This window comes from Canis lupus, chromosome 4 (genome assembly GCF_011100685.1).
Source record: "Canis lupus familiaris isolate Mischka breed German Shepherd chromosome 4, alternate assembly UU_Cfam_GSD_1.0, whole genome shotgun sequence".
NCBI lineage: Eukaryota > Metazoa > Chordata > Mammalia > Carnivora > Canidae > Canis > Canis lupus.
The window spans coordinates 12522390-12805748 of record NC_049225.1 but is presented as its reverse complement, the minus strand read 5'-3'; the positions used below and the strand labels follow the sequence as shown (position 1 = coordinate 12805748).

General features: G+C 40.7%; 3 protein-coding genes, 1 long non-coding RNA gene, 1 other non-coding gene and 1 pseudogene across 18 annotated transcripts; 4 read left to right on the top strand and 2 right to left on the bottom strand.

The window, feature by feature from the left end:
* Nucleotides 1-2203: 2203 nt before the first annotated feature.
* On the bottom strand, nt 2204-3160 carry LOC100685451 (annotated as a pseudogene).
* A 55386-nt stretch (nt 3161-58546) lies between these two features.
* On the top strand, nt 58547-170303 carry CCDC6 (coiled-coil domain containing 6). Of its 3 annotated transcripts, none has more exons than XM_038533990.1 (9): nt 58550-59170; nt 111872-112021; nt 126966-127094; nt 142285-142388; nt 144414-144574; nt 150040-150196; nt 153077-153177; nt 164832-164956; nt 166214-170303. In XM_038533990.1, exons 1-9 carry the CDS (start codon nt 58856-58858, stop codon nt 166286-166288), a joined length of 1317 nt encoding a protein of 438 aa, XP_038389918.1. In that variant the 5' UTR covers nt 58550-58855; the 3' UTR covers nt 166289-170303. The 3 variants fall into 3 exon arrangements, with proteins under 3 accessions (XP_038389919.1, XP_038389918.1, XP_038389917.1); XM_038533989.1 differs by lacking the exon at nt 166214-170303 and adding an exon at nt 165999-166193 and having other exon boundaries at nt 58551-59170; XM_038533991.1 differs by lacking the exons at nt 164832-164956; nt 166214-170303 and adding an exon at nt 159889-160144 and having other exon boundaries at nt 58547-59170.
* Nucleotides 145694-166076, bottom strand: LOC111095450. Of its 2 annotated transcripts, none has more exons than XR_005357849.1 (3): nt 165976-166076; nt 146470-146559; nt 145694-146062 (listed from the first exon to the last, which is right to left on the bottom strand). It is a non-coding gene; the product is annotated as an uncharacterized LOC111095450 (long non-coding RNA). The 2 variants fall into 2 exon arrangements; XR_005357850.1 differs by lacking the exon at nt 165976-166076 and adding an exon at nt 147643-147889.
* On the top strand, nt 160249-160352 carry LOC119871674. Its single transcript, XR_005358740.1, has one exon. It is a non-coding gene; the product is annotated as a U6 spliceosomal RNA (small nuclear RNA).
* A 19347-nt stretch (nt 170304-189650) lies between the features above and the next one.
* On the top strand, nt 189651-202052 carry MRLN (myoregulin). 6 transcript variants are annotated; one of them, XM_038533719.1, is made up of 4 exons: nt 189651-189916; nt 190616-190673; nt 200434-200552; nt 201823-202052. In XM_038533719.1, the coding sequence occupies exon 4, from the start codon at nt 201834-201836 to the stop codon at nt 201981-201983; it is 150 nt and encodes a 49-aa protein (XP_038389647.1). In that variant the 5' UTR covers nt 189651-189916; nt 190616-190673; nt 200434-200552; nt 201823-201833; the 3' UTR covers nt 201984-202052. The 6 variants fall into 6 exon arrangements, 5 of the variants coding, with proteins under 5 accessions (XP_038389647.1, XP_038389646.1, XP_038389645.1 ...); XM_038533718.1 differs by having other exon boundaries at nt 190616-190723; XR_005357564.1 differs by lacking the exons at nt 190616-190673; nt 201823-202052 and adding an exon at nt 201299-201687.
* Nucleotides 202053-212328: 10276 nt separating this feature from the next.
* Nucleotides 212329-271039, top strand: SLC16A9 (solute carrier family 16 member 9). 6 transcript variants are annotated; one of them, XM_038533985.1, is made up of 6 exons: nt 212329-212391; nt 240915-241146; nt 251894-252037; nt 264627-264722; nt 267629-268543; nt 268947-271039. In XM_038533985.1, exons 2-6 carry the CDS (start codon nt 240951-240953, stop codon nt 269123-269125), a joined length of 1530 nt encoding a protein of 509 aa, XP_038389913.1. In that variant the 5' UTR covers nt 212329-212391; nt 240915-240950; the 3' UTR covers nt 269126-271039. The 6 variants fall into 6 exon arrangements, with proteins under 6 accessions (XP_038389913.1, XP_038389915.1, XP_038389914.1 ...); XM_038533987.1 differs by lacking the exon at nt 212329-212391 and adding an exon at nt 217979-218084; XM_038533986.1 differs by lacking the exon at nt 212329-212391 and adding an exon at nt 219104-219206.
* The last annotated feature ends 12320 nt before the right edge of the window (nt 271040-283359 follow it).

Here is a 283359-nt window from a genome sequence, read left to right as displayed (position 1 = left end):
TGGGTGCATGAAAGGGGGGAAAAATGAAGATTTTATAAAATCAAGGGGGCTCGGGCAGCCCCGGTGGCTCAGCAGTTTAGCGCCACCTTCAGCCCAGGGTGTGATCCCAGGGTCCTGGGATCGAGTTCCACATCGGGCTCCCTGCATGGAGGAGCCTGCTTCTCCCTCTGCCTATGTCTCTGCCTCTCTCTCTCTCTGTGTGTCTGTCATGAATAAATAAATAAAATCTTAAAAAAAAATCAAGGGGGCTCAAAATAAGAGGGAAAATTTGAGACAAGAATAGCTTGTTTTCCCACCCATATTGTAAATTTATTCATTTAACTTTGTTTTACTGCCTGAAATTCTATATTTATAGAGAGCCATGGTTAGCAAACAGTTCTTTTTAAAAAAGACAACTGCTTTTAATGGGAGTTTTTGCAGTACTCTAGTATTTCTGGGCCAATTTTTCACTAATGATATGAGAGATTTTTAATGTCCGGGGGGCTTGTTGGTTTTTTTTTAAGAACTTATTTATTTATTTGTTTTTTATTTATTTATGAGAGACACAGAGAGAGAGTGTCAGAGAGATAGACAGAGGGAGAAGCAGGCTCCTCGCAGGAAGCCTGATGTGGGACTCCATCCCCAGACTAGGTTCATGCCCTGAGCCAAAGGCTCAACCGCTGAGCTACCCAGGTGTTCCAATGGCAGGTTTTTTTTTTTAAAGTCAGTATTTAAATAAATAAATAAATAAATAAATAAATAAATAAATAAATAAGATTAAGTCAGTATTTTTAATGAGATAGGAAGACTGCCCTGACATCACCTACAATAGTAGGTAGTCAGCACCATAGGCTCAGCATCCTGAGCAAGGGACATGCCCTGGTAAGCATATGTCACAGCCACCACATACAGAAAACCCAACTACCGTTTGTACATACAACAGGAAAGGAGCCCCCTGAAGCTCTTATTTTTGAGGGTCTCTAAAATGGATGACATAGACCTGAGACAGTCTGCAGCAAAGCCCACCCCCTGGAGGAAGGCCAACTGAAGTCAGAGAGGCCAACACTGAGCCAAAAAGAAGCTGATCTGAAAAACACATTAAGGAAACAGACACAGAGAAAGAGAAAGATGGGTTAAAAATCCTGCTGAAGTCACTAAACTCCTAGAAATGATGCACTTCCTAGTTACAAAAGCCAACATAGTCTTCATACTCTGAATCGTGTTTCTTGTCCCTTATAAACAGAAGTCCTAGAACAGCTTCATTTTCAGACCCACTGTTTTACTTCCTGGCTGGTCTCCTGCCTAACCACTCAGCAGGTGCTTGCCTGGTTTCCCAGAGAAGTGACCTCTCTGCCTCAGGGCCTAGTGTCCTAAGGGCAGCAGCAGAAGCAATACTGGCTAGTGCCCCAGGTCACCTTCTCTCCCAGGAGCCTGCCTATGAGGGGGAAATGCTATACAGTGAGGTGCAGCATCTCTTCCTAAGAATGTCACCTGGGGGCAGTCCTGGGTGGCTCAGTGAATTAGCGCCTGCCTTCGGCCCAGGGTGTGATCCTGGAGTCCCGGGATCGAGTCCCGCGTGGGGCTCCCTGCATGGAGCCTGTTTCTCCCTCTGCCTTTGTCTCTGCCTCTCTCTCTCTCTCTCTCTCTGTCTCCCATTAATAAATAAATAAATTCTTAAATAAAAAAAAAGAATGATCTGGGCCCTCATTTTCTTCATTTCCTCAAGGTGCTGGATACACCTTGAAGAGTACTAACTAGAATTCCAAATATCTCTTGACAGTTTTTTATTTTTTGTTTTTTTTCCTCTCAACAGATTTTGAAAAGAGTGGAGATACACTGTGAGAGTCACCAAAGCTGGGGTGCAAATATTTACACTATAGAATAAGTGAAGTTGAACAGTGGAATACTATGCATAACCAATGGGCGTTTATTTCATTTCAGGTTTTAGCTAATTTTATTTCATTGTAGTTTGTGTAGTCATTTCCCAGAAATTACATGACCTTCTCAGATGTTTTTAGATTTTTTTTTTTTACATTTTACTACAAGGGGAAAAAAAAACTAAAAAAAGAGAAAAAGAGAGAGAGGGAGAGAGACTATATTTAATTCTACTTTTCTAAAATAAGTATTTCCTTCCAGTTTGCATGTAATGTATTTCTTTTTTTATTTTATTTTAAAGGTTAGAAAACCAATTTTTTTTTTATTTCTAAAGCTCTGCCATAGATTTCTAGTGGGTGCTGATGGTCACCGGCCACGTGCATACCAGGTTGTCCGTGTAGCAGGCAAACAGTCTGGCCATCAGCAGACCGGGCTAGGGAGGTATACCAGGATGGCTCCACGCTGCTGCTGGTACTGATAACTTTCTGCTTCAGTTAATCTACAGTTGTCTTGACTTCTAAGTCCAGACCTTGGTGCTGGGGCCTGTGGCAGCATAGAGCCGGTATCCGGACTGAAGTACAGGGCACTGATGATGTCCGCACCATCTGGAGTAGAAAGCCACTTGCCTTTGTTGAGGTCCCACAGCATGGCCTGGCCATCCTTGCCTCCAGAAGCACAGAGAGATCCATCTGAACAGACAGTCACAGTGTTCAGGTAGTCTGTGTGACCAATGTGATTGGTCTTCCACTTGCAGTTTGGCTGGTTCCATACTTTGACCAGTTTGTCCCACCCACAGGAGATAATGATGGGATTGCTGCTACTGGATGAGAAGCAGACACAAGACACCCACTCAGAATGGCTTTTATGCTGGACAGTACATTCTACTACTTGGTGATGGAGCCAGAGACAATTTGTAGGGTTGTCAGAGGAGAAGTCCCCACTCAACACATCCTTGGTATGGCCTACAGATCTACATACCAGTTGTGAGATCCCAAAACCAAAAGGTTCCATCACAGGAGTCTGAGAGGGCAAACTGGCCATCTGAGGAGATGAACACGTCACTAACAAAGTGGGAATGACCCGAGGAGCATACGGTGGATGCCCTAATTAGTCTCATCTCTGGTCAGCTTCTACATGATGAAAGTCTTATCTTGAGAGGCTCAGTCATGGCAGCAGCTAGAGCGGGTGTCCCTGCAGTGACAAGGATGGAGCTGGATGGCTCAGAGAGACCAGTGCCACAGCTCCTCTGGCCACTGCCCTGCTGAGGAAGAAAAGCTGCATCTGCTGTATTTCCATGTTTCCACATGTGAAATCCCAGTAATGTAAAAGTCTGTTTGCCTTTTCACTTCTATTAAAAAGTAAATGCTTTTCTCCATGGCTGATCTTCATAAATATAATTTAATAGCTATATATGTAATATAATGTAACTATAAACAGAAATATGATGTGAAAATTCTATCTCTTCCAATAGACATAGAATTTACATGATATTCATAACTTATATTATCTAGTCACTAGACACTTTAATTTTTTCCCAATAAAATAGGATTATTGGTCAAAAATCTATGAATAGCTCTTGCTCTGTATTATGTAAAATCCATTTTCAAAAGAATGATTTCAAGTCACTCCACTAGCCAAGTGTGGGTGTATGTGTATGAATGTTTCACTTATTATACAAGAGATCCCATCTTCAGTATTATCTTCTTATTTTTCTTTTTCTTGTATAATATGCATTACATGTTACCTTAGGGGACATCATATAAATTGAAACCTGAATTTCCGAAAGAATAATTAAGACTTAAGAAAGGAGACAAAAATGAAAGCTTGCAAGTATGCAATTTTCCTATTTCTAAATCTTTTGAAAGTTAGCATTATTAACATATACTATTTATAATTCTTTTCCCTATTTTAGACACTGCAGCTTACAGAGAAGAATGTAATCTTATATGGGCATGCTCTTCTACCAGCAAGGACTCTGGTTTCACAGAGCATTAAAACAAAGATGCAAATCTGCCTTTTTATACTCCACCAAAAAATGGGTATACCTTGTGAAAGACAAACCTGGAAGGAACAGAAGATAGGAGTCAAGAGAAGGCAAAACCTAGAGATTTAAGAGGTTTTACAGAGTCACAAAGAAGAGAAGCAAATATTTATGAACCAATACCATTCAAAAACCTTCCATGCTTTTCCGACACATGATGCATCTACCTTCCCTGTTCCAAGGTCTGAGTCTTTCTTGGAGACAGGTATCCAAGCTGCAAATCTCCAGGGTGCCTTCCTTAGGAAGGAAGCTGTGACAGGCTGAGGTGGGCTATGGAGCCCTTGCTAAAGACTCTGGAACCATCTTTAATTCTGGAATTCTGCCAAGAATGAGGAGCAGCTCTGGGCTAGACTTGGAACAATGAAGACCAAAATGACTGAACATTTAAACAGCTGTGGTCAGGCTCCAGAGACTAGCAGTCCTGACACAGATTGCATGCAAACTTGACGGACTGTTTCCAACTCCTTGCTTGTTTATCAAAGAAATGTATGTAGTCATCGTAAAAGCACATAGCTAGTTATATAATGATTATATCCCAAATGCCATACTCTAAACTCTTGGATTTATACAGTTCACCCATAGGCTTTTGTTGTTAAGTATATGTCACAGAAAAAAAAAAAGCAAGTTAAAAGACACAATTTCTGACTCAAATTATTTTAGAATTATTCTACAAGAGTATAGAAGGTAATATATGTAAGGTGCTTGGTACATTCAACCCTTCATTCATTCAACAAATTTTTGCTGAGTACCTATTGAGCATTAGAAATTCAGTGATGAATTGGGAACATACATTTTCAGAGCTGGAACAAGAGAGGGCAGACAAATAAATATATCCTGATAATTAATTAAACTAATAAATATAATTTATGTAACAGAAAATTAGGTTAAGTCCCCAAAGATCACATAAGGAACTGAAATGGAGGATGACAAAGTTGAGGTGGTGGGAGGATCCTAAATGAGATGGCTTTTTGCACTTTACAGCATCTATCATTTCCAAGATCTATGCTAGTCCTTCCTTCTTCCTCTAGCCTCTACCAGTCTACAGCTGCTGCAAAGCCCCCATCTCACATGTATACACAGTACATAGTCACACATATGCAGTCCCCTTTTCTGATGACCCCAAGACTTAGCTCAGTGAGACTAGAAAACCCTACTTTAAAGAAACTGCAGGCAATAGGCACTCCTAGCAGCCCAAAATGATATATGGTTATGGAACTAGCTTGACATTTTTTTATCATCATGTTAATCTCTCATAGCGCGTTAACCAAAACAACCCACTGAACAAAGAGCATTTGGGAGAAAGAGTATTTGACTTTAAACTGAGAGAGAAAAACTTAGGAGTAGGAGAGGATAGTCAGCATTCACGAGGCACTTGTGTAGACTGCTGCCATTCACTCTCTCCACTGAAAGTCTCTATCCATTCACTACCAACTCAACGTGGAATCAATTCTCCTGAGGTTAGAAGTAATCTAACTCTAATTTTCAGGGCAGTCCTCACCATTTCAAAAGAAATTAGATAAACCCCATCTGGGAACTTGTACCTGAAGGCTGCTTCCTGCAAGTCTCTGGGAGAAGGTTCAGGAAGCCCAGCCATGGGATCACACCAACTGCATACATCTCACCAGGCTAAGAGGGTGAGGAGGAGGGCAACTTCCAGGCTTTGACTCACACACACTCCCACCTGTGTGCTTAATTAATGAGTGAGGGCAGGCATACATTGTTGACCAGATGGTCTTCTTGTCTTAAATGAAAACCAAGAGTCATGTTGCAGTTCTGTAACTCTGTCCCAACTCTGTCCTAATTTTTTTATTTTGGCAAAATTCAGATAAAATGAAGTCATAGAAAAGAACTCAAAGATGCCATAAATTCTTGTTGGATCTTTCTGGCTACAGTTTAAAGAGATACACATGAGGTCTCCTTAATTGGAATCACGTGGGATAATTTAACCTTAAAGAGAAAACAAATGAATAACAGGTTTAGTTTTTGTTTGAAATAATATGCAGTCACCAAGAAGGAACTGCAGTTCTATTTAATCCCATTAATTACTTGGAGGGCTTGTTAAAAGTAAGATTTATCCTGAAGCCTCAGGTTCTTATATAGTCTGGCAAATCCATTGGTATAAAGGTACAAAAACCACGTCTTCATTCAAAGAAATAAATGCCAAAGTATGATATTTGGGGCTGTAGCTCTTAGTGGGAAAGGTCCTAGTGACAGCTCCTGACCTCACCTAGACAGGTTGACTTCTGTATGAGGTTAGCACTGCTGGTCAAGAGAGTTGATTATGCAGCTGCAACTGACATAAACATTTCTTGGTCATTTGTAGGCTATTATAGAACCTGAGTTGGCTTGTGGACAAGAAAAAGACCAAAAATCAATTTATATCTGTGGGATTAAAATGTAATTAAGAAGACTTTAAAAATATGTGATGCCCAAGCACAGCAGTTACCCCAGCGGTGCCTGGCTTATAGTTGCCAGAGGAACTGCTGCTTGTGTCTTAGGCCATGTGGGTGGGTGTTAAAGAGCCCATATGGTATGATGCTCATTTCCTGCATTCTAGGCAAACAGCAGGTGGACTGCCTTCTGATCTCCTAACAGGCAAAACCACTATACAAATTACAAAATTTGGTGGGCAGTGTAAATCCATGAGAAGAGTGCAAGGGCACTGAAGGAGAAATAAGCACCTCTTATATGACGATGATGTGATGATACAATATTTGAGATTATTAATGCATTTCTATTAATAGTTAACTCTAGTTCCTAACTGACTTATGACTGCATATCCAGAGCCATGTAAAGGGGACTCCTGGGTGGCTCAGCAGTTGAGTGTCTGCCTTTGGCTCAGGGCGTGATCCTGGAGTCTCAGGATTGAGTACCACATTGGGCTCTTCATGTGGCGCCTGCTTCTCCCTCTGCCTATGTCTCTGCCTCTCCCTCTCGGTCATGAATAAATAAATAAAATCTTAAAAAAAAAAAGAAAAAGAAAAAGAAAAGGCCAGGGCAGCGGTTTAGCACTGCCTTCAGCCCAGAGCGTGATCCTGGAGACCCAGGATCAAGTCCCATGTCAGGCTCCCTGCATGGGGCCTGCTTCTCCCTCTGCCTGTGTCTCTGCCTCTCTCTCTCTCTGTGTCTCTCATGAATAAATAAATAAAATCTTTTAAAAACATTTTTTTAAAAAAGCCATGTAAATGTCTTTATCATGTAAAGATTTTGCCTCTCTGTCCTTCAAGTTGAGCAAAGAGGTTTAGTGGCATACATGCTGTCCCTGTAGACAAGAAGCTGAAGGAGAAAGGCTGTCCTGATCAGTACCTAAAAATCGTGGGTAAGAGTGGGGAGGGGAAGTAAGCTATTTGACATGTGAACTGACTGGCCTGGGAAGCAAAATCAAAGGAGTTTTTTACCTACTCCCCATTTAGAATCTTGGAATGAGAACTCCATGCAAAGGATCCTGCCAACCTCTGGCAAGGTGTTAGGGTGGATGAGCTGAGGAAAAGTAGAAGAAAAGACCGTGCCTTTTGCCCCTACAGTCTGTGCATGGTGTGCAAAGAGTCCAGAAAGATCCTCTGTGTCCTGGTGAGAGTCTGAGGAAAGGCTGTGAGAACCACTAGACTTACAAAGGCCTGGAGTTGGTAAAAGGAGGCCTGCAAGAAGGCCTCCAGACTTCCAATAATTGGAGGCAGTGTCAAGTCACCAACAGACAGCAGTAGGTACCACTATTCACCAGAAGATCAAATGGAATTAGCCTCTCTGTAATGGATGTCAGTTCAGACTAAACCACCCATCCCATCCCAAGTATAGTGAAAAAAGATAACGTGAAAACTTCCTCTGTCACCAGGAGACCTCATAAGCTTTTTCTGTACACAGAGAAACCATCTATGAGATAATAGAAAAATATATATATATTGGCCTCTGCCCTCAATTCCTGGCACAGAGCTCCTAAAATCCTTTTAATCTCCTAAGTGTAATTTCCTAGGAGTATCTTTTGCTCTAATGTTTGGTCTTTGACCTTATACCTAACACAGGGCTCCTAAATCCCTTGGAGTTTTCTGGGTGATAGCAATGTCTTTTGTTCTAATGAGGTGACTCTTTATGGGCTCTTGAACGGGTAGCTGGTCACCAGAAAGATCAAGCCATGATAAGAAGCTTAGAATTTTCAGTCCCAACTCCCTTTCCCCAGAGAGGACAGAAGGAATGAAAATGGACTTTATGATCAATCACACCTACCTGAGGAAATCTCCATAAAAATCCCCAAAGCATGGGTTTTGGAGAGCTTCGATAAGCACATGGAGGTACTGGCAGAGTGGCTGTCCAGAGAGGGACCGAGACTCCATGATCCTCCCCACATACTTTGTCCTACACATACGTCTCCTTCACCTGGATGTCCATCTGCACCCTTTATCATACCCTTTTATAATAAAGTGGGAAACACTAAGTAAACTGTTTTCCTGAGTTCTATGAGCCACTCTAGCAAATTAATTGAACCCAAGGAGGGGGCTGCAAGAACTTCTGGTTTATAGCTGATGGATCAGAAGTATAGGTGACAACCCGAGCTTGCAAGCAGCATGTGAAATTGAGTCGGGACAGTTGTGGGGTTGAGCCCTTAAGATCTACCTCCAGGTGGATAGTGTCCGAATCTGTTTACATTACAGGACCTCCGGGTGGTGTTGCAGGGAACTGCTTGGTCAAGGGAAACTCCCCCAGAGCTCTGTCAGAAGTGTTGAAAGTGAGGCAGTGCTGTGAGAGGAAAAGAGAAGCACAGAAGGAAGAAAGTTTTTCTTTATGCCATCTTTGGGGAAAATATGATAAGGGAAGGGGGCGATAGCTCCATTATGGAGACAGATTTCTGACTGGCTAAACATTTCCTTGGAAATCTTTTAAAACCCAGAGAAGGTAACATGGTTTCTCTCACCCCCAAAAGCAGCCCTCTGCTATCTAGCAGTGGGTTATGAGAAAGATCTCTTACAGGTAGTAAAGAAGCTACGTTTTCTTTGTACACTGAGGTGGAAGGTATAAATCACTGTATAGTATGTAGTATTATTACCTGTACCCTTTAACAGTTGAAGAAATTGAGGCACAGAAAGATTAAGTGACTTTCTCAAAATCAGTGATGGGGTGAGAATTTGGACTCCAGCACTCACGATGTAGAACCCACACTCTTAACCCTTAGACTATGTGTTCACAAAGACCTTCCTGTTGTATGGTATATATTTCAAAGAGCTTCCTACATAGACCTCTATTACTCGACCAAGGACAATTTTGAAATTATATTGTTTTCTGACAAAAAGAACTTATTTATATAAATTGTGTATATATTCGGGACACCTGCCTTCTGCTCGGGTCGTGATCCCAGAGTCCTGGGATCTAGTCCCACACCGGGCTCCCTGCAGGGAGCCTGCCTCTCCCTCTGCCTGTGCCTCTGTCTCTCTCTCTCTGTCTCTCATGAATAAATAAATAAAGTCTTTATAAAAAATTGTGTGTATATTCTTACAGACAGAGAATTATCTGTCATGATACCCACCAGGAGATTGAGAATTGTTGACCCTGGGTAGCAGAATTTGGAATGATCTATAAATTTTTCTTTATTCTTTCCCATTGGATTAAAATTCTGATAAGACCCTGGCTTCACTTTACAAGTAGAAACATACAGTGAGGGCTGCATTAATCAGGAGAGAACTGGCTTCACTACAGCGATACATCTCAAAATCTCAGTGGCTTGACACGTGCAAGTTTCTTTCTTGCTGGAGATCTGGCGGTTTCCTTCTGAATCGTAACTCGGCAATTGGATCCATGTCTATCTTACAGCTCCACCACTTCAACCCTTGATCTCTAGGGTCATAGAGGTAAGGGATAAAGGAGAATGAAGAATTTACACCTGCTAGTAAATGCTTCCACTGGCCCAGAACCAGTCACACGACCCCGCTTAAACAATAAGGGATGGGAAGTGTAGCCTACCATGTACCCCACCAGGAAAGAACTGGACATCGGAAAACACAAGTAATCTCTGTCATAGTGTGATTTCCATTTGAAGAACTTAAAAGAGCACAGCCTCCACAGTCAGGCTGCCTGGGTTTGTATCCCAGCCTAGGCACTTACGGACTATGTGACTTTGAGCAAGTTATCTGACCTCGTTGTGCCTATTTCCTCATCTGTCCAATGAGGAAAACAATATTGTCGTGCACGTTGGTGAGGCTGTATGCTGACAGGCACAGTAGATGGTTCACAGAGATGACTGATATAACTCCTCCTATCCTTGTATGCCTGCCCATTTGCACTGCGATTTTTCCTCTCCCGCCATAAAAGTGTACAGTTCATCACCTTACCCTTGGATCTGGGTTGTACCTGTAATTTGCTTTGATCAATAGAATGTCATGGAAGTGATATGCAGAATTTCTAAGCCTAGAATTCAATGAGCTTTGCAGCTTCTGCTCTTACCTCTTGAAATTCTGCCCTGAACCCCCATGTGAAGAAGCCTGGCCTAGCCTACTGGAGTGTAAGAGGTCAGGAAAGGAGAGACAAGCTGTCCCAGTGGAGGCCCCTTACACCAACCAATTAAGAGCTACCCCTACCACCAATCGCCAGACCTATGAGAGGGGACAAGTTGGGCTATCAGAGCTGCCAGATAATTCGCAACCACATGCATAACCACAGGCAAGAAAAGCAGAAAAACCATTCAGCTGAGTCCAGCCCAAATTGGTGACTCACAGAATCATGAGTAAATAAAATGGTTGTTGTTTTAAGCTACTAAGTTTAGCACAGTGTCTGTCATAGCTTCAACACCCTGCTTAACACAGTGACTGGCACATAATATGTACTTAATAAATGTCAAATGGTGTTATCACTATCTTCATCTAATTTAAAGCTCATAATATTTATAGGAGGAAGCAGAGATTTCTAATCTTATTTCATCGATGAGGAAATAAAGTCTCGGAGGTAGTAAATAGTTTGATATCACAGAGTCCTTAAGGAGTCAACTAAGCATTTAAGACTTGACCTTGTAAGTCCTTCTCCAGTGAAGTCCTGTTCTCCACAAATAAATCCTTTTCTGCATAGGAATAGGAACCACAGAGCAGAAATATCTGCTACTACAGTTTTTAATACTAATTTCCCATCAAAGTGCAGAAGCAGACTCCCAGTGCTCAAGTATTTCTTGTTCATGACCTTTAGTGTCTACAGCATCAGTTTGAACTTTAGAGAAAAGTAATTTTTTTAAATGTCAAAGAAATTGTTTTTTTTGGAAGAAGACTTGAAAAAGATGATCTCTTTGAAATCAGAAATGAGATTTGCAGTGTAACCATCGACAGTGATCAAAATTCCCTGAGAATAAGTTCTACCGCTTATAAGTTTACCGCTTACTGACCTGCCAATAACAAGTTCCAAAATCCATTAGTTCCAATTCCTGACAGCATATTTTTGATCATGTATGTATCTCCATGATTTTCAAAGATTCTTGCTCTCTTCCGGGTGAAAGATGAGTTCTATTCCATTGGGCCAACAGAGGTCTATTTCTTCCGCATGTAAATATTTCTTTTTTTTTTTAATTTTTATTTATTTGTTCATGAGAAACACAGAGAGAGAGAGAGAAAGAGGCAGAGACACAGGCAGAGGGAGAAGCAGGCTCCATGCAGGGAGCCCGACGTGGGACTCGATCCCAGGACTCCAGGATCATGTCCTGGGCTGAAGGCAGGTACTAAACCGTTGAGCCACCCAGGGATCCCCCCACATGTAAATATTTCTAATTTTTCTACCTCTGCCAAAGTAGACCTGCAAATATAACTAATTCATCTCTTCCCTTCATTCCCTCATAAACAATTCATCAGGAAGTCCTGTGGACTTTACCTTCAAACTCTACCCCAAGTACAATCACCCCTCACCATCTCTACGGTTACAGCCCTCTACTCTATCAATGTCTTTAACTTGAACTAGCGGTAACCTCTAACTGGTCTCACTGCTTCCACACTCTCTAGAACGACACTGTCTGACAGAACTTTTTGCAATGACGGACATGTTCGATGCCTACACTTGCAATACAGCTGCCACTAACCACATGTAGCTATTTGAAATGTGTCTGGTGTAACTTGGGAACTAAATTTTAGTTAATTTTAATTGATTTAAATTTGAATAGCCACACGAGGCTAGTGGCTGCCATACTGGACAACACAGAAAAGGACATCAGGGGCACCTGGGTGGCTGTTGAGTGTCTGCCTTTGGCTCAGGTCATGATCCCAGGGTCCTGAGATCAAGTTCTGCTTCTCCCTCTGCCTGTGTCTCTGCCTCTCTCTGTGTGTCTCTCATGGATAAATAGATAAAAATCTTAAAAAAAAAAAAAAAAGATAAAGTACATCGGTCTGATTATGTAATTTGCCTGTTTAAAATCCTCCACTGCAATTAAAATAAAAGACAAAGTTCCTGCCTCGCCCTCAAGGTCCCTCATGGTCTGGTCCCTACCTGTTTTCTTCCCCTAGCTCCAGCCCTAAGGACCTTCTTCATATCTCTTGAACATACCAAATTCACTCTCTCTGGCATTTATTCTTTCTTTGTCACTGGATCATCATACAATTGACTTCTTATCCAGGTCTCTGCTCAGAAAATTACTTCTTCAGAGAACTTTCATCCCTAAAGTCTGTCCTAAGTCCTATTTTATTCAACACATTATAAATCATGTTTGTAGCATTTATCATAAACTGAGACTATCTCACATGTGTATTTATTTTCATGTATTTGTTTCTAGTTTAGATTGTGTCCTCCATCAGAAAAAAAAAAAAAGGCCACTAAATGCAAGAACTTGGTTTATTACCATCGTAGTGTCTTGATGAATCAGGAAATCTGGGCTCTTGAGGTGAGAACCCAATGGCAATACGAGTGGCACAGTTTCTTTGAGTATTACATGTTGAGGATATTACATGTTGTTTTTCCTATGACTTAGCACTTACTGAGTACAGGCAGCATGTCCTAAAAGAGAATGAACCAGGCCCTGGCAGATGGGTTTAGACTTATTCTGGGAAGGTTTGAGAGCTGCAGAAATCATTTAGCCTTTTTTTCTCTTTCTCCATAAGATTCTGGTTATTTCTTCTTACCAGTGGCCAAAGAGGTACTCACTTCAGCAGCGCATAATACTAGCGGCCAAAGAAATAACCTCTGGTAAGAATGAAATCATGAAGAGTCTTCCACATTCCTTCATCTCTCTGAATACAGTGAGTATGAATGAAAGATCTCAGGAAGAATTTTCAAAAGCTTGCTGTTCAGTCACCAACCTTTGGCAGAAGCTCTGGATTGACTGCTGCCTGCAATGAGGTCTCTAGAAACTGCCGCAGCTTTCCAGGTGAGCTCATGTTGCTGGTAACGAGACACTGCTAACACTCAAAGCTGCGTTTGAGCCCCAACACTGACTCACCTGGAAGCTCTTTAACTACCTGAAGGAACTTTCACAGAAACATACCACACTTACTAAATCTTTACTGACCTAAAAAACCTAGAGTAAAGATGAAACCAAATAAAGCCTAGGGATTTGATATTTTAGTCAGGTTCTTTCATGTGTCGGTACCTGTGAGGTAGGTTCACAGAGTGGCCATAAAGTGGTAAAACAGCAAAATTCCTGACTACTTCTGTAGTTAGTGAGAAATGTCTGAGAGGATTTTATAGAATCATGACTTCTGTGCAGAAAGGAAAACATTTCAAGTCAAGGATTCATTCATTCATCAACTCATTCATTCACTCATTCATTCCTTTCAATAAACATTTAGGAAGCTCCTGCTATGTACCAATAACTCCACAGAGGTGGGGGTGGGGGTAGGGGGCAGAAGCAAATACAATGTAGCCAGTGGTTTTTGACCTGGGCCAATTCTCCACCATCTTTCTGATAATAGACCAGCCGTTCCCCAGCACAACAGGGTTGGCCAACAACAGTGCTCCATTCTCCTGGCCTTAGCATCTTTCCTTTCAGGAATTTTCATCTGGGACTAATAGCAAAGACTGCCATTTGCCTTTGGGGCACCATTCTGAAAACCTAGTACCATCATGGCCAAACATTTCATCCTGTGGAGGCGTAGTGTCTGCAGTAGGAGTGAAGGAAGCCACTACACTGAGCGAAACAGAGTGAGGGGTGAAAGAAGAGAAGAAGAGAGAGAAGTAGGGAGAGGAGAGAGGAGGGAGGACAGGAAGAGAGTAAGGACAGTAAGAGGAAGACCACTTAATATTGTTTTCTGCCTAGATCCAGTTATGCCAGATACTGCTAGATCCAGTCATGCCAGATACCAGCACCACCTCTCCCTTTAAAAAAGTCAGTTTCATAATTCTGAGATAATAAATATTGCCCTCTTCCCAAGCATACTTTTTCTTTTTTCTTCCAATGATTTCAGTTACCTGCAACTGAATTTAGATGAAACCAGAGAATTTGAGGAGCTCACTTTAGGAGCAGATCAATCATATGTATAACTGTGAAACAATTGTGATGTAGGCATAAATACAATATATAGTCTTGGCAGAAAGGGGAGAAGGACCAACTCTGCTTGGATGGTTCCTAGTCCATTGTCTAGGGCTTGGTTTATTCTTTGGGGGAATGTTGCCTTGTACTCAGTAAATGCTAAGTCATTGAAAAAACATCATGCTGTTGCTCTGTCACTCAAGAAAGATTTTGTGACACTGAAGTTAAGTCTTGAAGAGCATAAGTCTGCTAGGCTGAGAAACTGGGGAAGGTGCAAATTGAACAGTATTAGAAAAAATACAGCAAGAAAAAAAAAGCAAAAAGGAAAAAAAATAGACCTATCGTTCACTAGATGTGGTACCCTTGGTATGGGAGATTAGAGACATCCACAAATTCTTTGCATACTTAGTGAGATGTGGGATCCAGTTCCTCTACCCTGAATTGACCTTAGTTAATTGCCTGATCAATAAAATGCTGTAGAAATGATATTCTGGGATTCCTAGATCATAAACAATTGTTGTTTTATGCCACTAAGTTTTGAGATGACTTGTTATGTAGCAATACATAACCAAACTAACATAACCAAAACAATTGGCATAAGAGGTGAGTGGTTTTCATGTTGAAGATGAGGCTACACACATTGGCAGATCCTGGAGGTAAAAAGCTTGCATTTTGTCTTGTAAGTTTTGGATTTTATCTTGTAACTTTTAAGGATCCATTAAATACCTGCATTCTAGAATAATAATTCCAATGATATTATGGAGACTGGATTGGAAGGGAACCAATCTAGAATTAGGGATACCAACCAGGTATAGATAACTGCAATGTTCTAAGCATGAGATGTGAGGACCTGCCCTAAGATAGATAACAGCAAGGGGGACTGAGAGGAAGGATCAGTTACATGACATGATGGAGGCAGAAACGGGGCACTGATTGAATGAAAATCATAAAGGAGAGAGGTAAATATCAAGGCTTGGATGACTGAAATGGACGTTACCAGATTAGAAACTATTCAAGGATGAAATGACTTGAAGACAGTGATTAAGAGTTCAGTTTTTGACGCAGTGAACTTGAGGAAATCTGAATCTCCATATCTACCAAATACTTAGTTCACAGCTGCAGTTAAATGATTATTCATATAATGTTTTATTTAGCATCTGTCTTTCCCAGCTACATTTTAAGCAGAGACTATTTTTGTCTTATTGACCATCAAATACGCAGCACCTAACAGTGTGTCTAGAACACAGCGAACCTTCAATGAGTATTTGCTGAATTAATGAATGAATGAAATGATGTCCAGCAGGGGACTCTACCACGGTAGTTCTCAACTTCAGATAAATACAGGAGTTATTGGGCAGCCCGGTGGCTCAGTGGTTTAGCGCCACCTTCAGCTCAGGGTGTGGTTCTGGAGTCCAGGGTCTGATCCTGGAGACCTGGAATCTAGTCCCACATCAGGCACCCTGCATGGAGCCTGCTTCTCCCTCTGCCTGTTGCCTCTCTCTCTCTCTGTGTCTCTCATGAACAAATAAATAAATAATATTTTAAAAAACTATAGGAATTATATAATTAGTTCCTATAAGTTCTGTCCACAAAACAAAACAGAGAAGGAGCCCTTACCAAGGGTATAGGAGGCGGCAGCCCACATTTTGCCAGTAAAGAAACTAAGCCTCCTTAAGTTTGAAAGGTACATGGAATTATCCAGTAAATAATTAAAAACAGCATTAGCTAGACTCATAGAAAACTATAGAAATATGGCTTTGGACTTTAAACAATACCATCGAGAAAGTAAGAGAGCCCACGGCCTGGGAGAAAATATTTGCAGAACTATATCTGATAAAGAATTTGTGGGATCCCTGGGTGGCGCAGCGGTTTGGCGCCTGCCTTTGGCCCAGGGCGCGATCCTGGAGACCCGGGATCGAATCCCACATCGGGCTCCCGGTGCATGGAGCCTGCTTCTCCCTCTGCCTGCGTCTCTGCCTCTCTCTCTCTCCTCTCTGTGCATTCTCATAAATAAATAAAAAATCTTAAATAAAAAATAAAAATAAAGAATTTGTATCCAGAATATGTAAAGAAATCTTACAACTCAATATTAAGAACACAACCTAATTTTAAAAGGCAAACAATTTTAACTATCATCTGTATGGTATTGACTTTTTCATTTGCATCTCCAGTCCAGATCTTTCTTTTGAACTCTAGCCTCATATGTCCTAGTAGGTTCTAAGGTCAAAAAATATGGGAAGAAAACATTATATCTTCCTCTTAAAGATTATTGAAGGGGCACCTGGATGGCTCAGTGGTTAAGCATCTGACTCTTGATCTCAGCTCAGGTCTTGATCTGAGGCTTGTGAGTTCAAGCCCTACATTGGGCTTCCTGGTGTGGAGCCTACTTAAAAAAAAAAAAAAAAAAAATTTGAGGATTCACAATGTTTTCTACCATTTCAAATACTATGAGAAGTCTTGCAATAAGTCTTTTTAAATTTGCTATCTGGTTTCCCTCCGGTTTCCCAAGTAGATTGAACATGGGATCATGTGTTCACACCCTATGGAATGAATAGCCTACAGATATTTTTTTAGAATGGCAGATCAGTCTATCTCACCCTTCTTTTGTTTTGTTTTAATTTTTATTTATTTATGATAGTCACACAGAGAGAGAGAGAGAGAGAGAGAGAGAGAGAGAGGCAGAGACACAGGCCAGAGGGAGAAGCAGGCTCCATGCATCGGGAGCCCGACGTGGGATTCGATCCGGGGTCTCCAGGATCGCGCCCTGGGCCAAAGGCAGGCGTCGAACCGCTGCGCCACCCAAGGATCCCTATATCACCCTTCTTTTGGAGAAGCTGTTCCCTTCCCCCTACATTGGGATCAGCAAATTTTTTCTGCAATGGGTCAGATAATAAATATTTATACTTTTTTTTTTTTTTTTTGAGAGAGAGAGAGAGAGAGAGAGAGGAGGGAGGGGCAGAAGGAGAGGGAAGGAGAGAGAATCTTAAACACATTCCATGTCTAGTGTAGAGCCCAATGCAGGGCTCAATCTAACCCTGAGCCAAAACCAAGAGTTGAGTGCTTAATTGAGCCACCCAGGTGCCCCAATACTTATACTTTTCTGACCATATACATCCTTGTTTCATATTCTTCTTTGCTAGTATCCTCCCACACACCCCCAACTTTTTAAAAATGCAAAAACCATTCTTTGCTCAATAAATGCACAAAAAAAGTCAGATGCTAGAGGGCCATAGTTGCCAATATCTGCCCGGGATCTACATGGTTTCATGACTTACTACCCTCTTGGCCACAGCTGTTTCATCTGTGGCTGGCTAAATAAACCAAGTTGGGACAATTAGAATATCTTCCCTAGGAAATTAGAATATGACTAAGAGATATCTGATTGGTCTTTTAAAATAAAAGGAGGGGAACCTAAGAATAATTCGCAGTAACTGTGTCCTGCCAAGTGGCCTGAGAATGGAAAGACAGATCCTATAAGAGATGGGAATGAAGCAGCTGAGAAGGAGAGATAAACAATGGATAGAGATTGCCTGGGTATCCTACAGTCTCCAGAGTCTGTGTCCAGTTTTTCCTGTGTTTCACTGCAGTGTTGCCCTTGAATATCATGAATATCTCTCCCCAACACCATCCTCAAAGTACATTCTGTTCTTTCATCTATGATAGGTGGAGGTGGTTTCTGTCACATGTAACCAAAAGGAATCTAATAAATACACTTTGGAAAATTTAAAAAAAGAAAACAGGCAACAGATTTCAACAAACATTTCTCCAAAGAAGATAAGCAAATTAGTTAATAAATTGAAAAAGATGGTCAACATCATTGGTCATTGGGGAAATTCAAATCCAAATCACAAAATAATACTTTACAACACTAAGATGGCTATAATTGGGGGGAAAAAAAACAGAAAATAAGTCTGGGCAAAAATGTTGAAAAACTAGAACCCTCATATATTCCCACCTTCATATATATGGTAATATAAAATGATACAAGCTACTGTTGAAAAGTCTTTCAGAATTGTTAAACACAGAGTTTCCATGTGACTCAGCAATTCCATCCCTAGGTATCAACACTAGAGAAATGAATATCTGTACAGAGACTTATACTTAAATTTGTTCCTAGTGGCATTATTCATAGTAGCCCAAAAGTGGAAACCACCCAAATATCCATCAACTGGTGAATGGATAAACAAAATGTAGTATATATCTATATAGTATAACAACATTTAGCAATTTAAAAAACCCAAGTAGATTTTTACACCAATGAAAATACTCTGGATGATATTATAATGATGGAGATATATCATTATACATTTATTCAAACCTGTAGAATATACTACACCAAAAATGAACCCTAAGGTAGACCATGGACTTTAGGTGATCGATTATGTGTCATTGTAGGTTTATCCTTGGGGGAAAAAAGTGCACCACTCTGATGAATGATGTTGTTAATGAAGGAGGTTATTTATGTGTAGGGTCAGGAAATACATGGGAAATCTCTATTCCTCTCAACTGTGTGGTGAACCTGCTCTTAAAAGTTTTTAAAAATACAGGGGTTCCTGGGTGGCTCAGTTGGTTAAGCAGCTGACTGTTGATTTCTGCTCAGATCATGATCTCAGTGTCCTGGGATTGAGCCCTGCCCCTTGCCCCTTTCTGCAGCGAACCTGCTTGTCCCTCTGCCCTTACCCTGTGCATTCTCTCTCTCTCTCTCTCAAATAAATGAATAAAATCCTTTAAAAAAATTTTTTAAAAACACATATAGTTGATTAAGAGCAGATACAGAATAATGCATTCTACATGATTCCATTTTTATTATGTTCAAAAACTGGCTAATCTATGGTATTACCAAGGATATTGGCTTCTTATAAGGAAGGGGCAAAGTTGAGAATGGGACATGAAGAGGCTGCTATGGTCCAGCAGTGTTCTATTTCTTGACATGTCTGGTGGTTTCATGAAATGTTAACTATAAAAAAAGTATACTTTGTTAAAATATGTGCACTTTTCTGTACATAGGTTATACATTTCAATAAAAATTATTTTAAAAAGAAAAAAGAAAGTACTGACACATGCTACTATAGACATGAACTTAAAAAATTAAGTTTTATAAAAATATATACTAAGTGAAAGAAGTCAAATATAAAATACCAGGTCATATATTATTCCATTTATATGAAATGGAGACAGAAGGTAAATTAGTGTTTGCCTAGGCCTGGGGTTGGAAATGGGAGTGATCACAAAAAGGCATGAAGTTTCCGTTTGGAGGATAGAAGTGTCCTAAAATTAGGTTGTGGTGATAGTTGCATGACTTTGAGAATATACTAAAAAAATTTAATTTTACATTGTAAATGAGAGAGTTTATGGCATATTCATTATATCTCAATAAAGCTGTGAAAAATGTGGTTGAAATAGACAAATGCTTTGAAAAACACAACTCACCAAAGCTAATACAAGGAGAAATTAAAAAATCTGAATGAAATTAAGTATCAGTGACATTGCATTCTTAATTAAAAACCATCCCACAAAGAAAGCTTTAAGTCAAAATAGTTTCAGTAGTTAATCTTCTGAACATTTAAGGATAAAAGAAAAACCCAGTTTTAAAAAATGAAAGAAAGAAAACCTCTCCCACAGAGTAGAAAAGAGGAGAGAATAGATTCAATACATTTTATAAGATCAGTATAACCTCAGAGTTTCCTTTTATTTCTAGATTACTTTTTTAACCTATTTTTTAGATTTATTTACTTATTTATTTATGAGAGATAGAGAGAGAGGCAGAGACACAGGCAGAGGGAGAAGCAGGCTCCATGCAGGGAGCACACCGTGCGACTCGATCCCTGGTCTCCAGGATCACGCCCTGGGCTGAAGGCGGCGCGACACCACTGAACCACCGGGGCTGCCCCTATTTCTAGATTACTAAAAGTTCACAAAGAATTGTTTAATTTTATCAATTTTTTTCTGTATCTATTGAGATAATATGAATTTTCTCCTTTATATAAAAAATATAATAACTATATTATGACCAAGTGGAATTTATGCCAGCAGTGGAATCTCAGAACAGTTATAAAGGCACATATTATAAAATATTGTTCAATTAGACTTCATGTCAAAAAATTAAGTATTTCTGAATCCAAAAGACAAGAAATAACAAATGTTGGTGAGGATAGAAAGAAAAGGGAACACTTGTGCACTGTAGGTGCAGGGCAGCCACTATGGAAAACAGTAGGAAATTCCTCAAAAAATTAAAAATTGACCTACCATGTGATCTAGCAATCCCAGTTCTGGGGATTTATCTGAAGAAAACGAAAACATTAACTCAAAAAGATATTGCATCCTCCATGTTCATTGTAGCATTATTTACAATAGCCAAGATGTGGAAATGATGTAGGTATCCATCAATGGATGAATGGATAAAGAAATTATCATTATATATTCAAGTGAATGTTATTCAGCCATAAAAAAAAATGAAATCTTGCCATCTGTGACAACATGGATGGAACTTTTTTTTTTTAACATGGATGGAATTTGATAGCATTCTAAGTGAAATAGAGACAGAGAAAGACAAATACCATATGATCTCATTAAATGTGAAATTTAAATTTTAAAAAATAAATTTAAAAAAAAAGCAAGCTTATGAATTCAGAGAACAACCTGAAGGTTGCTAGAGTAGGGGCAACTAGGGGAGGGTGAAATGGGTGTAGAGGTCCAAAGGCACAAAATTCTAATTATGGGACAGAATGGTGACTATACTTAATACTATTGTATTGTATATTTGAAATTTGCTGAGAGTAAATCTTAAAAGTTCTCATCACAAGAAAAAAAATTACAACTACATGTGATGATGAATGTTATCTAGATGTATTGTGGTCATTTCACAAGATATACAAATAGCAAATCATTATGTTGTACACATGGAATTAATATAATGCTAATGTCAAGTATACTTCAGTTTTTAAACAAACTTTAAAAAAAGAAAAGAATGAAAATATGTACAAGGGGGTTAAAAAATAAACCTAATGAAAACCAGTGTAACTTCCTTAATAGCAAACACATATATTTTAAATTTTAAAAGATTGCTAGAAATAGTTGCTGTGTAATAACAAAAGTTTCAATTAATTGAGAAGATATCATAATCTTAATACCGAATGTATCTGACATAAAATATACAAAGCCAGAATGACTGTACTACAAAAGCATAAATACACCATTATGTTGACCAATTTTAACCTGGCAAACACTACCTTGCCCAGTGATAAAGGTTAACATCACCAGTGATATGTCATGTTGATGTCAGTTACTTCTAGTATGCTAGTGAGAAACTGGCCTTCCCCACTAAACCTGAAATTCCCATCTAACCAAGACAAAAACATCAGACAATCCCAAATTGAGGGGCATTCTACAAAATATGAGAATAGTACTCTTCAAAACTGTCAAAGTCATCCAGAACGTTGAAAGACTAAGAAATTGTCACAGAACATGGAATACTAGAAGACAGTATTTAGTATAACTAAATTCAGTGTGGTATCCAAATTGAATTCTAAAACTGAAAAAGGACATTAATGTTAGATATTATATGTTAAGTATATGTGAGAAAAATGGGTGAAATTCAAAGAAAATCTGGAGTTTAGTTTTGCAATGTACCAATGTTGGGTTGCTAGTTGGGACAAATGTGCATGGTAACATAAAGTATTAACCTTAGGGGAAGCTGGGTGATAGACAGGAACTCTCTGTACTATCTTTGCAACTTTTTTGTAAAGATAAAGCAATTCTAAAATCAAAGTTAAAAAAAAAGGATTTGTGTTCATCAAAAGACACCCTTAAGACAAACCACTGACTGGGAGAAAGTATTTGTAATAAACACATTAATAAATAATTCAATTCTTAAAAAAATATGTATATATATACATCCATTGGTGTACTAAGGACAGGGCAGTAGGAAAGTATGCCCTGGGTGTAGACAAGAGAACATTGTATTGTCTGTGAAGAATATAAAAGCAATAATAAAACTAACTAAAAGTGGGTTTGTACTTTATTACCATGGACTGGAAATTCTAAACAATGTCAGAATGAAATACTCATCTAGGAAAAAAACATCACTTGTTGGTGTATATTCTAAACTTGAAATATGATCCACAAACCTAAAGTAACCTGAGATCCTTTCAGAGAGTCTATGGGGTAAAAATATTTTCATAATAGTATAAAACATTATTTGCCTTCTCACTGCATTGACTATGTGCCCTGATGGTTCAGAAACAATGGTGAGTAAAATTGCTTACTCCTCAACAAGGGAGGAACACAAATCATAATAGTACACACTGCATTCTTTACCACTAGACATTCACAGTTAACAATAACAAAAACTTAGTTTTACTTAAGAATTTCCCTAATGAAACAATAAGCAATTTATTACATCTCAACCCTGAGCATCCATCTTTTTTGAGTAATGAAGTATAAAGCATTCTGCTATCTGAAGGAAGAGCACATTAGTGATTATTTCAAATGTGAGCTGATCCAGCCTCTTATATGGAACACTGTTTTCACTTTAAAAAAATATATCTGATGGGTCAGCTCAGTTGGTTAAGCATGTGACTTTTGGTCTCAGCTCAAGTTTTGATCTCACAGTTGTAAGTTTGAGCCCTGTATTGGGCTCCATGCTGCACGTGGAGCATACTTTAAAAAAAAAAAAAAAAAAATATATATATATATATATATATATATATATCTCAGATAGTCTATAGTTATTCAGACCTGGTTTTCAGACCTGGTTATTTAGTAGGCATTATCTCAAAAATGATCTAAGTAAGCCTAGTATTATCAAAGGAAGTAACTTAAATATTCATTGCCTAAAATTTGAACTTTCACACCAAAATTGAATGTTGGAAATTTATATCTGCTACTGTGAACTTAAAAGTTCCCATGAGCATACACTCTTCTGATGAGATCAGTGGTGAAATGAACAAATGTGATATTTTTGCTATTATAAAAAGAAATGTGTCAACATTTAGAAAAGCTTTGTTTCAGGGAAATAATATTTTCCAAATCACCAAAGCCCAATGCTACAAAGTCATACATGAGGAAAAAAATTTATTCAGAACATAAGATAGGCCAACAGATTTTAATGTAATAGAGTATGAAAAGTTTATTTATGTGGTTTTAGAACATGTTATAACTAACCTATAAGAAACTACTTCTTTTGGTGTAGCATCAAAGAAGAATATGTACAATTATTTAAATAGGCTATTAAAAGACCCTCTCTCCAGCTACATACTTGTGTGAGGCCAGATTCTTTTCATATACTTTAACTACTTTAACTAGAATAACATATTGTGACAAATTGGATGCAACACATATGAGAATCTAGCTGCATAAATGTAACATGATGTCATTTTTATCAAGAAATTTTGTTTTGTTTTAGAAAATAATAATTTTTAATAATTTTTATAAATGTATATTGTGTATGTTAATAAGCAGTGGATTACATATTTTTAAGATGGAAATTTAGTTTGCAAGTAAATATTTAAATTTTTCTTCAGTTTTAATTTTTTTCCAAGATAGAGGTTTCTTTTTTTTTTTTTTTTTAAGATTTTATTTATTTGAGGGAGAGAGAGAAAAAAAAAAAAAAAACAGAGAGCATAAGAGCAGGGAGAGGGAAAAACAGGCTCCCCACTGAACAGGGAGCCCAACTTGGGGCTCCATCCCAAGACCCTGAGATCACGACCTGAGCTAAAGGCAGATGCTTAACCCACTGAGCCACCCAGGTGCCCCTCAGTTTTACTTTCTAATAAGGCAAATATTAATAAGGCAAATATTAATAGATATAACTTACATAAACAAAAGCAAAGAGCTCAATAATTTGTAAGAATGCGGTAACATCCTGAGAACAAAAAAGGGTTGTTGTTGTTGTTTTATCTGAGACCAAAAAGTTTGAGTACTGCAATTCTGAACAATGGTAGCTACTATTGTTGAATTTTAGTAATACATATAAGTATCAAATTAGCACACCTTTGTTACTTTTCCTGTAATAAGCATTTTATTCCATGTGGAAGCTAATTCAACAAACTTTGTTTCTACAATTAGCCAAATACCCATAGACTCAGCTACATGCATTCATTTCAGAGAGTAAGTTCTTAATTCAGAATCATTCAAGCTTGCTTCATGCATAGTTCTTATCTCCACCTCTGTGGAAACACATATTCCTACATTTAAAGAGTGGACTCAAAATAATGTGATAGAGCAATAATCATAATAAAGACAAACAGAGCTCAAGTTACTTCAATTCTATAATTCTATGTGACCATTTGGAGCTTTTACATGTGTTTAAAATTTAACACAATGAAACAGTGTAAACTGTGAAGTACAATCTTTCTGAAGGGTGGATTTTAGTTCATAAGTGAAATATTTTTACTAAATTTTAATAGAGCTGAAATGTATTCTTTTTAAATTGTTCATTGTTTTTAAACCTAAAGAACAAATCAAGAAAATAATTAGTTTTACTACTTATTGCATTGTTATTGTTGAAAAGAATTTTGTCATATCAAGAAGACAAACAACGTTCTTCAGGTATTGTCTGTACATTAGGTAATCACTGCCAATACCAACACTGAATGATGGCATATTGGAGACTGTCCTCCCAAGGTCAGCAACTAGGGCTTGTGTTTTAAGGATGCCCATAGAATCTTCATATGTCCTCTTTTTGTCTGAGTTTTTTAATCCACTTAAAATGACTGAAATGCATTCATGGTGGATGTACCAGTTCAATTTCTTCAATCTTCTCGATATAGTGTCATTTTCCACAGTGTGCTCATGCCAGTTCCTTATCCAATTAGATACTCCTTCTGTGCTCATTGCCTCTTGTAGGTATGCAATTCAACTAGAGCACTTATTACACTGAAGTTAATCTATTACACTGAAGTTAGGCGTCTCCTTTAAGCTAGAGAGCTGGGGCTCTCAATTCCCAGCGCAGGGTCTATCACGTCATAGAATTGTATTCATTGTATTAGTCAGGAGATATGTATTTAGCTATAGATTCCTGGAGACACAGGAAAGCTGATATGTAGTTGCAGCCTGAGTCGAGAAGCCTGGGAAGGACCAGGGTAGCTAATGGTGTAGTTCTAGTCTGAATGTCAGCTGGCTTAAAATCCAGGAAGAGCCAATGTTTCAAGTTAAGTCCAAAGGCAGGGAAAAGAAAAACTGATGTCCCAGCTCGAAAGCAGTCAGGCAAGGGGAGTTCTTTCTTACTCAGCCTTTTTGTTCTATTCAGGCCTTCAACTGATTGGATAAGATCCAATCACATTAGGGTGAGTAATCTACTTAACTCAATCTACCAATTCAAACATTAAACTCACCTAAAAACCCCCTCACAGAAACATCCAGAAGAATGTTTAACCAGATATCTGGGTACCCTGAGGCCCAGTCAAGTTGACACAGAAAATTTACCATCACATTTATTAATGTTTCTCTGTCTGCCTTGGTCTTTGCCATCAATAACTCAGGAGAACAACCATGTAAAGATACTACTTGTAAGGGAGAATGAAATTGAGTTAACGAGGGGTATGCAGGAGGCAAGTTTCGCTTCATCTAAGAGTTAACTTCTTACTGGAGAAGCAAAGACGAGTAAGATTCTGATAAGAGGAGACTTCTGTAGCAAAGGCAAGATCTTGCAGACAGGAAGCAGCTTCAATGAAGTCTCTTCTGCAGTTCGGATCCAGATCACATTTGTAAGGCAGTCTTTGGCAATAGACATTTCCTGAGAGTGGCGCTCAGATAAGTAAACACACACGGTACTCCCCATTCTGGGGTAAATCCAAAAAATATTCCTGTGCTGAAATAACCATGTGTTAGCCTCAAGGATCAGCCTTGGCTCTGAATTAGTTACCATGGAGACCATCTAAATCTTATGCTTTACCTTAGTGATGTCCAAGAAAACTCAGACTGATAACTATTCAGAAAATATTCTAATATGTGGGGTTTTTTTAAATTTATTTTTTATTTTTTTTATTTTTTTTAATCTAATATGTGGTTTTACACCAAAGTAGATGATTAGGTCATTAGTAGAAAACAAAAGCAATTTAGCAGAAAACTAAAACAAAAAAAAAAAAACTTGTTTAAGCAAGAATGTCAAGGTCAGAGTTCTCTGAAAATGCAAAACTTGGTAAGTAACTATTAATCACTGTTTGTGTTTCATTTCACTTTTCTGATTTCCAAGTAAAATATGTTTATTTTAGAAAATTCGGAAAATACATAAAAACATAAAAAGGAAACTTAAAATCACCCTTAGTCCTTTTTCTCCTTTTATAGTGGGAAAGAGTACAAAGCAAAATCTGCAAGACTTTTCCTCCTCTCTGCCAGTCTCACCAACCCCACCCCTGAGATAACCACCTTCATCAATTTAGTCCTTATCAGCCTTGCCAATTTCTCTCTTGCTTATTCATTTATTGATTCAGCAAAAATTTATTGAGCAGCACCTTGAGCCAAACACCATTCTAAATGTAGCTGGTTCACAGCTAAATAAATCTGATAAGATCCCTATTCCCATGGGTTACATTGTAGTAAGAGAAAACCTATAATTAACCAGTAAACAAATGAATAAACAGAAAAATACTCACTGGTAATAAATGTTATACAGAAAATAAGATGGCAATATTATGTCTGAGACTAGACTGTGAAGATAAAATCAGTCCAAAAGACTGAGGGGAAATATTGCAAGTACAGAGAAGAGTAGGGAGAAAGAGGCCCTATGGTCAATACAGAAAGAAAGCCAGTGTGGCTGTATAGCAAGGTGGGAGTGGAGGGAGGGAGTTGTGAGTTGGAAGGATGAGCTGGGACATATCACAAAGGGCTTTAGGGAGATGAATGTCAAAAGAGTCTGGCCTTTAAGTGCAAGAAGTCACTAAGGAGTTTTAACAGGAAGGTGATAAGCTCTAATCTATACATGTTTTTAAAACATTTTATTTATTTATTTATGAGACCCAGAGAGGCAGAGACACAGGCAGAGGGAGAAGCAGGTGCCATGCAGGGAACTCCCTGTGGGACTTGATCCCGGGACTCCAGGATCACGTGCTAAACTGAAGGCAGACACTTAACTGCTGAGCCACCCAGGCATCCCACTAATCTATATTTTTAAAATATTCACTCTGGCTTTATTGTCGAAAGTATATTTGAAGCTGAGATTCCCAATGAGGTCTACAGATACTTCCAAGAAGTCCATAGATAGAATTCAGGGGGTTTATTACCTTGAAAGGGAGAAAACTACCTAGCCCTGGCACTCTGAGAAGTAAAAATCTCAAAATTATCCTGTGTGTTTATTCTCCAATTATGCTTCCTGAAATATCAAAATGATCTCTCTGGTTTCCTGAGTGCCATAGTGGCAAGATCTCAGTTTGACAGGAAGTCTCTTCTTTTCTCTGTTGTTTGTTTGTTTGTTTGTTTCTCTTAGGGGAATATTTAAATCTGAACCCCATTGCAGGCCTACTAATTTAAAAAGCTTAGATTCCAAAATAAAAGCAAGTACATTAAGAGTGACTTCGGGGTCAGGGCAAAAGAATCCTCACAACTTGAATCCAATACTTTCATAACTGGCCCCAGCTGATCTGAGATTTGCTTCCCTGCTGCTAACTGCAAAAAGGAATCAGACATGAAAAATATCTTGTAATAAGGCAGGTAAATGGGGTGTGGGAAGCACACTTGTAAAGAAAGAAGAAATAAAATGCTTCTTGAAATTGTTTGCTTAGCAGTATTTCCCAAACATGGGCATTAGTTAAAAATACAAATACCTGTGCTCCACCCCAGACATATTGACTCAGAGTTTCCAAAGGTGGGGCCTAACAATCATCTCTGGTGATTATAATGATCAACCTGTTTGGAAAACACTATACATATCTGTAGGGGAAAATCTACAAGACCCATGGAACATTTGATTAGCAGGCCCAGACTGAGAAAGCACCATCTTACTCTTCTGACCTTCATAAATGGTTTGTGGCTTAAATAATTGTGGGCATTTTCATTGGCAGATCCTTAGAAGGGTGACTGACCAGCATATTAATAAACTAAACAATTGATATTTGATAAAACCACTGAGATTACTGACATTGAAAAAGAGAATGACTGAATTTATCTTTCATTGTACCCTTCAAGATGTAAAATTATTTCTTTTCATGGTGCCAGAACAAGTGGACTCCATTTAATGTGGCCGAGGACCATACAATTTATTAAATGATACTTGGAAGTCCTCATAAAAGTGATTAATATGTGTGCGCTCAGAGCTCTGAGTGTAGTCATTTTTCAGACAGTCTATTGTTTCTACATTCAGAGAACCAACTTGAGTGTGTTTGAGTCTTGTAGGAGGAAGGGCTGTTTTTCACTCCTTATTCTTTTTTTTTTTTTTAAGATTTTATTTATTTATTCATGAGAGACAGACAGAGAGAGACAGAGAGAGAGAGAGGGAGAGAGAGAGGCAGAGACGTAGAGGGAGAAGCAGGCTCCTGCAGGGAACTCGATGTGGAAATCCAGGACTCCAGGATCACACCCTGAGCCAAAGGCAGACGCTTAACCGCTGAACCACCAAGGCATCCCTTTTTTTCTTCTTCTTTTCTTTTCTTTTTTTTTCTTTTTTCTTTTTCTTTTTCTTTTCTTTTCTTTTCTTTTCTTTTCTTTTTTTTTTTTTTTTTTTTTTTGAGAGGAGGGGGGCAGAGAAGGAGGAAGAGGTAGTTGCAAGCAGATTCCATTCAGCACTGAGCAGGAGCCCAAGTCAGGGCTTGATCCCACGACCCTGAGATCACAACCTGAGCCAAACCAAGAGTCAGACGCTCAACTGACTGAGCCACACAGGTGCCCCAGGGCTGTTTTTCAAAAGAATCACAGAATATTACAGAATTACTGTTAGTGATCTCATGTAGTCTCTCAGGGCTGTCAATGCTATTTATACACTGCCAGCTCCAAATCCATATCCCTGACCCTTACCTGCCCCCTAACCTCAGATTCTTATATCCAACCAGTTACTTGCCATCTACACTTACTTTGATATGCATATAAAACTATACAAGGTGACAACTGAACTTCTGCTCTTCCCCTGCACCCCTCACTCTTCTATCTCAGTAACAACTCTGTTTTTCTAAGTACTTAGTCATCCTTGATTCTTGTTTTCCTTCCACTCCACATCCACATCCATTAACCAATTCTTTTTACTTTCCTTTAAGAATACATCCAGAACTCACCCACTTCTCAACACCTTCACCATAACCATTCCAAGCCACCATCAATTCTCCCCCAGGTAAGTGCAGGAGCCTTCTAACTGGTTCCCTTTGCTTCTACATTTGCCCCTCTTCCATCTACTTTTAACACTGCAGCTAAAGGGTTCTTTTCCATTCCTTTCATTTTTATTATGGAAAGTTTTTTTTTAATAGGTTATTTTTTAATAGGTTATTTTATTTTATTTATTTTGTTTATTTTTTATTATTTTTATTTTATTTTTTTAAAGATTATTTATTTATTTATTCATGATAGAGAGAGAGAGAGAGAGGCAGAGGGAGAAGCAGGCTCCATGCCGGGAGCCCGACACAGGACTCGATCCCGGGACTCCAGGATCGGGCCCTGGGCCAAAGGCAGGTGCTAAACCACTAAGCCACCCAGGGATCCCCTTATTATGGAAAGTTTTATATAAAAGAAGGGAGGATAGCATGACAAAACTCTGTACCTACTCATCTTGAGCTTCAACAATTAATTATTAATGCATGATCATTCTTGTTACTTCTACATCCCCATCCACGTTCTCCCTGCCACAATGGAGCCTTGTTTAAATCCACTAATGACTTCCTATCTCATTCAAAATAAAATCCAAAATCTTTTCAGTACCACACAGGTGCATACTCAGTCATCTCTCTGCTGTTGGGGAAGAAGAATTTCCTCTGCCCTTCAAGGTCCTTCTAGCTGGACTAGGAATCAAATTGACATAAGACAGATTAACAGGAGAAAATCAAATTTAAGAGTACAAAAATTTGGGATCCCTGGGTGGCGCAGCGGTTTGGCGCCTGCCTTTGCCCCAGGGCGTGATCCTGGAGACCCGGGATCTAATCCCACGTCGGGCTCCCGGTGCATGGAGCCTGCTTCTCCCTCTGCCTGTGTCTCTGCCTCTCTCTCTCTCTGTATCTGTCATAAATAAATATTAAAAAAAAAAAGAGTATAAAAATTTAATAGCATACATACAGGGAGTCTACACAGACATGGAAATTCCAAGGACAGTCAGGCACCAGGAAGTTTATATGAGGGAAGGAGAGGGGTAGGATCTGAGAATGCAAACAGAAGAAAGACCATTACCAAGAAGGTGAGAAGAGATGTTTGGAAAACAAAGGTTGCCCTATTATGCATGCAGGGACCCCGATGTGGGACTCCATCCCGAGAGGAGTCGAGGATCATGACCTGAGCCATCTAGGCATCCCAATACTAGTTCTGAAGTACGGGAGTGGTTTCAGAAAGAAAAAATTATTAGAGTTAATTTTTTAAATCAAATGCATGTAATGTGAGGATTTCAACAAAGTATATGACAAGTTGTATTATAATATCAGGTTGGCAGGGCGCCTGGGTGGCTCAGAGATTGAGCATCTATCTTCAGCTCAGGGTGATCCGGGATCCAGATCGAGTCCCATATAGGGCTGCCTGCAGAGAGCCTGCTTCTCCCTCTGCCCGTGTCTCTGCCTCTCTCTCTGTCTCTCATGAATAAGTAAATAAAATCTTAAAATAATAATAACAATAACAATAACAATAATAATAATATTATGTTGGCAAAATGGCGAAATGTAGTTCATATTGGGGTACAGACCAGGGAATATATAACTCCTTGAACAAGTACGCTTAAAGAATACTCACTCGGTTTAGTATTGATTGGTTAACACAAACACTTCCTATAGTCTGGTCATCAGGCTAAATGCTTTACCTGCTTTAATACCATTTAACCCTCACTGCAACTCTATGAGACTATTATTACTCTCCAATTTACAAATGAGGAAGTGGAAGTACATATTAGTTAAATAACTTCCACAGTCACATAGCTCCTAATCATGGAGATGGGACTTGAACTCTACCAAATTCATATCAGTACACTCATGTGTAACTGGCATGCATCCTCCCTCAACAGTAATCTGACTGGATTACTCCATCCTTATATGCTATCAATTTTTATTAGTAATTTGGATGATGATATAGATAGTGTGCTGATCAAAAGTAGGCATAATCTAAAGCAGGGAGGAGAAGGTATGGCATTAGAGATCAGAGTCAGGATTCAAAATTATTTCAACAGGTTTGTTTGGTGCTAGAACAGATAACTGACTATGCAATTTAATGCACGGTTTCTCAACCTCAGCACTATTAACATTTTGGGCCAGATAATTCTTTTCTGTGCAGAGCTGTCCTGTACATTGTCAGATGTTTAGCAGCATCACTAAGCCTCTGCCCAGTAGGCACTAGTAACATCCTTAAGTTGTGACAAACCAAAATATTTTCAAATATGGCCAAATGTCACCTGGGAGGCAAAATCACCCCAGTTGAGAACGACTGATTTAGTCTTTTGCCACAATTGTTTTTATTTAATTCTCAGAATCCTGGTAAGAGGCAGGTAGAGTTGACATTGAAACCAGTTATCGGATTCAGGATGCCACGCTCTCGTCAAGAAGAAATTAAGGAGAGATGAATGTGAATTCCTACTCTTAGAGCCAAACAACAAATACTTAAGCCCATGATGAGAGAAGTATGAGCACATGTGGAAGAAAACATGTTTTTGGATGAGTAAGGACTAAAAAATTGTAGCAAACATTTATTAATGGTTTACGCTTTTACAGATTCTAATATGTGCTAGGTACACAAGCTCATTTAATTCTCACAGGTAGCCCCATGAGATAGTATTATTATTCCTGTTTTAAAGTTTGAGAACATGGAAGCTTAAAGAAGTAAAGTAGTAAAACACAGTAGGAGAGGTGTAATGACAATGCCATGATTTGAATTCAAGCAATCTAATCGTAGAGTCAGGGCTTTTAATTATTAAATAACACACACACGAACACACCACAGATGAATCATCAGTGTAATATGGCTGGGAGAAGAATTTTAGGGTATATCAATAGATGTCCAAAACAAGAGAGAATAGAGTCCTCTCCTGTTCTCATGGCTAGGTGCCACACCAGCTTAATGCACAGGTGCCAGCTGGGATTGCACAGGCTCTGAAGAACCTGATCAGATGGCTCTGAATCTATACTCTACCACTGAAGGAGGGTGGAAGTCCCTCCACAAGAGTTCTGTAGATTTCATTGTGTCAAGTTCCCTCTGTGCACAAACTGTATTTTGCACATCAACCCAGTTGAGGAGCTGAGTCTCTTTCTTAAGTTCACAAATCATACAACCTGACCCAAAGTTTTCCAGGGTATAGTAAATGTCATTTAGGTCTGTTATAGAGTAAACAAGGCTCCAGATTCTAAAATCACACTTTTGACTATTCTGTGCTGAAATTCCTTTAGACAGAAAACACCAGGACCCCAGGACCTGGGGTATTCTTTGTTAAAAACTAACAAACAAATCAGGACCCAAATGAATTATCTTACCCACCCCCACAACAGCAAACCAAGGCTTATTTGGAGGAATGTGACCTATAACCTGTCAATCTGGAATTTCCTGATCTGTATTAGTGAGATAATTTGCATGATAGAACCCCGTTCCCCCTAAAGAAGGTGATCTTGTCTGAAACTATCTTTTCCTTTCTTTTACTAATAACTTCCTTATCCTACCTAGTTGCTGCCTATGAAAGTCTTCTATTTTGTATGACTCCTTCTTTCTACTTGCTAGATGGAATGCTGCCTACTTTATGAGTCGTTGAATAAAGCCAATAAGATCCTCACATTTACTTAGTTGAATTTTGTTTTTAACACCCTCCTACTCTCTAGCTCTCATCCTCATCCTCTTCCTTCTGAACTACAAATAATAATCCTTCCTTTATTATGGTGAGCAGTCTTCTCTTCCCAAGGTACAAGGATCTTTTGTTTTTCAAATAAAAAAGCTTAAGTCTTTGTTATATTTGGAATTTCATGTTTGTTTGTTTGTTTTGGTGTCTAAAGCAGTAGTTCAGGGACACCTGGGTGGCTCAGTGGTTGAGCATCTGCCTTTGCCTCCGGAATTCTGGGATCGAGTCCCGCATTGGGCTCCTGCATGGAAGCCAGCTTCTCCTTCCTCTGCCTTTGTCTCTACCTCTCTTTGTGCCTCTCAGGAATAAATAAATAAAATCTTTTAAATAAAATAAATAAAATAAAATAATAAAATAAAATAAAATAAAATAAAATAAAATAAAATAATAAGTAAAATAAACGAGTAGTTCTCAGCCAAGGGCAATTTTGTCCCCAAGGGACATATATAGACAATTTTGTGTATCACAATTGGTGATGGGGGAGGGGATGAGGGTGTAACTGGCATCTAGTTCATAAAGACCAAGGATGCTGCTAAACTGCCTACAATGGACAGGACAGTCCCCCAACAGTAAAGAATTACCTGACTCCAAATGTCAATGGTTCCAAGATTGGTGAACTCTGGGCCACTGAAGAGGCAAAAGCTGCTTCAGAGGAAATTCAAAGATAATAATAAAAAAAAAAAATATATGTACCACATGGAGAATGGCCCTGGGGCCACAGCTGTTTAACATGGAGAAGAAAATGGGAGAGCATGAAAATTGCTTTAAAAAATCTGGAGAGTTGCGGCAGCCCGGGTGGCCCAGTGGTTTAGCGCTGCCTTAGGCCGAGGGCTTGATCCTGGAGACCTGGGATCGAGTCCCAATGTCGGGCTCCCTGAATGGAGCCTGCTTCTCCCTCTGCCTGTGTCTCTGCCTCTCTCTCCTCTCTGTGTGTTCTCATAAATAAATAAAAATCTGGAGAGTCAAAGGCCATGCTGGATCATGGAGAGGGGTGGTACTTACACAGTGGCAAATTTCTTCTGGATAAAAGAAAGACCATCCTAAGAAAGATGTTTGAAAATGAAATGGGCTTCCCTAATCTTTCTGTTGTGAAAAGACTGGGTGACTCTGTCAACATAGAGAAGAGTCAAGTAATAAGTTCCACCACATCAAATTTCTTTTTTTGTTGCTCAGAAATGGACACATATCAGCAATTTCATAGGATTCAAACTAATGTTTTAAAGATCTCTTCACTATGGGGCACTTGGGTGGCTCAGTTCATTAAGCATCTGATGCTTGGTCTCAGCTCAGGTCTTGATCTCAGGGTTATGAGTTCAAGCCCCACACTGGGTTCCACAGTAAGGAAGCCTACTTAAAAAATAAAAAAAAAAATCTCTTCAGTCTAGGATTCAGCAAGCTACAATGTTGTCTATGGGTTCTCTCAGCTCAGAACCGGCCAGGATTCTCAGTATTTATCTTGCTCAATTATGAGCAAGAGCCATGACAATAGGATCAATTTGACGGTGGCATCTCAGTCTTGAGGCTATTTATAGTTATATTCTTGGGTAATTTTAGCACAGTGAAGATTTTTTTTTTCCTTTCATGGGCAACTGCTCTAAGATAGCATTCTACAAACTACCTCAGTTCAGAGAAGACTTCTGCTTCTATGAGAGGAGATTGGTCCATAGGATGTGTGATGCTAAGAGACTAAAAATTTTATCTCCTTTCCACTTTTTCTCTGGGCTGCTAAGTTCCTACATATTATTAAGTCTCTGATATGGCTTTATAAATTGTAGAAAATAGTGACCAGCTAACAAAATTTGAAGCTTTATGTATCTCACTTATGTTTTTATTATGAAAAAAAATTTAATGTAGGAGGTTGAAGGAATAGTACAGGGGTGCTTGGGTGGTTCAGTCAGTTAAGTGTCTGACTCTTGATGTCAGCTCAGATTATGATCTCAGGGTCATGAGATTGGCCTCCATGCTCAGTACAGAGTCTGCTTGTGATTCTCTCCCTTTCCCTCTGCCCTTCCCCTTCTCGCGCCCCCCAAGCCCCTACTGGCACACACACACCCCCCCAAAAAAGGAAAAAAAGAATAGTACAATAATCATCCATATACCAATCATTTATATTCAAAAATTTTTTAAACATTTTATCTTTTAAAAATATATTTTACGTGTATGCTTATATATACATGTATTTCTTTTGGCTAAACCATTTGAAAAGAAGTTGCAGACGACCTATCAATTTACCTCTAAATATGGCAATGTGTATCTCTTGTAAATAAAAATTTAAAAATCCTAATAACCACAATGCCAGTATCATATGTAAAAAATTAACACCACATCTCTAAGATCATCCAATATCCAGTCAAAATTCAGATTTCTCTGACAATTCTATAAAATCTTCCATAGTTGGTTTTCTCAAACGAGGATCAAGTCTATCTAGTGCATTTAGCTGTTATTTCTTTTTTTTTTTTAATAATTATTTATTTATTTATTTATGATAGTCACAGAGAGAGAAAGAGAGAGGCAGAGACACAGGCAGAGGGAGAAGCAGGCCCCATGCACCAGGAGCCTGATGTGGGATTCCCGGGTCTCCAGGATCGCGCCCTGGGCCAAAGGCAGGCGCCAAACCGCTGCGCCACCCAGGGATCCCCTAGCTGTTATTTCTTTTACATATTTTTAGTATAGAATATTATTTCAACTCATATTTGATGATGTTGAGTATTTTATGAAATCAGGCAGTTGGGTTATAGAATGTCCTACCTTCCAGATTTGATCTATTGTTTTCTTACACTGTGTTCAACTTGATCCTCTGTCACTTGTATTTATAAACCAGAAATTAGATCTAAAAACTTTGTTCAATTTGGGTTAAACATTTGTGGCATATATATTTCATAGATGGCACTGTGTATGTCATATTGCATCTTATTAATAGACTTCCTACTATTCATATTTCTAAATTTGACGACTGGGTTAAGGTGGTGAGTGTCGAGTTGCTTCACAATAAAGGTACATTTTCCATCTATCTGGGGGGAAAGTTTTGGCATCATGAGCGTATTCTTTTTAAAAAAACTTTTCACCCAATTATTTAGTAACTATTGATGACCCTTGTCTACATCAATTATCTCATGTAACAGGGGGACAAAGAATTCTGACTTTCTAAGTATAATATCTCCTCTACATTTATTAGCTAATATTCTTATGTAAAGGAGCATTTGTCCTCATTAACTAGGTCTGAACCACGTTTCCTTCTAAAAAGATACAATAAATGCTTAATTCTTTCCCTTTAATTAAAAAAAACTGAGGGTTTTAAAAAAGATTTTATTTATTTATTTGACCAAGAGAGAGCAAGAGAGAGTACAAGCAGGGGAAGCTACAGAGGAAGAGAGAGAAGCAGGCTTCCCACTGAGCAGGGAGCCCAATGCGGGGCTCAATCCCAGAACCCTAGAACCACGACCTGAGCCAAAGCAGACACTTAACTAAGCCACCCAAGCATCCCAAAATGAGGATTTTTAAATGTTTTCTATTAAGAAGACAGTTTCTACTCTTTGATATAGAGTAAAAATTGTCAAAACTAAAAGCAAGAAACTGTTTCTAATATTTTCAGTGAAAGAAGAGAAAAACAGAATTTTAATTACCATGTACAAAGTGCAACTTATTTTTGTAATTATTAATTAAACTGAAAATTTTAGGAATTTTCAGTTTAGGAATTAAACTGAAAATTCACCATCTTCAACAACAGTTTCAAAAAGCAATAATTAACTGACTAATAATTAATTATCATATATAACTGCTGCAAACATAAAGAACCATGTTAAAATAACCTTCATTAAAGGAATGAATAACCAATTGTAATAAATGAAGGTTTATTTGCAAAAATGTGAGATTATTACCTATAAAATATATTACATATATTGTCCTTTTATAGTCTGGTAAAGTCATACTTAAAAAGCCAAATCACAAGGAGTTGTGAAGGAAAATAAAATACATAAATGAATATTAAAAAGTGAACTAATTTTTCTTAAATAACTGATCACCTCATAGAGTTACAAAATTTAAATTTTTAGGAGCACCTGGGTAGCTCAGTGGTTGAGCATCTGCCTTTGTTTCAGGTCATGATCCCAGGGTCCTGGGATCAAGTTCAGCATCAGGTTCCCTGCAGGGAACCTGTTCTCCCTCTGCCTTTCTCTTTGTGTCTCTCAAGAATAAATAAATAAAATCTTTTAAAAAAATAAAATTTTAGTGCAGAAGCATCTACAGTCTCTAAAAGTTATTTTGGAATTGGCTCCAATAGGCATTCATTCCAGAGAATGTCATAAGACCTAAAATCACAAAAAATAAAAACAGGGCAGCCCAGGTGGCTCAGCAGTTTAGCATCACCTTCGGCCCAGGGTGTGATCCTGGAGACCCAGGATTGAGTCCTACGTTGGGCTCCCTGCGTGTAGACTGCTTCTCCCTCTGCCTGTGTCTCTGCCTCTCTCTCTCTCTCTCATGAATAAATAAATAAAAATTTAAAAAATAAATAAAATAAAAACAAAACCTGCATAACCGAATCTCCTATGTCCATTTGGCATGGTTTCTTGTACTGCCCCATTCCTTCCCAAATTACAGAATATGAAGAAACTTTCTTTGTAGCATTGCTATACTAGCAAACTACTGCACTGATATTGCCAACATTATATATGTTCGATCATTTTTATTGTCCCATGGGGAATAGGGAATGCAAAGCTGTCAAGGACAAAAGAAATGTATTTCTAAATGGTTAGCCATTCCTGAGAAACTTCGTAGAATTTCTTTCAAAATTGATATCTTTGGGGGAAAGAGCAAGAAAATAAATAAATAACACAGTGAACAACCAGAAAAATCAAAAGGAAAAGGCAATTCTTCAGATGGCATAGACTTTTCTAGAGAATTCTCTTTCAGTGTTGATCACATAAAATTAATATCAAAGACGTGTTTGATTCTACATCATTCTTTCAAACTTGTAGAATTTGATCAATTCATATCCATCAAAGAAATACATCATTCTTTCAAACTTGTAGAATTTGATCAATTCATATCCATCAAAGAAATTCATATCCTTGAACTCCAGCCCAGGAATATCCATAGCACAGAACCTTTCCTGGTGTAGGGAGTGAGTCATACGATCCACCCAGCTTCCAGAGTTTCACAATCTAGTTTTTCACTGCTACTTGCAGGGGAGGTGCAGTTTTCCTTTGCTATCCTGTCAGTTCTTCTAGAATGCTTGTTTTGAAAATAAGAATTTATTCCAGTGCAATTGAGTTATTAGGGAATGATTTGAGCAAAATTAAATTTTATGTTTGCTTATGTGCAGTTTTGTCTGTGAAAATACTAAGTAAATGCAGAAAACTGCACCCAGGGGCTCTGGGGCCACAGGTGCTTAACATGGAGAAGAAAATGGGAGAGCATGAGAATTGCTTTTAAAAATCTGGAGAGTTGGGGCAGACCGGGTGGCTCAGTGGTTTAGCGCCGCCTTCAGCCCAGTGCATGATCCTGGAGACCCGGGATCGAGTCCCATGTCAGGCTCCCTGCATGGAGCCTGCTTCTCCCTCTGCCTGTGTCTCTGCCTCTCTCTTTCTCTCTCTCTCTCTCTCTTTCATGAATGAATAAATAAAATCTTTAAAAAAAAAAAAAAAAAGAAAGAAAGAAAGAAAGAAAAGAAAAGAGGGCAGCCCCGGTGGCGCAGCGGTTTAGCACCGCCTGCAGCCCAGGGCATGATCCTGGAGTCCCGGGATCGAGTCCCACGTCAGACTCTCTGCATGGAGCCTGCTTCTCCCTCTGCCTGTGTCTCTGCCTCTCTCTCTCTCTCTCTCTCCCTGCGTCTATGAATAAATAAATAAAATCTTTTAAAATTTTTGAAAAAAAAAAGAAAAGAAAAAAGAAAAGAAAACTGCACCCAGCTGCAATGAGCTCTGAGAGGATCCATCACCGGTTTACATGGATGCCATGGTTCCTGTGCAGTACTGCCAGCCAGTGACTAAGTGCAGTAGAGATCGAAACTGGGCCCATTCCTAGGAGATTGGGGATTCGTTTAACATGTTACCTTAGCTCAAGAATTCTCCATCAGCTTTGCTGAAAGTTTATTAAAACCGCACTGAGGTCTAAAACTTTTCCTACCCAAACTTCCTCCTTTCTCTTCTCCATTGAGGTTAGACCTTGCATTGCAGTCTGACAGTTCTCCTAGCCTCCTCTATCTCCCTTCCCTCAGAGCTATTTTCCCCAATAAATCTCTTGTCCATCTTATCCTATCTTCACATTTACTTCTCTGAGTACCAAACATAACCCAGTGGATCAATGGGGCTATAGATGAAAAAAAAATGCCCATGTATTGATAATTGTTGAAGGTAGGTGACAGGTATATCTGACTATCCACTGCACTGTCAAACAAACAGGAACTCCATTTTACACCTATTTTAAATCTTTTTCTAAAGATTTTATTTATTTGAAAGAGAGAGAGCAGGAGCAGGGTGGGGGGAGGGGCAGAGACAGAGGGAGAAGCAGGCTCCCCATTGAGCAGGGAGCCCTACATGGGGCTTGACCCCAGGACCCCAGGATCATGATCTGAGCTGAAGGCCGATGCTTAATGGACTGAGTCACCCAGGCACACCTATTTTTAAAACGTTTTTAATACATCCATAGTGAAAAGTTCAAAGTAAAAGAAGGGAGGGAACGAAGGGAGGATGGAAAGAAGGAGGGAGGGAAGATAGAGTAATAAACCTGGATGAGATGCCACTCAAGCTCAATGGAGCCTGCTTTGCGAACTTTGGTTCGTTCTATGAGAATATGCGTTTAAGAGACAAACTGTGAAGGCTTCATATGCCCTTAAACAATATGCAGTGCATTCAACCCTATTTCTCTCTCCTAAATTCTTGGAAACCACTAATTTACCTTCTGTCTCTATGGATATCTCTATTCTGGACATTTCATAGAATTGGAATCATACAATGTGTGCCTTTTACGTCTGGCTTTTTTTAGCTAGCAAAATGTTTTCAAGTTTCATCCATGTTGTAGCATGTCTAAGTATTTAATTCCTTGATGGCTGAATAACAATCATTATATGGACATACCACATTTATTTATCCATTCATGAGTTCATTGACATTTGGGTTATCTCAGCTTTCTGGCAATCATGGATAATGCTGCTATGAACATTTGCATCCAAGTTTCTATATGGACAGATGTTCTCAATTCTCTTGGATATATCCCTAGAAATGAAATTGCTGGGTGACATAGTAATTCTATTTTAACATTTTGAGAAACTTCCAACCTGTTTTCCAAAGTGGCTGCCAATTTTACAGTCCAACCAGCAATGTATGAAAGTTCCAATTTCTCCACTGCCTCGACAACACTTGATAATATCTGTTTTTGTTTATTTCTTTTTTAGTGACATAAAATATTATCTCACAATTTTGATTTGCAATTCCCTAATGACTAATGATATCCAGCATCTTTTCATGTGCTATTAGACATTTGTATATGTTCTTTGGAGATATATCTGTTCAAATCTTTTGCTCATTTTTTTTTTCCAAGAGGAGTGACTCAGTTTATCATTTTCAACCTGACCCCATCTTTCCCTTTAGGCTCCAACACTACACAGAGCTGCCCCCTCCCACGCTCTCCCCATAACAGCCAAGCCTCTTAGAGGTGAAGGGGGTAAACCACAAAGTTAGAAGGTCTGTCTGTGAAAAGCCAAGGCTGTACCATTCTCAAACAAGGAGACAAACTATAAGAAGGGCTCATTGACTGGACACAGTGAGTGTGACATAGTTAAATGCCTAAATCCCTGGCTTCTCGGGCTCAATCATTGTCCAAGGTTGAGGCCAGCAATGCTGTGTGAAGGCTTCAATTTCCACAGGATCATGGGGCATCATCCAGGATATGACAGACTCTAGCAGGTTAGAGATGCACAGGGCCCATCTGGTTCAGGGTCCTGATGCCCTCACCAGGGCACGGGCTTCGGCAACTTTGGCCTCACTCCACCTCATCTTGGAAACACTCCTGAGACATGGAATAAAAGGTGTAAACCTAAGTAGTTAACACCAGGACCCAGTGCCCACACAGGTCATGGTGTTCCAGTCTGCCTCTGTGGCAGTCCCCTGCCAATGGGCGAGCTACAACTGTTGCATTAATTGCAGCTGCTCAGGAATCAGCTTCTCCCAGTAGGGCCAATTTGCTAAGCCCAGAGGAGCCTTTCCACTCTGCATCCAGAGGATCACCAGCTCTGGCATCACCTTGTTGCTGCTCTTCCCTTCTTCCTTTTGCTCATTTTGAATTCAGTAATTCCTTTTTATTATTGAGTAGTAAGAGTCCTTTGCACATTCTAGATGTATTCCATGATCAGATATATAATTTGGAAATATTTTCTCTCCTTGTAGCTTGAACTATTTGATGGTGTCCTTTAGGGAATGAAAGTTTTAATTTTAATGAATTTCAGCTTTTCTATTTTTTTATGTCACTTGTGCTTTTGCTGTCATGTCCGAGAAACCAATACCTAATCCAAATTCATGAAGATGTTCCCTTCAAAGAGTGCTATAGTTTTAACGCTTACATTTAGATCTGTGACCCTTTTTGAGTTAATTTTTCTATGTGGTGTGAAGTAGGGTTTCAAGTTCATTCTCTTTTTTTTTTTTTTTAAGATTTTATTTATTCATGAGAGACACAGAAAGAGAGAGAGAGAGGCAGAGACACAGGCAGAGGGAAAAGCAGGCCAATGCGCGACTTGACCCAGGGAGCCCAATGCGCGACTTGACCCGGGGATCCAGGATCATGTCCTGAGCTGAATTCAGATACTTAAGTGCTGAGCCACCCAGACGTCCCTCAAGTTCATTCTTTTTTTTTTTTTTAATTTTAATTTTTTTTTTTATGATAGTCACAGAGAGAGAGAGAGGAGAGAGAGGCAGAGACACAGGCAGAGGGAGAAGCAGGCTCCATGCACCGGGAGCCTGATGTGGGATTCGATCCCGGGTCTCCAGGATCGTGCCCTGGGCCAAAGGCAGGCGCTAAACCGCTGCGCCACCCAGGGATCCCCCCTCAAGTTCATTCTTTTACCTGTGGATATCCAGTTGTCTGAGCACTATTTGTAGAAAAGATTATTTTTTTCCATATTGACTTGTCTTGGCACCCTTGTTGAAAACCAGCTACTATACATGTGTTTAGTGTTTATTTTTGGAGCCATAATTCTGTTTTGTGAATTTATAGGTCTGTTTTTACGGCAGTATCATCTTGCCTTGATTAATGTAGTTTTGCAATAAGTTTTGAAACTGGAAAATATAGCTCCTCGAAATTTGTTTTTCTTTTCAAGATTGCTTTGGTATTCTGGATCCCTTGCATTTCCATAATAATTTTATGATTCCCTGGACAATATCTACGGAAAAGATAGTTGGGATTTTGCTAGGCATCACATTGAATGTGTAGATCAATTTGGAGAATATTGCCCAATATTGTCCTCTAATAGATTGATGTCTTTCCATTTAATTAAGTCTTCTCTAATTTTTTTCAATAATGTCTTTAAGTTTTTAACATATAAGTCTTGTGCTTCTTTTTTAACATTTATTCCTATTTATTCTTTTTGATGCTGTTGTAAATGGAGTTGTTTTATTAGTTTCATTTTTGGATTGCTCATTACTAGTGTATAAAAATATACTTGATTTTTATGTATTGATGTAGAATTCTGCAAATTTACTGGACTTATTAGTTCTGATAATTTATCAATGGACACCTTAGAATTTTCCATATAAAAGACTGTGTTTATCTGTTGGTAAACACGTTTTTATTTCTTTCTTTCCATCCAGATGCCTTTTATTGCTTCTTCTTGCCTAATTGCTCTGGCGAGACCTTCTGGTACAATGTTTCTGAGTCAGTGTGAGTGAGCCTGTGGGTTGACTGGGATGCTCTGTTTCAGGCTTTAGTTTGGTTGTACTTGTCTGTGTTCAGTTGGATTCAGTGGGGCTTAGCTATCTCTTAGCATTTTGTAGAGGCTCCAGACTCCAGAATGCGAGTTTAGGTCTACTTCATATGTCTCCACATTCTCTTTGAACCTACAGCTACCAGTGATTGGTGAATCACAGGTATGCAAGAGACTAAGCCCATACCATGAAAACACCTTTAAAGCCTTTGCTCTTATCCAGGGGATAGTAAGTACATTCTGCTCCAGGAGAGGACATTGCAGAGGTAAGTGGAAAGGAGGCAAATGTATATTTTTATTAGAGGGGAATGAAAACCTGGAACAATAGGCCCAATTTTTAAAAATCTGGGCATACAGATGGAGTCAGGGACAGGTTAGAGAAAAATGCATTAGATCCATAGAGTTCTATTTTTCTGCTTATATATTTCACACGGGCAGTTTGTTCCCCCAGACCTGCTAATTCATGAAATCAGTTCATTCATTCATTCAACACATATTTACTGCTTTCATCAGGTAACTTCCTTCACAGCTCTCCCCTCCAGGTTCCAGGAATGACTCTCTTGCACCCTCAGGTCTAGAGCTGACAAGTTTGCACTCTAGTCTTTGTGTGCTTTCTTACAATCTGCCCGCATCTCTATAGGGTTTTTAAGGAGCTCTCCTCAAATTATCCCAATGCCAGAACAACGACTGATACATCTGTTAACAGTTTCCAGCTAATAATGTCAATGTAATGACTCAAAATAGGACTACTCAGTCTGAAGTTTATTGTACTTTTTTTGTCCTGACCACATATCCCTCCAGAAATATACAGCCAAAATATAGCGGTTTACACTGCATTACTTTTCTGTTGCTGCCATAACATATCACCACAAATTTAGCGGCTTAAAATGACGCACATTTCTCATCTCAAAGTCCTGTAGGTCAGAAGTCCAGTTTGGTTCAGCTGCTTTCTCTGCTTTAGGTTTCACAAAGCCAAAATCGAGATGTTGGCTGGCCTGAGCTCTGATCTGGGGGGCTCTGGGGAGCAAGAATCCACTTCCACCTTCATCCAGGTTATTGCACAAATTGGTTCCTTGTGAATATAGGATTGAGGGCCCCGTTTCTTTGTTGGCTGTGGGCATGTGGCCACTGTTAGCTTCTGGAAGCCTCTATTTAATTTGGGCACATGTGTCTTTCCGTGTCAGTGCCAGCAAAAGCATGTCCAATCCTTGTCATGCTTGCAATCTCTCTGACAGCACACCCTGCTCCAGCTCTTCTGTTTCCAGCACAGAAAGTTCTCTGCTTTTAAGGGTTTGTGTGATTAGACTGGACTGACCAGATAATCCAGGATAATTTCCCTATCATAAGGTCCATAATCTTCATCGCACCTGCAAAGTTTCTTTTGCCATTTTAATGTAACGTCTTCAAAGTTTTGGATATTAGAGTGAGGACATCTTTTAGGGACTGTTGTTCCGCCTATCATAGGTAGACATTTGAAAAGTCTCCTATCATTGTGCCACCAAATGGTATATAATTAAGACTATTTATTTGGCTAAGTGTTTTTTGTTTGTTTGTTTATTTATTTGAGAGAGAAGGAGAGAGAGAGAGAGCAGGAATAGGAGGAAGGGGCAGAGGAAAACGGAGAAGCAGACTCGCGGCTGAGCAGGGAGCTCGACACTGGGGCTCCATCCCAGGACCTGGAGTTGGTGACCTGAGCTGAAGTCAGATGCTTAATGGACTGAGCCACCTAGGCACCCCTCGGTTAATTTTTTAAAAATATTTTATTCATGTATTTGAGAAAGAGAAAGAGAACGTAAGCAGGGAGGAGGGGCAGAGAGTGAGGGAGAAGCAGGCCCTCCACTGAGCAGAGAGCTTGATGCAAGGGTCAATCATGACCTGAGCAGAAGGCAGACACTTAACTGACTGAGCCACCCAAGCACCTCACAGTTAATTTGTTTTTAACTTTTTGTTTCAAAATAATTTTAGAAGAGTTATAGAGAGAGTACAGAGGATTCCTGTATTCCTTTGTGTGAATTAGTTTTTTTATTTTTAGGAACTCTTTTTAAAAAAAATAAAAGATTTTGCTTTGTTTTTAGTTATGCAAAGCATTTACATGTTTCCTAAATAAAAAATCATATAACCCGGTACATTGCAAAATTTGGCTTTCATACAAGCTCACCTTCCTGTTTTTTTCTTCCCTTTAATAACTCCTCCTTCCTCTAATCTGCTGACACTCCCCATTGCTGTTACAACCCTCAACCTTTCTTACCTGAGATAATTATTCTTCAGAGGCGGTTCCATCTTTCCTCCCAGGTCCTCCATCAGGAGAGGGGGAAATACAATGATAAAGCTTAATGACATCACTGGCTAAGTAGGGCAAAGGCTGGCAGAGGCTTCAGATGGAATATCCAGGGTGTGTCCCTAATCACTGACCACACACCCACCTCTCCTTGAAATCACTGGGTATCAATAAAGCTTATCACAATTACTTAAGTGCACCATATTTACTATACTATAAAACATCATCAATAGTACAACCTACCACCAGTTTATGACATTTTGAGAGGAATAAAAAGAGCAATTCCACATTAAACAAACACACAGATTATAGAGTGCATCCCAGCTTCGAAAGTGTAAAAAGTGCAATGTAAAAACATATCTTAGAACAAGAACAAGGAAATATAGTCCACATCATTCTGTAGTTAAATTAGCTCCATCTTTTTGAAAACTGTCTTCTTTCTCATATTGACATTTTTTTTCAAATTTATTAGGGAGATACTGCATCTTTCTTAAATATATATATTTTCAGTTAAACACAGTTGATTCTTATTATTCATGATAGCTGTTGTCTGTACTGCCTCTGCAAACACTAAATTAGTGAATTAGCAAACACTGAAGTGGGAGCTGTTGCTTCTAGGAGAAATACAGATTTAGGTTCCTATGAGAACACAAAGTTTTAGTCTACCCTCAATATATAATCTTGTTTTATGTATGTATTTCTGTAATGACTCCTTATTTAATATATATTGTTCATTCGTTAACAGTGAGCTCATGGCCAACAGCACTGCAACTCATGCCTGAAAGCAGCTTCGGCAACAAATGCTATCTTCTTTCTAAGGCACATCACAGCCTTATCGAGTTTAGGAACTTGAGGGCCATTTTAAACTGTGAAATTATCAACAAAAAGCACAAAAATGCAAAACATGAGGTACCGGACAGACCATGAAAGGAACACTTTTTATAGCATTAAAGCTGAAACAAAAAGGTAGTGGAGTGTTCCTTTGCTCTACCTAGTTGAGAACATGTGTACCAGGTGACTCAGATTTTTCAACACCGCACATGTCTGCGAAATACCACAGCAGCACTATATGTATTGATTTGGGAGTTACAAATGTATTTTAGGGAGTGGGAAAATTCACAAATATGGAATTCACAAATAATAATGATCAATTGTATTTGAAACACACAGAAAAGTTTAAAAACAGCCTGCCATGTACAATCCAGTCTTGTCAAATCTTAACATTTTGTTACATTGGCATCCAATTTTATACAGACTTCTTTTTCAAAGAAATAAAACATTACAGACACAATTGAAGCCCTCTGTAATCTTCTCCTCCTTTCTAGAGGCAACCATGATCTTGAAATTGGAGTTTATTGATATACATGCCTTCTTACATACACTGTATATGTAAGTACTCACAAATGATTATTGTTTTGCCTACTTTCAAATCGCATTATGCACACTATGTTTCTGCAATTTGTTTTGTTTTCCCTTAACATGTTTTGATAATTATTTGTGTGGATACAATATCGTTCAAGAGAATTTATTTTTCTTGCTATATAGTATAAGTTTATCTATCTACTCTCCTGCTGATGAACATTTATTTGTTCCTAGATTTTGCTGTTTTACACAATTTGCAAAGATTCTTGTTAACGTCTCCTGTGTATGTGTGACTGTTTTCCAGAATGCATACTAAGGAATTGCTGGACTGTAAGAAACATGTATTTTCACCTTTATTAGATATTACTAAATTGTTCTCTAGTTTACTATTCTATCAGCAATGAATAACAAAAGAGGGTTCTCATTGCTTCTTGTTCCCACCAACCATTTGCTATTGTTAGATTTCAATTTTTTTTTTGTGAATTTGGGACACCTGGGTGGCTCAATTGGTTAAGTGTCTGCCTTTGCCTTGGGTCATGATCTCAGGATCCTGGGATTGAGTCCCACGTAGGGGTCTGCTTCTCCCGCTCCCGCACTCCCTGCTTGTGCTCTCTCTCTCTCTATGTCAAATAAATGAATAAAATATTTTAAATAAATAAACTTTATTGCCAATTTGAAGGCTATGTAAGAATATTTCATCGTGGTATTAATTTGGATTCCACTTGTAATAAGAGTGAGCATTTTGTCAGTTGTTTCTTGGCAATTTAGTTTTCTGCTTCTGTCGAATTGTCTGATCAATATCCTTTGCCTTTTTTTTTTCTTAATGGATTGGGTTTTCTTTCCTATTCACAAGTAGGAGTTGTTTATGTATTCTGAATGCTAATACTTTGTCAGTTATGTGAGAGGCAAATATCTTACTTGCTATACGTAGTCTCACAGGGGTCCAGGCTGACCGGGTTGTACCATCTTGAATTTGTGCTCCCTATAGTGGCCCCGAAGTTACCGTTACAATTAGTCATAAAGGAAAAGAGCAAGGAGGGCTAGCTTAAAATTTTTTATTCTTCATCTGTGGCAGTGGCATACATCACTTCCATTTATATTCTACTCTGGGGAACACTATCATATGCCCATGCCCAAGTGCAAGTGCAGTTGGGAGGTCTTGTCTGATTAAATGCCTAAAAAAGCAGAGAACAGTTTTGGTGAATACTTAGCAATATAATAGCCTTTAACTTTCTTTCTTTTTTCTTTTTACACTGCCCTTTTCTAGTTTTAGGATCAGACTTATTATCCTCATAAAACAGTTGTGAGTTATTTCCTTGTTTTCTATTCTCTGGAACAGTTTGTATAAGACAGGGATTATTTGTTCTCTGATTGTTTGGTAGCACTCTCTTATAAATCTTTCAGACCTCAGAGGAGCATATTTTTCGGAGGAACATTTTCAACCTCTGCTTCAATTTGCTCAATGGTTACATTAAGGCTTTCTATTTGTTCTTGGCAAGTTCTCTTTTCCCTACAAAAATTGTACATTTTGACTACATTCTTTTTTTCTTACCTTAAAATTGCATACAGATACTTGCTCCTTATCTTTTTTTCCTTGCTATATCTCACTATTTGTTTATCTGGTATTTTGCTACTTTAGCAGCATCCCTTATGTTTGATAAGTCGATTTTAAATTACCTTTGTTATAAATGTCTGTTAATAATTTTCATATTTAATTCACGTCTGATTCACAATTTATTTAGAAACTTTTAAATTCCTTAATACACATAATACATATTTTATTTTAGTTATATCTTATTAACAATTTATCATTTAATTGCATTATGATCAGAAAGCTTGATTCTGATTCTTTGATAAGGCAAAAAATCATGTTTGTTAAGAGTATATGTTCTAGGGCAGCCTGGGTGGCTCAGCGGTTTAGTGCCGCCTTCAGCCCAGGGCATGATCCTGGGGACCCGGGATTGAGTCCCACATTGGGCTACCTGCATGGAGCCTGCTTCTCCCTCTGCCTGCGTCTCTGCCTCTCTCTCTCTGTGTCTCTCACAAATAAATAAATAAAAACCTTTAAAAAAATATATGTTCTATAATTAAATATCTATCCTCCCTTTTCAGTAGGAATTATCAGGGCAACCACATAATCCTAGCTACTGAGAAAAGACTCTACAAAAGAATGACAGCTGATATAAGAAATCCCTGGTTGAAACCAGGATCATCCATGGATATTGAAATCACTAGGTCAAGTGATGATAGGAGCAAGATGACAATGTATCCATTGCCAAGATGTCACCTTGCTCACCTTGTCCATTATTTGTTGGGAGAAAATGTAAACCATAGCATTGCAATAGTGAAAACTGGATGTTACCACTTTAACTCAGGGATTAATTTTAGAATCTATTTTTAGTCAACACCCAGACAATTATGTGCTTTTTGTTACAATGTGAAGCATACAGCATCACCTATGAAATATTCTTGCTAAGAATGTTTAATGGATCTAAACAAGTTGTAGACCTAAATTTTTTGTGTTTATAGGAAACACAAAGGGCAGAAGGAAAAGTTAAAACAATATCCAAAGAGAGAATTGGGCAAATCTAGGAGTAGGATATTGCATAAGTGTCTTCAGCATTCTAATGATGAAAAGTGATGAAAGGGCTTTATTAAAATAAAAGACTAAAGAGATGAAGAAAAATGTAGTGCGATGATGTGTGGTCTTTGATTAGATCTTGGTTTTAATAAGCCAGTTGTAAAAGGCATGCTGGGGACAATCAGGAAAGTTATGATATCAGTACAGTACAAGGGGTGACCTGATTGGCTCAGGCAGTAGAGCATGTGACTCTTGATCTTGGGGTAGTCAGTTTGAGCCCCACGTTGGGCATAGAGCTTACTCCAAAAATAGCGTACTATGTGATAGTAAGGGAATTACTATTATTTTATTGGTCATAATAATTGTATTATGGTCATGCAGGAAAATTTTTTGGAGGGAGACATTGTGATGTCTCTATTTCACTTTAGAATATCTAAACATACCACTCTCCTCAGAAAGAAAAAGACAACTGGTTTATTTCTTACAGAAAATCCAAATTCATCCCTGTGGCATAAAAAAGTGCTTCAAATCTGGTCATAATTTATATTGTTAGTCACTTGCTCTCTTACAGTTCACATTCTGGCCTCACTAAATGTTTCACTCTTTGGTTTATTGCCATCAATCAGCTATTTTTCCCGCATCAAAATGACCTTTCCTTCCTTCTCCAAATAACTATTAAAATTGATTCCCACATATACGAGCACATTTGCATATACATCCTCACAAAACAAAACATTTTTAATGTCACAAGTATTGGCGGTTATAAATGTGTAAAATACAAATGGGAAGGAAGCATATCTATCATGGAAAAGAGGCATGGAATCAAACTGAGTTGTTGTTGTTTTTATTTTTTTCTTATTTTTTTAAGTTGGCTCCATACCCAGCATGGAGCCCAATGGTAGGGTTTGAACTCATGACCCGAACTTCCTGAGATGAAGACCCTGAGATGAAAGCCTCAGCTGAGATCAAAGGTCAGATGCTTAACTGACTAAGCCACCCAATTATCACAAATGGAGTTGTTGATGGAGGAGACTAACCGTTTAAGTACACTGTGTCTTTTTTTTAAAAAAGGAAAATAATAAAATAAATATGACCAAATGGCAAAATTTAGTAATTTGGGATGTTGAGAATGTGTGCTTGTATGTTATAAAATTTTCTCTCTAAAGGGGAGAAAAGTGCATGTCTACAGAATGTATTTGTTTGAACTCCAGTCTTCATTTTATGAGCTGGGGCAATTTTCAAATTTTTTTCTTTTTAGCCTGCATTTCCTCATCTTAGAAACAGGGATAAGAATAGTACCTACTCAAGTAGGCTTGTTTTGAGGATTAAACAAATTAATGCATGTGAAACACTAAAGCATTTAGCCAGCACCTAGCACAGGGTAAGCACCTAGGAAACATGGGATTTTGTGTATTGAGATTTTGTGTGTTGTGTGTGCCCTAGTGCACTATCACTTTTGGTAAATTGTGTGCCTGAATAGAGTGTTTGTTTTATAATTATTGGTTATGGGGATACACACATACACATACGCACTCATACACACAAACACACATTTGATCAAGCCTTTTAATTGTGTGCATATCTTATACATTCCTCTTAATTTTTCATTTGCTTTATCTTTCAATGGAGAGATGTGCTATGATCACCTATGATGATTGTGGATGTGTCAATTTATCCACATGATTCTGTTAATTTTTAATACATATATTTGAGGCTGTATTACTACTGAGTACATAAACATTTTGTTTTATTTTCATGGTTATTTGTTCCTTTAATTATTATATGCTTACTTTCTTTTATATCTTGCAGCACTTTTGATTTCTTTGAGAGGCTTATTTTAAGGTGGCTTCTTTGGTTTCTTTTGGTAGGTATTTGTATATCTTTTTTCATTCTTTTACTTTTAAATTTTTCAATGTCTGACAGGCTTGTAAGAAATATGGCTGGATTTTTCCCCCATTCTGATTATCTCTGTGTCCTTCCTTTAGGTGGGCTCATTTACAGTTTTTATGCTTCCTGAAAAATATGTACAAATTTCTATAATCTTTCTGTGTGATTTCTATTTATTCTAATTTTTTCTGGTTCTCTTCTTTTTTTAAAACTTCCTAGTGTATTGAATAAGTATTTGCTATTCTCTTTTATTCCTTTAACTAATTTTAAAGTTGAATATTCCATTCTATTCCTTTAGTGGTTTACTTTAAAATTTTAACATGCATTACTCAACAAAAACAAAAACATAAGTGAATCATTATCTCTTCTCTCCTTTTGAACATCACAAAGTCTTTAGAATACCTTAACTCCAATTCCTCTCTGCCTATTTGTTGTTTTCCAGTATTTTACTTCTCCCTAAAATAGTAATTATTTTTATTATTGGCTTTTAAATTCCTATTATTAATCATCATTATTTTTATTATTTATTTTTTTCATATTTTTTTATATTTGTGTGGTCAGTATTTGTTTAAATTTAGACACTTTCTTCAGGTTTCTTTGTTTATGGTTCTTTCTTGTATCTTGCTGCTTCTAGAAGAACATTTAGAAATTCTCTGAGCTGTTAGTGGGAAGATATTTGTCTTAAAATGTCTTTAGTCTTATTCTTAAAGAGTATCATAGCTGTGCATAGATTCCTAATAGTGTCATTTTTCTCTTAGCACTTTGATGTTATTATTTTATTGTCTTCTGGCTTCTATTGTTGCCATTAAAAAATCTGTTGCCATTAAGAAATCTGTTGACACTCTAATTGTAGATAATTGTCCTTTGAGGTTGTCTCTATTTTTGTCTTTCTCTCTGGTTTTATATAGAATTGTTTTTTTTTTTTTTTGCCTTGTTCTTTTTTTTTTTTAATTTTTATTTATTTATGATAGTCACACAGAGAGAGAGAGAGAGAGAGAGGCAGAGACACAGGCAGAGGGAGAAGCACGCTCCATGCACCTGGAGCCCGACGTGGGATTCGATCCTGGGTGTCCAGGATCGCACCCTGGGCCAAAGGCAGGCACTAAACCGCTGCACCACCCAGGGATCCCTGTTCTTCAGAGTTTTTATTATTATTTATGTCTGAATTTCTCTAGATACAGCTCTATTTTTATTTATCCTATTCCATTCTTTGTTTGTTTGTTTGTTTTTAAGTAGGCTCCATGCCCAATGGAGGGCTTGAACTCATGATAGCAAGATCAAGAGTTGCACACTCTACCAACTGAGCCAGCCTGGTGCCGCTATCCTACTCCATTCTTATTTTACCTCTTGAATTTAATCATTTGTATTTTTCTATCAATTCTAGAAAGTTCTTAGCCATTATCGCTTTAAATATTGCCTCCATTTCTCCACTTTATTCTCTAATTTCTGAATACCTGTTAGATGTATGTTGGGCCTTGCTCTTGGATCCTCTCTCTTATATCTCTGTATGTGTCTCTGCTGCATTTGAATTTCCTCAGGTCTATCTTCTACTTTGCTAATTCCCTCTTCAGCTGTGTCCAATCTGCTAATTAATTTACTCCCTGAGGATTTTTAAAATTATTCACTCAATGAAATAAATAGCTGCTCAGGTTGTAGTTTGGGTGTTCCTAATTGAAAGAAGACAATGCTAATAGAATTAAAGCAATGATCAGATAAGGCCCTTCCATGTTGGTGTTGGAAGAGGACAGGAAAAAAGATACTCTGCAGCCATAAAACTAATTAATTACTTTTATCCCACTCTTGAGTAATATGACTTACTCCTGCTTCTTTCCAAATGATAACACTAGCCCTGCCTTCATACTCCTGCTTCTTAGATAAAAATTATCAATATACTCAATCACCAAATTTCCTCTACTTTTTAATAATATCTTTTTTTAAAAAATTTTTTTATGATAGTCACAGAGAGAGAGAGAGAGAGGCAGAGGGAGAAGCAGGCTCCATGCACCAGGAGCCTGACGTGGGATTCGATCCCAGGTCTCCAGGATCGTGCCCTGGGCCAAAGGCAGGCGCCAAACCGCTGCGCCACCCAGGGATCCCTTTTTGATAATATCTAATTCAGAACTGACCCTTGCTTTTTTAAACCTTGCTTAGAATCACCTAATTCAAGCACCAATCCTATAATAAACCCCTTCCTACAACTTTTATGGTGTACATTCTCCTTTATTGCAGCAAGCTAGATAAAGCTAGTACTTTGGCTGCAGATGTGTTCCTGTTTGGTTAATTGATTTTAGCCTACTACATATTTTAAGTTCTAAATATTTTCTTTAATTCTTTTGTAATTTGGATTGTTCTGTTTTTAAGTCTGTGTTTTTCTATCTAATGCTTTCTATTCCTTCTTTTATGGATTTTATTTTAAATATACTTAATTTTATCCAACTCTCTCCAACACTTGTCTTAACTGAAATTTTAGGAATAGCATCCTTCCTATTTTTATCATTTGCTAATTTTTATTTGAAAGGGATTATTTCTGTGTGTTTTATCATTTCCAATTGTAATCCCATTTTCATTTTGAGACTGCTTCCAGAGTGAAGTTGGCCTGTTCCCGTCAGGTACACTAGAAATACTACCATCTTTATGCCAAATATTTTTTGCCAGTTTATTTTCTTGCTTGAATTTTACATAGAGTACAAACAGCCTTTTTCAGTATGTTTAATGAGATTTGATAAATGTATACATTTGTGTAACCACTACCACAGTGAAAGTATAGAACATTTCCATCATTCAGAAATTCCCCAGGCCAACTCAACCTGTAAGATACTATGTCGGCTTGGGGATTTTTGGACCATGTAGGTAGTATGAAGCATATATGTGAAATTCCTAACTCCTTGAGGCTTAGGTTTAGATGATAATTTTTCCAAAGAGATTTTTTTTTTTTTTAACTCTGAATCCAATTTAAGGCAAATAAGCCTCTTAGTTGTCTTCCTGTTTGTGGATAGGAAGACTTTCAGTGTGGTGTAGCTTATCTGGCATTTTGTACATTCCTTAGTTACATCTTCCTGCCTTGAATGGCCCAAGTCCTCAAATTCTGTCCCTGATGGGCAATAATTAAACTTATGATTAACAAACCCCACAATGCTTCTCTTTCAGTTTCAGCTGCTAGGTTGCCACTCTGGTTTGTAGTACCTTACTCCTCCCCTTTTTGGATTCATACATTTTGTTGAAGTGCAAGATACATATAGTCAAGTACATAGATCATAAATATACAGCTCAATATCATTTCACAAGTGAACATACCAACATAACAAGTACCTGGATAAAGAAAAAGAACGTTATTAGAAATCTTCTAGTATCCTTTCCAAACACTATCTCCTCCCAAAGAGCGTCATTATTCTGAAGTCTAACCTCATAGATTAATTTTGCCTATCTTTGAACCCTATATAAATGCAATCATACAGCATATACTCTTTTGTGTCTGTCTTCCTTTGCTTATTAATATGTTTGTGAGGTTCACTCATGTTGTTTCATGTAGCCGTAGTTTGCACATTCACATTGCTGTATATTATTCTATTGCATGAATATAGCAGGAGTTATATTATAGGTGGACTTAAAGATTGTTTCTAGTTTTTCTCTTTGCTTTGGAGCCTGGTATTTCCCTTTACTTTCTTTCCAGTTCTGCTGTGTATTTAGTGCCACTTAAAAAAGCATTTCTAGGTCAGCAATTCAGTGTCAAGACACATAGGTTGCCAAATCTCCAGATATATGTCATACGTTTCATTTTTTGTTTTTTATTTTTGAAATTCTTACTTAATTCTCATCTAATTTACTTTAGCTGATGACATATTTCTTTTTTTTAATTTAATTTTATTTATTTATTTATGATAGGCACACAGTGAGAGAGAGAGAGGCAGAGACATAGGCAGAGGGAGAAGCAGGCTCCATGCACCGGGACCCCGATGTGGGATTCGATCCTGGGTCTCCAGGATCGTGCCCTGGGCCAAAGGCAGGAGCTAAACCGCTGTGCCACCCAGGGATCCCTGATGACATATTTCTTTTGTGTGCCATTTGTAGAGATGGTTTTGATTCCTTTGAACCTTTAATGAGTGCACATAAACAGGAGGAAAGAGATGAGATATATAATTATAAATGGGGTGGTTGAAGATAATCAATGTAGTCATGATCTTTTGCCAGGGTGGGATGCTAGATATGCAAGAGTAGTTTGACATCAATAAATGTAAAATGTTGAAAAAAACATGTTAAAGAGATGGGGTGGTTGAAGATAAGCAATAGTAGGAAGTGTGGATATATTTCAACAAGCAAGATATCTTTCAAGATCTTCTACTTTTCAAGAAATAACACCAGAGTGCCCCATTCTTTTATGATGCTATCCAAATCCTGGCACTCTGATAGCTAGCTCATATTGGCTCATTCTAAGCCTTTCCAAAACTGTAACAATGGGTCCTGCAACCACCCACTGAAACCATTCAGAGTTTGAATGAAATCACTAGTATGTGACATTAATATAACTAGATATGTACAGCAATTTATTTGTAGCCATAAAAAATTAAACAAAATTTCCCTATGATCTAAGGCATTAGCTTAATCTCACTATTGGAAGGTTCAAGGCCATAGAGCAAATCAGCTGCACAGATGGCATTAGACAGGGAAAGATTGTGATGTTGTGCCTTGTAATTAGATTATAAGGTATTCTTTTCCTTTGTTGTTATATTTTGCAGCTTGAATTTAGGGCAAAGGTAAATTTCATTATTTCTCCAATGGGAGTGATTATCTAAATGTGCCTCTTCTTCCTCCAGGCAGCACACACTGCCACCTATTCTTCTGATTCATTTCCCCTAGAAAGCTGAGAAGGAGTTTTAAAATGATATTATTGGTTTTGTAACTAGTGTTCCCATTGTAATGCTATTACTGAACCAACGTTGTGATAAATGGTCTGTTTATAAGGGGAATCACTTTTACAAGAACTAGAAAATTAGACACGCTTCTGCTTTGCAATAACAATAAAAACCACAGTGGAAAAAAAAAAACATATATTCCCCAGTTTATTCCCATCTGTATCAGCAGGGAAGCTTTAGAAGATGGCTCCCCCCCCGCCCCAAAGTCTTCTAAACACAATTACTGCCTACACACGCCGTGTCAAAACACAGTTTTCCTCCAGATGCTGTGCAAGACCAACACGTTTTCAAGCTTCCTCTGTAACGTGGGCCCTTTAAGAAAGTCGGGCGCGTTAGGCCCCGCCCCCAGGCCGCCTCGGAGGAGTCCGTCGGTCTTTCCGAGGGGGCTGGCGATAAGCGGAGGGAGCGGAGGGAGCCAACTTGCTCCTTGCTCTGCCTGGAAGGAATGTTTCTGTCGCAATAAGCTCTAAAAGTGGAAGCTTTAAGATACGATGGGATAGGGAACAATAGGAAACTTGTGAAGTATGGAAGCCAGGCCGGCCCGGAGATGCTATCACGGTGCTGAATAAAGCGGAAAGAATGCTGCGAAATCGGAGTCTCTGCCTGCCGTGCTGCTCCTTGCTGGCTTGGCTCCTTGCTCCTCTTCCATTTCACCCGGCGAGTGAGTTTTCCAGAAGCCGTTTCTCCTTCAACGAGCTGCTTGTCTCCTGCACCAGATCCCAACCCCCCCGGACCCCCCCCCCCCCGCAAAAAAAGAAAAAAAAAAAGTTTTCAATGAAAATCACTCTGGAGCACTTCTCACATCGGCTATAGGTTTCTGAAGAGCAAAGCCAGTCCTTTTTTTTTTTTCCCCCTGCCACCCCAACAGTGCCTAAGTTCAAAAGTCCTTTAGCACTAAAAAATAACTCGGAGCAATTTGGGGGTTAATTGCAGTTGGCGTTTCTCAGCTGTCGGCTGGAAGCAGCCATCTTGGTGAGAGATGATGTCATTCGGAACCCTTGGGGTTTGACTTTACTCCGAGGTACCAGTTTCCATGAGCCGCTGGAAGCTTAATCATAAGATCAAATTTAGGTTCAAAGATAGCAGAGGAGTGGGAATAAAAGTCACTAAATCCACCTCTTTAGCCTTCCTGACGCATTGTAAACATTTCCAAAAAGTTCAAAGCAATAGCAAATTTTCACACTTTTTTTTTTTTTTCCTATTTTCTGTTTCCAAGTGTTTGTTCTTTCCTTGACTAAGCTCAGATAATAACTAGTCTGGTCGGTTTCGCTTTCCAATTTTTATACATAAGTGAAAGCTGTTTAGTGTCAACAGTTTAGAGATGTTTAGAATCCTCTCACCTGCTGGGCGGGTTTCGTGCAGGCCTTTCTTTGGGAGGGAAGAGGGGGAATGAAAGTTTTCCATTTTAGGCTTCAAAACCAGAACCCTGAATTAGATCACGTTAGAGTCCTTAATATATTATTTTTAGCCTATTAAAGTTTTCTAGGAGTGGGCAAGAGGACAGTAAATAAGGGCGATGGTTATCCCGTATTCCCACTTACTCATCATTATTTGTCCAGCATGACGCTAGGTCTGCAGTTACTTTGGAAAACTGGCACTTAAAGAGATGGGTTCTAATCCACAGAAAGTGTCTCTTTTTGGATTAGAGAAGTGTTAGTGCCTTAATCCTATTGCGTGACACGTCTTGGCACTTGTTCTCAGGATGCAGAGAGAGAAAAGAGTTGCACCTTGTTTAAACAATCGAGCGCAGTTTGGTTTATGAGATTGTTAGGAGGGGGGTAAAGAGAGCGGCGTGTCTCCTCCGCAGATTCTTTAACGAGGTGAACCTGTGGCTGCTGCTGTTTCCCCCCGGCTGCGGGCGGGGGAACTCTCTGCTCTCTTGGCGCTCGCTCTCCTAGGCTTCCCAGCGAAGCTCACGGAGGAGATGCGACCGAAAGGGCTGCGTGTGTGTTAGAGGCAGACAGAGGGAGACAGGAGCACACGCAATCGGGCAATCGGCGGAGGACGGGGGCGCAGCTCGGCCAGGGCCGGGGGGAGCACCAAGGAGTGACCTTTCCACGTGTCCCCAGCACCTGCGAGGCCAGCAGGGCGCTAGGCTTCCTTTCCGCGGGAGCCGGCGCGAGCCCGGAAGAGGCCGGGTCTGGGGGCCGGGTCTGGGGGCCGGGTCTGGGGGCCGGGTCTGGGGGCCCGGAGGCCCTCCCTCGGAACACGTGCGGTCGGCGCGCAGCTGGTGCGGAGGCTGGCCTGGCCTTCCCGCCCCGGCGGTGGCCGCGCGTCCCGGGGCGGCGGGTCGGAGCCCGCGCCGGGAGGCGGGAGGCGGGAGGCGGGAGGGAGGCGGGCCGCGGCGGCGGCGGCGGCGGCGGCGGCGGCGGCGGGCGGGCCCCGGAGCTCTCGGCCAGCTTTGTCGGGCGGCCTAGCGAGCGCGCCAGGCCCGGCTGGAGCGAGCCCCAGTGCAGTACTGCCCGAGCCCGGGCGGGGTCTCTGTTCTCTGGCAGAGGAGGTCCCTTGGCAGCGGGAAGCTCCCTCTCTTTCTCTCGCCGCCGCTCGGAGTCTGCGCCCTGCTGCCAGGCGCCCAGCTCGGCGCTCCCCTGTGCTCGCCCGGCGCCCACTCATTCGCAGCCCAGCCTTCGCCGCCGCCGCCGCCGCCTCCCTGCTCCTCCTCCTCCTCGCCCCAGCCCGCCGCGGCCATGGCGGACAGCGCCAGCGAGAGCGACACGGACGGGGCGGGGGGCAACAGCGGCAGCTCGGCCGCCATGCAGTCGTCCTGCTCGTCGACCTCGGGCGGCGGCGGCGGCGGGGGAGGCGGCGGCGGGGGCGGCGGCGGCGGTGGGAAGTCGGGGGGCATTGTCATCTCGCCGTTCCGCCTGGAGGAGCTCACCAACCGCCTGGCCTCGCTGCAGCAGGAGAACAAGGTGCTGAAGATCGAGCTGGAGACCTACAAACTCAAGTGCAAGGCGCTGCAGGAGGAGAACCGCGACCTGCGCAAAGCCAGCGTGACCATCGTGAGTGCCCCCCGGGGGCGCGCCGCGGCGCCGACCTCCGCCCGCCGCCGGGAGAGGCTGCACCTGGACCCGGCAGCCCCCGAACTCCCCGAGGCTCCCGGGAACCCGCAGCGGGCGCGCTCTCTGCCAAGAACTGCTGGCCCCCGGGGGGGGGGGGAGAGGGAGGGGTCCCCTCGCGGCCCCGCGAGTCTGGCCTCCCCTGGGGGGTCCGGCCCCTCGCGGGGTGCGAGAGACAGCTGCTGGACCACCACGCACGTTCCCTTTTCGCCTCTGGGGAGGAGGCCCCTCCCGGGCGGTGCTGGAGGCTGGTGGCGTGGCTGGGGGGGCGGGGTGGGACTTTTTTTCAGTCCTAGCCCGCCGAGGATCCGGGGATCCCTAGGTTGTGGGAGAGGGAGGGGGCCGGAGTCCGGTCCAGGGGCCTGGCTGGGGGTGCTGGGGGGTGCGTAGCTGGGCTGGGCACTTCGCTGGCATCTGGACGGCGCTAGCTTGATCGCCCTGGGAGGGGGCGGGAGAGAGTGGCCGGGAATCCGGGAAGTGGAGTTTTCTGGCCCGGATTGAGAGGGAAGGGCGGGTACCGGAGCCAGTGCTCCCACCTCCGTTGGAAGTCCTTAGCACGGTCGGGATCGGGGTGTGGGGGGTGGGTGGCAGCGGCAGTACACAGTCGGGCGAATGCAGCATCTTACACTAGCCTGGGCAGGGTGAAGGCTATGAAGCGTGGACAGGCTCAGACCATGGTGAAGGGGTATCGACTGACTCCTTTTCCGTTGCCGGGGACGGGGTCAAGGGAACATCTATCTGTACCTGCGTTTGCCTCATCGGTGGTGGAACGTCTAGGGGTGTTTCGCCTCAGAGCCCAGATACTTGATGAGAGGACAGGCTGTCTGTTCTGTTTCCACCTAGTCCCCGAGGCTCCCCTGAAGAGGGTTAGTTTAGGTGTTGTACTCTCCTGGTGTATAGCAGGCGATTAGAAAGGCCACTACAGCCGTGATGAGGTGCAGCTTAACTGGCAAAAAGTACACCGTGTGCTCTCACCTAATATCCCTGCCAGCTAGCCACATCATTAACATGCAGAATCCCCATACAGACAACTCTATTCAGATCAAAACAGTTTCCCAGCCTGGAGCAGAGAAGAAAATGTCAGGAAATCAAGGGGGTAAATTACCATAGTTGCTGCACAATAGCTGATTAGCCTGAACCTTCAGATGGAGAAAAAGGCATGAATTTGGGAATGGATCAAAGATGACAGTCTGGAAATGAAATGGGGCGAGTTTAGGATGCCCCTGTGCCAGAAAAAGTCTTCAGCGGAGGACTGAGTGTGTATGTGTTAGTGGGTGTATGCCGCCCCAGTGTTAGCTCATACATGGGACCTGGATGGCATTCTGATTTTGCTTAGGAAGCAGATTTCCACCAAAGTTTCAGTGTAATTGGCAGCCTAAATAGAAATTGATTGTAGAAAGATACTTTGCATGCTCAGATCCAGTCCTGGTGAATGCAATTGGAGCAACATGCACACGTTTCCAGACTGTCAAGTTCTTGAAGTGCCCTTTTGGTAGGAAGGGGGAGGAATTTGCAGAGGCAGCCACTTCCAAGCCTCCTCTGTAGCTTTCTTGGCCGAAAGAGACTTCTCTGCTGAGTGGGGGTTTGAGAAGAGGGGAAGTTGGTGGAAGCAGTTTATTTAAGGTTTGAGTTAGTAAATGAGAGGGTTAGTCTCTTGGAGAATGTGAACCACGGAAAGTAGTAAAACTTATATGAAGCAGAATCTCTAGCCTCTTGCATACAGTGAGCAATTCAGGCTGTTTTTGTTTGTTTGGGAGAGGATTAGGGGGTGGAGGTACTATGAAAGGGTATCTCTTTGACACTTGACCATATTATAAGTAGGCCTGTAAATTGTACACAAACACGTTGGCTTTGCACAGACAAACACGTTCGTTCCTGGTGTATAAGATGAGAGGCCTTCTGAACACTTGAAGAGTGTTTAAGGTGGTGGCTTTATTTCTTAGCACTTACCCTCAGCTAAAACTGACGTCCGACCAAATATACTTTCTGAAATGTTCTGTGGCCTTACTGAGTCGAGTTTTAAAGTTGTTTTAGATGACAGACTACAAGTACCAAAAGCCGCTCAGTTGTTCTTTAATCTCTGATTCATATATTCAGGGAGACAAATAAAAATGCCTGTGGTTTACCTGATTCCTTAAGACTTGGCAGGTGGTACTAAAACAAACTCAGAGAAGAGATTCTATTAAACTTTTGAGAGTTTTGTTAACTGGTCTGGGGCCCAGATTGTGTTGAAGTGGTGGTATTGACCTCAGGTATGTAATTTGGAAGGAGAAATGTGTGTGACCACATGAAATGGGTCTGTGGGTGTAAAGGGTCCATAGTACAACACTGCACTGTGGTTTACATCAAGGTTAAGCTGCACAACCCATGACAACTCTAACTTAAACTTAGCCCTTGTTAATAGCTGGCTAGAAAGTTTGTGATAAGGCTTATATTCAATTAAACGAAGGCCTTGTTAGATTTTTCACTGTTTTAGTTAATTTGAAGAGAAATGGTGCCATGATCCTATTACTTGCCTTCCTGCCTTGTATTATTTCCTCTACATCTAATACTAACATTCATGTTCTTGAGCACTGAAGATAATTATAGATGTCTTTCCTTTCCCCTGAGCATGTTAGAAAGATATATTGCTCGACTATACCCTGGAGGAGAGAGACCCTCTCAGTCTCTCTCTCTCTCTCTCTCTCTTTCTCTTTTTAAAGTTTATTTTTTTAGGGCAGTTTTAGGTTTGCAGCAAAATTAAAGGGAAGGTGCAGAGATTTCTCATATACTTCCTGTCCTTTGCCTCCCCCATTATCAACATTCCCTTCCAGAGTGGTACATTTGTTACAGCTGATGAACCGACTTTGACAAATCATAATCCCCTAAAGTCCATAGCTTACATTAGGGCTCACTCTTGGTGTTTGTACATTCTATGGGTTTGGACAAATGTGTAATGATACATATCTACCATTATAGCATCATACAGAGTAGACCAAGTGCCTTAAAAATCCTCTATGTTCTGCCTTTTCATCCCTCCCTAACCTGGCAACCACTGATCTTTTTTACTGTCTTCATAGTTATCCATTAACCTACCGAAGGACTTGGTTATTTCCAACTTTTGGCATTTTTTAATAGAGCTGCAGCAAACATCTATGTGCACGGTTTTGTGTGGACAAATGATTTCTACTTCTTTGGGTCAATACCAAGTATACTGAATTGTATGGTAAGAGTATTTTAAATTTTATTCAGAAACTGCCAAGCTGTCTTCCAAAGTGGCTGTACCGGTTTGCATTACTACCACCAATGAATGAGAATTCCTGTTGCTCCACATCCTTGCCAGCATGTGGTGGTGTCAGTCTTTTGGATTTTGGCCATTCTGATAGGTGGACAGTGATACCTCAGTGTTGTGATTCTTCTTTTTTTTTTTTTAAGATTTTATTTTAGAGAGTGTAAGTGGGGGCGGGGGGGGGGCAGAGGGAGAGAAAGAGTGCGCCAATCCTCAAGCAGACTTCCTATTGAGTGTGGAGCCCTATGTGGGTCTTGATCCCAGGACCCTGAGATTGTGACTTGAGCTGAAATCAACTGTTGGCTGCTTAACTGATTGAGCCACCCAGGTGCCCCTCTTGTGCCCTCTTTTAAAAATCAGTCTAAAGGCTGATAAAACTCTTATCTGGTGTTCATTTCTGTCTGTTTTGATACATAAGTGCTTATTTGGAAAAGGCTTTCCATTTAATAAAGGACTGATTTTGTGGGTTTGTATTCTCAGCATTTGCATGATAGACGTAGGCATTATCTACAGGGAAGAATCCACTGTATGAGGCCCTTCATCCGTGTGTCCAAGTCCCTGGTACATCTGGGAGTTACAAGCTTGGGTGTTTTACTTGAGGCTTGCTGATTATAGATCATAATTTCTTCATTGGAGTGGAGACCATAAAAAGCAAATGCTCAGTAACTCTGTTGATTAGCTTTTAGATGTTAGGTCTATCTGGCTTATATTGTGGGTGAAAATATAATTGGGGATTATGTGATTGATTGTAGTGAGAGGTGTCCAGAGCTACTGGTCTCTGAAGCGGGTGAAGAAATGTAATAGTGGGCAGTCATTGGATGGCTTCATAGTTGTAGACTAGTGGTGGAATTCTCCGTGTATAAGCAGAGCTTCGCACCTGACATGGCTAGCTCTCTAAGGTGTCTAGACCAGTTCAGACCTTCAGCATGTCTAGTTTGAAAATAAAGTCTGTTATAAGCCACTAGTGTTTAAGTGTCTTTCTCTAACTATAAAATTAGTCCTTTGTTTATCTATTTCCCTAAACTTCTATAATAAAGAGGCATTTTGGGGTTATGGCAAAAAAAAACAGGTTGTTATCGCATGATTAGAGAAAACCTGGCTCTTTCTTTTTTTCGGGGGGAGCGGGCGGGGGGGCGGGAGGGAGGGAGGGGGGGAGGGAGGGAGGAGGGGGGAGGGGAGGGAGGGCGGTAGGGAGGGCATGGAGGGAGGGGAGGGAGGGAGGGAGGGAGGAGGCGGGAAGGGAGGGATGGAGGGAGGGAGGAGGGAGGGAGGGAGGGGGGGGGGAGGGAGGGGGAGGGAGGGATGGAGGAGGGAGCGCCAGAGGAGGGAGGGATGGAGGAGGGAGGGAGGGAGGGCGGGAGGGGGGAGGGCGGGAGGGAGGGAGGGGGGAGGGAGGGAGGGGGGAGGGCGGGAGGGATTGGAGGTTTCTTTATTTAGGTTCGGGTGAGGCGGAGGTGGTAGGAGGTATCTTGTTCGGTTTGAGGGAGGGGGTCTTTCTTGGTTGTCTTTCTTTTTTTTCTTTCTTTCTTTCTTTCTTTCTTCTTTCTTTCTTTCTTCTTTCTTTCTTTCTTTCTTTCTTTCTTTCTTTCTTTCTTTCTTTCTTTCTTTCTTAACCTGGCTATTTCAAACACCAACAGTGTAATGGTTTCATTAACCAGTAAAAGCCACCATATAATAAATGTGGATTTGGGATTATTTACTCTGGAAGTATAATACACTATTTTCCATTTTTAAGACTTCATTTTGGCAGACTGAAACTGTCAGATTGACATTGCCCTTGTAAAGAGGTGTGGTATGTGTCTTTTTTTTTTCCTGTTAAAAGTTTTTTCCCCCTTAGATTTTTTTTTTAAAGGATTGATTGATCATTCATTCATTCATTCATTCATGAAAGACAGAAAGAGGCAGAGACCTAGGCAGAGGGAGAAGCAGGCTCCATGCAGGGAGCCTGATATGAACTCTATCCTGCCTGACCCGAAGGCTGACGCTTAACTGCTGAGCCACCCAGGCATCCCTTTTTTTTTTCCCTTAAAGATTTTATTTATTTATTTGAGAGAGAGAGAGAGCACGAGTAGGGGTAGCAGCAGGCAAAGGGAGAAGGAGAAGCAGATTCCCTGCTGAGCAGGGAGCCTGATACAGGGCTCAATTCCAGGACCCTGGGATCCTGACCTGAGCCAAAGGCTGCCGGTTAACCCACCGAACCACCCAGGCGCCCCTCCCCTTAGATTATTTAATGGAAGCACCCAACCTGAGACACAACTTTGAGAAAAACACAGTTAGGTCTATTATATGCAAGGTCAGACTTCTTAAAAAGGCTGTATTATTAGATTTCTTCTACATTTAAACGTTCTTCATGTTCATAGGTCCCTTCTGTGTGTTTCATATAATGTATTTGTGTTTGATTAAAAAAAACACAAAACATTAGAGGAGATTATGACCGTCTTTTTAGCAGTGTTATCCTTATTTGTTTTGCTGGGGCTGAGGAATAGTTCAGAGAATCACCAGTACCTGTTTGTGGTGACTGTTGTCCAAGACCAGAAAGATTGGCCTACAACAAAAATCTGAAACAGTCATTGCTTATTTAAAAACCTTCAGTTGCTCCCCATTCCCCTCTGGATCCGGGTGGACTTCCTGGTGGTTTGCCAGGCTCTGCTTGGTCTGGCCCCTGCGTGCCTTGCAGTTGTACCCCTTGTGCTCATACCCCTTGTGTTCTTGAGGCTCTCACTTGGCTGAACTGCTAATTTCTGGAATTTTAATAGGTTTCTCTGACTCCTCTAGGATGTACTTCCTGCCCTTAATCTTATTCCTTCCTCCTCCCTTCCCTTCTACCTTGTAAATCCGAGTAGACTATACTGCCTTTTCCACCCCCCACTCCAGTGTTTGCTGGCATTGCTTCTTTGCCAACCACACGGTGGGTTACACTCCCATTTGTGTGCTCCCACAGGACCCATCTGTCACTCTTTCCACCTCCCCGTCACATGGGTGTTCCCCGCTTCCCCCCCTCCCTCGCCCCTCTCCTCAGATGCCTAAATTCCTTTTAGGGGCAGAATTTGCTTTGTTTTCCCCCATTTTTGGGCGCCTGGCATGTGGTGGATACTCAAGGACATGTTGGCTTGACTCTGGAGGCGTTAGGTGGTGGAGCTTTTTGCTTTTAATTGGGGGAGGGTGTCTATACTGTCTCCTGACCATGGACTAAAATAGGCCACTCTTCCTGCACGGTCTGGAATAGCAGCAAACAAGATCTTCACTCTGGCTGGTTAAACAGACTAGATGGATGGATGGATACACTGTATACTTTGGGGAGCTACTACCATCAACCTGTGTCTGGAGCTCCCACCTCCTAACCAGAGGGATGTTGTAGGCTACCTTGTAGCCTATATCTAGATGTTCATGATACATTCACCTCTGAAAAGGGACAAAGTGTCTTTAGGTTTGCCTTTCCAAGGGTTTTTGAGCCAGGCTTTTAGGTGAAAGTGTTCAAGTTTACCCTCAGTTGTGGTGATGGTGAGATCACTGCAGTGTTTCCTATAACTTTGGTTCTTGTTGAAATACCCCACAGCTTCTTCTGGAAACAACTCTGGGCTTTCTGCAGGTACCTAAAGCTCTTATTGGAGAAGTATCTGCAAATAGGATTGGGAGACTTGCTGAATCCTTGTGGATGCTCCTGTGTGGCTTACAGAGTGGAATTTCATGGGGTTGATGATAGTGTCACACACAGTGTACTTGCATTCGGTTTTTCTTAAATCATGCCTTGCAGAGATCATTACATTTATACCCAGAAATGCTAATCTGAGCTTTTAAACCACAGCCGGACTGAACAAAGAGTAACAGTCCTCTTCCTCTTTCCCTCCTGTACTTCTTCCTTCAGTGGGTAGGAGTTGCTTTTTGTTTTGAATCGCAGTGTAGCTGCTTTTCGATAGATTGAATTATTGTCAAAGCTGGTGAAGTAAATGTTCACAGGTTCAGTGTGTTCTTGCTTGGTGGTGGTTGAAATTTTCTTGACAGGGAAACTAATGCTCTGGAAAATGTTTCTAATCGGCAGGATCTCCTAGGGGTGTTAGCTTGCAGACTCTTCCTTCTTCCCCAGTACTGTCAAATTTTCTTATCTTTTATGGCTGTCAAGCTCACAGCTAAGAATTTTACTCTACTAAATTACATATCTTTGTGGAAGCCTTCTTTTTTAGGGAAAAGAATGCTCAAAAGGGTTAATAATTTGACTTAATGGTTATTTAGAAAGAACTCATCCTCTTATTGGTCCCTAGATCTGATGTCTGGGGTGCAGTTTAGTGATTAAAATTCATTATAATGCTTTTTTTTTTTTAAGGTTTTATTTATTTGAGAGAGTGCTTGAGAGTGAGCGGAGGGAGGGGCAAGGGAGAAGTGGACTCCCTGCTGACCATGGAGCTCCACATGGGGCTGATTTCAGGACCCTGGGACCATGACCTGAGCTGAAGGCAGATGTTTAACTGACTGAGCCAGGTGCTCAGTTTTATACTTGTTCAGTGATGGGAATTTTCTGTGATTTCTTTCCCCCTTTGCCACCTCAAAAATAATTTTTTTTTTATTTTTATAAGGGCCAAAATGACAGGTGATAAATACAGCCTGAAATAGGCACCATTCAGCTTGCAAGTCCTTTATGAACAGCCTACTGTGTGCCAGTACTCTGAAATATCCAGAAGGAATGCAAAGGCTTCTTTAGCAGCCTACCAAGTATTGCACTTGACTTTCATCCAGCTTGGCCCTGGCTTGCTGCTTTAGGGAATTCAGAGCAGAGGGAGTGGTCCTTCTCTCTCCAGCACTTTGCAGTCCAGAGAGCTGGGGAATGCAGAGATAACCAACATGTAGGTGGAAGCAAGAAAGGAAGTTCAGTGCACTCTTGCAGGGGTTTCACGGAAGGCTATGTTACCCTCTCTGTTTTGTTGAGTACTTTTAAGGAAAACGATGTGTCATATTCACTCACAGTTTAATTAGCCTGTAGTTTATTTTGTAAGGCAGAGAGATGGGGAGAGCTGTTGCTCAATTTGTGTCGAGATGGCACCAGGAGGCTTTCTGTTTGTTTTTAATTTCCTTTATGTGGTGATGATTGAAAAGAAATGTCATTGATGTTTTAATTTTGTAATTTGCATCTGCCTGTAGATTGAAATTATCTAGGTGGTTTTGCCTCTATTCCTGGTACACTCTGAGGCTCAACCATATTCCTTTCGTGGAATTTTGTTGGATGGATCGAATTTCCTGTCTTTAATCCAAAACTATGTGAAAGTAAAGACTTCATATGTTATAGTTAATTAGAGATAGTAGTTTATGGGCAATTCCAAATTCCAGTTTTTTTTTTTTTTTTTTCTTTTAAAGCAGTGTTGATTGACGGGATAATCTTCCACGCATCTGTTCCAGATCAGACCAGCCTCCTGTGGGTGCCAGGTGTATGTCCATAGTGATCTGGTTAATACCCTCCAGGGCATCTCAGGGCATTTCAGATCAAATGAGGCCACTTGGTACTGAGTAGCGGAGCTAGGATATTCAGCCAGACATTGGTCATGATTCAAAAAACTTTTCCATAGAAGGAAAGAGGAAAGTGAAAGAATGAAAACATGGAGTATGCATGAGCTAAAGAAAGTTCTTAGAAATCTAGTACCTGCACTAGATTAAATACATCATGCGTGGCTCTCCTAAGTAGAGTCTTCTCTTTGAGATTGAGTTAGAAAGGCTAAAATGGTCTTGAGAAAAATAATTTATTTGGTGTTTAATTATAGAAAGAGCTTCTCGACTTGTGACATTATTTGCATGGAAGTGGTGTTTTTTTTTTTTTCTGTTACCCTAATATACCAACCAAATAATAACTTTTATTCTATTGAGGGTTTTTTTTTTTTTTTTTTTTGGGTCTTCACTAGACAGGCCTTAATTTATCTAAACAAAGACATTTGCTGAGAGTCAAAACATTGTGTCTCTGCTTCATTTAGTAGCTCTTGATTATAGAAACACTAAAATTTGAGGGGAAAAAAATTGGCCAGATGATTTTAACATTTTTTTTTTAAATAAAGAGTACAATTTAGATATATATATACCATAAAGTAGAGGTTTGGACTTCTTCAGGTACAGAGCACTAAGAGCTAAGGTGCCATTTCTTTGTAAAGTATATTAATTATTTCACATCATTCTGAATCTTGAATGCATGTAGCTTTTTTAAAAGATTTATATGAGAGAGAGAGAGAGAGAGAGAGGGAGTGCGTGCCTGTGCATGAGCAGAGGGAGGAGCAGAGGCAGAAGGAGAAGCCTACTCCCTGCTGAGCAAGGAGCCCTACCTGGGGCTCAATCCCGGGACTCTTAGATTATGACTTAAACAGAAGACAGATGCCCAACCAACTGAGCCACCCAGGCGCCCCTATAGTGTTATTATTGGGAAATACCTTATGTACCCAGTGAAGAGGGCCAATGACTTTTTTGGTATGATTTAAAAAAAAAATTACAGTAAAATATACACAACATTGTTACCAGTTTAACCATTTTTAAGTGTACAGTTGAGTGGCATTAAGTACATTCACAGTGTTGTACAGCCATCACCACCAACCATCTCTAGAACTTTTTTATAATCCCAAACAGAAACTGTCTCTGGATGGTTATTAAACAATCTTTAGGGCAGCCCCGGTGGCGCAGCGGTTTAGTGCCGCCTGCAGCCCAGGGCGTGATCCTGGAGACTCGGGATTGAGTCGGGCTTCCTGCATGGAGCCTGCTTCTCCCTCTGCCTGTGTCTCTGCCTCTCTCTCTCTGAATGAATAAATAAATAAATCTTAAAAAACAAAACAATTTTTACCTCCAGCCCCTGATAACCTGTATTCTTAGTGACTTAAAACCTATTTTTTTTTTTAAGGAAAAAAATGTACTCTGATCTACAAAAGCAGCTAGCTGTTTTTTTATGGTCCTGGTGTTGAAGTTAGGCATTTGGATCTAAAAACATATTTTTTTAAGAAAAGATTTATTTATTTTAGAGAGTGAGTGAGCATGAGTTGGGGAGGGCAAAGGGAGAGAGAGAGAATCCTGAAGCAGACTGCCCGCTGAGCTCAGAGCTTAAGGCAGGGCTCCATCCCAGGTTCCCAAGGTTATAACCGGAGCCAAAACCAGCCATTGAGTCCCAGTCACCCCTGGACTTCAAAACATTTTATTTAAAGTGCTGTTGATACCTTGCTCCATCTTCAGTTTTTATTCCCCTCTGGTTCTTTCCTGTTTCTATAATTCAGTGAACAGATAATCTCTACACCCAACATGGGGCTCTACACCCACAACCCAGAGATCGGAAGTCTCATACTCCCCATCTAATGAGCCAACCAGGCATCCCCTCCACCTTTTAAATGTTTTGTAAACTTATTTCCTTGATAGCATTTCAAATAAACCATGGTTTAAGAACATTTGAAGAAAACAAAAGGTTGAAGAAATGAATAACAATTCTTATCTACCAGCATTGCTCTGTTTCCAAATCCTATTGTGTCACTGTGGTAACTGCTGATGTTTATGTAGTGGTGTGGACTGTGGGGTAGGCACTGCTGGGAGAGGTTTGCTTATAGCTGCTGCTTGAACCCTGGCCACCAGCCTGTGGGATCGGTGCTGCTGTCTGGCACAGCTCCGCACGTGCACGTTTAGGCCCAGTTCATGTAACTTGCGGGCTGGACCAGGTCACCAGGTAGGTGAGAATTTGAATGCAGGCCTGTTCTCAGAGCTTCAGCGCCAGGCTGCACAGCCCATAGGACAGTGGTGTATAAATCAGTGTATGATTTTTTTTTTTAAGATTTTATTTATTTATTCATGAGAGAGAGAGAGAGAGAGAGAGAGAGAGGCAGAGGCAGAGGCAGAGACACAGGCAGAGGGAGGAGCAGGCTCCATGCAGGGAGTCCGACGTGGGTCTCCATCCCGGGACTCCAGGATCACGCATACCCTGGGTGGAAGGCAGGCGCTTAAACCGCTGAGCCACCCAGGCTGCCCTGTATGATAAGTTTTATCTTAATTTTGTCGTGGGCATTTTGCTCCTTCTTGTTTTTATGCTCCTCTATTCCTTCAGCAAGACTGGTTAGGGCTACCACATTACCACAGCAAATTCCCAGGATGCCAGGCCTAAGGGAGTGTCTCCAGGGTAGCAAAGTCCCTGCCTCAAAAAAGAAGCAGTGATAGAAGGTGCATCTGGTCATGGGAGGCAGTCTGCAGCCCTTTCCGGCTCGGTCACCCTCTGGTATTGGGGCTTAGTCTGTCCACCCCTGTTCCCTGTCCAGTGTTCCCCAGTAGGTTGCCCCTCTGCTTATAGCAGAACCATCTGGGCTCTCCCTCCTCCCTTCCTTTGCTCCTGTCCCAGTCTGGAGTCCATCTCTGTGCACTTCTTTTGTGACTTCTACTTAAAAATAGTCTGACTAGCACAGTCATAGTGGATTTTTTTTTAAACGTATTGATCACCTGCTGTATACCAGGCAGTGTTCCATATATAACAACTGGGATGAGACAGCACATGGGAAGTTGGTGAAGTGCCCCTGACTCCATCTGGAAGTAGGAACCATAGTCAAGGAGGGCTTTCTCTCTCGGGAGGTGATTTTTAAAGCTAAAACCTGAAGGATAAATGGAAGTTAATAGAGGAAGATGGGGGCAGGGGTGATGGCAGGAGAGGCATGCCTCCTTGGCTCGGAACCTGAATGTGGGGAAAGAAGGCAAATCGGGGAAGAGAGCAGGACCCTGCTGGGCAAGTCTGGGGGCTCAGGTCCTGGGTTCCATATAGGGACTGGCTGTAGGAGGGGGAGGCGATGGAGGGGCAGGGGAACAATAGGAGCATTTCTGTGTTTTCATCATCTGCTCAGAGACATTTGGGTTTTCCTTCTTAACTATTTGAAGGCACCTATGAGGTGATCTGACTTATTCTGTGATAATAGAAGCTGCACCGTACAGTCTTACTGTGTGTCTGGTACAGTTCAAAACACTTTGTTTAGGGGCTCCTTGCAACCCTCTGCCATCTCTTTGTTCTGGGTGAAGAAATGAAGTGTGGGAGTGTCAGCAAGCTCTTGGAGGTCACAGTAAGTGGTAGAATAGGGATTTGAACACAGGCAGTCTGAGGGTACCTTGCATGGTGACTGGTGCGTAAAAAAAAGCTCTGCCGTTTGCATCTTTCCACGACGCTGTAGTAGATGCTCAGTAAACTTTGTGAAATTTGTTTTTTTTTGGGGGGTGCCCAGGTTTATTTCTTATAAACTAATGGAATATGACATGCTTACAGTGAAGTGTTAAGATTTGAATGCACAGATTTATGCTGAATGAACTTACAAATGAATTCACCAGTGTAATCGTCACCCTGCTCAAGATACATGCTATTATCAGCATTTCCTCTGCCAAGCTCCCCTATACTCTGTTCCGGTCATCACGCCCCAGAAAGTCACCTTGTACTACTGACTTCTGTCACTGTAAATGTGTTTTGATTATTTTTAAACTTCATATAAATGGTTTTATACAGAAGGTATTTGTGTGCTGGATTCTGTTAGCCTAGTTCATATATTTACTAATATTAAACAGTTTGTAGCTACATGTAGAGGTTGGTAGTTTAGCTGCTGTGCAGAATTCCAGCATTTGCATATCTGTGGATGGGGGGGGGGGTTGGGCCTGCCCTCCGGGTAGCGCCCTCCCTCCCCCCACCAGCCCTCCTCCTTGATCTCTGGGCTTTAGGATTGTGTGAAAGGCGCGTGTCACCCCAGAGGATACAAGGCCCTATGGGACAGGGGTTCTAATTAGCTACTTTACTAGATAAGTTATATTGCATTCAGAGCCTTTGAACCTTGGTGGACTTACCCGTTAAAACCACAGTCTTTAGGGTTAATACCAGTGTTGCTTCCATCCCACTGTTGTTATAAGGGTGAAATGAGATAATACACATCAAGTTGTCTTGGTAGTTTTTTAATTATTATTCCTGTGGAAAATGGTATTTAAGATAATTAGTATCCACCCCATACATTTTCGTTTTCCAAAATGTATTTCCAAATCAAAACTGTTGTTGATAATTCTGTGAGGTGATGGTATCAAAATGATGTCTGAAAAGCTGAAGGAAGTTGAGGCAGCGAGCTCCGAGCTCTTTGGAGACCTGAGCCTGGGGAGCTGTGCCTCCTGGCTTCCTAGGGCCTATGGTTCTCTGACACTTGAGGATGCCTGGGAACCTGGGCGATTCCCTGGAGTTTGGTGAGTCAGGATTAAGCCGGCCTGTGTGGTGGTGTCAAAGTAACAGAGCAAGAGGCAGACATGTTTTCTGAAAGATCCATTTTTTTCTTGTAGATTGGTTGTAGTGCTCTTTCCATTTTTTTCTTGAAAGAAGAGCCAACATGTGCCTTTCCCCAGTTTTTCTGCCTTTAGCACGGTGGGCAGTGGACAGTCAAAGCCTGCTTTGTCTGTCTTGCAACTTTTGACCCCGTTTCAAGAGAGTATGGATTCTGGAGGGAGGGCTTTGATGGCCGAGATGAGAATGCCACTCCTGTCTGAAGAACAGAGGCCAAAACATGAATGTCTTTGGAATGGACTTTGCAGGTTTGCAGTACCTGATGAATGAAGGACAGCCCGGCCTATGAGCCGGGGACAGGTCTACAGGGGGCCAGTAGTTCTGTTTGCCGGGGCCTCCTCTCAGAAGACCTGTTTTCTTTCTCTTGCCTCTGGATCTCTCTAGCAACAGGAGTGGTAGCCTTGGGACTTTTTGAAGTTTGAAGGAACACACTTTTCACAGGGGACAATTGTGGTTTTGTTGTCCTGGTATGCAGGCTTTTCGTGTGATGGAAGGGGCAAGGAGGACACTCTATGATTCAGGGACTCAGCTGGTGTTGTAGGTTCAAGTAAGCCTTCCTGAGCCCAGGAAAGCCCTTAGCTCTTGGCTGAGGAGGTGTGGCTGGAAGCCAGGACCTCTGGAGCCTTCTGGTCTCTTTTCACTCCGCCTCTTAAACTACTTTGAATGCCTTCCCATTCTTTTTCAGGTAAGGGAGATTAGCACTAATGACTTTAATCCCTTATTTGGTTGGTTCTTACTTGGCCCAGAGCCTCACATCTCTGGGTCATTGGAATCTCTGTTGGGTGATGTGAAAAGGCAATTGGAATTTACTTGTTAGCCCACAAATGAAAACCATTAGGCTTTGCTGCTTTTCATGAGTACAGTGTATTTTTTCTCTAGTTCTCACATTCCTGTGGGTTCCACTGCTCACCTTTTTTGTTTTTATGCCCTTAATTTTATGAGTTGCATATTAGCATTCTCCATTAGGCCATCTGTGTGAATTATCCCCCCCTTTCAGTTTTATTCATTCGCTCCTTTCTGTTTTTCTACCCCAGGATTCTTTGAGTGAACTTGGTATGATGGAGAGAGATGTGGAAACCAGATAGTATTGCCAGATTTAGCAAATAAAAACAGGACAAGGAGCCATATTTAAAGTTCAGATAAACAATGAATAATCTTTTTAGTATATACGTATGTTCTAAATGTTGCATGGGACATACGTATACTAAGAAGTTATCTGAAATGGAAATGTAATGGGCATCCTGTATTTTATCTTAAGTCTCATAGGACTTAAAAGCAAGTACCTCAGTTCTGCTTCTTTGTAGTGTGTGATCGTATGGCCGTTTATCTGACCCCTAAGACACCATGTCTTCTCTAACCTGAGTCACAGTGTGTGAGCTCTCGGGTTGAGGGATGCATAATGTAATTTATGACAGCCCTCAGGACACAGCACCTGTCTGCCTTCTCCCTCTTTGCCCAGTAATAATGGGTTTGCCCATCTTCTTTTTCTCTCCCTCGGGAAGCCAACCCAGAGTCCCTTCCTGAGTGTGACTCTTCTGGGTCTTCAGGACCTCAGCTCCTCTTCTTCCTCAAGTTGCTGTCAGCTTGCTTTCACTTTTCCTATCCCTCTCCCCCCAACTCCTTTATTTCTTCCTCCCTGAAAGCTGTCTCTGACTATATGCTTCAGGTGTCCCTTTCTATTTGGCCACATGTCACCCACCCTCTTGTTTCATTTCTCCTTTCCTTCGAGCCTGAGATGGCCTCTCACTGTTGGTGGGGCCAGGTGGCAATCACAGATTATGTTGGGGCTTCCGTGTTCTCCTCTGTTCGCTGGGAGGACCTGTTCAGAGATTGGGGTAGCAACTGGCAGCCTGCATTTGGCCTATAGCAACTGGGTTGGCCTCGGAGTTTCTGGTTTGTCTTGGGAGCCGTCCCTCTGCTTCTCATGCCTGCTGCTGCACATGCTTTTTTCCTTCCTGTTCTGATGGCAGTTGAATTTGAGACCCCTGGAACCGTGCTACAGATAAAGACTAACAGTGCCAGGCTGCACTGTGTGAATTAGCTCTTGAAACCAAGCCATAGGGCACGGTTGTTGTGACTTTACGGACTGAGAGAGCCTAGGTACGGAAAGTTAATGTGCCGGGGTCTTTTGGCTGGTAGGTGGGGGGGGGGGGCAGGATTGGGCAGCCTGCCCGTTGAGGCCCTGTCCATGACTACTGTGTCATCTTCCTGCAGCCGGAAGGGTCTATGGAGTTCCTTGTAGAAGCTAGAAATCTAGCACAGTTTTGTTTGTTTTTTTTATTTTTATTTTTTAAAAAGATTTGTCTTTATTTATTCATGAGAGACAGAGAGAGAGAGAGAGGCAGAGACATAGGCAGAAGGAAAGGAGAAGCAGGCTTCCCATGAGGAGACCAATGCGGGTCTCAATTCCAGGACCCCAGGATCATGACCTGAGCAGAGAGCGGACGTTCAACCACTGAGCCACCCAGGTGCCCCTTGTTTGCTTTTTTTTTTTTTTTTTAATTCGTAATCTAAGTCCTCACCCTGGGAAATTGCTATAATTCATGGGAGGGTGAATCCATAGAATCAGTTTCCCCCCAAAAGCCTCTTTCTTCTGTCCCTTAAAGATGTTTCCAAGAGTTTTTCTCTTCCTGTGGCCTTCTTTTATTTATTTTTATTTAAAGATTTATTCATTTTAGAGAGAACATGCATGGTGGGGAGGGGCAGAAGGAGAGGAAGAGAGAATCTCTGGCAGACTCCGTGCTGAGTGCAGAGCCTGATGGGGCTCAATCATTGCCCTGAGTTTACCACCTGGGTTGAACCCAAAAGTCAGATGGAGGCTGAGCCTGGGCTGAGCTACCCAGGCTCCCCTTTCTTCTAACTTTTAAAAGATTATGAGGTATCCTTAGTGTTTATTTAACTCAGTAGTTTTTGGATACCTACCAAGTGCCAGCTCTATCCTTGAGATGTCCTTTTAGGAGCAAGGCAGGGTATGAAGAATAACTGTGCCGCCTGCCTTGGGCTAAGGGCATTGAGAGCCCAAGCAGACCTTGGTGTGCTGGGAAGGAGCTCAGAGGCTGGTAGGAGGGACAGATGAGAAAGCAGTGACCATGCCATGGTTGAAAGAAGATGGTGAATTGACCATTCAGGTACTGACACAGGAAAAAGAAAACCGTGCAGAATGAAAGGAAGCAGATTTAATCCAGCAACTAATGGTTACCCCAGTGGGAGAGTTGCTAAGAAGCTGACTCCTTAGAGATGCAGTGAAACGGGGGTTTTGGAATAGCAGGACCTCATTCCCATCCTCCTGGAGGATGATGAGAGGAGGCGTCATCAGAGCCCCGGGGGCAGGGGTCAGAGAAGGCTGGAACTAGGTGGGCCTAGAGACAAGATGCTGCCTAGGCTGGAGAAGAAAGGGGAGAAACACCCTGGTTCAGCCTTCTCCCACCCTTCAGTCTCTTGCCAGTATGTCTTACTGGCTGAATCCAGTGCAAATGAGCTGGCTTCAGGGACCTGGGAGTTGCAGCCTTCAGAGGTCACCCCTCCCTTGCAGAGCAGGAGAAAGGCTATGGAGGATCGTGGACCAGACAGACCTGGGACTGGCTCAGGAAGAAATGAAAATGGAATGGCTCTGTTTGGCCTGGGCAGCGTTGAACACTTCACAGATGACAGAATGTTGGCGGACTTGTAGGTTTGTGTTTCCCCAGGAGGATGTGAGTGAAGGGCATTCCAGGGAGAAGGATTCGCATGGACAAAGGCATGGCAGCTTGAAGCCGCAGGCTCCGCTTGTAGCAGCGCATGCAGCTCTGAACAGCTGAATGGATACTGGAGGTCTTTCTTCGGCCCCAGAAGCCCCTTTCATACAATGCTCTCTGGTGTGTCCATGCTGTCATTTCTGGCTGACATGAATTTGCTCACAGGGGAGAGCCAGGTGGGGAGCTCAGCACCCCAAATACCCTTGGGCCTGGCCGCTTCTGACCGAGAGCATGCGGCATTTAATAGTGGCAGGCAGCTCAGGGTGCCGCACCAGTGCCAGGGAGGACTTCATGGCTGATGGTGCCATTTCCTTTTGGTGCCTGTGTCCCGTCACGGACCCAGGGCTCTGAGGATGCTGATGTCTTGAGAGGAAAATTCGCTGCTCAAGTTAGTGGCTTAGTGGCCTTGTCTCCTAGCAGAATGTCTGGCACTTGATCATGCTGTTAGAATACATTTCTCACATTCTCCTACTGTGAAATTTGTTTTTATGATGTTAGAGGATTTTGTTTAAACTTTTTTATTATGGACAATTTTTAGCATACACAAAAAGGAAAGTGAATTTATAAACCACCCAGCTTGACCAATTATCAACATGTGGTCATTCTCAAAATTGTTTCACCTATAAATAGTTCAGTTTACATCACTGATAAGGATTTATAACCACATACCATTACATATCACATTTTTTTTTTAAAAGTACTATTTCCTGTAGTAAATTTGCATTTGAAAGGTAAACAGGAGCAACTTCTCTGGAATCAAATGTGTTCTCCTTGCTTCTCTGCTTTAAGCCTTTACCCCTGTGCCCTGAGGCTTCTGGCCTCGAATCTGAATCTCCTCCTGCTTGGTGTGTTGGCAGCTGGTATTGGGACCTTTTACCTGCTGCTCTGTTTCCTGGTACTAGTCCCCCAAGCATCCTAGTCACTCTGGAGGGTAGGCAGTCTGGTTTCCCAGCCCTCATGGTGTATAGTGGTATGGCTCTCAGGTCACTGTCTTGTGCACGTGGGGCAAGAATCTTGGCTTCTGCAGCTCTGCTGCAAAGAAATCTGAAGTGAGGCATCCTTTGCAGCCTTCCCTGGAAGCTTTTAGCTGGGAAATGTCTGATGAGCATTCTGGAGGAATCATGCCTTAGGAAGATGGGCTGGCATCTAGGGGCTTCTAGAAAGTCTGACATGGTGTTGTATGTGAAGCCATGCAGAGCAGGAGAGCACCAGACAGGAAGCTGTGGGCAGTGTGTGCAGACGGATGTCTTCTGGACAGGTAGAAAACTGAGCATCTTTGCCCAGAATCTGCAGCTCTGAAATCTGTAGCTTGTGCAGCAGATAGATACAGAATGGTTTCAACTTGGTTATTTCATTTGGGTCTCACAGGAAGTCTGCAGGGCAGGTAGTGGGAGTCTCCACTGAAAAAGAAAGGATCCAGGATCCAGTGAAATGCTAAGTTATTGGCCATGGACAGTGCTGAACAGTGGGACAGGTGGGACTGCAAGGCAGATGGCCAGGGATCCTTCCACTCTGTCAACTCTTTGGCTAAAGTGGGGTAGAAAGTGGCAAGATTGCTTTTACCAGGAGTTACCCCAATCCTTGCTGGACCTCTGCAAGAGGGTCCTGTCCATGTAGTAATGAAGCCTTAGTGGGGGCTGGTGCAGGATTGCCAAGCCCTGAGCCTAGGAAAAGAAATGTGGGAAACCTTGGTCTAGACCATGTTACTTTGCTTTCATTTGCCTAAGTCAGCTAGTGTTTAAAGTGGGCTGCTGTCTGGGGGCTTTGGATTTGGTTTATTTTCAGAGCACTTGCTCTTTGTTGGGATTAATTCAACCTCTACAGCTAGAGCCCCCTCACCTTTCAGTTTTTGGGTCCTAGACTTTCCTGTCCATCTGAATCACCTGGCGAACTTCAAAAGTCATGAAACCTGGGGTTAATCCTTCAGGGTCTGAGGATGGGAGTCTCTGCATTAGTATTTTTAAAGATTCCCATGTAATTCCAAAATTACCAGCAACAAAGTTTGGGAACCACTGGTCTATACGTTTGTGAGTATATATATATTAATTTCACCTGAAGCTTGAAAAAGATGCTGCTGTTAAAAATGTGGTTTTTGTTTCCCCATTAAATTTTTCCATCTTTCTTGAACTATAATTGATGTGTTGCACTGTGTAAGTTTAAGGTTTCCATGTTGATTTGATAGTCTTATGTATTGTGAAATGATTAGCACCATGACGTTAGCTAACACCTGCATCAAGTCACATAATTATCTAAAAAATACTGATTTTTTTAATTGGCATATTTTGAATAGAAAAGCATCTTATGATCTGCACTTCCCCTTCCCTATTACACGAAAGGTAGCGTAGATGATTCCTTGTTCTGTGACTTTTTTCTCTTCCACTTAATTATATGTTGGAAAATTTTCCATAACAGTACATTCATTGCTTCCTCATTCTGTTTTACAGTTGTGTAGTAATCTGTTGTATGGCTGTCTCTTACCACTGGGCATCCAGTTTGTTTTCTGTCTTTGAACTCACATTGTTACAGTGACCTTGAGCATGGATCATTTTGAATGTGGGTGAATATTATCTAAGAGGACCCATTACATTTGCTAATGCTTATCTAGTGCATACTATGTACAGGCCACCCTCTTAAACCTTTTCCATATATTTGGCTCAATCTTCACATCAGGCCTGTGAGGTAGCCAGTATTATCTCCATTTTGCAGATAAGGAAACTGAGACTCACCAAGGATTGGGTGACTTGCCCAAAGTCACACCACAGAGAGGGGCAGAGCCAGAATTCACTCCTGGACAGGTTGGCTCCAGAGACATTACTTTGAAACACTCCATTTCTGGGTAAATCCCCAAAAGTGACATTGCTGGGTCAGATGCATTATGTATGTGTAATTTGAATAGATGTTGCCTAATTGCTGTCAACGGGGCTGGCACTAATTTACATTTCCATTAGGGGGATATGAGAGATAGTATGGTGGCCCCCTACCACGCTTTTATCCAACTTGGATTTTGCCAATCTGGTAGATAAGAAGTGGCATCTTGGTGTGGGCTGCACTTTTCTCAAGGGGATTGGCAAGCATTTTCTCCCTTACTTGTAAGAGCATTTGTGTTTCCTTTTCAGCAAATGCCCACCTCACAGTCTTTCTTGATTGTCTGTTGGGATGTTGGTCTTTCTCTTAGCCATTTTCTCAGCACTTTGTATATTTCAGAGACTTGCCCTTTTTGCTAATTTTGAGTTGGAAAAAAATTTCCCACTTTCAATTATCTTTTTTTTTGTTGTTGTTTTTTAGCCACAGTGAATTTTCTTGAGGCTTTCTTATGTCATTTATAGTACCAGGAAATACTACTATGTTTGGTAAAACTGTGTATTTACTCCTTTGGAAAAAAAAAAATATAGGATGGCTGCTATTGTGTTTTTGTTGAAATGATATACAGTGCATTTAAGAGAGATTCAGAAGAAATCATAGAAGCAGTGATGCTAGATATTCTCTTAAATTGCATTAAATGATTTCAATTCATGGCTGAATATTAGAGGCACATCTCCTGGTTCCTTTTTCTCCCTCATCTTTTTTTATGCTATCACTTTTATATTTCATATACAATCCTGAATTAGAATAAATCTCCTGTGATGAATAGATAAATTACTGAGTTGTATGTATCTTGGATACTATTAGTGTAACCTTTTCCTGTCTCTAGAACCTTCTTAAATGGGCTTACATTTGATTGGCATTATTTCTTTCTTCTAGTTAGTTTCAGTCTCTTTTATCTGGTGGTTTTATTTTACTCTGCAGTATTTTCCATTTCCCCTGTTTAAAGATAGATTTAAAGCCCTGGACCTTAAATTAAGTTTAACCTTCCATGTTGACCACTTAGCTAGTCATCTCCATTTGTATCCTAAGTATTTTTAAGGACATTCTGTGTGCCAGGTACTGTGGTAGGGTCTAAGGGACATTCTGCCTCTTAGAGCTTAAATTATAGCTGGGGGGAGAGGGCAATAGCTATCAAGTTGTAGAGTTAAGATTGTGATAGATAGGGGGCTGCTGGGTGGCTCAGTTAAGCATCTGACCTCCACTCAAGTCATGATCTCCGGGTCCTGGGATGCAGCCCCACATCAGGCTCTGTGCTCAGTGGGGGAGTCTGCTTTTCCCTCTCCCTCTTCCTCTGCCCCTCCCCTACTCACACACACACCTTCTCTCTCACATAAATAAATAAAACCTTTTTTTTTTTTATAGATTGTGATAGATGCTCTGTAAATATGCATATGGTTTTCAGGGGACCAATCAGGAATTCAGTTTGGGGCAGCCAAGGAGAGCTTTCTTGAAGTGACATTCATTTAGGCTGCCATCATCTGAATGGTAAAGGAAAGTCAGCCATGGAGGAGATTGGTTAAAAACATGTTCTGGGCCAAGGGAACAGGCCATGCAAAAATCCTGAAAGCAACAGAAGCATAGTAAGTTTGAGGAACTGAGAGATGAGTGTGGTTAGAGTGTGAACTGGATGTTGCCTGAGGAAGGATATGGAAGTAGGTGGGGCCAGGTTTGACTGGGTTCTAGTCTGTCTTCTGATGGCTACTGTGAATAAAACCTGAACCAGTGGTGAAATATGTAAGACATGCATTTGAAGGGAGGAGACTGTTTAGCTTTATTTCATGCTATCTTCAAATTCTAGAGCTGAGGATACCCTAAGTGTCATTTATTGTTAGTCTAATATACTTGTTTTTACAAATGATAGACCAGGGGAATGACTTACCCAAATCCACACTGGTGGCCAGAAGTAGTGTCAGAACTTGAACCCATGTCTCTTGGTGAATAAACTATTCTTTGTACTCTGCACTTTCTCTTCCCTGAGAAACTTGCATTCTGACTAAAAATTGAAATGTGTTCTGATGTGTGGTTTTATCCTGATTTGTACAAGAAATCTTATGAAGGTATACAAATTAAATCACGTAAGAATTTTGTTGAGTAATATTTATTAAAAATATCACACAAAAGAGGAGATTGTCTTCAAGAATGTTGACTTTGCCAAGGCCGTGTCCATGCTTCTAATCCTACAGCCTCAGTACAACTTTTAGTATCTAGAGCATCTACTTCAAGGAGCAGTACTGGCTTTTATTTGTGCTTTTAAAATTAGGAGTAGTTTTTATTTCAGTGACTTTGTCATTCCAGAACTTTCTTTAGATGAATAAATTTGGCCTGCAAACAAGAATTTTAATCCATTCTTTTTTAGTTTTTCATTAGGATGTGTTTTTGCCAGTAACCTTCATAATTTAAAATCCAAATGTGGCAGAAAGATTTGATTGTTAAGCAAACTTTCTGATTTGGTTGGGAGATTGGAGAAGGACTGAAGATGTCTGTAGATATAGGAGTACGTGTATCCAGAATGGATCCCCCCCTCAATAGTTCTGTGCTCATTCTAGTTAAAAGGTGAGTAGCCTGTTCTGTATTTTCTTTGTACAAGAGAAGAGAAAAGAGGAAGATGGTAAGAGGATATGTTTTTCTCACACTTACTAGAGTCTTAGATACTTAGGTGGTAGACTCTTTACATGTCCTCAGTGGGATTTATTGACGTCTTAGTGGTGTGTTGTGGAGAGGAGCAGTTTAACCTACACTTTGAGTGAGTCAGAAGCTTTAGACATTCCTTTATTGGAGCCTGTGCATCTTTGTTTTATGGCTCTCTCCAAAATGTCACGCATGTTTCAGATCTTGACTCTATGTTGGGGATGGAAAGGGAGCCTGGATTAAAAAGGTGGCTTTACTGGTACTACTAATGAGGTAGACCAGAAGCTGGGGCCAGAGGGAAGGTTAAGGTGAATGGGGAGAATCAGTTCATATTAGGGTCTTGGCAAGGGTTAGATGTAGGAAAATATCCTTATACATGGATCACATACCTAGGGAGGTGAATGGATAACTAGGTTACCTAGGGTGTGGACTGGATCAGCAGAGGGCACCAGGAACCCCACCCCACTCGGCTTGCTGACAGAACAAGTTTGTAAGGTAGAGAGTTCTTCTGTGCTTCCCGCCCAAGGCTGTTATGTCTCTGCATATTGGTGGGTTTAAGTCTGTAGATGAAGACAACCAAGAATATCCTATTGGCATGTTTCCCAAAATGCATTCTGTATTTTTTCTTTACCCTATTCAGTCACTAATATTATTAACTGCTCATCTTTTGTCCCTGGCCACTGAACCCTCAACTTTCTTCTCTTTGTGAAGATCATCTGAGACTCCTATTCAACCAATACAAAATGTGTAGGCTCCATGTTAAAACTAAAAGGCATGCTGTTATATTTTTAGGAAAGGTAGGTTTAAATAATTATGTAATTGGTGCATTTGGAATTCAAGCCACAATAAAAATGAAAGATAGTCTCTTATCTTTGACTCTGGGTTGTCTTCATAGACATAACTGCTGTTACTGGTTTCTTAGTCATTTTCTTAAGAGTTTTTCTGCATATATTTTATGCAGATACATGTGTTGGGTCTATATTGTGCCCTTAAGAAAATACACAGAAATGGGACCACATTGCAGATTTCTCTTGCCTTTTTCACTTAATGAAATGCCTTCATTCTTGAGTTTTGAAGGGATTGACTTTCCTTAGAAATAATTGCCATGTTGCTTATATGTATATTTTTCCTGGAACTTAATCAACTTTATTAGCATTGCAAACTCTTCTTTCTGCCTAAATAACTTAGAAGTCAGTGAGAGAACGAAGATACATGGCTTTTATTACTAAATATCTCCTTTTGAGTAGAATCTGCAAATTGGTAGATATTGGGAGTTCAGAACTGCTTTTGGAGTAGCACTAATGCCGTGTCTTTGGCTAGCGTGGATCACTCTCTTGGGTCACATAAGAGGGTGATGGTCTTTGTAAAATGCTAGCAAGTGTTATATGTTTGTTCAAAGTTTGGGGTTCTGTGTTGAGGGTTTTGAACTCTGACAAAAGCACATGAAACTGTTTCTGGCATATACTGTGTTCAGAATCTATAGATCCAGTTTCTTAAGACAGGCTCTTCTCCCAACACCATTGGTTCACATGACAGGAGTCCTAGCCCATGTTCTCAAATATATTTTGGGAATTTAAGAGAAAAGTGGCTTTCCTCATGAAATACATGATCAATTGAATTCACTCCAGTTTATGTAAGTGGACCTAGTAAAAGGAACACAAGCTTTTAATATTATGGTCCTGTTGAATAGGATTTATAATTTGAGCAACCTTACAATGAAACGTACTTAGTTATGTTTTTTCTATCATTCACCTGTGCTTATTACATGGATTCAGTTGATAGAATAGGGAAGAGCAAAGAGAAGATATAGAAGAGCTTGGGTTTGTAAATACAGAGCCTTAGTGGGGAGCCAAGCTTGTAGCAAGGCTGGTGCTGCCTTTAGTCTTGACCCTGTTAGTTGGATCAGTGGAGTCGTCTGCTGCATCTGAGTACATCTTACTGTTTGACCCTTTCATCCTTCACAAGGTATTGAGGCCATCATCTGTCTTGCTTGAAGCCACAAAGGGAGAGTTTATTTTTGTTTCCAGTTCCTTGTCCCCCCAACTTCCAGTATCACTTTGGACTCCCCATAGTTTAGTCTTTTGCAGAACTGATACATTGTTTGATTGTTACAAAGACACATGGTGTTTAACTCAAAGACTAAAGCTTAGGGCTGCTGCTGGTACAGAGGAAGGAAATGGGAGAGGTCCCAGTGGGCAGTAAACCCAGCCGGTTACTTAAGTGGATGGGACCCTTCAGAATCCCTATTTACTGTGCTTTGGGGGTAACAGTATATCCCTCCTCTTTTTTTTCTTCTGAAATAAATTATACACACACACACACACACACACACACACATATACATATATATTCATATGCGTGTGTGTGTGTATGTATATATATATATATATATATTTTTTTTTTTTTTTGGTTAAAATGTAGACAGATCCGTGAACACCCTCATACCCCTCACCAAATTCACCAATTCTTAGCATCATATGACTCCACATTGTACACATCTCCCCCCTCCTTCCTCTTTCCTCCTCTCCCCTCCTCCCTTCCTCTCTCTCTGCCCTTTTGCCCAACCATCTGAAAGTTGGGTTCACATATCAGGTCAGTCAATTCCTAAGTGTTCAGTGTGTATCTCAGGAACAGGGACATAGGAGTGAGAATATTTTTGAGGGCCATCTACTCTATCACACTGTGTCTCTTTTATGAGGACTCACAGAAGAAATTGTTTTCTTAGGTCTTAATACCAAGTAAAGCTGTTCAGGTTTTTGGGCAACAAAAACTCCTAGGCTGCCAGGACACTCAGAACTAAAATTTCAAAATGTATAGGACCTGTTGGCTCACATCTATATAACTTTTAGTTTTACTTGGCTGTTAGACTTTTTCTTTTTTCACTCTGGCCATCCACACTTCCTTCCCTTTTAAAATCTGATATATATTTATGCAAAGAACCCTAGTAAATTTTAGAATGAATCGGTGTATAAAAACGAACTCAAAGTGAATCTGCAATTGCAGTAAGCCCTCAGTGGATCCTACGGCGGGGAGAATGGGCCAGAGTTGTCTGACCTTGTTATGCCCTTCTGGGACACCCAGACAAAGCAAGTGGAAATTCCCCTCCCTAAAGCCCCAATACTTTCCTTTTTCTTTTGAATATGCTGCCTTGATACTCATCTCCAAAGCATGTCATCTTAAGTCTTATGGCCATGTTGTACTCCAGTGTACGCCTACACCTCACAGAGGGCCCTGGCCTCACCCTCTCTTAGGGGCATCTTTGCCTGCTGTGACCCGTGTGACTTTGGGTACCAGGGGCCAGTGACATTGCCGGGGAAGTGAGCAGTCCTTGCATGGTTGCATCTGTGAGAACAAAATGAAGGCAGTAGAAAGGAATTGACTGAATGGTATAGCGCTACTGGAGTGTTGAGAATGGAAATGGGTCTCTGAAACAGTAGATGTTGCTGAGAGGGTCGGAAGGCATGAGTGGCAGGAAGAGTCTGTGAGACCTGAATGGGGCTAGAAGGCTAAGGATGGGGAAGGAGGAGATAGAGGGAGTGTGGAAGGGGTCAGCTGGACATTGATCTGCTGCATGCCATTTCCTCAGGTTGCGTCAGAGGTGACCACTCCTCCCCAAGTTGTATAGAGATGACACTGGGCAGAGACTGGTAGGCAGGATGTCATCTGGTGAAAACTCCATGTTTTGTGTATCAGGCACCAGACCATGTACAAGCATTATCTCCAGCAACCCTTAGAAGAACCCTGTGGAGAATAAGCAGTTAACCTCATTTACAGCTGGACAGAGAGGCTCAGAGAAGTTGAGAAACTGGCCTAAATGGTGGACATGTGCTGTCTCCAGAATCTCAGTCAAATGGGTGCCACTCTGTGACATGCTGATACTTCATCCTTCCCTTTTTTTGAAAACTCTTTTTGAAGCGTAACTTCTTTAATATGCGTATATGCTAGATGTACAGCTTGGTGAATTTTCAGAGGTTGAAGACACTTGTATAACTTGTACCCAGATCAAGAAATGGAATGTTACTAACACTCTGGACCCTGCTTTGCCCCCGGTGGTCCCCAACCCTACAAGAGTAACTCCTGTCCTAAGTTTGAACTCTGTTTAGCTGGACTCGTACAGTATGTACTCCTTAGTGTTTGACTCCTTTCTGTGTGAGATGCATCTGTGTTGTTGATCCTTTTCCTTCTTGAAATTGGATCTCAGGATCTACAGTGTCTAGAAAAACCATTTAAACTCCAGGGCTATATAAAGTCTCCTGAGTGTACAGTGGGTTTTTTCAAAACTTGCAAATTTGGAAAATGTAGTCTATGAGGTGTCCTTACAGCTTGCCTTGCTTTGAACTTGAGAAAAAGCTGTCTGAATTTTCAGTCCTTGGTGTAAAGGATTCTCTGTATTAATAGTGAAATGCATTTCCATATTTTTAAAAGAATGGAGCAAAAATCTTGATGCATTTAGAGTTTCTGCCAGAGACATTTTGTCTTATAGATGTGCTTTTATGCAGTAGCTAGGATTCTGAAAAGTTTGTTAATGAAGTTAAATTTGGTTTTACCAAAATGTAAGCATATGTGGGAACTCAATGGGGAAAGAAACTGAAAATTTGCAAAGTGATACCTGTGCCCTTTAGCCAAAGACCAGCAGGAATACCTGTCAGGGGACAAGTTGAGTACATTACTCACTGCAGTGAGGGAGAGCACTGCCAGGGCAGTAAGAGGGTGTTAGAACATATTTCTTTGGCTGGGTAATCTTGGGGGGTGTCTAGAAAAGCACAGGTTTTCTCTAGATTAGGTGTTTTCAGAAAGCGGGGGCAGTTCTATGATTGGGAATCTCCATGAATCTTACCTATAGAGAGGGCAGATTGGAGTATTGAAAGCTGCTATTGGTAATAAAAGCTGCAGTCACTCATTTTATTGAGGGAGGATGTTTGGTATTTTGTGGGTTTCACGAGGATCTTGTTTTCTCTCATTTTGTCATGGTCACAGAGTGACCTTATTTGAAGTGGATGTTCTGTGAGATTGTTTATGCCCTCCAGAATAACATGACCTCGCTGCAAGCGTCCGATGAGTATGTAATAATCTTGAGGTTTAGCTATGAGCATCACATCAGCTCCTGGATATCAGAGGCTGCTGGGTTTTTTTTGTTTTTGTTTTTCCCTTAAGGAAAGTTTTTAAATTTTTTGTTTGTTTTTCATAAATCTACACTTTATAATATGGGCGTTCTTAAAATAGGATTGACCTTCAGCAGATACTGACTCCTTAAAATACTGAATATGAATTCTCAACAGAAAGTATATTTAGAACATTACCCTGTAGAACCTTGTTTTCAGGCTTCTTAGGTGTCTAGGGTTGCCCTGTGTGGACTGGTTTTTAGAGGTTTTAGGTAATCCTTGTGAAGTCACATGGCCCTTTGGCAATTGCTTAATCACACTTGACCCTTCTTTCCTTACCTGTTGAGTGAGGGTAATTATAACAGTGACCCAAATTTCTTAATGGCCCCTTGTGATGTAATAGTTTGATCTTACCATGAGACGGTATCTAGTTTATACAATACCTGCTTCTGAAAAGGATTTGAGGTGGCCAAGATGATGTGTCTTTTTTCTGCTGGGTGTTGCAGCCACATCTTCTTTCCTTTCCCACAAAAAATTTTTCTGCAGGGGGGATTGTCTTCATCTAAGAAAACATCATCAAGGATACTCTGTAGATATTGCAGTGTCTCATTGTGATTGCTTTTTAAAGCAGTGTTTGAGCAGAAGACTTGCACTTTGGTGAGCCCAGCATTCTGGTTATGAAGAGTAAGGGGCTTGGGTTCACATTTTGGGTCACCGTAGACTTCTGATCCTGTCATATGGGTTAGGAATAGGACTTAACTAGCACATGCTTTTCTCATTTTCTTGTCTAACAGAGCATTTAAACTTGTGATTTCTGGCACCTTCTCTTTTGCTACTTGAATGCGTATAAACGTAGCCTTATCTGTGAGCTGCAGCTGTGTGTGAATGCTCATCCGGTTTCATGGAACAGAATGTGAAACTGGCTAGTGAGAATGGTGAGTTTTACCTTGCAACATTCAGCCTGACAATAATCAAGAAAAGGAAGGGAAAAGGATGAAGAGTAGTGTTTGGATTAATTGAATAAGAGCTTCAAACCAATGCAAGTAGGTGAAAAAAATGATAGGAGCTAGAAAGTAGATATTTTTGCTGTCAAGTGTAGTACTTTTTGTGCATATTTTGGGGTACTATATAATTTGTGTCTAAATATATGACCATTTATCCCGTTGAAATGCTTTGAAATGGCATCCAAATTCCATAAATACCCAGATTTAGTTATGAACACTTTTCTGATTCCTTAATCTCTATAGTCCTGTGTTAATAACTCTATTTTGATTATTACAACTTTATAGTAGGTTTTACACTGCCATATGGCAAGTTCTGACACATTGTTTTCAATACAGCCTGGCCATTATGGTTTTCCTCCCACATGTCACGTCCCTTAAATCCTGTGGGGATTTTAGGTTGGAGAGAATTTATATCTTAAAAATCTCCTGTTTATCCAGTTGTTAAGGTTTGCATTTCTTTATTTTAACCCTCTGGTGAGGCTTTTAAAAATACATCATTTAGCATTTCCAGGCTCAGTGTTTTTTTCATAGATACCCTTATTCTTGCCATTGTGAGCAGGACTTTTTCTATTTGACTTTCTCATATTTAGGAATAATTTTGCTTTGTGTTTTTCATGTGTTGCTTGGCCTCTGATTACCAGCCAGTTACCGGTTGGTTTTCTTGCACTTTCTAGGTGGATGATATCTGGAATGAGAGATTCTGTTCTCTCCTTTTCTAGCATCTAATCTCTTACCAGAGAATCAGGTTATACTCCCATTCAGATTAACGTGTTTGGCTATTTATACCTGGTAAACAGACAAGAGTACTAATTTAAACAGTGTTGGCTTCTTTGCTCTTAGGCTGCGAGTGTTTCTGAGTCCTGGTCAGTCTCTCCTTCCACCAGTTGGCTACAGATCTTTCCTTGTACCTTTCCACTGCTGCATGTTTTGTGGGGCTTTTTTTGTTTTGTTTTTTCAATAGAACAGGGTTCCCTAGACCCACCCTGGCCATATCATAATCAAAGGAAAACTGACTTTATGCCATTTCCCACTTGCATGCTGGCCTTGGAAACTAACCCTAATGTAAGAAGAAGCACCTCGGCTGTATTTCCTTTCTGTTTATTGCATTAGCTAGGACATTCTGTACAACCTTGAATAATATTGATGATTGCAGGCATCCTTTTCTTGTTCCCAACTTTAATGGGAATGCTTCTTGTGCTTTAGCCTTAAATATGTTGTTTGATGAAAGCTTTTGGTAGAAGCTTAGACACAGGATGTTTGCTTTGTTTTGTTTGTTCTCATGAGTGAATGGAGTTTTGTCAAATGTTTTGTATCTGTTGTGATGATATTTAAAAAATCTTCATGTAATGAAATACAATAATACATCATCTAATGTTGAACTAGCCTCTCATTCCTGAGATAAACCCTATTAGTAATTTTTTAATTTTAATACATTACTGTATTCTTATTCATTCTGCTAATATTTTACTTAAGATTTCTGCATCTGTATTACATAAAAGTGGTGTTTAGCTTTCTGTTGTACAGTTTTGGAAGCAGGGTCATTTTTGAGTATCTTAGATCCTTTTTAAAAAAAAATTTTTTAAGTAGGCTTAGTTTGTATAACATGGCAGTTACCTTCATCTCAAAAGTGTGGTGGGACTTGCCTATCGAAAACATCTGGGGCTGGTATCCTTTGTAGGTGGGAGAGGCTTTTAAAAAAAATGTCAGAAGCTTTCCTACTGGGAGAATAGTGGTGGCAAGTAACCTATTTTGTGAGGCAGCTGGGCACGTCACACATCAGTGATGATGCTTTGAAAAAAATGACAGGTATGCATACACATTTGTGTCTCTGAGTCCATGCACGTCGCTCACACACATGCTTGGGATTGTGAAACTGCTTCTTGGGAGTTTTTAGTGACCATTGCATTTTCAGGATCACAGAATGTTCTTTTAGTATTTTGGTAGGAATACATAGTATGCAATTATGCCCAAATATCGGTGTTCTTTGCATAATATCATTAAACACAATGCCATGTAGCAGGCATGGAATGGCCAGAGCTTTTGGCTTGGTCTGTTTCAGCCAGTTTGGTGCCTTATGTAGTCTTAAAACATCACATTGAGTACAGGGGTTTCTGCACTAACATGATAAATGTGTTCCTGAAAAACTTTGCCTTGTGCAAAATCACTGAAAATATGAAGGCTTGAGGGAGCAGTAGCATTGGGGCAGACCACCCACTTGAGAACTACCCAAACAGTTTTTTGTACCTTGGGAGATAGAGTGTGGACGTGGGGAGTTGTGTTGAGCAGGTCAGCAACTTCCAGATGTACTAGCAGTGTTTGAAGCACCTGCTATGTGCCTGGGACTTGGAAACATTCAGTAAAGGTCTTTGCTCCCGAAGTTCACCTGAATAAGAAATCTTTGAACTGTGCTCTTTGAGCCTCCTTTACCCTCTGCCTGTTCCTCCTTACTCCTGTTTGTCCATCCCAGGCTTCCTCTGGTTCAGTCACCAAGGAGCCGGTCACGGCTGCCTGTGTTGAGCAGATCTCTGCCAGACTTGAAGTATTTTTTTTCTGATGACAAATAACTATTTATTGCAGAAACTATGAAAAACAGGTTCACTCTACCAATTTAGCCAGTGCCATTCCTCAGAACCACTTCAATTGCTTGTACTTCTGGTTCTTTCTAATGCATCTGAGGGTTGGTGTGAATTTTTTAAGCAAAATTGGGGTCATGTTGTGGCTCCCAGCCTGTTCTTTCTTGTTGAACACTGTATCATGACAATCGTCCCTTGTTCTTAATTATGGCAGCATAATTATTCCATTGTTAGGATGAACTACCATTTATCAGTGCCTGTATTTCCTGTTTCTGCTGTAACAGATCACCACATATTACTAAGAGACTTGAAACAGCATAGATTTATTATCTTCCTTTTGCCTAGGTTAGAAGTCCATCACAGGTCTTACTGGCCTAAAGTCAAGGTGTGGCAGAGCTGCCTTCCATTCTGGAGGCTGTAGAGAATCTGTTCCCTTGCCTTGTCCAGTGTCTAGAGGCCACCGGTACTTCTTGGCTGTTGGTCCCTTCTTCCATCTTTAAAGCCATTGATGGCAGATGAGTGCTAGGTGATCCCACTCTGCCTGCCTCTCTGCCTCCACTTAACATTTTAAAGGACCCCTGTGAGGACCTTGAGCCCACCCAGATATCCCAGAACTGCTTATGTTCAGTTACTTGGTTAGCAACCTGAATTCCATCTCTTTTGTCTACTACTTACATAGTAATATAGGCACAGGTTCTTGGATTTAGAGGGCATTTTTCTGCTCATGCTAGTCTCCTGTTGTTGATGAATTGTGAATTGGTTGTTTGCATTCATATGGATGACGACTCAGTGAACGCCTCCGCATATTAACCTCTGTATAAATCTGGGTGATCTGTGGAACACCTTTCTGTAAATGGAGTATTTCAAAGTGATTGTTTTAATATGTTTGACAGAAATTATCAAATTACTGAAATTTCCAGTCTTGAGTGGTAGGAGAACAGAAGGCAACTTTAGGTTTAGAGCCAAAGACAAATTTTCAGAACTGGGAGGAGACCAATTTGTTCCTTTGTTGCATTCCTTCTAGAGTGTAAGGTTCTGTCTCTCATTATAGCTTTACATTCCCTGTGCCTTCTGGCACATGTCATACACATTTATTGGCATATATTTGCTAGATAAATGAGTAAAGGAAATGAGTATATACACTTATCACGCACACACATTCATGCACATACACTTTACTGTAATTCTTCTTTTACCTTTTTTCCAGTATTAAATATCAATAGTTCTCTGTCTGAATTAGTAACCATGGTTAATTTTGCAGCATTTTGGATGTTGACAGCTGTTTTGTGTTTAAATGTAATACTGCCTCAATAGCACTGAAATCGGAAACATTTATTTTTGCAAAAAGCATTTAAGATACATTTGGATGCTTTTAACTGTTCTGTCTTCCTAATTTTGAAGGCTAAATACGTGTCCTATGTATTCTGTTTCTGCCTCTTCCTCTCCCCCTTCTAATACAAAAAAGTTTATTACAAAACCTTCACATATTTATATAAATCCCAGTTGCCAGAAACAGTGAGTGAAACCTAGAGTTACTTTGAAATGAGCAGAATAAAATGGCACCTTAAAATACAGTCCCCCAGTCTCTTGTCCATGGAGCCAGATGTGTTTCAGAATTAAGATTTTTTTGGTGGTGACGACAGAGGTGTATTTGTTTCCCAAGGCTGCTGTAACAAAGCACTACCAACTTGGTTGCTTAAAACAACAGAAATTTATTCTCTCACATTCTAGAGGCTGAAAGTCTGAAGCTAAGATGTTGCAGGGCTGTGCTCTATGGGAAGCCTGCAGGAGAGGGGCCTGCCCTGCCTCTGCCAGCTTCTGGAAGCTTCTGGGGGTTCCAGGTGTTCCTTGGCTTCAGGTGTTATGTTTCAGTCTCTGCCTCTGCAGTCACATCCTTGTTCTGTCTGTGTTTTCCCTTCTTATAAGGACGCCGCCAGTCCTATTGGATTAGGGCCCACCCTAATGACCTCCTCTTAATCTGATTTTAACTGCAAAGACCCTATTTCCAAATAAGGTCACATTCACAGGTACTTTGGAGAAAGGACTTGAACACAGCTTTGGTGGGGGGCAGGAAGAGCACAATTCAGCTCATGATGGGGTGGGGTATGGAAAGGCAGTGCTGGATGCATGCCACATGTAACACCTCTGAATGGGTTGGAACAACAGTCCATCAGCAAACACATCGGCAGAACATGTGTTCCATCACACTGAGTGCGATGATAAAGCCGCACACTGCCTTGTGTCCTTTTAAATCAGGCTTTGCCACCAGGCCAATGCAGTTCAGGCTGCTGGGCTTCCTGCCCAATGGTTGCAGCTTTTGGTTTGCAGACTCTTTTGGATTTTGGAGTTCTGTTTAAAAGATCGAGGACCTATGCTGGGTTTTCACCTTCATTCCTAACAGCAGGAAAGTGAACTTTCTTAGAAGTTCTGTCCCGGGAAAGTTACTACTTGTGTGCACTCAAAAGTTACATCTTTGGCCCAACAAAACAGACTTAGACCTGGATGTCAAGGAGGTAATACAGTTTGACCACTGTAACCCTATGTGCAACCGAAATAGAAATTTTATGTTGAACAGTAAACCCTTGCTAGCAGTTAAACTGTCTCTTTCTCCTCCCTCACAGAAAAACAGAACTTTCGTACATCAGCCCACAAATCACAAAGCCAGTCTTCCATTGTAGCCAAAGTATCATGCCTTTCTGCTCTTAAGAGGAGTTGGCCTCCATAGAAAGTCAGTGTGGAAGCCAAACCCCCAAATACATTTGTACCACCAAGCGGATGATGAATGGCGGAGTAAATTGGCTACCACTTTCTCATCTGCAGTTGCATGGGAGGCAGACGAAGCTTTGTAGCTTTGAAGAATGTCAAAAGCTGTTTGCTTTAAATGCCAATATCTTAACTCCATACTGAAACCCAGCGTTGCAGAATCTGGAAGGAGTGTCCAGCTAGTGTAGTATCAGATACTGTTCAAGCATGTTCTCTGTAACAGTTCTTACAGTGGAAGTATTGAAAACATCTGGAGCGTCAGGGAGATTGGGCACATCAGCGAGATAGGATATTTCTGATATCAAAAATCATTGGAGGAAATTGAATTACAGAGAATACTTAGGATATAGTAAGTGGGGTAGAGGGATACAGTGTGCCTATAATATGAACCAGTTTTCTCAAATGTATAGGCCAACTCTGGAAGGCATAGATAACAGTGTTAGCAATGTTTTGCCTAATAGACTACTTATTTTCCTGGGAGTCTTCTACTCTTTTGTAATGTTTCTTTTTTCACCCCCACTCCCCACCCCCTAGCCTTTCTCTCCCCTAAGTCCCTTGACCCAGGGGCCCTTTACTTTTGGGGGGAGAATTGCATCCCCTTATATTTAATCAGAGTCCTGTGCCTTTCTGCTGCTAGTTGTCCACTGAGTTTGGAGGATCCTTTGTTGCTGTACAAGCATGTAAGACCCCACTGCCTTGGAGGCAGGAGGAGGAGGATGTAGGAAGAGCACTGAATGGGGAATAGCGATATTTGGGTTCTCATTCCCACTTCCCATGGACTAGCCTCAGTGTCCTCTGATGACAAAAGGTTTTCCCTAGAGTTCTCCTGGATAATGTAGCTGATTTTTGTCAGTTGCTGTGTCATTGTAAGGGACTTTGGATTATCTCACATTGTATAGAGAAAGAAATGTGGGCTTAGGGCAGAGGGAAACTTGCCAAGGAGTTCACAGCATAGCCAGGACCAGAGCCCCAGCCTCCTGAGTGCTAGCGCACTGGTTTCTGGTTCCCCAGCTGGCCTGGTCAGGAGCCTTGGGCCCCACAGCCCAGAGCTGTCCTGCTGTGTCGAGAGGGGGGCCTGGATTGGGCATTTACCTTTTTAACTTTTTTTAAAAGAATGAATATTAGGTGATGCTAATGTAATCTTGATTTTGGGTTTGTAGGCAAGGCAATCCTCAGGGGGGTGTGCGTGTTGTGTATGTGTGTGCGTGTGTGTGCGCACGCGCGTCTACACACAGATGCAAAGCGAATATTCTTTTTTTTTTTTTTTAAGATTTTATTTATTTATTCATGAGAAACACGGAGAGAGAGGCAGAGACACAGGCAGAGGGAGAAGCAGGCTCTGTGCAGGGAGCCCGATGTGGGACTCGATCCCCGGTCTCCAGGATCACACCCCGGGCTGAAGGCGGCGCTAAGCCGCTGAGCCACCCGGGCTGCCCGCAAATATTCATATTTACAAAACTTAGTATGCACAAGGCAGTGTTCTCAACATCGTGGATGTTTTGTGGCAAATTAGCCCTTAACTCCAGAGGCACTATTAACATTTCTTGGGTGCAGTTCTATTAATTTTTAAAATATTTACAGGGATTTATATGCATGATCCTTATATACATTTATACAATATAATAAACATGTAATTTTATTACTAGATGAATGCATTTATCCTTATTAATAAAACTTTAATGGGATCATAATACACATACTCTTCTTGCCTTTTTAATTTTTTGCCAATTTTAATTTACTGTATCTTGGGGGAGCTTTTAATTTCTACACTTATTTCTGCCTTTCTTATACTGATGAGTTTTCATCTCAGGAATTGTACTAGGACAGAAGCTAAACTGCTGAAAGGGAGACCCAAAATATGGTGGCTCTGAGTCTTTCACTATCTCTCACCAGTTCCAGGCTCTGTGATGTTCGCTGGCCTAGGATCTTGCATCTCACAGCTGTACCATCTTGTGGGGTTAGCTGCCTCTATGCTTCATAACTGCCAGCTGTCAGACTGTGGGAAGGAGGAACATAGGTGACGATGCTTCCTTTTTTTTTTTAAGATTTTATTTTTAAAATTTATTTATTTTTAAAGATTTTATTTATTCATGAGAGACACACACACACAGAGGGGGCGGGCAGAGACACAGTCAGAGGGAGAAGCATGCTCCGTGTAGGGAACCTGATGCAGGACTCGATCCCGGGATTCTGGGATCATGCCCTGGGCTGAAGGCAAGTGCTAAACCGCTGAGCCACCCAGGGATCCCTTATTTATTTATTTGACAGAAGAGCACAGGCAGGGGGAGCAGCAGCCAGAGGTAGACGGAGAGGCAGGCTCCCTGCTGAGCAGGAAGCCCGATGTGGGGCTCTGTCCCCGGACCCCTGGGATCATGACCTGAGCTGAAGGCAGACACTTAACCACCTGAACCACCCAGGCACCCCTGATGCTTCCTTTTAAAAGATGTGACTCCAGAGTCTCACACTGCTTCCTTCTTCTGTTCACCTCCTCTAGACCAGATACTGATCTCAAGGGTCACCTCGCTGGCAAGGAGGTAGGGAAATGCAGTCCAACTGGGTGGTTATGAGTCCAGATAGAGCATGAGGGGATCCTGTTGTGGACAGGAGAAGGAGAAAGAAGGTTCAGGCTAGAGGTGAGTCACTTTCCTTGGCTACTTGTGAGCATTATGTGGCATTGGTGATAGGAAGGAAGAATGGAAGTCAGAGCTACCAAGTATAGATAGGGCTGTGTTGTGATATTGCTGGCATCCGTGGAAGCTGACATAGGGTGGGAGAGGCTGTGGTGGATCTGGAAGTCCTGGACTAGCTGTGCCAAGGGCAGTGACAGAACTTTACTCATTTTTCTGTCACAAGAACCTGACACAGTGCTTTGACCATCAGCTAACCAGCAGAAGAGCAAAGTGGGAAAGGCTCAGAGTTTAAGGGAAGGCTTTCCTTGCCTCTCAGAGAGTGCCTGTGTGTCTAGTATTTGAGTGTTTGCCATACGCCAGGCACGGTTCTAGACTCCGAAGCCGCAATAGCCACCAGCAGATCTGCTCTACTTCCTAAACCCACGTGCTGGTGAGGAGTGATAGGGAGACAGAGAAGTAAAAACAACCCCACAGAAACATTCGAGGGGGAATGTGTCCTCTGATGGAAGGGAAGCCATGGGATGGATGACTGAGGGCTGCCTGTAGACTTGGTGGCAGGGCCCAGGTAGCCAGCCTGCCATGCAGTGGAAGGTCTAGCTAGTGCCCAGGTCCCACACAGGAATTATGTGTTTGGCATGTGTGGGGGTAGATGTACTGGTGTAGCTGACGTGCCATGAGCATGGCGGGCAGAGGCAGGCAGAGACTCCATCATGAAGGGTTGGTAGATGGCAGGAAGGAGTCAGCATTTCTGAGTATCTAAGGCACTGGAGGGCTTGATGTAGGACAGTGAAGTGGTTAGTTTTCTGCCTCTAAAGTCATTTTTGGATGCAGAAGGGAGCATCTCATAGATTGTATGAGAGCAAGAGGGGAAAAATCAGGGCTGTCTGGGTAGCTGTTGTCAGCTGGATATAAAATGGTGGTGGCTAGAACAGAGGCAAGGAGAAGAATTGAAAGAAACATTCTAGATCTATTTCAGTTAAAGACAAGATGTTCCGATGGCTCGAATGGGCACAAGGCTGCAAGGCAAAGAAAAACCAAGGTTTACTCAAGATGTGTTTGATGTTGGTTACGTTTGAGGCTCCTTCATGATCTCCAGTTGAAGCTGGTGAGTAGGTAGTTGGTTAAGAACCTGGAGATCTGGGGAGATTTTTCTGGCTTAGTAGTCTCATGGCCTCTTAGGGTGCCACTTAAATTCAGACTTCGGGTTATACCTTATACCCCTACACTGAAATCATGAGGATGTGATGGGTGTGAAGTGTGCCCCTTTCTTTGGCTCTCATGGTTTTTGAAAGCTAGATGAAAGGGCATTCTTGCTGGATACAGGGTGAGTCAAGGGTCACCAAGACCACCCCCTGGAGAACTCACATCATCCATATGCGGTGATGATCATGGCTGGGATTTATTATAGCCAGAGGCTACAAAGCAAAATCAACACAGAGCAAAGGTACCCAGCGCGAAGTCTGGAGGGAGCATTAGCTTGTAAGAGTTCTCTTACACTAGTCCTACAGGATGTACTTACTTCCCCCTGGCAACAGGTTGTGATGACAACACATGTGAAATGTCCATCAGGGAAGCTCAGTAGAGACTCAGCACCCATGGTTTCACTGGGACTGACCATGAAGGCCCCCTCTGCTTAGCATGTACCAAAATCCTAGACTCCCAAAGGAGAACATTTTGTTTGTAAAGTTTTGACACAATGAGCCCCTTTAATCAGGGTGGTGGGAACCTTTCCCATATTCAGATTCCCAGTCAAGGACTAAGCTTTGTAAGCAGCCTTCAAAGAAAGTGGTTAGGCCTGCTATACGTTAGCTCTTTTACACACAAGAGAATGTAACTTCCTTATCCTGCAGTTTCCTGATGGACTTGAATCCAAATCTTGACTGGCTTGCTTGTGTCAGACCTGCTCTCATGGTTTCTTTGACTTGTCTTCCCTCAACCTGACAGATACACCTTTATTCACTCTGCAAGAGCAGGAGAGAAGAGCATGTGGAGTAAAGCTGATTTGCCAGAGTGTGCTGTCAGGATGCCTGGGAACAACAGTGTCACACACCATCAGGAAATAGGTGGTCTCCCATTTGGAGCAGTGGTAGTAGTGGTAGCAAAAAAGTGGCTCTTGTGCAGTTCTTAAAGATTACCTGTCAGTCATCCAACAGTTAGTTACTTTGTTCGGGAAAAGAAATTACAGGGTATCCCCTCTGGCAGATGAGCTGCTTTGCCATGCTCAGACACTGTGCAATAGTACCTGGTAGCTTTAAGGTGAGCTAGTGGATTTGGCTTCTTTCTGGAGCATTGTGCTACATCCCTCACACTAGGGGAAGACCTTGTTATTTGGAATGGTGGAGTAGGCCATAAAAGGACTTAGGAACTTTGGAGCTAGTCCAGGGCTGAGGTTTGAATTGCAGCCCTGATACTTAGTAGCTTGGGTCCTTGGGCAAGTTGCTTGACACCTCTCTCAGTTCTTTTTTTTTTTTTTTTTAAGATTTTATTCATTTATTCATGAGAGACACACAGAGAGAGGCAGAGACACAGGCAGAGGGAGAAGCAGGCTCCATGCAGGGAGCCTGACATGGGACTTGATCCCAGGTCTCCAGGATCACATCCTGGGCTGAAGGCAGCACTAAACCCCTGAGCCACCTGGGCTGCCCTCAGCTCTTATTTTTATGTGTGGCTGAAATCTGTGAAGTCCTGAGCTGAAGGCAGCACTAAACCCCTGAGCCACCTGGGCTGCCCTCAGCTCTTATTTTTATGTGTGGCTGAAATCTGTGAAGCCCATATATTGATCAAATGAGATGTGTGGAAGGAGCCTCCTACTGTGCCAGAAATATAATCAATACTTTTATCATATAGTTTGGAAATAGAGTCCATAGAGTTAATGATTCTTTTATAAAAACACACATATATATATATTTGTATACACTATAACAGTTGTATATTTGTTTATGTTTATATTATTCAGCAGTTTGAGTGCTTGTGTGCTGGGCCATTTCTTCTGTTACTGTGGTGGATAAAATACTTACCTTTTTCTTCTGTGCCGCTTAATCTCATTTTAAATCCCTTGATTCTTCAGGCTGTTTTATGCAGCCAAGATCACTCCAAGGCCAACAGCTAAGTGTACAGATTAATGATGTTACTTTCCTTTAATTGCTAGGAGGATTATATACCCCTTCAGGGCAGGAGCAATGTCAGTGATATTCACTGCCATATCCGCACAGTGCTTGCCATGTAGGAGGTTCTCTGTCATATGTATTAAGTTACATTTAAAAGATCTAATCACTGTAGTTGCTGCTTCTACTTGTCAGCTCTTCTGGTTGGGAACTTATTGAGGGGGAAGCCTATTATTGACAAGGGATGCCTCCTGGGTGTAGTGCTGAGATGCACCCCTGCCCACGTCAGAAATAGTGGGGACATGGTTAATAATGCAGGGTTCCTGGTTAGGAAAGCTATGAGTTAGGCACATTGTGAATGGTGCCTGACCAGCATTCAATCTGGAATAATAATTGTTTGCCATCAACTCTTCCTCTAGGGTGAAAATGACCAGTGAGATTATTAAATATTTCCTCGAGTTTTGGTTTTGTCATTCCTAATTTTCTTCATGATGCTTCTGTCATCAAAGTACCTTTTGGGGAGGAAGGATTCCTGTCTTTTCTGTCTGGCCTGCCTTCCTGTTTCACTGGGGTCACTGTACCACAGCTCCCCCTATTGATCATTTGGAGTAGTCCGTGCTTGCTGGATTCCTTTGCTCTGCACAGTGGGCAACTGAGTAGTAATGCTAATTTTCCAATCTTGTCGAGCTGTAGAGATTTCATATTCCTGTTTTCCTGATCTCAGTTAGTGTCCCAGCACCAAGTCTGGAAACTTCGAGGCGTTTGGGGATAGGTAGAGGTACAAAGGGTGTGGCATTAGTGGTTTTCTTGTGAAAAAACGGTAGAGGCCTCAGTTTTTTGTGTTTTTTTTTTGTTTTTTTTTTTTTAGATTTTATTTATTTATTCATGAGAGACACACAGAGACACAGAGACACAGGCAAAGGGAGAAGCAGGCTCCATGCAGGGAGCCCAACGCGGGACTCAGTCCCACGTCTCCAAGATCAGGCCCTGGACCGAAGGCGGCGCTAAACCGCTGAGCCACCCGGTCTGCCCAGTTTTTTTTTTTTTTCTTTTTTTTTTAAGGTATTTTTAAAAAGTAATCACTGTACCCAGTGTGGGGCTTGAATTTATAACCCCGAGATCGAGAGTCACATGCCTTACTGGCAGAGCCAGCCAGGCGCGCCCCTAGAGGCTTCTGTTTTAAGAGCACATCTTCCAAGAGCAATGGATATTTAACTTTCCCCATGGCTTCTGAGCTGAGTGAGATGTACCCTGGAGGTAGTAATATCATCAAGGTGAAGAAGATGATGCATTTAAGTTAATGAGTGATGAGAATCACAAACATAGAGCACTGATGTGCTCATTTCTCTCTTTGTATCTTTAGTCTGTCCAGTTTATGACAGTTCTTACAGATGTGTGTGCCTTGAGACTCTTAGGCACAGTTGTTGTCTGATCTCTTTTTATATATTGCATATAGATCCGAGGAGGTTACCTTTCATGATATCGCAGGACCAATGCCTGTGTTTATAATTGGTAAACGTTGTTATTTCCACTGTGAGACTCTACATCTAGTGCTGTCAGTAGGTGAGGAAATGAGTTTTAGTGGTAGGAATTGCTCATCGTATGATCCAAAAAAAAAAAAAAAAAAGAAAAAGAAAAAAGCTTCTGACCATAGTTAATAGGTTCATTTTCATTAACAATGCACACTGACCTAAAGTATTAATCAAATTCTAGAGTTGTTCCTCTCTCATGCTCATCATTTACAGAGATTTTAGGAAATGTGTGTCTTCACAAGAAGGGAAGAAACTTTGAAAAAGAGAAGTATCCTGATTGAGTAGCATTTTACTGCTTCTCTCATTAAGAAATGAAAACTTTTTCCTACTCCCTTGATCTTGGATCATATAAGCTCAACTGAACTTCCAGCTGAATGCAGCAGTATGAGTGAGCTCAGTGAAACTAGCCAAGGGAACTGTAGAATGAGGTCAAATAGTTCATTGTTATTTATGGGCATTACATTTTGGGGTGGTTTGTTACATAGTGATAGATAACCGATAGAATGAAGACACTCAGCCAGGGATCCTATTATGCCCTCCTGTCCTCATAAGAAATCATCAGGCTTGGGAAAATAGTCTTTCACATTTTAGTATAATTTAGGTCAGTCTGATTGCTTTTCAATTGCCAGTTGAAAGGGCTGCTAGGTGCTCATAACTTTGTTTTATAAGGAAAGGAAGGTAGCTGATTTTGGGGGCGTGATTGCTTTTGGGGAAAGGATTGTTTGGGTATTTTGCTATACTGGGGTAGGGCCTTTAGAGTACTTTGAGTGTACTACCAATTTGGTAAGGAGATAAATAATTCTGTGAGGGAAGATGAGAAAATACCAAAGAAACTTGTGAAGAGTATGCCTTGAATTGACTCCATACTAAAGAAGGGGGAAAGAAACCTCCTTTATCCTACTCAAATAGGATGTTTTTGCTTTTATTATTTTTAAAGGAATCTCTACACCCAGCATGGGGCTTGAACTTAGAACCCTGAGATCAAGAGTCCTACACTCTTCCAATTGAGCCAGCCAGGCACCCCCTCACTTTTCTGTTACTTTTGACTGACTACAGACATTGTATAGCGAAGACTGAAATGAATAATACTATGACCAGAAATTAGTATGTCTCTTCTGTTGGGCCATCAATGTGAGACTGAGTCCGTCTAATCAGTTGTTGAACTGGATTTGAGTTTTGTTGGTGGTTGTTTATCATTTTTCCACAAGCTTCAAATCCCTCCAGTACCTTATATATAGAGTGGGGCCTGTGGCACTCCATTTTCCTTATGTTCTTGCTCTGCCTTCTCAGCTTTTAGCAAGTTCCAGGGCCTGGGCTACCATAATCTTCACGCCTTTGCCCTTTCTTGATTGAGCCTAGATCACCGTGATTGTTGCTCATTCCCAGGCTCCTTGTAGAGGAAGGTGGTTCTCTCATTCATCTGGCTAGTCTTGGATTTGTGTGCCTGGGCCATAGAGACACCATGTTCTCTGACTTGAATCTCTTCTGTGGGTCTTCAGGACAGAGTTTCCCACCCTTTCCCCAGATGCTGTGGATCTTTGCTTGAGTCCTGGGGGAAGGACCCCCGTCCGGCCGCCTGGGTCCACACACACACAGACCAGTGCTGGTTTGGCGTCTGCCCTCTCTTGAAGCTGGGGCTCTTGGCCTGGGCCCTGGGGACTGAAGGGTTTGTTGTATCTCCCCGAGTGGCTTAAGCCACCCAGCTCCCTTTTAAAATTGAGATCTAATTCACATACCAGAACAGTCACTCTCTTTTTTTTTTTTTTAATTTTTATTTATTTATGATAGTCACATACAGAGAGAGAGAGGGGCAGAGACATAGGCAGAGGGAGAAGCAGGCTCCATGCACTGGGAGCCCGACGTGGGATTCGATCCCGGGTCTCCAGGATCACGCCCTGGGCCAAAGGCAGGCGCCAAACCGCTGCGCCACCCAGGGATCCCCACTCTTTTAAAATATACAATTCAGTTGTTTTTTAGTAAAATGAGGTAACAATCACCACAGTTTAATTACAGAGCATTTTTATCACCCCAGAAAGAAAGGTCAAACTTTTAGTAGTCATTTCTTATTTCCCCCACATTCAGCCCTCATCATCCACTAATGTACTTTCCATCCCTTCGGATTTGCCCCATTTGGACATTCCATGTAAGTGGAATCATACATTCTGTGGCCTTTTTTGTCTGGTTTCTTTTACTAGGAAGGATATTTTCAAAGTTCATCCATGCTGTACTGTCAGGACTTTATTTTTGTATGGCCAGACCACATTTTGTTTCTGTTCATCAGCTGACGAACATTTGGGTTAGTGCCACTTTTAGGCCCTAATGATAATGCTTCTTGGGACATTTGTATACGAGGTTTTGCATGAAGAAAAGTTTTCGATTTTCTTGGGTATTTACCTAGGAGTGGTTTGAGTAGTATGGTGACTTGAGGTTCCCCTTTGGGAATCATCCAGACTGTGTTGTAAATGGTAGCAGCACTCTGCACTCCCACAGCAGTGTATGAGGGAATAGCTCGAGGTTTATAGTGAGTCTCTTTCTGTGTAGGGCAGGTTTCTTCCTGATATTCTTCGGGAGATCTGCCTCTTTTTGGCCCTTGTGCTTTAAGACAAATTTTAGAATCAGCTTGTCAGGTTTCTCAAAAAACCCCGTTGATATTTTAATTAAATTGCATTGAATTCATGGGCGATTAGGAAAGAATTGACATCTCTACAGTAGTAAATTTTGTATATCTATTCATGTATTTTTCTTCATTGAGTATATTTCAGTCCAGACTTCTTTTCTTCATAGAATCTTTGATATCTTTTGGCTGATGTATTCTTAGGTGCCTTAAAATTTTCATGACTGTATTAAATAATATCTTTTTGAAATGTGTGTTCTGTTTATGGCTGGTACATACAAAATCCATGGTCTTTATCTTTCTTTTAATTACTTGAATTTCCAGGAGAGTTTTATAGTTTCTTTTTTTCTTTTTTTTTTTTTAATTATTTATTTATTTAAGAGAGAGAGGATGTGTAGGAGCAGGAGGAGGGGCAAGGGGAAAGGGAAGATCCTCAAGCAGAGGATCCCTGCTGTGCATGGAGCCTGATGCGGGGCTGGATGCCAGGACCCTGAGATCATGATGTTAGCTGAAATCAGGAGTCAGATGCTTAACCGACTGAGCCACCCAGATGCCCCGAGTTTTATAGTTTTTAAATAATGCTGCCAATAATGATAGTTTTGTTTTCTCTTTACCAATTATCATACTTTGAATTTTTATCTATTTTTTCTGTGCTTGCTAGAACTTCCTAAAAATGTGTTTTGTTACAAAATCTGTTTAAGACAGATATTAATATAGCCTTGTATTCCCCCAGTTTGGGGGGTGGGTTATTGTTTGTATGGTGTATCTTTTTTCACCTCTGTACTTGAAACTTTTATATCTAATATGTTTTAGGCGTTGCTTCTCCACGCTCTCCCCACTCTCACAATCTGTCTAGGTTAGTCTACTTGTGTTTATTATGATTTACCTATATAGTTTCCTTCTTTCTACCATCTTTTTCTTTCTTTCAGACCTTTTTAAGTATTTTTTTCTACTGGTTTAGAATTTCTCCATTTCTATTCATTTACTAGTTATCCTTGAAATTTTACCTTGCACATTTAAAATATGAGGACCTTAAAATGTTTTAATTCTCACCATCCCCTTTGACTGACACTATTACTACTTAGTATTTTAGTGCTAGTTCAGTATTTTTGTTTCTGGATGATCTAGCGCAGCCACCAGCTCAGGAAAGAGCAAGTGAGTCCTGGCATCCTGCGGTGGCCACCTGCCCCACCCAGGCAGTCCCGAGGGGGCCCTGGCTGGGTTTGCCAACACTGTTACTGGATAAACTTGTTGCAAGAGAAGCCAGTAACTCAAGAGGGATTTGGAAAACAGAAAGGGAGAAATTTATTTTGGGTGCTGGCAGCGGTGGGGAGGTGGCAGGATCAACAAACCTTAACAACTGACCTCACACAAGGTAGACTCCTGGAGTTTGATTGGAGGGGTTCCAGAGGGGTCCTCAAGAGAGCCGGCAGGGAACACATGGTCATAGGTGGGGGTTGGTATTGGTGTAACCCATGATCCTGGGCAAGGAAGGAAATTTGGTGGGGTGTGGTCTTCTAGGCATACATTTCTAGTCTGGAGGTTGGAATGTTCACACACTACAGAACATCTTTAGTGCCTAAAGAAAGTGTGATAAATAAACACTCATTCTTAGAGCATGAGTTAAGTGGGCTTGTCTCTTTCTGGTTTTAAGGATTGGGGTCTGTTGTTGAACAAGAGAGCTCACTGACATTTTCATCTCACAGACTAGGTGTTATCTTTGTTGAGATTATCCTTCATTTTTATCAGTTTGTTTGCTCATCAGTTTTTTGTGCATTGTAGACATTTCTTCTGGAATAATCCATCCTGTAGACGCCTTCTAAGTGTAGGTCTATTGGTGATAAACTCAGTTTTGGTTTATGTTAGAAATGTGGTCTTTGTTTCTTTCTTCAAAGACAGTTTTTCTTGATATCCTAGTATAGTTTGCCAGTTGTTTTGTCTTAGAATTTTGAGAATATTCTGTTGTCTCCTTTACTTGTTGATGTTGGGAAGTGATTGTCAGTCTGTTTGTTTCTTTATGGATCATCTGCTTTTTCTTTAGACTTATTTTTAAGATTTTGTCTTAATGATGTACAGTTGGGTTAAAATGTGTCCAGGTACCAATTCTTGGTTGCTTTTTGTATCTATAGATTCACATCTTTCATTAGATTCTGGGAAATTCTCAGATGGTATTTCTGAGATACACCATTTGAAGCCGTCGTCTTCAAATGTTTTCTTCCTCTTAATCTTTAGTGAGGTGTATGTCAAATTTTTCATTTCCTTCCTGTCTCTATTGATATCCTTCCCATTTTCCATTTTCTTGTTTCTTTGGTCTACATTCTGGATTAATTCTTCTTTCTTTCAGTCTTTGCTATTCAGCTGTGTCAAATTTGCTATTGAAATACAAAATGCGTGATGAATTTAAACATTTCTTTCAAGAAGTTCTGTTTTCTTTTTCAAACCTGCCTGATCTATTTTCTTGTTGCTCATTCACCATGTTTTATTTCTTTTTAATGTTTCACCTAAAATTATTTTAGAGTTAATGAGAATTTGAATATCTGAAGCCTTTGCTGGTCCTGAAGGTGGGGTAGTTAGTGTGTACGTGTGGAATTGTAAGTAGATTGTTTCTGTTCATTTATTCATACGGTATTGTGTCCTTGGTGTGTGATTTTTCTGTGGAAACCCGGCATAGGATCCTTCTACTTTTGATATAAACATTCAGTTTTGGTATTTCAGTTAATCATTTGTTGTTGGATATCTTTTCATGAGAGTAAGTGCAAACCATATATATATATTTTTTGATGGTTCTGCTATGTGTTTCTATGGATGTGCCATAATTATGTCCTTTTCAACTTTTAGTTAAATGAGGGGAGGCTCCATAAGACTTCGCTCTTTTCTCATTAATCCGCCTTTACATGCTTCTTCCCAGGCCTTTTGGCAACCATCTTTTGAATGCTTCCTTATGCAAGATACTATGCTCAGCTTTCTGTGAATTATGTGGGTTTATCTTCACTCCAACCCAGAGGGAGGTACCATTACTTTCACTTTACAGAGGAGAAGGCAGTGATTCAGAGAGGTCACATCGCTTGTCGGGGTCACACTGCTGGAGGTGGGCATCTTGTGAAGAAGGCAGTCTGACACCAGAGTGGTAAAGACCTGTCTTTCACTGAAGCTGGTTTGACAGGTACAGCAGGTTGATGAAACTTGGTAGCTGTTGGAGTTAGTCTTAACCTTGAGATTCTCTGAGCATTTCTGGTCCTGCAAGTTAGGCTTTCTGGCTGTTTCTCTCTTGCCCTGCAGTCCTGCAAATGGCCTAGGTGTGGTATCTGGGGCAGAATAGCACAGTTGCAAGGGCTCACAATGATTCTTTTCTGATCCCTGTATACTCACACTCAGTAATTTGCTGGCAGTACTGGAATGGAATAAATAAGTGCTTTAATTTACTGATTATTAATTGTTTTTGCCATAAGCCTAGTGTGCAGTATGTATGGAGGAAACACAAAATAACCTAGCTCTTCCACAGACTACATGGAAAATTCTGATTCTCATGCATGTAATTGAAATCATGTCTCTAGTTCTTCTAATCAAAGAAATGAAGGTACTTAATGGGCTTATCTTCTGTGTCAGCTGCTGCCCACCCCTGTAGTATTGGTACTTAAATGTTAAACAGACCATGCAGGACCACAGTGGGCAGTGGTTTGTGTTCATAAACCCATTGGTATGACTGATGATCAGGAGACTTCCCCCAAGAGAAACCAGCCATCAGGCATGGGTTCTGTTGAACTCTGAGCATCTCTGTGGCCAGTGCACATATGCTGTGGTGAACCTAGTCAGTGACAGTGGAGAAAGCGCGGAGTTTCATTCACTTGCCTGGTTTCGTGTTAGGTGGTTCCTGCTACTGTAACAATTTGGTTTCTAATGCTATTTCAAACTGAGATGTTGAAATCATTAGAATATGGATTGTAAGTGACTAGAGAACATAATAGTGAATTTAAATAATATATTTAAATAAATTCCTAAATGTAAATAATTAAAATAATAAATAGAGCTTGCCTGAACTCTTAAGCATTAGAGCTTCAAGGTAATCTTACTCTTATGATTTCTTTTGTTATTAAAACAAGTCAGCAATCAAAAGTAATTTTTAAAAACAAATGCCAGTGTGTTATCTTGGTGGTCACTCGTATCTTCTCTTGATTATATTTTTTACCTATGGCTGCTATCAAATATTGCCTGCTCTGGAAAACTTTTTTTTCCTTATGCTTGACAGATCATGAATTGCATCATCCTACATGATTTTGGTTTTGGCACTTGAATTTTCTCATCAGCAGTGAGTGCTGCTGTTGAGAGTTTTTGAATTCTTCTTTCTCCACCCACTGATCTTCAAAATACTGCTGGATTCACATTGGAATCTCCTGTCAAATTTGTGCCCTGGTCATCATAGCAGTGGGTCAGAGTGAGCTGTGTTGTCTTTATTCACAGAAAATTGTGCTCAGTTAGAATATGGTTGCCTAAATATGTGGTGACTCAGGAAACAATAATTTTTCTAAGAATTTGGCTGGTGTTTATTTTTGCCAGAGTACTTGGTAAATTTCTCCTGTCCTATTCCTATTACTGTCCCCCCCCTCTTTTTTTTAATGTTGGATTTTTGATAGGATGTGGAGAGATGGAGAGATGCTTTTTGCTCTAGTCCTCGTATTTATAGACCTCAGACGATTTCTGCTAGGGGAGGGGCAAAAATAGCTGATACTACTGAGTATGGTTATACCAGAGTCACTGAATTTCTGAACACAGCATCTAGAACATATTGAATATGCAAATATAATTATGGATATTTAAAAAAATCTTCCCCAGATTTACCAATCTTCAGCTCTACAGACATAGGCAGAACACAAGTTTTCCTCTTTCAAAGCATTCCTAATTTTTTGTTCACATTTTGAAGTTACAGTGAACCATGATTCATTTATTTAGCTTTTGAAATAATATTATTTTTTAGTTTGGATGTGTTTAGGTGTGCTGAAATTTTCAAGCATTTCAGATAAAAAGGGAACTAGATTGATCAAACTGATGAGATTTTTAAATGATAGCTTGTTTCATCTTTGCTCTGTCCACTTGTTTTTCTAACTGCCAGTGCTGGCAAATGGTGCCTGGGGCTGGCTTCTTTGCTCCTAGGGCCACTGTCGACCTGGCTCTTGGCTTCTTTTGGGGCGGGGGTGGGGGGTGGGAGGGATAAATTGGAATGATAATTTGCTTACAGCTTAAATAAAAGACTTGTCTTAGAGTTAGGGGAAAAAAGGCCAGGACTAAGACTGAAATTGGGCCCGTGATGCACATGGCCTGGGAGAAAGCTGTGGGGGGCCGGATGAGGGGAGTAGCTTTGTGTGGCGCTCAGTTCAGAGTCTGATAATCAAGTTTAGCCCTGGTTGTCAGTACACTCTGTCTAATCTTTTAGGAAATTTTCTCTGAGGCTATATTGGATGCAGAATCTTATCTTTTGTCCTCGTTTGTGTGCTAATTCCTACAATGATCTGTGACCAGTTAGCAAAAGGGTGAACTAGGTTTAACATTTTGGGGACCTGGAATTTTGTCCTCCCAGTGGTTTTCCTCTGGATGTCACATTCCGCTGGAGGCAGAATAACAAACAGCCCCGGGTTCAAACTAAAAAGTGGCAAAAACTTCAGCTAAAGGAGGCCTTTTATGAAGCCTGTGTGAGGGCCTGTTCACCCCTGCTGAAGTTAGAGAGGCTTTGACAAGCTTCCACAGAGCAGTTCCGCGTGTTATTCAGGGGTCCTGAGAGCGGCATTTTCCATTAATGGGCTTTGCCTAGAATTAAGTGGCTATTCTAAAATGGTGAATAATTTTGTTCGCTAAAGCCTCAGCCTCTCACGAGCAGTGATGTGTCACTTACTTGGGAAGGCACTTCAGAGCAGATCTGGTGCTCTTCAGTGCCTCCCCGCCCCCATCCTTTTAAAATTTTTCTTGTTTTCTCTGGGAAGAATTGCAAAGGAAACCAGGTGCTCCGCGAAATACAAACCCTGCTAATTATCAGAGTGCTTTTTCTTAATCGAGGTATAATTCACATATGATAAAATCCGCCCTCTTAAAGTGTACACCTCATTGATTTTTAGTATATGCACAAGGTTGTGTAAACCGTTAGCACTAATTTCAGAACATTTTTATCACCCCAAAAAGAAATCCTGGACTCATTAGCAGTCAGTCCCCATCTCTCACACTCCCCCTTCCCCCACTCACCCCCCCCCCCAGCCCCTGGCAACCACAAATCTACTTTTTATCGCAGAGTTCTGTTTTATATTACACTGAAATCTGTTGTCCCTGTAACTTAATGGTTCGATGAAGGGGGAGGCAGGGGTGGAAGCTACATGAACAAACACTTAGGGCTTATCCCTTATTTCCAGCTTCTTGCTTCCACACCCCAGTGCAAAGGGGAGGGTGTTCTGCTGAGCCTGAGTCTGGCTTTCTTGACTGCTTGTGATCAAATATACAACTTGTCTAAAATTCCGAGTGTGAGGCAACGTGAAAGAAGTTGAGTCTGGCTGGACAATGAAAATAATTTATGGCAATCACCCCTTTGAATAATTAAGTGCAGAATCACTGGCAGAAGCATTACAGCCCCTCTCTACCTTTCTGTTCTGTAACTTTTAGAATAATCAGAAATCAAATCATGTAGGACGTTGTCAGTCAAAACCAGAAAAACAAGTAGCTTGAACAGATTGCGGGCTTGGATATATGTGTCAAGTGTGCCTCCATAAATACTTTGGATTCCTGCCCGTTGCACTAGGATGACACCTGGAAGTCTGTGGGTTTTAAAGGGGAGCCGTGGAATCTTTGACAGTGGGGAGGGGAAGCACTGCCCCTCAGCAGGTTATCTGGACCCCTGGGGGGAGTTCAGCACTAGGAAGGGCTAACAAAATCTCATGTGTGAGGGAGCCACTGAAGAAGCCTAGGGACCTCTCCCTGGGTGCTCTTGCATGGAAATACAAGTTTATTTGCTGAGATGTGTTCCTACGTGCTCAGTTTTCCTTGCTTATCCCAAATGGTTTCTTAAAGAATGGGAGTGCTGGACCTTCTCCCAAAGTTTCTGCCTTTTGTGTAGCTCTGTTTTTCAATTGAAGTACTACATGGGGGTGGGGGGCCTGGGTGGCTCAGTGGTTAAGTGTCTGCCTTGGCCTCAGGTCATGATCCTGGGGTCCTGGGATTGAGTCTTGCATCGGGCTCCCTCCTCAGCTAGGGTGGGGGCCTCTGCTTCTGCCTCTTCCACTCCCAGGTACTATACAGGGCTCTCTTTTGTAGAATTGCTTGACAAGCAGTTCTGAGGACTGGTGTCCTTCCTTCTGGCCACAGAGGTAGAGAGCACAGAGGACAGACTCCCCAGAAACCATGGCTGTGAGGGTGCGGGCCCTGGGGAGCTAGAATTAGGTACAGAAATCTAAACCTCTGGACTTGGGAGTGCTGGTCAGAGGTTTTACAGCAAGGTGGTAATTATTTAGTGCTGGTGCCCTTTTGTCTCCTGCCCTCTGGCTTTAGTATTATTATTATAAGTGACAGGTGCTAGAGGCTTGGAATTGATGGAGCTCTTTCTGCCTCAGCTTGGCTGATAAAACAGGAGTGCATTACTTGGGATGAGTGCATCAAAATGATGCAGTTTAAAAAAGTGCTTTGAGTAGAGTTGAAACAAGTTTCCTCTTTCTGAAAAAGATTAATTTCCTTCAAGGATGGTTAGGTTTTTCTGTTTATTCTGTTAAAACGTAGGTTGGTGGGGGAAGCTACAGAAGAATATTTTCATCTCCATTGAATTATCCTGACCCTCTTTTCTTCTGTTTTTAAAATTCAGTAATGGCTGTCCTTGCCCTCACCTCCAAAAGATTCCCAGTGGGAAGTTAATAAAGTAAAAAATAAGCCTTTTCATCCACCCTTACTTTTCACTGGTTGGATTCCTGCTACCTCAATTCTTTTTAGCTGCTTGGTATATTTCCTTACAATGACTATTCATTGAGCATGGAAACAAATCCCTGTATATCTGCATTGATTTTAAAATTGCATATTCAAACCCTTTCAGTAACATCCTAAAGAGGTGACATGATTTTACTTTCTCTGCTTCAGTAAAACATGTTGTCCATATATTTTAACTATAAACCTTTGGGATATAGTGACTTGCAGAGAATTACAATGAATTGATGACCATATCCCAGAATTGGACCTGTCTCCCATATGAAGGGTCTCTGTAGTCTAGTGATTGACTTGGGATTGATTAAAAGAATTGTAAAACAATCTTTATTAATATCTTTGAAGCATCACTTTAAGAAGAGGAGCCATCCGTAGTACAGGGGCCCTTTGGGGAAAAAGCCAGATTTGCTTTTAGGGTTGCTATTCAGTCCTTCTGGTTTATGTATCTTAGTGTGCATTGGTTCACAGTTAAAAATAGAAATCTCATTAAAATGGGTGCCCTCTCTGTAAATAAGAACTATTTCAATTATAAATTTCCTGTTTCTTTAACATATTGTTGCTGTTTTTGTTCCTCTCTTTAATTTTTTTTTTTCCCCTTAAACAGCAAGCCAGGGCTGAGCAAGAGGAAGAATTCATCAGTAATACTTTATTCAAGAAAATCCAGGCTTTGCAGAAGGAGAAAGAAACCCTTGCTGTAAATTATGAGAAGGAAGAAGAGTTCCTCACTAATGAGCTCTCCAGAAAATTGATGCAGGTAAATTTATCTTTTCTTCCCTTACATCTTCCCTGCCTGTTTTCCTCTTTAGGAAAAAATGACTTTGATAGAGCACTTTGCTTGAAACATTTGCTGATGAGGTTGTAGCTAAAGTCCTTTGAAGATTAAAAATACCAGGTAAAGATGGCAGCGATGTAATACTAAAGACTGGCTCTGAGACTCATCTGCTTAGATAAGGGAAGATATTTTATACTGTGAGCACCTCACCAAGTTGCTGATGAGCCTGAAGCCTTAGCACAGGAGTAATTGCTATATGTAGTGTTTTGGAAATATGAGGATTAACACTAAATGTGGTACTTTTTCCTTCTTCTACATTGAATCTATAATGAACGCATAAACATTTTTGCAGCAGAATTGGGTCTTTTGCACTAAAGTATGAGGATATAAAGTGAAATGTCAATTTGGGATGAAAATAGTAGGTATCTATGATCTGTCGTTAAAATTACATCCAATATGGTGTGCTCAGATAAGTGGAGTAATATGTTCCTAAACAAATATCAGACAGCTATTACAGCTTTTTTAATAATAAATTTATTTTTTTATTGGTGTTCAATTTGCTAACATACAGAATAACACCCATTGCTCATCCCGTCAAGTAGCTATTACAGCTTAATGTTAATCACTAATAGTTCATAGAACACACAACGCAAAACATACAGGAAGGTTTGATTTTTCTAATTCAGAGGCTCCTTTTTTTCCCCTCAAAGCTTACTAGTAAATTACAAAAATTAGAATTCGTTTTAGGGCCAATAATTTGTGGGTCATGTAATACGAACTTTAGAATAAGTAGGATATTAAGTTTTCATTATATGCCACAGCTTGTCCGAGATCATGGGCAGGTATAGAATTATGCCAGGAGGAGGACGAGTGATTCCACTTCATCTGGTGACTAAGAAAAGTAGATGTGTTTCCTCTTCTCTTCCGTTCAGGGACATCACTAACCATCCCATTCATTGACTTGATTGAAGAATACATTTTAGTGAGGTTATAATAAAAGGATACTTGAGACTTAAAAAAAAAAAAAAACTTTCTAAATCCTTTTCTTATCTTCCAACATAGACAGTCCTTAAGAGAAGGCCAGAAGCTCTGGGATAGAACTTTAGGGTTAAAACCATACGGTAGTCCAGACAACTGGGATCCCATCTTTTTTTCATTCTCATTTTCCTAACTAATTACCAAATAAAGATACTATTCCTCTCTTGCAGAAAATTTGATTTAGATGGTGGCTGTTGAAATGTGAAGAATAGAGGTAGCCAGGCGTTATTGTCCAGCAGAGATTTATGGTAGAATTTTTGTGTGGAAATGCTTTATTGACTCATGTGCATTCTGATTTAGAGGGAAAAAAGGGGAGAAGGTTAGTTTGACCTTTGAGTCTCTCTCACTTTGGCAGTACCAGACTGCTTATTCTGCATGCTACTTCTAGAACTATAGGGATGCAGTTATGGTTTGTTTTTCTGGGTTCAGAGTGTAATCAGGTGGTATAATTTTTAGCCCTGCAAGAAACATTGTTTGTTTTCAGCTTAAATGGTTGTTAGTATTTAGAATCTTTTACCAAATTATTTATAAAAGCTGCCCAAGCTAGATCATGCTAGCTAGCTAGATCATGCTCCTTTTCTCTGTAAAGACTCATCTTCATTGTGAGTGGTTGCATAGTTTATTATAACCCACCTTTCCCCAAAGACACTAATGTCCTTTAAAATAAGACACTAAATAACATAAGAGCCATGTACAATAGAAAAGGAAGTGAATTACAATAATACATGACATAAGAATGTTTGCACTTAAAAATTTTAGTTCTGAACATCCTACAAATAAAGCTGTAACCTAGAGAAATATAGTGATTTTTTCATAATTGTTATATCTGAAAAAATAATAGTTTTACTTCATCAGGAGGAAAATATTTTCATATATTAAAAACTGAAGGACATGTTGGATTTTTCTTAAGAGATTGAAGAAGGTACGAAGTGAACAATGCAATAAATTGTTTTTTTTTGTTTGTTTTTATAATAAATTGTTTTTGCCAAAAGTAGTATATAATATGTAGGAATAGTGTCCACGCAGCCAAGTCCTAGGTTTGCCCTCTGTGAAAACAAAGGATATCATATTAAGGGGTGATTGTGCTGTTGGGAGAGCTCTTGGCGAGGCCAGCTCATTCATGGTCTGACGTGCAGAACCTGGACAAATGAATGGTTAGGATGTCTCTGAGACAACCTCTCACAAATCCCAGCTGTATATATTTATACAGACATACACATATACATGCATACGTTGTAGCAAAATATACATAAAATTTTCCGTTCCAGCCAGTTTTAAGTGTGTAATTCAGTGACATAAAGCATACTGCTGTGCAACCACCACCATGCATTCATCCCCAGGACTTCTTGAAAACCAAAGTCTGTCCCCATTAAACAGTCACTCATCCCCCCTCCTGGTTCTTAGGCTCTTGAAAGGAGATGATGTCAGGGAGTTTGAGGCTGAGATCTCTGGCAAGTTCTAGAGCTACGTCTGTTCTGTGGTATGATAGGTGGTCTTTCACTTCAGACATCAGGTGTCACAACATGCCCTTTTGTGCAGAATACCCTGGCAGCCCTCCTGTGTTTTGGGCTGGTTGGAGAGCTGGGACAGCTGCGAGGAAGAAGGGCTGCCGCCACCCTGTGGTGCTCACCCCCTAGGCTTGCCTTAAGGATTTCAACCAGTCCTTTGTGGAAGGCTCATGTTTTCTGCCACCCAGTGTGGAAGAATGGATCTCCATCTGGAGACTTTTAGAGTAATTGGTACCAATAGACTTTTCTAATTGTGTAATCACTTTAATATGGCTCTCTAGGATGGTGCTTCTAGATCGAAGAGAAACCTCATGCAGGTGTCCCTGATAGACAAATGAGTGAACTGACTGCTCACCATGAAAATGTTTGGTTAGCATTTTCACCCAAAGGCCATTGGGAGGCTACATGTGGAACAATTTTGGTTTTGTCACCACACTTTCACTGTTGTCTCTCATAGTGATTGGACAATGCTTTTATGTGCATTTCAAAAGAATTCTTTGGGTCCGAGAACAAATTAAGATTATTGCTGTGGAGGAAACATTTCCTATCCCATCTGCCATGACAGAACTGGTATCTAATACCTTTAAAAACAGAAGTTTATTTAAGTGTGGATGAAAGGAAGTCCTTTTGTCTTAGAAGATCCTGTTCAGGAGGTAGCTCAAATATTTTCAAATATGTTAATCAGCACTGAAACACACAAAAAGCATGCTTTCTCTCTTGCTTTTGTGTGTGTGTGTATATATATTAGGTAGCCAGAAAATTATACTTTGGTTTTATGAAAACTTGTCTGAAAAATCTGCATCCTTTTGAGCCATGGGCTTGATTATCTGATTAACATCTGTCTTATTGGGATCCCTGGGTGGCGCAGCGGTTTGGTGCCTGCCTTTGGCCCGGGGCGCTATCCTGGAGACCCAGGATCGAATCCCACATCGGGCTCCCGGTGCATGGAGCCTGCTTCTCCCTCTGCCTGTGTCTCTGCCTCTCTCTCTCTCTGTAACTATCATAAATAAATAAAAATTAAAAAAAAATTAAAAAAAAACATCTGTCTTATTTTTTTTTTAACAACTGTCTTAAAAAGAACCTTCTAGTACTTTTGTAAGTCCAGCACAAGCCTGCATCAGAGCTAAATTCAGCTCCAGAATGCCTCAGAGAAGTTGTATTTAACCGTAATTTATAATTAAAATTTACAAGAAATATTTTGTAAGCAAAGTCTTAATCAGCTTTTTTTGTTAAGATTTTAAAATTTATTTATTCATGAGAGACACAGAGAGGCAGAGACATAGGCAGAGGGAGAAGTAGGCAGCCTGTGGGGAGCCTGATGTAAAACTCCATCTCAGGACCTGGGGATCATGACCAGTCTCAACCACTGAGCCACCCAGGCACCCTCTTAATCAATTTTTGATATATAACATCTACGTTAGGAAATATGTTTAAAAGTCTATTTTCCAAAACATTAGTTGTAGTTATACTTGGGTGCTAAGTTTATGGGTATGTTAATTTTCTTATATCCCTTTCCTTTGGTAAAAGAAACATGCATTGTTTTTGTAATTGGATAGTGTCTTATTTTCTAAAAAGGAAATTTTAAAAAATTCTAATACCTGTTTTGTCCTTACCTTTTGAAACCTTCTGTGTCCCTGTCTTTTGGAACATAGATTCTACTATCATAGTTGTATCATAGTTTTTTATTTTTTTTTTAATTTCAACATTTATTAGGCAATGATATTAAGGAATTCTTAACCACTTTTTTTTAGGTGTGTAAAGTTTTGTGATTATGTCTTTAAGAGCCCTTTTCTTGGAGAGATGCATTCTGAAATACTTAAATAACCCAATGTCTGAGATCTGCTCTCAGATAACACAGGAGGGCGCAGGTGGGTTGTGGGTAACTGGTGGTGAAAGCCGTGAACAGAATCCACGGGGTTCACTGGTGACCCCTACTGTATGTCCGGAATTCTTCTTAATTCAGTATCGTAGAAAGAGACTCGGCAAGGTCTGAGCTCCTGCTTCTACTTTCGGTACAACCCTAGACTTCTCCCCAGTTCGAGGAGCGCTCATGTCTGAGTTGTCCCAGCTCCCCACAAAAACAAGAGCAGGAGAGGTTCCAGGAAGGAGAAATGCTCCAATGGGGCGGGGTAGGGTCCCGCCGGCAGCTTCCCTGCTCAGTGGCTCAGCGACTTGCGGCCTTTGTGCATGCGGGGAAGGATGACCTGGACGCGGCTGGCTGCTCAGGCGCCGGATCCAGCCGTGTTTGTGCTTGCGTTTGATGTTGCTCGGCTGATACTCGTTGCCACGCGCCTTACCCCCGGTTCTGCTGTTTGTCATGGATCTCCGTGCACAGAAGCCCACTGCAGACTTGGACGCATTTGTAGGTGATAGAAGATACTGGGATGCTCAGATCATTAAGTAGTATCAGAAGGCTCTAATGACTAGCTTACCTGTCTTGTCAGTCTTGATATGATTTATTCCACTGGTCCTCAGTCTTAATTTTTTTTTTTTTTTTAAATAATGGCTAACTCCTCTGTTCATTACCAATCATTAGTGCCAGCTGAAAGACCTGACATCACTGAGATTGATAGTGGTTTTAGCAATTGTGGATTTTTTTTCACTTGGCTTTTATGTAAGACTGATGCATCAAGTTTACTTCCTGCTCTTTGGGAAGTCCTGTTCTTGTCTGCAATCTTCTCTCAGCCAATACTGCTGCCAAGAGTTAATGAATACTTTTTCTTTTTTTAAAACCCTGGAACAGGACTGAGATAAGAAAGGTATTGAGTATTACATATATGTCTGAATCTTTTCAATCTAATCCAACTTTTAAATTTTAGACCTTAAAATAAAAAATAGGTCAATAGTTTTGTACTTTGATTCACATTTGAAACTGGATCTGATCCTCAGAATATAATACCACTATAGCTATAATAGAAATTATTATGTCCTTATGGGAGGGCACATTCTTATTGGTGATTCAAAATATCTAAGAATAAAAGTCATCTTCTGGATATCTTGTTTAGTGCCAGGGTTTTATTGTTATTGACTGGGTCCCTGAGATTAGAATGTGTTCTGGAATGCACATAGTTGATGTTTCCTTGCATCCAGGGAAAGGTGATGAACAGAGAGGGCGGGAAGGAAGTTAAGGGCAGATGCCACTGCGGAAGCTGTCACTACCAAATGACTTACAGCCACGTAGTGTAGGAGGACGTCGTGCAATGGCATTATTCTTCCCCCTCTGTTGGCATGGGAATAAAACCGAGAGGTAGATTTTGAGTAAGTCCTTATTCATCTAGACAAAGGTATCCTGCTTCATTTACCCTTTCCTTCTCCTCCCCTCAATTCTGGAGTAGTTTCTCCTTCCAGTTCCATCTTAATGGATATGGCTTTCTGGAGTGGGTGCTGCCCCGACCCCAGAAGGGCTGTGTCTCTGGGTAGTAGGCATGCCCACAGACATAAGAAGTGAGCATAGAGTGTCAGGCCCCCTGTTCTCAAGCATGTGCACGAGAATCTGAGGCTGCCTTTGACCCTGACTTTGCTCAGTCCCGGGGAGGCCATGCAATGATTTTGTTTGTGTAGGCAGCAACATCACATGTCCCAGCAATAAATATGTATGAAACTCTCTAGTTAATTTTAAATGCACCTAGGCTAGGATGCTATTGCATCCATTCAGATGAAAACTGTTTCTACCCTCCTGTGACAGAGGAGAAGACACCTTGAAGTATGTTCTTCATTAAGGTAGCCAGAGCAGTGGCCCTCTTGCCTTTTTTAAGGTCTATTAATGCTGGTCTGAAAAATTTGCTATTACCTATAGCTTACAAAACAGTTGGGTCAGAGGGTATGTATGTGAGTGTGTTGTTTTTATTACAAATTATCTGCACCTCTGCTTTGTTCTTTGTTTCTTTTCATGGAACAAGGGGCTTGCTTATACATTGTGTTCCCAATACATCTGCAGGGGGCTCGTGGGATGTTTTTAATGCATTTTAAATGATACAGCCTCCAGAGGCCAAATTATGAGCCAGAATTTTCCTGTTTAGTAGCCTGCCAAAAATCTCTGTCCAACCTAATTTGCATTATGATTAGAAAACACAATAAACTTGATGCAGTTGTTGAGTCTTCAGAAATCATGGAGTTTCCTTCCAAGTGTGCATATGTGTGTTGACATTAGGGCTGGATTGGATGTACCAGTACGGGCTCCCAAAAATGTCAGAGCAAGGGCAAAGGGGCTCCCAAAAATGTCAGAGCAAGGGCAAAGGCTTTCAAGCTTCCTGTGCTAGAGAAAAGAAAATGCTTATTAAGAAAATGAGAGAAAATACCTTTACAGTAGTGTCCTGTGTTTATTGGGGAAAAAAACCCCACCCTATAAGTAGATTTCTGAGGGAGAAGCACTGAAACCAGAGAGGACAAGAAGGTAACTAGTGGGATCATGCTTCCATGCTGGGGAACCAGCAGAGAGGTCAATGTGGTTCGAATGCTGGACGAAGAGGAGTAAGAGATGAGATTGGGAGGTAATGGGTTTGGGGGTTTGGTGGCCAGCATGCGGATCACGTAGAGCCTTTGAGCCATGGTCAGGAGTTTGACTTTCACTCTGAGATGGGAGCCACAGGAGGGGGGTGGCAGGCAAGAAAGGGATTTGAGCAAATTAATGAAGTGATCTTGCTTTGATTGCTATGTCAAGAAGAGATTATGAAGTGGAGGCCACGGTGGGTTCTAGATGGTCTATTAGAAGGCTAATCCATAGTCCACACCAAGAAATGGAGTGGGTTGTTCTAGGATGTAGTAGTGAAGATGGTGACCATTGGATCCTAGGTGCATTTTGAAGAAATATCCTTTTAGAATTTAAGGATGAATTAGAAGTAGGTTTGAGCCAAAGAGAGGATCAAGAAAGACTTTGAGGTTTTGGTTTCAATGACTAGAATAGTTACCATCATGTAAGATGGGAAAGGTAATAAGTCAGGTAGACTTACAGTGAGAAGCTCAGAAGTTCAGTTGAGATGTCTAGACATCCACATGGAAATTACAGATAGGCAGCAGGATAGAAATTCTCCCAAACGAGACTTTCGGGAGAGTTGTCCTTAATTAATGCCGAGAGAAGAGCAAGTACATATCATTGTAAATCACATAAAGAAATTGCAAGGACAAGCTACAGGGTGGGAAAAAGATATTTGTAACCTATATAACCAACACAAAACTACAAATCAATAAGAAAAGTGGACAGTCCCAAAGAAAAATGGATATAGACTTGACCAGACTCTTCACATAAGCACATAGCCAAATGAGCAATAAACAAATGAACAAGTACACATTGAAAGGCGAAATAAACCACAAGTCTTCTCTATGCTGTCAGGAAACAGAAATGGTTGCAATTGCTTAGAACAATTTGGCATTACCTAATGATACTGGAAATATTCACTGTCTGTGACTCAGCAGTTCCACTCCTGGATTGATTTCACAGTGGGTGGGTGCACATGTGCACCAGATGTATAGAAGAATGTTTTTTGTGACATTGTTCGTAATAGTAAAAAAACAAAAACAAAAAAACCCGAAATGACCAAAATACCCATTGTCCATAGAGTGAATAAATTGTATTGTGCTCATCCAATGGGATATTATAAGGCAATAAAAATATTGTTAGACTCAGTAATGTGGGTGAATGAAATCACAAGTTAATTTAGCAGAGGGTGCTAAATAAAAGGCAAAAAAAATGCAAAACTAAAGTTTAGAAATATATAGGCAAGAACAGTTTATTTTAAAAGAAAGAATGCAAAGAATTCTTACTGTAAGAAAGAATCAGGAGAGCGATTACCTCTCAGGGATGGAGGGCTGTGATCTGGAAGGGACACACCAGGCTTCGGGGGAGCAGGCAATGTTCTGTTTCTTGATTGGGTGCTGGTTTCCTGAGGGTACTACGTATGTAGTATTGGGACCCTTTATACTTGCCTAGTTGTTTCGTTTTATCCTGAGACTTTTAATCTAGGAAACAGTATGAAGGAAGTGAGGCTTTTATCATCTTTCCAGTCAGTATTTGCCCAGACAAGGTATTTTCTACATCATCTGGAGTGGAATTCAGTACATCCTAGTCACTGCTGTTCATGGAACTTATAATCCTGTAAGGGTAATCGAGAATGTACACGGTTGCTCACATCCGGGGGAAAGACAAAGGCAGAGACCTGAGTTTATTTTTTTTTTTATTTTTTTTTATTTTTTTAAATTTTTTTATTTATTTATGATAGTCACAGAGAGAGAGAGAGAGGCAGAGACATAGGCAGAGGGAGAAGCAGGCTCCATGCACCGGGAGCCCGATGTGGGATTCGATCCCGGGACTCCAGGATCGCACCCTGGGCCAAAGGCAGGCGCTAAACCGCTGCGCCACCCAGGGATCCCGAGACCTGAGTTTATATCCTAGATCTACCCCTCCTCAGCTGTGTGACTTGGAGCAGGTACTTGACTTTCTAAGCTATGGTTTTATTTTTTGCAAAAGGCAGATGGTAGTATCTGCCACAGAGTTATGGAGGTAAAATGCTTGGTACATAGTAACTAGTGCCTTGAAGTGTTAGCTGCTTTTGGAAGTAAGTGATGATAGAATATGAAACACCATGAACTAGACATTATAATGCACGGAAAGTACAGTGTGCTCATCACAGCTTAAAGGGAGGAGGGCATGTGGGAAGGCGCTGTGAAAGATGTTTTCCCAGCCATCCCCACACCTTCAGTAGGTTGGAGGGAGGGATTCCGGCACTGTACCAGAGGGTACAGCCTGACCAGGGTGGTGGGGGTGTGCAGCTACTTGTGCTACAGTGTTCTCATGTGACTGGCAAAGCTTGCCATGTAAGGCCCTGGGCCAGAGTGGTCTCCACAGGTGTTTGCCTCGCATGATGGGTTTCAGTTTTTTAAATTTATTTTTTAGGGAAAGAGTCTTTAGAGGAAGACATGAACTTGGCCTTTAACCACAGTTCCAGCCACTCCCTGTACCTAGGCCCATCCCTTCTTTGCTAGATGTCTGGACCCTGAAGGAATTTATGTTTGCAAACCTTAGACTCTCACTTCGGCAGAGTGTGAAATATCATGAGGAGAGCATGGGAAACTTGCATAGGGACTGAATCGTGGAAGGACTGGAATGTTATGCCAGTGATGTTGTACCTTTTCAGGGAATAGGGAGTCATTGAAGGGTTTTGAGTGGCTTCCTGAGGTATTAGGGTTTGTGGATGATCTACATTGGATCTGAGGAGATGTTTTGGCAGTGGCCCAGGGACGAAGAATGAAAGACTTGAACTAGATTGGGGCCGTGAGCACAGGAAGAAGAGGGTGGTTTGACAGCTGTTAGAGAGGCTGATTTAATGCCAATTGGTAACTGATGAGATGTGAGGTGTTGATTGAGAATGATGGTACCAGTAACAGAAGGGGTTTGGAGGTGGAAATAAGTGTGGGCCCAAGAGGCATTTAGTGGTGACATAATGCATTTGAAGTAGGAGGCTGACTTTCTGCTCAGGCTGCTCAGTAGAGTGGTTGAAAACTTGGTTCATAAAAGACTCAATGCTGTGAGAGATAGTTTTGAACTTTTTTACAAAGCTTATAAGAATAACATGATAAATTGTTTTTGACAACCTACTGACTCAGTGTAGTTACTGCCCTATGGTGCTCTCTACTTAGTCTGGTGCAGATAGTTCTAGTGGCTATCTATCTATTGGTGGCTGTCAGTAAACCCAGGATGTTGGTTGCAGGACTGGGTAGTAAGTACACAGAGAGAAATATTTAGCATGGATTGGTGAGAACCGGGGAGGGAGCATCTCGGGCTTACTCAGAAGTTGCATTAAAAGCTGGGTCCTGGGGCTAGTGGCTGGAAGGCTTGCCTCACTTGGCATTGGCTAGATGACAACAAACCCAGGCTTGCACACACACTTCATCCAGACTGGAATTTGGCAAACCTACTGCATTCTGGGTGGGAGGCCTGGCTCAACAGCCAGCCTACCCGTGCACCTGTGGTGATTTTCTCAGGTGAACAGTTTTCAGGCTCTCTACCTGCTAGAGAGGATTTTGTCCAGAATAAAAGGCATTCAGTGAGGAGTTCTTTTTTATTGTATTTTATTTTTAAATATTTTATTTATTTATTCCTGAGAGACTCAGAGGCAGAGACATAGGCATTAGGGAGCCTGATGCGGGACCTGATCCCAGGACCCTAGAATCTCGCCCTGAGCCGAAGGCAGATGCTCAACCACTGAGCCATAAGTAAGGAGTTCTTGAATCACTTATATAGGAGGCATGGTTCACAGAAGTGGCTCCAGAAAGCCTTTGTAAATTATAAAAAAGATGGCATTTATGTGTGATTGAGTTATGCTTAAGCCTAGCCTGTTTTAGGTCAAAATAATGTTATACTTGTATTTTTTAATTGGCTGGACCTTTGCATTTGGGCTCAGTATATAGTGAGTAGATATAGTAACAAAATGCTCAAGTTTAAGTCCTTAGAATTTTAGAGGTTTGGGAAGCCTAGGTGGCCCAGTGGGTGAGCATCTGTCTTCAGCTCAGGGTGTGATCCCGGGATCCGAGATCGAGTCCCACATCAGGCTCCTTGCAGGGAGTCTGCTTCTCCCTCTGCCTGTCTCTGCCTCTCTCTCTCTGTGTCTCTCAGGAATAAAAAATAATAAAATCTTAAAAAAAAAAAGAATTTTATAGATTTACAGTTTGTATCTTTGCTAATGGCTTTCTCAGTTATGTTGATTTTTTTTTATTAATACTGAATCCTAAGGAGCAAACCTTTATTCATATAAACCTAATTCCATTTGCTGCTGATTATCTGTTATATAACATAGTTTCCATTCTACAGGGTTTTTTTTTTTAATGTTAATATATTGCAAGAGTAGGAGTTATAAAACTGTTTCATAATCTTTGTGATTGACTTTATAAAGTATATTTATAGAAAAATCTGATTAAAAATTTTTAATCTACCTAATAATTTTGCTTTGGATATATTTAAGGCAAACACATGAATTTATTTCAAATGTATTAATAAAATTTGCTTGACTTTTCAGTGTGAATGATTTTTTTTTGTTCTAGTTCAAAATCACTGACCTTGGAAGATTTAAAATAAATCATAAAGTGTTAGGACCTTTGATTAGAACTTTAAAATCATGCCTTGAGTTTTATGCCCACCTTGAAGATGCCACTGAAACTGGAGTTTTTTTCTGATAGCAGGTTTTGTGTTGGCCTATAAGCCAGGCTCCATTTAGAGTGTTCGTGGTGTCATGAACTATGTCTTTAACATGGGCAGGTGGATTCAGGAGGTCATCTCAAGCCCTGTTGGAGCTGAATGGCTTGAATTTACATGGTATCTGTTTAAAACAAACAATTTCTGGATTTTTGTTGGGTAAATTCTGTGGTCGGTGAGTTACTCAGGATCCCTCCCTTGCTCTGCTACCTGCTTATCGCTCATCTTAATTCTCTTATGATTTTGAAGGGAGGGATGTTTCTGTATATCTGTGGTTCTCTTTGTATTGATGGTTTCTTTGTTCCAAGGAAGAACCCTGTTTTCTACTCAGAAACTCCATGCTCTGCTCTGAAATTGCCTGTCACCTGAGAGATGTCAGAACAAAGCAGGCAGCAGAGCTGTTTGTTCCCACTCTGTCTTTTGGGGATGGCGAACACTGTGAATCTTCGGCAAACAGTCTCAGGATGGCTTGATCTTTTCCAAACGGGTTGGTGTAACCCAGGGACCTTACTTGAGTTATGGTAACAACAGATTTACCATCAAATTCTCCTTAGGGTATAGCTCTTGAGAGGAAAAAGCCTCTTAAAATCGAGAGCTTTTATGGCTTTTATTATTAGTTTAATCTGTATTCTAAAGGAAGTACCTAATCAGATATTGACAATATAGACCATCTGTCTAAATAGGAATATTTTCCTGTAAACCAATGACAGCCTTACCTTTTCTCAGATTAATATTCTGTGACAAATGCAGCTTCATGGGCCAGACATTTTTCAGCATTAGATTGAATCCTTTATTGTTTTCATTTACTTCAGGGCAGAAGAATAATGCTAAAAAAACAAAAAAGGGGGGGGGTGTTCTTTCAAATAAAATGGCAGCAATTGAAAACATATTGGAGGAAAACAACTAATATTTTTTTAAAAACTTGGCAAAGAATTTAAAGGTTTCAAGACTAGAGTTCATTTTTCTAAAACCAATAGATAACATTTAAGCTTAGTGTCCATAAACTGTTTTAGGGCAAGGATAATGTCTTCACTAGTGATGTCACCTATGTCTAAGGTGGGGCCTATAGAGAGAAGACACACAAGTCATGTTCATAGAATAAAAATGTTAGGTGGAGACTTGTATGCTTTGCTGTTTTTTCCCCCATGAGTGATATTTGTCCCATCGGGGTCTTTTGTCTAAAATGCCAAGAGCTCTTCTTGTTCTCTATCCATTTCTCTTATTTCTTTTAATTACTGCTTGATCTTGCAGAACCTGAGTTTTAAAGAGCCAGCTAAAAATAGACTTGTCACTGTAAGCACCACCTCGCATCTGCTTTTTTCCTGGGTCCCTGCAAGGTTGACCGGCTTTTTTTGGAGTTGCACATCAGAAGCAGTTGGAGGAAAACAAGCATCTGTTTAGTCAACGTTTCCAGTGTTAGAAGACTATGTCAGATTAAAAAAAATTTTTTTTAACCAAGTATGTGCTTACAGAGCATTGGAATTGTGTCCAGTGTGGAGAGGTTTCGGTGCAGCATTTTGAGGTTGCTCAGGGCCAGCTAATCTTTCTGTTGCCCATCATACCATATACAGGATTTACAAAGAGACAGCATCCTCCAGGCGAGCATGCATGGCTTACTGGTTTCTGGTTGATCATTTTAAACACCAAGGATGCAGTGACCATTGGAGGAGTCTGAACTTGATTCCTCTTAGGTTTGCTCAGGATCCAGTGGAGAACCCTGGCTTGGTGTTCAGAGTAGGAGGTGGGTCCCAGACTCTGCTGCCTTCCAGCTGAATTATCTTGGTCCAGTCACTTGTTTTGTCACATATAAAATGGGGGTGACCATGCCTGCCTAATGCATATGAAGATTGTGGTACACAGTGTTTCCCTGAAGAAATGGTTTTGAAGGTAAAATTAGGGAGCAGTGTCAGCTTAGACCCCTACATAAAACTGTGTTTCCTTGTTTTTAATAGCTTTTACTTAACCTCTCCTTGATTTTGAAAATATTGGACCCTGTTGGTATCATTCTATCCAACCTCTGCTATGGATCAACACAACCTCCCAATTGAGAATGTTAGAAATAATGCATAGTTCTTATTGAGAACCCCAGTTGTCATATGTCTGATGGAATTCCTTTATTCCTTTTTTGATTTCAATGGTTGGAGTACGTTTTTAAAAAAACTTTTCAATGACACCGTAACTCTGTCTTTTACTTGTATAAATAAGAAGTCTCCTCCCCCCCACCTTGGTTTTTAGGAAAGATGTAGGAGGTGTGATGTATGGTTTCATTATAGAAAGATAATTAATTATACTGATTTTTGCCAAAGAATGCTTGTTAGTATATTGGGAGGTAGCATTCGGAATAATTTACTAAGTATACTTTGTGATTGTGACATCTCTTCCTTTTTTACACACACATTATATAAATCTGAGTAAATGAATTCATTTAGTAAAAACTAACTGTAAAATTTCTATTTTTAATTTAATTTTTATGATAGTATATAAAATTTGAGAAGTACCACAGGGTATGTGTATATATATGTTGGTGTGTGTGTGTGTGTGTGTGTGTGTGTGTGTGTATGTATATAGATGTATGTATAAATGTGTATGTATGTGCATATGGTGTATGTGTGTGTGTATATTGAAAAGCAAGCTTCCTTCCTTACCTTATTCCCTGCCTTCCCATTTCCTCCCTACAGAGGCAAGTTCTTACGAGTTTTTTTTTTTTTTAAGATTTTATCTACCTATTCATGAGAAAGAGAGAGAGAGGCAGAGACACAGGCAGAGGGAGAAGCAGGCTCCGTGCAGGGAACCCAATGTGGGACTTGATCCCAGGACCCCAGAATCACACCCTGAGCCGAAGGCAGACGCTTTAACCACTGAGCCACCCAAGCATCCCTCTTACGAGTTTTTAAAAACAGAAATCTGTGTTTCATCACGGTTTGATGCTGAGGTTTGTCTGCCCTGCCATTTTCAGCCTTTTGGCTCAGGTCAAAGGTGCCCATGTGTGTGTGCTATAATTTTTGGTTTTAAGTTAGAGGAACCGAGGAACAGGCTCCTCACAGTTACACTTGGCAATCAGCAGAAACAAGGATTGTAACTTCTGTGTTGATACCTCTTACTCAGTGTAACCAGCTCTTAGAGCCTGTGTTTCCCTGGCTTGTGAGTATCTAGATTTTCACGTGTGTGTGTGTGTGTGTGTGTTTCCATTTTCCAGTTGCAGCATGAGAAAGCTGAGCTAGAACAGCATCTGGAACAGGAGCAGGAATTCCAGGTCAACAAACTGATGAAGAAAATTAAAAAACTGGAGAATGATACCATTTCTAAGCAGCTTACATTAGAACAGGTAAGAATCTCTAGTTCTCTCCATATACTTTTTTCTCCTATAATCAACATGTTCTTTTAGGTCTTCAGACAGCCTGAGGAATATAAGTGAAAAATACCTTCCAGCTGTTTCTTCCCACAGTTGGAGACTTCATTTCTAAAGTAAGTGTCAACTGATCTGCAGAGCACCTGCTCTCTCTCACACACTTTCTCTGTTTTTAATCCCAATTAATAAAGTTTTTGGAGATATGTTGTGATGTACTGATTCACAGGCAGGAAATGTCAGGTTCCCTTTACAAAGGGCGAACAGTGTGTATGTAACCACAGGATGGGTTCTGTGAAGGTTCCTGAGATAGTGTTGGCGTGGACTAAAACCTTTCTCAGGAGTTCTTCAGAACAAACAATTCACATTTTTCTTTGAATTATTAGCAGTATTATTAGCAATTATTACCAGTATTATTTGAACCATATCTTTTCGATTTGTTGATATGGATGTGGAGTCATAGACCCGATTGCTTATCCTGGTTCAGCCACTAATTAGTTGTATGACCTTGCATTAACTTCTCTGGACCCAAGTTTTCCATTTGTAAACAGAGAAGGACAAACAAATCAGTCATGGGAAGCTCTCCAAAAGGTGGAGATTAATAATGTCCATCTGTCCCTATGTCTGTTGCCCTTGGCAGACATTTGTGTTTGAGCATGGGCCTTGCCTGGAGAGTCCAGACTGGTCCTTGTGCTCCTTCAACACACACAGAACTGTGGGCAGCCACCATAAGCCCATCTAAGTTGGTATGTCAGACAAAAGTAATTGTTATCCCTAGCCTAGGTACTCCCTAATGCTTTTTTCTCCTTCCTGATGCTTTCCCTCCTGCCCCTCCCAAATGCTTTATTACTTTCCCTAAGATAAATTATAAGAAGCTGACCATCATGTACTGTGATCTGGCTTCCATGTAAAATTCAGTGTATTGATGAAGATCTAGCTCTTTGTAAGTTTGACCCTGATTGCCAATTCGATGGTTTGGCTACCTTTGATGTAAGGTGGTCTGGTTTATCTCAACGTGAGAGTCTTTCTGTATGTCTCAGTCCGTGCTGACTGGTTTGGAAATCACTCCCAAGGCTGTTATGGTTTCATTATTGTCCCTGAGAATGAAATGATGTGAATTTCAGGTTTGAGAGGAGGTCAGGGTTGGTTTTAACCTAACTGACTTCCGTTTTCCATGTTTTTCTTGAATCTCCGTATATCAAAGAAAGGAATGTCACTGAGTTCTCTAAGACTGTGAATAATGGTCCTAAAAACATTTCTCTGTCCCTTCCAGGTAAAAGAAAGTTCCATTTTCAAAGGTTGACTTTTTTTTTTTAAGATTTTATTTATTTATTTGAAAGAGAATATGAGTGAGGGGGAGAGGGAGAGGCAGATACAGACTCCCCATTGAGCAGGGAGCTGGATACAGGACTCATCCCAGGACCCTAGGACCATGACCTGAACCAAAAACAGATGCTTAACTGAGCCACCCAGGCATCCCAAAGGTTGGCTATTTTATACATATCCAGAGTAATCTATACTTAACATTTATCTTCGAAATTCAGATGCAGTATCTAAATTAAGAAAACTCCTACCACACAGTTTAAAAACACTTTGTTCCAAAGTTCACCTGCTTAATTCCTAAGATAGACAATAACCAGTTCCATTCAAGTTAAAACTTTGAAGATTCTTGTTTAAGTTCCTGACACATCAAATATTTGTTATTGGTATTTCTTAATCAAGAGCTCACCAAGTGACCAAGTCAGATGTTCATGGTGGTTGGTGTGAGAACTTCACTTGGTCACGGCCTTCCTGGTGATGGCTGTCAATAATTGACACAGCTTCTCTCTTGCATTTGTTCAGAAGCTCCGAAGGGGATCCTGGGACTGGGGCTGTGGCCACAAGGTGGAGGTAGTGGCCTGGCGTCTGAGAGAGGAAGGTCTGATCTCAGAGTCCATGGGGGAGAGGAAATGGGTTGTTGTACCATCTTAAGACTCCTTGGGGACTTTAGTAACTGAAACCCTTTAAAATGATGTCCAAGGCATACATTCTCACCAGGTTAATGACAGAGTGCACTCTCAGGGTTATTTCAGACCTCAGCCCTTTAAGCAATGGATTTCCACAGTGGAATCTATGCACTGTAAAGCTCTATTCTGGAAATAAACCTCAGATCTGGGGTATGAAGTTCCTATTTTAATTAAGATGGATAAATTTATCATCATCCTGAAACTCCCCTCCCCCTCTCCCCCCCTTTGTTTTAGATATGTCCAGGGTGATTGAATGTTGGGGACCTTATTCTGTATTTTGTTTAACTATAAATAATTTTAGTAAGTGCTTTGGGGGAATTTGTTTTTGTTTTTGTTTTTTCCTCCCAGTAGAACCAAATCTCTTCTGTGTTTCCATGAATGTGGTCTGATCCTCTCTTCTGGTCATCTTGTGATTATCATCCATGTGATATGCTGTATGACACAGTCCATGTTACAGAATATATCCTATGTTATAGATCATTATCAAGACCAAAGGCATGTACTACATTATGTATTATAATGATTTGTATGTAGTACATGCCTATGCTCATTTATCTGACAATAAACCTATTTTTTAAACTGTAAGCCATTTGAAGTTAATTATCTCACGTGTCTTGCAGTATACCACTGCTTTGTTGGAAGAGTTTAAGTGTAGATTTGGCCAGGTAACTGGAGAGTGGTCATTTGTGTTTTGGAAGGATGTACGGTGTAGTGTTTAGGGATTGAGCACTGGATTCCAAAGGAACTGGATGTGAACCTGGTTCCTCTGCTTAGTACTCTAAGTCACTTTTTTTTTGATGATGGAGGTAGTAGCTTTATTGAGATAAATTCACATACCACAAAAATTATCCATTTAAAATGCACAGTTTATTGATTTTTAGTATATTACGAATTGTGTAACCATAAGCACCATCAATTTTAGAGCATTTTCATCACCTCAAAAAAGATACCTTGGGGATCCCTGGGTGGCTCAGTGGTTTAGGGTCTGCCTTCCGCCTGGGGCATGATCCTGGAGTCCCAGGATTGAGTCCCACATCAGGCTTCCTGCATGGAGCCTGCTTATCCCTCTGCCTGTGTCTCTGCCTCTCTCTATATATATCTTTCTTATTTAAATAAATAAAATCTTAAAAAAAAAAGATACCTTATATCTGTCAGCTGCCACTCTGAATTTCCCGTTCCCTTTAAGCAGCTACTGTTCTGCTTCCTGTTTCTGTATTTGCCCATTCTGGATACTTCATAAAATTGGGATCCTATAGTATGTCATCTTTTGTGAATGATTTCTTTCACTTAGTAGAAGGGTTTTATCCATGTTGTAGTATGTAGTATGTATCAGTACTTCTTTTCCTGACTGAATAATGTTTCACTGCATGGGTATACCATATTTTGTGAATCCATTCATTATTTGATGGACATTTGGGTGTTTTAACCTTTTGGTTTTTACAAATAATGCTGCTCTGAACATTCATGTACATTTTTATAAAAAGGCTTAGGGAAAGATCATAAGCTGGGTTGGGGGAAGGGCACAGAGAGAGAGCAAAAGCAGACTCCAGGCTGAGTGTGGGGCCCATTGTGGGACTTGATCTCATGACCCTGAGATCGTGACCTGAGCTGAAACCAAGAGTCAGATGCTTAATGATTGAGTCACTCAGGTCACCCTTAGGTTCAGTTTTTCATGTGGCTATATGTTTTCATTTTTCTTGGGCACATATCTGGGAGTAAATTTGCTGGATTTTATGGTAACTCCATGTTTACATTTTAGGGAGATTGCTAGACTGTTTTTCTTTTTTCCTTTTTAAAGATTGATTTACTTAGTTTAGAGAGTGTGCCCAAGTGTGAGCTGGGGGAGGGGCAGAGGGAGAAAAGCTGACTCCATGCTGAGCATGGAGCTCACTGTGAGGCTCAATCCCAAGGCCCTAAGCCCATGACCTGAGCTGAAACCATGAGTCAGATGCTTAACTGACAGAGCCACCCAGGCACCCCTAGACTGTTTTTCAAAGTGGCTATACCATATTGATTATAGCCATCCTGGTAAATGTGGAGTGGTATCTCATTGTAGTTTTGATGCCTTCCGCCCGGGGCATGATGACTAATGATTTTGAGAATCTTTTAGGTACTACTTGGCCGTTTTTGTATCTTTCGTACAAATGTCTATTAAAGATCATATTATTACTGAATTGTAAGAGTTCCTTATATATTCTAGATGACAGTTCCCATATCAGATATATCATTTGCAATTCACATGCCAGGAGGCTCCCACTGTAGACTAGGATTAGTTTAGTCATCTTGACTTTCGTGTTGTTATGGGCTTTTTTTTTTTTTTTTTTTAACTGATGGTCACTTCTTGCAAAACCCTTGTTTGAAAATTTTTGTTCAAACATGGTCATTGTTAGTCTCTTATTTGGTATTCACATTTTCTGAGGTGACAGTAAGAACATTTAGAACTTGGAATATTCTCTTAGTGTCAGGAAATCTTGACCTTGAATGTTTTCTGCCAACCAGGAAGGATTTTTCTTATTTCTCTGGAGAAGGATAACTAGTATTAAAAAGCAGGCAGCATTAGCTTATTTATTAAGTGAAGTTCAAGTCAGCTCTGTGGAGGGCCCTCTGTACACTTGGCATTGAAAACTGTGGGAAAAGAGGAAACAGTGGCCATAAGCAAGTGGACTAGAGAAAGTACAAGCAAGTGAAATGAATTAATAGAGAATTAGTCCCATAATTCAGCTAACACTTGCATCACGAACAGGATCACGTGGCACATATTGACGTCCTTTCTCTGTTGTCTAGCTGGCCCAGCGAGTGTGGTTTTCTCTTATGTTTGGAATGGGGGTGTCATCTTTTAGCTGAGATATCCCTGACTCCCCAAAAGCTGAGATCCCCTTGTCTAAAATTGGATTCAGAATTGGATGGTAATTTCATTCATTAGCATCGATTTATAACGACAGTATTAGCCCACATAGTTAAGGAAATTTCTTCCTTGGGTTCAAATCTTCCTTCAGTCTGAATAACCTGTATGGCACCAGGCAAGCAATCTGAGCTCTTTTGTGAAATAGACATAGACACCAATACCTAATTTGTAGCTTTGTTGAGAGGCTTACTCTTGCACCCTGCCTCTCCTCACACTTCACACATAGCCATGTTCTTTCATCCTTCCACTCAGAACTGTTCCAGTGTGGACTGCACAGCAAGAGAGATGTTAACATGGCAACCCAGGACACTGATGTTTTTGTAACCGTGTCTGTGACGGGCACGGGTTTTCCAAAACAATGTTTATTGTGCTTTGCACTGATTTTCTGTTGAATTTTGTTTTCATTTTTAACAAAATGTAGGTTACAACGGGCTGATTTTGCAGTCCCAGTAATGGTTCATAACCTGCAGTTGGAAAACCATGCTCTGCTGTGGGTAGTGCTTTCCTGCCCTGAGATCTCCCTGGATGTGTTTCTCCGACAGTTAGGGATGTGTGCCATCAAGTAGTTACAGGATGATCAGTACTTCTGTGTTACTGGGTACATTAAACAAAATGTTTCTTCCCTATAAATTTTCTAATAAGTTAAAGGAGGAAAGGCACAATGTCGACCTTACCACCATGTCCCTCTGACTCACATCTAGCAAGCCCTCCAGAAATTGTAGCTGCTGCCGTTACTAATAGAAGTTTCCACTTAATTTCTGTGGTACTTTGCCCTACCCATTTTCCAGGAAAGTGAGCATGCATACTCTGAGCCTCCAGTGTCTCCCAGCTTCCTTGACCTGGTCTCCTCAATTTATGAATCAGTATGTGCTCAGATGTCATCTGTCACCCAGCCCTTTTAGCTTTCTTCTGTGCTCACGCCACAGTGCGTTTGTATGGCATGTACCCTGTATCCATTCAGTTTGTTATGTGCCTGCTATCTGCACAAACTCTGCTAAGAAAGATGATGTTAGGTCCTTGGCCTCATGGAGCCTGGTCTCCTGGTCCAGGGAGACCAGTGAATCTGTGGACAGTGAGGAGGGATGCTGTGTGTGTGGCTGTGGTGCAGGGGACCAGTGACACCTCTGCAGTAACTTCCCCCCAACTCCCCAACCCCCCAGCCACAGAAGATTCCTTGAAGCTTCCTGGCACCTAAGGTTTAAGTATTTGTTGCTTGATACACCTGGTTGGATAGATCTAAGTCCAACCTTGTTGCAGGGAAGCAGGGATATGGGAGAGAAGACCTGGGAGAAAAGTGGGTGCAGGCACCACATGGAGCAGAGATGCTGTAAACAGAACAGAGCTGGCCAAGAAGGTGTGAAATTGAACCCGTCCTCTTTGTTCCTGGGCAAGGAAAGAGAAAGGTTGTGGCGGTCTGCATCCATGGTGCTTTTGAGGGTGTAAGCTGGTCTGTACAGGCAGCATTTTGCCAAAGGCAGCCACATGGCTGTATTAGGGCTCATAGAGACCTCAGTGCTAACTGGTGCTAGGTACTTCCCTTAAGCCTCCTGCCAATATCAGCTGACAGCAGACGCTTGACAAGACCTCAGCTTCAGGAGCATTGCAGAGGTGACACCCACTTATCCTGGGGTCTCTCACCATCTGTGACTGTTACAACTCACAAGGCTGGGGTTCAGAGTGATGTGAACTCTGAGTTTGTGGTTTTTTTTTTTTTTTTTTTTTTGTATTTTGTTTATTTTTTTAGTGAAACAAGGAAACAGTATATTTTAAGGGCTATTGAAAAGAAATTTTTAGGTTTCTAGATCTTAGAACAATTGTTCTTAGTTAAGCATATAAGAAGGCCTTTCTGCCTTACCTGTGTGCCAGGTAATTTGTTCAAAATACAAACTTATTTCACATCTTTGGTTGGTCTTTTTAAATGCTGTGGAACAAGGTATTTTTAAAGTTCACAGGAAGAGTGGCCCTCCTGGGTTTGTTACAATTCCATTCATGCTACCAGCCACCCTTGGCAGGTTCTTGGCGTGGGTGGAATCTGCTGCAGGGGCTCTGGGGAGTCCCTGCTGGTGGCTGTGTGCCGTTTTTCCCAGAGGACAACAACCATATTACTTGAGGGCCCACTTCTATTAAGGAGATGAAATTTAGTGACCACTGCATACTTTGAAATTTTATTTCAAATGCTAATCTCAAATTATGGAAATCTTGGGAGTTTGTATTATAAACGTGATCCATTGCTCTTGCAAGAAAAATTGGAAAACAGAAGTACAAAAATGAAAAAAAAAAAAAAAACCTAGACTACAGTCCACCCCCTATTCATATTTTTTCTTCATCTTTCACCTTTTCCTCTTTCTTCCACTGCCTTTTTTTAGCCATATTAAAGGGTATTATAATTTGTTGCCCTGCTCTTAATTTTTTTTTTTTTAAAGAAAACATTGTAACCTATGCCTCCACATTGAGGCAAACTGCATCAGGGTACAGCCAGACATAATGATCATAGTAGATCCTAGAGTCAGCTTGGTGGCGATTTGATTGTAGCAAATCCTTGAGGATGTTTGGGTTGCTTAAGAAGCTTGGGTACAAGCATCTTACCTACTGCCTATTTGGGAAAGGTGGGAAAAAGCCTCAGAGCATAGTGGAAACATGAGTGGGATTTTGTGCCTTGGAAGTAGGCAAGCTAGGGACGATCCTCAGCATTCAAAGGAAGCTTTAGCAGGCTCTCTTTTCAGTTGATTGTTTTGTAATCCATAAGCTGTCAGGATGTCATGAAGCCAACTTGAGAGGTCCTGACTCCAGACCTGGGAAAGTATACTGAGCTCTTTCAGGGACACAGATAAGTAAGTCTCTCTACAGGATGTGGGGGGAAAAATCCCTCAGAATTCCTTCACTAGATCTCGTTTCAATTAAGTAGAAAATCTCACTGTGTTCCATCTTGTCAGACTTTATTTTGAAGCATCAGATAGCACTTGCCATGTGGATCAATTGGTGCAGATAATGTTACAGGGAAAACATCCAAAATGTGTTTTCTGTGTAACAAAAGAGACCCCTCATCACAGTTCAACAGTGTACGTTTCTGGTCATGCACTGGAGGTAAAGATTTTGCCTACAATAGGGCAGTAAAATCCAGAGATACTGTACTCAGACTTTCTAGTTGCTTGTGATTTTAAAATGCATGAAATCTGTTTCTTTATGACTAGAACAATAATTTGGTTGATGACTTAAGAAAGAACTTTTTCCTCCTTAGCTAAATATGCACAGCTAATGAATGGCCAAGTAAACCCAACATCTCTGTGTAAGGAAGTGGGATGGATGTGGTAATGATTTATCACAGAGACTTCATTTTGGAGAAAGCGTATCAAGAGAAGTGTCCCTAATGTTATTTTCTTAAAGAAGCTTATTTTAGATAATGGATTGGTGGAAACCCACTAGTGTGATAGTGTATCTGCAACATACACTTTGATAGGGCTTCTTTCCTATGGACTTCTCCATAGTGGCCTTGATGTAGCAAAAGAATGTGCACTCAGTTCCATTGATGGTACATATTTTGTAAAAGTCCCTTAGAATTATAAACCCACTATGCAAATATTCATAGTATTAGGCCAATGTTAAGTGATGAAAACTTAACTCCAGAAAAGAAACCATGTAAATCTGAGTATGGTTTTTTTTGTTTTTGTTTTTGTTTTTTACATAAAAGGCCTTAATTTCTCAACATCATTGAACAAAAGCAAATTTTTTTGAAGTGGTAAATGATGAAATAATGTCATTTACACATGTTAATATCGATGGGATATTAATATTGTCCTGAAATTATGTTCATTTCAAAGAACAAGTCTAAGTTTTAGAGGAGCAGTCTGAGAAAAAATACGGAAACTATGGTAAAGAAGGTTGACTCTGGGTTATCTGGAAAATTCTGAGTACTTCAAATACCTAATACTTTATCCTCTGAGAATTTGTTGGCTTATTCTGGATTTTGTATGTGTAAATTAACCTCCTAAATTAATGGAGGTACTGGTAAATTGTATTGGGAAATAGTTTTTAAAATTAGATATCTTTAAATTTTTTGTTACAAAAATAGTAAATGTTCATTAGAAAATTGGGTGGGGGAAGGAAAGGGCAGGAAGATCAATTATTACCAATATTCCTTTCACCCAAGGGGGAACCCTAATTAGCTTGCTATATAGTTCTTTATGATTTTTTTAGTATCTTTTTCCTTTTTCCTCTATCAGTATATCTCTGATACACATAGATAAATTTTTTGGTAAGTTTTTACTTCTTAGACTTGAAAGTGAGCATCCCTTCTCTTATTTTATATTATATTATATTATATTTATTATATTATATTATATTATATTATATTATATTATATTATATTATATTATATTATATTATATTATATTATATATTATTTTTATTGAGTGATAGTAAAGTTCCCCTTATCTTTTCTCTTGCTCTTCACTGACAAACTTCGTTGGCTCCTTCTGTGCTCAGTATTGCATGAGCAGTGATGACCTAGAACTTGGTTTTAGTTTTGAAACCAGCTGCAACTTGGTTAATCAGATAGGTACCTCAGGGCTTCTGCGGTCTGTGAACACCTGTCTCAACTCGTCTGTAACACAAATTGGCTGTTTGATTTCTTTAAAAAAATTTTTTTTTTCCAGAAGGCAAGGGTCAGATATTTTCCAGCCTAGGAGGAGAATTGTCAGGGCTGAGCAAAATTCCATTGCACCAGAAGAGGCACCGACTTTTGACCAAGCAGCTTCTGTCTCTGTTGCTTTTTTTTTTTTTTTTAAGATTTTATTTATTTATTCATAAGAGACAATGAGAGAGAGGCAGAGAGTTAGGCAGAGGGAGAAGCAGACTTCCCACAGGGAGCCTGATGTGGACTTGATCCCAGAACCTCACCTCTGGATGATGACCTCTGACCAAAGGCAGATGCTAACTACTGAGCCACCCAGGTGGCCCTGTCTCTGTTTCTTTAATTTGTGAATAAGACTTTACCATAAGAACTATGATGCATTGTGCTCAGCTCTTTTCATGTCAGTTGCTCATGATCTATTTTAATAGCCCCCTCATGAATCCTGTTCTTTCCTATGGATATATAAAACCATAATTAACTCAAGATTTGTTGGCAAAGTAGGATGGGATGAGGTAAGATCTTTTATTGGCTCTACTCTTGTAGTAGAAACAAAAATTGTCTTATCCCATTTGGGCTGCTGGAACAATATAGATTGGCTTATAAGCAATAGAAATTTATTTTTCATTTCTCATGGTTCTGGAGGTTGGAATTCTAAGATCTGGGTGCCAATGTGATGGAGCTCTGCTGAGGACTCTCCTCCAGGCTGCAGACTGCTGACTTCTCCTTGTGTCCTGTGTGGGGGAAAGCAGAAAGCCATAAGCTACAAGGTCTGTCATGACTCTTAGAAAGGACCTGAGTCCCATCACCACAAGGGATGCTGACCTCATGACATCAGCTAAACCTAATCACCTCCCAAAGGCTACATCTCTAAATTCCATCACTCTAGGGGTTAGGGCTTCAACATAGGGATTTTTTTCGGGGGGACACAGACATTCAACCATTGCAAAAATGTTGATTTTTCTGATTTAATTTAGTCATTTTCTAAATATCATGCTTTTATCTTCCCAGGTGTTTCTGTATCTCTAGGGTAACTACTTTGAACATCTAATGGTGTTACATAACAAATGGATAGGAAATTGGACTAAATTATTGATAGTCTTCAGATACTACCTAACCTGGAAGGGTGATTTGGGTGATTGTCATGTTAATCCCCAGCACTCACTTGTTTTCTTAGGATTTATGCCATTCTCTTAGGGAAAAAAAAAAATCTAGTAAACTAAGAGTTTGGTTAATATAGGTCTTTGAGGACTCTAATTTCTTTTTTAAGCATCGGTTGCTATCCTTGCGTCATCACCATCTAAATGCTCTCTACTGTGTGTCATAACAAACTTTGTGTCTGTATTCTGTTTTTATGGTAGCCCTTATTTCATGGGTTTTTCCCTCTCTTATATTATCTTGGATTAATTGTAAGGGGCTGCCTACCAAAACTTTTTAAGTCAGAGGTCTGGGGTTCAAAATATATTTTCCTGTAGAAGCAGAGCTTCAGAGTGGCTCAGTCAGTTAAGCTCCCAACTCTTGATTTCAGCTCAGGTCATGGTCTCAAGGTCCTGGGATTGAGCCTTTCATCAGGCTCTGCACTCAGTGGGGAGTCTGCTTGAGGATTCTCTCTCTGCCCCTCCCCTTGCTCACACACACACATACACATTTTCTCTCTCTCTCTCTCTAAAATAAATAAGTAAATCTTTTATTTACTTTTTAAAAGATTTTATTTATTTATTTATGAGAGACAGAGAGAGAGAGAGGCAGAGAGAGAAGCAGGCTCCATGCAGGGAGCCTGATGTGGGACTCAATCCCTGGACTTCAGGATCATGCCCTGTGCTGAAGGCAGGTGCTCAACCACTGAGCCACCCAGGCGTCCCAATAAGTAAACCTTTTTTGTTTTTTTTTAAATACACACACACACACACACACACACACACGAGATATACGTAGTGTATGTATGTATATGTATGTGTGTATATATATAGATATATATATGTTACCATTGGAAACAATACAGTTAGACTAAAACCTTTCAATGTAGGTTGAAAATATCTACTAAAACTTTCCAAAATTCCATGGTTGAGCATAGTAGTTAGGCTGAAGTTGTTGTCAGGGTTTTTTGGTCAACCATTTCTTTCTCACACCTCTGCCTCCACCCCAGTGTCTCAGTTCTCTTTAGACAGGAAAATGCTACAGGCAGAAAGAAGTGTAGTGGTCTTGGGAGTGACCTCTCAGCCGCCTCCCACCTTTTGCTTTTTTGGTGATGGGTCAGTATCTGTCCACTGAAAAGATAGAGCTAGGATGGGCTATGAAGTCAAATGAACCAGCTAGTTTTTATGCACTAAGTTTATCTACCGAAGTTTCTGCATTTATTTTTGGGAACGTAATAAGAACTCCTGGTCTGACATTAATTAACTTGCAATGGGAAGAAGAGCTACTGAAGAAGAGAAGAAAAAAAGAATTTGGCAGTCCATTGAACTGACTTAATTATAAAGCAGGCTTTCAAATGAATACTACACAAATCAGCAATATCCATTGGTGCTGTGTGCTTGTAGAATAAGCAGCTGGAAGGGACTTGGGTGCCTGGGTGGCTCAGTTGGTTGAGTGTCCAACTCAAGCCCCAAGTTGGGCTCTGCAGTCACTGTGGAGTCTGCTTGTTTTTCTCCTTCCCCCTCCTCCCCTCCACCTGTTGGCGCATGGCCTCTCTTGCTCTCTCAAATAAATAAATAAAATCTTTGGGGAAAAAAAGAAGGGGTTTGGGTTTGCCTGAGAATGTGACGTTGGTGATAGGTGTGTGGGTGCCTGTTGCACGAACACTGAATGAGAAGAGCCATTAGATATTATTAGGAAAGAATGAGGAGAGGGTGACAGAGACCAGCATGATGAAAGTCCTGTGTCACTGGACTGAATTTTCCATTGGCAAAAGTTGTCTTACTGCTCTGTAAACTCAACATAACGCTGTCAGATTTGAGGATTGTCTGATACCAGGATAGTGTAAGCATGGAAAATCTACTTCTGTCTGAGTCGGCAGAGCTGATGTGTATGCTTTGGCTCTAAATATAGAGGTTGTGGAATTAGGCAGGCAAGTGATGCAGGGGCAGCTCTGATAAAGAACTCAAGGGGGAATTAATCCTAATCATAATTGATCATAGTCCTAATGCCATTTTTTCCAGCTTTTTGCCCTTCAGTGTCAATGAGAAATCCTCAGTGATGCAGAAAAGTTGGGATTTTTCATTGTTTTAGTATGTATTTATTTTTAGAAAAGTCAAGATTTTTTTTTTTTAAGATTTTATTTATTTTATTCATGATAGACACACAGAGAGAGAGAAAGAGCGAGGCAGAGACACAGGCAGAGGGAGGAGCAGGCTCCATGCAGGGAGTCTGACGTGGGACTCCAGGATTACGCCCTGGGCGGAAGGCAGGCGCTTAAACCGCTGAGCCACCTGGCCTCCCCAAAAGTCAAGATTTTTGAAACTGAAAAATCAAGACAGGAAGCCCCATTCTTTCTAAGGCTAAAGATTAAATGGACTCCTATGGCAATGCCAGCCCGTGTAATGAAACCCCCACGTCTGAGCTGCTGAGCTGGGGTCTCCTGTGTTGATGGCTTCATGGAAATTAGTTAGTAAGCATTGATACAGCAGTGGTGCCACAGGAAGCCTTGGTTCACTGAATCTGGCAGCAAATTGATAGCTTGTAGCTCTACCAATGGTGCCACAAAGAACCTGGGATTCAAGTATGTTTACAGCCTGTTTCTCCTGCTCCTTTACCTGTGTTGGCATTGTCTCAGACTCTCTAAGCCACCCGCTCCCTGCTCTGCTGCTCCCAGGAATTATTGGCTTACAAACCGCAGCATAATTTACCCCAAATCCTACTTTTTCCTCAAGATCCATGTACTTGCTGGTTGGATAGGACCCAGCTCTTTCAGCCATCACAGTGACTGATCGCACTCCCATCTTAGTGGTATCACTTTGCCAGAATCACACCATGTCCCAGGCCGGTGTTCTCTCAGCCCTAAAATGAAAGCCTGGGCTTCAGTGGCTCTTTTGCTGCTCCAGGCTCTACAGATCTGTGCCTTGCTGAGCTCAGAGGTTTACTCAGAGTTCTGAAAGCTGCTCCAGAGTTTCTCCTCCTTGTTACAGGTAGGAGGTGTCTGAGGCTGCAAAAAGCATTTGTGCCATTAGTGTGCTCCTAGCTTCACTGCACAGCATGCTTCTGACTTGTTCTGAGTCCTGGCATCGTCCCCACCACTGTCCCCACCTCTATGCAGGGAAATATTGCCAAGCTGTATTTTCATTTGACCATTTGATCTTGGCATATTCACTGTTAGGAAGGTCTGCTTTGGTTGCCTTATAAGACTACAGTTTATATGTAGTAGTGGTCTCATCTTACTGTATATGCAGAGATTTTTCTTTTTAAAGATTTATTTATTTATCTTAGAAAACAGGGAAGGGGCAGAGGGAGAGAGAGGGAGAAGCAGACTCCCTGCTGAGCAAGGAGCCTGATGTGGGGCATGATCCCAGGACCCTGAGATTGTGACCTGAGTGGAAATCAAGAGCCAGCCACTTAACTGAGCCACCCAGGCACCCCATACAGGGATCTTTGGTCAGTGGGGAGCTTGCCTCTATGACCTGCTGAGAAAGTCAAAATAGCTGTGCAATCAAAAATAATTTGTTGACTCAGTGATTGAAAAGGTGAGTTGCTATTATAAGAGACAGCATAGGGGCAGTACCATAGCCTTTCTTTCTTAAAAAAAAAAAAAAAAAGAAAAAAATTCTGTTAAAATTATTTAATATCTCAGACATGCAGAGAAGTATCAAGAATGACGTAACACATTCCCTCTGCATGTTGCTGTGAAATTTATTGTACTTTGTCCCTTTTGCCAGCCCTCTTTTTCTTCATATCTCTTTCACTCTCTACCAAAGTATGTAATTTATTTCATTTACTGTCTTGAACCCCACTAAAATGTATCATAAGGGTAGAAAATTCTGACCTGGTTCCCTGCTACACCCCTATTTAGCCAGTGGCTGGCATTGTTCACAGTATTTGTGTATTGCCCAATATTGATTGATTTAATGAAGTTTCCCATTTCTGCTGCTCTTCATGAAGTAGAGTGCATTTTGGGGCTTACTTTACAACTGCATACTCCCCCCTGCCCCATCAAACCTTCCTTTTCCCTACCTCCTCAGGGGTAATTAGTATTGTGCATCCATTAATCAATATGTAGAATTGTCTTCAGGTATTGAGTTATTTATATAAATGGTAATATAAGCTTTCTGGTTTAACACGAACTCCATGCAGGCCTGGGGTCAGGGCACAAACCCAGAAAAGTCCTGGTATGAGTGGTAAGCCGAGTTCCCCCAAACACTCTTTAAGGAAGACTTTGCATGTGCCTTGAATAAATGCTGAAACAAGCAATGTGATTCATGTACCAGACAGCAATTAAGCTTTAACATCAAAGAATGAACCTGTCTCGGTTTTCTCAATTAAAGTTTAAGAACTAGATGCACTTAATGTGTCTGCCAGGAAATTGGCCATTTCTTTGCAGTTTTCTTCAGTAAGGGGGTCCTAACAGTCCAATCAAAAAAATCTCATTAACAAAGTTTAAATGGCTTGCTATTCTCAGTAAAACTTTTTTCCTTCCTTTAGTTGAGACGAGAGAAGATCGACCTTGAAAATACTTTGGAACAAGAACAAGAAGCACTAGTTAATCGTCTCTGGAAAAGGATGGACAAACTTGAAGCTGAGAAGCGGTTTGTTTAGTCTTCCTGTTCAGTGTGGGGGCGCATGCACTTCTGGGGTTTTTCTCTGGGTGTGGCTGATGAATAAGAAAGGGGTGTTTTAATTCCTTGGGTAATTTGCCAAACCAAAAAAAAAAAAGTGGAAAGCTTTTGACCTCTTCTCATTTTGGTCACCTCTTTATATTTCTCTCTTAGAGTCCCAGTAAAATTTCCTTTCATTTGGGGTGAAAGCTATGGGGAAATTAGTCAAGGTGCTGTTGTTCACCTTTAAAATGTTCGGGAAAGATAACTGCAACTTAACTTTTTACCTTACTGAACTGGCTTCCCCAGTCTTCTCACATGCTTAGATGTGTACCGTGTACAGTTAATATGACACATCTCTAAAAATGTACTTCATTGAGAAGGCTGAGATTTTAATAGGAAAATCTGTTAACTTTAAAACTTACTGTAAATAGCTGTCCATAGTTAAGGTTAGGAATCGTGCTAAATATATGTACATGGATGTGAAATGTCATTCAACAGCAAACATTTCTGGAACCTAATTTTTAAGTACTGCATATATTGGGGATGATGAAGCAGGACTTGAAGAATGTGGGATTCTGTATGTAGGATGTGTGTGTGTGGGTGTAGAAAGGGAATTTTTAAAAACGTTCATTAATCTACTTCACTAGGATCTTTTGTTTGCTAACCAGAGTCCTTTCGCCATCAGTATTTGGTTTGGATGAACATCCGTAAGTTATTTTGAGTTCATCTCTAAATTTGCAAAATATAGTCATATCACAGGCTTTAAGAAAAGTGAAAATTAGAGCTTTATCTCTAGGGAAATATTCAAGCTGTATGTAGTTGAGTCGGGTATGTTTTGCATTATGTAGTGGTACTAATAAATTGAATTATGAAAAGTTATTTAATAAAGGCAGGGACCATTACAATATTTAACAACCAATTTTCTCAACAAAGGCAGGCTTGAAGGTAATTCACAACTTGCATTTGTGCAGACTTAAAGGTAAAGAGTTAAAAGCCAAACCAAACCAAGACCCTAGCGGCTTATAAAAAGAGACATAGAGGTCCATAGCCAGTTTGTCTTCCTTTGCAGAACACAGCTGGAGGTTTTATATGTGTAAGTATCAAAGTATTGTGGTAAATGATATGAAATAATCATTCAGTCGGTGAAAAGTTGTTGAATATTCACATTCCTTATGCTCCAAACTAAAAATAATTGGCAGAGAAGTGGGACCACCAATTAACTAACCCAGTGATTATGATTTTGTTTTGTCCTCTTTTTACCTGTGCTGTGGCCATAAGCAAAGGGCCTTCAGCCTGGTTTGCCGTGCCTTCAGGATTGTTTTTTTCAGGAGGGAATTTTAGAAGTGGAGTCTATATGGTGTCACCTTCCAAGGGGGGATCCTGGTACATAATTTGGAAGTTTTTTTTTTTTAAAGATTTTTATTTATTTATTCCTAGAGGCAGAGAGAGAGAGAGAGAGAGAGAGAGAGAGGTAGAGACACAGGCAGAGGGAGAAGCAGGCTCCATGCAGGGAGCCCGACGTGGGACTCGATCCCGGGCCTCCAGGATCACACCCCAGGCTGCAGGCAGCGCTAAACCGCTGCGCCACAGGCGTTGCCCTAATTTGGAAGTTTGACCAGAAAATGTCGAGAGTGAAATTTCTTAAGTATCTGTTCCCTCAAACAAGGTAGCGAGCATTTAGTCAGCAGATAATTCTGAGCGCCTACTGTATGCCAGGCATAGTAATCGGAAGCAAATGTTGGGAGACTTTTCCACTAATGCTTAATTACCAGTGGTCATTTAAAAGAAAAAGAAGAGGGTGGATCCTTCAGCTTTGCCCTCTGCCCTAGACCTGGATACCAGGAAAGGGAGACCAGAAGTACGTATAAAATAGGCAGAGTCTGAATTCGACAGCCCCATGAATTCCGGTGATTCACAGGAGCTTGCTATTAAAACAAACTCTCCTGCTAGTATGTGGTTTTGTCTTCTAAGGCAAACTGTGTTTCATTGTTGGAATTTTTCTTTCCACGGAAGAATCCTGCAGGAGAAGTTAGACCAGCCGGTCTCTGCTCCTCCGTCGCCTAGAGACATCTCCATGGAGATAGACTCTCCAGAAAACATGATGCGCCACATCAGGTTCTTAAAGAATGAAGTGGAGAGGCTGAAGAAGCAGCTGAGAGCCGCTCAGCTACAGCGTATGTAGCCTCTGGTTTCACTGGTCTTCTGTGTACAGAATTAATCTGTTTACCAAGCGCAGGGTTTACTAGTATTTACCATTGAACTTGCGTAAATCAGATCCATACTGTACTTCATTACCAGTACATATGTATAGGCATCTTTCTATCATCCTGGAATCAATTATTTTTGAAAGTATTATATAGTAGTGTCGACAAGCAAATAGTTTAGAATACTTCTAGAAAAGCAAATAATTTCAGGAGGGTTCAGAATCGGGTACTATATTCTCCCTGTGTTTATCTCTAAGATTGTAGGAACAAATGTGCTTTCAGGGAATTAAGGCAGAGAATAGAGTGTTTATCGTTCTTACTACTAAATTTTAGCATCAGCTGACATTTGTTCATCACACTTGAAGAAGAAATGCTTTTAAAATGTATGCTTATTGTTTGGGTAAATGTCAAGATGTTGAGTTGGGAATCAAAAGAACTAGATTTCTGAACGCTTGATTAGGTCACTGTGCATTTACTTGGGTTTTTCCTGTTCCTGCTTTCAGGCTGCTCAGATGCATTTGAATAGATAGTGCAGGGGAAGAGGGGTTCTCCCTCTCACCCCTGACCCCCAACCACCCATTTTTCACAGTTACACGTTTTTTAAAAATCTATTCTCCCAGGTACACGTATGTGTCTATGTAAACTTATTTTATACAAAAAGCAGGAGAATGAACACACTCTTCTGTATTTTTCTGTTTTTACTTTCTATATCTTGTCAGTTTTTCCTTACCAATACATACAGAGAGCTGTCTGATTCCCTTTTTAAAAGCTGCTTAGTATTAGGTTGAATGGATACCTCTTACCCACAGTTTCACTTTCAACAGTGTCAGTTACCTGTGGTCACCTGCAGTGGGAGACTGGTGATCCTCCTGACCTACCGTCAGAGGGTCAGTAGTGATGATATGTCACCAACGACTGTGCCGTTCCCCTCACTTCATCTCCTTACATAGGCATTTTATCATGTCATCTCATCACAAGGAGGGTGAGTACAGCACAGTAAGATGTTTTGAGAATGTTGGGGAGGAATAATTTCCTTTGCCCTTCAAGGACCTTCTGGCCAGACTAAGAAACAAATCGACATGAGACAGATTAACAGGAGAAAACCAAATTTAATAGCATATGTACAGAGAATCCACACAGACGTGGAAATTGCAAGGACAGCCAGGCACCAGAAAGCTTATATGAGCAAGGGAAAAAGGTAGGGGTCTGAGGATACAAAGGGAGATGGACCTTAGCGGGAAGGTGAGAAGAAATGTTTGGAAAACAAAGGTTGTCCTATTACGTAGATAAGTCTTCTAGATAAAGAGGAGTCTCTGTCATAGCTCTCTTCCTGATATGGGCAGGCAGTTGAAGGGGAGGTAAAGAGCGCTTTCTGAATCTGCTGGGTGTGGAAAGCTTTTACCTCAAAATACTGTTCATGCCAAAGTGGCTCATCTTGGAGTGGCCTACCCTGGGCCCCTGCAAGGGAGACAGGGACCACTTAATAGAACTTTATTACACTATATTGTTATAATTGTTCTCTTTTAATATTACTTTGTTAACCACTTACTGTGCCTAATTTAGAAATTAAACTGAATCATAGGGTGTATATTTAGGAAAAAACCAGTATATACAGTGTTTGGGGTCATCCTCAGTGTCAGGCATCCACCAAGGATCTTAGAACGTATCGCCCGTCAGTGCTGTATACCAGAATTTATTTAACTAGTCCCATACCAGTGGACCCGTTTTGGTTGTGATGCAACCACAATAAACTACAATAAACATCTTTGTCCCCACATGTGACACCTGAGGAAGAACATCTTCAGGATAAACTCCAGAAGTGGATTTGTGGAGTCAAGTGCATTTAAAATTTCAATGATTTTTACCTTTATGTTTTCCTCTCTAAAGTATATTGCAAGTTCTAGTCCAGTAGTACATCTGGGATGGTGACTCAAGATCATCCTGGGAACCTGAACCTATAAGAAATAGTGTTAGTTTCCTGTTGTTGTGGTAACAAATGACCACACACTTAGTCGCTTAAAGTAAGACAAGTGTATTAAAGTACAGTTCTGGAGGTCTGAGGTCCACAATAGGTCTCCTTGGGCTAACATCAAGGTGTCAGCATGGCTGGTTTCTTGTAGAAGGCTCTAAGAGAGGCTCTGTTTCCTGGTTTTGTCCAGCTTTTAGAGGCTGCCTACCCATTTTGGCTCATAGTCCCTTCCCTGCTTTGGCAGCACTCCTGCCTGCATCAATGGGTGCATCGTTCCACTCTGACCCCCTACTTCCTTCCTACAAGACCCTGTGATTATATTTGCAAGTCACATAATCCAAGGTAAATTCCCATTCCATGGTCCTTAACTACTTCACATCTGGAAAGTCCTTTGGCCACGTAAGGAAACTTCATCACAGGCCTCAGAGATTAGGATGTGGACATCTTCGGGGGCCCATTATTCTCTCAAACCTGAAACAGGATTCTGGGCTTACTCTGGGAGTAATGGTTCTCCTTTTTTTATATATATTTTATTTTTTTAATGCAAGGGCTTCTGATGTGTACCTCAGGTTGAGGGCCGTCACATACATGTTATGAAAACAAATCAGTGAGTTCTCAAATACTAGATAATGTTAGGATATTTTTTGAGTTTTTGGTGTGCGGGACAGATAGGTCTTTAAGTGCCTTTCAGAGCTGTTGGTTCACGTATTACTTTGTATACTTTTCTTGTGCCTTAGATACAGTTGTTAGAAGAAATGGAGGGAGAATTTTTTATTCTAGTTACTCTTGTCCTGTGGCACTGTTTGGTCTTGGGAGAGACTGCAGATGTGAACAGAAGCATCCATAAGTGCCATTTTGTGAGGGCAGAGAAGGCTGACTAGCAGAAGGGACATGTGGTGCCCAGCTGGCTCACTACAGGTCTGCACTGGTTTAGAGGATGAGTTAGTGACTTTGCTTCCTCCTCCCGAGTCAGGTAGCCTGCCCCCCCAGGCTGCTGTTGGGTGCTTGGCTCCTCACCCTCCAGGTCTGTCTGAATCAGCACTCGAACCTGTTTCCCAATAGTTCTCACCTTGGGTTAAATGTAAGAATCACTCAGGGACTTTCCAGTATACGGATGAAAAGGCCTCATCCTTAGGATTCTGGTTTGGGCTGGGTTCTGGGCATCAGCATTTTCTAACCGTATGCTTAAAAGAATGTAAAATCATTCAGATCATATGAGACCCTCCTGTTTGGAGTCTGTCCAGAAGTCCCCCTCTGTCGATGTGGTTTTTGACTGAGATGGCTGGGGGAAGCATCAGCTGTGGCCCTAAGTCTTAGAGAGCTCTGTGTAAGAGAGGGTGATAGGGTGACCCTTTCTTACATCATAAGTCACAGTCACATCAGGTGACTGATGAGAGTAAATCCAGTCTTGAAATCAAGTGTGGGGATGTGCCAGCAGAGGGCACCCAAGGAATACCGCGGTGTCAGCCATCTGTGGCTGGTCTGTCACACCCAGAGGTGTTGGGCCTGGTGCCTTCTCTGTCCTCTAGCTTCTGGGTTAATTGTCCAGATGCCAGGCAAGTCCTCCAGTCATCACTCCTGCTGACTGATGTTCTTGTGTATAGATTATTGTTTAAGGAGTCCCCTGCTGATTTCCCCAGATGCTAAAGGACTGCATCTCAAAGACAGTGTTTTCTCTTAAATGATTGTTCTGGAAGCCTCATGAATCCTCAATTCTCTGAAGCTTTCCTATTTATAGAAAAGAAAGGCAGCTTGCTCCAACAGCCGCCCCTCTTGTTCTAGAAACAATAATACTCCAAGGGGCCAATCTAGTGCTTCCTGTTGAGCTAGTGAAAAATTCTGCAGGTTTGCATATTTGGGGTGAAATAATTTAAATCGCTTATATTAAAAGTGTACTTTGTAAATATTTTCCCAGCATGCCTTCAATTAAAGAGATTTTTGCATCTGGATTAGACAGCAGGGTTTCTGGTTATATTAAAACAACTGAGGGATTTAGTGTTTAGTGCACATAATAGTGTTTAATAACTTAGTGTTTTTGGTATTTTTATTTGAATTTCTAAAATAAGGATGTTCAAGAAGCTTTTATATATTCTATAATGATGCTGTCTGGGAAATCATTGAATATTTATCATCAGAAATCATTATTTGCTAAAACATCAGACCTTCATAAAAAGGTCTTAAAACAAACTAATTGGATGGATTAGGAGTTGAAATAAGGTCACTTTGTGGGAAAGAATGGGTCAGTGTGGAATTCCACTCCTTCCTTCATTCTTAAATTTGGAGTGGGCTAATAATATGGAGCAGTAACCTGTAGGACTCCCCCTTAGATATGATCATGACCACTCACACTTTGTAGCTGTTTTTCAGAAAAGAGAAGTACATGGAGATTTTACTTTTCCCAAGTTCATTGGCTGAGAGAGCGGAAAAAGGAAGGAAGCAAGAAGATGGGCAGATACTGAATTTTATATTAGTATTATTTTGGTGACAACATATTCTGTCAGAAGTAAACCAGCAAAGGGGTTGGAGAGGGCCATGTTTTATTGTTCATTGGAGTGGTGCCAGAAGGTACCCCGCAATCCTGCACAGAGTAACATCAGAAAGGCAGAGATTGCGAAAGCTCTAGGGAACTCAGTGCAAGGAGATCCTAGAGCCTCATGAAATTGTCAGTCCCACATTTCAGATTCCTGAAGAGAGAATCTGATGGGCTCAGCCAGCTCCAGTGTTGAGCTCTGAGGCTGTTTGGCTCTGGCCTAGGAAACCAGTACTTGTAGCAGAAGCCTCGTTATACGGGGCAGCCCCTGAAGAACAGTATTTGTCATCAGCAAGACTCCATCCCTGGAGCCCAGCTGCATAGGGGTCTTCACCTGCCATCTTGACTCAGAGAGGCTGTGCGCGAGGCAGAAATAGAGTCTTATAGACACACCAAAAGTTAGACTTGACCTATGCATCTGAAGTTGTTTACTGTGTCAGTTTTTATTTTCATAAACAGATTCTAACTTTCCGAGTGTGTTGTAGTGCACCGGTGCACAGGTATGACAGCCCCCTTTGTGCCTAGAGCTGAGGGCAGCAGGATTGGTCCCTCCTTGAGGGACACCCCGGGGCTAATCATTCACCGCAGCTGGGCTCCCACCTCTCTGCTCTAGCAGCATAGAGAGCTCTGGTGGCTGCTAAGTCCTGACTTTGCTATGGCTCCACCATTCATTTCCTCCTCCACATATGGCACTTCAGAAGGCACGTCAGTGGGAGTGAAGATAGCTAACCTCGCAAAGCTGCTTTCTATATGTTTTTCTAAATGCAAATTGTTGGTAAACTTTGGTACATGGGGTAAACTTTAAATCCAGATCTCCTCGTGCGTGGGAGAACGACCACATTCTTTGTGGCATAGGAGCCAGACTGCTATCTTCTTAGTTCACATTGGAGTATGACTCCATGAAACATGGTTTAATGGAGGATTCTGGCCTTTCAGATTCTGAGAAAATGGCACAGTATCTGGAGGAGGAACGTCACATGCGGGAGGAGAACCTGCGGCTGCAGAGGAAGCTGCAGAGAGAGATGGAGAGAAGGGAAGCACTCTGTCGACAGCTGTCCGAGAGCGAGTCCAGCCTGGAAATGGATGACGAAAGGTGTGTGCATGTCTTATGAGCCTTGTGAGAAAACCAAATCAGACCAGGCTCCAAGAGTTCTCCCCTCACATCTGGCTCGATGTGGAAGGAGATGGCTCCTACGCTTGCTTGTGGTGATGACAACCACCACCACATCAGAGTAGATACTGAGCATGGGGAATATGGAAGATTGACCATTTTCCGTAAACACAAAAGACCAAGAATAAATTGCCTTTCTAAAATTACTTGGTCAAGAGAGAAATGGAGGGTTATGTATAGAGAGACAGAGTTTGCAGAGTTGTTGAGTTTCTCTTGTCCTGCACTGTGTCTATTCAAAGTATGGGAGCATCTTAAGTTTTAGATGTGGATGAGCAAGCTCCACGTGGGTCTGGGTTGGAAGGATCATCAGGTGGAGGGTGCTGAAAGGCAGAGGTCTTATCTTAACAACTTGGAAACTGCTGAGCCTTATTGCAGCTACTTTAAAAAAATAAAACCAGTGCAGTGCCTTTAACTGCTGAAGCGTCTACGACTAACCCTCTCATTATCCCACCGAGAAATGGGCTGAAATGAGAGTCATCTGTGGTTAATAAGTAGAGGCAATGGCCCCAGCATTTCTCTCTTATCCAGTTGTCCAGAATCCACCCATTCCCACACCACCAGCCCCCACGACACCCCCGCTTGGGAGTGAGGTGATTGTCAGGATAAGCGACAGCAACAAATCCAACTTAAAAAAATTGCAATCAACAGAGAAACCCAGCATTTGGGAAATTGGGCTTTCTTTGAACCAGATCATTTCTGCAAGGAAATTCTGTGTTCTGGATCAGGGTTGCCCTGGCCTTATGTGTTGGTATCTTAGTGTGAGGGGTCAGACTGAGCTCCCTTAGGCATCTCCTCCAACAGGATTGGGCAGTCAGTGTCGGAGACCAGGATCTCCTAATGATCATGATGAATCATGTTGACTGTCAACACCAGAACACTTCATAATCACTTCCTTTCTCTTTCCGTGACTGGATAGATCCAGAGGGTTGTTAACAAAGCTTTTGATCAATTTCCTGTGTTCAGTGGTATTATCATTTTAAGAAAAATCTGAGGTTTTCTATAACGGAGGTCTATATTTTTATAATAAAAAAACTTATAATGGCTTATAATTAAAATGTCTGTATATATGCTTCCTCATTTGAAAAAAATAAATATTTTTTCTCAGAAGTTTATATCATAAACTTTTTTTTAAGCCTTGAATTTCACTGATTTCTTTCCAACAGTGTTCCCCTCTCACTAAAATCCTTGTCCTCTGAAAGCCATTTGACTAAAACCATCAGCTAGAATACTAAACTATTTTATATACTATCTTAAGACATAGAGCAGATCTTGTATTAACACCACATGGTGCCCTGTACCTGATTTTGAGTGCGGCACACTCTGAGGGGCAGCATCTTTCCACCATGGTGAAAATACTGAAGCTACTTTAGGCTTCCAGATAATTTTTTTTTTTTCCAGAAAACTGGTATTTACTCCAGATGTTTGCCTTACCTTTTCATAGGTCACATTATCCCAGCTAGAATACAGTGGCTTAATAAAGACTCCTCTCCCTGTTATAAATGATGATGTCACATTGGGGAGAAAGAAAATAGTTGGAAACTTAAGGTGTCTACAGGTGTGTTTATTCCTTAAAGACCAAGAGGCAGTTTTGCTGCCTGTTGGACGTAGGTTACAATAAATGCAACTTGGTGCCACCTTGGCAGGCTGCCCTCAAAGGCGGGCAGAGTTAGGAATGGGGCTCTAGTTGAGAGATGCATGTCAGATTTGGGAGCCCAGTTTTCTTTGAGTCAAATGAACTAGTGCGGAAATGGCCGTGTTAACGTTCTTGTCGTGAACCGATTGGCAGTCAGGGCTGAGATCTTCCCCGGGATAAAGAGGCCTGCACATGTGGCCGAAGGTTAGCTTGTTGGGAAGTCTCTCAAGCAGAAATTTCTCCTTGTCAGCATTCTGTGCTTGTTCACATAGTGAAGGCTGACATTCCTGATGATCAGGCCTGAGTATTCTCAGGTCCAATGTGACTTCCACATCTGGGATGAAGTCCGAGCCGGCATGGTGTGGCCAGGTGGACTACAGTAGGTGCACAGTGCTCAGTCTTTGCTACATTCCAGTATGTGGCTGTTTATTAAGCAAGGCTTACCTTGTAAATGATTGATATCCACTTCACAGGAATACCATTACCTTTAAGCTTTAAATATTCAATTCACAGGAATACCTGTTAACTTTAAGCATTAATTTGATGACATAAATCTTGCAGGGCTTGCTTGAGTTTGAGTTTCAATAACAATTTAAATGTAGTCATCAAAACATGGATGTGCCAATAATCCTTGGGACAGTGGAGGTAGATTTCTACATAGCTATTATTATCTGATGAAGAAAAGCCCAGTCCTCTCTGTTGAATGGCACAGCTGTTAGTAGGCCTCCACCTGGAGCTACAGTGTTCCATATTTCCCTTCCCTGTACCCCTAGGGAGAGGGGTGTTTACTAAGCAGTGGAGCCTTGTGACACCTGCTTTATACATGTCTCTTAGCCATAGCATCACTCTCTCAATACCCAGTTTGACCTCAAGATAGGAACCCCAAACATTGTCTCTTAGGAGTTCTCTTAAGAACTACTGAAATGCATGCAATTCACAGGGCGCCTGGGTGGCTCAGTCAGTTAAGCATCTGTCTTCAGTTGGTGATTTCAAAGGATTGAACCCTGCATGGGCTCCCTTCTCAGCGGGGAGTCTGCTTCTACAACTCTGCCCCTCCTCCTGCTTATGCTTGTGAACACCCTCTCTCTTGCTCTTGCTCTCAAATTTATAAAATCTTAAAAAAAAAAATAATGCATGCAGTTCTGATACTTTCCCCCCCCCTCCTTTAGGTATTTTAACGAGATGTCTGCACAAGGATTAAGACCTCGCACTGTGTCCAGCCCGATCCCTTACACACCTTCGCCAAGTTCAAGCAGGCCTATATCACCCGGTGAGTACACGTTCTCAGCTACTTCTGTGGATGATTTCTGGTATGTTTCATAGGCATCCCCAAATATGCTCCCCTCTAGCATATAAAAATCTTGTAAACAGAGGGAGAACAGTCATGTGTTTTTCAGAAACATGAAAAACAAATCACTATCAAGACAGAGTTTTAGCCTGAAATTTTTAAGCATAAATGTTATAGGGCCAGCTGGTGTTTTTTCATTTTTTTGTTGTTGTTGAAAAGGAATTTTAATCCAAAAATCCTTTTTTAAAAGACTGTCTTTGATTTTTAAGTGCCAGTGGATTGACAGAGCCTTGCATAGATGTCTAAGATGGAGCATAGCACACCTCCTGGGGCTTCTATTATTTTATTTTACATACATTATATCTCATTTCTACTCTCAGAATAATTAATATAGGCATCATTTTCCCATGTTAAAATTGAAGCAGTGATTTAAAAGTTCAGTGGCTGTTGGTCACAGGTCCAGGAGGTGGCAAGGCGGGGCAGGTCTTGCTTCCCAAATCCTTTGTCCTTTGGAGCACTAACTGCCTCCTGAGATTACTGGTGGCTGGGGAGCCGACTGGTGAGCCGACTGGTGGGTGAGCTGACTGATGGTGAGCTGGTCAGCCAGCCGGTGAGCTGGTCAGCCAGCTGGTAAGCTGGACTAGTGAGCAGACTGGAGAGCTGCCTGGTGAATAGGACTGGTGAGCTAACCGGGTAGCCGACTGGTGGTTGAGCCAACTGGTCAGTGAACTGACTAGTGAGCCAACTGGTGAGCTGACCCATGTAGTGGGACTGGGCCCCAACAGGCAGGCCCTGCATGAAGAAACTGGCCTTGCTTTTGGCTTTGCTTCTGCATCTGGGCTTTGCTCCTCAAAAGCCTTTCCCTCAAAGGCGTGCTTGTCTTCATCTGACCCCAAAAACCAGCCCCCTAGGCCTCCCTCCCGGTCTCTGGCTCAGAACCAGCACAGCGTGGGGCTCTCAGGCCAGGAGGGCAAGTCAATGATCCAGCAAGGATGAAAGAGGAAGCAGGGGGCCAGGGACCTGCCAGGGGAGTGGAGGGAGGGAAGAAAAGGTAGGCAGCCAAGGGATCGCATCTTGTGACTAAAGGGACAAGTCTGAGTTTCTTGTGCTTGCTGGTAAACAGATTTTAAACAGAGCTGGGGAGAAAGTATGTGTGTGGGGGAGTGGAGTTTCACAGCACAATAAAGTGAGCGCCTGCTTAGAAGGATGGCGGCAGGAAGAGGCTTTGTGGGTTTGGAAAGTAAAACAGCTGTGTGTTAGGGGTTCTATGACTTTGTGTGTTGTGACAATTGTGACAATGGACAACAGGGAATGCCCTTCAGGTGGACTTTCAGGTGGATGAGGGGAAAGGCCGCAGTAATGCACATTCCGCACATGCTGAGGTTAGATCCTGCCCAGTGCTCTGCTGCTGGGACCTTCCTTTCTTTTTATTTTCAAGAGGAGAAATCAAAAGAACATCCGGCACAAAGCATAGCAACTTTTGTCCAGTTCAGGCAGGGTAAAGAGGAGTTGTTCACAAACCAAAGGACTTCGTGTCATGGAGCAGTGCGTGACCATCTCCCCTTGTTCTTTCCCAAAGGATGTTCTGGAATCTGTTTCTCCTGTTCCCTGGTGGCCTTTAAATCTCTCCAAAAGCTCCCTCTTTCTTGCTGCCTCTCCATTTTCCCCAAACAGTACTTCAGTTTCATTACCACGATAAAGTCCTTCTTTGCCTTCTAACTTATTGACATAAAAGGAAGGCATGCTTCAGGAAGGAGCAATATGGAAGATAGTTTTTATAGTTGATGGTGATGCTGATTCATATTTAGTATAATTTAGCCTTCTGTTTGATTTATTTAAACCTAAAGAAATCCTTAGAGGCATGTATTTTCCAATTCATTAAGTGTAATGTTGTGGACTTTGAATAAAGCAAAAGCAAAAATCAGACCTTAGTTGGGAATATCAACTTCTGTTGTAATAGATACTCAATCGGAAGATCTTACTCTGTGTACATAATTTTGACTTTCACTGCAACTGTCTCTGTATGGGGGACTTTCCTGTAGAGATGAGCCATTTACTTTTCCCTTGGACAAAGTAATAAGTAACACCTAGATTTTTTTTTTCTTTCAGCCAGCCTAAGTGAGAAGAACCTTTTTGTGTCTTATTTTAAAGTTGTGTAATATCATTAAAGTAGATTTTATCTCATATTTGGCCAGAGAATTACTCCTTATCTAGTCCCTTGCAGTTCTATACATAGTATATCAGCAAAACCTGAATTTTCAAGTTTGCCTTTCAATTTAGTTTTTATTGGAAGAAGTTGTGGTTCTTGGTATTAAGAATATCTAATCACTTTCTTAGTGGAATTATGTTGTGTGTGTGTGTGCTTTTATTTCCATTTTAAGTATGGTGAGTGCTTATTTATTCCCTTACCATTTCTGATTAACATTGGCAGTCTTGTATTTCATCAAGTTGTTGAAATACTTCCTCTTTCAGTTTGAAAGTTCTATTTCCTAGAACTTTTGAAGGATCCTTTTCTTAATAATGTATCGACATGGGGCACCTGCATGGCTGGGTGGTTGAACGTCTGCCTTTGGCTCAGGTTGTGATCACGGGGTCCTCGGGGATCTTTAAAAAAATCTTAAAAAAATGTATTGACTTACATATGCAGATCATATTTGGGGAGAATATTACTTATCAGCAATAAGGTTGCTGATTTCAGGTCCGTTATTTTAGGCAGCCTAACAACAAGACACTCCCAATTAGCATATTTTGATGTGCCTAAATCATAGATGGGGTATAACAAAGTTTGAAAAAGTGTTCACACCCCACTACCCCACTAGCAACAAGCATACCCACTGCCCAGATCTGGGTGTTTTCTTTTTCTTTTTTTTTTTTTTTTTTTTTTAAGATTTTATTTATTTATTCAATGAGACACACAGAGAGAGGCAGAGACATAGGCAAAGGGAGAAGCAGGCTCCCTGGGGGGACCCTGATGCAGAACTCAATCCCCAGACCCTGAGATCACAATCTGAGCCAAAGGCAGATGGTCAACTGCTACACCACCCAGGTGTCCCCAGATCTGGGTTTTTAATTCCATTCTCCAGTGAAAAGAGCTGTGAACTCCTTGGAGAAATGGATGTTGGAGGGTTTGGAGCAGGGAACCTACAGGACGAACCCAGAAAATCTAGTAATACTACAAAGGAAGGAGGTGCTCAAAAAACAGCAAGATGAAGGTATGTGAAAGAGACACAGGAGCCCACCGAAAGTGCTCCCAAAAGCCAAAGCTGAAACAATCTGAGCAGCGAAAGAAAAAATGTGTTAGGTTATAACCCAAACATAAAATAAATATCCATGAATTTATACTAATATAAATAAATGACTGAGTAAATAAACAAGGGAGGAGAAACCGATCTCTCCTATGAAAGAATTCCAAATAATTTATGTAGCTGCTCTGCTCTCAAGGAAGTGGAAATAACTCTTTACTCTTTAAATGTAGGAGGACATAGTGTCTTCCTTCCAAAGAATAAGTGTGGAAAAGGGGGGCGGGGGAAGTAACGTTACAGTGGAGAAACTTGACGAACGTGGCCTCAGCCAGGCCATCAGGGTCTGCGTTGACAGTGGTGAGCCGTATCTTACCCTACATACAACGAAAATGGCACTTCACATCTGTAGACTTCTCCCAAAAAACCCATAACCCTAGTCTAACCACGTGGAAAACAACAGACAGATCCCAGTTGAGGGATAGTCTGTCTGCAGAATATCTGATCAATACACCCCTAATGGGACAAGCTCTTCAAAAACAACGAAAATTGAGGAACTGCCGCAGCCAAGAGGCACCTCAGGAGACCTGACAGTTAAATACTAAACTGGCATCCTATGTGGGATCCTGGAACAAAAAAGAGACATTAGGTAAAACTTCAGGAAATCCAGACAAGTTGGAACCTGAGTTAATAATAATGTGTCAGTATCAGTTTATTAGTTGTGACAAGTGTGTTATACTAGCATAAGATGTTAATAATAGGGGATTCTGAGTGTGGCCATCCTGGAACTCTCTGTATTACTTTTGCCACTTTTCTGTAAACCTTAAGTATTCCAAAATTAAAAGTTTATTTTTAAAGAAAGCCACAGAAGTAGAGATCTCACCAAGTCATAGTAGATAAAGGGAGCAGAGAAAAGCCCTCCTGTCTGATCCTGATACAGCTGCGATATTTAGAAGTCAAATACAGGAGGAAAACCTGGTGAACAAGATTGGGAAGTGGCTCTCAGGGGAGTGGAAGGAAAATTGGAATATGATCTCATACAAAGCCTTTCACCAAGAAGAGGGTGGTCAGCTTTGTCACACGGCCTCCAGGGTCAAGTACAGTGAAGAGTGGAGAATGGTTGCAGCTGGCAGCATGGAAACACCGCTGACTTTGCAAGAGCAGTCTTGATGGAGTGATGGGGATGGAAACAGATAAGGGAGATTTCAAGAGGAAATTGTGTCTATATTTGACTTTTTTGTGAAGACAGTGGTCTTAAGTGTAACTTACATAATTATCATAAAATCATAATCTAAAATAATCTTAAAAGGAAGCAAAGGTATCTGCCTTTAGTTTGGTTCTACATTTTTTTTTTTCATTACCAAAAAGATACTAAAGAAAATCTGGGGACAGTCAGAAGGGGATAGGCAGAAATAAAGTCATCCTGAATCTTTCTCTCCAGAAGTGGTGTTAAAATGTTAGTGTTTTCAGGGGCACCTTGGTGGCTGAATGGTTGAGCTTCTTTGGCTCAGGTCATGATCCCAGGGTCCTGTGATTGAGTCCTGTATCAGACTCCACAGGGAGCCTGCTTCTCCCTCTGCCTATGTCTCTGCCTCTCTCTGTGTCTCTCATGAATAAAATCTTAATAATAATAAAAAAAAAAAGGTTACTGTTTTCCGAGGTCTCCCCCCACCCCAGTGTTCCTTTAGATAGTTGGGTTCATACAGATGATACACATTTGTACTTACTTCATTTTGCCTTGAGCTTGTGGACGGTGAAATAAGTCTCATTATTTTTATTGTAGTTAATACATTATACGAGAGCAAGAGAAATTTATTGTAGCAATAGCTTTGAAAAGCCATAGTATTTGATTTATTAATAGACTGGTGTTTGGGTTTGGCATTTTCAACCTAGGTATTTTTGGATTCTCATCGTGTATTGTATTTGTGCGCCAGAAGGTCTGGTGCATGATGATAACTTAAGGGAAAACAAAAAGCACTAAGACAGAGTCTGTGGCCTCTTAAGAGCTCATCATCAACAACAAGGCTTGGGGAAGTGTAGGAGAGAAATACAAGAAGCAAAACTCTTTGCAAGAAACTTTTTTAAAATTTATTCATGAGAGACACAGAGAGAGGCAGAGACACAGGGAGAAGCAGGCTTCATGCAGGGAGCCCAATGTGGGACTCGATCCTGGGACTCCAGGATCACACCCTGGGCCAAAGGGAGGCACTCAACTGCTGAGCCACCCAGGCGTCCCATCTTTATAAGAAACTTTACAAGGCCAAGCATAATGAATCTTATGCAGAAGGTGAAGTAGCTGAACTGTTGGACATCCACTCCTTGGAGGGTTATATGCTGTATGATTTCATTTATAGGACTCTCTCAAAGTGACAATATTACAATGAGAGAATAGATCAGTCATTGCTGGGGCATAGGATGAGTGGAAAGGTGTGATTAGTGAAAGGACTGACACAAGGGAGTTTCTTTGTGGTGACAGACCAGTTGTGATGACTGTTAACTTGAGTCTATACATGTGATAAAATGACTTTGAGCTGTATACACATGTGGACACAGGAAGAGTGCAGTGCAGTAAACCCTGATGAAGTCCAATGCAAGTCTGGGTCATCGTCACTAGGAGGCGACCTGTGTCAGTTCCTGGGGTTGACACTGTGCTGTGCTTATGGAAAAGCTTGTTGGTGGAGGCTGCCTGCAGCGTCCAGTAGAACTCTGTCATGTGTTTGCAGCTTCATGTGAGTGGTAAACGGTTTCAGAATAAAAGGTTATAATTGTAAAAAATCGAAATAGTTTTAAGAAGAGATTCGAAGAAGAGAGAGCTATGCATAGAGCACTTTTGAGATTGGCCTTAAAGGAACTTCATGAGCTGAAGCTTAATGAGGCCATCGGTGGCCAGGCACTCTCCCAGCACTTTGTGACAGTTACTCATTTCATCCCCACAGCAACCTTGTGAGGCCACTACAGTAATCTCATTTTACAGTTGACGGATCTGAAGTCCCCTGTCACTCAGTGCCAAGTGGCAGAACTAGAGTTGGAGCTAATGCGGCATTCAGCTCTAGGGGCTAGTCTGTCTGCCTTCAAAGGCTGGTCGAGGGTCCTTATGGCCAGGGAAGAAGGTAGAGAGAAGCCCAGGACATGCTGGGAACTGAGCAGTGGAGGTCAGAGTGAGAGTGATAAGGTCACTGTGGTTTGTACACTGGCCGCCCTGGGGCCCTGCTTCCATAGGTTCTGATTTCATCTGGTTTGGGCCTGAGTGAGGGCTTTGATACTCTATTGAGAATTGCTGACCCACAACATTAAGAGATAGCTTGGAGCCAAGGGCAGATGCCTTTATAAGAATCTTTGGATAAGGATCTACTTTCATAGCCTTTCTCTTAAATTTCATCACTTTCATAAGAAACAGAATTAGGGTTGTATTCCTCAGAACTATTTAAATAAAACCTCTTCTTTCCTCCTCCAGCTGAACGAAGTCCTTGTGGTAAAAATAAACATGGCCACTTAGTTTCCAAAGACTTTACTCCAGACCTCCATTTTGTAAATGTGAACCCCAGATCCACAATTGGAATGGAAACGTGCCAAATAGAAAGCATTAATTGACAGTCAAATCAAGAAATAAAATAAACCCTTGACTTTTGATGTTGAGGACACAAATTCTGGGACAAGACAACTAAAGGTAGGCTTGGAGGCTGCAAGTCTCAGCCATGGAAGCCAAAAGAAAATAACAGCTTCTTATTTTTATTGTATTCAGAAAAGAGTTCAAGTGGAGTTCATGTTGCTTGGCATCTAATAGCTGATCTTCAATTCAAAGTGGTTGAAAATTGCACTCATTTCAGCAGAACATACACTAAAATTGGAATAATACCAAGATTAGCATGGCCCCTGTACAAGGATGACATGCAAATTCATGAAGCATTCCATATTTTTTTAACCAAAGCAAATTTGAAAAAGGAAAGCAAAGCTGGTGGTACCAAATTCTAGACTCAAGTTATAAAGATGTAGTAATCAAAACAATATGGTACTGGCACAGAAATAGACTCATTGATCAATGGAACAGATGAGAAAACCTAGAAGTAAATCCACAATGGTCAATTAATCTTCAACAAAGCAGGAAAGAATATCCAATGGGAAAAAGACAGTCTCTTCAACAGATGGTGCTGGGAAAACAGGACAGCAACATGAAAAAGAATGCAACTAGACCACTTTCTTACACTGTACACAAAAACAAATTCAAAATGGATTAAAGACCTAAAAGTGAAACCTGATACCATAAAAATTGTAGATGAGAGCACAGATAGTATCTCTGACATAGGCCATAGCAACTAATTTCTAGATAGATGTCCTGAGGCAAGGGAAACGAAAGCAAAAATAAACTTTTGGGACTTCATCAAAATAAGTTTCTACACAGTGAACAACAGAGTTGAGAGGCAAACCTCTGGAATAGGGGAAGATATTGGTAAATGACATATCTGATAAAGGTGTAGTATCCAAAATACATATATAAAAAAACAAGTAGTCCAATTAAAAAATGGGCAAAAGACATGAACAGATGTTTCTCCAAAGAAGACCTACAAATTGCCAACAGACACGTGAAAAGATGCTCAACATTACTCATCATCAGGGATACAAATCAATTGTGAATCAAAACTACAATGAGGTATCACCTCACATCTGTCGGAAAGGCTAAAATCAATAACATAAGAAACAACAGGGGTTCGGGAAGGCTGCAGACAAAAGGAACTCTTTTGCACTATTGGTGGGCATGTAAACTGCTGTACCCACTGTGGAAAGCAATATGGAAGTTACTCAAGAAGTTAAAAGTAGAACTACCCTAAGATCCAGTAATCATACTACTAGGTATTTACCAAAAAACAAACAAACAAACAAACAAAAACAAACAAAAAAAACACTAATTCAAAGTGATACATGCACTCCTATGTGCAGCCTTATTTACAATAGCCAACATAGGGAAGCAGCCCAAGTGTCCATTGATTGATGAATGGATAAAGCAGATGGGTATAGATAGATATGTATAATAGAATATTATTCAGCCATAAAAAATGAAATCTTGCCATCTGCAATGACATAGATGGAACTAGAGAATATAGTACTAAGGGAAATAAGTCAGGGAAAGACAAATACTAAGTGATTTCATTCATGTGGAATTTAAAAAACAAAACAGATGAGCAAAGGAAATAAGGAGAGAGAAGAAACAGAAAGACTTAACTACAGAGAATGAACTGATGGTTACCAGAGGGGAGGTGGGAGGAGGATGGAGGAAATAGGTAGGTGATGGGATTGAGGAGGGCACTTGCTATGATGAGCATGGGGTATTGTGTATAAGCGTTGAATCTGTTACATCTGAAACTAATATAACACTGTATGTTAACTGTGTGGTAATTAAAACCACAACAATAAAACCAGAGTGATTGAAAATACATAGTTCTATCCAAACTCCTCAACTTGCTCCTGTGTTTTCATTTTCATTCCATTCATTCACATGGAACTTCTCTGTGATAGATGCCCTGGTAGATGCTGGGAACTCAAAGATATAAAGATCACTGTTATTTATTCAGTGATAAATAAGCTTCGCTCCATACCACTGGACCAGCAGCATGTAACTTGCAAAGACCAGGGCAGCTTAGCTTGAACATTTAGGACTGTTTGAAAAATACAACTATTTGAAGCCCAACCCAGACCTATCTAATAGAAAGGAAAGTCTGGGCTTGAGTATTTTAAAAACACTTTGGAGGTGATTCTTTGGTCCTAGATGAAGACCGTGTAGATCATTACAGTAGGCTTGGGGTTGTTTCTTCCTTAAATACCAGTTTCTTTTTGGAAACAGTGGCATATATAGAGCTTCTGTTTTCTTCGTTGAGTAACCAGAAGTTGCAAAATTATCAGTAGTGATTTTTGTTTGCCTTTATGACAGGTATACACACACAAAATACAGTGGTTTTGTCTCATTATTGTTAGTGTCTCTTTTGACACTTGTCTTGCATCTGATGTTGATCCCTTTGCTCTAATTTTTTCTACATGACTCATTTCTTCTCATGTCTTTTTATTACTCTGTATCTCAGTTGGACTCCTGGAAAGGTCTGATTTTGTTTTGTTTTGTTTTTTAATAGGTGGAAAGCTCCTCTTTTTAAATATTATATATTTATTCGTGAGAGACACAGAGCATGAGAAAGAGAGGCAGAGAAACAGGGAGAGGGAGAAGCAGGCTCCCCACAGGGAGCCTGATGTGGGACTCGATCCTGGGTCTCCAGGATCACAACCCAGGCTGAAGGCAGCGCTAAACCACTGAGCCACCCGGGCTGCCCTGATTTTGTTTTTTTAATTGGGATAAGAACATTTGACATAAGATCTACCCTCTTAACAAAACGTTAACTCCAACTTAGAGGCACAATGTTGTACAGAAGATCTCTAGAACCTACTCTTGTATAATTGAAACTTTATGCCCGTCAAACAGTAATTCTCCGCATTTCTTCCTACCCCTAACTCTTAGCAACTACCACTGCGTTCTCTGTTCCTATGAGTTGACTTATATGCCTCCTAATTGTATCATGCAATATTTGCCCTTCTGTGACTGGCTTAGATCAACATGATGTCCTCTATGTTCTCCTTAAAAATAATTTTTAATGGCTGAATAATATTCCCTTGTGTGTATATACCATGTTTTCTTTACTACTTTGTTGATGGACATTCAGGTGGAGTTTGTGTGCATAGTTTCAGAGGTAGAATTTAGTGATTCATCAGTTGCATGCAACACCCAGTGCTTATTACTTCAAGTGCTCTTCTTAATGCCCATCCAGTTACCAGTTACCCAATCCCCCCCCTCTTCCCTCCAGCAACCCCCAGTTTCCCATAGTTAAGTAAGAGTCTCTTATGGTTTGTCTCCTTCTGTTTTTGTCTTATTTTATTTTTCCTTCCCTTCCCCTATATTCACCTGCTTTGTTTCTTAAATTTCACATGAGTGAAATCATATGGTATTTGTCTTTCTCTGACAGAGAAATTATTTTGCTTAGCATAATACCCTCTAGTTCCATCCATGTTATTACAAATGGCAAGATTTCATTCTTTTTGATGGCCGAGTAGTATTCCATTGTGTATATAGATATACCATATCTTCTTTCTCCACTTATCTGTTCATGGGCATCTGGGCTCTTTCCACAGTTTGGCTATTATAGACATTGCTGCTATAAATATTGTGGTGCAGTTGCCCCTTTGGATCACTATGTTTGTATCCCTTGGATAAATAACCTGCTAGTGCAATTGCTGGGTCATAGGGTAGCTCTATTTTTATTTTTTTGAGGAATCTCCACACTGTTTTCCAGAGTAGCTGTACCAGTTTGTAATTCCTGCCAACAGTGTAAGAGGGTTCCCCTTTCTCTCCATCCTCACCAACATCTGTTGTTTCCTGAGTTAATTTTAGCCATTCTGACTGATGTAAGGTGGTATCTCATTGTAGTTTTGATTTGTATTTCCTGATGCCCAGTGATGGAAGCATTTTTTCATGTATCTGTTGGCCATTTGTATGCCTTCTTTTGAGAAATGTCCGTTCATGTCTTCTGCCCATTTCTTGATTGGATTTTTTTTGTTTTTTGGATGTTGAGTTTGATGTAGGTGGTTTATACATCTTGACTCTTGTGGATAATGTTGCATGATGTTGAGCATCTTTTCATATGCCTGTTGCCTATTTCTGTGTCTTTGGAGAGATGTCTGTTCAAGTCCTTTGCCCATTTTTTAATTGGGTTATTTGTTATTGAACTGTAGGAGTTCCTTATATATTTTGAATACTAATCCCTTATCTGATACATGGTTTTTAAATATTTCCTCATATTCCATAGTTTGCTTTTCTGTTATTTCCTTTGCTGTGGAAGCTTTTGAGTTTGATATAGTCCCACTTGTCTATTTTCTGCTTTTGTGGTTGTGCTTTTGGTGTCACATCTGAGACATCTTATTGCTAAGATCAATATCATGAAACCTTCCCTCTGTGTTTTCTTCTAGGAGTTTATAGTTGTAGGTCTTATGTCTGAGTCCTTTATTCCAATCATTTTGAATTGATTTTTGTGAATGGTATAAGGTAAGGGTCCAGTTGCATTCCTTTGCATGTGGATATCCAGTTTTCTCAGTACCATTTATTGAAGAGGCTACCCTTTCCCCATTATGTATTCTTGGCACCTTTCGATTGTTTATGTGTGGACCTATTTCTGGGCTCTCTGTTCTATTCTAGGACTTGACTTTTATATCCCCTTTTACCCAGCAGGATTTGATGAGCCCACCACACTTTTCATGTGTGTTCATTTTTTTTGGTGACTGAAAACTTTTGCATTTTAAATTCTTCTCGGTGGTTGAAGACACTAGATAATGGAATCTGAAATAATACTTGTTGTTATATTTCAGGTCTATCATATGCAAGTCACACAGTTGGCTTCACGCCACCGACTTCACTGACAAGAGCCGGAATGTCTTACTACAATTCCCCGGGTCTTCATGTGCAGCATATGGGAGCCTCCCATGGTATCACAGTAAGTATCCACAGGGGAGGAAGCCACACTGACTCCTGATGGTGGTAGCAACGGCTTCTTTTTAGGGGAGAACAGGGGTGATGCTGTTAGACATTTACTTTTTTTCTCCCTCCCACCATCAGTTCACCTTCAATCTATAGAGACTTCCCAGCAGTTTGATACCAAATTCTGGTGTTGAAACTAAAATCCTTCCCAGGAGACAAAACTTCAGCTTCACTTTCTGTGAAAAATTATCCTTTGTGAAATGTAATTTGAACTCTGGCCAAGGCCGTAATTAAACTCTGGCCAGCTCTTTGCTATAACGAGTCATTGCTGGTTGCCACAATGTCTAAAATATTTATTGTTGGCATCTTCACAGTTCACTGATCTTCAGTATTCTTCTTGAAATTAGCCTTATTTCTGGTTTCACTCAGAATTTTCTCTCCTGGAATCAGAAGGAGTCTTAAATGCTTTTTGTTCAGACTTCACTCGGGAGTTTTTCCTTGAGAGCTGCTTATTAAGTTGAACTAATAGAACAGTTGAAAACGTAGCACACAGGAGTTTGAGAATAGTGAAGAAGGGAGGGTACTGGTTCCAATAAGGAAACCTTCAAAAGAAGACTCTTAGCCTACAAAAGCAGTAAGGTATTTCTGAAGCTGTTTTTATTGGTTTGTTGGGAAACATCTGGTTGAGCTGCAGCTTTTGGGATATTGATAACTGAGTAGGGCAATGGAAGCAACTCGGTGACATACAAGGGACAGAGGAGATCCAGTTGGGGGATGTGGCGCTGTTTTTGATTCTAGGACTGTCCCGTGGAAGGGCCCGAGTCCAGTAATTTGGTCAGTGCAAGTTTCATAGTCACTTCGTGTGGCTTTTTCACGGGTGTCGGTGCAGACCCCAAGGTGTTTACGTCCCCACTTGAGGGAGCGGGAGGGGCAGGCCAGGAACTCGCTAGCCTCTGGGCTCTGTGGCCCCCCATCCCCCTTCACCAGCCCCCACTGTTCAGGCGGTTAAAAAGGAGCGGTCCGCCCCGGACTGACCTGCCCTTCTGTCCCCTCTGCAGAGGCCTTCACCGCGGAGAAGCAACAGTCCTGACAAATTCAAACGGCCCACGCCGCCTCCGTCTCCCAACACACAGAGCCCCGTGCAGCCGCCGCCGCCGCCGCCGCCGCCCCCCATGCAGCCTGCGGCCCCCCCCGCGGCCGGCGCGCCGCCCGCCCCCTCGCCGCAGCCGGCGCACCCCCCCTCCCAGCCTTAATGCATGTGCTTCGTCTGCAGCTCACGTGGGGACTCGGACAGTGGAGCCGCCTGCTCAACGCCAAAGGCTTCCTTCCCTGGCAGTTCTGGATCTGACTTATTTGCACTGACGTTATCTAGGCTTCACTATTAATTGTGTTGTAAGTGTTTGTCAGAAACGCAGCCAGTGTTGTGTGTCTGCAACACTACACAGACGACTTTTTTCCATCAGTGTTCTACTTGAATCTACGTGTACGTCCATTCCCTGGCTGGAACATTTGCTATTCGATATTTGGTAATTCAGCAGCAGCGTGCAATTTTTGCTTGGCCCCAGAGCTTCATTTTCCTGGCTTTTAGGTTTGTAAAATAAAAAGGGATATCTTTTTTATATTTTTTTTTCATGAATTTGCAGAAAATTACTGAGCTGATCCTCCCCCTTGCCCCCCGCCCCCGCCCCCATTATAATGGTGTTTACCAAACGTAACCCATATTTCAGCACTACAGTTCCGACCTTTGAAAATCTAGCCTTCCGTGTAGAATGGAAAGCTAGATGGATCAGTGCCCGAGACAATGTGCTCTGGCCTAGAGCCTTCTACAGATACACTTTGTGTAGGTTATTTTCAGTGTCAACATCCACGCCTCCTGTGAAACAAGACAGCCTAAGTCATGGACCGCGTGGCTCTACCTTTTCCACATCCAGGTGGGGTGGACAACTGATGTGTATTCAGGTGTGATTCTTTCCTTATCTTTAGTGGTAATCTCCCCAACCCGGCCCCTCTAACACCAGTCCATAAATGCTGTCCTGCCCACCAGTGGTTCTGATGGCCAATTAGAACACACGCTCTTTGATTTCTGCTGCAGAAGGCAACGTGATTGTAACAAAAACAGCTATCTTCCCCTTCCCGTTCTTCGTGTTCCCCTAAAATAGAGTTTGAACAAATATTTTAAAGGTGCAAAATACTATTAGAAAGTACTATTTGAAATGAACATTATAGGAATATCTTGGCATAGCGGCCTCAGAATACTTTATTGCTTGGCAGAAAAGAAAAGAGGTGAGAAGACGGTAGCACATGAGCATCGATGAGCACTTGTGTTGCCCAGTATAAGCAAGTGCAGTGTACAAACAAGTATACTCTGAATACATTATTTCCATTCATTTAGCACAAATAAATCATTTGGTTTCACTTGGAAGTGGAACACTGTGAGTCACTCTTTTCTTAATACTTGCAACATCTTTATTTTTGCTTTTCAGCAGTTACTGTTTTGTACTTTGGTAGTAAAGTGATTTTTACCACCTGTGTTTGCATATTTATATATGCTGTGGACGAAAATAACTTACTAGAGAATGTATATTTTATGATGAGAATGTGTATCTGTTGGATATAATCAGAGAACTGAAAATTAATTTATCGGTAATTTTTAAGAGTCCATGTTTTGTGACACCCATCTCTAATAGCTAGCTCTTTATTGAACACACTCCTAAAAATAAGGAACCGTGACATTGTAGATATTTAATAGTGTACAGTATAGAGACTTCCATTTTTGCCTTCGAATGCATATTTAAGAATTACAGAATGAAACAAGTCTTGTTGGATAATAGTGTTTGACTAGCATTTTAAGAACTCGAGAGTAAAAGCAACAATAGGATTTTTCACCTCTTCCTGCTTTCACCCCTGAACTTCACTCCTCAATTGGTCTATATAAATTTTATTTATAATGTGTATGTAATATACATAATCATAGTACAGTTCTCAGATATGGGGAACAAGTTTGGCATTTAATTATTGAGGCTTTAGATTTTTAATTCGATCGGACGGGGTCTTAGCAAACCCAGGGATCTCACCAACAGCCTGCCGTCCCTCCTGGTACATTGCCATTCCGAGGAATTCTGAGAGGAGGCAAACAAATTTTGCCTTCATGGTACAGTTCTTGGTTTTTCTCATAGGAGAAATATGGTCTATGTTTACAAGAATCTTTCGCGAGATGATAGAATTCAATGCTGTTGGGATAGTGGCTTGCACTCAAATGAGAAAGTCCATAATGTAATGAGCTTCCCTCTGCTTCCTGTCAATTGAGTTACCTCCCGAAAGCACAAAAGTCAAAACATTGCCATATGGTGAATGAAAAAGCACTTGGCGTGAGCAAACCGTTCCTGATAAATGCCTTCTAGAAATAGGTTCTTGACTTTCAGACTTTGCAGAAATGTAGTGCTGGTTCCCCTAGTCATTTCATTTCAAAATAAAACACAGCTCCTTCAAACAGCACTTTTTCAACATAAATCTAGTTGCCTCTCCCTGCCGACATTCAGAATTGATAGAACAAACACTACTATTTTGAGTCTGTGCTGTTTCATGCCCTTCTAAAGTGGTTTCTGACCCTGTGTGGAGCCTGTCACACATGGGCAGGATACCTGCCAGGGCCGTTCTTGGTGATGGTCTAGCCACCAGGGACCCATAAAATCCAGACCCCGAGCCCTTGGAGGCAAGAGCCCCTTCATCCATGGGAAGCTGACTTACCTCGGGCTCTTCTCACGGGGGCTGACTTTGGTTACTGCCATTCCTGCGGCCCACGTGCTCAGGGTCACCCTGGACCGACTTCCCGAAGGAAGGCCTCTAAGATCAGGAGCTGTCCCGGGAGCAACAGTAGCTTCCTTTCCCTGTCTTGCTGACAGAGACCCTTGGCTACCACTGTGCTGCTAATAGGATAAGTACTCTGTTGCCAGATTACCATGCCTTTTATACAAAACCAAATTAACTTATCTAATACCTGACACCTCTCTGGGCTCTGAATTGCTTTCTCTCATCAAGCATGCTGGCATTTCTGGACAGAATTCTAGAAATTTGGCAGATGATGGAAGTATTTAAGATGTAATTCAACTTACTCCTTTGTTAATTGAAGGGAGTTTTAAATTCTGAGCTCCTGAGATACTGACCACAACCGTGGGATGAATGCGCGACCAGAATGTGGCTTTGACACCAAGTGCTGCCGCTCCTTTGTAATTGGCTTCTAACTGATTTGACCAGAGATCATTGATAATGTGAATTTTTGTTAACTGTTCAATTGTAGGAAAATAGACTATGTATCGCCCTTTGTTAGGTAGACATGAACTTTTCCTGCACGAAGCCTTGCTTATAGAGGATGCCCAATAAGGCGAGAACAAGCATCGTAACTTGTGCTTCAAGAGCGCAATATTTTTCTCTTACCAGTACAGAAGAATCATTTCTGTGTAACTTGATCTTCTGTCCAGTACTTGTCTTTTAGGTAACCAACACTGACAACTTTGTAGTGGTAACTACCAAAGAAATACATAGTAAAAGAATCTTTTATTTCCAAATTTATTAAAGAGCCAGCCATTGACGCTGCTACATGAGTTCCATGCTCAAGAGCCATTGTAAGAGATTAAGGGGTTTTTAGGTTTTCGTTTCTGGGTGGTTGTTTTTTTTTTCTACCTTTTTTTTTTTTTTTTTTTTTAAACATACACACACAGCTGTTAGCATGACATTATGGGGAGCATTTTCCAGAATGCTCAGCAGTCGTGGTTTACTGCCAAGCCCTGGTTGCCTCTCGGGAGGCGGTAGAAGGAATCCTACGTTCGTGATAGCGCGGGCGCTGTGTGTGTGCACGTGTGTGTGTGCATTCATGCCTTAACTCGGGTTACTGCTCAACTTCAGTTCTCGACTCGGTCTGCACCATCATCGAGATTGTATTGTACATCTTGATCTGAACTTCATCCTGGCAAAAACAAGGTTGCAGGCACAACAGTTTAAGAATGCATTCCTCTGGAAGAGTTTTTGGTCAGGTTGACCTTGAGCCTTTGGACTTTATTTGGGACTTAGCATGGAAAGCAAAAGTGGACCGTCAAATGGGAAGACATCAGCAAGGAAGAGAGGAGAGCCCAGTGCTAGCATGTCTTTTGCCTCTGCATCTCCGTGCACACTGTGTGTTGTTCATGATAGCTTGTTTACAACTTGACTATGTTGGAGTTCTGGTAATAGTGGCAATCTTGACATTGGTCAGAGTTTAGAGAGATGTAAGACTTCCAATTAATGTCTTATTTACTTCTTTATGTTGATTAGTCTTTGATACATGTGCTGAATCTGAAACCTAAATAAAGATAATTTTTTAAAATGCACCTCTTGAGCCTTAAAACCTATCTCTTTGTTTCTGGTCTCTGAGTCAGAAAGTGAACATTGTTTCCCCATTTTTCTGCTGTACATCTGACTTTGATTTTAAATCCTAAAGGCTGCCTTAGAAGGTAAACTTAAGGACAGGACAGAAGGGCTAGTACCATTTTGTTTCATAAGTAGGGTGCCGGTTACCTGGATGTATTGAATTTTTGAAAATTCATCTAGCTGTATGCTTTGATTTGTGCAGTGTTTCAAATCTGTGTCGGATTTCAATTTAAAAGCACAGACCTAGTACAAGAACAAAGGTGGGGATCCCTGGGTGGCGCAGCGGTTTGGCGCCTGCCTTTGGCCCAGGGCGCGATCCTGGAGACCCGGGATCGAATCCCACGTCGGGCTCCCGGTGCATGGAGCCTGCTTCTCCCTCTGCCTATGTCTCTGCCTCTCTCTCTCTCTGTGTGACTATCATAAATAAATAAAAATTTAAAAAAAAAAGAACAAAAGTGACACCCATTCCCAAAATTGTTACATATAAGTATATGCCTATGTGTACATACATGTGGGCTCACACATCACGCGCGCGTGCACACACACACACACACACACACACACACTTGGGCTTTGGCTATGGCGTCCAGTCTCTTTGCCGGCTTACTCTTAAGTCCAGATTTGTTGGTTTCCCCTTCTACTCTGTAGGAAGCACGACTCCAGGATCACTCCGAGGTTTGAGTAACAAACAGTTCTTTCACTGGGCCGGTTTCTTAGCCTGCCTGGAGGTCCTGTTCCTTCCCTGCGAGACACGTTATCTCCCTTGCTAAAATGAGAACCTAGGGGATGAGAGCCTCAAGTGCAGCCCTTCACAGAGGAAGATACACACAGTCCTACATGCATGTCTTTGGGAAGACACTCAGAATGGGCATTTGGGATGATGGGTTATACACGTTCAGGGGCTGTGTCTTTGTCAGCTGCGTATTAGTAAGCCCCTAGCGTCTGGTGGGGAAAAGCGTGGTACCGAGCAGGATCCTGTGTTTGGAGCACAATCCTCAAGAAGACTGTTACAATCTTACAGGGGCAGACCCAGATCCAGGCCCTTTTCTGCATAAAAAGTACTAAATGGATTTTGAGTGACTCTTGACCTCACTCTGGCTTAAGCCAGATTCCAGGTTCACTATTAGTTAATGAGTTTTTAATTTGGCTAGCCCTTTGTTAAAGGCCTCTCTAGTCCTGGCCGCTAGGTTTTAGCGGAAAATGTTGCCCAAGAAATTGCATTGCAAACTGAATTGAAGTCTTGGCTTCATTTTCCAGCCTCAGTTTTCTAACCTGTATAGTGAGAATAGCCGTTCTGATTTCAGGCAGAGTGTAATGAAAACAGGATTTTTAAATAAAGTGCTTTAACAACAAGGTTTAAGCGACGAGTGTACCCCTTTTTTTCTTCCAATACCTTTTAGAGGCAGTGTGTCCACCTTTTAGAGGCGCCTAAAATTGAAACGGTTGATGGAAATTTTGTGTTTATGTAAATAAAACTCTCTAATAAATCTGGGTCTTTGTTTTAATGTTTTGCTATCTAAAGACTCGTGGAAATGCAGTCCTATTCAGTGACCAGTATCTAATCCAGGCCCAAACTTTTTAACATTCTCTCTAGAAATAAAGGAAGAAGTCAGTGTGCAGTAAATTATGTTTTGTGTCTAATTTTGATGTTGACATGAGAGATTGGATTCCCTCCTTGGAAATTTTCTGATACCATCCCTAATTCTGTATTACATTGAATGCTGCTGAACTACATATATTTAGAGCTTTTTCTGAAGATGATATTTTCTGATACCCTATGAATGATTTAGTGCAACTTTCAAGATTACTAATTAGCCCCAAAAGAGATTTTAGTAATTACTTAAAATTTTTTTCATCTTAAAGAGGAAAAGCCAGACTCAGAAGTGAAATAGATGATAGAATTAGTAGACAGGGACGTGAGACATTCTCTATGCATTCAAGAAGGCAGAAGAAAGTGTGAGCATGATGAGAAAAATGGAAAATATAAAATAGACCCAAAATGAACCTCTAGAGACAAAAAAATGAAGTGTCTGAAATTTAGAACAAGGAAAATGTGCTACTTATATCTTTTGTGGGTTTCTGTGCTCTTTATTCTTCTAAAAGGCAACTCCTAGAGTTGGAGGTCAGGCCAGTTGACCAATCTTTCCCCCTCTCCCCTGGGGTTTGCTCTGCCCCGGTGCTGCTGAGCCATTGCTGGCAAATCCTCATCCCTGGGAGCTAAATACTATTAGTCACTGTAATGTTGGGCACGAAGCTTCAAGTTGAAAGCAGCCAGTGCCTGGGAGGTGTCCTGTGAGTTCAAGTCCAGCCTCTGTCGGGTTTCCTGAGCTGGGGTCTCCTCACCTATAATACACGGATGGGAAGGGGGTCGGTCAGTAGGACCCAATTAACATGTTAAAACTTCAGAGAGTATCAGGTTCTTTGTATGATAGCTTCTTAACGGTTTGCAAATAGGTTTGCAAGTACGGGAGCCAGCAAGGTGGGATCCCCCAGCACTGGAAGAGATAAGGGTCAGGGAAGACTTCCAGAGGAACTGATATTGAAGTAGATTCTTTTTATATATTTTTTAAGATTTTATTTATTTATTTATTTATTTATTCATTTTAATTATTTATTCATTTAAGAGAGATAGGCAGAGGGAGAAGGGGGAAGAGCTTGATGCGGGACTCGATCCCAGTACCCCGAGATCATGCCCTGAACCAAAGGCAGACTCTCAACCACTGAGCCACCCAGGTGCCCCTTGAACCAAATTTTTGAACCATTCAAGAGTGCTCAGGACAGAGGAAACAACATGTGTGAAAATCTGGAGTTAGAGCATACACCCGTGTGGTTAGGGCTTGGGTTCCCTGAAAGCAAACCAAGTAGAGGACTTGGGTGCAGGAATCTTGCTTGGGGGTGACTCCAGGGCGTGGAAGACCTCGAGAAAGTAGAAACCACTGAAGGGTGTGCGGATGAGCTTATCAGCCTGGTGGGCACCTGGAGTTGCACCCTATGGGGAGGGGGTCCCTGAGGAATCATTTAGAATTACCTCAGAATTGTCCCACCAGAGACTAGGAATGGGGGACTTGGATTCACCAACTCCTTTCACCTGTTGGCGGTCTGACCTGGGGAGAACCACCTCCTCCTTTGAATTTTCTGGGATTGAGGCTTTCTCAAATGCCTGAGGCAGCAAGGCAAGAGTGACCTCTCCTGTTTAATGAGGGATGCCGGCAAGGTGCACGAGTGTTTGTGGGGAAATCAGGCTGGCTGAGAGGGTGTGAGGCCTTCTCTTGGTGGCCTGGGACCTAAATACCACTCACCCTCTGTTGTTCTAGCCTGGAGTACTCATGAAATAAAGGGTTTTTCCCCCCAGGAGTTGAAAAATGCCATCTGTTTTATTTACCCTTTTTTTTTCCTCCAGCTTTATAGAGAAGTCAACATACGACATTGTGTAAGTTGAACATGCACAACGTAGTGATTGGATATATGGATATACGTTGTGCGATGATTGCCGCAGTAAGGTATAGGTTAGTGTGTCCACCTCACACAGTTACAATTTATGAAAATGTGAAATCCTTTTTAACTTGAAATGAGGGAATTTTTTATTTTACAAAGACCCATATTCCTAATTTCTCTTGAAAAATAAGATCACATTGGGACGCCTGAGTGGCTCAGCGTTTAGCGTCTGCCTTCGGCTCAGGGCATGATCCCGGGGTCCGAGGATTGAGTCCCACACTGGGCTCCTTGCATGGAGCCTGCTTTTCCCTCTGCCTGTGTCTCTACCTCTCTCTCTGTGTCTCTATAAATAAAATCTTTAAAAAAAAAAGATTACAGCAGGGCCTCGTCCCTCCACTGCACAAGCAGATCGGCCTGAGCAGTGGCCGTGCCAGGCAGCAGGGAACACCTGGCCTTCTTTGAGGGCTCTGGGGTCCCCTTGCTTGTCATACAAGTCATTACGCTGTGGCCCCTGCGGGCTTCTGGATTTGTAGACCCAGGGTATAGGGTATTTGAGGAGTGAAAGAAGTCTGATCTGGCTAGAGCTGTGTCTGTGCAGAAGAGAGAAGGGCAGGGAGTAGGGGAGTGGGAGGCGAACACTGAAACCCACTTTGGAGAGAGGCCACCACCGGAAGTTCCTGGTGCAAATCTGGCTGATTATTAAAGGTGGGGTCTGGACACCCAAGATTGACTGTGGTCAATCAGTCTTTCTTGTAAATCTCCTAGGGAGGGTTGGCCAAGATTGGCTTCCCGAGTTCTCTTAGCTGTGGCTCTATCTAGTTTGTCCCTGGCTGTCTTCAAAGTCAACACACAGCACACACTTGAAATGTGGGTTTCAAGCAAGCTGAGCTGAGGACAGAGTCTGGAGTCCTAGAGCTGAGTCAGATAGAGGTGTGTTGGTAAGTGGTCAACATTCTGCTATCTTGAGACTGAACCCTTATTTCTTTTGCTTGTCGATTTTTGTGGGGTACATACTCCCCAGCAATGTGATTTCAAGCCCCCTGTGAAGTCACTGAGCTGTGGCGAGATATGCTGTTGTGCACCATTCACATAGTATTTTCACCATGGAGATATGTTAGTTGTAAATGACCTTAAAAGCATAATAATAGTAAAATGTGGTAAATTAGGATATATAGTGTTTTCGGTATTTATTAGCTGTTTTTAATCTTTTCAATTACAAATTTATATAATTTAATTTTTAATAGTGTCTGTGTTTAGCAGCCAGCTGACACAATTCCTGGAAAATTTAACAGTAAGCTCTTGGGAGCCTGTTGATCCTGTTCCCTGTGCCTCTGGCTGGGAGCAGGGTGGGGTGGGAGTGGGGGAGGTTGCAAGAGGCTCTCCTATCAGAAGGCCTCCGCTGTGTCTGCGTCCTGTTGCAAAGGACATGGTGACAATGGGGAAAGTCTTTTATTTGAGGGACCTCAAACCTAGAGCCCAGCTGCAGGCTGAGAGTAGGCTTGGGTCTGGACTCAGCAGAGGACAGGAGGTGGGTGAGACTCCCTCAGGAATCTCAAGACTGTGAGGCAGCTGCCCTTACTCTCGTGGCAAGGATCCCATGTGCCAAGTGCACGACCTTTGCTCAGACCCTGGTGCGCTCACCTCAGGAGCCTGGTGGGCAGGTTCTCAGCATGAATTTTCTACCAACTCCACCTTGACCCCCCCCTCCCCAATATGCAGCCTAGACAAGGGCCAGGACTTTACCCCTCAGAAGTAGATGCATCAAAAGGGAGGCCAAGGGGGTCCTGCCGGGAACTCGCGTTCTTCCTACTTGGGAGCCGGTCTAGAACATACAGGCTGCCCAGCATCTCCCTATTGTTGGACTATAAACCGACACACATTTAATGACCTTGGGCAAGGCCCAAGTCATCGGGCTCTGGAATGTGGGATCTCTTGATGGAAAAGAAATGTGGAGACAAAGTGAACTCATCATTGTGAGCCATGCCTCGCAGATGAGGAATTCCAGAGCCTGGACCTTGGCCGCTGCCACAGAGTCCTTGGGGAGCTGTTGGAGAGAGAGCAGCAAAAAAGGTGGAGACTCAGACTGGAGGGAAGAGGAAGCTGTGAACTGCCTTTGGTGAGGTCCCTGACTGTGTGTCTGTGTGTCGGGGGACTGTGCTCTCCAAGCAAGGCCGCCTATCTGTCTCCAGGCTGCACCCAGCATCTGAGGGACCAAATGCTCGGATGGAAGGGGAAATGGGTTAACTCTCCCCGGTTAGTTGCTATGAAAGATGAACTGTTAATTGTTGTTCTGGCTATAATGATGGTATCATGGCTATTTTCTTTTCTTTTCTTTTTTCTTCTCTTTCCCTTCCCTTCCCTTTCTTTCCTCTCCCTTCCCTTTCTTTTCTCTTCTTTCTTTCCTTTTTTTTTTTTGGTTTTTGTCCTAGTCAGTAGCTATTTCCCTGAGAACTTGGGCCCCAGATCCCTGAGAAGTGTCAGGACCCTGGAATGAAGGTGCCAAGGAAGGCCACAGAAACAGAAACCCCTCTGGGCAAGATTCTGGGTTGACCATGAGACCTTTCTCCAGGGCCTTAGACAGATTATGTGCTGAGCAGAGCTTTCGCCTTAAATCTGAGTCCAAAGGCTTACTCAGCAGAGCCATCCGGGCAGTGACAGGTTGCCAGAGACGTCACAGAGTGAGGCTGGAAAGGGCAGAGCTTGAAGCAACAGAAGATGTGGTTTTGAGGTGGACTAACTCTTGCCTGACTCATGACTTAATGGGAGTTTCTAGATCTCTTCAGTCTTGCTTTGTTATGTTTTCCTACTTCTCATTGATGTATATAATACATTCAGCCTATTTCTTATCCAGAAATAAAGATATTTCTGAAAGATCTACATCTTATAGAAGTCCATAAATAAAATATTTACAAATGCAATGATAGGATATTTTGGTTTTCCTTAAAATAACTTTTGGGGGGAGGACGAGGAGGGGCATGTGGGTGTAGATAAAACAAGATGGGCAGCATGCTGATTGTCTAAATTACATGACAGATGACTGAATTCTCTACTTTGGTATGTGTAAGATTTTTCACAATAAATTTTTCAAAAACAGAGAGGAAGAGATCCAGAGATTTTTAAGGCTGGACAGGAAAAAGGGAGTTTTGAGACAGTGCTAGAGTGGCCACCACAGGAAACTCTAATATTTGCAAGAAAGTGAAAGTGTTTCATACATCACTCCCCAAAACGCAAACCATGGCAAGAAGTTCTCTGTCCGGAAAACAAGTTTATGGCTTTGTGAACTGTGGACTCTGAGCAAGTGACTTGACATCCTGGTAAAGTTAGACACCTGGCATGTTCTCTCCTTTATTCACATTTTTGTTCCCATGGACACGTTTCCACTGATAATTGGGCTCACGTGGTGGGGGCATCCCTTTGCTTGGAAAAGGCCACTGCTTGCAGTTGTCCAAGGGTGTTCAAATTTTTAGTCGGGATGTGGTGTTGTCATGTGTTAGGATGACCTTAGGGAGCTCTGGGACCATAACTGGCCTGGGAGTCCTGACCAACATACATCAGGAAGAGGTTTCTGAAGAACCAGTCTATACTTGGTCGCGTATCGAGAGACCCCCCAGCAGTCGACCTAAGTTCAAGAATGACACGACAGAGAGGAAATCACTGGGCTTTATTTCACTTTTGCTTTTCAATCTTTGTGGAAATATGAGGCTAAACTTTCGGGCGCTTTTAAAATCGCTGGCTTTTCTCTGTGGTGAGTGTCTGTGACTCACTGGATGAGCCCTTCAGATTATGCACGTGTAACCCCGGGTGGATAGCTCGATGGGGCAGAAATGAAGGTGACCTGCTGAATTCTCTGAGTGCCTGGCTCTCAGGTGGGCTTCATACCCAGTTTAACAACTTCAGAGCTTTGCAGAAGCTTCTAATTTGCTTGTCTCACTAGCCCTAGGTCAGTGATTAAGAATAGTAATTTGAAAGAATTTTCAATGGCCACATGGATGTGGGCAGCCCATTTCTGATTCTCTGGGCTCCTCCCTAAAGGGATCATCACCTATTTTGTCTTGGCTGTGAAATCAAATGGTTTACTAAAACTAAATATAAATAAATATGGGGTGGAGGAAACCTCTAATATTCTCTACTCTCCTAACTTCTCCACAAGGGTATAATTTGTTGATTTGACTGGGTTGGAGTCTCGGACAGTGACCACTGAGCCACGAAGCACAGAAGTTGGATTAGATTCTACTGATACTCAGACTTCCAGTCACTTTTCTAATGTGAGGAACCCTGTCTTCGAGGTGCATCCCGTCATCTGAAGAGGTCCAAGGTTTCCTTGGTCCTAAAGAATATCCTTCAGAGACCAGTTTGGCTCAGTGATCCAGAGCTGCATCACTGAGATGGGAATTATAGCAGCTTGGAGGAAGAGAGGAGCGGTTTTATTTGGAAGGCATTTAAAACCAGGTTCTTTTTTTATGTTATTTATTCTCTGTGTGCTTTAGGAAAACAAGCGCCTTAAATTGGCCTCAAGATGTTCACTTGTTAGATAGATATTACTACCATTCAGACAAAGCACAGATAACTCATGTTTTTGTCCTTTTTTATGCATTGAGAATCCCCCCAAGGGTTACAGGGAAAATACTTACCTTTCAAACCCTGAGCCAGCTTGACCTGAAATATCCATGAACCCATACCCTGGGTTGCACTCATGTTTGCTTTTGCATGATAAATGGAATTACCTATAAGCTTGGATCAGCCCCTTTATGTTTCTGAAGGAAAGCCGAGCCTACCTGAAAGAGGGCGCTAGCAACTCATCCATCTCGACCTCTCCAGGTTAATCCGTTTCTGAGCATTTTCCTTCTCCAGGATTTACTGGCTTGTCCAACCTGGCAACAGGGAGACAGATTAAACAATTCAGTTGATATGAGAGGTGGCTCCTTTTTTTCACTTTTTTTCTTTTCTTTGTTTTGCATCAGAATGTGTTTTTGTTTTAGCTACTCATGTATATCTTGAAAACATAGGTGAGAACATCGATGGGCACTGGGATCTGAGTGCCTGATGTCAGACATTGGATGAAATTCTGGAGCATCTGAGCGGCTCAGATGGTTGGGCGTCTGCCTTCGGCTCAGCTCATGATCCTGAGGTCCTGGGATCGAGCCCCATGTTGGGCTCCCTGCTCAGCCGGCAGCCTGCTTCTCCTTCTCCCTCTGCCCCTGCTAGTGCTCTCTCGGTCTCTCTCTCAGACGAACAAATTTTAAAAAATCTTTTTTAAAAAAGGATCCCTGGATGAATTGCATAAGCACTCTGCATCCCTCTTATATTCCCTCATGGATTGTGTGGGACAGGTAGTTCCTCTAGGTGAAGCTCTCAGAACAGGGACTTGGAACTTAGGACAATACAAGCCCTCAAGATATGAGAACTGTTGCTGTGATTCCTCCATCCTGTGGCTTCATCACTGCAGGATTGTCATGATACTGCGTGCTGAGGATAGATGTCCATTTAGCTTGCCTTATCCCTAAGTTTTTCTTTTCTGCACATGCAATTAAAAAAAGGCAGCTGCTCTCTTCCAAAGCCACTTACTTTCTGTTGGCAGTGGCGCTGTGTGAATGCTACATGCAAAATATGTAAGATTCAGGATCCTTCTGAGTCATTTATGAACTCTTCGGAGCGCTGTGCTTTCTTAAGGAATCCGGTAGGTGCTGGATTCTTAGGAGGCCTTCGCGGCCTTCAGAGCGTGGCGCAGCAGTTCCAGGCCCGGAGCAGACCCCCGCCCCCCACTGGCTGCTGCACCGCCACCTAACTTCCCCCGCCGTGCCCAGAAACGGAAACTGGGCCACGCGGTGCTGCAAAGGGCAGCACCTTTGGGCAAAGCTTCTGATGGCTGTCACTTCCTCCCCGCTGCCCCCCACCGTGCCCAGGCCGGTCTCCGTGCTTTAGGAAACACGGGGCTCATTAAGGGCAGGAAGTGAGCTTCCTGACAAATGTTATCAAGGACGTGCGGGCAGTTGCGTGTTGCCAGTTCCCTGCACCCAGATGAGGCTTCCTGCAAGAGGCCCCCTCCCTGAGCGCGGGCCCCTGTGCGTCCTGCCGCATGAAAACACCAGCGCGGCCCAGGGGCTTGGGAACCTGCAGCCTGATGAGCACCCCCTTCCGGGGCTCCGAGGGCCCCCCCAGGGCCAGGGGCTTGTGGGGATGGTCGTGCTGGTTCCCGAAAGGTACTGCTGCAAGATTTGCTTAGTTTTCTTACTAACTGCACTGACTCCTTCCTTCAACGTATGTTTCTCAAGCCAGGTTCTCTCCTTAATAACAAAAACCCAAATAACTTCTTGAGATGAAATTGGGGAAAAGTACTTGAAAAACAGCTCAAATACATAATTCCAATAGGATTTCTTTTCTTTTTTCTTTTTTTAAATGTATTTTTTATTGGAGTTCAATTTGCCGACATATAGCATAACACCCAGTACCCATCCTCTTTTTTTTTTTTTTTTCCAGATTCTATGTATTTATGCATGAGAGATACACAGAGAGAGACATTGGCAGGGGGAGAAGAAGGGAGCCCTATAGGGGACTCAATCCCAGGACCCTGGGATCACCACCTGAGCAGAAGGCAGATGCCCAACCACTGAGCTACTCAGATGCCCCCGGATTTATTTTCATTATTTCAGTTTTAAATCACAACCCTTTTTAAAATTTAGAAAAGAAACATTAGAGATCTGTCTGCAACGATAAAAATGGGAATTAGAGGCAAGGTTTATGTAATATCTTTGCATCAAAATGCATGGAGTAAGAGAGATTCGCTGGTGGGAGGTGGCTGGAGGTAAGCCGCTCTCCCTGTCTTGGTGTGGACACCCCCTGGCAGCTCTGCAGTGCCCCCTCCCTACTCCCTCCGTGTCTGAACCTTCCTCGTTGGTCCTGCAGGATTAAGAGCTGTGATGTGTGTGGGTCAGAAATTGTATCCCTGGGAAGACCCATGTCTCAGATTGCATAGGCTAGTGTTGGAAAGTACATAACCTGAAAGAACTTCAAGTCTCCTTTGGCCACTGGCTGGCTCCTTGTGTCCCAGGACCAATTCCTCAGCATCTTTGGCATCAAAATCTAGCTCTGGGTCTGATACATAGGAAAGACTCATCAACTCCTTGAATTTTTATATCTTACTCACCCAGCCGCCTAAACCAGGAATCTGGTGTCCTGGACTTCCTGCAGTCTCTCCCCACCCAATTCTAGCCAGGCCCTACATCTTGCCAACCGTATACCTGCTGCATGTGACTCGAGCATGCTTCTCCTTTCCACTCCCGCCCCAGGTCAGATCTGTCTTGAGTGTCCACGGGGCTGTTGTAAGAAATGGTTTCCCAGCTGCTTTTCTGGCCTCCCGTCCTGATCCCCCAACCCCTCCTCCCACACCCCTTCACCTCATGTGCCCAGCTCCTGAGCCCTCAAGTGTCACTTTCAGGTCTGGCCGCCTCCGCCTTGTCCCATGTCCTTCAAAGAAGCAAGCTGCCAGCCATCGCCCCCTTCCCATACCCACTCCCAGTTGTTCCCAAGCTTCTGCTCCTCTCCAGAGCTCTGCCTCAAGCACCCTGGGTCCCCGTTGACTCGTTGGCAAGTTCCCACTTCTCCTTTGGGACTTGGCCCTGACACACAACCCCCCCCCCCCCATTGGCCAAGTCTTTCCCTTCTGAGTGGCACATCTCCAAATGTCAGGGGGGCTGCTTTCGGTTAGGAACAAGACAACAGAGACTAGATCTAGGAGTGGTCCTCAGGGTCTTTTGATTACTTGAGGAAAGAGGCAAACGACCCTGGCACAGAACAGTACGCTCAGCCCTGGAAGGGGGGCACAGGGCACTCTCTGGGGACATATGTGTGTTGAGGAGGATGGCGTGTGTGGAAGGTCTTCCTGGAGGTAATGCTGCAACTAGGAACTGAGGGGTGAAGGGGAATTCACAGAGAGGAATTAGGGAAAGGAAAGGGACTTTAGAAGGAACAGCATTTATGAGCTCAGAGCTGAGGCAGTGCATGGTAGGCCCGGGAAATGAGTAGTGTGTTTATGTACTCATGTCACCCACTGGCTGAGCTCCTTAAGGACATCCTGTCCCTCTACTGCCTCAAGGAGGCCTCAACAGAATTAGACCTAAACACTGTGATCTCTGGGCCTCTCTCTCCCCATCTGTTACATATAAGGGCCATGCGAGGAGACTGCTAAAGTCCTTTGGATTTTCTGAGATTCTGTGAACCACATAAGAAATAGAAACTAAGTAGGAGGGTCTTCATCTGTGAATTGTCTGTGAGCCCTGGAAAGCCAAAGATGGTGCTCAGGCCCTGCTTTTCAACTTTTATTTTAAAAAGAGACAATGTGGGGGAAGGTAGTTGAAGCGAACTTAGCCACTACATGCCTTTCTCCTACGCAAGCGGAAAGCCTCTTGCCACCCTCCTTGGCCTGAGTGTGGGATCATCTGCAGGGCTGGTGCGAAGGCCTCTTATGAATGTAGAGTCCCTGAGAGATGGACGGAATGAATATACAGAGATCAGACTATCCATAAAAACAGAACCCTGACCCACAACCTGCCGCAATCCGCCCAGGAAGCCAACCTGCTCACAGCAGTAACCAGTCCAGAAAGCCAACCCATAACCCCTGTGGCAAACAGCCCCAAACAGCCAAGACTCAGTAACTGACAGCTTCCCTAGTGTTTGCATCCACTTCAATTTAGGACCAACAAGAGAAAGCCATACAATCCCTAAGCAGTCACATAGGACTCCCCACTTCTAGTTAGCCTACCTACAGCTTCCCCAGGCCTCCCAGTCAGGGCACATTTGAAGCTGCCTTTTTTATCCACTATAAACCCTTGCCAGTCTTCTGCCTGCCTTTAAGTCTCTGCCAAATGTAAGTGATCGTGGCCTACTCCCTCCCTAGAACAACCTCTGAATAAACAGCCTTTGCTTGTTCTCATCTGGATGGTTTTCATTCATTTCCACAGACTGAAAGAGATTCTTTTGAACTCTGGGTATCCTGTTTATTTTTTTCACTCTTGGATTCATTTCCCTTTCCTTGGAATATTGGAGAATGTTTTCATCATCTGCAAACACTGACCAAGATTAGGCACGTTTGTGCTGGAAAGGGCACTGTTTTGTCTGCGATCAGAGCACGGATTCCCACTCCGTCATGATGCTGTGACTGTCAGCACGTCTTCACCTTCTAGCTCCACCTCCTTACCTATAAAATGGGATTAAGAAATTATTATCCGCGTCAAGGCTGGGACTGCAGCCATGGTCCTCAAAGTTTGCATCTAGTGGTACACCTCTCAGCACTTTCTCACTAACCCCAATCAAATAAGAACAAATCCAGACTAAGATATGGAGAGATTTTATTTGAAAAGACTATTGCAATGGGGAGAACATTCTGAACAGAAGATCTGCAAGAGTCTCAAAAGTTTCTGCAGACTGGTGCAGTCAGGAAAGGCTGTTCTGTATTCTGACCTGAGGGTCAGAGTCCAGAGGCTATAGGTAGGAGAGAAGCCTGACTAAAGTTTGGTTGAGTCACATTAGTCATTTTTTCATCCAGATCGGTTGGTGGGGACAGATAATTCAGCTAATCATCTGATGAGACAAGGAAGGGGAAGTTGGAGAGTCTGTGTCTGCTCTTGTCTTAGGCAAACAGACGGGCATCCATGGGTCATATCTAAGTCACATAAACTGTGGTTCTTTGCAGAAAGCCATTTTGAAGCACAAAAGTGTAGGGGGATTTCTTGACTACTGTTTCCTAGGAACATAGGGCTCAGGTAAATTTCAACATTATCATCTGCTGATGGATGAGTGGATAACCAACATATGATTAATGCATTTAATAGAATATTTAGGACATTGTGCTAAGTAAAATAAGCCAGTGACAAAAAGATAAATACTGTATGAGTCCACTTACATGAGGTATCTAGACTAGTCAAAATCATAGAAATGGAAAGTAGCACAATGGTTACCAGAGGGAAGAGAGGAAGAGTGGGAAGTTGTTTTCAAATGGGTATAAAGATTCAAGAATGCAAGACAAAAAAAGTTGTGGAGACTGGTTGTACAACAGTGGGTATGCACTTAATAAAACTGAACTGTACTCCTAAAAATGAATAAGATGGTATATGTAATGATGTGTGCCTTTTACTAGAATAAAAATTTTAAAAATATTCAACATTGTCAGTGCCTTCTTTTTTTTTAATAACTTCTTTTTTAAGAAAAGGTTTTATTTATTTGGGGGTGGGGGGAAGGGGCAGAGGCAAAGGGAGAAGCAGGCTCGCCACTGAGCAGGGAGCCCAACAGGGACTTGATCCCAGGACCCTGGAATCAGGACCTGAGCCAAAGGCAGACATTTAACTGACTGAGCCACCCAGGTGCCCCCCTGTCAGTTCCTTCTTTTGTTCAAGATGAATAAATATCATTTATCACTGAACAACTCAGAGGTACTCTTAAATCTCCTGAGTGGAAAAATCATCTAAAAAAATAGTCTCCTGAAGACTATTGGTATTACTTCTGCAAAATCAGTTAAATCATCTACTGAGAGGTAGTGGCTAAGATCAGTTGATGTAGAATCCTACTGATCAGGCTTTTTAAGGATGACTAGAGTGAAATAGAGAAATATTAATATAAATAGTTATTTTAGGTAAAGAGCCAGGAGTTGCACCCTAGGGGTGTTTATTCCAAGTAGATTCCAAGAGGCAGGAGGTAATCCAGCACTGCTCATTGAATTTGTTGAAGCTGTCAATGCTCTTGGAAATGCTGTCCATGGTCTTGGTTGCCTTGTATTTATATGCAGGCACACATGACCTGAGCATTTTACCAGACTTCTTTGGTAGCCCAGACAGTACCTTTTCCAGGGAGAATCTGGCCTGTGCATGGGCTGCTGCAGGGATGAGTCTTCTGAGGTCTACAGAAGCTTTAGATTGCAGTACTTCCTCAGATGCTGGGGGTAAAAGCCAATGACAAGGCAACCTAAAGTTCCAAGGAGGATCTAGTCAGTCATATTTTAGTTCTTGGCAATGCCAAGAAAAGAGAGAAGGAGATAAATTAGAAATGTTAGTTCAAATGGTTGTAGATAGATCCTGAAGAAAAATAAAAGAATCAGAAATTTAATAAGGTTTGACAATGTGTAAAAGATGATAGGACCTAGTTCAGTTTGCAGGAGTTTATATCCATCAGTTATCTACAAAGAGACTCAAACCAGCTTAGAAACAATGAAAAGGGCCAAAATCTGGTAACCCACAGGATGTGCTACTGTTTTCCACTGAAAAACAAAAATTCTCTCCAGAATTATCCCTCTTTTGATCAAAGATAATCACAAGGAGAGATTATTCTGGATCATAAAATAAAGCTAGTCTCACTAGATATGACCTGATTATTTACAGAGGTGTAGCAAGAATGGCGATTTAAAATCCAGTTTGTGTTGCTGGAAGTTTTCATAAGAAATCTCAGAATGGACTTTTTGTTTTTAAAGATTTTATTTATTTATTCATGAGAGACACAGAGAGAGGCAAAGACACAGGCAGAGGGAGAAGCAGTCTCCCTGTGAGAAGTCCAATGAGGGACTCGATCCCGGGACTCCAGGATCATGCCCTGAGTCAAAGGTAAGCGCTCAACCTCTGAGCCACCCAGGCATCCCCCAGAATGGACTTCTCAAAGCTTCTCGAGGCTTGAATGCCACGCCAAGAACTCACCATCAGATTTCACCCGCATTACATAGATTTGAGTGAATTCCTCTCTTCTCAAGGTCCATCAGCTCATATCCTGAGCTTGTCAGGAAGAGAACATAGTACTCCTCTGTAAGTCTGGGAACACTGTAAGCCAGGAAATGTGCTGGTTTTCGCAAAAGGGTTTCATAAACATTGGCTCTAAGAACTCAACCTTATTTCTTTAAAACTAACAACTGCTTACACCTAATTAATTCTCAAATGTAACATTCTGGACAAAACCTTGGTTGTATAACCAGTGTTTCCTATTATATCCTATCAATAAAGAGGTCAGATTCTTATTAAACCTATGCAAATAGTTCTGTTGCCATGAAAATAAGAATACTCAGTAAGAGTTTCCAAATTCTGGAGGAATCAGACAAGAGAGAAAAAGATGTGTTTCATTTCTATGTTTTCAAAAACATAGCCTTCAAAATTTTTATAGCTGGTTAAGAGAAAAGAAAAAGGAGTTCCTTATGTCCAGAAAACAAAATATTAAAGGACTAGTAAATTTCAAAACAAAACAAAACAAAACAAAATCATCCCTCATCAGCTCACTCAGCTCTGGGTAATGCGTGTTCCGTTCCATCTTGGATTAGCAATCTCATGAACCCATTAATTTCCTTGTTAGTGCTGAAATCCTGACCCAGTTCAGTGGTATGGTCTCCAAATTGTTTAAGCGATGACATTAGAAATCTGTGCTCAAGGGTACTTGGCTGAGCCCTTTCCCTTGTGGCTCTGAGACCATCCTTTGTCAGGGTCAGAGCACTCTGGCCTGTAGCTGGTTTGCAAATGTGTTAAGGGAAGCATTAGAATAGAACCAACCATCTGTAGAACACAAAAGCCTTAAAATGGTTGCGATTAGCTTACTAATGATAATTTTCAAAAGTGAGAGATTTGATTAGAGTTCATCAAAAAAAAATGCAATTGGCAATGAAATGTGTTTGTTCCTGTGGCAGGGAAAATAAAATAAGATCGATCTAAAATTAAAATGACAAAACAAGATTACAAAATAAAAGAAGGTTTATGGTCATCTGTGTGGCTCAGTCAGTTAAATGTCCAACTCTTGATTTCGGCTCAGGTCATGATCTCAGTGTCATGAGATCGAACCCTGAGTAGGGCTCTGCGCTGGGCATGGAGCCAGCTTAAGATTCTCTCTCTCTCTCTAAAAATAAATGAATAATTAATTAATTAATTTTTAAAAAGGAAATAACATGATCATAAAGAACTTTAGCTATTTCCCAAAGTAGGACAATTTCATGCATTTAACAGAGACAGAAGTTTAGTTTTGCATTAGTATAATATCTGATACTAAAGCTCTTTTAAAGAAAAACTTACAAATAAGACCATCAAAACTTTGGCCAACATTGACCACGACAAATACAATTCCCTCTCCGTGAAACTTCTACAACTTTCTGTATCCATTCAGATTTTGCCCTACACATTCCTCTTCCTCATTCTTAAACACCCAGTCATTACTTTAGGACAAATCTACTCTCCTTCCCATAACAAGTGTACATCCTGGACACCTTGTATTCTCTTTGCAATTGTTTCTCCCAGAGAGCCTCATTCACATGTATTGATCATAACTGTCAACCACAGTAAGTTCTATTTCCCGGAGATAACTGTGAGGTACATAATCGTGAACTGTTCTACATCAACATTTTGTAGCAAAGCTTATGAACATCTATCTCCTAACCTTTTATAGCCATAGACATCCTTGCAGTACAGCTTCTCAATGTGAGCAAAAATCAACACATTCAGACCAAAATATAGAAAGTCTTAAAATTATGCTTAATAATTAGTATTTCAATGTTTTATCTTGTTAGGAATGATCTGGGTAATCTAGCATAAGCTTTAGATTCCCAGAAGATCTAGAGACTATCTCACGCCCCTGCAACTGCTCTCCCTCCTCCTGAGACACAAGTTTCTGAGTGGTGAGTGAATGCTCCACCAAAGTTGGCGAGCCCCCGTCCTCACTCATAAAGCTTCCATAAGTGTAACATGCTATTGTTAGCATGTTCCCGGTGCCATGCTGAGCACACGGCATGCCTTATGTCACTTATTTCTCAAAACAACCTGATTACATCAGCAGAGCTTTCAAATGCCATTTTATAGATGAAGAAACTGAGGCACAAGGAGAGTAAATAGCATTACTAACATCATGTCGCTAATGTCACAGAATGAATATATTCTCTTTCTAGGGCTGCAGTAAAAGTGACCACAAACTTGGTGGCTTAAAACAACAGAAATCTATTGTCTCCATTTTGGAAGCTAAAAGCCAAAATCCAGGTGTCCACAAGGCCATCCTGTCTCTGAAGTCACTAAGGGAAGATTCTTCCTTGTTCTCTCGTCAATTCTGGTGGCTGCCAGCAGTGCGTGGTGTTCCCTGGCTTGTAGACGTGCCATTCCAGTGTCTGTTTCCTCTGTCACATGGTGTGCTCACCGTGTGTCTCTCTGTGTCCGAATTTCCCTCTCTCCTAAGGACACCAGCCATTGGGTCAGGGCCCAGTATACCAATCTTCATCCAGTAAGAGCTCATCTTAAATTGATTACATGATCAAGGTCCTATTTCCAAATAAAGCCACATTCACAGGTACTGGGGGTTGGAACTTGAATGTATCCTTTTGAGGGACACGATCCAACCCACAGTACTTAGTAAGCTAGGGCTCTGAAGCATCCCCAGTCATCTGCAGAGTGGGATCTTTGTGCCCCCAGGGACCTTTACAAATGACCCTTGAGGAGTGTTAAGACACTATTAGAGGGGCACCTGGGTGGCTCAGTGGTTGAGCATCTGCCTTTGGTTCAAGTCGTGATCCTGGGGTCCTGGGGTCTAGTCCTGCATTGCGCTCCCTGCAGGGAGCCTGCCTCTCCCTCTGCCTGTGTCTCTGCCTCTCTCTCTGTGTCTCTCATAAATAAATAAAATCTTTTAAAAAACTGTTAGAATGTCCATTTTAAAATTTCATCTTTTAAAAGTTTCCACTAATGTTTTATGATGTACATAATGTATTTACAGTAGTACATGCATGTTGTGTTCTATAAAGCTACGTACACTCAGTGGGTACGCAAGAATTGTAAATGGTCAGTGGGCGATTAAACAGTTTTAGGCCCTGTTCTCAACGCCACTCCTTCTCAACAATCTATTAAACTGGCGGTCACTGGTGTATTACTTTTTCTTTTTAACAGTTGCCCTGGCTAAATAGTAGTCCACTGTCTCTAGTGAGGTGTTTTGATCTCCCCCATCCCCAGGATTTGGTGGAAAAGGGTTTAGTTTGGAAAAAAAGACAGTTACCAGGCTTGAGCCAAGGTGACAGGGAGCTAGACTTTTAAGAATGTGGTGATTTGACAAGATTTTTTCACTTAAATTTGTATCCTTCTGTATTTCCATAACTGTCTAATGATCAGTTTCCTTTTAACGTTTCAGACAGGCAGACCCTGTGTTTAAAATAATTTAGGTCTGAAAGCATACTGTTAATGATCCAAACACTTACCATCAATTGTTGGGGACAAGGGAGGTGTATTGTTTTGGGGCTTTTTTGACATATAATTTTTCAAAACGAGCAGCCAGGTTTTGATGCGCTATCAATTCTTCAGACCTCAAGTCTACTGGTTCCCTTTTATAATACTATTCTGAGATCTGTTCCCCTTCCCCTCCCTGCCCACACATACACTTCGCTTATACACTTTTCCTGGGATTGTTTTGGGTTCCTTAAGGGGGGAGAGACTGATTTGCTCACAGGTAAACAGATCGCAAAATGATAATGTGCCTTTGAAAATCCATTTGCTTATATATTTTATAAAGAGAGGGAAGTCAAAGTAAACAAGGCAAAATGTATAAACTTGAAAAGATATTCAGATATCCATGGAAAAGAATTGCTCAGAAGTGGGATGCCGGGTGGCTCAGTGGTTGAGAGTCTGCCTTCAGCTCAGGGTGTGATCCCGGGATCCTGGGATTGAGTCCCGCATCAGACTCCCTGTGGGGAGCCTGCTTCTCCCTCTGCCTGTGTCTCTGCCTCTCTCTCTCTGTGTCTCTCATTGAATAAGTAAATAAAATCTTAAAAAAAAATTGCTCAGAAGAACAAAGGATGGTATAACATTAAATGAGTCATGGTGTTTTCCAAGAGAGTCAGATGACATTTTTGTTAGTTATTGTTTAATTCTCAGAACATTTGACATAAGGGTCTATTGATTGCTGGGCGGGGGAGCTAGTTGTTTGAGCTCCTGTATGGGCCTAAGGATATTTTTGTTATAATTTATCCCACCTGTGCCCGTCAGTTCCTTTCCACTTGCCTCCTCCCGTGACAGTCTGGCTCATGTTTCTTCATCAAGCTCTCAGCCAGTTATTAATAACAGCCCAGCGAGTCTCCTGATCTACCTAGAGCATATGGTGTTTTTCACAAAAGAGAGATCCTCTCCTTGACTTTGGACTTCGCTTATTGAGCCCCTGAACAGTAAGTTTCGGTTTTTAAAATATGTGACATTTTAAAATGTTGATGTGGGAGGAAAGTTTAGTATAACTCCTGTTTGCCTGTGGTAGGGGGAGACTATAGTAAGCTAAAACTTAGACGCCTGCAGCCAATTTCCCCTCACTGGGTTTCAACATCCCTCCAATTTGTACGAGGCTGGTTGCACAACAGATTAATGAGTTGGAATTCTATTCCTCTCATTTCCTTCTGGCTAAATGAAGGTAGGAGAAGAAGCTAGGATTAATAATTCCTAAATGACTCGGCCACGCCTGGTGGTAGGCTTGGTACGCCTGTCACTGCAGTGATTGCAAAGGGAAATCTCACACAGGGAAGGTATATTCATGGGGAGCTGCACAGGAGGTGTGGGTCTGGTCTTTCTACCATGTTTGAGCTTTGGTTCAGACACGGCACCTGTCTTGTTCCAGTGATTCATTGCCTTCTTGTTTTCTTCCAGCTGAAGGCTTTGTCTTTGCAGCCTCCTTTATAATGGTTGCTTCTGAGAGTCCTGAAAAGTAGGTCACTGTGTTTTCTGTCTGGAAAAGGAGGACCTTGAAGCTCAGAAAGGCCAATGCCCTGCTCCGTCCTTGTGAGCTCAGCTGAAACCAGACAATCCAGTCATTCTTCAGGACCAGGGACTAATGCAGCTTCCTGCTTTGGTTACGTATATTCATTGCTCCTGAACAGGTGCATCACACTTCTCAACAGAACGTGGAAGGGAGGTGTTACCACAAACGGGAATGAGGTAGATGCTATCCTGGTGTTGAGCCCTGGCTTGGAGCACTAACAAATTGTGTGAGTTTAAGCAAGTACCTCTCTGAGCCTCAGTTTCCTCATTTGTAAAATGAGAGTCATAAGCTCTTTTAGAAGGGATTGGGTTGAACTCATAATGTGTATAAGTAGCCAAGTATAGTAACATTATTTATGAAATCCCTCACTGGAATTTGTCTTTAATCTTCTATTTTTAAAAATATATATATTTTATTTATTTATTCATGAGTGACACAGATAGAGAGGGAGAGACAGAGGCAGAGGAAGAAGCAGGCTCCATGCAGGGAGCCCGATGTGGGACTCAATCCCAGGACTCCAGGATCACGCCCTGGGCCAAAGGCAGAGGCTCAACTGCTGAGCCACCCAGGTGTCCCCTGAATCTTCTTAATTGCCTCTTGTTTGTTTCACATTCAAACCTAGAGCCCCCAGTGTGGTCTTTGATGGAAAATATTAATCTAAATGGTAGAGACAATGGAGGGAAGTGTGCGGGATGGGCAAAATGGGTAAAGGGCATGAAGGAGGGCACGTATTGTGATGAGCACTGGGCGTTATATGGAAGTGATAAATCACTAAATTCTACTCCTGAAACCAAGACTATGCTATATGTTAACTAAAATTTAAATACAATCTTGGGGAAAAAAAGAAAGAAGAAAAAAAAGCAAATGGTAGCAACAATAATTGGTTTCATCTTTAGGCTGAGCAAGCTGTGTGGGTGTTGAGGATAGGCATTGGAGGATGGCATACCTAGCAGTTCGGGACATCGGGCTATAGCTAAGATCAATGAAGTTGGCAAACCTCCCAAAACAATTTCAAAGTGTAAGCTAGTATTTTCATAAACTGGCCTGTTTTGCCAGTATTCTAAAATTTCCCTTTTGGTTGTGTGCTTCTGTGGCTAGAAGGGACTGGTTCCTCCCCATTGCTGACTGGACTCATGCCTAGATGAGAGTTCCTGCTTCCCAAAGTGCCCCCCTATCATTCAGGAGATGAGATTTTTGCTTTGCTCTACAAGCTTTCACTATGCACACATTTATTTAACTCCTACTGTGTGCAAGACATAGTGCTGGGTGAGCAAGACATCAATAAGCTCTGAATAGGGCAGCCCGAGTGGCTCAGTGGTTTAGCGCCACCTTCAGCCCAGGGCGTGATCCTGGAGACCCAGGATCAAATCCCATGTCAGGCTCCCTGCATGGAGCCTGCTTCTCCCTCTGCCTGTGTCTCTGCCTCTGTGTGTGTGTGTGTGTCTCTCATTAATAAATAAATAAAATATTTTTTTAAAAAAAGCTCTCTCTCTCTCTGTGTCTCTCATTAATAAATAAATAAAATCTTTTTTTTAAAAAAAGCTCTGAATATAGTAGGAGAAAGAAGTCAGTTCATGAGTAACTCTGATACAAGTCATAATGGGCTTGTTCCATGGTACGTGAGAAGTACAGACAGGGCCCAGATTTCACAGGGTCTTCACACCCAAGACTGATTCACCAAAAACAGGCATTTTTGATTAGACTTCCCCTTGGAAGGCTATAAATTCTTGGAAAATAGTTCAGAGATTTTCAGGGTTCCTCCTTTGGTCCTTTTTTGGGTAATGAGCTGGTGAGGTGTAGAAGAACAGCACCTTAAGGCTGCATCTCTTTTTTTTTTTTAAGATTTATTTATTTATTCATGATAGACACAGACTGAGAGAGAAAGGCAGAGACACAGGCAGAGGGAGAAGTAGGCTCCTCTCAGGGAGTCTGATGTGGGACTCGATCCCACATCCCGGGATCAGACCTGAACCAAAGGCAGGCGCCCAACTGCTGAGCCACCAGGCGTCCCAAGGCTGCATCTCATCCTCACCTTTCTACCCTCCCTCCTCAATCCCCCCCCCCTTTTTAAAAAGATTTTATTTGAGAGAGAGAGAGCGCATGCACACACATGAGCAGGAGGAGGGGCAGAGGAGGAGGGAGAGGGACAAGCAGACCTCAACTGAAAGGGGAGCCTGACGTGGTGTCTCAGGACCTGGGATCATGACCTGAGCTGAAGTCAGACACAACCTACTGAGCCACCCAGGCGCACCCCCCACCATTACTTATTATTGAGCACCATTTTGTTCTAAGTCCTGTGCTAAATGCTGGAAATATATTTCTGCCTTTAAAAAGGTCACAGACGTTCATTTAACTTGAAATTCTGTTCTCCCACCCAGCCATCTACCTTCTCAAGTTAAACTTGACTCCAAAAAAAATACTTAACTGGTTTCAGAAATCAAATCTGCACCTTCATGAATCAAAACTTGCCACTGGTGAATGTATGCAGAGTGTGTGTTGCAGAAAATAGATCGAAAGATTTTGCCAGATGCTTTTTAGAACTCCAAAGGGCCCAGACATTCCCCACTCTCCTCCACACACCAGCCCCCAGCCTGGAGTGGCAGTCTGTTGGCCACTATATGAATTCTGCAGATAAAAAAAAAAAAAAAAAAAAAAAAACTAACAAACTCCCTCAGTCTCACTCCCACTGCCTCACACCACAGGGGCACGAACACGTGTCCGGGCTTCTCCTGAAACCTTGCAGTTGATCCCTGGCCAGGCTCAGGGCAGTTCATCTGGCCTTGGGTGAGCGCACTACAGCTGTGATTCATGGAGAGGGCTGGGGAACTTGACAGGGAGAAGCTTGATAACATTTTGATTATTTTGGTGCCAGAAGATTTCCTAATGTTAAGCGCCTATAAACTGGGCGATTTATATCTTCTTGGGGGTAGCGCACAATCTCCTATCTGGGGCAGGAATGTGCCAATGGGAAATCTCAACCTTCAGAAGTCTTGGTAATGGATGATTAAGAGGAGATGTTTATGTGTAGAAAAAATAGTTCATTTTAAGGCCAAGATATTTACTTAAACCTTTCGAGGCAGGGTCAGTGGTGGCCAGGGGAGGCTCACAGCGCAGAGGCCTTGACATAGAAACAGAGCGTAAGAGGTAGAGTTGAAGAGAAGTAGAGTAGATCCACGCAGGTCTGGGGACCCCTCCATCCCCCTGGCGGGCTGGGTGGACCCTCGGGAGTGCTGCCAGACAAACCAGCCCACATGCCTGCATGCCTGCCTCCACTTCCAGGGCTTTCCACCTCCAGGTCCATTTGTTTCCTCATCAGCCTCTTCTCCCCATGGATGGGCTGTGGGGAAGGGGCCATCCTTCTGAGCCCCCAGCCTCACTGTAACACCCACAGCCCCATCAAGCGCCAGGCAGCTTGCTGGGCCCTCAGCTTACCTCCTTACCAGTCCTGAGACACTGGAGTGCCTCAGGCTGTGGAGCCAGAAGCCCTTCACTCAAGTCCCTGGTTATCCCCGGTGTGTGACCTTGAATAGTTGATTTAACCTCTCTACTCCTCAGTTTCTCCAACCAAGGAAATAGGAGCGCTAATTACTCACCGTATAAGATTATAGGAGATTACAATCAAAGAGTTTGTAGGCCTTTCCTAATGATAGTTATGAATAAAATCCTTTCTTTTTTTTTAAGATTTTATTTGTTCATTCATGACACACAGAGAAAGAGAGGCAGAGACACAGGCAGAGAGAGAAGCAAGCTCCACTCGAAGAGCCCGTTGTGGGACTTCATCTGGGGACTCTGGGATCACACCCTGAGACAAAGGCAGATGCTCAACTGCTGAGCCGGCCACCCAGGTGTCCCATGAATAAAATCCTTTCCATTCCCTGCAAGACAAGCATTATCTTTGGGTGGCAGGTGAGGTTAAGTGCCAGGTCCAAAGCTACGGGGTAACACCGACTAGAACCAGGATCTAAAACCAGTTCCATCCAGCTCTAAAGCCAAAGCTCTCTCCTCTCTCCGCTTTGCTGACTGACCGTCTGTGACAAAGCACATGTTTTTGTTTTCAGTCGAAGTCCACTTTGTCAAGTTCTGGCCTGCCAAGTGTTTCAGTTTTCACTTGTGACTTTATTTTGGACTCTCTGGTCTGACCCTGGCCCGAATCAAAGAAACTGGGAGGTGATGAAGGTAGCATATCTCCAAATAGCCAAGTGAAATGCAGAATCCCATTTATCTCAAATGTCAAAAATTTGCTGAGGCAATTATGATGGTAGTTGTGAAAAAAAGTAGCTGTGGAACCTCAGACAAGTTGCTGTACTTCCTGTATTTCTCCGGGCCTCGTTTGTCCAATGGGAAGTTTACAAAATTGCAAATATCTTTTCCAGTGCCAACATTCGTGTCATATTTCAGACCTTTTACTACTATTGTTTTTCTTAGCTGGAAAGAGAAAAATCTCTTTGAAATCATATCTTGAGCAGGAAACAAGGTACAACAATCATGCTGGCAGTCATTTAAGTGTAAAGCCATATGCCATTTATTATGATTCTCATTCAACAAGCTTTCTCTCACACAAGACACATAGCATTGATGAATTAATTTCTCAGATGTGTGTTAAATTTCCTTTCTCACATAATTCAGCTTTGAGCAGAGTCTAATGGAGCCATCACTAGTTCAAAAAATGTAATTTGAACTCAAATTTTAGAAACTTACATAACACACAAAACCCATTTATCATTGAATAGACTTGAGTTTTTAGTTAACTTCTGAATGACTCAAATTTGAAGAGTCTCCTGCTCAGCCACACCAGCATCCATTTCTAGAGTCCTAAGGGGACAAATCTCCATTATGCCATAGAAACGGTAGCCATCCTAACAGGACATTCCTATCCTAAAATCCCATATTGCTGATGCCAAATTTTTGTTGCCTTCCAACAACTTGACATGGTTCCCTAATTACAAGGAAAAAACCAATACAGAAGCAAAGACATCAACACAACATAACACCCATATGATTTCTCAAGTTTCTAAAAGATAATTTTATTGAACATAAACTTTATAGGAAAGAGACATTTTCTGTATAGAGACAAAGAGAAAGCACCCAACTTTGGGATTTTACTTTTTAAATATATGCTGGAAAAGTTTGACTTAATATATGTGTTTTTCTTGCTGTAATTATCATGTAAACAAAATGAACTTTCAGTCTTCCGAAAAAGCTCTTACTTTAAGTGCAGTTGTTAAATCAATATTTGTTGAAAATGAATTGGTGTCAGATACTGTGAGGTACTGGCAACCAGGGTGGATAAAGCCATTCTTACTTTCTAGTAAAATAACAGCAGTCTATGGGGTGTTCTATGCAGACAAACATAATACAGTGTAGTGAGTGGAAATATTATAGACAAGCTGGCTTTAATTTTGCCTGAGAAAGTCAGGATGAATCACTGAGGAGGTAATTGCATTTCAAAGGTGTGTGACAGTTTTGTGTTCAGGTGTTTAAAGAGAACCCAAGAATGATTCATTCAAGGATACCATCTAGGAGGTAATACACTAGATTAGTTACAGTAATATTTACCAGTGCTTAATACAGGTACTTGTTAGGCACAAGTATCATCTCATTTAATTTTCATACTGTCCTAAGACATAGGTACTATTATTTTCATCCGCATTTTGTAGAAGTGCTAACTAAGGCACAGAGAGTTGATGTAACTTGTCCAAGTTCTCATGGAAGTAGCAGATCTGAGTGAAATACCATCAGTCTGATTCCAGACTCACCGCTCAACCACCATGTCCTGAAAACATTCTTGTTATTTTTTTGTCCAGCTAACATTAGGAGATCAAGGGGAAAAATGTGTCAGTCAAAGGTTGATCACTGGATAGATAAGTAATGATAAACAAGAATAAAATTGCAAATAAAAAAGCTAGTAGGATTTTAAAAACTTCTACTTTCAGCAAACCTAGTTGCTAGATAGTTAGCTCACATTGGTGGTCTGTGAATGTCCCATTTACAAAAAGCAGATTATTTCGATTTGGGTAAATGAACAGCTGGTTGTTGTATAGCTAGCCTGGCAAATTCAGGGTTATCTCGCCCAGAAGGGTAGTTGCAAGACTGTCCGTTGCATTATTGACCAGTAGTTCACATAATGCACAAAGGAGCCAGGACCAAAGGAAGAGCATGTGGAACATGTGGATATTTGCATTTCAGTATGGTCAATTTGTACCTTAATATAGATCTTTTCAAAAGTAACTTCTTGTTTGAAAATATTAATAAATATATGTAGTTGAAAGATGGTGCCAACTGGAATCCTGGGTTAGTAGAATCCAAGATCCAGCACAGAAAACTTAGTGGCTATGGATAGTTGCTCTATGTTTTAATAGCATATAACCACAGCCTAACACCTGCTAGACCCTCAATAAATGGTAATTATTGTACTTTAATTAAGTGACCTATTAAGTAAAAATGGACAGATTTCAATTTTGTGTCATTTTCCAACTGATGTCTCTAGGGAACTTTGCTCAATATTATCTTGACTGTTAGATACTGATGGAAACAGGAGTAGGATTAGCACATTCTTGTCAAAAAAGAAAATATTTTTGAAGTATGACCCAAGAGATTAAGACTATAAACTTGAATCCAACGAAAAGTGTTTTCTTTTGATTAAAAAAGAGACTTTACAAAGTATGTTCTGTTCTTTGTCTTGACCAAGAATCCACACCTAATAAGGGGAAATAGTAGAGGGAAAGAAATTGAAAAAATGGTGAAGTCTTACTGGGGGGCCAAGCCATTTAGCAAATCCACTCTTATGGTTGCAGAAGTCAGAGTTGATTTGAGAAGCCCCATTTTACATAAAAAAAAAAAACAAGATTGTAAAGGTTTTAAAGGCAAGAGCCTACAAGATGATGGCAGGAGGAAGAAGAGGGGATACAGTGAAATTCAGCTCCCAGAGACTGAAGTTTATTGCTACTTTCCATTTGTCCAACTTACTTTCTGAGATACCGCTTTTCAACCACTCAAGAAACAAGGAACAGATCACTCTGAATTAGATTATTTGGGCTTTTCCTGGAGTCAAAAGATAAAATAAGTACAAATTTAAAAAAAAACCAACTAGATAAGACAGCACAACATTCGATAAAATAATAAATTGGTTCCCAGTGCCTCCTGGAAATAGGGAAAAGAAACATAGGTAGAAACATTGCAAATGAGATGATAAATTATTTACAGTCATCTGAAATTTCAACATGAAGTATTATTAAGCCCAAAGTAATCTGGGATGTCTTATATCAGAAATTGGAGGTTATTTTAATTATGACTTTTAAATACCAGGTTCAAGATAAGATCATGGACTTGAGACAGTCACACTCAATATGTTCTAGCATACTCTTAGAAGTGTCCTACTTTGTTTGAAATTTATATTCTTGGTACATGTTGTATCCAATAAAAAAGACACTAGGAATCATTTTCCCCCTAAAAATTGCTGGTGTTAAATAGCTTTTCCCCAAAAAAGAATGTCAGTCCAATCCCAAAGAAAAAACACCTGATTACAAAGCTTCTAGTTAAGTAAGAACTAATCAAAATGTAAATCAAAGTGTAATGACACTCATAATTGTAATCCACAGTAAAATCTGAGCATGTTAGTAAGCTTGTGGTGATACAAGTCTGTGTCCTTCCAAAGATTACATCTAGAAGCAGATCTATCATCAAGTAGAAGAACCAAATAAGAACCACCCATATTCCTGTTGATCATGAGCATTTTGAATGAGACAAGAACATGTTCTTTAGCAAAAGAAATTTAAAATGAACTCAAGGAAAGTTAATTTTATTAATGAAACTTTTTAATTGAAATAATGTAATTTATACTTTTTCACAAAAGTTACATATTTTCATTAAAATGTTTCAAGGATAAATCTAATTTTTCCCAAGTTCATATTTGTTTAAATGATTGGTTTGGCAAAATAAAATCAGTATATGTTACTTTTCAATATATGGAGAAGGAAGAGGCCTGGCAGTTTTGAAACTACTTTCCTTATTTTCTAAAATTATATAAGCAAGTAATGTCCTTTTAAGTGAAAATGTGAGAAATAGAAACAGCAAGAATAAAAAAAAAAAATCACATATAGTCTTTCCTTCCAAACTTGGCCTCTGTGATCATTTGCAGATATTTCTTAGTTTTCTTTTTGTATTTCAGGTGAAGGTTAATATACATACAGAAAAGCACATAAAACTTATATATACAGTTTAATAAGTGATTAAAAACTGATTGTCAGTGTAACCACCACCCAGAGCAAGGAATAAAACTGCTGGGAGTGCCTCAAACTGACTATCCCTTCCCTTACCCTCACTGAAGTCACCCCCTCCTGATGTATGGTAGCCAATCCCTTGCTTTCCTTGATAAATTTACCTTCTACACTGTTGCCATCCACATATGCACCCCAAACTTCACACTTTTTAAAAAATGATTTATTTTATCTGTTTTAGAGAGAGAAAATGTGGGGAGAGGGGCAGAGTGAGAGGAAGAGAATCTCAAGAAGACTCCATACAGAGCACAGAGCCTGAGGTGGGGCTCAATATCATAACCCTGAGATCATGACCTGAGCTGAAATCAAGAGTTGGACGCTTTAGCCAACTGTGCCACCCAAGCACCTCTTTTGTGCCTTGCCTTTTAAAAGTTCAATATTATGATTGTAAAATTTATCCCTGCTTTTGTATGGAGCTGTAGCTTAATTTTCATTACTGTGTAATATTCCACTATATGTATGAATTTATCTATTTATCTTGGGCACCTGGGGAGCTTCTAAGTGGAGAATATTATGAACAATGTGTGTCCTGGTGCAGATATCCCTGCATCAGGTGTATACTTAGGAGTGTAATGGGTGATCATAAGGTATGGGTTTTAATCATATTTGAATAAACATAATTTTCTAAGTAGCATTTTTATTATTTCGGAGTTGTAATCACCATCATTATATTGAATAAATAATTTCCATTTGTGACCAAATATTATAGCCTGGTCTTTTGTAATGAATTTACTCCTTTGGACGCCTGGGTGGCTCAGTGGTTGAGCGTCTGCCTTTGGCTCAGGGTGTGATCCTGGAATTCTGGGATCGAGTCCCACATTGGGCTCCCTGCATGGAGCCTGCTTCTCCCTCTGCCTCTGTCTGCCTCTTTCTCTGTGTCTCTCATGAATAAATAAATTTAAAAAAATTAAAAAAAAATTTACTCCTCCACTTTCTAATTTGCTCATAAAAGTGATACAAAATCTTAAAATTTATAGAATTTATAGCAGACATACAATCACATGAACTATGGTCTTATGTAGACAGAGAAGTTTTGTTTGTTGTCCTAGAAGATATTGAAGCAAATATGTTCTAAATAAGTTTTAAGGAAGTTTTTTGATTGAGTTGTGTTTGACCTACAGCATTACATAAGTGTAAGGTATAGGACACATTGATGTGATACATTTATATTGCAGTATGATTGCCATAGGAGTATTAGCTAACACCTCTATAACACCACATAATTATCATTTCTTCTTGTGTTGAAAGCAATTAAAATCTAATCTCTTAGCAAGTCTAATGCTTATAATAGTTTTGTCTATAACCACTGTACTGTGTATTGGGTCTTTAGAACTTACTAGTTTCAAGTATGTGTCTTTAAACATTTCTCCTCTTCTCCCACCCCTGAGAAATGTTGTTTTAAAAACATGGTGAATGTTTGCCCTGCCAGGAAAACTCTAGAATCCAGCTTAATGTTTCTGTTAAAGGTTCAGTGTTTAGCTGTACAAATCTGTGATAAATTAAAATTAAACTGTCATATTTTCTTTCCAAAGTCCACTTTTTGACATCTTCCTGACTTCGTTGGAAGTAATTTTAGAGTTTCTCCAAGCAGGCTCTCTGCTGCTCCACTTGGTATACTACCTCACTTTCCAGTAAAACCTTTTAATGTGCTTTGACACAGGGACCAAGGTTGCTAAGAGACCACCCGTGCTGAATGCACTTTGTCCTAGCAAGAGCTTACAGTTTACCAAGAGAAAACCAAGGAGCAGGGTTATCTACCGCTACCTGGGATTAAGGCAGGTGAGAAATGGGTTTCTGCTCACTCATCAGTCCTTGACAGCTCCCTGGTCTCTCCCGAACTTCCTATTTTGGTCTCTTTCTGTTGTTGGAGGAAAGTAGAGGTGCCCCTCAGGGCACAGATTAAACAAACATAAACTGGAGGCCATGGCCATCACAGCAAAGGAGAATCACTTTGCAAACCCATGAATTATTTTCACTCCTTGTTTCTGAAACATAGGCCAAAGGAATTGTTGAAAGTCCAGGAAATTCTAGGTGTTTACTGTGCTAGTGCCTGCTGTGTAATTTGGGCCATACCATTCCCTTCTCCAGGAACGGGGCTAGTTATTACAGAAATTAACCAAGATTGCTTAAATGGGAGAAGACAACACTGTATAAACCTCATCTGTTCCCCTCTCTCTTACAACTCAACCTGCCTTTTTGGTTTTTGGGTGAAAGTAGCAAAAAATATTCTTCTACCCCAATATTGCTCCTTTTTCAAAAGTATTGACGCTCCCTTTAACTTGACTGTATAAAAGGAACTTTGATGCAAGTCTTTGAAAACTACTTGATTTATTTGACCTTGAATTCCTGAAAAAGGAGTTCAGAATGGTTCTAAACTCCCTACCTGACAGGCATTCGGTAAAATGTTCCAACAGTGTGCTAAACAGAGCTCACATTAATACATAACACTTTTTGAAATTCCTGTTATTTAAAAAACTGTTTAACACAGAAATGTGGAGGAAATTAAATGTTTGATATCTTATTAGGTGACCAAACTGATGAGAGGGGATCCCGAGGAAAGATCAAGATAATGAAAAAGACCTTTTGTTTGTTTAATTAAAAAAATATTTTATCACCTGCCTTCTTCTGTGTCTTCAAATTCACATTTCCTGGTGATGTTGCCGATACAGGTTGGAAGAATGGCAATTTCACTGATGCCAACAGAAATGATGGTAAAGGACTTTGCAGATAAGATTTCATAAGTAATTACTGATAATGACAAGAGAACAGTCGTTTTAATAGTTCCTTGAGTTGTTTCTCTTCAGAAAGCAAGCATATTTGACATGTAGAAAAATGTATGATTATGACATAAAGTGGTCAAAATGAGTAGGTGGGAAATAATTTAATTCATTAGAGGGGAAAGTATTTTACTTTATTGTTGGGTTACAGGTGTGTATAGATGTCCTCATCACTATTTCTTTACAGTGCAAATATTCCATTGAGTTTAAAGAATCAAGATTATAAACATGTTTATTTCAGGGTACTTTTCTTGTTTTTTTTTTTCCCCCAGGGAGCAAGAGCATGTTGGATATGATGTGTAAAAACTGGATATTAATATCTACTACGATTCCCACAAGTCCAGAAGATGAAATTGTTGGAAGACTTCTAAAAATTTTGTTTGTTATCTTTGTTGACTTTATGTCTATTATGTATGTCATTGTAACTTCCTAAAGAGCAGACTTCTCTTGCTTTACATGTAAATTTCACATTAATTCTGCTGAATAAAAATTTGTAGTTTAATTTGTTGAGTGATATTATTCTGATCTCCACTTATTCTAGAAGCTAAAATGACATTTCAATAAAAACAATATCATGCATTGCTTAGTACCTTAGGGTTTATAAAACACCATAAAAATTGACATTTTTCCCCCATAAATCTACACAACTGAGTCCTAAAACTTCTTGACTTTTAAACATGATTGTAATTTGATAGATTGACTAAAATTTATAGGTATAATTATGGGTGATTTTTTTCAGGATGCATACCTACATGAAATTTTATATGGTTCTATTTTTAACACATCAAGCTTAACATATGATAATCTTTCCATACAATATGCCAGTAGTTTACTTCATTTTCTTATACACCTATCTGTGTGAAGGTAGATATGTTTTTCTGAACCCTGGAGAATTTTATGTTTCTAACAACAAAAACACAGAGTTAGGAATAAAATAGTATAAAGAAATCTTTTAAGAAAGAACTCCCACATTTAAAAATCTTTCATGAAAAAGAGAGATCGTTTACCCTGCTTGACAACGGATCCTCTTTACTTGTTTTCTTGATAACCTCCTTTTCTGACAGTGTTAATATATAACTGTTGAACTCCTGCTTTTTAAGATTCTGAAAAGCAAAGGTCACTCTGTCCTTTAAATTCTCTGACTTTTTACATTGAATACACCTGCTTCACAAAAGTGATTTCTTCATGTGATGCCCATTTTCTCAGATTTGGCCCAATCATTAATGCAAGATTTCATAAGAGTCCTAATGAAGTGTGAAAGGAATCTAGGACCTTTGAGACTTATTACTGAACTGACTCTTACTTAACCTTTCGGTGGTGTTGTATATTTAACCATAAGCCAAATAGAGGCAAACTATTTGAAGATTTGCTGTCATAGAAAATCCTACTTCTTCTACGCTATATATTCACAGCCTTCCTTTTGGATATAAGGGTCATGTACTGTTGATGCAATGTGTTTCTCCCCAGTCTTCTGATTTGGAGTTTGTTGGAGCCTAGTACCAGGCTACTGACAAGAGAGTAAGACACTCCGTCTTCTGAAAATTGTTTTTTCCTCCCACTGTGTGCTTCCAGGCAGTAGACAATGTGGTTAGAAGCATTGACTCTGAAGTCAGATTGCCTGAATCCAAATCTTGGCTTCACCTCTTACACTTTAAGAACCCCATGTCTCCCTTTCCTTCCCTATAAGACATGTGCCTGTATCATAGGTTTGTAGAGAGGATGAAATGAGATGACTAGTGCAAAGCACTTAGCACAGTTCTCAGAGGATGAAAAACCTGAAACCGTGATAGATACGTGTTATTGGCATCCTCAGTGGGAACACAAGTGACTTGGCTTCCTTTAAGCTGAATGGTAGCGGATCTCAGTCACCTGCCTGTTCTATGCTTCTCCTGTGCCCTTAGAATGACCTCACATTAACCCATTCCCTTGGCCTGAGAATGTGATTGTTTGCCACAAGCATAATTCTGGGCAAAATGTAGATCTAAATGGGTTGACACTGCAGGGCTGACTTTGGATTATGTTAGTTTGGGACCTGGCAATTATGACTAGATACAATGTGGCTTGAGACAACAAAGGAAAATTGATAAATATCTTTTTGCAATAAGTAATCAGAGTCTTGGCTATATAATTAGAAATATATTGCTTTTTTTTTTCACTGTTCAAAAATATTCGTTCAATTTCTTTTTGACAGGCATGGTGCTGAACAGCCAGGTAAAGGATTGAGCAAAATGTGGTTCCTGCTCTCAGGGAGTTCACAGTCCAGTGTGTGAAGAGGGAATGAATGGATACCCAAATGGTGCAATTGCAGTTGGGTAAAGTAGTAGGCAGGACACGCCAGGGATGTTCTGGAGGGTGTGGTGGAGGATGTTCTGGGTACTGCCAGAAGCAGCAAGTCTTGGGATCCTATTAGACATTGCAGAACCTAGTTCCCCTTCTGAATTCTGACCTACTGAATTCAGAAGCTGCCCTGTAATCAGATCCCCAGTGATTCATATGCATGCTACAGTTTGAGAAACACGTTTATGTGGAAGGAAGCTCACTGGATTAAGAATTCCTACTGTCTGGTTAGTGGACAGATATGTGACCTCTGGGCAAGTTGCTTAACCTCTCTGGGTCTCATACTCCTTCTGCATTAAAATAGAACAGAATGAAGAAAAACCAAAAAATGGCTTTATGCTTTGCATATCACATAGATATATTGTGAATTTTAAATGAACTGAACCGAAACACATAGAAATGCATAACAGAAAATAGTTATGTAAATCTAAGAAGTTATGAACATCAAGAACACAGGAGTGACTCTGGGAGGTAAGGGATCTGTGATTCCCTTTAGGAGAACTAGAAAATAATTGTTTTCCTAAATGGCAACAATATCCACTGCATGGATGTGTTAGGTAATGTGTTTTCTTGGATGAATTTCTGTGGAATTTCATAGAACTTAATCTCCACAAGCACTGTTCTAATCAACCCACTGACTGAACTGGATGGTGTTTTCAAACTTGTGACTATTACATATGAATTGTTTGGCCATGCCTGAGCTCATTGTCTACATGCTCTTAATTTCATAATCTTGGTATCAATTCAAGTGGCCTTGCATCCTTCCTAGTTCTGTGGTCCATGAAGACTTTCAGAAGAGAGGTCAGAAGCTGCCTGCTAGAAACCTCGTAATTCATAAATGGCAGTACCTGAAGCTGTGGTGACACAGCTGAAAATGAGCAAACCAAGACCCTGGACTCAAAACAATGTGCCTCAACCATTCAGTTATCTTCATGTCAAACCAGGCAGGTTAATCATCTCACTGGCTCTTCACTTGGCAGAGCTAGAAGTTTGTGCTAAATGAAGCTTCCTAATCCTATGCTCGGGATTTACCAAGGGAAATGCAACCTGTTGCGTATAAGCTATTGTGAAATCTTGTAATGTATTGCCTATCTCCTGTACCGGCATCTGTCTTTTCTAAGGCTTCCATCTGTAATAAAATGGCGTATGAACCCTCTAGTCATCGAGTCCCGCTGTTTCATGGTATCCAATTTGTAGACAGGCTATAAAAAGGAAATCTTGGATGATTGTGCTGCACTTAATATACAAAGAAATATGAGCCGTGTCCATAAAATCATGTAATGTCAATTTTTCTATAATTGCAAAATCTCAAATGCCATTTTGAGCAATTTGTTCCCAAAGAATTCACAAATGACATTTTGGTAGATGTGGTGATTGCTTGGGCTTAATTAATATAACATCTTTCGGGTGACAAGGACTCTACAGTTTATGCAGTAATTCAGCATTCACTTGAATGAAATGACTTATCAAAAAAAAAAAAAAAAAAAAGCCAGATAGCCATTTGGAATTGGAATGGACGGTTGCTAACTCTGGGGTAGGACTGGGAAGAAGTGCTTCTGTGGAGACAGGGGTCGAGGTTTGAGGAGAATCTTTAAGGTGTGGTGTTTTTGTGACCACGAAGAACAGGTTTTGTTCCGGCTTGCTGTCTGCATGACGGTTATTTGCTAACCTTACTGGGAGCGGTCCTACTAACTGGGCAAGCTGAGGGCAAGTTGCCATGTAGGCCAGTCTGGGATCAGCAGTGAGCCCAGACTTATTTATAAACCTGCAGGAAGGGCCCCTTGACTGTGCTCTGCCTTCTGACTCGGGATGATGGGGAGAGATTAGTGAGAGAGCACGGGAAGTCCTTGATGGCCAACTGGGTTTCCAGCCTGAACCATTTGCCCTTTCAGCCAGGAGCTGGCTACAGACTGTTTTCTGGATGGTCAGTGTCCCTGGACTGGTGTGATCTCAAGGTACTGGACTGACCTTTGGGTGTTGTTTACGAAGCTCATTATGACTTGCACTATGGAGCTCATCTGCTCAATAAATATTTGGCGAGCACTTATTGCCTATCTGGTAGTGCTGCAGGCCTAGGGAAAGACTGTGGGCCCTGTCCTCATGGAGCTTGCTTTCTGGTGGGTAAAGCAGACAACAAACTGATAAACTCATGAGAATTTCAGATAGTTCTAAATGCTGTGAAAATAGGAAAACAAAGCAATGAGAAAGAGAGAGTTTATGTGGGGTTAAAATGGAGGCCTGTTGGTAAAGACTTCAGGTAAAGAGAATAGTAGGTACAAAGGCCCTGAGGTAGGCAGGTAAAGGTCACCAAAACATTAGGAAAGCCAGTGTGACTATAACTTAGTGAACAAGTAGAGAGTTAGTTTTACGGGATTGATAAAAATCAGCTTCTATATGACTTATTGAATATTTGTTGCACCACCTGGATAGTTGGTGAAACTTTCTCATGGCAAACTGTAGAAAGAATGTGAGCAGATCTCGCGTTCTGTGTCCTTTACACTGGCACACACCCCACAGTGAACCCTCTCTGGGGACTGTGATTTTTCCATGGTTATTCTAGGCTGGTTGTATCTGGCTCCTAACTTGTTGCAGTGTGAGGCAGCTTCATTGCTCTACTCATTAATTTTAAACGTTGTGTTTTTAGGACAGCATTTTAAAAACCACAAGCAGGGGACCTCTGGGTGGCTCAGAGGTTTAGCGCCTGCCTTTGGCCCAGGCTGCTATCCTGGAGTCCTGGGATCAAGTTCCACGTCGGGCTCCCAGCATGGAGCCTGCTTCTCCCTCCTCCTGTGTCTCTGCCTCTCTCTCTCTCTATGTCTATCATGAATAAATAAATAAATAAATAAATCTTTAAAAAAATTAAAAAAAAATAAAAACCACAAGCAGAGCAAAAATTGTATCTGCTGTAGTTTTTAAAATAACAGCTTTATTATTATGATTTATATACAATACCATTCATCAATAAAGTATACAATTCTTTTAGTATATTTTGTATGATTTTTAGTATATTTACCAAGTGGTGCAACCTTCAGCACAATTAATTTTAGGACATTTTCACCACTCTAAGGAGAACCCCAATTAGTATCCATCATATTCCTATCTGCTCCCAGTGACCCCTCTCCCAGCAGCCCTGGGTGACTACTGACTCTCTCTCTCTGTCTCTATAGATCTGGGCATTTAATATATGTAGAATCATGCACCAGATAACATTTTGCATTTGGCTTCTTTATGGCCAAATAATATTCCATTATATGGATACATCACAGTTTAGTTATCTGCTCTTCAGCTGATGGACATTTGGATTATTGCCACTTTTTGGTTATGAATAGTGTTTTTTATGAACACTCATGTGTACATTTTTTTGTGAAAGCATATTTTTTCCTTTATTTTGGATACTTAACCAGTTAGTAGAGGGAGGTTATATTGGGTTATATGATAACTCTATATATGGGGTTATACATATGGGGTAATATGATAACTCTACTTTTAAACATTTTCTTTTTTTTTTTCTTTTAAACTTTTGAGGAGCTGCAGACTATTTTATGAAAGCAGCTGCCCACATCTATAGTTTTTTTTTTAAGATTTTATTTATTTATTCATTAAAGACACAGAGAGAGGCAGAGACATAAGCAGAGGGAGAAGCAGGCTCCCTGCAGGGAGCCAGATGTGGGACTCGATCCAGGGACTCCGGGATCACGCCCTGAGCCCAAGGAAGATGCTCACCTGCTGAGCCACCCAGGCATCCCAACCTGTAGTTTTTGAAAAGGTTTTCTCTTGATTTCTAGGGGGAGAGAGAACATTATATATACATATATTATGTATATACATATTATTTATGTATATTATATATTATGTTATTTATATATATTTATATATTATGTGTTATATTATTTTATTTGAGAGAAAGCAAGAGTGTGAGTGGGGGAGGGGCAAAGGGAGAGAATTCCAAGCAGGCTTCAATGCTCAGTGTGGAACCCCATGTGGGGCTCAATCTCATGACTTTGAGATCAGGACCTGAGCCAAATTCAAGATTTAGAGGTTTAACCATCTGAGCCACCTGGGTGCCCCTAGAGAACATTTTTGTCACCTTGATAGTCCTCAGGATTTTATTTTATTTTATTTTATTTTATTTTATTTTATTTTTAAATATTTTATTTATTTATTCATGAGAGACACACACACACAGAGAGGCAGAGACACAGGCAATAATCTTCAGGATTTTAAATATTAAATAGGTAGATTATGAAATAAAGGCTAAAGATGAAAGCTCTGCCCCTTCCTCTAGATCTGAGCTTTAAAACCTTCAATTATTATATTATTATTTTTTAAAGATTTTTTAAAATAATAAATTTATTTTTTATTGGTGTTCAATTTGCCAACATACAGAATAACATCTAGTGCTCATCCCGTCAAGTGCCCCCATCAGTGCCCATCACCCATTCACCCCCACCCCCCACCCTCCTCCCCTTCCCAATTATTTTTTTTTTAATCTCTATTTTATGCTATCCAGCAATCACAAGTTATTATTTGGGTTCTTTATTACCCATTTCAGTTCAAAAAGTTAATTATGTAAAAAATTCCTGACATTTCATTCAAGTACTTTAGGTCTGTTAAAAAAAAAAAAAATCCAAATTAACATGAGATACTTTTTCATTGACAGAGGTTAGATTTATTTGATTACAATTCATTGGATACCTACTCTGAGCCAAGCATGTTCAGGATGCTGGATATTTTCCTCTCTGCTTTTTACTTCAGAAGGTTAACTTTATTAGTTACATGGTTGGAGGAATACTGTGTAGTACAAATTATTCTTTTTTTAAAAAAAAGATTTTATTTATTTATTTGAGAGAGAGCACACAAGAAGACCATGAGCACAAGTGGAGAGGAAGGGCAGAGGGAGAGGGAGAAGAAGCAAGTTCCTCACTGAGCTGGGACCCCAACAATGTGGGGCTCAGTCCCAGGACCCCAGGATTATGACTTGAGCTGAAGGCAGATGCTTAACTGACTGAGCCACCAAGGTGCCTCACAAATGATTCTGTAGTTCATTTTCCATCAGCAGACCCTTTGCAGATTGAATTTTTGGCTCTTGGTATACATTAGCTGCGTGTTTCCTGTAATGTATAGTATTCAGGCTGCACATAGTGAGTCAAATTTGCTGCAGATTATCTTGTCAGCATGACAAGAGTTCCAATAGGTGTTTCTTTATCTGCCCTGCAGCAATATTCATTTCTTGATTTATCTGGTGGTATATTGTAACACTACTGGCTAAATAATCTGTTGGAAAACAATCTTGACCAGCCAAAGAAAAGTTGAACTAACAGCCTTTCCAAGAATTACATCTAAGCCAGAATTCAACCCTTGAGTTCATGAAGACCATGGTTGACAGAGATTGGATCCAAGATGACCTCTGAGGAATGATTCAAAGTCTTGGTTAAAAGACTAATTTTCAGACTTTGTTGCTGGACTTTGTTGATTTCCTGGACTCATTATCATGCTTGACTGCCATTACGGAAACTCTTCTTAAATGAATTTCAAGAGCTCAGACACAGGTTTTGATAAGGCATTCTGAAAAGATATTATACATGACAACCATTCATAATCATTGTAAATTTGTCAATGGATAGAAGTTCCCTCTTCTAACGATGTACAGGAGAGGTAAGATCAGAACCCTCGCTGGGTTTCTTCAGTGTACACATGAGAAAAAGCACTTACGTAGCAGTAACTATGTGTTGCGCTTATTCTAAGCATTTTATTTTATTTTATTCACTGAATCTTCACAATACCATATGAGATTACTCTCCTCATTTTACAGATGAGGAAACAGGCAACCTCATCAAGGTTACAAAGCTAACGGAATCTTGGCTTCTGCTCCTGTTCTCTATTCCCTTTGCCTCTTATTATTCAACCTCTTGGAGCTTCTGTTTCTTCATCTGAATAACTAGTAGATTATTGAGTGTGAAGTTGTACTGGCAAATCTCCAAGGCCTGTTCCAGTTCTGAGACTCCGGTTCAGAGCCAGCAGTCTCGAAAGGTATATTTATGATCATGTGTGACTAAGAGAAATAATCAAGTCACAAAGTATCCTGGTAATGTTAAAATATTCAGGAGCAGCCTCTTTAAGCCTCCAAGGATGTTTGGGGGACCAGGTTCAATGGAAGGAAATGCCCATAATTATCATTGTGCATAATCTTGAGAACTAATTCAGCTTTTCCTTGGTGGCAAAGGCTGTGTGATCAATCCGGGTATTTATAGTGTGAGTCATAGCACTTTAGGTTTAGAGACGTAATGATTTTCCTCTAAGTACAGGGTGCTGGATTTGTGGGTCATAGGGCTGTTGGCATGCCTCTGCCTGAGCCAGCTGTACACCTGGGATTTGACTGATGTTTGCTTGTTCCTGCCAAAGGATCTGGTTTTCCTCTCGGGTCTCTAGCCAAACAATCAACCCTGATTCTTCTTATTCAAGTGATGCATATTTCTAATGAAACTTTAGCGTTTTCTCTGCAGGCACCACTACTCACCACTACTCACCATACTGGTTCTGAATAGGCTTCTCACTTCTGTCTCTGTTGCTTATGCTCACCCAACTATGACCACATTAACCAAACCAAGAATTAGAAACTTGAATCTGACAAAAGAATTTTGTACATTTCAAATTGCAAAATAAATCTTGGAGATATATCTTAGATTTGGAGTTTTGGGGAAATTTTTTTATGTTTTATTGGAACAATGGTTATAATATTTGACATTTGGACTATTGTGGAGGATCCTGCAGTATGAAGCTCACTTCCTGGATTTTCCAACAATTTCCTATAATTTTCATTTTCATAATGCCTGGCACAATATATAAAGCTATAAAGCTCTTATGGGAAACCTGGAAGCCATCACAAACCTTTTTCCCCAATTCTTGTATGGTACTTCTTAATCTCTCAAATTGGTTCCCTTGTCTTTTTATAATTGCATAGGCTTTACATTTTTATAAGTTTTGTCCTTGGCTGTTTAATCAGCCTCCTAACTAGTCTTCCTCTCAGTCTGTCCTCCAATGTGTTTTTGAAGGTTGATCATTTTGAAATACATATCTAACCATGTCACCCCTCTGTTTAGAATCCTTCAAGGCTTCCTCTTTGCTGCCCGGATAAAGCTTTCATATGGAGGCCAGAACTCACATGGTCTAGCCCATAGGAGAAGACATTTATTGTGTTTTGGTTAGTCAGCAATCCAATTTGCTTTTGGAGAACTACCTCTTCCCCAATGAGTATTCTCAAAGTGCTCCATTTTTCCCTAATTGAGAGACGGTTATGTTGCCCAAGCGAGGTCAGTAACACTCTTTCCTCTGGGACTCCGAATTTTGAATGAAATCTTGCAAGGATGGAGCAAATGGTCAGAGCCCATTCATTTGCTGATGAGACTGTGAGTCCATGCCAGCTAGATCTCTAAGTAGACTTACGTCCTCTTGGGTTCTCCATTTATGCAATCCTACCAAGAGATGGGAACTGTTGTTTGCAATCAAAAGCTCCTGTTTGCCTTCTACTTCCCACAAATACTCTTATCTTTAAATCTTTGTAGTTATCCATTGTAGTCCTCAATGTAGTCCCTAACATAAGAGGTTTTTGTGCCATTTAGACTTGGCACATGTTCCTTCCTCTCTGTCTTGGGATGCCTCCCTCTCAATCCAAGCTGTGTTTATGTTTTCGTGTTCCCTTAATGCAGCATGAGTACCTTGACTAAGGTACTTAAGTACATTCTAGTAACTATCTTATCAGTATTCCCTCCTAGATTGCAAGGTCGTTTGTTTTCATAATGCCTGGCACAAAGTATATGATTAAGAATTATTTGATGAATGAGTAAATAAGAATAAATAAGAACTGGAAGTATATTTTGTAGTTCATGCACGGAGACTTGGGTTATAGACAACACAGATTTCAGAAAATGGGTTGCAAGTTGTAGATCATAGAATCAATATAAATTGCATGAGACTAACCGTAAGGTAAATTGCTGATGAGATTAAGGCAAATTTGTCAGAATAAGGGTGGTCATGATCACTAAATCTTGTGACAAAGACAGACATAGCATTTGTTTTACAAAGGTTTTTTTTTTTTTAATTTTTATTTATTTATGATAGTCACAGAGAGAGAAAGAGAGAGAGGCAGAGACATAGGCAGAGGGAGAAGCAGGCTCCATGCACCGGAAGCCCGATGTGGGATTCGATCCCGGGTCTCCAGGATCACGCCCTGGGCCAAAGGCAGGCGCCAAACCGCTGCACCACCCAGGGATCCCTTTTTTTTTTTTTTAGACTAGGTAATTTTTTTTTAAAGATTTTATTTATTTACTTGAGAGAGAGAGTGAGCAAGAGAGAGAGAATATATGAGCAGGGGCAGAGTGAGACGGAGAAGCAGGCTCACCACTGAGCAGGGAGGCTGATGTGGGGCTCCATCCCGGGACCTCTGGATCGTGACCTGAGTGGAAGGCTGCCGCCACACTAACTGAGCCACCCAGAAGCCCAAGTAGGTAAGTAATTTTAAAACTATTTTCATTAAAAAAAAAAAAAATTTTCAATACAGCTTGGTTAAAAGTATAGTAATTAAGAGCAGAGACTCCAGAATCATACAACCTTGGCTTAAAATTCGTATCTCTGTTTTTTCATCTGTAAAATGGAGGAAATAGTACCTACTTCTTAAGTGCTTAGTACAACGTCTAGTGGGTCTGGTCGTCTCCGTTTGCCACTCTCTCCCACTCAACTCAATTTCTGCACTTCTTTGTCCTGCTCTGTGCCCAGTACGCTGACTACTTGTGGACAGCACCTCTTGGGCTCCTTCAGTGCCTTGGCCAATGATAAGCACCATCAAGAGACTTGAGAACAAAGAAAGAGGCAGAGGTTTTCTCTCCTCACTCATTTTGGCACTTGTCTTTGACTCAAACTGCATCTCTTCCCAATTCCAGCTCCCTTTGGATGGTCCCTCCTTTTCAAGTTCTGCTTTCATAGGTACTGGTAATGCTAGGTCTTCTCTTTGTTACTTAGGATCCAGCAGCACAAATCACTTCCCATTGTCTGGTCTTCAGGTGCCTCTTGTTTATTCCTTTAACTCTGCCCACAGTGCTATAATTACTTTTTCCCTTTAGATTCCTTCCCTTGACTCACAGGGATGTATTCTGTTTCCTGTCTGGACCTTGACTAATCCACCGTATATATAAATGGCTTAAAAATGTAAGCTCTTATTATATTTATTAATATTAAATGTTTATTTACTAAACTTAAAAATTAATATTAAATACCATTAATGGAAAATAAAGTAGGTAATTATATATTAAATATTGTTATGATCTTAAAACACATATGGCTATCGAGTAGAAAGCAAGAGTCACGTACATCTTTAAAATAAAGCAGAGGACTTCAAACACATTTCAATTCTATGGATGGTTGTTTTGCCTGCAGTTTAAGAAGCTGTACAGTGTGGGGGTGGGAGGGAGCCAGCACAGTCTGGGATGAGGGGTGTGCTGTTAGGCTGATTCCATCTACACATTTTCTACCCATGTCTGAACTCTTACAGGACATGCTTGACTGTACACTTTTGTCCCTCAAGGCTGCAGTTTTTTTCTCTATACCTTTTACTTTCACAAGTGGGCTACCATGTTCAATAACAGGTTCAACAAGCCAAAGGGGCAGCATGTTGCTTAGTTCTCTGGTGACCATATTTTCAAATGAAAAAAAACAAACAAACAAAAAACCTTGAATGTTTGCTTGTGGAAACCACGCAGTAAGCCATTTGAATTGTCCACAATTTTGGACTGCATAGATCTTGTGCACAGAGTAGAGGTCAGGTTTTTTCACCTACATCATGTCATGGAGAAGAGAAGGCTAAAACTTTACATTTGGAACTGAAATGTTGTTTGGGGCTGTCTGAAACTTTATTATGTACTGCACATGGAAGTCGACAGTTAGGCAGAGGCACATGATAAAAATTGGCACTGTTTCAACAAAAGATTCAATTCAACAGTCTTATGTTTATTTTAAAATAGCATTAATCAGGGGCATCTGGGTGGCTCAATGGTTGAGCATCTACCTTTGGCTCAGGTCTTGATCTTGGGGTCCTGGGATCGAGTTCTGCATCAGGCTTTGCACAGGGAGCCTGCTTCTCCCTCTGCTTATGTCTCTGCCTCTCTCTCTCTCTCTCTCTCTCTGTGTCTTTTATGAATAAATAAATAAAATATTAAAAAATAAAATAACATTAATCAATTCTACCTGTATTAAAAAAAAAAAGAAATTGAATTCATTGGTACATTTGAACCCGACAGCCTGTCTTTGGGATTAAACCTTTCTCTGGTGATCTATTATCCAACATGATTACATCGTAGATCACATGAGCTGGATTTGTAACATACACAATTCCATGAGTGAATTAAGATGTGAGAGGTGGCCTGAGATTGTCCTTCGGGGAATTTTGGGAATTTTGTCCTTCCCTTCTTCAATACACAGATGGAGAACCTCATATGTGCAAGCTCTGTGCCGGGTCCTGAGGTAAGGCCGTGGGTGAGGACAGGGAGAAGGCAGAAAGCTGAGTTTCAGAGGCGTGACCTCTGCACTCATGCTGCCTGTTTGCTTCCATTTCTCTGCTTTGTTGCCCTCTGATGTTGGGCAGCTCACTGAATCTCATGGGGCCTTAATTTCCCATCTGTTAAATGGAAACTAATTTTTTAAAAAAGATTTTATTTATTTTTCATGAAAGACACACACACAGAGAGAGAGAGAGAGAGAGAGAGAGAGACGCAGAGACATAGGCAGAGGGAGAAGCAGGCTCCATGCAGGGAGCCCAATGTGGGACTCCATCCTGGGACTCTAGGATCACACCTGGGGCTGAAGGTGGCGCTAAACCGCTGCGCCACCCAGGCTGCCCTGGAAACTCTAATTTGAAAAAAAAAAATCCCCGTGTTCATCACAGTATTATTTACAATAGTCAAGATAAAGAAGCAGCCTAAGTGTCCATCAATAGATGACTAGATCAAGAAGATGTGGCATATATACACAATAGAACACTACTAACCCATAAAAAAGAATGAGATCTTGCCATTTGTGACAATGTGGAACCCAGAGGGTATTATGCTAAGTGAAAGAAATTGTGCAGAAAAAGACGAATACCATTTGACTTTACTTATATGTGGAGTCTAAAAACAGAGCAGACAAAACAAAACAGCAAGAGACTCATAGATACAGAGAACAAATGGAGGGTTGCCAGAGGGGAGAGGGGTGCTGGATGAAATAGGTGAAGGTGATTCAGGGGTACAATCTTCCAGTAAGTAAGTAAGTAAGACATGGGGATGTAATGTACAGCACAGTTGTTGCAATATCGTAACAACTTTGTATAGTGACAGATGGTAACTAGATTTAGTGTGGTGACCATTTCACACTGTGTATAAATACTGAATCACTATGTTGTACACCTGAAACTAATACAATATTATGTGTCAATTGCTGTTCTGTTAAAAAAAAATAGAGCTTGGCAGAATAAGGCCACTCTTGCAGCAAAAAAGTCACTAACAGTTTGAGCGCGCATTCATGTATTCATTGCTCATTTGGCCATTCATTCATTCAACAAAAGTTCAAAGCAAAGTGCTACCCTATTGCTGCCACTGTGCTCTCGGGAGCACTGATGAACAGGACGGACCAGGTACCTGCTTTCAGGATTTTATAATTTCTCTGTGAAAACAATGAGTACATGATAGGGGTTGGGAGTCCTACATGTGGATGTGTGTTAGATGCTTTGGGAATTGGTACATATAAAAGGTTAGTTATCTTTTATTATGGCCTTGAGGCTGTGCGATGCAAGTCAGAAGGATGTGAAGTGGAAAGTGTATATATGTACACACACACACACACACACACACAGAGAAGGAAGTGTACCCACATTCTATGTACCTCTATGTCCCTGATTTCCACTTTCGTGAGGATATAGAGTAGTGGTTCAGAGCACGGTTCTCTGTAGCCTGGATGCCTAGATTAAAATTCTGGCCTGTCTGTCATTAACTGTGCGATTGGGGGCAAAAACTTCTCTGTAGTTCATTTTCATTAGCACCCAATGAGGATGATTATATTAGCACCTACTTCTTAGTTTTTTTTGTGGATTGTAGTGAGTTTACTGAGCTGGCACTCCTCTTACGAGCCTTTAATCGTTTTCCTAAAGTAGAGTGGAAAGGGCACAGGCTTAGCAGCCAGTCGGACCACAGCCTGAGTCCTACTCCATCATTTACCAACCAAGCAAGTAAGTGAACCTCTGAATTCCAATTTTCTCATCTGTAAAACGAAGATAACAATATGTAATCCCATGAGATCGCATAGTTCTTGGCAATTACCATGTGCTCCAAAAATGGCATTTCTCTCTCTTATCCCTTCCCCTAAGATTAAAAAGCATTTGAGCCCAATAATGTGATGAAAGTAAAGGCAAGAAAAAGATGAAACAATATTCTGGAGAATTACAAGTAAAAATGTGATGAAGTATGTCTTTAAGGTCATTTTTAACATTTGAAAATCTGTCCTTTTAAACAAATCTCTGTAAGTATGTGAGAGAATGACTTATCCACTTCTAGCAGTTTTTAACCTTTAATCTGTTACAGTGCGAGTGAATGCAATGGAATTTATAGAACGATCACTAGATGGTTATTGAAACTTATCTGACCCCCACCTCACTAGCAAATCTTGCTTCTTCCAGTCATTGGGGATGAAAATTCTGGATGGTAGAGAGAAAGTTTTATTTTTATCCCTGCCAACCTGCTCTCCCCCCCCCCCCCCCCCCGCCCTGCCCTGCTGGTGGTTAGGGGTGGGGGTATGATCAGAACATCCCGCTTCTCGGGGTCAAATTCCACTCATAGGTAAAGTGTCAGGGGTAGGCTAGATTCCAGAGTTCTCTCGAATGTCTAGTTGCTCTACTGAGATATGACTGAACAAGGAACTTTCACAAGGGGGTAGGGTACTTCTCACACACATGGCCGTGTCTCCCTAAGCCAGTGGCCGCTGCTCCCAGAGCCACCTTCCACACTCCCTAGGTGCTCCAGGCTGCTTCTGCCCACACCACTCATTACAATATGAGTCTGGATCCCCAGGCATTTGAGTTTTTGACCCCTTGGGATCCAGTCTTACTTTAAAGTTGGGACATGCTCCTGTGTGTAAGAATGAGCTCATTTTCAGTTCTTAATTGGTAGGTGTGGGCTGGCTGAGGAGACACAGGAGTGCTGATCTCTGTTAAAGAAATCTGGGAGAGGTGCCTGGGTGGTGCAGTCTGATTAAGCCACCGACTCTTTCTTTTGGCTCAGGTCATGATCTCAGGGTCCTGAGACTGAGGCCGGTGTTGGGCTCTGTGCTCAGCACAGGGGCTGCTTGGAATTCTCTTCCTCTTCCTCTATTCCTCCTGCTGGTAGTCTCTCTCTAAAAATAAATAATTAAATCTTTAAAAAAAAAAAAATCTTTAATGTCCCCTCCCCCAACCAAAAAAAATCCAGGAAAAAGTTGGTGGAGATGGGAACAGGGACAAAGCACCTTCAGAAACCAATGGGTGAGCACAAGTATTTTTCAAATACAGTTTCCTTGTTTTCTTTTATATTTTTATACTTTTATATACATGTATTTGTTCAATCAACTAACTATCAAGATGACACTGGCTTTGGTGGTTAGAGAGTATTTGAATCAAAGAAAAAGCTTTCTAAAATATCTTTAATCAAAACATACAGAGAAAAGTACACATCCTATCAGTGTACAGGTCAATGCATTCAAATAAAGTGAACACACTCGAGTAACCACAGACCAGCTAAAAAATAGAACATAGTGAGAAGCCCCTATTCTATCCTCTCTCCTTCTCAGACATACATTTTTGATGGTGTTGACAGCATCACCTCTCCATTTTCTTGTCCAGAAACTATTCCTGGGACCACCTCCCTATCATTCTTACTGTTACTTCACCACTAGCCCCCCCCCCCCCCATCTTTCTCCCTCTTAGGACAAAACAAAATACAAAACATCAACTAGCACTGGCTATTCTCTTCCCAATAGCCTGAAAGTCAGTAAATTGGGTTCAAAGGAATGGTGTGGAGCAAAAGGAGGAGCCACTGCTTTCCTGGCTGTAAGAAAACTTGACGTGATGGTCGGGTCCTCGAGACTTGTGGAGCTCTCGTTTCATGTAGACTCCACCATGGAGAGAAAACAGAGGCTCGGGAAGGTGAGGCAGCTTACTCCGGACTTCGGAAAACAACCTTTTTTATTTTGTTTTTTTTTTTAAAAGATTTTATTTATTTATGAGAGACATAGAGAGGCAGAGACACAGGCAGAGGGAGAAGCAGGCTCCATGCAGGGAGCCCGACGTGGGACTCGATCCCGGGTCTCCAGGATCAGGCCCTGGGCTGCAGGCGGCGCTAAACCGCTGAGCGGCCCAGGGATCCCCAAAACAACCCTTTTTAGAGTGCGGGGTCTCTGTCTTGGTCAGAACCGGAGGCTTCAGTGTATAAAGGGATGTCCCCGTGATGGGCATGGCCTTAGGCCTCTTCGAGAGGCTGGTAGGAGGAACGGGGCCCCTTCCCAGAAATATGCATCCACCGAGAGCGCGTACCACTTTAGGGGGTCCCCTCACGCATAGGCCCCAGGGCCCTTGGGCTGCCCGCGGTCTGCTGCAGGGGCCCTCAGCCGCTCGGCTCCCAAGCCCCTGATCCTCCAGCCAAAGCGCCCCCTGCGAGACTCGTGAAGGCGCGCTCAGACGCACCGTGTCTCGGCCGGCGGGGACGCCGCGGGGTCGCCCTCCCTCCCGTGGAGCTGTCACAAAGGACAGCACTTGGCGTCCGCGCTCCTCGCTGCCCAGGAGCACCGACTCCGCCGAGTTCTGGTGCCCGGTTCCCTGGGATCCCCGCCAGCTGGGGATGCAGCTCCGGCCAGAAGGGCGCCCGGCGGCCCCGGGGGCCCGGGGGAGCGGGGGCGCCTGGCCCTCACCTCTAGACCCGGCTCCCCCGACGCCGCGGGTCTCGGGGGGCGCGCGGGGGGCGCGCGGGGGGCGGGGGCGGGGGCGCGCGCGTGTTGGGCGCCCGGCCCGCGCCGCCGGCTCTCCCGAGGCCTTTCGGGGGCCCCGAGCACCGCGGCCTCGGGGTGCCCCCCCCGCCCCCGCCGGCCGGACCCGCGCCGGAGCCGCGAGAGCAGGAGCAGCGCCCCTACCGCCGGCTTCTCCGCCTCCATCTCCGCCGCCTCTCCTCCTTCCCCCGCCACCCGCGCAGTCACAACCGGTTCAGACTGGCCGGGGTGCCCCGCAAAGGAGGGAGACGGGGGGAGCGGCGGGGAAGAAGTTCGCGGGAAGGAGGTGCGGGAAGGGAAGGGAAGCTGGCGCCCCGGCGCGGGCCGGCCCGGCTCTGCCTGCACGCGGGGCTCGGCGGGGCTCGGCGGGGGCGGAGGGCGGCGGCTCCCGGGGCCGCGCGTAGCGGACCGATTGCCCAATACCCTGGCAGGGGCCGGGGCCGGGGCCGGGCCGGGCCGGGCCCCCGGATAAATAGCGCCCGGCAGGCCCGGAGCGGCAGGGGAGAGCGGCGGCCGCGGTCCTCCCCGCACCCCCGGCCCGGCTCGCCCGGGGCTCTGCGCCCGGAGCCGCGCCCCGGAGCCCCGGCCGAGGCCGCCACTCAGGTAAAGGGCTGGGGCTCGCGGGACGGCGCCGAGGCTCGGCGGGCGCCTCCCGGAGGCGAGCGGGGCCCCTCTGGCTCGGGAGCTGCAGGCGGCGGCGCCGCTGTCGCCCGCGGCAGGCACTTCGGGGCGGGCTGCCGCCTTGGGATGGGCACCGGGGCTCGGAGCGCCCTGGGCGCGCAGCCCGACACGCGCGCCCCGGGATGGGGAGCTGCTGCGGGCGGCCAGGTTCCCAGCACTCGGAGGGAGGCATTTTGCACGGAGGGGGGAGAGAGGGAGACAGACAGACAGACAGACAGACGAGGGTCTCGGAGGAAGGATCGGGCGCAGGGCGGAGGTCTCCGGGTGAGCGGGCGGCGGACGCGGTGAGCTCGGCGGTCCCTGCGTGTCCGGGGGGCCTGGGGCGCGCCGCCGCCCGGGGAGGGTCGCCGCGCGGGGCTGCTCGGGGCGGGGACGGAGGCAGCGCGCGGGGCTGGCGGGTTCCGCGCCGCCGCGCCAGGTTCAGCACCACCGGGTCAGTCCGGGCGACGGCCGGGGAGGCGGCGGCACCTCGGCCGCCCGGACCCCGGGCGCGAACCTGCGACGACGCGGTGCCGGGGCGAGGCGCAGGCTTGGCAAAGAGCCGGCGACCACTTAGAACCTTGGTGGTCAGAAACCAGTCCGTGCGCCTGCGGTCGCCAGGTCTGGTTCAGTACAGGTCAACCCACCCGCGCTGCTGAGGCGGGATTTACACTAGATAATACGCTTACACAGCAAGTCACGAAAATCACCAATTTCCTGGGTCACAATTACTTTGAGTGTATTTTTTTTTTAATCAGATCTTAAACTATCTGGATAGTAGTTAGATTGCAGACGGGTCCCACTATCCCCGGAGTAGAATATTTAGTTGTTCCATCAAATTGTGTTAATGTGGTATGTCCTGACAGTTTCTAAGACTCACGTTGGTTTTAGCTCTGAGAAATTGTTCTGGCTGGTCCAGGGGGAAGACTGTGGAAGCTGGGGAAGGTTCTGCAGTGAAAGTATCAGTATTCATTACTTGATCACACTTTCTTTTAAAGAACACGTGAATGAAAAGGAGAGGGTTAGTATCGATATCATTGCTAGAAATAAGGTTTTTTTTTTTTAAGGCCCCAGGAAATGGAAATTGCATGATAGAATAGTTCAACCTGCAATTTTGAGACAACTCTTAGTTTTAACAGCGTTAAGAACATCCTCTGTTGCTTCCCTTTTGTATGTAGGCTGGTGGAGGGTGAATATAGGGGAGGACAGGTAATACGGGGAAGTGGACCAGGATGCTAGGAAATCTCCTCCAGCTTCTGGCTGTGACTGAAGAGATGGAGGTGACGGTGTATGTTGGTTGGTATTGGAATCTGTACCAGGACAAACCAGACCATGGTGCTTTCGGTTGGTTCTGGTCATGAAACTGGGGCTAGAGGAGGACAATTAAAAGATGAGGTCAGATATTTCAAGTTTTATTTCCTCATCTCAATCGTTTGAAACCCCGGTTTCTGTGATCTTTTACTCAGGGGAGATATCTCTTGAGTTTATAGAATACCAGTATATTGAGTATAGAAAGCCAGTGGGAAGGTGCAAAAAACCACAATGTCTTGCTTGTATAACTCTAGGTTTTCAAGAAAATTTCACCTAGTGACTTTAACTTATTTAATTTTAATTTGTTTTAAAGATTTATTTATTTATTCATGAGAGACATAGACTGAGCAAGAGAGGCAGAGACACAGGCAGAGGGAGAAGCAGACACCTTGCAGGGAGCCTGATATGGGACTCAATCCCGGATCCCGGGATCAGGACCTGAGCCGAAGGCAGGTGCCCAACCACTGAGCCCCCCAGGCATCCCGTGACTTTAATTTTAATTAAAGATTGCAAGAGTGCATATATCTTGAGGCAGTTGGCCTTTACTTTGAGAGGCTCTTTGCAGATACCAAAGTATTCCTGTAGATGATGAGATTGAACTAGAATTTACAACTGAGTTCAAGCAAAGAACACATGGTCTCCACCTTCAAAGAGTTTAGTCTAGTGGGAAAAATGGGTATGTTTACAAATATCTACAATACAAGATAGTATAAAAGGAGTCATATGGCAGTAACATCAATAGTGTGCTATTGAATGGCAGAGAAAAGGAAAGGTTCATTCAAGGTTAAGAACTAAAAAAAGTTACATAGCAGGTGTAGCATTTGAGCTGGGATTTGAAGAAGGAAGAGGATTTCCTCCATTGAAACGAGCCTTGCTGGAACAAGCAAACAGCACAGAGTTCTGGAAGTCCAATGTATCCAAAGGAAGCAGAGTCGTTTGGAGTGGCTAGAGCCTGAAATTTAAGATGATAAGACTGGGAGGTAGGATGGGGCTAGACTGTGGAGAATATGGCAAGCCATGCAAAGAAATTTAAAAATGTTATTGAACATCATCATCATTGTTGTTATTATTATTGATACCAGCAATGTTAGCATCCTTAACTGTAGTTTATACCTTGAAGTTCAGTTTTGTTTATACCCTAAAATAAATAAATGGATGAAATCTCAATGGTATTTGTTTCCTATAAACGTTACTGTAAAAGAGTAATGTGTTTCAAGTTTTTCCCCCAAATCTGGTCTTATGGCATACCAACTCTTAGTTCGATGAAAACTCTGGATAGAAAGACACTTCTACTTCCCTGGGCAAAATGCAGAGTAGAGCCATTGTCTATTCTCTGTTTCAGTTGCCAGTAATAATGATAATTATTATTAATGTTTATTAAACATGATATATCGTGTGAGCCACATACCTTATTTCACTGAAGAAGGCATAATTTTGGTCTTAGGTTGATAATTTTAATAAGGTCATTCAGCTAAGTAGATGATGGAACCAGGATTTGAAGCCAAGAAATGTCTGTCAAAAGCCCATCCTTTGACAAGTTGTTGAACTATCACGTACAAGATAACTTGTTAAAAGAAATTAGAAATTGAGCCTGCTACCTATAGAAGTGTTTCTCTATTTTAAAATTTGCATCCTCATTCCTATCATTCTGATTTTATTTTTTAAATTGAGTTATAATTGACCTTAATAGATTATCAACCTAAGATCAAAAACATTAGCGAATGTGACAACATTGAATACAAAGACTGGATCTGCCAGACTCTCAGGGAGAGTGTCCATTTCAAATCTTCTTCTCATTATTTCCAGTAACACCCCCTCAAATGCACCAGCTCTTTTTGTATTTCAGCATCCTGTGTATGTTGCATTGTGTCTTGAGTTTTTACTCTGAAAGTGACGTAGCAGATATACTAGTTTGTATGTGACATAGTCAAATGCATGTTCAGACAACAGATTGGACTCTGCATAATCATGTGCAAGTTATGCAAAACCTACAATAAGCAAAAAACACACCAGTGTGGATATCATCATCACACAAGCCATATCAGTGTGGATATCATCTACTGGAAAAGAGAAAAACTGAAACAAGAGCCCAGTAGCATAGGGAACATGATAAGAGTATCAGATGCAGGGAAATGATTATAACAACTGTCTTTAAGTGTCTGGCCCTTATTTTGCCTATTTTTTAAAAAAAATTTATTTATTTATTCATGAGAGACACAGAGAGAGAGAGGCAAGACAGAGGCAGAGAGAGAGAAGCAGGCTCCATGCAGGGAGCCTGATGTGGGACTCGATCCTGGGTCTCCAGTATCATGCCCTGGGCTGAAGACGGCACTAAGCCGCTGAGTCACCCGGGCTGCCCCATTTTTCCTTTTTGTAACTCTGTTAAATCTAGATCTTTTCTTCTCAGGTTCTGAGTGGTTTCCAAATTCTGCTACTTTCTCTTCTGAGCCTGAGAGCAGGACTGGAAATGGGTGACTGCTCCCTGGATTGGTCAGTGAGGACCCAGGTACTGGTCTTGCCTATAGCGTGACATCTCTAAACCTGTGTCTTCATACAGAGGGGCGACTGAGGAGTTGATAAAATCAGTGGTAGCAAGTTCACAAGGTTCACCCAGAGGAGACCGACAAAGCGGATGAGGAAGGGAGAGTGGAGAGAGCACAGGTGAAGCTCTAAAAGCAGGTCAACCTTGGTCCTGTGTCAGGGAGATGTTGGAGAGTGGAAGGAACTGGAGAGAACATGTTCATTCAACGAGGGTGAAAGCTATTCAGTCCCAGCCAACTGTTATGTGGGAACAAGGGCCCAGTGTTGCCAGATCTTCTGATGGATTTTCAAGAGAATCCAAAAATTCAGATTTTTACGTGAAATTTTCCAGTTTTAAAACTTTGGCAATTCTGAATGAATAAAAATAAGACAAAAAGAAAAAGAAAAGAAAATATATATTATGCAGGCCAACAAAATGCCTCTGAGAGATTTAGACATCAGATCTGGCCTGAGGGCTGTCAATTTGCTAGAGGATTCCCAAGGCTTCTGGCTTTATTTATTTATTTTTAAAAGATTTTATTTATTTATTCATTTATGAGAGACACACAGAGAGAGAGAGAGGCAGAGACACAGGCAGAGGGAGAAGCAGGCCCCATGCTGGGAACCCGATGTGGGACTCGATCCCACGTCTCCAGGATCATGCCCTGGGCAGAAGGCAGGCGCTAAACCGCTGAGCCACCCAGGGATCCCCGGCTTCTGGCTTTACGCTTCCATGATCCCACACTCAAACCGTGTTATCTCTAACCTATTTCTTCCATTTTGCTAAAACATAGGCCAGTACTCACCATATATAAGTTGTGCTTTGGAGGATAACTTAGCTTTGGAGGAGCTCTTTGCTAAGTGCTAAACGATGATAGATCTAGAAGGTCTTACAAAGTCAAAGGATGTCCTTTTTGGATGGCTATGCTATTTTCATAACTCAGAGGCTCCGGCAGTTAATTACTTGTGTTAATTATACCTTTTGGGGACAATTAATGTGATTTAATTCCAGGGCCTAGGGTTATTTCTCTAAAACATTTTCCTTCCTGCTCTCCCTTCTCACCCCAATGTGAGATAATAACCAGTTGCGAAATTGATCCTGCTTCCCACTTGGGCAAGTTGCATTTGTAGCCTGACTTATGGTGCTCAAAGAAATCTTCATTATCTTTACTCTGGCAAAATTTCACCATGTGGTCTGTCTCTCTCTTTAAACTTGGAAGTATTTTGGAATGTTCTTGAACTGCAGACAGAATTAAGGTTTGGCTTTTGAGTTGTGTTAATACAGCAGTTTAAGTTTTTATTTTTTTAAACATATTTAGATGGACCTCAAAGTAAAAATGAAAACAAAAACTAATGGATTTGTGTGTGATTCCAATCGCAAATTATTTTTAAGAACTCTGGTTCCTCTGCAGTGAAGTTCTTCAATATAAGATTTTTTTAAAGCTCAGTTTATTGTAAAGATTTGACTGGCTAAGATGTGTTCCTCACTTTATATCAATGAGCTCTCTTACAAACAAGAGAATCTGACTCTAACTGAAAAGTTCAGGGCAGATGTTGACAATAAGTAGGAAGCATTTGAGTAAATAAAATAAGAATGGCATGTTTATAGAAGCCACATATCTTCTTGAGACTGAGCTAATTTCAAGAGGACAGACAGAAGGCTCTGGATGATGGCTCTAAACCACAGTGTGTCCTTGTCCTGGCTCCAGTAATGAGTCAACGCCCCCGTTGCACTTCAGAGTGTGCCAAGCATGTTTAACATTTAAAACCAAATCTGAGAGAATCAGGTAACTTTCTGACCAGTAAAGACATACCATTTGATGTTATATTGGTAAAAAATTTAAATTAAGAAAAAGCATAATTTCTTTATTTTTACCACATATTTGGCTAGTCCTTCAGATGCAGTGATAGAAGCAGGCTGTAAGCTCCATGGAGGCAGGGACACATTGTCTTCATTCCACAGAGCCTTCTAAATGCATTCATTTCATTTTCTTCTGAATAAATGCACAATACCTTCTAAATGCACTTAATTCATTTTGTTGAATGAGAGGTGTTTGATTACTTCTTTTGATATATAGGAGAGTTAGGTAAGTAGGTTTTCTAGCATTCATTAATTTCCTAAACATTTACTGACCTTTTACTATGAGGCAAATACAATTCTTAGTACTTGGGATACTGGCCAGGCTTGAAGGTTAAAAAATAATAACAAATCATAACAATATGTTGTGATGAATGTTATAATAACAAGGTTGCCCAGACTGGTGTGAGATCTTAGAGGAGGAACTGCTGACTGTTGCAGAGTCAGGATGGCATCAAGCAGGAGGAGACAGGAGAAGGAGAAGTTTGTCGAAGCAAAGTGGAGACATGCATCTGGCCCCTCTCTAGAGGAAGAAAGGAGCGTGGCTCAAGTACTGAATTGCGACAGTGGCTTGGGGACCACAGGTTTAAGGGACATCTTGGAGGGGCTGGATTGTTGCAAATCATTAGAGGAAAACAAAAGGAATCTAGTAACTTGCTGGGCATTTGAAGATGTAAGTATCTAATATATGGACAAAACATGGATTTGTAAACCATTTTTCATTTTCATTTATAAGTTTTAAATAATGTTGTTCATTGATGAGGGAGTGTAAGCGTTCACTCTTTGCCAAGCCCTGGGCCTCGTGTTTCATAGAGATTGTTTCCTATATTCCTCCTAAAATAAGAGGAAGGAATTCAAACTATTTCCATTCTACAGTTGAAGAAACAGAAAGTCACTAACTTGCTTAGAGTCATATGCCTAATGGCAGAGTTCAGTCATGACCCCAGAAGAAATGACGCCAGGATCCGTGTCCTGGCCCATGGACTTGTGGTGGTTTCGACCGCGACCTTTAGTGAGATGTGTTTGTGGGTCTGGCCCTGCACAAACACACACAGGCAGACACACAAATCCTGGAGGACAGTTTCACAGACTAATACTGAGCACTTACCACAGTGTAGGAGCTGTTCTTACATTTTAGATTCTTACCTATTTTATTCTATTCTAAATTCCAGTTCTAGAACATGCTACTCACAACCCACAGTTGATTTCATGACCCGTGATGCAGTGCAGGGTTTGGACAACACTACTCTAGCCCACTGCTTGACATTCCTTTCCAAACCTTAGCTTAATGCTCTTTCCTGTTACATTCAACGAACATTTATTGAGTGCCTATTGTATGCATAGATGCAGAAAGAACGTAAAGAATATAAGATGTCCCCTGACAACCGAAATTTTTTGTTAGTGAAAAGAACGGGAAGAAGATGAGTAAATGACTAACTATAATGCATGCCAGAATGGAATAAGAAAAGAATGCTGTATGCAACATATCATGGGAGCATTGAGTGATCAGTCCTGGCTCTAAACGTATATCAATTTGACTAGTAGTGTTTAGTGTTTTTTTGTGCTATGATAATATTAAAACTTTTATGAAATTAATAGAAATGTCTTTAGTAAAGACTTTTAAGAATAAAGGCCAAAGTAGATTTGAAGACCATGATAATCTGTATATTTTTCTCAAAGGTCCTGAAGTGGTTAAAATACTATTATTGTTTAGTCATCAGTTTGTTCAGTGTAAGCCCCTGGAGGATATTAGCAAGCCCAGTCATATTAAAGTATACCCATTAAAAGGGAACCTGGGTGGTTCAGTCGGTTAAGTATCTGCCCTGCCTTCAGCTCCGGTCTTATGGGATTGAGCCAGGCAATAGGAACCCTGCCTCACCTCATTCTGTCTCTCAAATAAATAAAATCTTTTTTTTTTTTTAAAGATAACATTCAAAAGTCATTGGTACTGTGTCTGATAAATAGAAAGTGTTAATAGAAAATGATAATTTAAAAATTATTTATTTATTTATTTATTTATTTATTTATTTATTTATGTATTTGATAGAGAGAGAGCGTGAGCGAGAAAGACAGAGCATAAGCACGGGAAGGGGCTGAGAGAGAAAGAGAAGGAGACATCTCGTTGAGCAGGGGTCCATACTGGGACTCTGGGATCGTGACCTGAGTCGAAGGCAGATAGATGCTTAACCGACTGAGCCACTCACGTGCCCCAGAAAATGATAATTAGAAGTTATTCCATGATATGGTTAGGTAGTAGTGCGTTTAAACCTCAGAAAATTTTCTTAAGTCCGCTGTTTAGGGAATTCCTAAGAAAGTATGATATCATTGAGATTTAAGGACATTTCAAATATTTCTCCTTTGCCATGATTGATTGAAATGGGTAAAAAAAAAGAAAGAAAATAAATTAAAATAAAAGCAGCCAAGTCTTTCATTTTATGATTGTACATTAGGACATGCAATTATTGAAGATGGCCTGTAGTGCTCTTGTCTCTTCTTTAGCTCAGTGACCACATGATAAAATCACCTGGAGCCTCCGTTCCAGAGATCCTGTTTTCATTGCTCCAGGGTGGGCCCAAGCACTGGTCATTCTTAAGCTCCCAGGGTGGTTCTGTGGTGTAGCCAGGTTTGCAATCCCCTGCACATCTCACTGTGCTAAGTGCTTAGATATGTATGTGCTGAGTAAGGTTAGGATGCTTTTGATGATTAGAAATAAGCTCAAGTGGATATACAGCCTCAAAATGGGGTTCTTCATTTGCCCATTCAATGCAATTGGAGTTACCACATTTTCTTGAGAACTGGTTTAGAAAGGCAGATCTTAAGAGTCTTTGGAAGAAGAAAGGGGGAAAGGTTAAAAAACTGGGGCATTAAGAATACAAAGACGAGCGTGAGTTCACGTAGCGCTTTATGAGACAAAGTAGCTGATTTAAAAGTCGCTTGTATGTTGGCAAATTGAACACCAATAAAAAATAAATTTATAAAAAAAACTTAAAAAAATAAAAAAATAAAAGGAATTCAAAAGTGATAGCGTGACATAAAATATGAGTCACTGCTAAATCTATCTTATCAATGGAAAATACTCTCTATTTCAGGATCTAGTTTCAGACATCAACTCTGTCATTAGGGTTGGTGTGGTCAGTGGGTGAGAGCCATGTCTCAAAATGTTTATGTGCTAACTTACTCTGGAGCTGATACTGAAGAATATATATCCGAATCTGTTAATTAATCCTTATTAAATGTTTATGGGTTCCTAAAAAAAAAAATAAATAAAATAAAAGTTGCTTGTAGCCTGCGTCAACTCTGGTGGTCAATGCTCACCTCCACTCTACCCACGAATACCCTATTCACTGTACCGCAACTGTGTGTGTGTGTGGGGGGGGGGGGGTGCTGGAAACCTGTGTGGCTTCCTGAGGTGGGAAGAAAAGGAAGGAAGGAAATGAAAAGGAGAAAGAGAACAAAAGAAAGGAAATGATAGCAAACCTCATTTGGACTTCAGCACCTCTTTGTTTCTGTCTTTTCTTGACAGTTGGTGATCTAAGAGCAGACGGTCATTGTCCTTGTGTTCTTTCCTCACTGAACCTCCCCTCTCCCCATTTGCTGACCTTTTCTTTTACTGTCAGGAATTATATGAAATGTTGAGAATGTCATTTCCATATCCCTTTTTTTCCAGAGAGGAATTTGGTAGTGTGTGTGTGTGTGTGTGTGTGTGTGTGTGTATGCATGCACATGCGCACTGTCGTGACAGAAGGAGAGCAGTCATGAATGTTCTGGCCAGCTGCGTTTGTAGGGATAGTACTTTCAGATTTTGAGAGGCTCTCTGCCAAGATATAAAAATAATATTTTTATGACAAGCAGTTGCATTTAACAGGATAAAAAATAATAATTTACATTGAGATAACAATGTGCCAGGCACTTTGCTAAGTGCTTTACATAAATGAGCTCATTTCATCATCACAATAGTCTGATGATGTAAGTGCTATATCATTCCTTCCCTTTAGGGATGAAAAAATGGAGGCACAGAGATATTGCAGTAACTTGCTGAAGGTCACACTCTTAGCTAGTATCAGACATGAGATGTACACCCAGATTGGCTAGTACCCAAGACCACACTCTTATTCCTTATGCTAAATTTTCTAGAATATATGTCTTCCTGTATTTATAGATATAAATATCTGTGTATGTACTTGTATGAAGCTATAGCTTTTGACATAACAGAAACGTGGAAATTCTACTAATCAGTTTTTGGGACCACATAACACTGTTACTAGATCTCAGTTTCTTTCCACCTACCTTCCCCAACTGGGAGATTGCTTGGCTAATTTGAACAAATTAATAAGTGACTCCATCATTATGTTGACAGCTTTATTATAATTATCACCATCAGCAGCAGCATTATCATCATCATGATGATCTGCTCAGAGTTTTACCTGCCGCAACATGCTTGCTCTGTTGGGGACTGCAGAGCTGAGGACTGCAGATACTCTCTGTTGGGGCATGTAACTTGGACCCAGAGAAGTGGGGTGACCATTTTTGCACTGACTGCCTGGAGATTTATGGAGCTGCTTCTGCTCAGGTTTTTCCTGGGCTCCTGTACAGCAGTAGGATAGCATTATGGGTGACTGAATGACTCTCTAGAAGTAACGTGTCCAGGCTTGGCCATTGTGGACAAAGGGAAAGAGAGGAAAAAACTTTTCTCTTTTCTGACTGGCAATGATGTGTACTTGCTCTCTCTGGAGCCACAAGGGTGGAACTCTGCTCATTCTCCAGCCGGAAACCAGCCAACAGATTTTGGGGAGTTGCCACATCAAAGTGTGGGGTTAATAGCATTGCCACCACCAGTGGGGACAGAGCCAAATGTCACAAATGAAGAGAGAGCGGGCAACCATCCATTCCTTTGTTTGCCCTCTGTGCTTCGGGGTGGTTAGAAAAATAAAAGCTGTGCTCTCCTGAGAAGGTCCAATTATTCTGCTCTCTTGTTTTGTAAAGTTAGGATTCTTTGGAGAGAGATGCTTACTTGCCTATAGCCTTCCAATTCACTGGGACGCATTAATATGTTGGAAGTTTTTTGAGTTGATACACTTTCTGACGCTATTTTCTCCTATTTTCATTAAAGAAGCTTTTGCAAATCTTCAGATAAATGGATGTAATCATCTTTTAAATTTTGTATCAGAGATAGTGTTCCCCTTTTGCATTTTCTCGAACATTTCATAGAAAATCAAGAAAATAACTTCATCATGGTCATCACTTCTATAGGAATTTTTACTTTTGATCAATAGAGATCTGGGGGTAAATAAGCTTTGTCCTTCACAATATTACAGACAACAGGGTTGAGCTAAAAGAAGAGCAAAATTCTGGCTGCTGCGCTGGGGTGGATGGGTTCAGGTAAGAATTTTCACATACTCTAGTCTCCCTTTTTATCCTCAACTCTTAACCCCTTCTCTCATTTGCCTGTATCCCTTTCCACTGGGAGAGATGTGACAGTTGGTCAGAGGCTGTTGCTCCTAAAGGACAGTGATTCTTAGCCCTAGCTGCACATTAGACTGACAGGAGGGTCAGGCTGTATCCCAGAGCAGTGTGGGGTGAGACCTCCATCATGGATATTTTAGGCTCCCCAGATGATTCCAGCGTTGTCAACGTCAAGAACCACTGTGGTTGGGCAGCTGTTTTCAGAGTGCATCTGTGCATGACCTCCGTCAGAATCACAGGGTGATTTTTTTAAAAAAATATAATTTCTGAGATTGCACTAACAATTCTTAGGCCTTGAACCTGTAATAAAAGGAAACCAAATCTGGTAGTAAACATGATTTTTGAATTATCCCAAATTGGAATCTGGCAATATCCAGATCTTGGTTTAAATTTTCTAAATATTAAGGAGTAACTAAAGATGAAAAAGTCTTTTATAAACCATAGGTTTAAATATGATTCAGTAACTAGTCGCTATAAAACTCTGGCATGAGTAACTAGTACCTACTCCTTAAAGAGGCTATCAAGTTACCAGAAATCCTTTATGATTTTTAAAGTAATAGCTAACATTTATTAAAATGTTTTACTGTGTGCTAGGCACTGAGCTTTGCACTTGAAATTCACTGTTGTTCCATTTTAAGACAAAAAAAAATGTGGTTCAGAGACATTAAGTAGTTGGCTCAAGAACAAATGGTAAGTAGCATAGACTGAATTGGAAGCTAAATATATATATATATATAATATATATGCAATTTATTTATTTATTTATTTATTTATTTATTTATTTAATTATAACAAAGCTCCTAAAATTCTGGAACCACCTACTAGAAAAATCTCCCTCTTCCTCTCTACTCCATCTTTATGGTAAAATTAAGAAGAATAAAAAGAAGCTATTAAACAATTGAAAATGCTAACTTGCTTCGCATCATTCTTTTTACGTCCTTTTGGTGTATATACATAAAATATCCAAACACCACTGATGTACTTCAGAAATCCTGAATTTATGTTTCATTTTCATTGCTTAGATTCTTCTCTTATGATGTGTGGTCATTCCTGCACCTGAATAGAAAGCAGCTTTGCTTTCTGTTAATTCTTTGTTTGAGGAGTTACACATCGAAATAAGCAACTCATCATCTCCTGACTTCATTTCCTTAGTATAACTTGTTTCTAGGTTAAAAGTCTGGACATGTGTGTTGGGGCAGTGTGTGTGGACATGGCTGAAGAGAAGTACTATTGGCCTGGAGGAGGGGCCTCCCATGGCTAAAAGACCTCATACAAAGATTGTAAGATCAGGCCCCATATCTGGTCATTGTAACTGTGTGTGTGTTTGTAGAATTAATTTTTTTCCCTTTGTAAAGTCAGCTTTATTGAGGTATAATTTATATACAGTAAAATTCAATAATTATAAGTGTATAATATAACGAATTTTGACAAATATATACAGTTGGAGTTTACATTAATTTAATAAGATTTATTAAAATATAATCCACTACTCTATAATGCATCTGTTTAAAGTTTGATTGTTTTCAGTATATTCACAGACTTGTGCAACCATCATCACAACTAATTCTAAAATATTTTCCTCATGCCCGAAAGAAACCTCATACCCATCAGCAGTCACTTCCTGTTTCTCCTCAAATCTCCTAGCCCTAGGCAACCACTGATCTGTTTCCTGTCTTTGTAGATTGCCTATTCTGGAAGTTTCACATAAATGAGAATCATGTAATATGCGGTCTTTTGTGTTTGGCTTTTTTTTGTGTTTGGTCTTTTGTGTTTAGCATAATGTTTTTAAGATTCATCATGTTGGAACATGTACCAGCAGCACTTCATTCCTTTTTATTGCTGAGTAATATTCCATTGTGTGGCTAGACTACATTTTATTCATCCATTCATCAGTTGATGAATTTGGGTTTTTGCACTTTTTTGGCTGATAGCATTAATTTTTAAAGTGTAAACTTCAAGTAGATATCTTTCTAACCTCATTTTAGCTTCTTTTTCTTCAATATTTAATATACCAGAAGTCTGAAATGGCTTAATTCTCTCTTAACTTCTGAGATAGTCCATTTAAGGCCACCACAATTGGACTTATGGTCATACTAAAATTATTATTTGGAGTTCACTTCTTTTTATAGCTGTGTCATATTGTAGAAAATACTACAGAATTGTAGATATAGAAATGTGTATTTATATAAAATCAGAATATCTTAATATGATTTTAAAAAGTTTTAATAGTTTATTAGAAGGACATTTCTTTTAAAAATGATCTTAATCTATAACTAAGTTTATTTTACTTCAGAAGAGAAATCAAAACTGTACTAATTATGAAATGTCATTGGAAAGTGACAAAATTAATTCAGTGACGTTTACTTTTAAAGGACTGACATTGGTGTTAATGTGACTATGTTCACTAATATAGAATCACCAAGTGGAGTAGCTTCACTTGAAAGTTTATATCATTGACCCAGAGGGAACTTACACTATTTTAAATCTCTATGCTACTCCCAAATGATAAAAAATCAGTATGTTGACTCTTTTGCAATTGATGACTACACATGTTGCACTTTTTACTTCTCAGACATTATAGAATGAAGCTACTTGAGAAATAGGAAAGTGAAAGTAGAAGTGAGATCATGGCTGTGGTGGAGGCGGACTCCAGCACCAGTGGCAGGCATAATTACTTGTACTTCTGAACTGCTTCTCTTGTGCTTGCCTCCCATTAAGTGGAATTTAATTAACTTATATCTGAATTATGAAGCTCAGTATATGCTAAAGGGTATTTTTAACCTATATTTTATTAGAATTTCCAAATAATTATTTGCTTATATTAATTTTTGTTAAAACACCCAAAGAATGATTTGTTTACACACACACACACACACACACACACACACATATATATATATATATATTTTTTTTTTAGAATTCCCTCTAGTTTTTTTTTTTTTTTTTTCTTAATTTCCAGCATCCCTGGACCCAAACTGAGGTGGTGGAGAATTCATGATGGATGCTTGGAGTGCCAAAAGTCATGGTCGGGAAAGAGTAGTTATCAATGCTAGAACTGCTTCTGGCAGAGCAGGTCTGCTCTGTAGTTTGTAACTTGTTAACGACGTTGGAGTCAGAATGAAGCCATAAGATCCACTAACTTTCGAACATGTTGTGCTGTAACACGTTTAACACATCTCCACTTTGTGGAGATATAATTAATCTATGATAAAGTTCATCTTCTGAGTGTGTACATTTCCATGGATTTTATTCAAGAGTTGTGCAAGCTGTACCATAATCTACTTTTAAAATATTTTTAAATAATTTAAAAACATTTTCATTACTTCAAAAAGAAACTTTGTGCCCTTGACAGTCTGAGCTCATGCCCACCATCAAACTGTTCTCCAGAGTGACTGCTGTGTTTTTATCCCCACCAGTGACATGCCAGGGTTTCAGTTTGCCTCATCTTGGCCTGTGGTTTTAGAGCCTTTCATTTAACAAGAGTAGCACCGGTGTAACTGAAGGAACTCAAAGCCCAGGATGATTTAGACTTTTGACACACCTGATGAATGACCAGGTCAAGACAAAATCAATCTGGAATCAACCACTTCTTTTCCTAGGGTGTATCACATGATCTTAGGCTCCTAATTAGAATAAAAACAAAACCGAAAATCAATCAATAAGATAAATAACAAAAACATGCTTCAACACCAGCTAATTTGGCAGTGATGGAGATTTTTTTTAAAAGTTATTTTTACATCCTTTGATTTGAGTGAAAAATGTATCTAGAACTCTTTAGTAAGATATAGGTAACAGTCAAAAGGGGGTTATTAGAGAATGATTATTGTCTTATTAGAGAATGTTTATTATGAGGGGAACAAAGGCAAGAGGAACCATGGACTGAAAGTAAGATCAATTGTAAATCACTCTCAATTTGGTGAATAACAGTATAGCACATATGTACACACTTCAGGGATAGAAAACTTCCGTGTCAACAGTGAATGTTCATAAATGTCAAATTTGCAGTTCTGGGATCCTATACGTGGAGAACAGACATTTTCTGCTGGTGTAGACTTAAGGAAATAACAAAGGACTGGCATTATTTGAATAGAACTAAATGCAATCTAAGATATTGGAGCTTAATCATCGTGAGTAAAATGTCAACTTTCATCAAGAGTCCCTTTGATTTTCCAAAGAAAGTATCTTGGAATTTGCCCTTTGACAAAACAAATTCTGGAATTAAGAGATATACTGTCCCTTTTATTATGATAATCTGATAATTGCTCCTTGACAAAACAAATTTTAGCATTGAGATATATTGTCCTTTATACTATGATAATCTAATAATATCATGTTATGGTTAGTTGTATTTCATACTGCCCTCTCTCTCCACTCCAAACAAGGTTTATAATATGTAGAACCTATTTAATATTTAAATTAAGAACAAGAAGTACACTTAAAGTATAAGTTAACGTTAATTTTGTGATGTTCCATTAAATTGTAGTACAGCAAGCTGCCCCTAATTACAGTGCTCTTCAAATGGTCTTCTCAAAATGGCTTGTAATTTTGAGTTTTATAAGGTGTCTTGTCATTCATAGTCTGGATTTGTGAACACTTTGGTTAAAAAAGATTCCAAATTGTCAAAGAATGTACTAGAAAATACTACAATGTATGTATTTTATAGAAGCTTATCTTCATACAGTTATATGAATAAGAGCCCCAAACTATGAATATACTTATGGAACACTATTCCAAATAAAAGAGCACTCTCTGATATTTATAGATCTTATTATTTTTTAGGAGAAAATAGTTCATCACTTGGATAACATAAATGGATTATTAGTGCCAGCATATATTATGTAAATATGAAAAAAATACTATCTTGGGGTTATAAGTATAGCTTCTTGAGACACTTTCTTCTTAAATTTCAAATGAGAGTGCTACCTTTCTAATCTTGTTTTCCTCTGTGACCCCTCGAAGATCTACCTTCTTTGTTTTCCATCAAACCTAGTAGGCCTATCCTGATTCCACACCCACATTCATGTTTTTCCTGCCAGACCCTCACTTTCTTGAATCTCTCCATTGTTCTTTAGGACGAAACTTCTTCATAAGGCCATCCATTCCTGCTTTCATTTCCCTCTGACTCCCAAACCAGCCACCTTTTTGGGACTCAAAGATTCCATGCCATTTTACACCCCTCACTGGATTATAAGGTCTTAGTGGGCAAAGGCCATGTCTTATACTTCTTTTGACTTCCCCTGGTATCTAGTGCAATATAATTTAATTTGTAAGTGACCAAAAACTTGTTGAATAAAGATAACTTTTATAATACTGTATTTTTGTAAATATTAAAATAAGTGTGCTTAGTGGATATTTCAGTTAATTAGAAGTTTTTACTTAAAAGAATGGAAGAGAAGAGTTTTTTTTTTTTTTTTTTTTTTTACCATATTGGGATCATAAGATACAAAGAAAGGATAATTAGAAATTTCAGAGAAAAAATATGGCATATCTATATTTCTTATATTATGTGGTCACAGATTATATTCCTAAATTTACCCTTTAGCCCAAATGGAACAAAGTGGGGTATAGAAAGGTAAAATAATCAACTTGAAATTACTGCACACTCAAATTTGTTAATTCTGTTCCAAGGAAAAGAAACAAATAACAGCTAACTTAACCAGCTAATTGGGTTTGCTCTTAGAGTGAAATGAAAGGCTGGAGAAACAAATTTGGGATATCCCCTAGGTAGTAAGGTAGTAGGAACTGCCAGAGAGTCTCTTCAAAATGTACGACCTTTGGTATCAATAAATATCTATTCTTTTATTCCTTATGGCAGTTTTCTTAAAATTCAGAATCCTGGGAGAGAGGTCCTGCTGGCCTTGTGTGGGTCAAGTACTACACTATGGGTCAAGATCAAGGAATCTTGATCAATAGTCCTACCAACTGTCTACCCATAAACATGACCCAAGTCCCCCAAGGGAAGCTGGAAACCATTGCAAAAGGAGGAAAAATAAAGATTAGTCTATTTGTGAAGTCACCTTGCATATATAATCTCAGAGAATTAGCACCTAAGGAATAAAGGAAACTAGGAGAAAGGCACTCATTATACTGATAGAAAACAAGAAATCACAAAATGGTATTTTCCACCATGTTTTGTTGAGACTACATGTATATCAAACGATGAGACAATTAAAGGTCAGAAGCTGTTAGCCAACTCTATAAAAACTTGTCTTTCTAGTCAGAGTTGATATAAACGGGAGCTTTGTATTTCAAAGGTTGTTCTCCCAAATATTTACTGTGAGAAGAATTCTCTGGCTCTTGTCCTATGTGTTGAAATGTCACCCAAGGCAAGGCAAAGTAAATCAAGGCCAAGGTATTTTATGTATAAAGGCATTTCTGTCTACTTAGGTCTGCAAACTGGCAGGGGAGATACTCCTCACCCATTCACAACCCCCACCCTCCAGAAAATACTGACTTTCTTCATGATTCTGGTGCTTTGCCTATGTAATTGTGTGCTTTTCTTGAAGTGCTATAATTTGAAGATTTAAATGAAGGACAGTCTCATATGCATTTGTTCTTATACAGCCTTTTAGTCTTTTTAGATGTTTGGCCATTGCTATCATATATTATTTAGTTTAGGAAATCAAGATTATATTTTCTTTAAAAGGGATTTTGAACAAGAAAAATTACAAAGTACCAAATTGTCATTAGAAGGACCAGAATTACATTGCTTGCTTTTACAGCACAGTAAGTACTAGAGGGAGTTAATTTCTGATGAAGGGACATATCTAATTATTTCAAAGAATTTAGACATTTGGAAGTTTGTAGTATTCTGTCTACTAACACAATCTTTTGGTCTAAGAGACTGGCTTTTAGACTCTACAGTTTTATGTACAAATTGTAACATCTTCCAGTTTTCAGTTACGAAATACTGAAAGTTGATTTATACAAAGGCCTGTGGCAGGTGGTGAAGTGATTTCTGCCTAGTGTTCTGAATGTCCAAGTGAAGAAATTCACTGAACCCCAGATAAATTGATGGATGTAACTGTATTCTCTTAAGGTAACCAAATGTTCCATTATCTAATTAGGGATGTGCATGAATGGATGGATGATGATTTCCACTGTTGTTAGCTATTATCTGATGAAATCACAGCCAAGGGAATGGCTTAGAAAAATCTGTGGTCAAAGAAGACTCTGTCGAAACTAATTGTAAACCTGACATAGTGCAGAGACATAGGAGGTATGGATTAAGTGGGAAGACTTGTTGGGAGATCAAGGCTTGGGCCTCCAAATCCATTGCCATGTAAACTGTTTTTGAACTCTGAAAGTAGTATTTTCAAATTCTTTTAAAATATCATTTTGATACCACAACTTAGTAAAAGTTAAAACCAAAAAAGACAAATATCACTTATCAATTTAAATCCTTCCCTTTTCCCCCAAAGAGGCTGAGATAATCAAAATAGTGCATGAACCAAGGATGATTTAATGCAATAATTCAAGGATGGTTCAATAGTAGAAAATACAGATTTTATTACATTAAAAGTTATATGGAAAAAATCTTAATCATCTTCTGCGCCAGAAATGCATTTGATAAAATATAGTAAGCATTCTTTATAAGAATACTCAAAAATAGAGACATATAAATGTTTTCTTAACTTTGTGAAATAAATTGATCTAAGCCCCAGAGACAGAAGCTTGGCATTTGATAGTGTTCCAACTAAGTTAGGAACCAAAGACATAAACCTTACCTATTATTTAACATTATTCTTTATACCCTGTTCGATGCAAAGGCAAAAGAAGGAAATCTGAAGTATAAATATTCAAAATAAAAATGTAAAACTATCACTGTTTGTAGATGATTGTGTAGCTTTATTGTATTATATATTGTATATACTCAAGAGAATCATCCAAAAATCTACAGCAAACAAGAGAATTTAGTAAGGTAGTGGGACACAAAATTAACATATAGACATCAATAACTTTTACATACACAAAGAAATAACCCCAATTATAATATTAGCAAAAAGAATAGAATACTTAAAAAGAAATGTTAGGGAAAATTTTAACATTAAGAACACAATAGTAGACTTAAACAAATGCAAAGGCACACTATGTTTTTGATAGAAAGATTCAACATCATAAAAGGATCAAATTGCCTTAAATCCACTTACAAATTTAACTCACGGAACAGTTAAATTTGTAATTAAACTAATGTGGAAATGGTGAGTGAATAGAGAGATCAATGGACCAGAATGGAAAATTCAGAAATACACCTATGTATATATACCCGAGAATTAGATAGGAATTACAAATGACTTTTCATCTATGAAAGGAACACAACATTCAAGGAATGCTGAAAAATACACTATAAATCTATACTCAAATACTGTTTTACAGTTACCATGCCAGCAAAAACCCAAAAGTTTTATGACACATCCCATATTGCTGGGGAAAATATAAATTGGTTTAATCCCTTGAAGCCAATTTCATAATGCTGGTTACAATTACAGTGTACATGCCTTTTGACTCAGCAGTTCCTCTTTTGGGTTTTACCTAACAGATATGCATATATGCAGAAAGATATATGTATATGTAAGGTTATTCACTGCAGTGTTTTCATTGTAAGTCACAGGGAGCTGGTTGAATTAAGAGAAAGTCCTATACTGAAACATAGTGCAGCATGAAGAAGAAAATAAGGAAGGTCGCTGTGCATTGATGGTAAAGATCTTCAGGATATTTGTCAAGTGAAAAAAAAAGCAAGACATATACAAATATATGTGTGTGTGTGTATATATATATATAATGTATGTATATCATACTATTTTTCTGTGTAAAAAATAGAGGAAATCTATATTTGAGTTAGCAATATATGCATAAGCAAACTCTGGAAGAATGTAAAGGAAACCAGAAGCATTGTTTTCCTGAGGAGGATATGGGAGTTAGGTGGGAAATAGATAGGTGTGGGCTGTATAGCTTTCAGCCTTCTTTTTCATTTTTGAACTAGATGATAGCTAATAAACTAGATAATATATTATAATATATTATGATATATATATTATATATCATATAGCAATAGCCAAACACCTAAAGAGACTAAAAGGCTGTGTATTGTTTGCCTATTCGGTAAATAAACAAGTGTGTAGCCATCTGGTGAGATACTTTATGCTTATTAAGAAAAAAAGACTAAGGATGCTGTCTATATATTGATAGGGAAAAATCTTGGGGATGTTACGTGCATGCGACAAGGTCTGGAATAGAATGTACAATATGCTACTTTTTGTTGAAAAAGAGGAAAATCTAAGAACATTTGCTTGGTTTTCCTTGTATATTCATGAAGAAAATCTGGAAGGATACTCAAATTGGTGGACATTGTCATATGCTGCCAATTCCTGTCCAGACTCCCTCTGTGAATGAGATATTCCTTGCCCCAGCTGCTAAGAGTACTGCCAGCAGGGTGCCTTCAGTTGACAGCCCTAAGGGAATGACTGACTCCTTTGAAGGGAGTCCCCTCACCTAAGGTCACGCCCTCTTCCTGGATGGCCTGAATCTGGTGAATGATCAACATGGGGATATGATGGGTCAACTCTCCATGCCTAACTCAGGGCAACTCTGAAGGGTCATCTCAGCTTTAGAAGTTCCCTTTCTAGGTGCACCTGGATGGCTCAGTGGTTGAGCGTCTGCCTTTTGGCTCAGGTCATGATTCTTGAGTCCTGGGATCGAGTTCCGCATTGAGCTCCCTGCAGGAGTCTGCTTCTCCCTCTGCCTTTGTCTCTGCCTCTCAATCTGTGTCTCTCATGAATAAATAAATAAAATCTTAAACAAAAGTTCTGTTTCTTGACACTACATGTCAGCTTACCTTTTTCCTCTCCTGCCTGTTATAAAAAACCTCCTTCTTACAAGAGTCTGCTTCCTGGGGAAGCCAACATGTGACAAGAAACCAAACTTGGTGAGTGGGGACAGTTTTCACTCTGTGCCTTTTTATAATTAAAAAAAATTTTTTTTGAACCATGTGGATGTATTCCCTACTCAAATCATCAGTAAAAATTTTAAAGTTACTTGTTATGTCAGTGATATTTAATGCTTTTCCATGTGTATTTTTAGAGAAGCTTTTCATGATTTAATTTAGGAGGAGATATTTTTAATCCAAAATACTGTGCCCTACCATGCTCTAAATATGCTTTTCTTCTTTTTGTTTTTGCTTAGGACCTATAGAGGAATACCTCACGATCTTACCTTACGATGGAATTTAAAAAGTCACCTGATGGTGGATGGGGCTGGGTGATTGTGCTTGTCTCCTTTTTCACTCAGTTTTTGTGTTATGGATCACCATTGGCTGTTGGAGTCCTGTACATAGAATGGCTGGACACCTTTGGTGAAGGGAAAGGAAAAACAGCCTGGGTCGGATCTCTTGCAAGTGGAGTTGGCTTGCTTGCAAGTAAGTGGATATATTTATGCTTCTTCTCACCCCTTTATCATTTAATTAGATTTGTTGCATAACTAATGTTGTGCAAGGCATAGGAGGATATTTTTTAAGTATAACATATTTCCCTGCCTTCGTTGAGATCATGGTCCCTTTCTCTATAATAAATCTGTGTGAAAATACAGAGTTCCATGAGATCTTCATTCATTTATTTATTCATTTTTTTTGCTATTATGTGCCAGGCAGTGTGCTAGATGCTGGATATTAAAAAGATGAACAGTAAACACATTGTTTCCGTCCTTAAGAGACTCACAGTTTAGTGAAAGACACACATCAGAAAGAATGACACAGGGAGATGAAGACATAGATCCAAGCATGTCCAGTGAATGATGGTGACCAAAGGACTGTTTGATGTTAAGCAGTCCTGTAAGCAGTTCCTGTATGATTCAAAATTACTCCTCTCAGATTTAGGTACACTGTGATCAAATTGTATGAACATCATTTGTGTCACCTTCATAAGAAAGTCCCATTTCACACTGGTGACGTTGGTCAGAATTTTAATATAGTATTATATATGATACAGATGTGAGGTATTTTGTCTCCAAAAGACTTCTCATAATGTCTCCAAAAGTAATGTTCTTCATAAATATTTATATATAATAGTGACTCCTGTCATCTTTAGAAAGAACAGTGGAGGGTTTTTGTTTACCTTTAAAGGATAAAAATCATATGGCACTTTAGTTTCTGAAGTAATAGTTTGAACTCTGCAGCAATATTTAGTGGTCATCTAATTTACTTGGAACTATTTAAGCACAGATGTGCTAAAATGGTTTGGGATCAGTAGCCCTGGGGTCTCTTTCTGTGTGCTATGACATGGTTCATGAGTAAATCACAATCTCTATTCTGTGGGTATATAAGGAGAAAATAAGGACATTGAATGTGGTGCTTTGTAAAGTAATTTTCAGCTTTGAAATGATTTCATGAAAACAAAATGCATTAGCCATACCTCCTCCTGAATATCACTAAAGAGAATTTCTTTAAACAAAACAAAACATTTGCTTCCAACTAATGTATTACCTTGTTTAAATTAAAAGCAAGACTTGAAAAACAATGCTGGATCATCTGGCCATGCCAGATAAGATAACTAAACATAACTAAACAAATGAAAATAATACTATCATTATGAACTTATGAGAAACAGGAAGAGTTTGCTCAAGATTTTTTGAAAGAGTTTTTCAAAATGTGGATTGTTTGCAACGCTGTCAAAGTACAAATGGATGATATGTGATTTGTTAATATAGGGGTTTGCAAGTATTGATTTCTAGAAAATGATCTGGTATGAGGAGGACAGAATTTTTTGATGTTCTCCAATTAGTTACATTTCTATTACCGAATACTAAGTAAAACAAAAGTGTCATTACTTTGTCTTCCAGCAGGGGTCAAGGGTAATGGAAATGATGTCTCAGCACACACTCAGAGAACAAATTTTTTCACTAAGTCTGTCCAGGTAGAAGTTGAGGGTTCAGAGAAGCTGAGAGCTCTTTAGGGATGGCTGGGGCAGAACTCAGGCTGAGACTCTGAACTGCAGCTCTACACTTTCCCCAAGCTCCCTCTGCTTCAAGGGTCATGAGTGGGCCCCTTAGCTTTTAGGAGGTCCAGCTACATAATTTGCAGGCTCCAGTACAAGATAAAATGCAAGACCTCTTGTTAAGAATTGTAAGACAGCAACAGCAGAGCAGTAAATCAAGTGCATGACCCTTCTAAGAGCTGTGCTCTGTGAGGCCAGAGTAGGCTTAAGCCTACAAAGCCAGGCTTGCTTGTAGGAGCTGTGGAAATAGAGCATCCCTCCAATGTTCAGGGGAGAGAACAAGTATTGGGGTGGGGAGGGAGCATTGGATTGAAGTCAATGGCTAGTTCAAATCCTGATGCTAAGACTACTTAGCTGAGATACCTTGTGTAAGTCCCACTTCACTTCATCTCAAGGTCATTAGCTAGATTAGGAGGCACTTGGACCAGCTGGTCATACCCTTTGAAAGTGAACATGGAATAAAGAGACCAGAGTGTTTATGAATGAGGGAGTGGTAGGAAAAATATAATGGCTGAAGAGCGACCCCTGATAGGTGTGTGTATGTGCACAGGTGTGAGCACTTTAGTTGATATTCACTGAACATGCATGATATTGGCCTCCCCGTCTCTTCATAACATAAATTAAAGGACAAGCCTGGAAACCATGCTAGTGAAGTATTAGCAAGAGGTGTCTAACAGCATGTGAACCATGTCAGCCCTTTGTTAACAACTTTGTTGTACAGAGAAACAAACACATTAGTACTACCTTGAAAATGGGAAAAGTATAGCTTATTTTGGTGACCCAAATGGTTATCAGCAGTTCCTAACCAGGGAGGTAGCTAGAATCATCTATAGAAATGGTTTAGCAATAAAGGCCTTTATTCGACCCCCAGACATTCTAATTCAGTCAGTCTATGATAGGGCCCACATATGTGAATTTTTATAACCTGAGAAGTGATTTTCAGATGGGAACTACCACTGGCTTAAACCCTCTTAACTTAGATTTCAATCTTGCAGTTTTCGATAATTCTCTAATGTATGATTTGCCTTCACTTATTTGTAAAGGGAGCTACTGTAGGGTTTCTGCTTGGTTGTAGCAGTGCATATGCCATGTAAAACATGAAAAATAGTGCCAACTGATTCTGATTTGGTGAAAAAAACACACATAAATGGACTTCTTTGCATGTTTTTTGATAAAAAATATAATTTATATTTGTGTATATATAGTTATATTCATACTTTTTTGGGATAAAGATGGACTTTACATATATACATACATATATGCACACATATATATGTATGTGTGTATATGTGTGTTTGTGTATATTTACTCTTAAATTCAGGAGTATATATGAATTACTCAAGTTTGTCTAAAAAAGCACTTTCCTACCTATCAGTGCAGTGGGGTGGAGATGGGGGGTGAGGATGGGTGTATTCATTTTAACTAGCTCCCCAGATGATTATGATGCAGGTAGGCCATAATATTTCTAGTACATGAGTTATTGTCTTTACTCAGTTTTGTCCAGAGAAGACATAGTAGGTCTCTTCTACAATACAGCTCTTCTACAGTCCAGCTCCTGGGGCTTTATAACTGAGGTAGACCCAGAAGAATAAGTACCTCTGCTAAGCAGCTTACATTTGCTTGTCCCTCCAGTTCACTAAGAGCCCCTTCTGTGCCTGGCTCAATACCAGCCACTTTCACATACTTGATCTTAATTGATCCTCCCAACAATGCCCTGAAGTAGGCATTATTGTTCTTAAGTTTTAGGGGCCAAGATGCCCACATGAAGATGAAGCCCAAGATAAAGTCCATTCTCTAAGAGGAATAGTGACACCCAACCTCCAGTTTCTCTAACCCGTTAAGCCTGTTTCTTCATTTTTAAATTGGGGACAATAAAAGTACTACCTAATATGATTGTTGTATAGAATAATTGAGATGGTGCTTGGTATATGGTGAGTGCTCCACAAACATTAGCTATTTGAGAACAAGAATCAGCCACAATAAAGTAAAATCACTTTCCCAAGCAGTTCCAACCAAACTGTGGAATCTGCAAAAGAAAGGGACCCTTCAGAATGAATGACAAAGATATTTCTGGGGCGATGGGCTGAAGGGAGAACTAGAACTTGGTAAGATTGTCCCCAAGCATCTCAAAGTTTAAGGCCCACCCCTTTTCTCTGGCAAAATTAGACTTGGACAGTAGCTCACAGTAGCACAGTAGAACAATGCAAGACATGTACTTCTTTACATTCTTCATAATCTTAATTTTTCATTCCTTCTCTTTGAAACTTGAATAATTGAGGAGAAAATACTTCTTCCTCTTGTCTGAATTATTTGCTTGTCCAGGTGATCCTTGGGATAAATAATGCTGGGAATTTGGGTTACACATAGTAAGTGAGCTCACTTCCATTACATACATCCATAGAGTCTCCTCTGTGCTCGTGATTCCAAGACAGAAGACATTTTTTGTGCTTATAAGAGATTTTAGTTTCAGGGAGGAGACAGAAAAAAAGCTTACTAATTTGAGACTTCAAAAATGCAAGGGCAAAGCAGTCTGGAGTTTTATATAGATTGGTTGTGAGGTGGGCCAGATGGGAGGATGGGCTGTACATGGTGGACCGTTGAAGGAGAAAGCCATCCATATGGATTCCCTCTATGCAGATTCTTGGAGCCTGCACTGCTCTGATGCATTCTGGTAGAATAAATCTGGTTGCAGAAGGAAGCAGTGCATTGGGAGATGTGATGGTCAATGTTAACCTGGTTAGGCTGTATTTCCCTAGTTAATCAAGCAATAGTGTGTTTCTGTAAAGGTATTCTATAGATGTGCTCAAAGTCCATAATCAACTGACTTTAAGGAAGGGAGACTATTCTAGATAATTTGGGTGAATGTCTCAGCACCCAAATTTTAATGGATTGAAACATCAATCCATTAAAAAGATTTAGGAACAGAAATGATTTTTTCCAGAAGAAGAAATACCATCTTCGAATGATAGCTTCCACCTTTGCCAAAGAGTTCCAACCTGTCCTCCCTGATGGCCTGCCCTAGGGGTTTCGTACTTGCCCAGCCAGGTCTCACAATTGCATAAGCCAGTTCTTTGCAATAAATCTCTCTTCACACGTATCTTCTGGTTCTGTTTCTCTGCCTGAAACGTGACTGATGGAGGAGAGATGAACTTAACTCAAGGAGGATCATGGCTCTGCATTGGTTTCAGATGAGCTAAAGTGCTTCTTGGTTAGACGTCATTTTTCAAATTTAAGAAGGGTGGGGCCGTTTTTCAGACAACAGAGTTGCTGAAACAGCAGGGAGATCTTTTGTTCTGTATTTTTGTACTCTAAGCAGATTTAACAGTCTCTCCTCCCTTTTCTCCTTAATTCCTCCACAGACCTGCAGATTGATAATGAGTCAGTAAATCTATCCTCAGATTAATATAGTAAGTCAGTATAGCCATTTGGGCTTGCTGAATGAGTTGTGACTGCTGACAGAGTAGCATTTGAGGATTATCTGGATGATTTTATTCCCAAGCTCTGTTAACTCCTTCAAGGAGGACTGAATTTCTGCCTCCTACAAGAATTCTGTTGCATTGGCTAGTTCCCAGTATGCTAGGCATTTCCAGGATTGGTGAGAATAACTCTGGATTTTTGAATTAGCTTTCTGTACTCTCTGTATATCACCAAACCAATCAACAAGCAAGGCAGTCACTCTGCACGAGATCAAGGATTTGATTGGGTTTGGCTCCTTAGTGCCTTTCTTTTCCTTTAGGGAGATGAATTTGAATTTCTGGTCTCAGCAGGAACAACGGGTGAGAAACCTCTAAAAACTTGCTGGGCTGCCTGCATTGTGGGTAGAGGGATAAGTCTCTCATGACCCAGTCATCTGCTCTATTAGGAAATTCTTGCTATGCTACAGTTAATACAGCATGGTTACTGCTCTATTTTATTTCTCACTCTATTTATGAGTCAGCCTATTTATGGCTTCAGTGCTGTAGGCCTGGCCATCCTACCACTCTTAGGATTCTGAAACTGTTTAGGAGAGCTAAGTGTATGGAAGTTGATTTATTTCCCAAAGGGCATGATTTCTTTCCCAAAGCTATCTTATAATAATGAGAAAGTGGAAAACCACATTGTGTTTCTATTTCCTCCATTTAGCATTTTCATCCCTTTTGTTGATAAAACCATACTTTATGGCCCAGTGCAAGGCTCAGTTTTTTGGCCCAAGGTGCTCTCTCTTTTCTGAAATCCCAAAACATATGAAACCTTTCTTTGGGTGCCTCTTGTCTGTGACTTTGGATTTTAATTTAACTCTTGTGTGTTTATTTTGTCTTCTGGTGTAGGTCTTGGATTGTGTGTATTTCTCTCTGTGTCTTCTATCATAATATGAGACTCCAGTGCTGTGCTGTCCAGCACAGCAGTCACCAGCCACATGTGGTTATTGAGCATTTGAAATGTGACTAGTTCAAGCTGAGATGTGCTATAAGTTTAACAAATTCACACTGGATTTCAAAGCTTACCACAAAACAAAAGAATATAAATGTCTCATTAATGATACTGAAATGATAATGTTTTAGATGTATTGGATCAGATAAAATGTATTACTAAAATTAATTTTGCCTCTTTTTACTTTTCTAACGTGCCTACTAGGTAGTTTAGAATTCCATATGTGGCTCATATGTGTGACTTCTTGTATTTCTAATGTGTAGTGTTACTCCAGTGGACACTTGTTAAATAGTGAAGGAATGACAGTGGTCAAATGTTTAGTCTTTTGTTTGATTGATGCAGACTTAAATATAATATTACTAACATACTTTTAAATTTTAAGAAGAGGATTCTTCTTCCGTGCTAATTTTAACAGCCAGCAAAACTTTAGCTCTGTTATTTCTTCCTAAATTACCCTGAGGGCTGAAGCAAACAATTTCATCACTTACTTGGAGATCATTCTGACTTCCTTATAACAACCCATTCTTCTCATTTTCTTAATTCACCCATGATCACAACAACAAAACAATTTTTCAGTTAGAATTTTCATTTTCATTTCCCTTTTTATTCCCCTCATTGCTGAAAATTACCTCAATAAGCACAAAATGAAGCAAAAAATATAAAGCAATTTGTTAATAGTCATCTGCAAATCCGATTGATTGAGGTAATCCCATCCTTATCTTCCTTTCTTTCTTTGCTCCTGACTTTGGTTTGTAGGGCTACTCCCTGGGCTCTTACTTTTTTTTGAGTGAATGTGTCTCCGTTGTGCCAATAATGTTGCCAGGAGAATAGAATATCTTTAAGAGCCCTGACTCTCATTTGTGAGGAAGGTTAGAGCTGTTCACCTGTCAGTGCCCCACACTGCCATCTCCATCCTTAGACCATTCTTCTGTGCTGACTGCCAGCTCTGCTACTTAACAGGTAGCCAAGGACTTTCAGTTCAACCAATCCGTCAGTATTAATCTCCCAAACAGAATGTAGTAATGGTAATAATGGCTACCAAACACCATATACATACAACTGTAGTTCCAAGAAACATTTTCACTGAAGGTAAAATGATTATAAAGGCACTGATATCCTGTGTGTGTGTGTGTGTATAAGGTTCCTATTATCTTCTTACTATCTTACATTTATTTTATTCTCAAGTCCTATCTTTCTCACTATTTCCTTATTAAAATCCTTCTTCCTCTTGAAAGAAATGGCAGCAATAATAGATGGTTGTTACATTTTTAAAAAGACTTTATTTGTTAAAAAAAAAAAAAACTGGCACCAGATGAAGCTTTCTGTCTTCCTTTCTGTCTAAAATTTCACAGCTTTCAAGAAGTAGAATCACTGGCTCATATTATGAGTTAACTAACTCTTGTTCCAAAGACCCCTTCTGCAAAGTATGAGACCTGAAGCATTATAAGAAATCTCCTCTGAGAGTCGTCTTTTTATTGAATTTATCTCTTGAAACTGATCCAGTACTGAGGAGTACTCTATGGTTTCTCGTCTTGGAAAAGTTGCCTGAAATTGCTAGAACTAATAAGCATGTATATGTGTTATGTCTTGCAGATGTGACTTAATGGTCAATTCCAGTTATACTTTGCCCTAATTGTTATTGATGAAATATGAGGCCGCTGTGGTCTAAATCTACGTAAATAGAATCTAGAGATACTTTAGTTCTGAGGATGAGAATAAAATAGTTTGCTTTGAAATTTTAAACACCAAAACGAGCATGAATGTTACATTTTCATCTGCCATCAATTCACAGAACTACTTAAACTGTAAGCTATTAACAAAAGTATATTGGCATTCTTTACTAGTATTTTGATTTTTAGGAAATAATTAAGATGTCAAATGAAATACTTCTCAGTTGGGAAAAATGCTAAGCTGACTTTGCCTTTACCCCTATCATTGATTGGCTATGGATTCTTAGTCAAATTACAGGGTCATTCTGAATTCCAGTTTTATCATTTTAAAAATGAAGTGTTTGGACTCTTTCAAGGCCTCTTTTAGCTCTAAAAATCTGCTTTAAATCTCTGACATCAAGATTTTTTTCTCTAAGTAAGCAGCAGATGGCAGTATGAAAGTAGATAATTTTTTAAAAAGAGCTCTCAATTTACTGTTTTTATCAAAGAATTTCTGCTCATTTTTCCCCTAAGCTTAATTTTTTTCTCAAAGAGTCATATGTTAGCCCAAAATGATTTAGGAACTTATCCCATAATTGATAATGGTTATGTACTTACTAGCATGTAATAATTCTAGTGTAAGTGTACATGCTATGAAAATTATTACCCTTCATCTACATACCTAGTTTCCCATACTTTGCGTCTCCTTGTGGAGTTATCATGCATTAAGGAGCATACATTTAAAGTCCTTTTTTGGGGTTGGAACTTGAAACTCTTCAGGTATGCCAATAATTATCTCTGTGTTTTAATTCCATTGTGCTTGTTAAATTTGTTGACACCGAGTCTCAATGTCAGTGCAGTTTGGTAAACACCACAGAAGGGTCATGCTTTTATGATGTTTTATGAAATTTGACCATTAAAATCAGTTCTATTTTTGAAGTGTCTAAGTATTTCTCATTGGTTATACAGATAGCTCAACTACTGGATAATAAGTTTGGTCTTTCAAGTGGATTTTCCTTTTAAAACACTGGCACAGAATATTCCCCTTTATTTATCATATAAATATATCAGTTTGCTTTTCTATACCAGCTCACATAGAAGGCCTGAAATGTCAGGGGCCAGTTCATGACCAGGGATAAATGTGGGAGAGCTGTACATGTGGAGAGAGCTATGTGCTATCTCAGTGGTCATATCCTGTTCTTAAGTATGCACTTGAGAGATTCTCTGGTATTGGCAGGAATGTTGGAGTGGTCAGATCCTGTCTCTATCACTTACTAACAATGAAACTCATTTCTCTGAGGTTACTAAATGAAAGATATATACAGAAAAGTGTGCATATCATAAGAATAGCTCAATGAATTTTTTACAAACCAAGTTACACCTGTGATAAGCGCAGTCACATCAAGAAACAGAACATTGGTAGTACCCTGGAAGGTGGGCTGTGCTCTCTTCTGGTTATAACTCCCTAGCCATTATCAAAGATGACTGTTATCTTGACTACTAATCATAGATTAATTTTTCCTGTTTTTGTACTTTTTATAATTGCAATTATGCAATGTATACTTTCTTGTGTTGAGCATCTTTCACCCAACATATATTTATGAGATACTTCTATATGTGTATCTATAAATCATTTGTTCTCATTGCCATGTAATAGTCCATTGTATGACTATACCAGAATTCATTTATACATTCTATTGCTGATGAACATCTGGGTTTTTAGGCTACTGTGAATAGTTCTGCTATGAACATTTATGTACTTCTGAAACAGGTATTTCTATTGAGTGTGTACATAGGAGCAGAATTTCTGGGCTATACAATGTGCTATGTTCAGCTTTAGGAGACAATATGAGAGTTCTGATTGCTTCATATCCTTATAATACTATCGTCTGCCTTTTGTCATCCTGGTGATTGTGCTTTTTAAAAATTGGGGATGATAATTTGTACCTGAAAGGTTGTTGGCAACTTAATTAAGGTGTATTTCTCCTTGCATTCAAAGTCTGGGCTCTTTCTTCTGCCATGGGCTTGGATAACCTCTCTGAGCTTCAGTTTCCTTCCATGTAAATGAGACTAATGGGCTGAATAATCCTTAATGTCCTTTCGTTTCTGATACGCTCAGCTCTGTAGCTGTGTCTTTTAGGTATCCTGCTATTGGGAAAGAATTTCACTATCACTTAAATCCCATTACTTAAGTAGTTGCCCACTTACCCATAGAACAGATCCAGGTAGTGTCACTGTTACCTGTCATTCGATGGTGTACTTCCTCCCACAAGTTCCAGATCACACATAGAATGTAGGACCATGGTACTGACTGACTCATACCCAAATGGGTAGGATGCTTTTCCATTTGACCTCACCTGCCAGAATAGTCTCTAGGGAGTAAATAACCACCACCACCCCCATCTCTCTACAGGGTCACAATTGGTTGTGTTCAGTCAGTCATCAAGCTTATTTTCTCATCAATTATATGACCACCCTTTTGCAGTGTAGGAAAAATGCATGGAACTTGCAAGAGGCAAAAATCCTCAGCATAGTATGATGGTTAAGATGCTGGGCTCAGGAGTCAGACTGCCTGTGTTTTTACTTCTTCCCCTGTTACTACTCTGGTGGCTGCTGCTGCCATTCTCATCACTGAAGAGCTGGCATTGATTGGGGACTTCCTCGTGTCAGGCCTTGTGATCAGTTTGACACCTGTGCTCTCATTTGTCTTTGCTGTAACGCTGTGCAGTGGTACTTTTATTACAATCTTCAGATGTGGAAACTGAGGCACAGAGAGATCAAAAAAGTTGCCTGAGATTGAATCACCAGCAAGTAGCAGAGCTCCAAATTTGAGTAAGGTCTGACTCCAGAATGCCCATTTCTTAACTATGTGGCCTTACCATCAGGAAACTAATTTCCTTATCAAAAAATGAGGTTAACAGTAGTATCCACCTACCAGGGCTGCAGTGAGATTAAAATGAAATGTGATTGTTTATGGGAAGTATCTCGCAGAGTGTCTGGAATATGGTAAATACACAGTAGATGCTTATTGTTAGTGGTGTTGTGTGGTGGAAAAAACTATTTTAAATTTATGATGGGATTGTCAAATAAGTGAAGATTTCATTTATTATTTTAGGTCCTGTCTGCAGCCTCTGTGTCTCGTCTTTTGGAGCAAGACCTGTGACAATCTTCAGTGGCTTCATGGTAGCTGGAGGCTTGATGTTGAGCAGTTTTGCTCCCAATCTCTACTTTCTGTTTTTTTCCTATGGTATTGTTGTCGGTAAGAAAGCTGGTCACTATAATTTTTCTAAGCTTCAGAGTTAAACATCATTTTATCAATGTCAGGTTTATTATTCCATTAATATAAGGCATGAAAATGATAAAAAATAATTTACTTTCAATCACCAAATCACTGAAAGCTACTGCCTTAGTAACATGTCTGCTCAGTGAGTCAAAATGTTTGAAAAGATAAACATGTTTTATCAATGCATATTATGTTCTCTTGCGAGGCACAAGATTTTTCATTTCAGCACTGGTTTCTAAAGCACAAAAAAGGAAAAAAAGAGAGGGGGGAGCGTGAGCTTGACAGCACTTCCCACTGACTTAGGAAATGGTCACTGTCACATTTGCCAGTTAAGCAGGGCTCTGCTGAGCTATTTGTATTCTAAACATCCTGTCCTTCCAGGGTGCACAACTCAAAGTTACAGCAGAAATAAAAAGTAGATGTTAAAACACATCATTATTATTATTTTTTAAAGATAAGGCACAAGTGAAGAAAAACTGAGTGGTGGGGATAATTGATGATGATCCTGGTTACAGGAGAGGGTCCGGAGCCTGAGAGCACTGACAGTTAGTTTTGGTGCAGATGCCTTTGTGATGTATTTTACTAATTGTTTTTTTTAATATTTTATGTATTTATTAGAGAGAGAGAGAGAGAACAAGCAGGGGGAGCAGCAGGAGGAGAGGGAGAAGCAGGCAACCCGCTAAGCAGGGAGCCTGATGTGGGGCTCCATCCCAGGACCCCCAGATCATGACCTGAGTGGACTGTAGACGCTTAACCAACTGAGCTACCAAGGCGCCCCTATATTATACTAATTGTATTCAATGTTCAGCATCATCAGACTATTCCTAGAGGCGTTGATAGGGAACTTGAAAAAGATGATTCCAGCAGTCAACGTTTTTCCTAGTGTCTGAAGGAACCTAATTTTGTTGACTAGTAATATTCCTCTTTTTTTTACTTGGGACTATTTCCCAAATAAACATAATAGAAGTAATAGCAGCTAATATGCACTGAGTACTCCCTGTGTGCTTGGCTCTGTGCTGAATGCTTTATCTGACCTCAGTTAATCTTCACAAGAACCCAAATTACAGAGAGGGAAAGGGAAGCTCAGAGAAATTACTAACTGAAGATATATAACTAGGATATTTGGTGTTGAATCCATTCAGTCTGACACCAGATCCTGACCCCGTTCACATTTTTGTAACTATTTTTGTGCTTTTTGAACACTTAAAGTCTATTTTAAATTTAACTACATACTCTAATATTGCTGAGATCTGAATCTAAATAAGCAAGTCCTGTGTTCGTTCTTTGAGAGCATGCAATATATTTTTGGTATTTTATATTCCCTATAGTGCTTAATACAGTTTTGGACTGTGGGTAAAAATACGTTAGTCTCTTGTGTAAAATTTGAGAGTATCCATTGAATAATCATTTTGCATTGTTGTCTAAAGCCATTAAAATAAAAAGGTAGATATCTGTGTTTATGCATGACTATTGTATTATTCCTTTTAGGACAAATCCCTTTTTACATAGAAAATTGAATTATTATGTCATTGATATGATTTGAGCATTTTCCCCAAGCTCTGGACTACACATTTAAAATTTCATGGGATTTTCCTCCTTCACATGGTTTCAAGGTTAATCTAGGCATACAAAGTTGTTACCAACTTAGAAATTGATGCAGTGAGTGATACCATAGCATGCATTACTTATAGATTAAAATGAATTTTTAAGAGTTAAAAATTGGCTTGCAATATATAAGAGTTATATACATTTGATTGTGTTGGAAGACTATCTAATAATAAACAGAAAGAAAAAGACAATATTAACTAACTCCCATAACTAAATTTTAATTTCTGTAGTAATGAAGGGAGCAATGTGAAGTTATTTGGCTTATGTTGTTGAAACCTTTTGAGAACTAACTGTGCCCTTCCACCTCCATGAATCTATGATTATCAATTAATTAAATGGGATCTGAGATTGGTCTTGATTGACACTTTTGGCTTCTGGTAGTATTATAGGACTTCCACTTGGCTTTCCCCACTATGATAACTCTTACTCCATTGGCCAAGGAACAATGTAGGGGGTTATACTCACCATCATGAATGTGTGAGCCAATGAAATATTAGGAATTTGGTTGGGTCCATGGACTCGGTGAATCCATTGTGAGCCAGAAGTGGGCCATGATCCTATATATTACCTGGCCCCGCATGACCACACTCTAAGGGAAGGCCATGTAAATACTTCAGGCCCCGAGTTAACATTGCCAGCTCATGTCCTGTGTCCAACAATGCTCAAAGGGTATCCCACTTTCCCTGGTGCACAATTACCTAAATAAATGGCCATAGTCATCTTTGGGGAAGTATTTAGGGTACTGTTATCTATACTTGTCATAGCATTTGTTGCCATGTCCTTCCTCCTCGAATCCCAGTCTGTCCTTCACTTAATGTTTCTGGGTCAGGAAACAGACTCAGGTCTGAAGCTCTGATTTGACAATAGGTTCTTCTCTCTCTCTCTCTCTCTCTCTCTCTATATATATATATATATATATATATATATATATATAATTGAAGTTCGATTTGTGAGAATAGGTTCTTAATCCCTGCAACTAAGAAGCAATTGTAAGCTTGTGGAGAGAGTGCTGGCCTTCTTAGGGTCAGGAGATGGAGATTTTGTGAACCTCAGCAAGCTTGATAACAAATGGCTCCCCCTTCATCTGTGAAGGCACATTGGGAAACCTACCTCACAAGGTTTTGTGAGGACTAAATAAAGTCAGGTGAAATATAAATAAAAATAAAACAAATAAAAGAACTGAGTTGTATTTCAATTAATAAAAAATCACTCCCCCTGGTAATTATTGAGGCCCTGTGAGCTACTCCTAGCCAGAGATAATTAATACTTATTACTGTGGTAGATGTCTTTGTCTTTCTTTCTTTCTTTCTTTCTTTCTTTCTTTCTGGGGGGATGAGGGAGGCGGGAGGAGGGCAGTGAGGGGCGGCTTCGTTCAGTTCTTCTTCTCTTTCTTTCTTTCTTTCTTTCTCTTCCTTTTCTTTCTTTCTTTCTTTCTTTCTTTCTTTCTTTCTTTCTTTCTTTCTTTCTTTCTTCTTTCTTTCTTTCTCTTTCTTTCTTTCTTTCTTTCTTTCTTTCTTTCTTTCTTTCTTTCTTTCTTTTCTTTCTCATCAGTAGGTACATAGTCCAGGGCTCATTGAATATTTTGGGGATAAATAAATGAGGTGATAGTGAACAATGATTCTTACATTCTATCGCAATTTAGAATATCCAGTTGAAAAGGAAGTGACAGGAAATTATTATGGCCTAAACTCATTTTCCTTTTTGTATTGAGTTTCTTAGAAAAAACAAGAAAGGTTCATTCTAATGATAATATTCATTGAGCACCAATTCTGTGCAGAATTTTATACTAAGCATTTTCATTGCTAGAATGAACTAGATGGTCTCTTACGAGCAACAATATGGGAGGGAAGGAGCAAGCGCCAAGAGGCAGGCTCTGGGGTCTAACCATCTGGGTTAACCCGATCTTACTCACTTGCCAGCTGTGTGCCTCCAGACAAGTTACCTAACTTCTATTTTCTCATTTTTTAAAACAGAATGTGATAATGACATCCACCTTCAGGTTTTGTGAATTGAAGATGTAAGGCAACAACAAATACTAGCTAGCATAACCATTATTATCAGTTTTGTGACCTTGGAAAATTATTGAATCTCTCTGAGCTTCTATTTTTATTTTTATCAAAAGACTTCACAGAGCGATTATGCCTATTTGTGAAATAATGTATACACAGAGACACAAGAGGTGTTGCATACATCCTCTCCCCTTCAATTCCTTTCTGACCACTTGGTTCAAGACCACAGCAGCAATGTTTTGCTACTGAGGAAGCTTTGTTGAATCAACAATATTGACATAATAGATTAAGAAGATAGATAAAGAAATTAAAGCATTTTAGTATGTTTAATTATAATACACAATATCAAAAAGGATACTAAATTGTACTAATGAGCATAATTCTGTTTTGCCACTTAGTTGATGTTTTAAAAAGTATCATAATGAAAATATGATGTTATCTCGTTTAGTTTTTCTAACATAAAATGGCAGTTTCCCTTTTGTCAATTGACTGTAAGCCACACTGCCAAACCTGGTAATTCAGGCTTCTATTTTTTCAATTACTTTACTGAATCAGGAAAAAGAAAGTGGGGTGCAGGATGGGGATAGGTGTGGAAAATATGTGCTGAATGAGTTGCTCAGGCATCTCTCCAGTTATTTGTTTTTGCTTTTCTGAAAAGCACAACTCAAAATCAAGGTCTTCCATTCTGTTTTCTTCTGAGTATATTGTTATTTAGTTACCTGGTTAGTGTTTTCTTACTGTTCCTTCTTGGTTTTTGGAAAAATTCAATTTTCGCTTCCTTCATTTTCATGATAATATCTGCTTGTAGACTGAATCCGCACAGCTTCTTGAGATTGGGGAGGGTAAGAAAACACCATGTTTACAGAGAGTCTGATTCTCTTACTCAATTATGGCAAATGAGATAAAGGTCATTTCCTCACGTTCATTTTAGCAGTTAGAGTTTTATAAGCCTTTTTGTTTAGTTTAGTTTTTAATGGTTATATCATTAAAGATAGTCTTTTTTTCTCTCATGGATGTTCAATTGTAATAAGGAACTATGATTTTCTAATTAGTCTAAGGCTATTAGTGATATAATGCTATAATACTCAGGTGAAAAGTGAAAACATGTCAAAAAATGGTTATTTTTTAGTACTTATTATATTATATTCTAGGCACAGATACTAAATATTTTATATTTTTTATGTCTTTTAATCTTTACAGCTATTTTGTGAAATTGTTTTAAAGATAAAGAAACTAAAATTAGAGAGTTTCAGTAAACTCTAGAGTCCCCAGAGTCACCCAGCCAGTAAGAGATGGAGCTGGGATTTGAATCCAAGCCTGCCTTATTTCCAGACCTTAACTAGTCAGTGTCATGTTCAGAGTACTCATGAACATGACACTGTTCAAGCTACAGTCAGAGCCAGTTTATTAAAAAACCTAGCCAGTCACTTGCATTTTTAAGCTTTCCAGGCAGATGTTTGAAGCTAGCAGCATAAAAGTACCTGCATTTAGGGACGCCTGGTTGGCTCAGCAGTTGAGCGTCTGCCGTTGGCACAGGGCACGATCCCAGAGTCGTGGGATCAAGTCCCGCATCGGGCTCCCTGCATGGAGCCAGCTTCTCCCTCTGCCGGTGTCTTTGCCCCTCTCTCTCTCTCTGTGTCTCTCATGAATAAATAAAATCTTTTTAAAAAGTACCCGCATTTAGATACACTAAGCTTATTTATCTTTCATGGTGCCCTAAGTTACCTTCCCACAATTTCATTTCTGGAAGTAGATATTTCTGGAACACCACATGCAATTGCCTATCCTAACCTTTGGTCAGGATAGTAAATCATCTTGTCTCAACTATTCTAAGAGGTGGCTCAAATACTTGCTTTGAAACACACAGGATGGGAATTCTCTCAAACGACCAAGAGACAGGTCCCTCCACTACAGTGACCACTGTCCTGGTTTGCCCAGGACTGACGGGTTTTCCAGGATATGAGACTTCTAGTAGCCAAACTGGGAATGTCCAGGGCACTGCCTCTTCTCCCCTACCCCACACAGTGTCTGGATTCTGTAGCTCACTCATATTGTTTTTTAAGATTGCCATGTTAAAATGCACGGTTACTAAAATGTTTCCTTTTCATAAAATTAATAATTCAGGGAGAAGTTTTCATATGTAAATGTAGGGGCTTGATAGATATCTATTCAGTTACACACAAAAATATGTATATGATGAAAGGATATTTAAAAAAATTTGTAGGCATTTTCAAAAATATGTACATGATTTCAAATGTTTTATTGCTTGTCTTCGTAAAATAGACCAGACTTTCACTTTGCATGCTTTTATTCACATGCTAGTTCTTTAGAGATGCCTGCTTTATTTATTCCAAATTAGAAGCATTTTATCATATCAGTGTTTTACCCCAGTTATATTTTCTCCTCATAAGCTTATCAGTTTAATTGATTAGGGTTTTTATTTATTTTTTTTAGTTAATAGATAAAAATTGAGAAAAGTGGGAAAATGAAGGAGTTTAGTGTGATTTGCCCAAAACATCATCACATAATGCATGGAGGTTGTAAATTAGTTGTATCTTATTTTCAAACCATATAATTCTAATTGTCTTTCTAATGATGCTATCCTAGTAAATTAATTACTGTGAGAGAAAAAAATTCTTTAATATTTTTTAAGCTAAGATTGAGTTTCTGGCTAAAGTAAAAAGTAAAAAAAAAATCATTGAAGCAGGGAGCATATATAAAGATACTAATTAAAAAGTATATACACACGTACATACATATATTTTGTGTTTGTTATATGTATAGAGATACAGACAGGAAGAGAAAAATGCAAGAACTCAAATGAGATTTATGGGAAAAGGTACTAGATTAACTTCTGTGGGAAGGTTCATCCAACAAACTTTTAAAAACACTTAACTCTGTGCCAGGCTCAGACCTGGAACCAGGGTACTTGGATGAATAAAACACAGCCTGCCCTCAAACAGTTCATTGTCTAGTTGGGGGAATAAACTTGTAAATTTGCAACTTGTAACACAGGAAAATAAGTGCAATAATAAAATGAAACCAACATTCCGTGCTGGTGTAATATGTACCTGTGGGGGAGAGGGGTGCTGAAGCCTGCTTCATGCCGAAGTTTATGCTTGAGCTGGGTCTGGAAAGACAGGTAGGATGTGGTCAGGTGGGCATGGGGTTGGAAAAGAAGTGAGGGGGTAGAAGGAGGTCTCTGCAGGAGCTCAAATGCTCAGAAGTGTGATATACTGCGGATAAGAGTTTTTGTTGAAGGACTGCAGAAGTCATGTGGGGAGGTGCAAATACATCAAAGCATGGTATGCACCAGAGGCAAGATGACAAAATGTTTTTATGTGGACTTTACTACAGGAATGTGCTGGAATGAGAATTGTTGGACAGCAGCTTAGAAGATAGATTGATGGAAAAGGAAGAAAAAGGAAGATAGATTGGTGGGAAAAGTACTGGAGGCTTGAGACAGTGATCAGGAAGCCAGAATTCAGCTCAGAAAAGATGAGATGAGTGGAGGCAGTGGTGGTGCTGAGACACAGGGAGGTTGAGATCATTTAGTGGGTGTGATAAAGAGCTTCCGTCTGGTTTGATGGGAGGAGATGAGAGAAAAGAGGCCTCTGAAGTGGTGGTCTTGCCTGGAGCTGTGTGAAATGGAATGTAAGGTGTGGAAAGGAAATGTCAGAACATGAAAATACGTTTAGATTTTACCTATTTAAGTAAAGGGAAACAATAATATTTTACTAATGTTTGTGCTTTGAATTGTTATTAATACAGGTTTTCAGTTTAAAAATTATACTGCATGGGACGCCTGGGTGGCTCAGGGGTTGAGCATCTGCCTTTGGCTCAGGGCGTGATCCTGGAGTTCCAGGATCGAGTCCCACGTTGGGCTCCCTGCATGGAGCCTGCTTCTCCCTCTGCCTGTGTCTCTGCCTCTCTCTCTCTCTCTCTCATGAATAAATAAATAAAACATCTTAAAAAAATAAAATAAATAAAAAATAAATAAAAATTATACTGCAGGCTGATGCTCAAAATTATTTTTCACCGAATAGGAGTCTGATCAAAAATGACTGGAGACCAAGGGACGCTTTAAAACAGTGGCTTCCAAACTTCATAGTCTTGGGACCCTTCACACTCCCTTTACGTAGGACCCCAAGGAGCTTTTGAATATATGGATTATACTTATAGATATTTATTCTGTTGAAATTAACTATATTAAAAGCTGAGAAATTTGAAAATATTTGTTTAGTAATTCATTTAAAGGTAATAAACAAACCTAGTACACATTAAAATAAATAATGTACTTATTATGAAAATAACTCTATTTTCCAAAGGAAAAACAGAAGTTAGTGAATAGAACTGCATTATTTTACAGTTTTGCAAATCTCTTCAATGTTTGGCTTCTTAGAAGACTTCTGGATTCTCATATTGGCTCTGTACACAGTCATTGCAATCTGTTTTTTGATTGAAGTGTGTGAAGTAAATCTCATCACACGCGAAGATGTAGTAGGGAGTAGTTTTTAACAGCCTTTTCAGGTAATTATAGCTATTCTTCTTTGATGCTGTACCAAAACTTGATGAGTGATGACTTTCCAAAGTTAATTGTAATATGGAACCTGATGTCATGTCAATATATTTTTATATTCTGTTATATTAAACCCACTTATTTATTCTGTTCTTTCTTTCTCTTTCTTTCTTTCTTTCTTTCTTTCTTTCTTTCTTTCTTTCTTTCTTTCTTTCTTCTTTCTTTCTTTCTTTCTTTCTTTCTTTCTTTCTTTCTTTCTTTCTTTCTTTCTTTCTTTTTCTTCCTTCCTTCCTTCCTTCCTTCCTTCCTTCCTTCCTTCCTTCCTTTTCTTTCTTTTGTTCTTTCTTCCTTAAATACTTAACTTTTATTTTTTCAAATTTTTACTTAAATTGTAGTTAGTTCACATTTGGCACAATATTGATTTCTGGAGTAGAATTCAGTGATTCATCACTTACCTACAACACCCAGTGCTCATCACATGCCCTCCTTAATACATATCACTTAGGTAACCTTTCCCCCATCTACCTCCCTCTGTCAATCCTCAGTTTGTTCTCTGTAAGAGTCTCTTAGGGCTTGTTTTCCCAATCTCCATTTTTTCTTTTCCCCCTTCCCATATGTTCATTTGTTTTCTTTCTTAAATTCCACATATGAGTGAGATCATATGGTATTTGTCTTTCTCTGACTGACTTATTTTACTTTGTATAATACTCTCTAGCTCCATCTACATATTGCAAATGGCACATTCTGCACTTTGGATTGTCATTCAAGCCTGATTGTGTACTATCATGAATTGGTTATTTGAAAAATGTTGGTTCACTGAGTTATGACAGAACTTATAAATGTCGACAAATTTCATTATACAACATCAAAAATTGCTTTGGCTACTATCAGCAACAGACTCATCAGAAAATCTTTATGTATTGGGAAGTTGTCCAAATTCATGGTCATGGATACATGTTTCCTAAAATTCTATTTTTTTTTCTGGAATGTTTGGATTTTATCATTGGTAACAATTACTGCCAGTTGTCACCCTTAGTTTGTTTTCAAAAAAATTTTTGCCACATACCCAAGTCTAAGTAACCACAGTTTATCTGTCAGATATTCTTTCAAATACGAACAGGGTTACACGGGAGAAGAGAGGCTGTTTGAGCTGGCTACTAAAACAATTGTTTAAGGGCTTTTCCTTTTAACAATTGTTGTCATCCAAAGGAAGCATTTTTTAGAAATGTTGTTCGTTTTTAATGTGAGTATATGGCTATGCAGCATATTTTGATACCAAAGTTTGGTAGCAAACCTTGATTTGTGCCAGGGCCCTTGTGGTTTTACTCACCGTCTCTTTTGCTCGGTCAGCGTAAATGCAAACACAGTGAAAGAGATGGCCAGTAATACTAACAAAAGCAGAGATCATGTTAGTATTACAGTAGTCCCCACTTATCCATGGGAGATACGGCCCACGATCATCAATGAATGTCTGAACACGTGAACAGTAATAAACCCTATGTTTTCTCCTATACGTATACACCTATGATCAAGTTTAATTTATAAATAAGGTAGAGTAAGAGATTAACAATAATAGCTAATAGTAAAATAAAACAATTATAACAATATGCTGTAATAAAAGTTAGGTGAAGTGGTATCTTTCTCAAAATACCTTATTGTACTGTACTCACCTTTCTTGTGATGACGTGAGATGACAAAGTGCCTGTGTGATGAGAGGAAGTGAGGTGAATGGCGTAGGCACTGTGACATAGCATTTGGCTACCACTGACCTTCTGACCACATGTCAGGAGGATCATCTGCTTGTGGGAATGGTTGACTGCAGGTAACTGAAATCATGGAAAGCAAAACTGTGGATAACAGGAGACTAGTGTCATAACTAGGAGACCAGTTTGAAACTAGTTTGACTTTATGCACTCTAGAAAATATCTTGGAGATTCTAGGGATCCTCTTTAATAACTTCCAGTTTAAGGTTGGCCTGATACGATGTGGGAAGGCATCATGCTACCTTTTTGAAAAGCTTAAGAAGAAAGCATTTCAAATTACTGCTACATTTAAAAATAGTGAAATAACCTTAACTGAAATCCATGGCCTTGAAATAATTTTTAAAAATGTCTTTTTTTGGGTCTCAGGCTAAAGTTTAAAATTTGCTGTTTCAACTTTTCTGACATTGACATTTAGCAATCAGAAATGCCTTTTTCCCCCCTTGTCTCTAATGCCTGACATTTGACAGAGCCCTGACAAATAAATCACAAAAAAGTAAATTCATTCCCCCTCCAAAGGCTTCCTGAAGTATAGTCTCAGTTAAGGGTGACATTTTTTGGTTTCGAAATTGATTGTTTAGAAACAGTTTTATTTCATATCTTGAAGTGTCCTATATATATGTAATAACTGTATAATCAATGCAACCCATGTTTTAGTTGATGAGATATTTTTTCCCTTAAATCATATAAGAAGGGCACTTTATTCTAAAAGGTTTCCTTGAAAGTGTAATTGTTTTAGTCTATCTCATTTAAGAAGACTTTTTATGGAATCACAGATGATCCTCTGAGTCTTAGATTGTTTAAAAGTGTTAATTTCCTAAAACTTGCAGTATATTTGTGAAGCCCATGTATTCTTTCTTTTCTTTCTTTTTTTTTTTTTTTTTTTAAGATTTTATTTATTTATTCATGAGAGCCACACAGAGAGAGAGGCAGAGACACAGGCAGAGTGAGAAGCAGGCTCCATGCAGGAGCCATACGTGGGACTCAATCCCAGGAATCCAGATCAGGCCCTGGGCCCAAGGCGGCGCTAAACCACTGAGCCACCTGGGCTGCCCTGTAAGAGATTTTTAAACTAAATTAAAGACATTTTGCTCCTAAATGGGGTAGCTGAGCCACCCAGGGATCCCCCCATGTATTCTTTCTAATCACAGTTTAGGTACTAATTAAAAGTAATGAAAATGATCTTATTTCATTTAATGGGCCATGGTTAAATCTGGTTTTTAAACTATGGCTTATGTGTTGTTTATAGAATAATCCTCAAGAGCAGATGCTGTTGCAGAAGAAAGGCAAAAAGTCATGAGTTAAGAACCAGAGGAAAATTTTATGAAAAACAAACTGTGTTTATCAGGTGCTATATAGAGAAGAAAAGATTAAGCTAATAAACAAATGATTTAGAGAACTCTGGAGATGAATATTGCCCTTGGGTCTCAAGAAAGAAAAATTTAGTAAGGTATTTTTTTTAATTATAAAAGAATTTCAAATCTACAGAAAAGTAGAGAGGCATAGAGCAAACAACTGTACACTTCACTTAAATGTTTGCTAATATTTTATTGTATTTGCTTTTTTTGTTTTTTGTTTTTTTTTGTAAAGATTTTTTTTAAGATTTTATTTATTTATTCATGAGAGACACACAGAGAGAGAGAGACAGAGAGGCAGAGACACAGGCAGAGGGAGAAGCAGGCTCCATGCAGGGAGCCCGATGTGGGACTCGATCCTGGGTCTCCAGGATCACGCCCTGGGCTGAAGGCAGCACTAAACTGCTGAGCCACCTGGGCTGCCCTGTAAAGATATTTTTAAACTAAGTTAAAGACCTTTTGCTGCTAAATGGGGTAGTTTTTTATCTGTGAAAGAAAAAAAAAAACCTTATGAATATATATTTTGCTGTGATGGGATGATCTGTGAAGCCCAGAGGACCTGAGGGGGCGCCTTTGTTTTGTAGACTGGGGTGTACAAACTATAAGCTCTCACAAAATAGCTTGGAAGGGTGAAGGGAACTTTCTCAGATTGTTTAGAGCAGTTTGAGGAGGAAGGACACTGAGCTGAAGGCAAGGACGTGGAACAGAGATAGAATGGGCACATATGATTAAATTTTACTATTTGGTGACTTTACCATTTTCTCTATCTGCCCTTAATGTCTTGATTTAAATTTTATAGTATTCATTCATGCTTCAGAAATTGGACTTTTTTTTGACTTGAGCCCAATCTTAGGAAGGGTGTGGAGTGAGAACTGAGTCTACCCAAACATGTTCATTGTTGCTGCACAACTGACATTAAAGGATCTGGGAATTCGTACTCTAAAGAGTTTTAGCCAGTCAGTAACAGAATGACCTATTGGAGATACCTAATTATTCTTTTTTCTCAAGATAGAGAAGCAGACGCAAGAAGACAGAGGGGGAGGGGAGGAGGGGGAGGAGGAGGAGGAGGAGAGAGGAGGAGGGAGGAGAGGAAGGAGGAGGCGGCGGAGGAGTGGGGGAGAGGAGTGAGGATTTTGCGAGGAGAGGAGGAGGATGAGGATTGATCTAGGGATTCTCCTCCTCTCATCCTCCTCCTCCTCTTCTTCTTCTTCTTCTTCTTCTTCTTCTTCTTCTTCTTCTTCTTCCTTCTTCTTTCTTCTTTGCATCGACGTAATATTGTCTGTCTTAATTTACGTAATGTCTTCTTATGTTTAGGACTCGGATGTGGTTTACTGTACACGGCAACAGTGACCATTACGTGCCAGTATTTTGACAGCCACCGAGGCCTTGCCCTTGGCCTGATTTCAACAGGTACTTTTCAAAATAAGTTAGCATTGTTACTATCCAGCCTTCTAATTAAAATCAAAAAGTTATCAAACAGAGATATGTCTAAAACAACCACTTCCCGGCTGCCACTTAGGTAGCACAATTTTTTTACTCTAGGCTGAGAAGGAAATTTTATTTTCCACTGTAAATAAGGGTATAGCTTCCAGAAAATCTTAGGATACATATACAAAAAATCTGGGGCATTTAATGACCAATATAATAAAGGAACGAAAAGCTTATAGGCCTAGTCAATTGAGAGTCACAAGCTGGTGAGAGCTTGACTCAAAGAAGCAGAGTGGACTATGTAAGTCACCTTCTCTTTGAAAGATGTAGGAGAAATGCCAGGAAAATGGAGCTGCGGGCACAGTCAAGAAGCCTGATGCTGACTTCTCGTTGTCTCCATTTACTGCACAGGGTACAATTTTTCTAAAGTACTGATTTATGAATGCATCTCACTGGCCGTGTGCATATCCAAATGTCAGGCTGTTTACTCTTGTTCTTCCCTTAATAATCAAGAGATGATCACTGGTGGGAAATATAAATATAAAAGCCTTCTGGACTTCCTCCACTGTTTTATTTTTATTTTATATTTTTTTTCCTCCACTGTTTTAAAGTAGGGTTGCACTTTTCAGATGGATTTTTTTCCTAAACAGTTTAGGGAAATATCAAAATTTTCTGCAGCCAATATCTTATGAGTTTGCTTAGGAGACAGAGTTGCCAAGTTTAATAAAAGTTGTACGTTTATATATGCAACTCACTTGTTAATAAGCACGTATTCCTGGGAGGTCAGACTTCCAGATAACTGAATAAGTTCAATGATCTTTCTGGCAACAGAATCCACACTAATGTTTTATTCCTGAGACCAACCCAGTGGCAACAAAGTGATTCCAGATTGAATTAAATGGAGCAGGATATTTACCAAAGGTGGTTGAAGGAAGCATTGCCAGGTGCAAAATGTGAATCATGGTCTGAGAGGAGACAGGGCCAGAGTCTGAGGACACGGTGAGTTTGAAGCAGAACTGGGAGAAGAAATAGCAAAAGCAGAAGACAGAGAATCCAAAGCAGTTGGGATACAATTCAAAGAACCTTCCAGGATCTCCTGCATATGTGGGAGGGAGCGGAAGGGTAGGCATGAGCTTGAAGGACAATAGGTCTTACCTGCACTGTATTTGGTCTTTTTTTTTTTTTTGAAGATTTTATTTATTTATTCATGAGAGACACAGAGAGAAAGAGAGGCAGAGACACAGGCAGAGGGAGAAGCAGGCTCCATGCAGGGAGCTCGACATGGGACTTGATCCCAGGTCTCCCGGATCACACCTCAGGCTGCAGGCGGCGCTAAGTCGCTGTGCCACTGGGCCGCCCATGTATTTTGTTTTTTAAAGATTTTATTCATTTATTCATGAGAGACACACAGAGAGGCAGAGACACAGAGAGAGAAGCAGGCTCCTCGCAGGGAGCCTGATGTGGGACTTGATCCTGGACCCTGGGATCATGCCCTGAGCCAAAGGCAGATGCTCAACCGCTGAGCCACCGAGGCATCCCTGCACTGTATTTTTGTACAGGCATTGTAGTGTAGCCACAAGCACAGACCCTGAGCCAGACCACTAACCGGTTTTGAATCCTGCCTGTATCACTCACTTGCTCTCTGGTGACAGACAAGTTATCTAACTGTTCTGTTAAGTGAACTGTTGAGTTAAGCCTCAGTTGTCTGAACCATAAAACAGGGATGATAATAGTACTCATCACATCAGGTTATTGGGAATATTAAAGCAGCATATGTGTAAGGCACATACCAAGGGCTCTAAAAGCAGAGAGTATTATAATTATGACCTAAGTCTCCCCTAATGTCCAAACTTATGTGTGCTGAAGATGCCAGAAATTGTATGCTGTATGCTTCCACTGAGTCTAGAAAGGAGGGCATAAGGACCTCGGCCATGGCACACTTAAGTAAAAATGGATCGACTGCACAGTTAAGATTTGGAAGAATTAATGAGTTTTTAGTTTCAATTCACAGGGAGCTAAGGGAGACAAAATTAAGGAGAACCATGGATCTGCTTCATTTTTTTGGTCTGTGGTAACAGAGTACCATAGACTAGGTGGCTAATCTACAACAGAAATTTATTTCTCAGTTCTGGAAGCTGGAAATCCCACATTGAGATGCTAGTGTGTTGGATTCTGTGATAGACCTCTTCCAGGTTGTATATTACCATATTCTTGCTGTTTTCTCACATGGTGGAAGGGGAGGGAACCTCTCAGGGTCTCTTGGATATGGGTGCTACTCCCACTCATGAGTGCTTCATGGACTCATGACCTAATCACCTCCCAAAGGCCTCACTTCCTAATACCATCAAATTGGGGGTTAAGATTTCAACATATGAATGGGGGGGGGGCACAGACTTTTGACCTATAGCATCCACCATCGGTGAAAGATGACAAGCAAAACAAAACTCAAAGGAGAATTTTTTAAAAATTGAAAAGAAACCAAAAATAAAAATATGTGAAATATTGTGACCTCACTGAAAAAAGGAACATGGGCATGAAACAAAGGTTTTGGGGGAAGTGATCTTGTTCCCTGGTGACGAAGGGTTGGTAACTAATGCCTGCAGGCCAGATCTGGTCTACTGCTTGTTTTTGGAGAGCTCCTTAGCTAAGAATGATTTTTACATTTTTATATAGTTAATTTAAAAAATGAAAATAAGGATATTTCAAAGCATATGAAAATTATGTGAAATTAAAATTTCAATGTCCATAGACAAAGGTTTATTGTAATATAACCATGCTCCTTGGTTTAAAAATCTTCACAGTTTTCTGTGGCCTATATTAATAATGGTTATTATTAGAGTCCCAAATTATAAGAGATTAAGATTAAACAGCTCCCATTTCCTTTTTAGGTTCAAGTGTTGGACTTTTTATATATGCTGCTCTGCAGAGGTTGCTGATTGAGTTCTATGGGCTGGATGGATGCCTGCTGATTGTGGGTGCCTTAGCTTTAAATATATTAGCCTGTGGCAGCCTGATGAGACCCCTCGAATCTTCTAATTGCCCTTTGCCTGAAAAAACAGCTCTGGAAAGTATACCAGATCAATACTCCATTTACAGTGAAAAAGAAAAGGACCTGGAGGAAAACACAAACATTCTTGGAAAGAGCTACAGTGCCGAGGAAACATGCAAGAGCATCTTAGCCAGTGGTGGCCGGAAACAGGAGAGTCTGCTTCATAAAAACCCAACAATGGCACACGCAAAAGAGGCTGAGACGTACAAAAAGAAAGTTGCAGAACAGACATATTTTTGCAAACAGCTTGCCAAGAGGAAGTGGCAATTATATAAAAACTACTGTGGAGAAACTGTGGCTCTTTTTAAAAACAAAGTATTTTCAGCGCTCTTCATTGCAATCTTTCTTTTTGACATCGGAGGATTCCCACCTTCGTTACTTATGGAAGATGTGGCAAGAAGTTCAAATGTGAAAGAAGAAGAGCTTATTATGCCTCTTATTTCCATTATTGGCATTATGACAGCAGTTGGTAAACTCCTTTTAGGAATACTGGCTGACTTCAAGTGGATTAATACCTTATATCTTTATGTAGCTACCTTAATAATCATGGGCCTGGCCTTGTGTGCAATTCCATTTGCCAAAAGTTATGTCACATTGGCAATACTTTCTGGGATTCTAGGGTTTCTGACTGGTAATTGGTCCATCTTCCCATATGTGACCACAAAAACTGTGGGAATTGAAAAATTAGCCCATGCTTATGGGATATTAATGTTCTTTGCTGGACTTGGAAATAGCCTTGGACCACCAATTGTTGGTAAGATATTTCTTAAAGCCAACCTATTTTACTGTTCTTTGTAACATCTCTGGATATAGAAATCCAGATTGAATAGTGGCACATATTAGCACGAAATAAATCTGCAAAGATGTCTCATGGTAATGATTTATTCACAATCACTTTGATATAGTTGAGAAGGCCAGTATAGTTGCTCCAGGACTTGTGTTCATTTTTTTATTTGAGAGAAACTCAAAATGCCTGTTTATCCTTGTCCAAATTATTTGGGAGGTTCTCCTCTGCTAACTCCCAGTAGTCGGCTGTAGAGTGCATGGGGTAATATATATCCTAATCCTTACTGTCTCTAAGATTGAGGAAATTACTGAATGGGCTTCCTCTTCATCCTATTTATATCAAATTCACTTTTTTCTTACTCTCTTTTCAGGTTGGTTTTATGACTGGACCCAGACATACGACACTGCGTTTTATTTCAGTGGCTTCTGCGTCCTGCTGGGAGGCTTCATCCTGTTGCTGGCCGCCTTGCCCTCCTGGGACACATGCAACAAGCTGCTGCCTAAGCCAGCTCCAACAACCTTTCTGTACAAAGTTTCCTCTAATGTTTAGAGGAATATTGGAAGGCACTACAGACTGTTTTCTCATAGCAAAATTTCACTGTGGCTGATTCTGAATGATTTTTTTTTTTTAACAAATCCTATTCTCTATGTACTGTATATATGGCTTCTATCTCCTGTATATATATTTTTTCCCTTTTTTCTTTTTTCAAGAAGTGGGACTATTCTGTTTTACTATTACTTCTGAGTTCTTGATGTTGTAAAAATTTTGGCCCACCTCGAAAGGCTATCTCTGTGTAAAGAGATATAATTTCTCTGTAGGATCCTTTAGTTCCACTGCAAGGCACCCAGAGGGGGGCTCTTCTATTTTAAACCTGAATCAGGCAGCATGATGAGATACATACGAAGGCCTCTATGGGCCTAAATCCGTCTCTTCTCTATAGTAGACCTGCTAGTATGTGAAAATATTTACAAAAATGGCATTAAGAATTCCAGTGGAGCAAGCCGATCTTTCTTTTTCAAAGCTATTTTAAATTACAGTCACTAGTTTTCACTATTTGGTTTTATTTACCTTGAGGCAGCACCCCATGTTTGGACTCACTGAGTTTAAATTGTTTCAGTTCCTAAGGTGTTTGCTGAGAGGAAGGCAGTCTCCAAGCAGGAGCACTCACCATAGCCTTGCTTCATGATTGGCTGCCATAACCATGCTCACTTTTCTGTCAGCATCCACTCAACTGATGTTTCTCAGAAAGTGCTGATTTTACCTGTTTCCAAATTGGAAATGTGCAAACCATTCCGTTCTGGCAAATGGGAAACATCCATCTGCTTTGGGCACAGTGGGGATGAGTCACAAATCCTTGCATAACTTTTCAACAAAGCGTTTATTTGCCACTATCAGATTTTACCACTATTAAATTTTAATTCAAGGGCAGAACTAAAATTGTGTGTGTGTGTGTGTGTGTGTGTGTGTGTACTCCAAGTCTGTATGAGACATAGAAAGAGAATAAGGAATGGCAATAAGAAACTGATACCCTGATCCAACTTTATTCAATCTCAAGATTTTGGAAGAAAATCAATGTTTAATAAATGGACATTTTTCTAAAGAAATATTTTTTTAACTTTGCTATATGTTGGCATCTTCTGGATCCTTTAAAAAAATATAGTTGCCTGAGTACTACTCATAGAGATTTTAATTCTATAGGTCTAGGCTGTGGGCCAAGCAACAGTATTTTTAGTGAACTCTTGAAGGAATTTTAACAGCACAGCCAGGTGGAGAATGGTAGTTATAAGACTGGCAATGGGAAAACAATCATTCTCTTAAATCCTAACAAAAAAGCAGTTTATTGAAGTGAGGAGGGTTTTATAAATAGCCAACTGTGGTTCTTTAAATAGGACGCACTTTTCTTATTGTGCCAAAATTGTCTTTTCATTTCTTTTGAAATATGTAAGATTTTATACTTCTATGTTGCCTTTCTTGGAAGGCGCCTGAAGCACTTTATAAGCATGAAGGCCCACCACACCTCAGTGAGGTAGGTAGATAGTGCTTTTCTATGCAGTAAACCCGGAGTGTGGGGCAATTTCACAACTGAGTTAACCCTACTCAATAATGCAATAATGGGACTCCAAAGTGCCTTGGACTTCTACACCGTACTCAGACTTCTGGAAAGTTTTCTGTACCTCATTCTTTAGTGACTGTCAAGGTTAAGAAATAAAAGAGGTGACATTTTTAAAAAGTTAAAGTAAATATTTTTGTGTTGAAAGTTCCTTTGTGCCAACATTATATTCAGGACATCCTATAACCTGAAAAATTAGTTTAACTTTCATGACATCCCCACATTCATCAATGTTGATAATTGTCCAAATGCATCTTCACTTTGTCTACTAATGTCATCCAGTGTGTGCATTTTCCATTGTCTAGGGAATGAATTTTTCATTACAATAAAATATTTCTTTGGTTTGTTTTGCATTGGTTTGGTTGCTTTTTTCTCTTCTTAGCCGTCCTCCCCCTGCAAATTGCAGTGACATTTCACTTGAATGTAAAAAAATTAATTATCACATGTTCACTCCAGGCCCAGAATTTGGTGAGTGGACCTCAGCTTATTCAAGTCGATCTGCTATATTATTTTGACCGCTGCCTTCCAAGAAGCTGTCATGATATGGGCAACATATATAAGTAAATTCCAAAAGCAAAATGAAAAAAGCTTCTAGTAATCCCTTGATTTCGTTATAACATGGCTAGGAAATGGGGCTTAGGTGGGAAGGTTGCAATAAAGCCAGTCCTTTATTGAATAGATAAGTCATGTTTATGTGAATAATTTATTCAAGAGGTGCCCATTTCCTAAGAATTAGCATTTTTTTTAAGTTTATGCATTTGTTTATGAAAGGGGCTAAACTCATGACTCTGGGATCCAGAGTCCGCTGCTCTTCCTACTGAGCCCGCCAGATGCCCCAAGAATTAGCATTTTAAAAACACACTTAATGAAATTATATTGATTAGAATACAGTCTTTCTTTTGTGACTCTAAAGGTATATTTTGACCTTCCAAGTGCCTGCTGCTGAGCTGGGGAAAGATGTGAAGTAAGAAACTTTTGTTAGCTCTCCTCTTTCCCTTCAGCCTTCTGCCTTTCTCTGATTCTCTCTCCATTTAGCCTCCTGGGAGCCAGTTGCTGAACTAATTTTCTCAAGGGTGACTCTGTCATCAGGAGAGAAGTTTCAGCCACCAACTTTTAAAAGCCCCACGAGGACCAATTCCCAAGAACCAGGAGTTGCAGCACTTTGAGGTCATGACCGCACCGTCTTCCCTAGTGTTGTGGGGCCAGAAAGTCTCCTGACCTCAGAAAGCCTCAACTTCCAGCAATCAATCCAGGATTATCTAAACTCAAGATGTTCCAGGAAATAAAGGGGAGCTCGCTTTTGAAGGAAAAAATGCCTCGCTTTTTTCCCCCCTCTTAGTTAGGAGTGTTATTTTAAACGCATAAAGTACACAGTTTACATTAGCAGTGCCATAAAATTTCTCCTTCATGAATAACTATCTTGGGAACTTTTGCTCCACAGTCCATTGTCTGAAGGATGCCAGTTAATAAAATGCCTCTTTGAGACAGGAGTTCAACTACAGTCAGTTAAAATGATCAGAGATATTTGGACAATATTGACAGAGATAAATGGACAATATTCAGAGATGCAGTATGCTTACTTGTTCAGGCTCTGATTTCTAGGTTCAAATCCTAGCCCAGGTCCTGTGGCTAGGGTGATGTGAGCATATCACTGAGCCTCTCAAAGCCTTAGTTTCCTCTTCTGTCAAACTTGCCCCAGAGCTGTTAGGGGAATTAAATAACATAACCCATATACATTCCTGGCACCTGTTCAGTAAATATTAGCTATTATTATTTTTGTTGCTATCATTATTCCTTAGTGTTGGCCTCTCAGTATCCAAGGCAGATGTCAAGTGTTCCTGGGTACAGGTATGGGGTAAATGCTTGCCTCAAAGGGCCTCATGTAGAGGAAGAATGAGTCTTCTGTTATGCCAAACTTGTACAGTTCTCACAGCTAATGCCCTCCCCCACGCATGTTCTTGTCAAAATCTTTTACCCTTAGGGATTCATGACTCAGCACATTTTTTCTGGAATTACCATTAAGAGGCTCTGACACAAAACAAAACACAAGCTGTTCTTCCACAAATCGAATAAAATTCACTTTGTAAATTGAATTGCTATGGGAATTTGAACTTTTATTTCCTTAAGAACTCATCATCTGAGCTGTTAGGAAGGTGGGCCTGAAATGAGGCAGAAAGCAAAATGCTCACATTTGTTTATTGAACACTAATTGGCTTCAGCTCATGGTTCTTGCCTCCCTCTCCCTTCCTGGGACATCTTTCAGATTTACTCTTGGGGGAGTGTAATACCTTACCAGGTCTTCTGGGATTCTATTCCTATCAGGTCTGTCGCATTAGTTGCTTCTTACTACATATATTCTTTGCCCTAAAGAGTGATTTACTTTTATTATCTCTCCTTGCAAAAATAAAAACAATATATATTTAGAATTTATTTTTTTTCTAAATGATAGTCTACGAACATTGGCAAACAGCGTATTTTCTTTTTTTTTTTTGAAGCAGATTTTTTTTAAGTGGGGGGAGGGGCAGAGGGAGCAGGAGAGAGAGAATTCCAAGCAGGCTCCACACCCAGCCCAGTGAGGGCTCTCACAACTCTGAGATCATTACCTGAACCGAATTAAGAGTTGAACACATAACCAATTGAGCCACCCAGGTGCCCCAAAAGCATATTTTCTGTAATGAATAATTAACTGTGGTCAAGGTGTGCCCTGCTGTAGGTCACCTTAAAACTATAAAGCCCCGGAGATGTGAGTGCTTTTCCTTCCTGAAAAATGCCTCATGTGATAAGGCAAGCTGTCATTCCTCCAGCTTAGATCTGAAAGCTCCTCCATATCTGTTGCTTTAATAGGGCATTTGTCAGCATAGCCTAAACGACTCTAGAACCATAATAACCAAGGAGAACAGATGGCACTGGCTGTATTAACCTCTAAAAGATGAAGGGCCAGGTTCAACAGTCCATTTTCATGTAGTCACTATGGCTGCTGGGAGAGTGGCATTTTGAGAATTCCTAGGCAGGATCCCCTCCTGAAGGAAATTCTCCCTGAAGGTGAGGTGTGAACAAGGCCTGATGGAGAAATCACCCGCAGCCAACAAGACTGCCATGCTGCACACAGAGTCAGGATGAGTTCACATCCCTGGACAGAACTGTTGAATGTCAGTTTGATAAAATGGGATAACATAGCAGACCCTCCTCTGCTCAAGACTGAACACAGCTGCAGCTTCCAAGTGGCATTTTAGCTGTCACTAGCTGAAAGGCACAAGTGAGGATTAGAGCTGGCTCTCTGGTTCGTTGTCAAAGCCCTGGGTAGTGGTGTGAACCAAGGAAAGGTGTCAGCAGAAGCATGAAGAAACCCCCACTGGCAGCTCTGATGGAACTGGGAATGGATGTTGCAAAGAACTCTGAAAGTGTGTGCATGTGTGTGTGTGTGTGTGTGTGAGAGAGAGAGAGAGAGACAGAGACAGAGAGAGACAGAGAAAGAGAGAGAGCTGTAAAACTGTTGGTGTTTGAGAGAGATTCTCCTCATTACTTCAGCCTGCAGTCCACTGAGACAATAGTTATGAAACTTCTCAAGAAGACCTTGTTTCAATACCTGAGGCATCCCATGCTTTCCAGAAACACCTGAAAATTGAAAATCTCCAGGTTGTTTTTAGGTAAGAGGAAGCCTCCTTTAGCTGGGCTTCTTCAGGAAGTTGGAGATAAACTTCCTTTGTGGGATATTGGCTTTGCCTTAGGGGACTTTGCCCACTGGGGAGAGACACTCCCTGACAAATTTTTGGGAGGGATGGGGGTTCTCAGTGGAGGAGACAGACAGAAGTTTAGTGCCGACTTAGCTGGGATTGTTCTTTGACTAGGATCATGCCCAGGAAATCCATGGAGCAACAACAGCTGTTGTAACTACCTGGTAAGTGTAGGGGTCTGGTAAGCTGAACATCCGGGATAGATGCTAACAAGAAAATAGCCTGGCGTAGGGGGAAAAGCATGGGATCTGGAGTCCAACAGAGCAGGCGTGAGTTCTGAGCTCCTCCAACTACCATCTACTAGGTGAGTAATCTCAGTTTCATTTGTTAAACTCTCTTAGCTTCATTTTTGTTATTGGTGAACTATATTGTTGGAAGATTTAGAAATAGTAGATGCAAAATGTCCAGTATGTAGTAGTTTCTAAAAACATAGAAAACCTTTTTAACCTCTGCTCCCATAAAGTGAATCTGGTAGATTGGATTCTTATCTCACTGCTGTATAATGTGGGCATATTATCAAACTATTCAGCAAACAATGTGTGCATAGTGGTGGTATGGTAGGGGAGAGTGTATCACTCGCAGGGGCCATTCTAGCTTCTAGAAATACAAGAATAAATAAATAAATAAATAAATAAATAAATAAATAAATAAGTATTTTATGTTTCAGTAGGACCAACTGATATCCAGTAAAGTATAAATACAGAACTCACTTTTAAAAAATTTGCTTTTAATTTATATATTCATTCAACAAATTTTTATCCAGTACACACCATGTGGCAGGTATACAGGCATTAAGGTAATGGTGTTAAGACAAATGTGGTCCTTTTGTTCACAATGATTTCTTTTCTTTTCTTTTTTTTTTTTTTTTTTAAGATTTCGTTTATTCATTCATGAGAGACACAAAGAGAAAGGCAGAGACATAGGCAGAGGGAGAAGCAGGCTCTCTGCGGGAAGCCTGATGTGGGACTTCATCCCAGGTTCCTGGGATCATGTCCTGAGCTGAAGGTGGATGCTCAACTGCCACCTAGGTGCTCCCACAATGATTTCTTATAGCAAAAGTTAGATCCCATGGTACTCGAATTAGTAATTGTGCTTTAAGGCCAATTCTCTCTGTAAGATTGTCCTGGGGGAGGAAGAGGTATACATGTATGTTTGCTGTGATAGTAGATGCAATAGTCTGCCACCTAGATACCCTTCAGTACCGGGAATTCATTTCCCTAGGGACTGGGATTGGCTACTGAGGGCTCACAGTGGAGTCCTGCTCTGGGAACTGCCTTCAGCTGGAAGGATCCTACTACCTCCTCAAGGAAGACAGTGTCTAGTGACCCTGGACTCAGTGGCTGATGAATGGCTTCTTTGACTAAATTTGGACTACTCCAGAGAGCCATCCCAGCTATAAAGCTTCCTCTAGAACTGAGGCCTCTGTTGGAATTGATTCATAGCTTAACTTTTCCCTCTGCCCCATCTTCCTTCCCTTACCTCTTTACAGGTGCTTTTCTGGAAAGCACTTCCCAGTAAACTTCCTGCCATGCAAATTGCATTGCACAGTTTGTTTTTCACCAGGAAACCTGACAGAAAACACCAGTAATTTCAATACAGTGGGATAAAGTCCTGCACACAGGGTGTTCAGGCACTCTCGCAGGCACCAAAGATATAGCTGTGTGCAAGATAGACAAGGTTCCTGTCCTCTTGGAGCATGTCAGGGCCTCAGAGCTAGTTGCAGTAGAAGCCTCAGCTCCTATGGAAAACTCTGGAGCTGGAATGATCCTTCAACATTGTCCCAATTGCGTTGTCACCTCTGACTCATGCTAAGATTCCTAAAAGAATATATATAGGAGCCAAAATGCCAATTACTGATTTGTATGAGCAATATAATAACCAAGAGGACTGGACCTTCCAGTTCACCTGGTAGTCTCCGTGTCCATATAGTTAAGTTCAACAGGAAGCCAAATACCACTAATTGGAAAGTATTTGAGGTTCCCGGGATCAGAGCCATGGTAGCTCATTGAGTGTGTGCTAATAGCATCATGAAGAGACAGCTTGGTTTAAACTTTGTCACTCTAAGGAACTGCCTCTAGACAGTGCATAGTTGGGCACAGACAGTATTCGCCCTCATGACAATCCTTTTATAAAAGCACTGTGGCTAACCAACCCCTGTTCTCTCCCCAGTATGCTACAACTTCTGATCAGGTTACAGCCAAGTGCTACTGGTCATAGCTTCTGGGCAAATGTCTACTCAGAGGCGTTGTGCTTCATTGCATATTTTATTGTGCAGAAGATAGTCTGCATGGGCAGAACTTTTGCTTGAGGGAGCCACCATCACCATGAGACAGATGAGGAAACCAAAGAATCAAATGAGCCAAGCAATGTGCCCAAGGTCACCCAGCCAGGGTCTCAGGCACAGGCATACCTCCTGTCTATTTATGATGATGGGGAAGTAAATATGCATCTGGAAATGATCTGATCCAACCCCATGACCTCACAGAAGAAAAGTAGGCCAGAAAAGAGACAGCGTCCAGAACACAACTACATGCCCAAATTTTCCTGTCAAGTTGACTCTTAAGTACAAATAACACAAGGTCATTGTCTTTGCTAGTTTCTTTACTTCCTGATGTGACAAAATGTTTTAGGCTCACCGATCTTGTATATTTTCTACACCATATCTGGAGATAGCCATTCCTCCAAGGAAACTAAGGGGATGATTTTTAGACCACAATCCAGGTACTTGGGATTCTCATTGCTGGTGGGTTGGGGATTGTTTCTCCAAAATAGATATTTTTATTTTTTCAACAGAAAATGCATCATGTGCTAATATTGATAATTCTTTTTTTAAAAAAAATTATTCATTTATTCATGAAAGACATGCAGAGAGAGAAAGAGAGAGAGAGGCAGAGACACGAGCAGAGGGAGAAGCAGGCTCCATGCAGGGAGCCCAACGCGGGACTCGATCCTGGGTCTCCAGGATCACGCCCTGGGCTGAAGGTAGAACTAAACCACTGAGCCACCCGGGCTGCCCTAATATTGATAATTCTAATTTAAATTGAGGATCACATTTTTTTAAACCTAACTTCACTGATTTTATGTTTATACTTATATTTAGACTATTTGATGTTGAAAATTCCAATTTGCATGACAATATTTGCTTTATCCTGTCATGTGTATAACATTTTCAAAATAATGATATTACTATTATTACTGGTTACACAAGTACTGAAATATTACTTTACAGGTCTTTTCATCCTAAGGTAATCTATTCAGGAAGTGCACTCAGATTAGTGTATTTTAGTCCTTTGAAATAGTTTCTCTCTGTGTAATTAAGTCACCAACCTGACCCTTGTAAGTTGTATTTCTTCTATTATGTGAGCTTAAACATCTTTCCATATATTTAAGGGACATTTTATTCTTTGTAAACTGCTTTTCTATAGAATTATTGATGTTTTATTCTCTACTTTTAGAGACTTCTATATATTAGGGATATTTGCCCCTGTACTAAAAGTTAAAATTATTTTTCCCACTTTGTCATTTGCCTTTGTACTTTACGATCTCTTTTGCCATGTTGAAACATTTTTAGTTTGTATTTGACAGATTTTTTATTGAATGTTTTCAAGATGATTTTAAATACAAATTTAAATATTTTAGAGACTTGCTATGTGCCTGTTTTAAACTTGTATTACCTTCCTTTTTGTAGGATTTATTTATTTATTTATTTATTTATTTATTTATTTATTTATTTATTTATTTGAAAGAGAGAGAGAGCACGCATACAAACTAGAGCCGGGTGAGAGGTGAGGGGGGAATGGGTGGGGGGCGAAGACTCCCCACTGAGCACAGAGCCCCCTGCAGCATTCCATTCCAGGACCCTGAGAGCATGACCTGAGCCTAAGTCAGACACTTAACTAATTGAGCCAACCAAGTACCCCAAACTTGTATTAATGTTCTGTAATTATAATATAAAGTTTTAATGTTATAGGGTGAACTTCATGAATACTTTCATTTATGACTTTTGTGTCACATTTAGGAAGGCCTTCACAACTCCAAGAAGATAAAAAAAATGCATCAGGATATATTTGATTATAAGCTATAGAATATCAAGCTAAAAGTTGTGACTATATTAAGAATATTTATTATTTTGTATAGCAAAAAAAATCTAGAGCTACAAAAATCCCAATATTCATTAATTTTGTGGCTCGAGAATGTCATCAATTGACACAGGCTCTTTTTATCATTTTGTTTTGCCATAATAACAGTTTACCTCTCAGGCTGGCCTCAGAAGGCCACCACTGTTGCAGGTATCACAGACAAACAACTACAGATGTAGACACTGGAGATACCTCCTTATGGTTCTGGAAAATCATTCTCAGCAGTCCCATGGTGAGTCTCAAGTCCCAACTGTGTCTTACACTCATTTCCAATGTAATCCCTGGCCATGGAGATGGAATCAGCAGGAGTGACTAATGAAGATTTATCCCTGGGATTTGGGAAGGATTTGAAACAAATGATCACCACATATCTGAGCATAATTTGGATTTTGTGAGCAAGAAAAAAGGAAGAAACCACTAGTGGGTAGTTTTACAATTTCTTTCTTTTTTACATATAAATCCTTGATCCACCTAAAATTTATGTTGATATAAGCAGTGAGCTAGGGATCAAACTTACTATTTTTTCCTAAATAACAACCTATACATCCTATTTATTAAATACTTTATCTTTTTAATCAGCTCTTTTATGAGAGTTTTGAAAAGGAAACATTAAGGAAAAAAATTTGCTGATCCCATTGGAATTTTTGATCAAGTCTTTTGAGTTCATAATCTAACATAAACTCCTGTGAGATAGTACCAGAAACTGCATTGCTCACGCATGCCAAGTCCATACTGTGGGAGCTGGAGATGTGATTTCTCTCTCCATCTGAAACCTAGAGAAACATATGGAATATAACTAAAAAATCATGAGTCTTATGCTGAGAAGTCATGTGAAATGCTAGCCATATTTTTGTTTTGAAAATTGAATGCTTAAATATACTTGTATCTTATTTATTATAGAAATAACCAAATGCCTACTATCTGCCAGGCACATAGTATTCTTTAGAAGCTAAGATTTTTAAGTAAAGATGAGAGATAAAAGCAAATATATTGTGTGTGTATGTGCATACATGTGCATGTCTCTGCATACATTGACATAAATGTGTGCATGTGTACGCTCATGTGTATGTATGTGTGCACATGTGTGGGTAGGTATGTGTGTACACGAGTATATGTACATGCACACATGTGTATATGTGTGTATACATGTGCCTGCATATGTGTACATATATACATGCAATGGAAGAAAGGCAGTTAAGAGGGATGGGAGTGTGAGGGCATGAGGAATTTTTTAAATATTGTTAGGAAAGATTTTGCTGGTGAGGTGACTTGTGTGTAGAGGCGTGGTGCAAACAAGAGGGTGAACTATGTGGCTGTCTAGGGAGAAATCAGTCCCAGGAGGGGAAGCAAGTGCCAAGGCCCTTAGGCAGGAGTGTGCTTGGCACTGGTGGGTGCAGTGGAGAGAATAATGAGGACATGAGATCAGATTGAAGGTGCTTATAAGCATTCATATGGGGCTTTATACACCATTGTAAAGAGGTTGGCTTTTCCTCTAAATAGGATTGATAGTACCTAGTGATGAGGGTGAGAGAGGGAGAGAGGCTGAGTGAGGGAGGGATGAAGGAAAGATGGTAGGAAGGAAAGAAGGAACAAAGGAAAGAAGGAAGGAAGGATGATCTGATTAATGTTTTAAGAGGATTATTCTGGGTTTCGGGTGATAATGGACGATAGGAAGACTAGGGAAAAAGCAGAGAAACAAGGCAGGAAGCTACTGTGGTAATTTAGTTGGTAAATGAGGGTGAATTGGAACTGATCAGGGGTGATGACAAGTAACCAGATTCTGGATATACTTTGAAGGTAGGTAGAGCCAGGAAGATCCATTGACAGGTTTGACGTTGGGTATTAAAGAGAGAGGCAAGGATGGTTCCAATGCTTTTGGCTTCAGCAACTGAAAGGATGGATTTGTCATTTGCTGAAATGAGAGCAATTTTGCAGGTTGTAAAATAAAAGTTCTGCCATGGATGTGTTAAGTTTGAAATATTCATTCCACATTCAAGGAGAGATATTGAACAGGCTATGGATGCACAGAAGTGAAGTTCAGGGTTGCTGTCCATGCATTTGGGAGTCATTAGTCCCATAGAAAGTGAAACCTCAAGTCTGGTGAGATCATTTGTTGGTGATTGTACATAGAGGGGAGAAGAGGGGCAGAGACCGAGTCTGGGCATTCCACCATTTAGGAATTTGGGGGATCCCTGGATGGCGCAGCGGTTTGGCGCCTGCCTTTGGCCCAGGGCGCGATCCTGGAGACCCGGGATCGAATCCCACATCGGGCTCCCGGTGCATGGAGCCTGCTTCTCCCTCTGCCTGTGTCTCTGCCTCTCTCTCTTTCTCTCTCTGTGACTATCATAAATAAAAATTTTAAAAAATTTAAAAAAAAAAAGGAATTTGGAAGATAAGATGGAACCAACAAAGGAGGCCAAAAAGGAGCAAGCAAGAGGATAAATAGGAGGAAAAAGAATGGCTTCTCTGAAGCCCAGTGGAGAAAGTGATTCACGAAAGGGGGATAGTCACCTGTGCCATCTGATAGATGGGTCCGGTAAAGGGAAGGCCACAAACACTGTTGGTTTCCCCAGTGTGGAGCCAATCTGGTGCTTGGTAAGTGGGATGGAGGAGCAGTCAGTACATGAGTGTCTTGTTTAGGTTCAACAGGGAATGGGGAAACGTGATAGGGAACCATGAATACAAACAACTCCTAAGCAGTTTTATTCTTATGTGTGATGAAAATATCATTAACTCTGTTGACTAGTCGACTTGGGGCTGTGCTAATTAGCCAAAAATTACTACTTCTGTTACTCTGTGAGGTTTAAATACAAGGTCAGTTTGCTTTGCTTTGTCTCCTGGGTAAAAATGAATTCCTGACTTTGGTTATCCAGAATAATCACTTCTGAGGATGACCTGAGAGAGTGTAGACAGATAATTACAAGCTTATCCGCAGTCCTGGAAGAACAACTTGAGATGTCTGATCCCTGGCTTTATTTCCTATGGAAGTTATCTTTACTGCATTGAGCAAACTGGGACAACCCATTCCCATTGGGCCTATAGGATGGCAGGTGCTATGAGTGAGTGGGGAAGTAAGAACTCCCCTTGATTCTATAGCACTGCTTGGCTTACAAAGTGATTTTTTTTATCCAGTATCTCATTTGATCCTCATAACACCCACACTATTTAGGCCAGGAAATGATGTTAGCCCCATTTTATAGAGGAGGAAATTAAGGATTCCAGTGACTGAGGAACTGCTTTATGGCATAGAACCGGGGTGGACACCTAAAACTTCTGACCATGTATCTCCTATTCAGTCAGATGCTACTGCCACTTGGCTTCAGTGAGCAGCAGCTGGTCTGTTGCCCCTGGGTCGTGTCTTCCTGGTTATATGAAGGGAAAGAAGGAGAGCATGTAGGCCTCACCATGGCATTTCTGCAATCTGAGGCACCACAGTCTGCCTCAGTTTCTGGAAGTCAACTCTAGCCTGACCTCTGGCCCTTTTGGACAGTATTTTTCACAAGTTGTGATTCAAAGTTTGATGAGAGGTGACAAGCCTAGCAGATTGTGCTGGATGACCTCTACTTCTATTAAAATCAAATGAAGCTCCTTTTAAAACCAAGAGATTAAAGCATTAGATGAAAGGACAGGTGTCCCTTTCTTTTGTGTTCTTGAGATTATATAACTTCTCTTCCATTTCCAAGAATGTTCGAGAACTAATTTTAGAGAATGTAGTTCACATACTAATGTTCTTAGTCAAAACAAATGAAATCTATCTATATTTTAGGCTTGGATGAGAGGAAATTAAAGGGAAAATTTGGAGCTGAGGTGATAGAATTGATGAAGCTAAATTTTATCTGAAAGCTGGTTCTCCTTTGAGACATTGTAATGGCTTTAAAAAGGTGTCAAGGTGGGGCATCTGGGTGGCTCAGTAAGTTAAATGTCTGCCTTCATCTCAGGTTATGATCTTGGGGTCCTGGAATTGAGCCCCATGTCAGGCTCCCTGCTCAGCAGGAAATCTGCTTCTTCTTCTCCCTCTGCTCCTTCTTCTCTCCCCCGACTTGTGCTCTCTGCTCTCTCCCTAGTGCTCTCTCTCTCTCTCTCAAATAAATAAGCAAAATCTTAAAAAAAAAAAAAAAAGATGTCAAGATGAGATCATTAGTATCCTCCACCAGCAAACACATACTGAGTGTCTGAACGTCTGCAGAATGGGGGTCACTGGTCTGATTACTGATTACAGAGTAAGGTGAATTCCCATATGACAGGGTTCATTTTTCTAGGTTAACCTCCAGTTTTATGGTTCTTGACACTTAATGGAATTACTAAGGACATCTCAAATTCTGGAGGGAGAGAGGACAGATAGAACATCCTCCACTGGGTTGCCTGAGTGGCTCAGCGGTTGGGAGTCTGCCTTTGGTTCAGGTCATGATCTTGGATCGGGGGATCAAGTCCTGCATCGGGCTCCCTGTGAGGAGCCTGCTTATCCCTCTGCCTGTGTCTCTGCCTCTCTGTCTCTCATGAATAAATAAATAAAATCTTAAAAAAAAAATCCTCTACTAATCACACTTGCTACTGTAGCCCTGAGAGCCAAGTAGCATAAGACCATCTACATGAAGGACCTCTTGAAGACCGTGAGGGAAATTAGATGGTGAAGGCCACATAGTCTAAGAGAGGTCTTCTTCTAGGCCAGCAATAAGTTTGTATCCAAAGAGATGTGTGCATGTGTGGTGGGGTGGGGAGAGGTGCGAGAGAAGGGTAAAAGGACTGCACATGCTGGGGAGACCTTGAATCAAACAGACTACTTTGGAAGTAGTGAACATG

Bases quoted from the DNA above. Each gene is read 5' to 3' on its own strand.
- CCDC6 (XM_038533989.1), top strand. From the start codon at position 58,856: ATGGCGGACAGCGCCAGCGAGAGCGACACGGACGGGGCGGGGGGCAAC. The intron at 127,095-142,284 runs GTAAGAATCTCT...TCCTTCCTTTAG, and splicing joins AGCAGCTTACATTAGAACAG to TTGAGACGAGAGAAGATCGA. The intron at 164,957-165,998 runs GTAAGTATCCAC...TCCCCTCTGCAG, and splicing joins GAGCCTCCCATGGTATCACA to AGGCCTTCACCGCGGAGAAG.
- MRLN (XM_038533720.1), top strand. From the start codon at position 201,834: ATGTTGGATATGATGTGTAAAAACTGGATATTAATATCTACTACGATT.
- SLC16A9 (XM_038533985.1), top strand. From the start codon at position 240,951: ATGGAATTTAAAAAGTCACCTGATGGTGGATGGGGCTGGGTGATTGTG. The intron at 241,147-251,893 runs GTAAGTGGATAT...TTATTATTTTAG, and splicing joins TGGAGTTGGCTTGCTTGCAA to GTCCTGTCTGCAGCCTCTGT. The intron at 268,544-268,946 runs GTAAGATATTTC...CTCTCTTTTCAG, and splicing joins CCTTGGACCACCAATTGTTG to GTTGGTTTTATGACTGGACC.